This window comes from Hippopotamus amphibius, chromosome 2 (assembly GCF_030028045.1).
Source record: "Hippopotamus amphibius kiboko isolate mHipAmp2 chromosome 2, mHipAmp2.hap2, whole genome shotgun sequence".
Classification (NCBI taxonomy): domain Eukaryota; kingdom Metazoa; phylum Chordata; class Mammalia; order Artiodactyla; family Hippopotamidae; genus Hippopotamus; species Hippopotamus amphibius.
The window spans coordinates 48,386,218-48,666,836 of NC_080187.1; the positions used below are offsets into that span (position 1 = coordinate 48,386,218).

The window sequence follows — 280,619 nt, forward strand, 5'->3', positions numbered from 1 at the left end:
CGAACTGTAAAATAGTCACTCTTTAATCTCTTCTTCTCTGCCCTCTTATGCCTGCATCCACAAATCAGAAAAGTTTATAGGAAGACTGGAAATGTCAAGAATTTAATGAACTTAAAAGGTAGTTTACCAATATATTTTTAAAATACCTAAATCATTAAAGAAGGTATTGGTTCATAAACAGAAGAAATTATAAAGATTAAGTTTAGAGAAGAATAATCAAAAGCATTAACTATAAACAGTCTTGATATTGTCAATACTGTAGAAAATACACAAAAGAACATATTGAATGAACACTAAAAGAAACTTTCAAGTTTAAGTGTGGGATGCCTATGGGAGTTTAAAACTCAGTGTGGAAAGGCATTTTGGTTTTCATTAGACAGTGACAGAGTCTGTGCTGAACTTACATAGGACAACCAGAAGTGCTTTAATATTGCCAGAAGATTGACTTGTTTGACTTACCTATTCTAGACCCTGGAATAACGAGCTATATACTCTATGATGCACATACTTCATTTGATCAATTCATTATTTCCTGGTATGGTGTTGGCTGAACACAGTGTAAAACTTTATTGTGAGAAAATAGTGTCAGTGACTGTAATCTGTTTTGGAGGCTTGCTTTTGCTAACATTACATAGCTGAGCTTATGTGAACCACATCACTCTTAATTGATACAGTTAAGATGAAAATTCTCAGGTGAATCCATATTTGGTAATTTGAAAAGTTCCATCCTTAGGAAAAATTGACCAAATTAGTGTTAGTGGGGCTTTTGTTCTGTTTAATTTGATTTTGTTTTTTAAAATAGAAAATGACACTGACCTTGGAACAGTACTTTTTTGGATTAGATCTGTAGCTATTCTGTGCATTTATTATTTCTTAGTAGGCTTTCTGTAGTTTGCTGCTGTTTTTCCTGCATCATTTTTCTCTTCTTAACTGCACCGCCATGCCCCCTGGTATGTTTTAGGAACCACTGTACAGTTTTCAGATGTGGCCAAGGAAATAAATGGCTGTCACCTCCCCCAAACTATTCCACAGATTGTTCTTTACTGTTATACCATTTTGAAAAATTACAATTAAGCTTGCCATAGTAGGTTATTAGGAATAAGTAGTAGCTAGAATATTACCATTGGTCTAATATTAGACTACTAATCTCACTGGATATATTACTAATGCAAATAAATTATAAATTTGGAGATAATTTTAGAGTAAATCATTATTAAACCAGTCTGTGTGCTCTAGAGTTTGGATTTATGCTGATAGCATTAGTTCTGGCCTATTTGTTTAGGCAGTAATTTTAGAATTGTATACATTAATTTGCTATTCTTGGGGTTTGGATTAACATTAAAACTCAGCTTACAGTGTTTGTGGTGTCACTGAATTTTATAAAAGTGGAATTAAATTTTGTTATTTTGTTTTAAATAACCTGGTGGTAATGTGAACTTTATAACTGTAATCTGCAGTTTTATCTTTATATTGACAAATCCTGTTGATGTCATAATTGAACTTAAAACTTAGATCCCTTTTAGGTGGAGAAACAGGGACTTTTAAAAGGTCACACCTCTCATTGTCTAAATTTCATACCCATTTTAGATAAATATCAAAGTAAATTAAAGCTGTGCTCTAAAAATACTTGTTTTGCCTGTGGAATCCTTAATAGACTAAAATCCAAACTTTACAAGTATTTATATTATCCTAAAGACAATGTTGCTAATCTTTCAAAAGAAAGTTTTTTGTTTGTTTTAATCCTTCAGGTTTTCTACATAAGACAATATAAAGCATTTACTAAAATGGCACAATAATTATTATGAAATTTTGGAATCTGAAGTCAATTGGGGATTAATGATTTGGGTTTTACTTGTCAAAATTTACTGGGTTTATCTACACAGTATAAAATTTTTCTTTTTTCTATTAGTATAAAAGCAAAATTACTTTATAGCTAAGTACCTCAGAAGTTGGCAGCCTTACTTACTGAGTAGTAATGAATTTGAACTGCCCTAATTAAGAAGTTTGCATTTAGACAATTGCAATATGGAAAAACTGAGCGGATGACAACGTCTCCGGTCTTTAAAACTTAGAATTAGGATTTTGTTTCCCAGGACCAGAGCGAGTTTAAAGGAATTTGAGTGGACTGATAATAAAATTTACAAGAGCAGATGGTATTATGTTAATTGGCAAGAAATTCTCAGATTTGAAAGAAGTTTTGATATTAAAGTCGAAGATTGTATTTAAAGTGCATATTTTCAAGAGAGGCTTCTTAAACATTTTCACAAAGAATCTTACTATTTCTCTTGTTTTGTTTTTGACTTAGGTAATTGTCAGCCAAACAATTGACAAACTTCTAATTTTTATCCTTTTTTTTTTTTTTCCTAGTTGTCACTCAGCCCAGTCCATCAGTTTCTCAGCCCAGTACTTCTCAAAGTGAAGAAAAAGCTCCTGAGTTGCCCAAACCAAAGAAGAACAGATGTTTCATGTGCAGAAAGAAAGTTGGCCTTACAGGTATTCAAGGATCTCCTGGTTACTCCCTAAGGAACTGGTCAGTCTTACACATAAACGAAAATGCCTGACTTTTAAGAATAGAAAGAATCCAGAGTAGACTGGCAGCAGACAGGGAGGAGAAGTTGAGTTTGATTTCCATTGGTCTCTAATTATGTGAAATCCTTTCCTAATTTCAGGCCTTCTGAATTACTTTCCTTTATCAGATTGATAAAAATTCATCCCTTTTGATTCTTTTCCTTTGTTCTCCTGGGGGAAAGGTAGCTGAATTAAACAGTAAGCACCTACTTTGAACCAGGCACAAGATGTTGAAGATACTTTTTGTTTGCTTTAAAACTCAGAACTGTATGTGGTTGTCTTCTCCTAGCTTTCACTTGAGGAAATATTACCCAGTTAACATATGGTAGGACTAGAATTTGAATCCAGGTCAGCCTGACTCCTCCAGAGCCTGTGTAATTTCTACCCTGTTTTATATCTGCAGAAGTTTATGGAAGGGTAGTTACTTGAATTTCTCACCAGGTCAGAGGAGGTTAAGAACATTTTTACGATTAAAAGTGACAGATTAAACATGACAGACTCTTTAATGTTGCAAAGTGTCATGAATGTCTGGTTCCTTTTCTATATTGACTAATGCTTTTGTTTCTTAATTGCTGCAAGTTCTCAAATGACTCTTACTTGCTCTTGTATGTACAGGGTTTGACTGCCGATGTGGAAATTTGTTTTGTGGACTTCACCGTTACTCTGACAAGCACAACTGTCCATATGATTACAAAGCAGAAGCTGCAGCAAAAATCAGAAAAGAGAATCCAGTTGTTGTCGCTGAAAAAATCCAGAGAATATAAATTACTACTTGTGAAGAGACTGATACTTTGTTTTTATTTTAATATATCGTAGGAAAACATTAAAGAGCAGATGCATGGCCATTTTCCTTTGATGTTCTCCAGAGTTTTACTTTACACTTGTCTGTCTTATAATTGATATTTTAGGATGTTTGGGTGTTTGTTACAGGCAGAATTGGATAGATACAGCCCTACAAAATGTATATGCCCTCCCCTGAATAAAATTGGATGAAAATCTGCACAGCAAATTGAAATACACAGATAATAGGGACAAAATTTAGTTCCTTCGTGCCAAACAAAGTACGTGAAATATCTGCATGTTTGCAGCATATCTGCCTTTGGGAATGTAATCAAGGTATAATCTTTGGCTAGTGTTATGTGCCTGTATTTTTTTTAAAAAATGGTACACCAGAAAAGGACTGGCAGTCTACTACTACCATAGTTAAACTTCACCCTGTTAATTTCCACAACATGTTCCTTGGAAGCAGGAAGAAAGCTATGAAGAGAATCAGACCTTTCCGTGAAACCAGTGTTTGGTGCCATGTGTAAGCCTGGTTAATTGGTTTTCTAAAAGCTGTCAAATAAGACATTCTGTGAAAGGTACACATCGTTAACTGATTATAAAGAGTAAAACACATCAAGCCAACAGGGTCTTGAGCTATCTTTGAAGCTTATTGTGCTGGCCTGCACCAGAAGATGTCTGCATTACTCTCATTGCTAAAAATGTGTAGCACAGAACTGCACTAGGATTAATTTGTTTACAAGAAGAAATTAAACATTTGGTTTTCACATACAGCAGCTCTGTTGAGTAACATGCATCTGAATTTTAAGTTGCAAAGGTATCTGAATAGTTAATTTTTCGTGTGCATATTTTGTTGAATGTTTTGGTTTAAGAAAGAATGTTTAAAGCTTTTTTAAAGACTTCAGTTCTTAATGTAACTGTACCCTTCTGCATGGAAAATCATAACCAACATGGCTGCGGTAGACTTCTTAGTGGTATCCAGCACCACTTGCAGAGGGCTGCTTTATCATATTAATTGTACTTGGGTGTAGGACTCTAGTGTTCTTGGGTGTATTGCATGGGCTGCATTATCTACAGCATTGTACAATAACAACTAGAAGAGGCAGTATACTTCACTGATGCTTGTCTGGTAATATCACTTCTGTGTTATAATGGAAGGTTTTTTGTGATGTATGAAACTTGTGTTTTTTTATATATAAATGAGTATAGTTAGATTAGTGTCGTGGTAATGCCTGTTTTCATCTGTAAATAGTTAAGTATGTACACGAGGCACTACTTCTGATTTATTGCAGTGTTCAGTCTTAGTTTTTACTTTTATTCTTAAAGCATTCAGTTTTGCTTTCAATTTTATGTACCTTAGTTCTGAGTTAGATCTGCAGATGTGTACAGATAGTTCATATTTATGTATTGCACATAATCATGCTATTCAGCATTGATGCTATATTGTATTATGTAAATAATAAAAGCCATGTACAGAGGGAAACTTCCACTTGTTCATTGGGTTTTTAAGCTATTTAGTTAGAAATCCTAAAGGGGGAGAATTAGAAAATGTTTATATTAAACTTCTTAGTTGGATTTGTAGACTGCATGGCGATATTGTAAATTTTTTTCCATTGCCATCCCCGAACATATGTTCAAGTGAGAACCATGAGATGAGTGTTGTGAGACATCTTAAGTATGGTACATAATAGGCAATTTAATTTTGAAGAAATGAATAGGCACTTTTAGGATCAAAACAGTCTCAGAATTTAGGTCATAATTTTTCAATCCCATCCCCCCCTTTTTTTCCTTTATAAATGACACTTTAGGCATGACAGTTTGTTCACAACAGGCCTAGTTTTGTTTGGGATTTGAAGCTAATGTTGAGATGCGTCCGTGGGCTTGGTCTTTGCAGGCGTCTTATGATGAACGGGATAACAGTGACATGCTGATTTTGTCAAAAAGCAGAACCACGACTTCTCAATGATGGAGTCTGAAATGGAAGTACTTACCCAGATGATTCATTACCACCTGTCATGACTCTGAGTGCTGCTACTTTTGCTTCAGGTGAGGGGAAATGTATACTATATGAATTATGAGTTAAGAACAGTGTCTCCTGAAATACGAAGAATATTGAAGAATCACAAGTTGAAAATTATGGTATTTAGAAGGCAAACTTAATTTTTATTCAGTTTAGATAAGACATTTTCCCTCAGTGCTACGTCTATCAAACATTTGATAAATTTTTTAATCTTACGGTTTTGAAATCCAAGAGTGGTATGTTGGAGATAAAGAAGACTTGGGAAAATGATGGACCCTTGGACATCATTCTGTAATGGTCCTTGAAATAAGTAGCATGAGGCTGTAGTAATGTTTCCATAATCATTTCTTATGAGAAGAAACATTTAGAACATATTTGGATTTATGGATTGGGTTTATCAGGAACATCAGTTGGGGAGAAGAGATCAGAGTGTTTAAGGCAACTAGGAAGATTCAGTTTTACCTAGACCCCTGTATTCAAACCTGAATGTTTCTCAGGCAAGACTATAAACTGCCTTTAACTTTGGAATGTACACTAAGGTATAAAGCATATAAAGAATATATCGCAATTCTTGCACTTTGCATATCCCTACTCCAGAAATGTTTTCAGAGGGCAGACAGTGATGACATGAATTAGCTGTATGGCCTAGGACTAGGCCTCTTATCAAAACTATTCTTCAGTGGGCTTTATCTGCAAAACTAGAGCCTCTGGTTTGAGGGGAAGTGAGTTTCCCACAGCATGAATTTGCAAAGGAAAAAACTTGAGTGGAATGGCATATTGGTTAAGGTGGTAGACCCTAGAACCAGGCTTCTTCATCTATAAATAAGGATGGTAAAAATGGTACATATTAAGTATTCTCTACTAAATTTTTTAAGGACTTAATTTTAGGTTCACAGCAAAATCAAGAGGTAAGTACAGAGATTTTCCATGCACTCACCTCCCCTGCTCACACATAGCTCCTCTGTTACCAACGTTTACCACTAGAGTGGTACATTTGTTAAAACTGGTGAGCCTATATTGACATCATAATCACGCAAAGTCTATAGTTTATAGTTCACCATTGGTGTTTTCTATAGGTTTGGACAAATCTATAGTGACAAAAACATTGTATTATTCAGGGTATTTTCACTGCCCTAAAAATACGCTCTGCCTATTCCTCCACCCCAACCCCTGACAACAACTTATCTTTTTACTACCTCCACAATTTTGCCTTTTCCAAAATGTTATGTATGGAATCATACAGTATGTATGTAACTTTTTCAGATTGGCTTTTTACACTTAGTAATACTTTTCTCCATTAGTTTTCTTGGCTTGACACCTCATTTTAGTGTTGAATAATCCACTTTCTGGATATACCACAGTTGATATCCATACATCTACTGAGGGATATTTTGATTGCTTCCAAGTTTGGGCAGTTATGAATAAAGCCATTACAGACATCGATGAGCAGGATTTGTGTGGAATTGTTTTCAGCTCCTTTGGGTAGATAGTATGGTAAGGATGTATTTGGTTTTGTGAGAAACCACCAAACTGCCTTCCAAAATGGTTGTACCATTTTGCATTCCTACCAGCAATGAATGAATTTGTTCCACATCTTCAATAGTGTTTGGTGTCTGTGTTCTGATTTTGGCTATTCTAGTAGGTGTGCAGTTAAATCTCATCATGGTAACATGATGTGGAATATCTTTAGTACTCTTAATTTGCCATCTATCTGTATATCTTCTTTGGTAAGGTGTCTGGTAAGGTCTTTGGCCCATTTTTAATCAGGTTTGTTTTCTTACTGAGTTTTAAGAGTTCTTTCTAAATTTTGGATGATGGTTCTTTATCAAATGTGTCTTTTGCAAATATCTTCTTGCAGTCTTGTTCTCTTGGGCTATTATTAATTTTAATGTCCTAGAATGATGATTTCTAGAACTTGGAAAGAGAATTTGATAAGATTGGTTATACTAAGTTGTGTAATGAAAAGGTAAAGTTCTGTAACAAAAACTTTGAGTTTAAAGTGATTAGAATCATTCTTTTCAGTTGCGTTAAATGAAGTTCTTTGCAAGTAACTAAAAATGGGCAAATGTCTACTAAGTAATATAATAGCAACATGTTAAGCATACTACTGTTACTGTATTTTTGAGTTGATAATACATTCACAGGGTTCAAAAATGAATTCATTGATACACATTGAGAAGCAAAACTTCTCTCATCTTGTTGCATATGCCCCATTCCAAAGATACATTTTAGGTAACTGTCATAATTTGAAAAGTTTATCTCCTCCACATCATGTAAACGTTTGTGTACAGAGACTTAATTTGACTCATTTGCTTAATTATTTGAATGCAAAGATAATTCTTATAGTGATGTTTGTTCATAAATTTAGCTTATAATTTTGAGAGAATGATGGGTGTGGTTTCTGATTGATTAGCAATAAGATTATATATCCTTAAACTACATAGAAGGGTTTCCATGGGTGAAGCAGCAGGTTGTCAAAGAAAATTAATTTGACATTTGGTAAACCAGTTTCTTATGTTTGTACAGTCTGCTTTAAAGCAAACATACATGTACAACAATACAAAAGTGCAATTTAATACTTATTACTATTTTCACATACTAACTCTGGTTTTTAATTCATATAAAAGCAAAGAGCATTGTTCTGTGTTTTTCCCTAGAGTGCATTTCTGTTCTAGTGCTAGAAGTAACAGTTAAACCATGTTGTGGCATAAATGTAGGCCTCCATTTTGTTTACAACTAAATGCTACTTTCCTTTTTATAGGTACTGACTTGCTATTGTACTTCACCTGTGGTACTTAAGTGAACAACAAGATGATAGAAGTTTTATGTTATTTTCTAGTTGGTTAACAGTGTTTCTAATATATTCTTTCCTGATGGTTTTGACTGAAATGATCACAGAACCTCAGATTATACATATCTGAAATCATCAATAATACACCAAGGTTGTTCAGGAATTAGGGTAATCTATTAGTCGACTCAAAAGAAATCGTTGTAATACATTTCTTAAATTTTAGTTGAATGCAAGAACTGTTTACAAAACAGCAATTACTTAAGCACTTATTCTTTTAGAGTTTAGGAATCAGCCAGAAAAATATAAACAAACTAGCCTAGATGAGTTCAGCTTAAACAGTAGTGTCTGAGTAATTTCTCAGATTGATTTGTGTGTATAATCCATGGCAAACTAAACAATGGTAACTAATTCTTCTTATGTTATATGCTTCTGTTCTTTCTTCCCTCCCCATTACTAAAAATGCATTCAAACATGCAAATTAGAATACCATGCAAATAAATATGGTTTAGATTTTTTTAAAGCATTTCTTTTAAAAAAAACTTTTGCACCCTGCTGTTCTTGTTCCCCATCCACCCCTATGAGAAAAGTACTTCCTTACCAGGGTGATGTTTCTTAAGATACCTCTCCCCTAGACATACCCCATGTGTTTAGAAATATCACCCTACTAAAAATATTTGGCTTCTAATGTTGTCTTGCACTAATTACTACTGTAAAAGTAATTCCATAAAAATTATAATACTTAAATATGAATAATATGCCACCCCTCCCATTAACCTTTGGCATCTGTGTTATATTTAAATGTCTGCTAAAATTATCCATGTTTGAATACTTTTCATTTTTAGCTATTCTGTGGCTTATTTTGTTGACATAAAAATTAGATTGAAAATCTGGGACAGCATAACCTCTCCCACAAAATAGGCCCATACAGTATAAAGAGGGGTGAGCTTGGACAGCTCAGTGTCTCACTCACTTGGACTATTGCAAATGGAGCTTTCTGTTTCTATGCATTATCCTCACTTTAAAGCACTGGTATGTGTTGTCTCTTGTTAGAACTCTTATATTTTCTATCCATGATTTCTAATACCACATTAGAGTATTTTGCAGAACGCTAAGGTAGAAGCAGATCCATTTTGGTAATCCCATGGTTCCTTAACATATAGCTCAGACATTTCACCTGGAAAATCCTTCTCGAAAGTAACCACCTAATCACATTGTTCTTTGGAGTTCAGTGAAACTCAACAATAAAACCCAATAAATGCTGTTGCTTTAAAGGCTTTGGAGCCTACTTACCAATCTCATTTTAAAATTCATTGGTGGCACTTGATCGCTTTTCTACAACTTATCTGCCTGGGTACTCCACCCATTTTATCTACCTGTGCACTGATAACTTTTTATTTACCAACTAGCCTTCAAAGAAGACTATTTAAAGCTGTAGTAGGGGGGAAAAAATGTAGTTGCACTTCCCCAGCTCTGGAGAATAATTAAGGAATGGCATTAGGAATAAAGCTTTCACTAATATCATTTTTCCTCTTCATTGTGTGAATTGTCAAGAAAAAGTTTAGCAAGAATCCATGACAAGGAGATCAGCTCCCAGCATACCTGCTGCCAGTGCTCCCTGGCACAACTTCAAAATCTTGTTCAAAAGCATTTTCAGAACAGTAGGCACCCATTTATGTAAATGTAAGTACATAATCATAAGGTAGATATGACTATGTAGTTATTACCAAGGCCTTGGCTTCATCCCTTTTAATGCAATCCAGGGTCACAGGAGCATATGCTAAGGGAATACAGAAGGATTACTAGAATGACTTTTTGGTCCCAAGAGAGATGGGACAGAGTCATTCAGAGAAGGGTGCCTCGTGATCTTCCCAAGAACAGAGGAAGGGCCCCAGGGCTGGAGTGAAGTAGAGGTGACCTTAACTGAAGAAGCTTGGCATCCTTAAATAATCGTGTCTCAAAAAGAAAGGTAGTAGAAAAAAAAATCAAGGACCCTGAAATGACTGAAGTCTTTGCTTCGGTTCTTAATAGCAATGTGGTTCGGGGCACATTATTTAAACATGTCCTTCTGTTTCTTCAATGGGAAAGTGAGCCTAGCAAGATAACTTTACAGGATTCTTGTCCCAATTAAATGAAATAAAGTCTAAAGAGGTGAGCACAGCATTCAGCATAGAACTGATGCTGATGCTTAAAAATATTTACATACTTTCCTTGTTATCTCACCTTCACTCTGCCCCCCGTTGTCAACCCAAACTATTTCAGCCAAGTTAAGAAAGACGAGCTAGAAAGGAGTGGAGGAGACATCAATGTCAAGCTCTCAATGATTATTATAAAAGTAGAATGGTTTATCTCCCTCCTGTGGAAGAGAAAGAGTTAAACCATTGAGATGAACTCTGACAGTGAAGCCCCTCGGATTAATACTTGTCTAAGCCAGATTACCTATGTTGCAAGAACAGGTCATCAGCTATAGCCCAAGATGGGCAGAGTTATGGGGGTCTAGGGAAGATACAAGCCTCTGCAAGGTATTTAGAAGGATCCATGAGGCCCCTCTTGCAAAGAGCAGCAGACTTCAAGAAATGGTTCACATAGTGGCAAGTGCAGACAGAGTAGGTAGAATGACCATGTAAGAGGCAGTAAAGTTCTCCTTGAGATAAGAAATGTAATGACTTTGGGGACACTCTTGAGAGAAGGTAGGAATGAGCTATTGGGCAGTTTTCTCGGTATCCTTTGATCTGAGTATCTGTTATGTGCTGGGCCATCTTGTAATTTAGGTTTACAGCACCTTCTTGGTGACCTGTGACACATGGACTACAAATAAACTTCAGTGTAACCTGTTTTTGCAAATTATCTGTAGTTGACTCTTCATATTCCCATGAATGAAGTTGAACTAGATTTGACTTTATGTGCCAAACCAGAGCCAGCTTGTTAGAAAATTTCTCTTTATCTTTTCTCGCTTAGGGAACTCTATGACAGTACGTAAATATTTGAACATAAATTTAATGCGGTATTCTACCTATACTACCAAAATTGAGCCAGTGAGATTCATTGGGTTCATTTTATTTAGTCCATTAGAGAATCCTAGGATTTGAACACAGCAGTTAATCATGTCTGTAGCAAAGTTAGGTCAATAATGAAACCTTAAAAAGTCATGAGTTACAAAGTCTTGGAGTCAGGACCCCATTGTAGTATCACAGTGGTTCTTCAGTAATGAACTGACAATGATTTGGTCTCACACTTAGTGGATGTAACACAAAGGATAATTCCAAAAGCAGTCAGACAATTATCAGCACCATTATTTATATGACTGTACTTCCCAACACGTACTCAGGGGTTTGCTGACACTTGCTGTTCCTCATAAAATGGTTTCTAGTTGGTGGTATTCCAAGTTGGACATTTCACGTCAATCACAAAACAACTGTTTTTCTTGGCATCGAAAATCAACCTGCTTCATGAAGAACTGGTTTTCACTTCACCCTTGTTTTTCTGATATGAAATGATTTCCAAGAATTATGGACTGCTGTACACTTTTTAGCTAATAGCAAAATTCTGAAACGTAAGTCTTGACAAATACCAAAACATCAATAATCTTTTCCTTACAACTTCAAGATAAACAAAGGGGATACCATAGCATTGTATAGTATCAGTAATGTACTCGACGTCTTAATAGAGCGCCATCGAGCCCAGACATCTGTTGAAATGAACTGGATGTTTTGACTGTTGGAGGAAGAATAAGAAGTGACAGTGTAAAACATAATTTTTGATATTTTCTTTTTTTTAGTTGAAGATTCTAAAAGACAAATGTTTTCTCACAGTCGAATTCAAATATGTCTATTTACAGGTTTTTCACCTCCACGAATTTGCAAGATCCTTATACCCACCTTTGTATCACCAACATCTAACAGTGCCTTGTACACAGTAGGAGCCTAAAGGTGGTACCTCGCTCCTAAAGACCAGGTTCTTTATAAACCAAGTGTACAAGTTTCCTAGGGCTACCATAACAAATTACCACAAACTTGGTGCCTTCAAACAATAGAAATTTATTCTCTTACAGTTCTTGAGGCTAGAAGTCTGAAATTGAGGTGTCAGCAAGATTGGTTCCTTCTGGAAGCTCTGAGGGAGAATCCATTCCATACTGCTCTCCTGGCTTCTGGTAGTTGTCGGCAACCCATGACACTCCCTGGCTTGTAGCTGCATCACTCCCATCTCTGCCTCTGACTTCACATGGCCTTCTTCCTATGTGTCTGTGTCTCTGTCCAAATTTCTCTTTCCTTTCTCTTATAAAAACAACAGTCATTGGAGGCAGAGCCCATTCTAATCCAGTATGACCTTGCCTTAACTTGATTATATCGCAAAGACCCTATTTCCAAATAAGATCACATTCACAGGTACCAGGGATTAGGACTTAAAAATGTCTTTTTGGGAGACAAAATTCAACCCACTCCATAAAATGTTTAGATTAGAATATGTCTCCAAGGAGTCTTGCTTTAACTATTATAATATGATGCAGAAAAAGCAATTATGTTGACTGTGATCCAGATATGTTTTTCATGAATATTAACTCTTCCCACAGATAAAAATTATATTAATGTATACTATTTCCTTGACATGACAGATTCATAAAGAAACCAATAGCTCTCTTTGAGAAGTATCCTCATGATTCTAAAAATATTCATTTCCTTCTTGTTGTGAGAAATATTGGCATTTATTTTCAATGTTGATACATATTTTGAAGGATTCCAAAGAAAATGATCTCTGGCTACATGGCAGAAACAGTGCTAAGTGCTCACCACCCCAGTTCCTCTTCACCAGCACGTGGGAAGACAGTTATCCCCAAGATTCCTATCAGTTAGCCGTATGTCACAATCTGACCAACAAACTGGGCAGAACCAAAGTAAGCCACTTCTAAATTTAGCCCTTGAAAACATTCTGCTTGTCTCCTTCCTCCCCTTTCCCTTTTAGGGTGACTTTGGGACCACATTTTCCAGTGGCGTCATTACCAGATGCAGGAGGGCTACCTGGACATATCACCGTGGGACAAGAGTAATAAATGAAGTTGTGCTACTGCCTCACAGCCCAGCTCATTAATGCACGCTTTGGCTCATGCAGAGTTTGTTTTGTTTGGTTTGGGGTTTTTTGTTTTGTTTTTGTTTTTTCATGCAATTATATAACATCATCAAACTAAAAGAAAACAGAGTTTGGTGCCTTTAAAGCCCTTTGCCTACAAAGACTGACTGTGATGAATTCATCTTTGTATTTCCAGCATTTTTCACAGTGCCTTGTGATGTTTTTCTTTACATCAGGAATCGATCTCCTTCAAGAGCCAGCATGTATATTTTTTTCGGCCTTCATACTACTTCTAATGAAAACTCATTATTTGGCATCCTATCATTTTTAACTACCTAAAAGGAAGAGAAAAATAAGCAGCAACAACAAATACAAAACAAACCAGTGACTGCTTCCCATGTCACGCTCTCTCATTAAATAGGTAGAACATATTTACTTTAGAGGACAGGATAGTGACAGTGCACTCTAGGTTTTGGAAACCTAGAGTTATTAGTTTTTTTATTAATGAAAAGTTTATCAATATATAGAAAATAAGTTACCTAGAAGACGTCTCACCGATTCATAATATATTCTTAAAAGGATGAAAAATCGCCCCACTCTAGACTGATCCAGTGCAGCAGCCGTTTTGTGACTAACCAGACCCAGAATGAAGTAGGAGTGTTTACAACTGGAAATCTTAGCAAATACCAAATCTGGTTGTGACAATTGAGACAACTGAGGGAGGAGGTTTGGTGGGCTGTGCAGAAGGGAATTTTAACCAAAATGAGGAGGGAAGTAAGAAGGACAGTTATAACTGACAGATCTTGAACAGCCTGCTCAGATAAGCTAAAAATGAGTCAGACCTTCAGTCTGATGACAACTTTGACAAGAATTTTGGAAGCGACAACGAATGGAAAGCTTTATGCATCTACATCAACACGACTGTTAATTAAAGCCCCCAAGGGGTTGATGCATTTAGCAAATGATTGTTTTATGTACATTTTAACTTTCAAATGCTTCAATAAGTTGCTGATAAAAATAAAACCTCATTTTCATATTCTTGAAATGGAAGACACTTCTTTAGAGCTGAGTAAATCATTCCAAGTGTGAGTCCGGAGTTGGTGGAGGTGAGAATGGTTTGTGTCTGCTAAGTGTGACAATAGTGTGGCAAAGGTTTCAAAGACTGTGCTCCATCTGCAAACAAATTTTGCAAATTCCTTTGGAAAAATTAAAAATAACCCCTATGCTGATTACAGCTCATTCTTATCCAGCTCCCCATCCAATTTTTTTAAATTTGTGAACTCATTTGTTGCTACTATGTTAACTTAATTTCTTTCAAAATAATCTGATTCAGTCTTGCTTTTCTTTAAACAGATTGGTGAGGTTTTTAATTATAATTTTAATAATATTTTGCTACTGTATACACGAATTTAAAAAATTAATTTGCATGTCCTTAGCATTCAAAAGTAATATTTCTAAAGAACTGGGAAATTTCAGAGGGTAACTGAGGGTGGGTATAAGAGTAATGTGAATCATTGGGGTAGAATTAAGAGCAGACTCTCTGAAAGTTTATGTGTCATCTAGCCATCTTCTAGAAGTAAGAGAGGAATTTATTAAAAAGAAAGAAACCTTTAGTCAATAATCAAGACATATTTCTGATAGAAATCTCAAATTCTTACTTCATTTTCAGTTAAGGATTTTAGTCCTCCTTCCCCACCTCTTGTAACTGTAAGAACAGAGAATGGAGAATCCCTATCTCCACCCCACCCATGATGATTAGAAAGTAAATGGTTCCCCAGACCAGTGTTAGAGAAGAAACATTTTTATGACACTTGTTAAACAATGGCAAGGCAGACTTTATTCAAGACCATCATGATAGGTGTAGGGACCACTGCAATGGACTCAACTCAAAGTACAGCAAGGAAAAGTGGGAATTTGTAGTCCAGCAACGAAGTGGGGGGAGAGGGGGGCCAGTCAGCAAATAGAAATTACTAAGAGGAAACAGGAGGAAGGGAGGATTCTGGCTAAGCCAGCCTAACAGGATTCTTGCAGAAAGACAGGCCAGGGCGATCACATAGAGGGTGAGGTTACGGTTAAAATGATTTAGGATTTCTTACTGAAATTGGACAATGCAGAGACAATCACGGAAGCCCAAAAGTCAAGGCCTATTTGAGAAGAGAGTTCAGATATGCCTGAATAGAGTTTGGTCAGGGAGCGAATGTTTATCACTGGACGGTAGTGAACTGGGTCTCAGGAAAATCACAGGATGCTTCTGGGTCTGTTGTGAAGCAGCTCTGTGACCACAGACAGGTCATTTTATCTCTGGGCACCTGTAAAATAAAAGGTCTGCTTTAGATGGAATTCACCTTCTTTCCAGCTTTAATATTTCGGGATTCAGGAAGAGGAGGAGGACTCTTATTCAGCGTTAGAACTTGCGGGAAGTTAGAGGTTCAGCCGCTAACTCTCTTCAGTGATGCTCTCCCCACTTCCAACATTTGCTGGTCTTAAGGGTCACCATGAGGCATTCTTCCTGGCCACAGACATCTCTGTTTAGACTTTCCTGCACTATCCACAGCAAAAAGAGTCTTTCATTTCACTTTAAGCTTAACTGCGGGTCAGTTCAAATTCAAGTATACAATGACAATGGCTATACCTTTGTTTCTGGAATGAATCAGTAAACTTCAAGGGGGGAGGGTGAGAAAGCGATTGAGTGGTAAATGCATGTGAGTGGGATCAATAGTTTCATTAACCTCATATGTAGTCTAGGAATTGGAAAGACAAAAATCTCCACAGTCCCATTTCTCAGTTGAAATTCTGTGGAAGGGCCTGGATTCATTGAGGCTAGAAAAATATACCCATGAATGAACTTCTGCTAAATGATTCTGACAGAATCAGAAGAATCATGTTCTGAATGCCCTGTTGCTTCACAAAGGCCATGACTTCCTCACATGGTTTGTCTCACTGACTGACATGCTCTCCGCAGACAGAGCTGAAACCCTCACGTGAGAGAAGCCTCTTGCTATTGACTTTCTCAAGAGCTCCACTTGGCTACTGCACATTTCTCCGAAGGGCAGCCTGCCTTTCCCTGGATGGACACAGGATGCCGCCTCCAAGAGGAGGCGGAATCCATTGTTCTCCTTCCCCCACAGCGGCTTCTTGGGCTTTTAGCTTAATCAGTCTCTCTCCTCCTCATTTTCCCATCAGTCCCCACAGCAGAACACATTCCTTTTCCAAATATCTCCAGCCTTTGATCACTAATCTTCCCATCAGCTGTCAGTAAGAGATCTATTAAATGTTCCAATCTTGAAACACTTCTGATGAAGACAAATGAGAAATAAACTTGTGAAATAGCTCTTAGAGCATTTATGTTTCTCAATTTCTTTTACTTTCTCCCTGCTCTGAGGCTTAGATACAGAATGGAGACTGGGTTTCAGTGACAGATGGCAGAGGATAATCTTTCATTTTGTCATAAAGTTAACCCTGAGAGGGGCTTGACAAAGACCTTTCTCTTGGAAAATCAGTGGCTTCATATTTCCTTGCTTTTAATGGGGTAGAAAAAGCATCTCCTTTCTGATTTTCAAGATAGAGAACATGCCTTTCCTCTTAAGCTAACCCACCACAAAAAATACTAAGTCGAGGTTGCCTTCTCCACCCTGTCTCATTTATGCTTTCTGTGAGTGCCTTGTGCATTTTAATTAATAAGATTGACTGTGCTTGAGCCCTAACAATAAATAAGAAAATGGGGCTATTAAAGATAATCCAATAAACAAACCAAGAAAAGCTGTCCTCCAGTGTTATTTGTTGATATTTTTACAGAGGACAGAAGACTAGATGAAATACAATACTGAAATTAATTTTTAAGGTTGATAAAGATGATACATTAAAAAATGTCTTTTAAATCTTATACTGGCTAAGAAATCACAGGTTTGTATGCAGATGAAGCATTTGTTTTATTCTTTGAACAAATTCAGCCAAATCGGGTTATGATTTAATGAGCAAAGAATACCTGTACTAGGTGTTAGAACAAAGCAGAGAGAATATCACTGAGACTAGTAGCTTCTAACCTTAATCAGTAGAAGACGAAGAAGCCCAACGACAAATTATCAGCTGGGCAAGATCCTGGGTATCGTATGATTACCTAACAAAAATGAGAGTTAAGATGGTTCCAAATATGAAAGAGGCAGATGGTTAGTTCAGATGAAGGGAATGATGAAGGGAATGCTGAAGGAAGAAAATCTTAACCTGGGCTGATGGCTGGACCAAGTCACAACATGCTCAGGTAAAAGCCCTCACATTTGGGCTTTGGGGAAAAGTTATAAAAGGGCACAAGAACACATAAAGGAGAATGGGCCTTTATGTGGCTCTGAATAATAGTGATGCCCGTTCTCCTTCATATGGGTTTGCGTAACGGTAATGATTGGAAAATACATATATGATGTATGTAGGGAAACCTGGATTCCATTAGAATCTGGAACAGGGGCAAACCATTTTTGCATATGTTAATAATCTCTCCCAAACTGCCTTCCTACATTGAAAGAAAGTATGACTCCAGAGATGTTGAAGAGCAAGAATAATCTCTGTCAACTGAAAAAAAAAAAAAAGCATAACCTAAAAGCTGAGAATTATGTTTTATTTGGGAACCTTTCTAAGGACTATAGCCTGGAGAATCTGCCTCTCGGATCTGATGGTCTCTTGCAAAGAGGTAAGGGAGGAGCCAGGATGTATAGGAGTTTTAGCTGGAAAAAAAAATTGTAGTCAAACATCAAAAGATTACTGCTAATCACAAAAAAACAGATATCTCAGTGATTTTAGTACTTTCCTATGTATGGAAAGATGCAAGAGACTGGGCTTATTGAAATCATTCTTTTGATATGCATCTTTACTATCTAGGGCCAGTATCCTGTTTTTCTCCATCCTGAATTCCCCTCAGGGTGCACCGTCAGGCGTGGCTGCAATGGCTGATGGCTTTATGGCGACAACATCCCTTGTTTACTGAAATAGCAGGCAACTTATTTTGTCCACATCCCCTTTGTAAGGAATGAGGGGGTGGAGAAGCTGGAAGAAGAGGAGACCAATGTTAAAACCTGGTTCTCTCACATCCCAAGCAAGTCCTATGACGAAGTAATTGCTTCTCCTGCTCTAAAGGAACAGATCCTTATCCCAGGCCTGGGGAATATTGAATCATTGTTAAAAAGGACAAGCAATAGAGGCAGCAAAAAATAACGACAAAAGAAGAGGGGGAAAGAAAGGGGCTTTAAAACCTGCAGCGTGGGGTTTTCTCTAACAGACTGAGCATCACATCCCTGAAAGTACTGAGGTCACTCTGACTAGTGACCCAAGACTGGGGACACTCAAGCTCCCACCTAAGTTTCATTACATAGTTCCCTGTTGAGAAAGGAGCTTATCCTTGGAACACAAGGACTTTTTTTTTTTCTTCTAGACAGAAGTGCAACGAAGGACAACATCTTAAAAAAATAAACTCCAGGACTTCCTAGGTGGCACAGTGGTTAAGAATATGCCTGCCAATGCAGGGGACATAGGTTCAATCCCTGCTCCAGGAAGATCCCACATGCTGTGGAGCAACTAAGCCTGTGTGCCACAACTACTGAGCCTGTGCTCTAGAGCCTGTAAGCCACAACTACTGAGCCCGTGTGCCACAACTACTGAAGCCCGCACGCCTAGAGCCTGTGCTCTGCAACAAGAGAAGCCACTAAAACGAGGAACCCGCACACCACATTGAAGAGTAGCCCCTGCTCACCACAACTAGAGAAAGCCCATGTGTAGCAACGAAGACCCAACACAGCCAATAAATAAACAAAAACAAAAAAAAAGGAAGTTATCATGTAAAAAAATAAAATAAACTCTACATACTCATCCACACATCCTTCAAATCTTTGTAAATGATGAGTTTTCACAGAGAAACTGTTATAAGCAGTGGTTGAGATCTATAATATCATGGATCAATTCTGCTATGGGTGAAATAATCTTTTGAGTGCTATCATAAGGACCTGGCTACCATTTCCCACATTTCCCCCCACAAAATTTTAAAAAATCTCCACATAACTGGTTTACAAACTTTGGAACCCACTAAAGTGGGAACTCTCTGTACTCACATTAACAACATTTTGGGTGCTGGTGACAAAAGCGAAGCAGTCAGCAGCACGGACGAACTCAGGAACAGAATGTGACACAATCCCATTTCCCCTAAAATAAACTAGAGGAAGATGGTTCTTGAAAGGCAAAAAGGCTGACCCTTGAGTTGCTCGTGTAAAGTGTTTAACATGATGTCTGTACCACAGTAAGTGCTCACGCCATCTTCATTAACAAAAAGGGATCTTAGGACATGCCGTCCCAGGGAGTGTCAGCAGAGTCGAGGATGGCCCCAGAAAAGGAGGAAAGAATTTTGAGGAGGTAACTATGCCAGGTCATCTCAGATGATACAGAATCAATTAAGATGAGGACTGAGAAAGGCCTCCACATCTGGCAAGGAGTTCATTGGTGACCTTGAGGATAACAATGAGTTGTTGAGGTTGGAACCAGATTCCAGTGGGCTGAGAGAAAGAATGAAGGCATGAAGGGGAAATCAGGACAGATCAAGGCAAAGTTTTTTAAGATGGGGCAGGATTAAGCAGAAGAAGGAAATAGAGTTACTATGGTAACTACATAAAGACACAATGGTATTAAATGTTGTTTGGAAGGGCTAACATATATAGTTCTGCCATCATCTCAAGAATACATAAACTTGGGACTTCCAAGGAATCAAAATCTATACTCTGGATTAATGGTTCTGCAATGAATTCACTGTGCCAGTGTAGGCAATAATTCACTTTCCCTGCGTCTCAGTCCATTAACAAATAATGCCAAATATAAAGAGTATACAATACTGAAGTCCATAACCATTACTATAAAAACATGTGTGCAGTAATGCATACATATATAATCTACATCAAGAAGATAGAAAATGCTTTGAAAATAAGAGTAGTAGAAAGTGGTAAGAAGTGTTACGTGTTATTAGCAAAATGAGTGTTGCTACTCTGTGCTACTCTCTACTGTTATTATACATTCTGTTTTTTCACATTTCAAATGTTGGGGCTATGGGACCTGGTTTATAAAGGTCTGGAGAAAAATTGGTATTCTTACTAGAGTGTCATCTTTGAAGCAAAGGAGTGATTTGAGGATTAAAAAATTCACAGTAGAAGCAGCAGAATAATGCCTCAATAATCAGTGAAATTATCTTGAGATAATGAATGCTTCTGGGAGGCAGCAGGAGTAGGGGATGAGAGGAATTAAGTGATGAAAATGGCCCTAACTAGATTTTCCTATAATGGAGTTATGAAATAATCTGTATCAGTTGGGTTAGGATACAGGGTAAAGATTTTAATTGTGGTCATGTAAAAATCTCTCTTCTCTAAAAGCATCTTTTATTTTGTAATTATTTTTTAAAAGATAGTTTGTGTCAGCTCTAGGCATTCTTACTTTTATTCTTTCCAACTTATTTTTAACCTTGAGATAGCTACACAAAAGCTAATGAAGAAGCGGAGTTATACCTAGTAAAAGAGAAATTACTTGAGAACCAGTGACGGGGGATGGTGAAAGGAACGCCAGTGAGTTAAGATATCCTTCACTCCTTCTAAAACTTCAATACAAAGAATTTAATCACCAACACTCTGATAATACTGAGTGCTTTCATGTGCCAACTTTTTACATGACAATTACCTATGAAGTAGGTACTATGATCATCCCCACTTCTCAGATGAAAAAACTAAGACTCGAGATCAGTTGGCCCAGGCCACACAGCTGGGGTGTGTCGATACCAGGATACTCAAATCTAGACTCAGCTGTACTCATGCTTTTAAACATTGTGCTGTCTGGCTTCCCTAGTGGATCCTAACTGTGGGTGACTGTGTATTGCTGGCATTGGTGCACACAGCCTTTTCCTATGGCAGGTCTCAATGGCAGCTGGGCACCACGCTCTCCCTGACTCACCCAAGCAACAGCCTGATGTTTCCATTGTTGGCATCTTCCCAGTGCTGCCTGGAGTTGTATTTCCTCAAATTTATTTTCCTTAATGGAAACTAGACGCTAAGAGTGTTAAATGCATTCAAATAGGGCTGCTAAAGGAAACAGACTCTGTGAAGGCCATACCGTTTAAAAAGCAATCAGAAATCATTTTCCCCCTGAAAATCAGAGAGAGAAGGAGGTAAGGAAGGAAACACACACACACACACACACACACACACACACACAAATTTATTGTCCTTACCTGAGCAGCAAACTATCCTATCTTTTCTTGTCAAGAATGAGCTGCTGGGCTTATTGCAAATTCTACAAATTTTTCTTGAAATTTGGTGGATAAATATACATTTATTTTTGTATAACCTTTAGCAAGAAAAAATTCTATGTAAAAATTAAAATATATATATTTTATGTTATTGGAATTATCTGGTGTTTCTTATCACAGGTGAGACAATAAAAAAGTATTTAATGCAAAAAAAAAAAAAAGAAAAGAAAAGAAAAAAAGGGTGGGTTCCCGGAATAGTAGAAATCAAGTTTGAGGAATTTCATCCCCCAAAGAAGGAAACCATTAACCAACATTTCCCCCATCTTTTTAAGGATATTTGAAGTATCAGAAGAATAATTAGGAACACTCTCACAGATGACAGAATGATTAAGAGGGGGGGAACTCTGAAGTCAGATCAGCTGGGTTCAATTCTGGTACCATCACTTCCTAGCTGAGTGGCTCTTTATATAGGCTACTCGACTTCTCTGAATGTCAGATTCCTCATCTGTACAAGGGGTAAGAATAATGCCAAATTCATAAGATTGCTGTGAAAATTTAATATAATAACCTGTGTAAAGCTACACATAATAAATGCTAAATAAATATTAGCTATTACTATGAGTATATTTACACTAAACTTGGAGAAGGAGGTCGTATTAGCTTCTGAGCTTCGTCATAGCAATTAGAACAAACTGGGTGGCTTAAAACAATAGAATTGTACTTTCTCACAGTTCTGAAGCCAGAGGCCAAAATCGAGGTGTCAGCAGGGCTGTACTCCCTCTGGGGGCTCAAAGGGAGACTTCTTCCTTGCCTCTTCAAGCTTCTGGTGGCAATGGGCAATCTTTGTGTCTACATCATTCCAGTCTCTGCCTCGTCCTCAATGGCCCTCTCTCGTGTGTGTCTTCTTCTGTCTCTTATAAGGACATTTGTCATTGGATTTAAGATCCATGTGGGTAATCCAGGATAATCTCATCTCCAGATCCCTGATGTAATTGCATCTGCAAAGATCCTTTTCCAAATAAGGTCACATTCACAGGATCCAGGTATTAGAAGGTGGACAAATCGTTTTAGGGGCCACCACTCAAACCTCTACAGGTGTTAATTAAGTATGCCATTCACTTCGCTTTCAACTTTATTCTTATTCCACTCTTACATGGTTTCCTCAATGCTAACGGCGCTGCCTTTTTTGGGGGGGGATGGGGGCTGCGCCACGTGTCTTTTGGGATCTTAGTTCCCTGACCAGGGATCGAACCTATGCCCCCTGCAGTGGAAGTGTGGAGTCCTAACAACTGGACCGCCATGGAATTCCTTAATGGTGCTGCCTTGACACAAGAAACATTTAAGACCGTTAACTGTGAGTTAAGTTCAGTGTCATGGAGGATAAGAAAAATAAAGCATCTTGGACCACGAAGTAATGCAAATCAGAAATGATTGAGGCTATCGGAGAGGTACAGATGAAGGCACTCAAGAGTATGCGCAGTTACTTTGGAAGGGAGAGAGTAATTGAACCAGGTTATAAGTCCAATATGGAAGTGTGGGGACAGGAAAATAACATTCTAAGTAGAAGAAACAGCAGGAGCAGTGGAATAGCATAGGATACGTGTTTACAATAGCAAAAGGTTTTTGCTTAGAATAAGAGTCTACAAACTATGACCTGACCATCCTGCCATCTGTTTTTGTATGGCCCCCAATCTAAGGATGGTTTTTATATTTTTAATTGTTGCGGGAAATAAACCCCAAAGATTGAAGGAGAATTTGCAGGATATAAAAATTCTATAAAATTCAAATTTCAGGATCCATAACTAAAGTTTTATTGAAATACAGCTACAGTCATTCATTTACATATTGTCTATGGCTTCTTTCGTACTACAATGGAAGATTTGTACTACATTGTGACAGAGACCATAATGGCTAAAGAGCTTAAATATTTACTATGTGACTCTTTACAGGAAAACCTTGTAGACGCCTGCTTTAACAGAAGCATAAGGGGCCTAAAGGCAAATAGTGGCAGAAGAAGACCAGCTGGTTCGATTATGCCCACTCAGCCCTTTGTAATAACCCATGTTCTTCACTTTGCCTTGTCTTTTTCTACCCATTTAAATATACTGTTCTAAATCTTACTCTGGTTATTTGCAACTTTGCCTGATAGCTAAGTTTGCAATCCTCTTTAAGCTGTCGTTGAAATAAATAACAGTTTAATGTATAACTATTATACCTCGTAGGTAACATATTTGGAATTTAGGAGATCCCAAGACACACAATTGCCCCCCTGGCAGACTGGTGGGACAGAGATACTTGCATAGATGAGCCTTTCTTCAACCTTCATGATGCACCGTATAGGCAGCCAATTCTTTTACCAACCAAAACCAGATTTATTTGGTTGTTAGTTTTATTTTATTTTCGGTTGGTTCATAGTGGGACATTTGCTGCTAAACTGCCCCTTGGGGGAGGGGAAAATGGCAAGAAATACCTTGGAATAATCACCAACCATTGAGTTGAGTCTCTGTGCCCCCTTTAGTTAATAAGGCAGCACTGGGTAGCAATCATTAAGATGGAGATTTTTCCATGAAGTAGAAAACAGCTCCCTGTTGAATTGGAGCTGAGATTAGAAATGCTGGAAGCAGAGTTCTCAAACTTTAGCATAGGGAAGAATTTCCAGGGGAGCCTGTTAAAATGTAGATTCTCTGGTCTCTTGCCCAGAGAAACTGTGGGTCTTCAGTGGGACTCAGGACTCTGTAGTAAAGATATAAAGAGGGGGAAAAATAAAGGATCCAAACTGCCTTCTACAAAGAAATTTTTATATTTTGTTCTTTACTTTCCCCACGATCCCCTAAGTTGTTGTGCCTGCATGTATGCTCTTATGTATAGCAGGAATAAAATAGGAAGGGGCATCACTTTGAAAAATTTTCTTATTCTCTCATTCTGCATAACTAATTATTTATTTTGTTTGTTTTGTTTGTTTGTTTATTTATTTATATAAATATAAATTATAACCAAATATAAATTGGTTCCTAATCTAAGTAAAAACAACTTGACCCAGAGAAAGGCAAGGTCTTTGAAGGCAGTTATACATATAATAGAATATTAGTCAGCCTTAAAAAGGGAAATTCTGCCTCCTTGGCAGCAGAGATGAACCTTAAGAACATTATGCTAAGTAAAATAAGCCTGTCACAGGAGGAGGCAATGAACTCTCTCCTTGGTAAAATAGTTGCATGCTCTCCCAGCTATGGTATTCTACTTTAGATTCAAACTGCACAGGTAGAATCTCTCTATTCTGACTTGGTCACATGCTCTCCCTAGGCTAACCACCCACAACCAGGGGTGTTCTATCCTCACTTTATTAAACAGAGTTTGGAGATAAGAGTTCATGTCTACTTCATCCTGGAATTCTCTGAAGCACTTGCTCTAGTGCCTTGCACATAGTACGTATGCAAATATTGGTTGAATGAATAACAAAATGACACACCAACTCTTCAGGACTTATCTTGACCTCTATCTCTGTCCCTTATTTTGTAATTATAGCATGTGCTTGTGTTGCTTCTCTGGCTGATTTAACCTAAGCATTATGTGGCAACGCCTTTTTTAAAAAAAGTTCAGGTTCAGAAATACACTATTACTAAACTAATTTTCAGAGCTTTCCTCTTTATAATAAAAGATGAACAGAGTGTTCAGAAGGAAACAGACTATGATTTAAATCCAGATGTATTAAATAAATCCATAGTGTATTAAATCAACAAAAGAAATTAATACAATTCATAGTTTATCAGTCTGGGCTCACTACATACTTTCATTCAACCTAGTAAATATTCTCAGTTTTATTGAATTATAGCAAACATATCATAACCCATAGATTAAAGCTGGCCCACTGCTTTCTTCATTGGAACACAATGATGCTCTTTTCCTTTCTGTTCTGTCTGTGGCTGCTTTGGTGCTACAATGGCAGAGTTGAATACTTGCAATAGCTATCCTGCAGCCAGCAACGCTAAAATGTTTACTCTCTGGCTTTTTACAGAAATGTTTGCTGATTCCTGATTTAGACTCTGTGAGTTTCTTTATTAGCAATGAACTCTAATCTTAACAAAAAGCTCAAGATCCTGCCCTCACCCTCTTTTCTCACTCTAATAGGAGAGGATTGTGGTCTAAATCAAAGACAGGTGAAGGGCACACAGAGCTTACAGTGGAGCTTTTGCTGGGACATGAAAGGAGCCTAAAGTGGGACCATGGTGGATACTGGGAAAGAGTCATGCAGTTGTTGAGAGCAGATTTAGGTTTAAGTTTCCAAAGAGAAACGTCAAAGCAGGGTGTATGCAGTTTTCATGTGGCCCAGCCCAGCTGACCCAGACAGGCACTGGGGCAGGGCTGGGAATAAAGAGTGAGCCTAAAATCAGCACAACCATCGTGTCATTCTCTAGCTCTCTTCCACTATGGGAAATGTTAAAATATTACAGAGTTTCCTTCTCACAGTGAACAGAAATTCTCTTCATTGCATTGACTCATTCTTCTAGAGCCTTCTTTGTGTTGTGGGCTGAACTGTTCATATGTTGAAGTCCTAATCTTCAGTACCTCAGAATATGGTATCTTCCTTGAAAAGGGTCTTTAAAGAGGTAATTAAATTAAAATGAGGTTATTAGAGTGGCCCTAATCCAATGTGTCTGATGTCCTTATAAGAAGAGGAAACTAGGACAAAGACACACACACAGGAAAGGCCATGTGAAGATACAAGATGACCATCCATAAGTCAAGGAGAGAGTCCTCTGTGAACCTTGGTAGCTCCTTGATCTTGGACTTCTGGCCTCTAAAATTGTGAGAAAATAAATTTCTAGTGTTTAAGCCACCTAGTCTGTGGTACTAGCAAACTATTGGATACCATGTAACAGCCTTCATATATGAGTAGACAACTATCCTCTCTTCTGCTTCCCAGTTAAATATCTCCTCTCCTTTCACACAGTTTGGTTTACTGACTGGGTACCATCTCTGGTATATTTTATTTTTTAAATATATATGTTTTCCAAATGTTTCTATCCATTGGTTCAGCAATTCTACCCCCAGGAATTTTCAGTATTAAGGAAATCATTCTGCGGAAGCACAACACTATGCACAAAGATTTGCATCTTAGTGATGTGTTTTATTTTCTCCAACTTAGGAAAGTGGTCATATATACTACTTTACTTATTTTCCAAAAAAAAAAAAATTTTAACCCATAGTACATGTCCGGTGAAATTTTCAAAAAATATGGAAATTTGTAAGTAAAAAGTAAAAATCTCCCCTTATGTTTCCCACAAACGCACTCTCCAGAGATAACTATGGGAGTGTATCAAATTCACATATGATTATACACGTACACTCATACATATCTTTAAACAGAAATGGGAAAACTATTGTACATAATGTTAGAATTTTTTCACTTATTATAGCATGGAGAGCTTCCCATGGTAATTCAGTTCCTCACCCTTCCTTCCCTCAATGCCTTCACAACTCCTGCCCCGCTTTAAAGGTTCCGGTTGCTGTCTTCCTCTTCTTCCCGAGCATCTGTTAAGTGTCCTTTCTCTAGACTCTTATAGTGCCCTGAGCATAGTCAATTATCTTGCCCAACATATATCACTGTAGTTAAGAATAACGGCTCTAGAGTCAGACTGCCAAGGTTTGAATCCCAGTGTTTTCATTTCCTATGGCTGCTATAAGAAGTTATCACAAACTTGTTCTGGGGATTAGGAGGTGGACATCTTCAAGGAGCTGTTATTCTACCTAGAAATACCATCTTGTTAGCAAGATGTGCCTCAGTCTTCGACAGCTATTGAAATAGTAGAGAGATTGTCCCTACTCATAAGGTTGCTAAGAGAACTCAGTGAGTTCATTCACATGAGTAGTGCCTGGAACACAGTATATATTCAGTAGTGTTTGCTCTTATAACCATATAGTTATCTATGTGCCTTATTTGCCCTATAGTAGACTGCTAGTTCCTTGAAGAAAAGAACAATATTATATATTATGTGCTCAATAAATGTTTGTTAAACTGAACTGCTCCACCTCAAAGACTATTATTTAGCCAGAAAAAAATGATAGAGAATTTGAAATGTTATGAAAAACATCATCATATTTTGTTGTCATATTAAGCGACAAAAGCAAAATAAAATATGCATAGACAAGCACAGCTGTTTTAAATGTGCAGAACTAAAAATTATGCATAAAAATAGACTGGGAGGAAATACGCCCAAATGTTAACAGTTGGTGGTCTTGGAATGGTGGAATGATGGGTAATTTTTTATTCCTATTTTTACTTTCAGACTTTGTTAAGCAGATTTATTTTTAGGATGTAAAAATAATTTACATCCAATTTACACACACACATGCACACACACACACCTCTTGCTTGTTAAACACTAGAGGTGACATTCCGAAGAGTCAGAACTCAGGTTTTGAGTTACTACCTAGGTTACAGTTTTGGTCCATCATTTAAGAGCCCTCAGTGCATGAAGGCAAGCTGCTCTTGTGAATGCTGTTATTGTTGTAGTTGTGTTTCTGCTTCACGGCCCTCACCTGAGAGCCAAGGAGAGCCATCCTTCACCCACAGCGCTGCAGTGGTTCCGGTGAGATAATGCACATAAACTCCCAACACATCACATGACACACAACAGGCCCTGAATAAATGTTAGCTACTCTTCCCAGGGTTATTATTCCTGAGAGGACGATCCTGATCCAATCACACATTTAAAGAGTAATAAGGAGACATTTGTTCAGAGAGGGGAAGCAGAGAAAATTGAGGATAAAACCAGCTTGCTGGATCTCAGGATCTATAAGACTTATTTCATTTAAACCCCTCTCATGTAAAGATGTGCCAAATCTGATACCACAAGAATGTTTTTCAAACATTCTGTTTTTAGCAACAGAACTCCCCCCACCCCCAAATCTCATGCAGATCCCCCGATTTAAAACAGATCAAAACTGCTGCTCTGGTAAAATGGGAGTCAGGTCATGCGTTCTGAGTTCCACATGGCTCTGTAAGAAGCTTCTCAGAGAATAATGTGGAAAATGCTCTTCCAACATAAACCTAACTGGTTCACAAATTGTAACTTGGCCAGCTTCTTCTGGGAGAGGGGGCACGGTGTCCCTGGCACTCTACTGCGGTTTGAGGGACAGCAGGGGGCACAGGGAGCATTAGGAACAGCTGCACCCAGGCTCCTGAACTACTTGGCACCGCATCTGTGCATGTCTCAAGCCTGTTCCTTAGGAGCTGTGCCCTTATTTGAGCCAGAACTACACAAAGGCATTGTCCTCAAACACTGGGTCTCCTCTTTCTTGACGGGCCCTTGTTTACCCATTCATCAGCAGGTGGCGGCTGGAACATTCCCCTTTGACTTTGTGGCTCAGGAGCAGCGGGCTAAAACCTAAGCTGAATAAACATCATATCATTTGGCACTGGCAGGATTCCTGGTAGCCCGGGTCAGGCGAGGTTTAAGGAGGATTAGGTTTAGATTAGAAAAGGGGTTGAGTTATTTTTTTCCCCTGTGGTCTCTCTTAAGTGCCTTAGGGTTTTGTAAGAGGAAAGTGGGCTGACAGCCTGGGCTCAGTTGCTCCAGAAATAAAAGTGGTGAGTTCGGTGTTCTTTTCTGGAAGATCAGGGTTCGTTCTCCTGAACGCGGTTTCTCCCATGAGGGTCATGAGCTCTCGGGAATCTGCTGAAAGCTCTAGACCTTTTTTCTTGAAAACTGTGGGCACATGTGCGTGCGCGCGCACACACGTGCACACAAAGGTGGGCACGCCCACGCCCACGCTCGCGTGCGCACCCACACACATAATTTGCCTTCTTCTCAGGAGTTCCTGCAACACCCAGCCTAGGGGAATTTTAAGAGCCTGCACAGCTCACTAATGGGGGAGACCTCACTCTTGCCTGGGGGATGCCACGCCTGTGGTCCTCCCCGGAGTGGCTCCTCGGTGACCACTGGCCGTGCTGCATGGCCCTTGCTGTCACAGCGCCAGGTCTCCTTGGCAGTCTGGCCTTGGAGAGGCTGGCGGGGGGCTCTGGCACTTGCTCTTGTTTATGGCACAGAGTCTTGCTCCACTCCCTGGCGACGGCTTGCAAACCAAAACTGTTTCATTTCCCAGCGACAAACAGGTTAGTGGTAGTAGGGGAGGGGAACAGTACCGCGGCAAAACACCTTGTGAAAGCACACCTTCTCCTTAGATTCCCGGGAAGATTGTGCTTTCACCCCAGGGTCTGCCAGCTCTGGCTTTGCTGCTGGGGCAGTTGTGGTTGGTTGGCTCTGCCCTCCAGGGAAAGAAATTGCTGACTGAATTTTTCCTCCTTGTTCTTCTCTTTCTCCTTGGTGTCCTCCCCACCACCATCATTTTTTTTTTTTTGAAGGGTGAAGCTGACATTTTTTTTTCTCAAATAAATGGATGTTTCCACTTACAGTTAAATACCGGCGTGCCTAGGCTGCCGTTTATTTGTGTTAAAGTCAGCAAGCCTCTTAACCTCTCTGAGCCTGTTTTCTCCAGGGGTTAAAACAGTACCTGCTGCACAGGACGGTTATGAAAAATCAACATGGGGCAAGTTATTAGCAATTCTCTCACTCTAAGTGAATATTTGGGAAGAGTTTACAATTAATATTATAAGCAGATTCTTATGCTCTAGTGGAACATGATTTTCTCTCTAGAAACACCTAGAACCTTAAACACAAGCATAGGCTATAGGCTGTCTCCATTTTAACACGGGTGATTTCCATTTGCATCTCTAGGATGAGCAACAACTCAGGTGGCATCATTTTAGGGACTGTTGAAGAGTCTAATCCCAAATAGTACTCTTAGCATGAAGGTAAGGGAACTTGGTGGTCTAACCTAGTCTGCTGTGTAATAAATATATTTTAAAACATTCAAACTCTGCCTTTCACTTTTACACCACTGCCATATAAGTGGAGGAGACCATACTGGTTTCTATAAGAGTTAACATTTATTTGAGCACTTTCCATGTCCTATAGATGTCCTAAGCACTTTACCTAGTTTAATCCTTGCCATAACACTCCAAATAGGTCCTATTATTATCATTTTATAAATGGAAACAGAGGCTCAGAGAGGTTAAGTAAATGGTCCAGGGTCACAGAGCTTGTAAGTATCAGAGCTGGTGGTAAATCTTCAGCCTCCTGCTGCTTTGATCTCTCCAAATTTTTATGAGAATGTGTTGCCTCTCCTTACACTCCCTAAAATAATAATTTTCAGTTGAGAACTTCATCCTTGCTCGCTTAGATAGGCCTGACAGTCTCCCCCTGGCAAAAATCTCAGATGGCTTAACACTATCCAGAGCTTCAGATTTTTTTTAACACAGTCTTCACATTGTTTGTAAAGCTGCTGGATAATTTATTTTTTAACCTCTGTGCTGAAGAAAATTATGTAAGTGCACACACGCTTCAGGACTCATCAGTAAGGGGGGGAAGAAGTAATAGTGTGTTTACATCATCTAGAATGTTTGCTACTAAACATGAGAAATAGTTGTCAAAGCCATACACAGACTCACATGGTGGAGCTTATAGAACTTACACCACTATCTTCAGCTTATCCTGTCATTTCTGTTGACCCCGAGCAAGTTTGGGATATGAACTAAACTTCTTTATGGGACTTTCTGATTGTGAAAGTGATATATGTCCATTGTAGGAAATTCAGAAAGTATGGAAGAGTATAAAGAAGCCAATAAAATAGGGCTAGATTTCTTAGTGTGTGATCTGGGCCCAGAATCAAAGCTCTTTTGGGTTTAGATAATGCCTGTGCAGTTATTTTTGTGAAGAACTACAAAGAAAAGCCCTTTGATTCTAGGGCAATTTTAAGGTATTTTACCATAAGTCATTTTAAAGCAATCAAGTGAGAAAAAAATTTTTTCCCTGCTCCTCATCGTTACAGATGAGTCTCTAGAGAATTGTTGAATCGGGGCGGGGTTGGGGGGGTGGGGAGAGTAAGCTTATCATATCCCCAAATGCTTTGTATTATATGGCAAACTGGATTCTTGCTTTCTTTAAATGTCCAACACGATCTGGAATCTTGAGTTTCCAAAGCTGCGAGTTAAAAAGATGGAACTAGAAATGTGATTCCCTGCTCCCTAGTTCTCCCCATTTTCCTTCCTATTTATAAAAGATTAAAATACTGTATCTTAAAAAAGAAAATTTACAAAAATCAAGTTTTCCGTAATCACATTTGGATATTTGCAGTACTTACATTTACATCTCATCTGAATATGAGTCAAAGAATAAGTTACCCCCACATATTTCTTTCTCACTATAGTGACCATCAAATGTTTTAAAATATTTGAAAGTTGTTTTTATGCACTGACTGCACACGAACACATAATAGAAAAAGGTCAGGCCGTTTACTGATCCGTGTTCTTAAATCAACTACCCTGAACTGATCCTGTGTGTTCAGAATGTCTCAGGGGTATGTAAAAAATTAGATTGGAACCTTATTTTCTTCTTTGGTAAGAGAGGAATTGATCTCATTCTAAACAGCATCACTTCCCATGTTGTCTATGGGCCTGGGTCCTGTAAAGCAATTAGTGTTTTCAAATTTACAGTCCACAATTCAGAGGAAATAATTGCTTGTGTAATTACTTATTTATGTAATATTTATTTATTTGCTTATCACTTACTTCATCTGAGAGCCTCAATGTGATTCATAAATATTAACATATTGTAATTATGTTTCATCACAAGAAAAATATGATGTACAGTCATTAGTAGTTTTGCACTATTATTAGCTTTGTAGTTGACCTAGAAAGCTGACATTTAGATTTGTGGTTGTGGCTTCTCTCTAACTTATAGTAAATCATTCTTCTTTTTGTGTCAGTGATTTGCTACCGTATATTGAAAGAAGTCTGGATGATGCCACATTGCCAAGCGATACCAGAAGAACTCAATGTAAGTTTACTCTTTCTACTTTAAGATTTTCGGTGTTTTGCCTTTAAGATGTTAGGAGCTAAAGGAGTTGCCTTCAAGATGTTAGGAGGTAAACTGAGCACCTGAGATTAAGGGTCCTCTAAGTAACTAATATCACGCTTCCCAGAATGACCTTTGAAAACCAACCAACCAACCAAACAAAAAGTTTAATGTTGTAAGCACTGCATTTTACCAGGATGAAAAACAATAAACGAGCAAAGCAACATTACTATGATAGCTAGTTTGTCTGGGCTCGTGACCTTTCCCCTTTGCCTTTTCCTCTGAACCCTCTTAACCTTTTTCCCTTTTTCTTCCAAGCCTCAGATCCCTGACCTGTGTTATTTGTTGTCATTGCCTTCACTGTTATCGTTGCTTTTTAGTCAATTCTCTTAGAATGGTGGAGCTCCATGCTGTGAATTATGATCTATAATCTCTTGTCTTGTGTTTATGACATTCTGCTTCTTTCTGACGTGATTTATTGCTGACCTTGTTTTTAACATTTGGACGTAATGCTTTTATATTTCAAAGCTGAACTTTGATCTTTGTGTGTTATATTTTGTTAATCTTGAGCAATGGATCTGGGGAACCGCAGATGAGAAGCAGTAAAACAAAAAAAAAAAGAAAAAAAAGGTACCAGAAATACAGTAGTAGCTGCTATGATTCAATAGCAGGGATGTGAAAGCTGCAATGCACATAACCACTCAGACTAGGAACTTGTTTAGACTGTAAAGCTGAGTCACTCCCTGACCCAGTAATACTTTCCGGGGCCTCTGAGTCTAGGAAAAGGATCATCTTTGACTTTATAGTGAATAACAAAAAAAAAGGCTGCTCTTCCAAAAGAATGATGAAGGATGGAAGGGGAAGGCTCTGTTATCTACTTTTAATTATACATTTTTCTAGCAATATGCTAATTTAATCAACAAATATCTGAATATATCTCAACATTGTTAATAATAGTAGTCATGTTCATGTTAGCATGTTTAAATGTTGATAACTGTGTCATTCTAGCCATTTGGGTTTGCAAACTTATAACACACCTGTGCCCCCTTGAGGACATACTGAGATGGTCTTCTCAAATTTTCGATTTTACACTTAAATTAATATTAAAAGAAGTAATTATATTATGAAATTACAGTTTCCCAAAAGGCTTTTGAGTCCAGGTTCTTACTGTCCTAGAAGGTGGCAGTTATTGGTCTTAGATCTTAAACACTGTAATTTTCATTAAGGCTAATTCTGTTAATTGCTTGGTGATCCATCCTTACACTGAATAACCCACTTTCTAGAATACCTACTTTATAAGTAATAAAAGTTCCTATTGAAGCAATCTAAGACTGGCACTTTATAAATTATTTTTATTCTTGAGCAGTCCTCAGTAGAAGCGGAGGAAAGTGACTTTCTCTTCCTTTGTTCCTTCCTTCCTGATTTACACTCTAGTTTAAAGGAAACACGTGACTCCTGTACAGAAGCAATGTGGCTAGGAAGTCAGTATTCTATTACCAAAGTTCATCTCTTATCTTTACCTGGTTGGAGATCCGCCGAACTCTACCAGATAAGGGCCTCTTATTAGATTTAGAAGCATCTCTATCTAAACATGTCTCTTTCATGTAACTTACCATGTGACCTTGAACAAGTTAACCTTAGTTTCAACACTTGTAAAAGGAAGAAAACAATAGCAAACTTGTAGAAGGATTAAATCAGATAAAAATATAAGTTAAGTACATAAAACTATGCTTTCTACTTGCTAGATACTCTGTACATAGACCTAAGGTAGTGAACTAATCTGTAAACTATTTTTATGACTCTCATTAACTCTCCTCTCTCATAATTCTCTCCAGAAGCTTATGAAAAACAGTAAGCTTTTCCTTATGTAAGAATAATCCCACCTTTCAAAAAGAAAATTGCCACTTTCTCTGTATGAACAATTATTCCTTGTTCATCTTACTTGTACAGTCAAATAAGTATACAGTAATTGAAACAGATGAAGAGAAAACAAGAAACTGTGTCCTTACTCAGGTTGGCCACGGTTGATAATGAAATTTCAGACGAATAGTATTGTAAGCAGAATGAATTAGGAGATTGAACTGCAAAAGATCTAGAAAGATAAGAAGAGGCCATATAGATACAGCATCTGAAAAGTGTAAGATGAAATTCAAGCAAGGTGTTCTAATGTATTGGCAAAATGGAAGGGGTTGCTGGACCAACCCCTTGAATCACTTAACTTTAGAAGCAATTATGAAAATCCATTCTAGGAAGATAAGTTCAAAACAGGCACTGAAAAAATGTGATTAATCCTATCAAAAGCAGTTGGCAGGAAGGATCAGAATGAGACCTAACCATTTCACAAAGACCTTTTGTGCATGCCATCTCTGTTTCTCAGAGCAGCCTTGGAAGAGGGCACCCTCACTATTTTGCCCTCACTATTTCACTATTTTACCCTCATTATTTTACAGACGTGGAACTGAAGCTCTGGCACAATCAAGTGACTTGCCCAAAGTCATATAGGTAGTACAGGATTCACAGTCCTGTTATAACCTGCCGTAAGGGAAAATCTGGTGTGGTTGTTTCACTGAGGACTAATGACTTTAACTCTATTCCTGATAGAAGGCAAACTGTTTTTCTGCCTTGAATATGTTCACCTGAATACTTTAGGAAAATATTTAGAAGCCTTAATTATAGACATTATCTTTCAGGTTGTCTTCAGCCTCTAAGTGTTTATGTAAATATACTAAGTTTCTGAGGGATATACATGTCCCAAAAGAGACTTCAGACAAATACAACTGTATTAATACCAACTAAGACTTAAGCCCAAACCCGTATTGGATTTCCTATCCTGGTGACCTCAGCTAAGCTGTGTCTTCACCTCTGGGTGAATAAGGCTTAGTAGAAAGGCAGACCAAAGATAAGAGGCTTGATTATTGTACTCCAAATCAAACTGGACATTTGTTGGTCATCTTGCAGAAAATTAAAACATAAAATTAACTGAAGTACAATAACATGTATATGGTAAAATACACAAACCTTCAGTGTACATCTTGATGAATTTTTACATTTATATACACCCATGTAAATCACTACCATCAAGACATGGAACATTTCTGGCACCTAAAGGCCTCTTTACAGTATCTGTAAAATTGAACTCTCCCACTCTAAACTATCAGTGGGTAGGAAGATGGCCTTTGTCTACAGACTTAATTGGGCAGGCGATTATTTTAAAACTTCCAGGAGTCCTTAGATATTCAAAGAGATGCCCTAAGCTGACTATGGGGGTGGGTCAAGCATTTATTGGACCTTAATGTTTCTGGCTGTTGTTCTGTGATATTTCACCCTTCCGTGGCTTTCATTGCTGGTTTCCTTCTGAGTCACTCCTTCCAGGTGGTTTCTCAGACTAATCCCATCCCCGAAGCTCCTGGGTTGGATAATGGGAACTAGGTGTTTGCCAATGAGTACACTTCATTCCCCTACCTGCAGTGATAGGATTGGCACGTGACTCACACCAATGCAATGCAGTGAAACTGCTGAGACTTATGGGATTGAGGCAGGCTCTCCCTTTCAGTTGGTATTGAATGCTGAAAGATGTGAAAAGTCAGTACAATAATCTTGCAACAGTGAGCAAAAGATATCTGAGAGGGAGTCAGTATCAGGGAAAATGGAGCCAACAGACTGAAAGAAGGAAAGGTGATCTGCAGACAGGGCAAAGCTCCCATATCCAACCATGCCCGAAATAAGATCTAGTCCTGGACTTTTATTAAAAGACTCAGCAGATTCTCTGGCATAAACCAGTTTGAATTGGGTTTTCTGTCACTTGAAGTCGAAATGACCTATTGGGTGTCTGTTAGGGCTAAATTATTCTCTATAAGAGAATGAGAGGATTTTTTTTCTTCTTTTAAAAGAGAGTGGGCACATAGGGAGGGGGGAATGAAGTGAGGGAGGCTGGAGTGCCAGTTGTTGCAGAAAAGGATGAAAGACTTGTTTTTAAAATATAAGGATGACAAATATCACATGCATGTTTTTGCAGTCTTTGTAAAGTAACTTCCATCTTTTCAAAACTCTAGTGAAGTTGGCCACATACAAGAATGCCTTTTGTGGATTGTGGGGGGTTGGGGGAAAGAAGGAAGGAAGAAAGACTTAGTTCTACATTGTACTGACATGGTACAAAATAAGGAAACTAAGAGGTGAAAACATCAATTCCAAACTCAACAAATTTAACAGAATAGGAACTTGGAGTCAGAGCTGACAGTGAGAATATAAGCCCTCCAGAAATTCATAGAATTGTTGAGGAATGCCTTGGCCTTTCCACATGGGGTAGAGGGTTGAGCCTATCTCCCTTAGATCTTAAGGGGTAAGATGACCCCAACTAACTGTGGCTTACATTATTCCTAAATCTATTTGTTTGACAATAACATTACTTGCTAGTAAGAATTTTTTCAGCTAAATTCTAACTTTGGAACCATTAAACAGAAACCTGAAAGGCCAGCATATAAAATTCTGTGTGCAAAGTGAAAAACAGATAATGGGAAGACATTTTCCAAAAATTTCTTGAAATAAGGAACTTTAACACCAACAAACTATTTATGCTTTGCAAAACGTCAGTTTCCCCAACCCCAGATGCACCCAAAGGGAAGCAATATGCAGGCCCTTCCCAGTGTTTACTGTAGCTGCCTGTGCAGGATGCTAGCCCCAAAGGAATTTAACTCACCTGCAGTCCCCTGAAGTTACTACTTAGCCCCAGGTAAGATATTTACCACTTACTGTGAATGATCATACTTACCACCCCACCCTACCTTGGAGCTGCTCCTGTTCAGTTAACATTCATTAAATTGTAACTGTATTTGATTTTCAGTGAGTATAAACTATAAAGTAGGCAGGATCTATACCCTCAGAAATTCCATGTGGAAATAACACATTCTTCTCTCCACTGGCTAATGCCAGTCGCAAGAAAGTGATAGTATGTATAAGGTAAGGGAAAGGGAAGGCCAAATATTGCATGTTGGTTCCCCAGGAAATGGACTCTGAAGTAGAAGTTAGTGTGCAAATTGTTTATTAGGGAGTGCTTTAAGGATCAAAACTTGTGAAAGGAAAGGAACTGGAAGGAAGCGGGATAACGAAGGGAAAGCATGACTGCTGCAGAGCCGTCTAAACCAAGGTCTAGGGGATCACACGGGGAGCACTGAAGTGGGATGGCTTTTCAAGAGTTGTTCTTATTTGGGAGGAGGAAGCATGGACCCATTGTTGGATGCTGGCTCCCCCAAGCAGGGATGTAACGTTGGGTGGAACAGCCCTGAGGACCATCAGTTGACATCCTTCCCAGAAACAGCTAGAGGAATAAACCTCTCAGTCCTAGAAGGGGGGATCTGTGGCATGGCACACAGCATCCACACCACCAGAAATTACTTAAGCTTCTGAAATTCAATTAACCTAGTTAGGCTGTCGACATAGTAGCCACTCCCCAGGTCTTTTGGGGGGTCAGAGTGACCCTTCTGGACAGATTCTCCTTGAGCAGTAAGCTTCTTCATTCTTAGCCACCTTATGAATCCATCTGATAAGAACATTTTCCCAGATTGGGAAACATGTTAGCCACAAGATACCCTTGCTTGGGATAAGGAAGAAATTACTGACATTAGAGCGAAGTGGTTAGGAATTGATTCTGGAGTCAGACAGAATGATAATCCTGTCACTAAAGGCTTTGCATACTGTTAACTCACTTAGGCCTTTGGGTACATGGGGCACCAAATGGTTGTTAATGTCTGTCGTGGGAATTGAGCTGAGATGCTGCTCAGTTCCTACTATTTGCAACTTAAACATGTTCTGTCAATGAAGAGAGCAAGTAACCAAGCTTGTGAAGATGCCCTGAGTTCAGCGCTATTAGCTACCAGCTGCGACTTCATATTTTCAAGCACATTATTAGTGTTTGGTTGACTATCTGCAGACACGCAAGAAACCTGGAAATAACTGCTGCATCTACTGATTTCATGGACATGACTGGAACGTGTCCCATTTCAGGATAATGGGAATGGGCTGTCTGCATTATTGCCCAATTAATTAATTAAGATAAGGGTCCCAACCACATTATAAAGGCCAGCACCTCACAAATGATTGGCTTTGTGCAGCAGAAGCAAGTGAAAATAATACAGAGGAGACAGTGGTGGCTAGGCCTTGTGCTAGTTCAGTTCATAATCACTTAAAAAATGAGAAACATCAGATGCTCTTAATTGGAGATTTTCTCTTCATTAGAGAAATATGCCTTGCCATGTTTTTTGTCTAAGAACCACTATAGAGTTTACAGGGAGTTTAGGGACAGCTCTGAGCAAAGTTAATCATAGCCTGCTCAGTTGATTATAGTATGCTTTCTGTTTGCTTGTCATGTGAGTAGAGAGAGCTTCAACTGCCTGACGTGAAAGAATTGGACGTGCCAGAGAATTATGTATTGTGTTATTTGTTAAACTTTAGAAATGAGACCAATGCTTAATGCTGAAAACCTCTAATCAGTGTTGGATTGTTCAGACTCAAAGCTGTGTTTATAATAATAGCAGATAGTAGGATGGAGGTATCTTCCATTTGCAAGTTAAATAGAAACATTGTAATTGAAAGCTCACTAAAATTTTCCCAGATAGAGTTAAAAATTAATAATAACTTGATGAGTTTACTGAAAAAAAAAAAAAGAGGAAAAACTATTTGTTAAACTTTTTCAGTTGCTAGAAGCATCTTTGTCCCCAGTGAACAGTGAGGGGTAGCAGCACAAAGTAACTCACCCTAATTTATTATATTCTTCATACTAATAAATAACATCTAAGAAAAAAGCAAGATTATTTTAGCTACCACACTAATAATTGTAATATGCTAAGGTAGGGTGAAAAAACACTCCCTTTGTCTTGCAATATGTTGTCAAAATTTGAATAGAGTGCATAGGAATTTTTGCATTTTATTATAGTAAAGGGTACTAAAGTGAACGGTTGGTTTTAAAATAGTACCTAAAAACTTTAAGGACATCTTTGTTTTCCCCTATTTATAACCTTCCTAGCCACATTTTTTGATTAGAGTGGGGAAGAGGGGGGTATTTTTTTTGCATTACTTATTTTTTTAGCAGATAATTTTTTAATAGACTTTTTTTTTTTTTTTAGCAGTTTTAGGATCACAGAAAAACTGAGAGGAAGGTACAGAGATTTTCCATACACCCTCTACCCTACATATGCATAGCCCCCCTCATTATCAACAGAATGATACATTTGTAATCATGGGTGAGTCCACATTGACATGTCGTTATCACCTACAGTTCATAGTTTACATTAGGGTTCACTCTCCGTGGTGTACATTCTATGGGTTTGGACAAATGTATCATTATACATTATATCATTATACATGTACCCACCACTATAATATCATACAGAATAGTTTCACTGCCCTAAAAATCCTCTGTGCTCTGCCTATTAGATAATTATTTTTAATAACATAATTAAAACAACAGACAAGCTCTGAAGGCAGCTCTTTAAAAATCATCAACCTGAAGAAATTCTACCTGGCTCACAAGATTTGGATGACTGTGGCCTATATTTACCGTTGTATTCTGTTTTCTGAGCTGTTGACATCTCTGATTGTAGCTCACAATATACAGGCCAAGAACATCCGCCTGAAACAAATATATCCGAGCTCACCTACTGAGGCAGTGGGGTGAAGATGATTTCTAAGATGACTATAAAGGGTGACAAGGAGACACATTTTTATTTATACTATTCAGATATGCAGGCAGGAACCCCATTTTTGCCCTGCTTTGGTCTGTGGCTTAAATCTTCTGTCTAATCTTTACTTCCCTCTTAAGTTCCATCTCATTTGATTAAGTGAAACAGAAAGTAAATTAGGAAAAGCCCAAAATACTTTGACAAATTTAGGTCATTGAAAAGGCCTAAGGATTTTTTTCTGCTCATTAAAGGGTCGAGTTCATTCATTTGTTCATTTGTTCAGTCGATCAACAAGTATACATTTGAAAGCTGTGTATTCCAAGTCCTGTAAGACCCTAGGGGTACAATGATGAGGACATAGTCTTTGAGAAATGGTGGGGAATCCCTCTCTTCTCTCCTCCCCACCCTATTTCCTTTATTTCCCCTGTTTGCCCAATACACACATACTCGGGAATAGGCCTGTGGATCTAGTTACCTCCTCGGGCTCCATTCTACATCATTTCAGTAGAATCATTTTATAGCAGTGAGCAGCAGTTATTTAGGATTTTTTTTTTTTTTTAGTGTTTTTGAAAAATCAAATATTCCTTTTCTAGCACATCTTTCTGGATTTTATGTTACCACACAGTCAATTGCAGTGAATTCATAAATAAAAAGCAGTTTTCTTTGTATCCTCAGGGCAATAGGAGATGCTCCAGTCCTGTTAATCACTTAGTGATTAGTGTGTGTGTGAAACACATCACAGTTGAGCACATGGGAGAAAATAGGCAATGTCATGTGAAGTATGAATTGGGGAGTCACAGAGACCTGGATTTGAGGCCAGGCTTCATCACTTAGGAACTATATGATCCTGGGCAGGCTATTTACCTTTTCCGAACCTTGGTTTCCTACTTTGTAAAAATGAGTGATACTACTTGCCTCACATCTGGAGAGAGTTAAATGTGGGTCTACTTCAAGTTGCCCCAGGTCTTGCCAACCTGAGGGCATGAAACTGATCTTCTTAGAGATCGTGTATGAGATTTCTAGGGCTGCCGTAACAAAATACCACAGACCGGATAGCTTAAACAATGGAAATTTATTTTCTCACAGTTCTGGAAGCTGGAAGTCCAAGATCGAGGGCTGGCAAGGTTGGTTTCTCAGCGCCTCTCTCTTTGGCTTGTGGATGGCCACAAGCCATCCTCTTGCTGCCTCTTCATATAGTTGCCTCTTTATGTATGTGCACCCCTGGTGTCTCTTCCTCTTCTTCCTCTTCCTCATGACGTCACCAGTCATGTTGGATTAGGTTCCACACTCACAGATTCATTTTAATTTAATCGCCTCTTTTAAAGACCTTATCTCCAAATTTTGAAGTCCTGGGAGTTGGACTTCAGCATATAAATTTACAGGGATACAATTTAGCCCATAAGAGACAGTAACTTATATTTTACTACCTTGCATTCATCCGCACAGTGCTGGAATGTAGCTCAATATAAATCGCAGAAGGTACCTTACACCCAAAAGGTGTTCGTGGCTTTCCAGTTCTTCCATTCTTGCTCTGCCCAGGAAGCCACTTTGGGGAACCTCTCCACCACTGCTCCTGCCTGAGCCCTCAGTGAGGACAAGATGTCTCCCCCCAAGGTGCCCTGCCTGGTGCTGAGGATGTCCGGGCAGCATGGCCCCCTTTGCAGCCTGCACTGCAGCACAGCCAGACCCTAATAGTGGGCAGAACGCTGCTCGCCCTGCTCTGTATCACAGCCTGTCACCAGGCCTGCAGCCAGGCTGCTTATGCGTCTGTGTTTCAGCTTCCCTTGTGAAACAGCTGCTTCAGCATCTGTCTGTAGCCTCTTACCCTAGAGAGTTCAGACAGTGTGGAATCAAATGCCACGCCCTGTTCCCTTCCCTAGTCTCTCAGCATCAGGCACCAAGGCACGACAGCCCTCCCGCTGCAGGTTCAGCCAAAAACCTCATCGACATGGACTGCTGGCAGCCCTCCCTACCAGGCTGTTCACAGGCTCAGACACATCTGGATTCCAATTCCAGTTCAGGGCACAGGACTCCTTTACATGTAAATTCTTACACTTTCCCAACATGTTTCTTCAGTGAGTGGCTTAAAGGGGGCAATGCCATTAGTTTCTGATTCTGCTTTCTTTGCCATTTGGTATCCTGTAGTGATTAAGAAGGTGGGCTCTGCAGGCAGATTGCCTGGACTTCAAATCCTTTTCTGTGACCTTTGGCTGGAAACTTACCTCCCTTAAGCCTTGGTTTTCCTATCCGTAAAGTAGGTATAATAACTGTTCTTACTTCATAGGATTATAATAAGAATTAAATTGGTAAGACACGTAAAGAATGCATCCCCACTCCTCGAACACTGATTCTTATCATTGTCATATAATATTCCCAGAATAGTAACTCTTCTAGATATTTCTTTCAGGTTTTATGTCATTTCATTCTCAAACAATCCCATGAGGGAGGTGCTCTTCTGATCTTACAGACGAGGAAACAGTTGTCAGTAGCCCGAGATGGCACAGTTAATAAGGATTCGATCCAGTTCAGTCTAACTCTGCACAGACTGCTCTAAGCACTGTGCTCAGTAAGTGATATTTATTATTCCTGTAGTCACGATCAGTCAGTCATCAGATTTTATGCAGATGCTAAATGCACTTCAGCAGGTGGAGTGAGAAATACAAAACTTTAGTGTTTTCTTTCGAGGATCTGTAATCTCATTGGGAAGACTGGATCTATGTATGTAAAAGCAGAACTGAAATAACAAGGTGCTGTGTGTAAATAAGTAGTGGGGGTAAAATACATTATGAGTCTGGCTCAGAGGGGGAGAGGGAGAGCCATGGCCAACCAGCGTGGTCAAGGAAGGCTTCACGGTGAAGCTGAAACATATGCTCTTGGTAATAACTGGTGATTGAATAACTGGGAAGACATTGAAGGATACGTGAGATTGGGAGAAATTAATAGAAGGAGAAAGGAAAAGCATTTCAGAAGACTAAGGTGAGTGAGTAAACTGCTAAATTGGAGGAAATACCAATATTGTTTAGATTAGTAACTTAGAGTGACCCTGAATACATGTATCCCCAGATACTTTCAAAGTGAAACTGCTTTTGCAAAGCTACCAAACATCTTTAACTTCAGGGCACGTTTAGAAAATGGTAAGATATTGATGACACATTGGGGTAAATGAATGAGGCTTCTAGAAAATGGCACCAGTAGTCACAGAGCTCTAGCCGCCAGTCCTCGCCAGCTGCCTGAGGCCTGAAGGGAATTAGTATCTTGATTCTGGGGCCCTGTTCTTAAAAAATGATTGGGGAGAATAGAAATGTACCAATATATCTCAGTGTGTTTTTACGTAATTACCACCTGATAGTGTCTAAAACGATAAGCTGCGCATTACCAAAGCAAACAGAGGAAGTGTGCAATTAATTTTACATTAACCCAATGGTGAAGCTTGTTCAAAACTTTCAAAATGAGACAGGAGAACGGAAGCCAGCCATGATGGATGAAAACAAATTAAGACCTAGTGGTTTCTGAGTTTAAACGCTCCACCAGCAAAAGTCAAACAATAAAAATGACAATTAAAAAGCACAGTTTTATTAGGTGATGTCTGACCACACAGAATGCTGGGAACTGGGTTTTATTTATTTAGTTCACCCTAAACAGCAGGATAGCACATGCATGGTTGCACATTTTGGGTGGTAGCACATCAGTTCCTGCCTCCAAGGCTAGTTGAAAGAGAACATTCTGTGCATTTTGCATGGTTAATAAATTGGAGAGGACACCAGGACACAGAAGTATCACTCTTAGACCCGGACAAGAGGGGCCCTGACCTGGGACACATAAATTAGAGGGTTCTGCTCTGGCTTCTTACATGAGACATCCCTGCTTATGGGCAAGGAATCCATGGGGCCAAAAGGCTGTGGCTGTCTGGAATCCGGCAGTCCCCTTCCTACCGTGACCAAATGGCTTCCTGCCATTTTTAAGGGCTTCTGCAGACCTCATCCCCAAGTCTATCCTTGGGGGAGTAGATGACACCACTCGTGGGAAAACCCCTGGCCATCGGGTAACCAGGGACCAGCTGCCTATGTGGGGTGGATGGTCTGGGTTGTCCAAACTGCCAGCATAAATCTCCTCAGAGCTGAGGACAGGGCCAGGGAGGGTGGGAGAGTTGGGCAAGTGTCAGGGCCCAGCTCTCCCTAGGCCTAGTGTTCCAATGAGGAGGTTTGGGGAGTCTGACAGTTCTAAATTCTAGCCTGGCCCTGTAGGTCATTACAAAGGTACGTTTGTCAAGGTATACCATTTATCTGATTGTCCACTTGACTTATAACTTTTAAGTATTTAGACATAAGGTATGTGAATCTCCTTTTACTCTTACTCTTGGCCCACAAATGCTTGTGGTGGACCCAGGACACACGAGAGTCTGATTACAGGACAAGGACATAGATAAGGACATAGAAATTCTGAGTCCCAGGTCCTCTTTTTTTTTTTTTTTTTAATTTTTATTGGAGTATAGTTTCTTTACAATGTTGCATTAGTTTGTAATGAATATCTACATTTTATTTCAGAAAAGTATGTTATAGAAGTTTTACATATGTATTAACCCATTTTAAGTGTGCAATTTACTAAGTTTGGCAATATCTAGGTATATATAACACTAGAATTAAAATAGAAAACATGCCTATCACTTCAAAAAAGTGTATTGTACAACATACTACCTATAGGAAACAATACTTTTAAAATGTGTGCTATTTTAAAAAGTATTGTGCAATGTAAGATATGTTAAGAGGATAGATCTCACGTTGAGTGGTTTTGTTTTTTTGTTTATTTTAATACCCACGTCCTCTTAATCCAGGGCTGGGAAGTCAGTGGCATAAATTTGGCCTGTGAGTGCTGTGCATACCACCAACTCCATGTCTTTCTGTTCACTTTCTATTCTTTTTTTACTTTCTTCCTTATGGTCTGATGTGTCCCTTGCACAGAGTAGAAGACCAGCCAGCGTCGACCTTGGGCTCCGCATGGGTGAGCAGCAAGAGCTACATGAAGATAAAACACAGCCGCTGAGAAATACGATACAGCAATGTATCTCCCCCATGGGCGTAAATGCCTAGCGCTGCCTCACATTTAAAACCAGCCCATGCACTGCTCTAGTTCTTTTTTCCTAAAGCTGGCCATTCCTAGCCTTTTTGGGTAGAGTTTGCTTAATGTTTTTTGTTTTTATAAATTTATTTATTTATTTATGTATTGACTGCATTGGCTCGTCATTGCTGCGCGTGGGCTTTCTCTAGTTGCGGTGAGCAGCGACTACTCTTTGTTGTGGTGCACAGACTTCTCACTGTGGTGACTGCTCTTGTTGCAGAGCGTGGGCTCTAGGCACACGGGCTTCAGTAGTTGTGGCACATGGGCTTCAGTAGTTGTGGCCCGCGGGTGTTTAATGTTTTATTTTAATGGATTACCAATGCTCTTGTTTGCTTTCAGATCATATCTGCTACCTGTCAGTATTAATATCTCCTTTAAATAGAAATGAAGCTAGAATCAGTGTTAAAAGTTCTTCATCTTAACATAACTTTCATTGTAGAGTGTCTGGAAGAAATTCCCATTCCTATCCTTCTTATATTAATGTGTTTTTATAGCTTAAGTTAGAAACGAAGGTAAATCAGGAAGTAGACTTTGAGTGTAGTTCTTACCAGTGGTGTTAATTATTGATTTCATTAACCTTTAGACTCTAGGATTCAGGAATTTACACAAACTTAAGGGAGAAAATATTCTAGTTTGCCTATATCTGCCTAATAACTATAAAAAATTTTCTTGACAGGCTGACTTTGGGCATGCTTAACAAGGAGGTGTTGAACACCAAAGTCAGGTGGTATTGTCATTTTCTAAAGAGAAAGGAAAGAGGTGGCCTTGAGGAAGGGTCTAGAGATCTGAATACAGAAAATGTGAGTTTGAATCCCAGCTGTGCTTCCTATTATCTATGCAACTTTGAGTAGGTTACTTACTGTCTCTGAATCTTAGTTTCCTCAATTGCAAAGTAGAAATAGCATCTGTGGGTGGGATTACTGGTTATCTCAAAAGAGATTATGTATGATAAAATTTTTTGTAAACTAAAAATCACTGTAAATATATTTGTTATTATTAAATACTCATTACAAGGCTGTTTGCTTTCAAACCTGTATAAGAATGGGACAAAGAAGAACTTTCAGGAAAAAAGAGAGAAAAATAAATGGGAAAAATGATGCAGAAACCACTTTAAGTGTTTAATTTCTACCTGTTAGACTCTGTCTGCAGTGGGTGCTGAATAAATTGTATTGACCATGAACAAAACTGAATTTTTTATTTTTTATTTTTTTATTGAAGTGTAGTTAATTTACAATGTGTTAGTTTCTGGTATACAACAAAGTGATTCATATATATATATGTGTGTATTCTTTTTTCACATTCTTTTCCATTATGGTTTGTTACAAATACTGAATAACCTTCCCTGTGCTATGTAGTAGGACCTTGTTGTTTATTTTATGTACAGTAGTTTGTATCTGCTAATCCCAGGTGCCTAATTTATCCCTCCCCACCCCCTTTCCCCTTTGGTAACCATAAATTGGTTTTCTGTCTGTGAGTCTGTTTCTGTTTTGTAAAGAAGTTCATTTGTATCATATTTTAGATTCCACATATAACTGATACCATATAGTTTTTGTCTTTGTCTGACTTACTTCACTTGGTATGATAATCTCTAGGTCCATCCATGTTGCTGCAAATGGCATTATTTCATTCTTTTTTATGACTGAGTAATATTCCATTGTATATATATACCACATCTTCTTTATCCATTTATCTGTCAATGGACATTTAGGTTGCTTCCATGTCTTGGCTATTGGAAATAGTGCTGCAGTGAACATTGGGGTGCCTGTATCTTTTCAAATTATGGTTTTCTCCCAATGTATGCCCAGGAGTGGGGTTGCTGGATAAAACTGAATTCTTAATGCAGTTTCTCTCGAGAGTAAGATGAAATAAAAATAAAGCCAGTGTTTTTATTTAAGGACCCAGAAGTTTGGTCATCATTTCTAGATGAATGAAAATGCCAACTTCTCTCAAAATATTTCTATGTCCTATTAAATGAGCAAACAAAAACCCTAGTAACTATTCCCTCACACAAAAATGAAAGCTCCAACACAACAGAGATTTTTGTCTGTTTCATTCAGTGTTTTATTCACCCCCTGTGTCTAACGCAGTGCCTGGCACAGAGCAAGTGCTCAATATATATTTGTTAAATAAAATGAATTAATATGTATATCTAAATCAGTGCTGCAATGTGGAGGCTAGTTTCCACAGATAATTTAGTTTTAGGACAATCACTAATGAGGCCCATGCTTCCCATTCCAATGAGAAAAATCTTTTGTTAGGTTTTTACATGAAAATTGTGAGTGAAGTTGGCCTCACTCCATAGAAGGTAAGGCTCTGGAACTCACACAGACTTTTTGCCTTTGAAAATATGGTCTTCTACAGGCAGGAGGAGAGTTGTAAGACCAAGGGTTTCTTGTTTTAAAAAATTAACTTGCACGCAGCTTAATTGTTTTAAAAGGCCCTTTTGTATGTGTTATCCTTGATTAACTCAGCAGCACACTGAGGCAGGCAAATGATACAGTCTCCACTGTGTGTAAAATGAGACCTAAAGAAGGGTGGTGATTAGACTAGCAGGATGGGTGTGGGAGATAGAAATAGAAGTTGGGTCCCTTGAGTCCTTGTCTAATCACCTACTTATCCCAGCATGATGTATGCATGTAGTCATAATTAACAGACTGCTCATTTGTTGTTTTTCGATGCAAAGATGTTTAAAGGCAAAAAACAACAACAACAACGGTAAACAATTGTTTGGAGTAAGTTAAAGCACCTTCAGTGGAACATAAATGTTCCCCAAATGTTTTCAGAAGGCATTCGTTTTGTCTCGGCTTTCTGGGGAGCTGACTTGTCTTCATTTGATCCTGCATGCTTGAACAGTCTTTGTTGCTGGTTCCATAAAGCTAAGTGCTCATTACCACCTATTTTCATTCTGTTTTAAAGTGTTCCGTGACTTCTTTTTGTTTTGTGACTTAGGGATTAGTCTTATTTTAAATAATTTCTATTTCCTGTACCCTAAGAAAATTATGGTAGAGATAAATGCATAAAAATTAAAGTACACCAACCAAAAGTAAAAAGGGTGTGGAATCTTATTTGTGAAGGAGCTTAATTTTAAAAGCTTGCCCCCTGCTGGAGTAGTGGTGACATGACCGCTGGAAATAAAATTGGGACGAACTGTGCAGTTATGTTGAAGGCCCAATCTGATACCCATAAAGCTTTATTATCATTTAAAGACCCTTAAAATTACAGGTCTTGCTGCCTGTTCAGATTAACTTCAATCACATTCTCAGTTCAGAAAATTCGGAGTTCAGGAATAAGGTAAGACCACACTGCTGAGTTCTCTCTCTGTATAAAATTCTATCTCAGACCAAGGGATTTTCTTTCATAAATTATTTATGAGAACACTTTAGAAGAAATTTTTTAAAATTACCTCTTGAAAATTTTAAAATAAAAACTCGTAGACAAACGTAGTGCAGAAATAGAGAAAAATATCTCTTCTTTCTGCCTTCTGTAGCTAACAGACTCCTATTCCTCTCCAAGGACCCAGCTCAGATGTCTTCTTTCCTTTAAGCTTAATTATACTCCCTTAAAGAGGATTAGCCATTTTATTTTCTGTGCTACTATAAGTAAATTTTGTGTTTATTATACTATATTGAAATCATTGATATACTTTTCTTCCCCAAAGCTCCAGAGACATCAAATGAGAATTACAGAAACATATAAAATGCTCTCTCTCTCTCTTTTTTTTTTTGCCTGCACAGTGCTGCTTGGGGAATCTTAGTTCCCTGACCAGGGATTAAACCTGGGCCCCAGCAGTGAAAGCGCCAAGTCCTAACCACTGGACTGCCAGGGAATTCCCAAAATGTTCTTAAAAATGGATTTCACGTGGTATTTTAGAGAATCATAGATTATTAGAATTAAAAGGTATCTGAGAGATTACTAGTTCAAATACACCCCTCCCCCGCCAACATCCATTATATAGATGAAGAAACAGAGCCTATCTAAATAAGATAACTATGCAAGTTCTCGCATCTAGGAATTACCAAAGTAAAGCTATCATCCCTGTCTTTTATAAAAAATTTTTTTTATTGAAGTATAGTTGATTTACAGTGTTGTGCTAATTTCTACTATACAGCTAAGTGACTCAGTTATACACATATATATTATACATTCTTTTTTTTTTTGTTTTTTTGTTTTTTTTTAAACAGATTTCTTTTTTTTTTTTTTTGGCACACGGGCTTAGTTGCTCCGCGGCATGTGGGATCTTCCTGGAGCTGGGATCGAACCCGTGACCTCTGCATTGGCAGGCAGATTCTTAACCACTGCGCCACCTAGGAAGCCCTACATTCTTTTTTTATATTCTTTTCCATTATGGTTTATTCCAGGAGATTGAGTATAGCTCCCTGTGCTGTACAGTAGGACCTTGTTATTTATCCATTCTAAATGTAATAGTTTGCATGTACTAACCCCAGACTCCCAGTCCATCCCTCTGCCTTTCCCTTTCCTCCTTGGCAACCACAAGTCTGTTCTCTATGTCTGTGAATCTATTTCTGTTTTGTAGATAGGTTCATTTGTGCCATATTTTAGATTCCACATATAAGTGATATATAGTATTTGTCTTTCACTTTTTGACTTGCTTCACTTAGTATGACAATCTCTAGTTGCATCCTTGTGGCTGCAAATGGCATCCTTCTGTTCTTTTTTTATGGCCAAGTAGTATTTCATTGTTTATATGTACCACATCTTCTTGATGCATCCATCTGTCAGTGAACATTTAGGTTGTTTCCATGTCTTCATTGTTGTGAATAGTGCTGCTATGAACATAGGGGTGCATGTATCTTTTTGAATTATATTTTTGTCTGGGTATATATGCCCAGGCGTTGGATTGCTGGGTAGAGTTGCTAAAAATAGAGTTGCCATACTGTTTTCCATAGTGGGCACCAACTTACATCCTTACCAACAGTGTAGGAGGATTCCCTTTTCTTTATACCCTCTCCAGCATTTGTGTTTTTGTAGATTTTTTAATGATGGCCATTCTGATGACTGGTGTGAGGTGGTACCTCATTGTAGCTTTGACTTGCATTTTTCTGGTAATTAGTGATGTTCACCATCTTTTCATGTGCCTACTGGCCATCTGTATATTGTCTCTGGAGAAATGTCTATTAAGTTCTGCCCATTTTTCGATTGGGTCGTTTGTTTTTTTGTTGTTGAATTGTACGAGCTGTTTATATATTTTGGAGATTAAGCCCTTGTCTGTTGCATGATTTGCAGGTATTTTCTCCCATTCCGTAGGTTGTCTTTTTGTTTTTTAAAATGGTTTCCTTTGCTCTGCAAAAACTTGTACACTGAAAACTATAAAACGTTGAGAGGAATTAAAGTATTAATAGATCCCAATAAATGGAAATAAATGTAAACATATCCCATGTTCTTAGATTGGAAGACAGTGTTAAGATGGCAATGCTTTCCAAATTGATCTACAGATTCAGTGCAATAACCATCACAATCCTAGCTGAACTTTTTGCAGAAATTGATAAACTGATCCTACAATTCATATGGAAATTCAAGGGACCTGGCATAGACAAAACAATATTGCAAAAGGACAATTTATAGTTTTAGCACTTTCATTTCAGTCTAAGATACAATTTGAGTTAATTTTTGTATATGGTGTGAGTTAAGGGGTTCAACTTCATTCTTTTGCATATGGTTTTCAACTTACATGGGCCTGAGAATTCCCTGAGAGTTGACAAAGATTTTATCAACTCAAGTTACATATAATACCTCAAAATTAAATCAAGTTCAATGTTTGAATTTATACTTTGAACTAGATATTCTAATTTCTGAATCAAGAGTAGATTTGGCTTCTGAATGACAGTAGGTCTAAATGCTGCTTAAGGGAAGATCACGCCCATGGAATAATCTCGCCGGAATGAAGGCGAGTTAAATAAAGTTGTGTTTTGATTGTGCTGTGACCCAGGCTTGTTCAGCATACTGTTTACATATATAGACATGTTTGAAAAAGAATTATGTCTTAATGACGAAGGCAAAACATCAGAGTCTAAGGCTATATGGTCACCAGCCCTAAAGATGGCCCTTGGTGGTCCTACCTCTCTATATTCATGCCCTTGTGTAGTCTTCTCACACACTGAATAGGGCTGATTTGTGTAACCAGTAGAATATTGTGGAAATTTGGAGTATGACTTCTGAAACTATGTCATAAAAGACATTGTAGCTTCTGCCTTACTCTCTCTTGGATCCCTGGCTCTGAGGGAAACTTACTGATGTATCATGAAGATACTCAAGCAGCTTACGGAGCTGTCTATGTGGAGAGGAATGAGGCCTCCTCCCAACAACATGTGAGTGAAAATCTTGGAAGCAGATTCTCTAACCAGTCAAGATCGTAAAAGCCCAGGAAGACATTTTGAAGAGACCTGAACCCAAATCGCTCAGCTCAGCTCTCTTGGATTCCTGATCCATAGAAAGTATGTGAGATAATAAATGTTTGTTATTATTTTAGGTCATTAAACTTTTAGCTGATTTGTCACACAGCAGTAGCTAACTAATACAGGATAAGGAAGGGCACCAATTCTGGGTATAGGAAAGATACCTGAGAGCAGAGGGACCAGGCCCTGACCCTGCCACATGGTGGCTATTCATCAGTCCACATCTTGACAAGCTGGTAATTCGACCTTACCTGGGTGGGGCCTGTGGGGCCAGCTGTAAGCAGTAATATTGAGTGGAGACCCTGATGAGCTCAAGACAAAATAAAGAAGTAGATCAATTTTATTTCCAAAACTATTTTTAGAGTCTTCCTACTGCTTTATAACTCCTCCAAGATCCCCATCCTGACATCTCAGCTTACTGTCTCTGCTATATCACTGCTCCTCCTTTCTTTAACTAGTTCTGTAAACTACGTCGTCAACACATATTGAGAGTTTGCTATGTGCAAGGTTCGCAAAGATGAATAAACAAACCACTATCCTTCTCCTAACAGAAACTCCCTTTTATAGACTTCTTTGCGTTGGAAACACATGTATTTGCTTCTAACTTCAAAGGTAGAGGTTAAATTGCAGAGTCTGATCCAGCAAGTTTGGGGTGGAGCCTGAGATTCTGCCTTTTCAGGAAGCTCCCAGGTTGCTGCTGCTGGTCCTGGGACCACACTCTGCGTACAAGGCTCTAAAGACTCTGCAAGCATAGGGATGGAAGATAGCGCAGCATGCCCAGCAAATGCTTGGACCTCACGATGGAGGGACTCACTGCCTGTAAATCAAACCATGTGTACAGCTCTGGCTCAACTTACATCTGAGGTCTCTCACAGTCACCATGAATAAAACATGAGAGAGAGACTGTGATAGAAGTCAAAATTTTAAATCCTTTTTCTTTTAGAGCCCACCAAGATCTTCCTGCCCTAATCTTATAGCTCTTAAACTTGACCCAGCACCAGCACACCTCATGGTGTTGGAGTAAAGGGCTTTGGGCGCCCTCTAGAGGCCAATAGTAATAAGGGCAAAGAGAACAGATTGGTAATTGAAAGTGAAGAGTAAGGAGGGTGAAGTAGTTGAGAGGGCTTATGAACTAACCCACAGCAAGAGGGGGTGGTGTCACATACTCTGTAACCTTCTAGAGTAGCACTTCTCGAAGTGTGGCTTGGTGACCCCACGGGGGTCCACGAAGTCAAAACTATTTTCATAAAAATTTGCCTTTTTTACTCACATTCTTGCATAAGCATAGAGAGAGGAGATTTCCAAGGGCTGCATGACGTATTGAAATCTCAACAGATTGAATACAGAAGCAGATTTGAGACTCTTACTGTCTTCTATTAAGCTGGACATTAGAAAGAACTGTAAACGTGTAAAACAGTGCTACTCTTTTAGTTTTTTTATTTTTGAAAATACAGCTGTTTTTCATAAAAATGTTATTTATGTTAAATAATGGACTTATTACTGCTGTTATTTTTAAGTAAATTAGTACCTAAAAATTTTATATTTTGATTTCTAACACAGCAAATATCCACGTAAACAAGAACACTTTGGGGGTTCCAATAATTTGAAGAATGATAGGGTCCTAAGGTTAAAAAGTTTGAGACTCAATGCTCTCAACGTTGACTGCATATTGGAGTCAAACTAGGAACCTGGGAGAAATACTGATGCTTAGATTCCATGCCCAGAGATCCTTATGTAACTGGTCTGGTGTGCAGCCAAGGTATTGGGCTTTCTAAAAGCCTCAGGCAATTCTAATGAACAGACAAGGCTGAGAACCACTGGTCTAGGCTAAAGGCTTTTACTGGATGTCAAAACAAGCACAGCCATGGCCAAATAACGGGAAAGCAAATACAACTCTTAATAGTGAGTAGGGGGAGAAAAGCAACAAACAGTCACTCTATCACATTATCCCCAAAAGTACAACAGGACAAAGGAGGTATTTTGCACCTCTAGCAAGCAGACAGAAAGCTTTTCCTCTTGCTAAGAATGGGACAAAGGAGAATATCTTAACATGTGACCAGGTGAGGATTTGAGCAGCTTTGGGGTAATAAAGTCCAGCTCCTCTGGCGGGTCCAGGAGTACCCGAGGGGTGAGTGGCGTCGGGTAAGGAAGAGACGGGGAGGCCTGTGTCAGCTATGCAGGATCTCTCCTTATTGTCAGAGCTTTGTGTGTTTATATAGTAAACACATCTCAGAAAAATCTTTTATGACAGAGCATATCTTCCCTCAGCATCTAGCAGTTTCTTTCTTTTGGCTTGCAAACCCTGTGACTCTGAGGTAAACATATGTAAATAACTTCTTAATCTTATATCTAAGCAAATGATAGCCCTTAGCACCCATACCTATGCCTAATGTCTATGTCTATACTTATGCCTGCTGCAATCATAAGCATTACAAAAAGAGCCACCCCTCCCTTTTCTCCAGCATTTAGTAGCCTGAGGTGCCCGCCTTTTCCACCAAGGAGTGGTGGGAGGGGACTTGCTGGGGCAGACATGAGAAAGAATGTGTCAAACCCTGGTTCTTTCCTGGGGACATAGAAACAGGGAGGGGAAGTGGGTGGTAAGCATAGTATTACAAAGAAACAAAGAACAGAATGTAAAATGGGTGGAGATGGTCTGGGGCCCGTCCTTGCGGAGCGGTCGCTTTGTGATCCTCCTGCTCCGAAATGCCCTTCCAAGGAGTTCTTGCCTTGCGGTCCTCCTTGGAGCCTGGTGACCTTGTCACAGCATTGGCTTGTCCAGACGGCTCCGGCTCCCAACAAACATCTATCCACAGCTGTCCCCAAAGAATAGGAATCAAACAAAGAAGTCAGCAGGATGCTATTCTGATTCCAAAGAAGCCAAGTAACAGCCATGGGATAGATTTGTCATAGATTAGGGGGTTGAGAGAGGGATTCAAGCCCACAAGGAAGCACTCTCCTTTGCATTCCCCCCCCCCCCCCCCCCCCCCCCCGGGATGAACACAGGTGAGTTTGTACAAGCTCCAGCAGCTCTCAGGTGATCATTACTTTGCATGACCAGGGTGGTGCCAGAGAGGAGGAAAGTATAGCTAAGCCCTCCAAGCAGGGATGGTTTGAACTGGATGCAGAGCGACAAATGCAGTGATAATCATACCACAGCTCTTGAGCTAAGAGAGATCTCAAGTTTTCAGGTAGTCTGCTGCTCTTCAAAAACTTAAATTTTACATTAGGTTATTTAATTCAGATAGAGAGCAATCTCAAGCTCTTTTGATAATGTGATCGGTAATGATTGTAAATTAGTGTATGGCTTCTGTGAGGATGGTTTGCCACTGAGGAGAAGGCCAGAAGAAGCTCATAAAAATAGTAATAACTGATATTTATTAAGCATTTACCATACCAAGCAATGTTTTAAGAACTTCATGTGCATTGAAGAACATCTCATTTAGTGTTCTCAACAATCCTATGAGATCATCCTATAATTATTCCCAGTGATAAGGAAACTGAGGCTAAGTGGAAGCCAGCCTCCAAGACGACCCCAATAATCCTCTCTTCCTGGAATTCAGGCCCTCATGTCATCTCTTCCATATTGAATCAGAGCTGGTCTGAGTGACCAATAGCATATGGAGGAAGAGACCATGTGTGACTCTCAAGGCTGAATCATGAAACATTCTGCACATTCCATTTTGGTTCCTTGGCTCACTTGCTTTGGGGAGGCCAACCGCCATGCTGTAAGGATGCCCAAGCTGCCCTGTGGAGAGCCTCAACTGACATCTAACGCCAACCATATGAAAGCCCCCAGCCAGAACAGCCCAGTCAAGCTGCTCCCAAATACCCTATCCACAGAAACTGTGTGCTTTTCAGTGTTACCAACAGGACTGAGGCCACACACTCATGATGGTGACCTTGATGATGCACCCTCATATGTGCTTTTCTCCCTTCCCTGTCTCACACGCACACTCCTGGTTCCTTCACTCCTGCGTCCTGGGATCACCTTTCAATAAATTTTTTTATACCCATGTTCTTTTCTCAGGCTCTGTTTTTAGGGAAAACCCAAACTTACACAGACATCATGATGAGCTTGGCTTTTACAGATTTAGATAATGTTCTATTAAAAACATATTAAGCAAGGAGTTTAAATGTAGGAATGTAGGGAAGATGTACTCTTCACCCATAGAGCTGGGATTTTTTGGTTTATGTTTTTCTTTTTTCTGGTCACAAAGAAAATAGATTCGAGAATTCCCCAAAATATGAACCTTCCCCCAAATTGATTTGCATGCCTCAGAAGGCTTTGGGTTTGGTTTCATTGGTGTTAGCCAAAGTTTCCAGCCATGAGTCTTTCCCACTTGCAGAGCTGACCTTGAAATTTTGTTGGTGACAGTTTCCCACAAGATTTTAGGGGCAGCTGCCCTGCCAACTGGGCTCTTGGCCAGCATTGTCTCAGCTTGCAATGAATTTTGACCAGAAACCAGAAATAATCAAACTTATAATGAAAAATTTCTAAAGAAAGACTAACCATTTCTTGTCTCTTTTCTTAAGCCACTATAAAATATTCCTTTGACTCAGCCAAGTCATAGATATTCTCTTGTATCCTTGGTACCTAGGTTTGGCCTCTATAAAATATTCCTGAATATTAAGACTTCCAGTGAAAGCTGTCAGAAATCATATTAAGATATCCATGTCTGCCTTAGGTACAAGCCAGATCACATTGAATACATGAACCAAATAGTTTCCAACAGGCTGGTGCCAAGGATTGTATTCACTAAGTTGACTTGAAATCAGTTGTTTGGAGTACAGAATGTATTTTCCCATAGAAACAGCTATTCCTAAGGTGATCCACTCATCGAGGTTAGCTGGGGGCTCTTCCAGTTTTAGCATTGATAGTTCCATATTCCAGGAACACCCTCAGTCCTGGGAAACCAAGACAACTGGTTACTTATTTCTGACGGTTATGATTCCAGGTTAGTACACAGAAGCCTCTTTAACCCTTGGTAGAGTTGAAATTTAGTCCTGATCTTGGAGGAGTTCTGAATAATAGATAAGGTAAGGTGCTATGGTGTGTCTGAGAATTTCAGGGCTGATCAAGGAAAAGCCAGGACCAAAAGATGGTAATATTGGACAGTGTACTTATTGGGCAGCTCTAGGACAGGGTTACATGAGAGAGGGCGTCCCTCACAGTAGGAGATCTTCCAGAGACACTGGTGCAAGGGCTACCACCCAGAAAGAGAAGAGGACCAGAGAACTCTCAGGAGAGAAGGGAATGGGAGAAGGGGTTATGTGTCTAGGTGTGTCACTCAGCAGCAAGGCAGGGATCTCTGGGTCAGAGAGCTCTGAAGAGCAGCAGAGACCAAGACCATTTGGAATCTTATAGCTGTGGGTTTTATCTTCTATGTGGCTACTGATAAACTTAAGCAGGGAAAAAGACATCAAGTGAGGAAAAATTAATGGGCCCAGCTGTATACATTCCATTGGAATTTATGGCCGCCTGTAGTGGTTAACATATGCAGGGAGGCACTCAGTGAATTGTAAAGTTCTTTGATGATTATCTGAATGTTTGTGCTAATTAACTCCTAGAAAAAGGTATATAATCATGGAACTTATAGCCTGTTTTGGGGTCTTTCTTTACCTACCCCCTTCTGATGTCTGTGCCGGAAGCTGTTGTACTCTCTTCTTAATAAACTGTTACTCTGTTACTTATACCTGAGAGACGGCTTGTTATTGATCCTGAGGAGAAATTTGGAGATCAGGAATCCACTCCCTAGATGATTTTACTGCAACACTACCAGGTTTTTGGTGCAGTTTCATGAGGCATGCAAGCAGGTTGTAGATTGCAAAAATATAAATTAATTGGGCCATATGTGTGTGTGTGTGTATGTATTTATGTTTTCTTAACTATGTGAGTTAAAAATTTTTTTTTAAATTTTATATTGCAGTATAGTTGATTAACAATGTTGTGTTAGTTTCAGGTGTACAGCTAAGTTATTCAGTTATACATATACATGTATCTATTCTTTTTCAGGTTCTTCGCCCATTTAGATTATTACAGAATCTTGAGCAGGGTTCCCTGTGCTATCTAGTAGGTCCTTGTTGGATAGCAGTCTGTATATGTCAATACAGCAGTGTGTATATGTCAATCCCAACCTCCCAATCTATCTCTCCCCCCACCTTTCCCCCCTGGTAACCATAAGTTCATTCTTGAAGTCTGTGAGTCTGTTTCTGTTTTGTAAATAAGTTCATCTGTATTGTTTTTTAAATTCCATGTATAAGTGATATCGTATGATATTTTTCTTTCTCTGACTTACTTCACTTAGTATGATAATCTCCAGGTCCATCCATGTTGCTGCAAATGACATTATTTTATTCCTCTTAATGGCTGAGTAATATTCCACTGTATATATGTATCACATCTTCTTCATCCATTTATCTGTTGATGGACATTTAGGTTGTTTCCATGTCTTGGCTATTGTAAACAGCACTGCAGTGAACATTGGGGTGCATGTATCTTTTGGAACCATGGTTCTCTCCAGATATATGCCAGGAATGGATTGCTGGATCATATGGCAGTTCTGTATTTAGTTTTTTAAGGAATCTCCATACTGTTCTCCATAGTGGCTATACCAGTATACATTTCCACCAACAGTGTAGGAGGGTTCCCTTTACTCCATACCCTCTCCAGCATTTATTGTTTGTAGATTTTTTGATGATGGCCATTCTAACTGGTGCAAGGTGATATCTCATTGTAGTTTTGATTTACATTTCTCTAGTAAGTAATGAGGTTGAGCATCTTTTCATTTGCCTCTTGGCCACCTGTATATCTTCTTTGTGGAAAAGTCTGTTTAGGTTTTCTGCCCATTTTTTTATTGGGCTATTGGTTTATTTATTTATTTATTTATTTATTTATTGACTGTGTTAGGTCTTTGTTGCTGCACACGGGCTTTCTCTAGTTGCTGTGAGTGGGTGCTACTCTTTATTGTGGTGCGTGGGCTCCTCATTGTGGTGGCTTCTCTTATTGCAGAGCATGGGCTATAGGCGCATGGGCTTCAGTAGTTGTGGCACACAGGCTCAATAGTTGTGGCTCATAGGCTCTAGAGCACAGGCTCAATAGTTGTAGCACATGGGCTTAGTTGCTCCACGGCATGTGGGATCTTCCTGGAGCAGGGATTGAACCTGTGTCCCCTGCATTGGCAGGCGGATTCTTAACCACTACTCCACCTAGGAAGTCCTGGTTGTTGGTTTTTTTGATATTGAACTGCATAAGCTGGTTGTAAATTTTGGAGATTAATCCCTTGTCGGTCATTTCATTTCCAAATATATTCCCTCATTCTGTGGGTTGTCTTTTTATTTTGTTTATGGTTTCCTTTGCTGTACAAAAGCTTTTGGTTTTAATTAGGTCCCATTTGTTTATTTTTGTTTTTATTTCCACTGCTCTAGGAGATGGATCAAAAAAGATATTGCTATGATTTATGTCTGCCTATGTTTTCCTCTAAGAGTTTTATAGTATCTGCTCTTACATTTAGGTCTTTAATCCATTTTGAGTTTTTGTGTATGGTATTAAAAAATGTTCTAATTTCATTTTTTTTCACATGTAGCTGTCCAGTTTTACCAGCACCATTTATTGAAGAGACTATCTTTTCTTCATTGTATAGTCTTGCCTGTGTTGTAGAATAATTGACCATAGATACATGGGTTTGTTTCTGGGCTTTATATCCTGTTCCATTGACCTATATGTCTATATTTGTGCCAGTACCATATTGTTTTGATGAGTGTAGTTTTGTAGTATAGTCAGAAGTCAGGGAGCCTGATTCCTCCAGCTCTGTTTTTCTTTTTTTTTGTTCTAGTTCAGTGAAAAATGTCATTGGTAATTTGGTAGAGATTGCATTGAATCTGTGGGTTGCCTTGCCATAGTCATTTAGACACTATTGATGCTTCCAGTCCAAGAACATGGTATATCTTTCCATCTGTTTGTGTCATCTTCATTTTCTATCATCAGCATTGTACAGTTTTCAGAGCACAGGTCTTTTGCCTCCTTAGGGAAGTTTATTCCTAGGTATTTTATTCTTTTTGATGTGATGGTAAATAGGATTGTTTCTTTAATTTTTCCTTCTGATCTTTTGTTGTTAGTATATAGAAATGCAACAGATTTCTGTGTATTAATTTTGTATCCTGGGAACTTCCCTGGTGGTTCAGTGGTTAAGAATCTGCCTTCCAATGCACGGGATGCAGGTTGGATCCCTGGTCAGGGAATAAGATCCCACATGCTGCGGGGCAACTAAGCCACAACTAAGCCCATGTACCTCAACTAGAGAGCCTGCATGCTGCAAACTACAGAGCCCACATGTTCTGGAGCCCATGTACCCCAACTAGAGAGAAGCATGTGCACTGCAACAAAAGATCCCACATGCTGCAACTAAGACCTGATGCAGCCAAAAATAAAATTAAATAAATAAATAAAATTCAATCTTAAAAAAGTTTTTTTGTATCCTGCAACTTTACTGAATTCATTGATGAGCTCTATTAGTTTTCTGGTAGCATCTTCAGGGTTTTCTATGTATAGTATTATGTCATCTGCAAACAGTTTTACTTCCTCTTTTCCAATTTGGATTCCTTTTATTTCTTTTTCTTCTCTGGTTGCCATGGCTAGGAATTCAAAAACTATGTTGAATAAAAGTGGTAAGAGTGGACATCCTTGTCTTGTTCCTGATCTTAGAGGAAATGCTTTCAGCTTTCCCCATTGAGTATGATGCTGTCTGTATATTTGTCATATATGACCTTTATTATATTGAGGTATGTTCCCTCTATGCCCACTTTCTGGAGAGTATCATAAATGGGTGTGGAATTTTACCAATGGCTTTTCAGCATCTATTGAGATGATAATATGGTTTTTATTCTTCAATTTGTTGACGTGGTATATCACACTGATTGATTTGCGAATGTTGAAAAATCCTTTCATCCCTGAGATAAATCCCACTTGATCATGGTGATCATCCTTTTAGTGTATTGTTGGATTCAGTTTCCACATATTTTATTGAGGATTTTTACGTCTATGTTCATCAGTGATATTGGCCTGTAATTTTCTTTCTTTGTGGTTTTGGTATCAAGGTAATGGTGGCCTCATAGAATGAATTGGAAGTGTTCCTTCCTCTGCAATTTTTTGAAATAGTTTCAGAAGGATAGGTGCTAACTCTTCATTAAGTCTTTGGTAGAATTCACCTGTGAAGCCATCTGATCCTGGATTTTTGTTTGTTGGGAATTTTTAAATCACAGATTCAATTTCAGTACTTGTGATTTGTCTGTTCATAGTTTCTGTTTCTTCCTAGTTCAGTCTTTGGAGATTGTATCTTTCTAAGAATTTGTCCATTTCTTCCAGGTTGTCCATTTTATTTGACATATAGTTGCTTCTAGTAGTCTCTCATGATCCTTTGTATTTCTGTGGTGTCCATTGTAACTTCTCCTTTTTCATTTCTAATTATTGATTTGAGCCCTCTCTCTCTTTTACTTGATAAGTCTGGCTAAAGGTTTATCAATTTTGTTTGTCTTTTGAAAGAACCAGCTTTTAGTTTCATTGATCTTTTCTATTGTTTTCTTCATGTCTATTTCATTTATTTCTGCTCTGATCTTTATGATTCTTTCCTTCTACTAAATTTGGGTTTTGTTTGTTCTTCTTTTTCTAGTTGGCTTAGGTGCAAGGTTAGGTTGTTTCTTTGAGATTTTTCTTATTTTCTGAGGTAAGATTTTTTAAATACATTTTTATTGGAGTATAATTGCTTTACAATGTTGTGTTAGTTTCTGCTGTACAAAAGTGAATCAGCTATATGTATACCTGTATCCCCATTTCCCCTCCTTCTTGAGCCTCCCTCCCACCCCTCTAGGTCATCACAAAGCATTGAGCTGATCTCCCTGTGCTATGCAACTGCCCACTAGCCATCCATTTTACATTTGGTAGTATATATATGTCAATGCTACTCTCTCACTATGTCACAGCCTCTCCTCCCTCCCCTCCATGTCCTCAAGTCTGTTCTCTACGTCTGTGTCTTTATTCCTGCCCTGTCACTAGGTTCATCAGTACCTAGATTCCATATATATGTGTTAGCATATGGTATTCATTTTTCTCTTTCTGACTTACTTCACTCTGTATGACAGACTCTAGGTCCATCCACCTCACTACAAATAACTCAATTTCATTCCTTTTTTATGGCTGAATAATATTCCATTGTATAAATGTGCCACATCATCTTTATCTATTCATCTGTCAGTGGACATTTAGGTTGCTTCCATGTTCTGGCTATTGTAAATAGTGCTGCAATGAACATAGGGGTGCATGTATCTTTTTGAGTTATGATTTTCTCAGGGTATATGTCCAGTAGTGGGATTGCTGGGTCATATGGCAGGAATAAAGATGCGGACATAGAGAATGGACTTGAGGGCACAGCAGGGGAAGGTGAGGCTGGGACGTGGTAAGAGAGTAACATTAACATATATTTACTACCAAATGTAAAATGGATAGCTGGTGGGAAGCTCCTGCATAGCACAGGGAGGTCAGCTCAGTGCTTTGTGATGACCTAGAGGGGTGGAATAGGGAGGGTGGGAGGGAGACTCAAGAGGGAGGGGATATGAGGATATATGTATACATATAGCTCATTCACTTTGTTGTACAGCAGAAACTGACACAACATTGTAAAGCAATTATACTCCAATAAAGATGTATTAAAATAAATAAATAAACAGGCAACAGTTGTCCCCAGTGGTGTCGGACCAGTAAGATAAAAAAAAAAAACATACATGTACCACAATGTTCATTGCAGCACTACTTACAATAGCCAGGACATGGAAGCAACCTAAATGTCCACTGACAGATGAATAGATAAAGAAGATGTGGCACATATATAGAATGGAATATTAGCCATAAAAAGGAAAAAAATTGAGTTATTTGTAGTGAGGTGTATGGACCTAGAGTCCATCATACAGAATGAAGTAAGTCAGAAAGAGAAAAACAAATACTGTATGCTAATGCATATATATGGAATCTAGAAAAATGGTACTGATGAACCTAGTGGCAGGGCAAGAATAAAGACATGACATAGAGAACAGACCTGAGGTAAGATTGTATTGCTATAAACTTCCCTCTTAAAACTGCTTTTGCTTCATGCCATAGGTTAAGAATCATTGTGCTTTCATTTTCATTTATCTCTAGGTATTTTTTTATTTTTTCTTTGATTTTTTCAGTGATCCATTGATTGCTTAGTAGCATATTGTTTAGCCTCAAGATGTCTTGTTTTTTACAGTTTTTTTCTTGTAGTTGATTTCTAATCTCATAGCGTTGTGGTCAGAGAAGATGCTTGATATAATTCAGTTTTCTTAAATTTACTGAGTTTTGCTTTGTGGTCCAGGATGTGATCAATCCTGGAGAATGTTCCATATGCACTTGAAAAGAATGTGTTTTCTGCTGCTTTTGGATGGAATACTCTATAAATATCAATTAAGTCCATGTGCACTAATGTGTCATTTAAGGCCTGTGTTTCCTTATTGATTTTCTTTCTGGATGATCTGTCCATTGATGAAAGTGGGGTGTTAAAGCTGCCACTATTATTGTGTTACTGTCAATTTCTCCTTTTATGGCTGTTAGCATTTGCCTTATATATATTGAAGTGCTCCTATATTGGATGTGTGTGTATACACACACACACACACACACACACAATTGTTATATCTTCTTATTGGATTGATCCCTTGATCATTATGTAGTGTCCTTCTTTGTCTCTTGTAACAGTCTGTATTTTAAAGTCTATTTTGTCTGATATGAGTATTGCTACTCAAGCTTTCTTTTGATTTCCATTTGCATGGAATACCTTTTTCCATCCCTTCACTTTCAGTCTGATGTGTCCCTACATCTGACGTGAGTCTCTTATAGACAGCATATATATGGGTCTAGTTCTTTTGTCTGTTCAGCTAGTCTGTCTTCATTGGAGCATTTAATCCATTTATGTTTAAGGTAATCATTAATATGTATGTTCTTATTGCCATTTTGTTAAATGTTTGGAGTTTGTTTTGGTAGGTCTTTTTTCTTTCCCTCCTCTTTTTTTCTTTTCTCTTGTGATTTGATGTCTAACTTTAGCATTATGTTTGGATATGTTTTTCTTTTTTTGTTTGTATATCTATTGCAGATTTTCACTTTGCTGTTACGATGAGGCTTTGATATAGCAGTCTTTATATAAACAAGATTGTTTCAAGTTGCTGGCCTTTTAATTTCAAATGCATTTCCAATATCCTGCATTTGTCCAATATCCTCACGATTGCAAGTTTTGATGTCATATTTGTGTGCAGATGATTTCCTACCTTTACTATATGTTTGCCTTTACCAGTGAGCTTTTCCATTTGTAATTTTCTTACTTCTAGTTGTGGCCTTTTCTTTGCTGCCTAGAGAAGTTCCTTTAGCATTTATTGCAAAGCTGATCTGGTGGTGCTGAATTTTCTTAGCATTTGTTTGTCTGTAAAGCTTTTTTTTTGACTGCGTTGGGTCTTCATTGCTGCTTGCGGGCTTTCTCTCATTGCAGTGAGTTGGGGCTAATCTTTGTTGCAGTGTGCGGGCTTCTCATTGTGGTGGGTTCTCTTGTTGCAGAGCCAGGCTCTAGGTGCACAGGCTTCAGTAGTTGCAGCGTGTGGGCCCTAGAGCACATGGGCTTCAGTAGTTGTGGCATGTGGGCTCAGTAGTTGTGGTGCATGTGCTCAGTAATTGTGACACATGGGCTCTAGGGCAGGCAGGCTTCAGTAGCTGTGGCATGTAGTCTCCAGAGTGCAGGCTCAGTAGTTGTGGTGCATGGGCTTAGCTGCTCCATGGCATGTAGGATCTTCTTGGACCAGGGATCGAACCCATGTCCCCTGCATTGGCAGGTGGATTTTCAACCACTGTGCCACCAGAGAAGTCCCTGTCTGTAAAGCTTTTGATTTCTCTGTCAAATCTGAACAAGAGTCTTGCTGAGTAGAGTTTTCTTGGTTATACATTCTTCCCTTTCATCACTTTAAATATATCACGCTACTCCCTTCTGGCCTGCAGAATTTCTGCTGGGACATCAGCTGAGAGCCTTATGAGAATTCCGTTATATGTTATTTGTTGCTTTTCCCTTGTTACTTTTAGTATTTTCTCTTTGTCTTTAATTTTTATCAATTTTATGACTATGTGTCTCAGCATATTCCTCCTTGTGTTTATCCTGCCTGAGACGCTCTGTGCTTCCTGGACTTGGGTGACTGTTTCCTTTCCCATGTTAGGGAAGTTTTCAGCTATTATCTCTTCAGATATTTTCTCAGGTCCTTTCTCTCTTTCTTCTCCTTCTGGGACCCCTATAATGTAAATGTTGGTGCATTTAATGTTGTCCCAGAGGTCCCTTAGGCCATCCTCATTTCTTTTCATTCTTTTTTCTTTATTCTTTCCATGGGAGTGATTTCCAGCATGCTAGTCTTCCAGCTCTCTTATCCATTCTTCTGCCTCAGTTATTCTGCTATTGATTCTTTCTAGTGTATTTTCCATTTCAGTTTTTGTATTGTTCATCTCTGTTTTTTCTTTAGTTCGTCTAGGTCTTTGTCAAACATTTCTTCTATCGTCTCAATCTGTACCTCCATTCTTTTTCCAAGATCTTAGATCATCTTTACTATCATTACTCTGAATTCTTTTTCAGGTAGATTGCCTGTCTTCACTTCACTTAGTTGTTCTTCTGAGGTTCCAGCTTGTTCCTTCATCTGGGACATATCCTTTGCTGTCTCATTTTGTCTGACTTTCTGTGATTGCAGTTTCTGTTCCACAGGGTGCAGAGTTGTAGTTATTCTTGCTTCTGCTCTCTGCCCCCCGGTAGATGAGGCTAAGAAGCTTGTGCAGGCTTCCTGGTGGGAGGGACTGGTTCCTGCCCACTGGTGGGTGGAGCTGGGCCTCTGGTGGGCCTCTGGTGGGCAGGGCCATGACAAGGGTTGTGTTTATTGGGCAGCTGTGTACTCAGGAAGACTTTAAGCAGCCTGTCTATTGATGGGTGGGATTGTGTTCTTGCTCTGTAGTTGTTTGGCCTGAAGGATCCCAGCACTGAAACCTGTAGACTGTTGAGTGGGGCCATGTCTTGGTGAGAAAATGGTGCCTCATGCCAGTGAATACTCCCCAGAACTACCACCACCAGTGTCTTTGTCCCTACAGTAAGCCACAGCTACCCTCTCCCGCCACAGGAGACCCTCTAATAGTAGCATGTAGGTCTGACCCAGGCTCTTATGAGGTCACTGCTTCTCCCCCTGGGTCCTGGTGCACACGAGACCTTGTGTACACCCTCCAAGAGTGGAGTTTCTGTTTCCCCCAATTCTGTGAAATCCCTATGATCAAACCCTGTTGGCTTTCAAAGCCAGATCCTCTGGGGGATCCTCCTCCTGCTGTCAGACCAAGGCTGGGGAGCCTGACGTGTGGCTCAGAACATTCACTCCTGTGGGAGGACTTCTGTGGTATAATCAGTTTCCAATTTGTGGGTGGCCCACCCGAGGGGTATGATTTTTGATTTTGTCTGGATCGCACCCCTCCTGCCATCTCATTGTGGCTTCTTCTTTGTATCTGGATGTAGTTTATCTTTTTTGGTAGGTTTTAGTGTATTTTTAATCAAGGTTTGTTCAGCACTTAGTTGTGATTTTGGTGTTTTCATAAGAAAAGTTGAGCTCACATCCTTCTACTCTTCCATCTTGTCTCCATCCTTAGTTGGGCTGTATTTGAAACAATTGAATGTGTAAATGTTTGAGTTTGGTGCTGGTGGGCTTTAAGCTAATAGTCCTAACCTGCTGTGAAGAAGTAAACACAAGGCCAGTATGCAGAGCTCACCTTCAGCTCATTTGTATAACACATGCATTCAGATTTCTAACCAGGGGCGTCAGAACACACATCACTGTTGCTGCAGCTCTGATAGTGAGAACAAGGACTGTCCTGGGCAGATGACCTTCTGCCTCTGCCCCCTCCCATTTTTGTTAGTCCTTCTTCAAACACCAGTGAGAAGTGTCTCTCATGACCTGGGAAGAAAGATCTAATATCAAACAGAAGAAAATGGTAGTGATGGGTGGGGGAACAAAAGCAACTAGTGGATCAGGAGTTCTGAGGCTTGGGCAGGAAGCAGGAACTGAGGCAGGGTGTTTCATATGAGAAACAAAAATATTACTCTAGGAGATAAAAAGAACTTTAATGGGACCTGAAGTCAGAACTTGCCTGCACCATAGAGATAAATATTGTGGGCAGTTTTTACTTTATGCAGACTGTCCACACATCTAACTCCCTTTTTTATTTGCAAGAATCCCCCATTCAGTGTGGTGTACCCAAACCTCATTGAGGAAACTCAAGATGAAGTCTGCCTACGTATGCCCCTTAGAGAGGTAGGGGCACATGACCCAAGCTGGCCCATCAAATGCCCAGGAACAAAGTAGAAGGGCAGTTAGAGTCATTCACCTTGTTCAACAATGGCAACACCCGGTGGTGTTCAGCATTGGCAGTGTCCACTGAAAGTGGCATCAGCAGAGCCCTGAACAGACTGCTCCTGTTTGATTGTGATTCCAGCCAGTCAGACTCACATTGGACAGTGCCCAATTTCTAAGCCTGATTCTTCAGCCTCCACAATGAGTTTTTAAACAGCTATTCTTAAGTTAGCCCAGGTCAGTTTCTGTTGCTTATGGCAAAGAATCCTGATCGATACAAATGTCATAGCCTCTTTTTGATCCAGAAGTTATAAATGTCTGCATCTCTAGGCAAACCCACATTTGTCTTCAAAGTCCTAAAACACAGATCAGGTACATTTTCTTTTTTCCCTTAAAGACAAATCCTTTCCAAGATTATCAAGCTTCAAAATGTAATGAGCAATTTCCATTACAGTAAGTAAATAGTATATAGTCATCCCTTGTATCTAAAGGTATTGGTTCCAGGACCCCTGCAGATACCAAAATCTGTGGATGCTCAAGTCCCTTTTATAAGATGGCTAGTACAGATGGTCGCTGTATCCCTGGGGTTCCACATCCTTGGATACAAAGTGCTAACTGTATGTATCAAACTCTTCTCTTCATGGATGGAAAAAAAATATGAATTAGCAAATGTGAAAACATTTTTATTGACCTGAAGATACAGCAATTTTAGGAAAGCAACATAGTTGACATTGTTTTCAATTATTGTCACAGCAAGATGCCTGCAAAATTCTTATAATTAGGCTGTGGCACCGTTAATGACACTTGAGATATGTACAAAGCTAGTCATGTACTTTAAAATTCACAGAGACAAAACAACTTAATATGCTTTACTCACTTTCTGGATTGAGCATTGGGTTATATGCCAATTGAATAAAACATCTGATGTGCTCTGATTTGCATTTTTTTATAATTATTATTTTTTTGGGGGTACACCAAGTTCAATCATCTGTTTTTATACACATATCCCCATATTCCCTCCCTTCCTTGACCCCCCCTCGAGTCCCCCCTCACCCTCCCCGCCCCAGTCCTCTAAGGCATCTTCCATCCTCGAGTTGGACTCCCTTTGTTATACAACAACTTCCCACTGACTATCTATTTTACAGTTGGTAGTATATATATGTATGTGCTACTCTCTCGCTTCGCCTCAGTTTCCCCTTCACCCCCCGCCCCTTCCCATACCTCGAGTTCTCCAGTCCATTCTCTGTATCTGCGTCCTTGTTCTTGTCACTGAGTTCATCAGTACCATTTTTAGATTCCGTATATGTGAGTTAGCATACAATATTTGTCCTTCTCTTTCTGACTTACTTCACTCTGTATGACAGATTGTAGTTCTATCCACCTCATTACATATAGCTCCATCTCATCCCTTTTTATAGCTGAGTAATATTCCATTGTATATATATGCCACATCTTCTGTATCCATTCATTTGTTGATGGGCATTTAGGTTGCTTCCATGTCCTGGCTATTGTAAATAGTGCTGCAATAAACATTATGGTACAAGTTTCTTTTGGGATTATGGTTTTCTTTGGGTATATGCCCAGGAGTGGGATTGCTGGATCATATGGAAGTTCTATTTGTAGTTTTTTAAGGAACCTCCAAATTGTTTTCCATAGTGGCTGTACCAACTTACATTCCCACCAACAGTGCAGGAGACTTCCCTTTTCTCCACACCCTCTCCAACATTTGTTGTTTCCAGATTTTGTGATGATGGCCATTCTGATCGGTGTGAGGTGATACCTCATTGTGGCTTTGACTTGCATTTCTCTGATGATTAGTGATGTTGAGCATCTTTTCATGTGTTTGTTGGCCATCTGTATGTCTTCTTTGGAGAAATGTCTATTTAGGTCTTCTACCCATTTGTGGATTGGGTTATGTGCTTTTTTGGTATTAAGCTGCATGAGCTGCTTGTATATTTTGGAGGTTAATCCTTTGTCCGTTGTTTCATAGGCAATTATTTTTTCCCATTCTGAGGGTTGCCTTTTAGTCTTGTTTATGGTTTCTTTTGCTGTGCAAAAGCTTTGAAGTTTCATGAGGTCCCATTTGTTTATTCTTGATTTTATTTCCATGATTCTAGGAGGTGGGTCAAAAAGGATGTTGCTTTGATGTATGTCCTAGAGTGTTCTGCCTATGTTTTCCTCTAGGAGTTTTATAGTGTCTGGCCTTACATGTAGGTCTTGAATCCATTTGGAGTTTATTTTTGTGTATGGTGTTAGCAAGTGTTCTAATTTCATTCTTTTCCATGTAGCTGTCCAATTTTCCCAGCACCACTTATTGAAGAGGCTGTCTTTTTTTCCATTGTATACTCGTGCCTCCTTTGTCAAAGATAAGGTGCCCATATGTGTTTGGGCTTACTTCTGAGTTCTCTATTCTATTCCATTGATCTTCCTTTCTATTTTTGTGCCAGTACCATACTGTCTTGATCACTATGGCCTTGTAGTATAGTTTGAAGTCAGGAAGCCTGATTCCACCAACTCCATTTTTCCTTCTCAAGATTGCTTTGGCTATTCGGGGTCTTTTGCATTTCCATACAAATCGTAAGATTTCTTGCTCTAGTTCTGTGAAAAATGCCATTGGTAATTTGATCGGGATTGCATTGAATCTGTAAATTGCTTTGGGTAGTACAGTCATTTTCACGATGTTGATTCTTCCAATCCAGGAACATTGTATGTCCCTCCATCTGTTTGTGTCGTCTTTGATTTCTTTCAACAATGTCTTAAAGTTTTCTGCATACATATCTTTTGCCTCCTTAGGCAGGTTTATTCCTAGGTATTTTATTCTTGTTGTTGCAATGGTGAATGGGAGAGTTTCCTTAATTTCTCTTTCTGCTCTTCTGTTGTTCGTGTATAGGAATGCAAGAGATTTCTGTGCATTAATTTTGTATCCTGCTACTTTACTAAACTCATCAATGAGTGCTAGCAGTTTTCTGGTAGAGTCTTTAGGGTTTTCTATATATAATAGCATGTCATCTGCAAAGAGTGACAATTTTACTTCTTCTTTTCCAATTTGGATTCCTTTGATTTCTTTTTCTTCTCTGATTGCTGTGGCTAAAACTTCCAAAACTATGTTGAATAATAGTGGTGAGAGTGGACATCCTTGTCTTGTTCCTGTTCTTAGAGGGAATTCTTCCAGTTTTTCCCCATTGAGAATGATGTTGGCTTTTGGTTTTTCATATATGGCTTTTATTATGTTGAGGTAATTTCCTTCTATGCCCATTTTCTGGAGAGCTTTTATCATAAATGGATGTTGAACTTTGTCAAAAGCTTTTTCTGAATCTATTGAAATGATCATATGGTTTTTATCCTTCAATTTGTTGATATGGTGTATCACGTTGATTGATTTGCATATATTGAAGAATCCTTGCATCCCAGGGATAAACCCCACTTGATCATGGTGTATGATTTTTTTAATGTGCTGTTGGAGTCTGTTAGCTAGTATTTTGTTGAGGATTTTTGCCTCTATATCCATCAGGGATATTGGTCTGTAATTTTCTTTTTTTGTGACATCTTTGCCTGGTTTTGGTATCAGGGTGATAGTAGCCTCGTAGAATGAGTTTGGGAGTGCTCCGCCTTCTGCAATATTTTGGAAGAGTTTGAGAAGGATAGGTGTTAGCTCTTCTCGAAATGTTTGATAGAATTCGCCTGTGAACCCATCTGGTCCTGGGCTTTTCTGAGTTGGGAGATTTTTAATCACAGCCTCAATTTCCGTACTTGTGATTGGTCTGTTCATGGTTTCTATTTCTTCCTGGTTCAGTCTTGGAAGATTGTATTTTTCTAAGAATGTATCCATTTCTTCCAGGTTATCCAATTTATTGGCATATAGTTGCTTGTAGTAGTCTCTCATGATGTTTTGTATTTCTGAGGTGTCCGTTGTTACTTCTCCTTTTTCATTTCTAATTCTGTTGATTTGCATCTTCTCCCTTTTTTTCTTGATGAGTCTGGCTAATGGTTTATCAATTTTGTTAATCTTCTCAAAGAACCAGCTTTCAGTTTTATTTATTTTTGCTATGGTTTCCTTCCTTTCTTTTTCATTTATTTCTGCTCTGATCTTTATGATTTCTTTCCTTCTGCTCACTTTGGGGTTTCTTTGTTCTTCTTTCTCTAGTTGTTTTAGGTGTAAGGTTAGGTTGTTTATTCGATCATTTTCTTGTTTCTTAAGGTAGGACTGTATTGCTATAAACTTCCCTCTTAGAACTGCTTTTGCTGCGTCCCATAGGTTTTGGGTTGTTGTGTTTTCCTTGTCATTTGTTTCTAGATATTTTTTGATTTCCTCTTTGATTTCTTTAGTGATTTCTTGGTTGTTTAAGAGTGAATTGTTTAGCCTCCATGTGTTTGTATTTTTTGCAGTTTTTTTCCTGTAATTGATATCTAGTCTCATGGCGTTGTGGTCTGAGAATATGCTTGATATGATTTCAATTTTCTTGAATTTGCCGAGGTTTGATTTGTGACCCAAGATGTGATCTATCCTGGAAAATGTTCCGTGTGCACTTGAGAAGAAAGTGTAGTCTGTCGTTTTTGGATGGAATGTCCTATAAATATCAATGGAGTCGAGATGGTCTAATGTGTCATTTAAAGCTTGTGTGTCTTTATTTATTTTCTGTTTGGATGATCTGTCCATTGATGTAAGTGGGGTGTTCAAGTCTCCCACTATTACTGTGTTACTGTCGATGTCCCCTTTTATAGCTGTTAGCATTTTCCTTATGTATTGAGGTGCTCCTATATTGGGGGCATAGATATTTACCATTGTGATATGTTCTTCTTGAATGGATCCCTTGATCATTATGTAGTGTCCTTCCTTGTCTCTTGTAATAGTCTTTACTTTCAAGTCTAATTTGTCTGATATGAGTATTGCTACTCCAGCTTTCTTTTGACTTCCACTTGCATGGAATATCTTTTTCCATCCCTTCACTTTCAGTCTATATGTATCCCTTGGTCTGAAGTGGGTTTCTTGTAGGCAGCATATAGAAGGGTCTTGTTTTTGTATCCATTCAGCCCATCTGTGTCTTTTGGTTGGAGCATTTAATCCATTTACATTTAAGGTGATTATTGATATGTGTGTTCCAGTTACCATTTTCTTGATTGTTTTGGGTTTGTATTTGTAGGTGTTTTCCTTTTCTTGTGTTTCCTACTTAGAGAAGTTCCTTTAGCACTTGTTGTAAGGCTGGTTTGGTGGTGCTGAATTCTCTTAACTTTTGCTTGTCTGGAAAGCTTTTGATTTCTCCCTCAAATCTGAGTGAGATTCTTGCTGGGTAGAGTATTCTTGGCTGTAGGTTTCTCTCTTTCAGGACTTTCAGTATATCCTGCCATTCCCTTCTGGCCTGCAGAGTTTCTGTAGAAAGGTCAGCTGTTATCCTGATGGGTTTTCCCTTATATGTTGTTTGTTGCTTTTCTCTTGCTGCTTTTAATATTTTTTCTTTGTGTTTAATTGTCATTAGTTTGATTAATATGTGTCTTGGTGTATTTCTCCTTGAGTTTATTCTGTATGGGACTCTCTGTGCTTCTTGGACTTGGTTAATTATTTCTTTTCCCATGTTGGGGAAGTTTTCCACTATAACCTCTTCAAATATTTTCTCAGACCCTTTCTTGTTTTCTTCTTCTTCTGAGATGCCTATAATTCGAATGTTGGTACGCTTAATGTTATCACTGAGGTCTCTGAGACTGTCTTCTATTCTTTTTATTCTTTTTTCTTTTTCCTGCTTTGTGGCAGTTATTTCCCCCATTCTATCTTCCAACTCACTTATTCGTTCTTCTGCCTCAGTCATTCTGCTGGTTATGGCATCTAGAGTATTTTTAATGTCAGTTATTTTGTTATCCATTGCTGTTTGTTTTTCTGAGTTCTTATGAACTGTTTCTTGTACTTTCTCTATTTTGTTATTGAGATTTTGTATCATTTTTACTATCATTACTCTAAATTTTTTTCAGGCATTTTTCCTATTTCCTCCTCATTTATTTGGTCTTGTGGGTTTTTTTCTTGCTCCTTTGCCTGCATGGTGTTTCTTTGTTTCCTCATGGTTGTCCAGACTTTTGGGGTTGCTTGTCCTGGTGATAGAGGTGTTTATAGAAGACTGTCCAAGCCTCAGACTAATGTCCAAGTATTGGATTAAACAAATATTAAGTCTAGGAAACACATGCATGTATAAGACACACAATTACTGTATCCATTAGGACATAAGGCTCTAGAAAGACCTGACAGAACCCCAGTGTGCTATCAGCTATTCAGAGAGAAACCCAACAGAAATTGAGAACTGAAACAGAACAAATCAGAGACAAAAGCAAAAGCAAACAAACAAACAAATAACAGCTTACACATACAAACATTAATCCAGGGAGATTTTATAAGCTAGGATCAAATATAGAAAAGAGCCAGAGTACCACCAGAGAGAATGGAGATTCTCAGAATGTAATTAGACACCTTACTAAGAACTAAGATGAAGACAAAAGCCTAATATTAAATACCAAGGCAGTGCGTCATCTGGAGAATAGAGCAAGGAGTCTGAGCAGACCAATAGTGTTGTTTATAAGTATGTTAAGATAAAATAAACTTAAAAAGGCTGGAAGAAAGGGGAACAGAAGAGCGTAATGTGGTTGGAAATATGCAAATAAAAAGAAAGGAATAGAAATGTATAAAGATAGGGATGAAAGGAAAGTATGAGAGATATATTGTCCATACTACCAAAAACTTAGCTAGATATAGAAGTATATAAAAAGGCAAAAAAAAAAAAAAAGAATAAAAAATATCCTTAAAAAATTATGTTATAAAACTTGTAGATCCCTTAGGGCTAAGATCGTATTTAATAAAGAAAAAAAAAAAAAAAGAGAGAGAAAAAGAAAAAAGAAAATCCAGAACTGATCCCAGAATGGACCAGTTCAATAGGCATTGATACTACTATTTCTGTTTCCTTAGCGTCTCAGCTGTAAGTGTCCTTCTCCTTGCCTTGGGTTTTTTTGCATTATTCTGTGACCAGCAGAGGTTCCTTTATTGTTCTTCTGTAAGCGTCAGTGTGTGGGGAGGGAGAGGGTACAATAGTGGCTCCTTCTCCTGGGAGTGAGTGAGCAGTGGCGCACTGTTGTTTCAGTCGGGCTTGGAGGTGCCTGTTGCAGAGGGACGCCGGTGGCTCAGGAGTAAACAGAAAGTCTTAGAGTTGGGCCTCTCTCGCGTTTTTTTTTTTTTTTTTTTTTTTCTCTCTCTCGGCAGCCTCCCCACTGCCAGCATTCCAAGGGGTTTTAATCTAGCCCCGCCCGAGTGCCTGATGGTGCTTGTTATCCCTGAGCACCTTAGGTGGCCCATGGGCGTCTCTCTGCTGCCTGTTGCAGAGGCGCTGAAAGAGAGAGAGAGGCTACGCACGCGGCTCCTCCCCCCCGCCCGTGAGCCTGCAGCCTCCAGCCACCATCATGGCCGGGCAGCTCTCAGGGACGGGCACTCCTCTCCGCGGACCTCCTCCCTCCTATCCTCTCGGTCCGTCACCTTACTGGCAACAATGTTTCTCACCCTGAACCAGCTCTCCGGTTCCCACGCTCCCGCTCCCGGACCCTCCGTTCAGCCGTGGATCGATGTCTTGGTCCGGGAACGCTGAGCTGCGCTGCGGACCCTCCTTATGTTTCTCACTCCCTCCCGTCTGCCACAGCTCTGCCGCTTCACCCTCTTTGAGCCTTCGTAGATGCCTCCCTACCGGCTATGTCGGGCTCCCCGCGGTCCTTTCTGGTGTCTGAGGCCGTTTGCTGGTGTTCAGCTGGTTCTCTGTGGGAATTACCGCATCCTTCCATGCATTCCCAATGCATCTGTGGAGACGGATGCACTCCACGTCCCTCTACTTCGCCGCCATCTTTTCTCCCCCTGATTTGCATTTTTGCCCACAACATACTTTCCAATTCTACCTCATTCACAACACTATATAGTATTGTGATTGTGTCAGTTGTTTCTTAGACAGGAGGACATTAGTCACATTCATTATCAGCCGAGTAATTTGACCCAAAGGGCAATAATAAGTCATGGTCAGCTTAGACAATTGAAATATCAGAATTTTTAACTGTGGCCTACTTAGCTTAGGCAAAAGACCCTTGGTCCTAGCTATTCTAACTGTTCCTCCTTTCCAGGGAACACAATATTAGACACATTGGGAAGTGTCGCTCTTCATTCTCTCTGTTAAGTTAGTATGTACGGAGGATTATGTATATCTGATTTAGTAATAGAATATGAATTTGTGTATGATCTCTAATGAACAGCTTATATATGAGCATAAAAACAAAAATCTATGGAAATGTGTGTCAGTGACAAGCCAAAGATAGGCCTTGAAATTTTGAATCAGTGTGAAGCCCAAATCAGGGTGTTCACTGCTGCCTACCAGCAACTCAAACAGTGTAGAAGCATATAAAGTAAAATTCAGTAACCAACCTGTCTGCCCTCCCATCTTTCTTCTTTGAAGTAAGCAAATATTCAGTGTGTGTGTATGTGTGTGTGTGTGTATAGATGCGTATATATGTATATACATAAGCTGTGGGGCTGAGGAAAGTGTATGGGAAGCAGCCCAGCTGGGATGTAGGTCTGCACTGTCTGGGACTCCTAGCCACATCACCACAGCCTGAGTCAAGGGCTGGAGAAAATAATTGGTCCCAACTGTGGGGAGAGTTGTGGCCCATAGGCATCTAGCTCTGGAAAGAAATCCCTCTAGGGAAGAACTGGGGACCCCTTCCTCTTGGAATGTCTCTCCGGTGCCCTCTACCAATGAAGCTTAATATTGTGTCAGCTACCAAAGGAAGAACATTTAAAGGGCCAGTTGCATTCTTACAGATCAGGCAACAAAGGATGAATTTAAGATTGATAGGCAATAAATTGATAACTGCCATAACACTGTACATATTACCCTGTCTATTTGAGTTATCTATTGGACTGTTAAAAAATCCCCAAATAGAATGGCTTAAAACAACCATCATTTTATTTTCTCTCATGATTCTGTGGGTTAATGAGGGGAGTTCTCCGATTCTGTGATGGCATGTGGGCTGTGGTCATCTGGAGACTCAGCTGGGATAGAACAGCCAAGGTGATTTTCTTACATGTATGGCATCTTGCAGAGATGACTGGAAGGCTCAGTTGGGATGCTGGAAAAGCTGAGTCTCTCTCTCTTCCTCTTTCCATGTAATCTTAGGACTTCTTTATCTCCATATGCCCTCTCTGTGGTCATTACAAATGGTCTCTGTAATAGGTTTCTTTAGCCAGACTTCTTAAATTGTGGCTTAGAGCTCCCCAAAAGCACAAAAGCAGAAGTTTCCAGGCTTTCTTAAGGCTTAGGCCCAGAACCAGCACACCATTACTTCTGCTGCATTCTGTTGATCAAAGTGAGTCCAAGTTCTAGCCCAGACTCAGTAGATAAAAATACTATATAAAGGCATGGATACTGGGAGGCATGGTTCATTAAGGTCCACCTCTGGCCTCCTGATTTTTTTCTATAAATGGGATTAATATTGCCTGACTCTCAATTATCATCACTTTCGAGGTATCATCACCTAGTAACAAGGTTGTAAAGGTGAAATAAGTCATGGGAAAATCTCTGGTGACTGCCTGCTCTGGATGAAAGGAAGTAGGCTTATCAATTTGAAGATGGTACAAAACTGGTATGCATAGTAAATTCTGGATCCAAAGACTAAAAGGTTGAAAAGGTGGACTAACTCTAGCACCATGCAATTCAATAGGCGTTGAGGAAAAGTCCAGCAGCTGGATCTAAAACTCCAATGAAAAAAAAAATGATGATGAGAAGACATATGACCTAACAGAGCAGTGTGAAAGAGAATGAAAAGTTTAGGTAGATAATAAAGCTCAATATGCGTCTATAGTGTCATGTGGTCAAATACCAAAAAGTGGTTGTAGCCCCCATGGATTAAAGTCCTGTATCTAAAAAATTTTTTTCAAAAAGTCCCCAACTATTATTGGGATATTAATAGGTACTTTATAGAGAAAAATGACTGGAAGGTGGTCTGTGGCCTAATAATTTTGGAAATAATGTGTAAAACAAAGCTAGACAAAATTATTAGGCCAAAGAATCATCTTCCAACCACGTTGAAAAACTCCTCAAAATCAATAATGTGCTACCATAAATAGTGAATCTTCAGGGGAAGGGGGATATGGTTAAAGATGCAATATTTCCCAAATTTTTTGGCCAGAGAAACTTTTTTTTTTTTTTTTTCATGAGACATCTCCCAGAATCTGTATTCTAGGGGACATACTTTGAAAAGCATGGTCCAGAATTAAGGATTTGTATCTTTCTTTGCTGGCCACCCAAGTTTAAAAACTTACCTTTAATCCATGGCAACATACTTAAAGGGGGTAACGGACTATCTGGGTATTGTTCAGGCAGAGGAGGTCTTAATGATGGAAAGAGGAAGAACAGTAAGATGTAAAGTACTGGGGATGCTTCATCTGGAGAAGAAAGTGCTTCAGTAGGACATAGTAGATATCTTCAAATATGTGAAGATTGTCACATGCAGATGGAGTAGGCTTGTTCTTGTAAGGGTTAACAGTGGGATGGGGTGGGGTAAGAAGTTGTAAGATTTTGTCTGTTCAAGAAAGGATCTTCCAGCTTGGTGGTTCAAGAGTGGAAAGAGCTTTGAGACATAACCTTGAACTCCCCATCACTCTCAGGGCTTAAACAAAGTTGGGTATCATTGTTGGAAATGTTAAAGAAGGGATTCAGACATCAGCCAGCTGGCCAGACAAGATGATCTTTAAAGTTTCCTTCCAAATCTGAGATTCTAAGTTTTTAAGACTTGATTCTTAATATCTTTCTTGGGACCCTTACAGCACCATTTCCCCATTTCCCGGGTGATGATTTCATTTGACTCTCTAATCCTGGCAGAAGGGCTGATGCCTTTAACTGGTAGTTGGTTTGCATAAGCTAGAACAAACTTTATGGTTTGAATCATGTATCTAAAATAATTGACCAAACTCTAGGCAGTGTTGTTGAATTTTATTATGTTGAATGTGTAAAGCAGTTTGTACTATATCCTTACTTCTTAAGCCAACTTTAATATGCCCATGGAAATTCATCATTTTGTGGTATTTCCACAGGGAAGATTCCTTTCTAATGGACAAATCTTTGCCTTTTATCTTTTAAGCTCTAAAGTGATTCAAGCAAGCCATTTGGGATATAACAATTTTGTTTCATTTTTCCCTTGTGAAATTGTCTTCATTAAGGACAGTAAGTAAATGATATTTGTTTGCATCAAGAATATAATTTTCTTTATGTGTAGTCTGTTATAGAATCTGGGTTCAATCTAAGAAATGATTTAATTTCCTTGCACAGGAAGAAAAAGTTCAACTTCCTGCTAGAAAAATAATACTCTAAATTTTCTTGTATTGTTTTGCACCTTTATTAAAATTATGAATTTATATTTTTCTGGGTATCAAGATAAAATTAATTTAGCCTCTTTATTCCTCTGCAACTTGGCCCTTTTAGAGGGAGACCTTGATTGTTTCATAGAGCAGTCTGTTCAAGCTTTGGCCACTAGGTGGTGCACTGGTTAAACATTATCTCCACCTTCCTGGATTGCTTGCAATCTTAACTTGTACTTGAAAAATACCAGTTTATATCTTGTACCAAAAGACCAGTTTCATTCACTTTGAAATAATCTTATTTACTCTTGCATTTTGGCGAGTTAGTTTTTCTTGCTCTCTCCCATGTATACATGTTATTGAACTTTTTGTTTCATTTTCTCATGTTAATGTCTCATGTCAATTTAATTCTTAGACCAGCCAGAAGAAACTAGAAGGGTAGAGGAAAATTTCTTACTTCCCGACAAAGGACACACTGTTTGCTATTGTTATTATCTCAGTCTTAGTTTTACTTTTCACTTTTAAAAGAAAAGTAGGAGAAAAAATTAGAAAAAGTCAGAAAAATGTGTTTCTCCTCAGAGTGGAGAGTACATCTGGTTGGGGTGTCCTACCTCTGGGAACTGGTGCCACCCTATCAAGGACTGCAAAGTCCACTGCATAAGTCACTTGTTCCCTCCCCTTGAAAACTGTTGACATTCAGCTACTATTGGTATGTAACTGAGAAGTAGGCAGGAGGTGGCAGCTATTTAAATGCAGAGGATTATTTCATAGGTATTTGGTGGAAACAAAGAATACCTAATAGGGCAATCAGACCAACTGATTGTGGTAACAGAAGCTTATTTCACCTTACCAGGGAGGACCTTTAACCCTAACTTGTTGTCAAAATGCCAGAAGAAGCCCCCCCCCCCCCCCGCCCCCGCCACCATCATTCAACCCCACACTGGCCTTAAGAAATGTTTGCCAGGATAACAGTTGCCTAAGAAGGAACTTTAAAATTCCATTTTAATGGCAGGCAGGTATTTATTCAAGTGTTGTACGATTACCTCCCCCCCCCCCCCAAATAAAAGCCTAAGAGGATTTAATACAATAAAGCTTATGAATCTTATGGGGCCCATGACAAGGAACTACACATAGGCTTTTTGGAAGCCTTAATTGAGGGTGAAAAAAAGTTATCAAGGGGCCAACACAGCTGCTCTCCTTTGGGGCCACGTGATCTCTTGTCTTCGCTTCTGTGCACAGGTCTGCCCTGCTCTGCTTCTCTCTACAGGCTGAATCTGCTTACTCATCTGGCTCATCGATGGCTTTAAACAGCCATTCCCAAATGGGAAGATATAAGCAGCCTCTGAATATAATGCCGTTATGGATCCAGTGGAAAACCCACTTAGTTTATTTAGGGCTTGAATTCTAATTCTAGGAAGTGATCATTGGATTGGTCTAGCTTGGATCAAATACAAATACTTGGCCAATCATCGTGATGGTGGGGATGGGGTGTCACAGTAGAGCATCCTGTGTAGAGGAAATGACTGCCACCTTTTGTAAGGGACAGTTCAGCAATGGCTGCCTTCTGGCAGGAGAGCACATGCAATTTTTTTTTTCATAAATTAAGACTTTTTGACTGCATAAAATTTAAAAATATTTAAACAGCAAAGAATATCTTAAGCAAAATAAAGGCTAAGAAAAGTTAGAAAAGTTACAAAGGAAACAAATGGTTGCAAAATGTTAACTCCTCTAAAATAACCAGTAAATTTAGTATTAAACAAACAAAAATATTACTAAGTTTAGCTGGGGTGTCATTATTTAGGTCTTTTGTGGGGCTTTTTTGCATTGTTTTTAAAACCAATTAAAACATTGAAATAAATATTAAGTAGCTTTTATAGATGTCTAATAAAAACTCATAGCATATAGAAATGATCTTTATTGTTTCACTTGTCTTCATCCAGTCATGTCAAACATCCCTCAAGTATGGTTTAGTATAGTGGACTTTTTATTTTAAAATAAAATACACCATCTGATTCTAGAGGAAATAAAATTGAAGTGGGAATAAAGTATTCATAAGAATTACATTTAAAAGGTCTATATTTGGAAAACGCTGTTTTAGACAATAAGAACAAATGTAGCATTAATTAAATAACGGCAGTTAAACTAAAAAAGTAAATCAAAATTATTCTTCTCAAAGAGAGAAAACAGTCAGATTGTGGTTGTAGATATTTGGGAGTCACCTGCTGCAAACCTGAATCAAATCTGCAGGTGACCCAGATCCCTGAGTCTTCACAGCTTAACTCTCCTTTTCAGGGATCTAATTTTCCAGAGGATTCTCCAACCTTCTCAGGCCCCTGCCCAGGGCTGCTTGTGGAACAGCAGGGGAGCCATTTGGGAAAAGCTGGCATCTAAACTCAGCATCAGCCAGTTGTTGTTCCTTGTGACCGTATTCTTTGCTTAGCTCATTCAACTTTCTCTCAGGTGACCGAGCTACCAACCAGCCTTCTTGTGCTTTTTTACCTCATGACTAATAATCCATCTTTGATGGAAGGAAGTATTTCTTTCTGATTCGTTCTCCAAGTCTGCTGCCATCTGTCTGTAGGAGGCACACTTCTGATGTAGATAGCTGATGTTTTCATTCATTTGGGGAAGTTTCTTCTCTATTAAGTGTTTAACTCCCTCCTCCGTTGATTTTCTGAGACGTTGTATTACATTCTTGGGGTAGTTCAAGGAGTATTTGCAGTTTCAGCTGAAGCTTTTGGATTTCATTTTGAAGGTGTGAATTTTTAGGCTGTAAACACGCTTCCTCAAGTTGATGACTTTTTATTTGACTGTGTGATCTTTATGCAGTTGATTTTCTTCACATAATTCATAAATGTGTCCTTGACTTTGTCCTTCAAGCCTTATTAAGTAAACAGCATCAATGAGTTTCTTCAAGTCAACTGATTCATAGTCTAGGTGATCTCCACTTTCTGATTTATTCTTTTTGTCTAATTTCAAGTTGCCAACATAAAATGCTTTCTAAGTGCAGTTCTGGATATTTTGACTGGCCCTCCTTATCATTTACAACTTGTTTCATTCATGTATTCGAGTCCTCAAGTATTTTTTTTCCTGTTCCTTCAATTCTTGTACTCTTTCCTTCCACCTGGCAGTTGTTTGGGAAAGCAGTTTCAGGCCTTCCTGATTTATCCAGACCATCCGTGATTTCCCTCTGAAGTTGCTCTGCACTCTTCTGAGATGCTTTTAAGATGTTTTTGGCATCAGTCACCATGGAGCAACAGGATCTTAATGCATCTTTGAGTGGTTTTGTCTGTCCTTGAAGTCCAGCCATCATCACACCATGAAATGAAAGTTTAGGGGGTTTGCTTTTCTGTTCTTTTCGGAGAAGATCTACAATGTCCTCAAATAAAGATGTGAACCTGTTTGTATATTTACTAAGTGCTGCCAGATTCAGTGTGTGTGATTCAAAGGACTGGCCTCCTCGCCAGTGATTTGAGGGCTCTATCGGTTTGTGGAATCAGTCTGACCCTCTCACAGACATTACAACATTCTTCATCCCAAGCAAAAAATCTTTTATTAGCTCTTTTTAGGAGCTCCTTAAAGTATGTTACTCTTTTTTATAACAACAATCAGGATAGCATATACCAGAATCTTCCAGAGACCCACAGAGACCCAAGCCTTGGCTCAAGCATTCGTACACCAGAGCACTGAACAGCCCCTCCAGGACCAGCTGGGAAGACACTTTTGTGGCTGTCATCAGGCCCTCCATGACTCCAAAGGGACCACTGCTCGGTCTCCAGTTGCCAATACCTGCGGGCCACAACTGACCACAAGGAACCCTGTGGAGTTTCCCTCTTCTAACCCAAACGAGTGGTTGGCAAACAGGACAGGCCATCAGTAGGCTGGCGCTCGAGTTCTGTAAAACAGAGTCTCTAACTTGGCTCTGCTCACGATTCTGCACAAATAGAAAGTGCAGTTATACGTCCAGTGCATTGGGCAAGTGGAAACACGGATAGCAGCCAGAGGAAACCAGCCTGAGCTCTGACCACTCTGACCCGGTGCCAGGAAGACTAGAAGACCAAAGCAGTGCCATGCCGTTACCTATTTTCTGCCCATGCGCAGGTCAGGGAGTCATGATGGTGCACGCTGTGGCGGAGGACTGCACTCATCCTCCTAAGTTCAAGTTTCCTTCGGCAGCAGGGAGGCCTAATCCTGCCTGCAAAATCACAGGGCTCTTTCTCGTCTGGAGGCTCCCCTCCCACCACCCCCACTTGGCATTTGGTCTGTCCAGGAGGCAGGTGGGGAGAGCACTTGAAAGGACTCAGCAAAGGTGTAAACTAACAGCACTGGATGTCAGTATCAGAATGGCAGTGTCTTAACAGTTTATGAATTTTTTGTGGGGCCAGTTTGTCCTCTATCAATCCATGTACTCCTGGACTGGGGACACTCTCTTCCACTGGTGACTTGTGACCCAGGCTTCTTCCATCATGTGACTCTGCCATGTTCAGCTCACGGCTCCCAAGGATGTCCTGCAGTTGGTCTCCAGTCCATGGAATCAAAGTGTGGCTGCCTCTGCGGAGGGAGCAGGTCCTTCTTTGGGAGGAATGTGCCACCGTTCACTTTTTTTTCATTTAATTTTTATTTTGTATTGGGATATAGTTGATTTACAATGTTGTGTTAGTTTCAGGAGTACAGCAAAGTGGTTCAGTTATACATATACATATAATGATTCTTTTCCCATATAGGAGTTCCCTGTGCTATACAATAGGTCCTTGTTGATTATCTATTTTGTATATAGGATTGTGTGTCTGTTAATCCCTAATTTATCCCTCCCCCACCATACCTTTCCCCCTCAGTAATAATAAGTTTGTTTTTAAAGTCTGAGAGTCTGTTACTAATAAGTCCATTAGTATCATCTTTTTAGATTCCACATATAAGTGATATATTTGTCTTTCTCTGTCTTACTTCACTTAGTATGATCATCTCTAGGTCTATCCATGTTGCCACAAATGGCATTATTTCATTCTTTTATTTGGCTGAGTAATATTCCATTGTATATATGTACCATATTTTCTTTATCCATTCATCTGTCGATGGACATTTAGGTTACTTCCATGTTCTGGTTATTGCAAATAGTGCTGCAGTGAACATCAGGGTGCATGCATCCTTTCAAATTATGGTTTTCTCTGGATATATGTCTGGCTCTATTTTTAGTTTTTTAAGGAATCTTCATTCTGTTCTCCACAGTGGCTGTACCAATTTACAATCCCACCAACAGTATAGGAGAGTTCCTTTTTCTCCACACCCTCTCCAGCATTTATTGTTTGTAGACTTTTTAATAATGACCATTCTGACCAATGTGAGGTGCTACCTCATTGTAGTTTTATTTACATTTCTTTTTTTTTTTTTCCCAGCTCAGCCTAAAACCTTTTTTTTATTTTTTATTTTTTTGGGAGTACACCAAGTTCAATCATCTGTTTTTATACACATATCCCCATATTCCCTCCCTTCCTTGACTCCCCCCCCCCGAGTCCTCCCCTACATTTCTTTAATAGTTAGTGATGTTGAGTATCTTTTCATTTGCTTTTTGGCAATCTGTAATCTACTTTTGAGAAGTCTATTTAGATCTTCTGCCCACTTTTTGATTGGGTTGTTTGTTTTTTGATATTGAGCTGCATGAGCTGTTTGTATATTTTGGAAATTAACCCCTTGTCCGTCACATCATTTGCAAATATTTTCTTCTATTCTGTGGGTTGTCTTTTTTTTCCTGCACATATCTTTTTTTCTTTAAAAACTTTTATTGAGATACAATTGACATACAATAAACTGCATATATTTAAAGTGTACAATTAGATATTTTTTCTTATTAGTAATGTATATATGGCAATCCCAATCTCCCAATTCATTCCCCCCCAGCACCCCTGCTTTCCGCACTTGGTGTCTATATGCTTGTTCTCTGCATCTGTGTCTCTATTTCTGCCTTGCAAACTGGTTGATTTGTACCATTTTTCTAGATTCTGCATATATGTGTTAATATACGATATTTATTTTTCTCTTTCTGACTCACTTCACTCTGTATGACAGTCTCTAGGTCCATCCATGTCTCTACAAATGTCACAATTTCATTCCTTTTTATAGCTGAGTAATATTCCATTGTATATATGTACCGCCTCCTCTCTATCCATTCATCTGTTGATGGACATTTAGGTTGCTTCCATGTCCTGGCTATTGTAAATAGTGCTGCAATGAATATTGGAGTGCATGTGTCTTTTGTGGCTTGCCTTTACATTTTGTTTATGGTTTCCTTTGCTTTGCAAAAGCTTTTAAGTTTAACTGGGTCCTATTTGTTTATTTTTGTTTTTATTTTCATTACTCTAGGAGGTGGATCCCAAAAGATATTGCTGTGATATATGTCAAAGAGTGTTATGCCTGTGTTTTCCTCTTAGAGTTTTATAGTATCTGGTCTTACATTGAGATTTTAATCCATTTTGACTTTATTTTTGTGTGATGTTAGACAATGTTCTAATTTCATTCTTTTACATGTTGATGACCAGTTTTCCCAGCAACACTTATTGAAAGGACTGTCTTTTCTCCTTTCTGTATTCTTGCCCCCTTTGACCATATGTGCATGGGTTTTTTTTTTTCTGAGTTTTCTATACTGTTCCATTGATCTATATTTCTGTTTTTGTGCAAGTACCATACTGTTTTGATTACTGTAGTTTTGTATTATAGTTTTAAGTCAGGGAGCCTGATTCCTCCAACTCTATTTTTCTTTCTCAGGATTGCTTTGGCTACTTAAGGTCTTTTGTGTCACCACACAAATTTTAAAATTTTTTGTTCTAGTTCTGTGAAAAATGTCTTTGGCAGTTTGATAGGGATTGCATTAAATCTGTAGATTGCTTTGGGTAGTATAGTCATTTTCATAATATTGACTCTTCCAATCCAAGAACACAGTATATCTTTCCAACTGTTTGTGTCATCTTCATTTTCTTTAATCAGTGTCATATAGTTTTCAGGGTACAGGTAGTTTGGCTCCTTAGGGAGATTTATTCATAGGTATTTTATTCTTTTTGATGCAATGGTAAATGGGATTATTTGCTTAATTTCTCTTTCTGATCTTGCATTGTTAGTGTTTAGAAATGCAACAGATTTCTGTATATTTGTTTTGTATTCTGCAACCTTACCAAATTAATTGATGAGCTTTAGTAGTTTTCTGGTAGCAACTTTAGGATTTTCTCTGTATAGTATCATGTCATATGCAAATAGTGACACTTTTACCTCTTCTTCCCCAATTTGGATTCCTTTTATTTCTTTTTCTTTTCTAATTGCCATGGCTAGGACTTCCAAAACTATGTTGAATAAAAGTGGTGCGAGTGGACATCCTTGTCTTATTCCTGATCTTAGAGGAAATGCTTTCAGCTTTTCACCATTGAGTGTGATGTTAGCTGTAGGCTTGTCATATATGGCCTTTATTATGTTGACATATGTTCCCTCTATTCCCACTTTCTGGAGAGTTTTTATCATAAATGGATGTGGAATTTTATCAGTGGCTTTTTCTGCATCTACTGAGATGATCATATGGTTTTTATTCTTCAGTTTGTTAATGTGGTGTATCACACTGATTGATCTGTGGATATTGAAAAATTCTTGCATCCCTGGGGTAAATCTCACCTGATCATGGTGTATGATCCTTTTAATGTATTGTTGGATTTCATTTGTAAGAATTTTGTTGAGGATTTTTGTGTCTATGTTCATCACTGATATTGGCCTGTAATTTTCTTTTCTTTTCTTTTTTTTTTTGGTGGTATCTTTGTTGGGTTTTGGCATCAAAGTGATGGTGACCTCGTAGAATGAGTTTGGAAGTGTTCCTTCCTCTGCAATTTTTTGGAATAGTTTCAGAAGGATAGCTGTTAACTTTTCCTAAATGTTTGGTAGAATTCACCTGCGAAGCCTTCTGGTCCTGGACTTATGTTTGTTGGGAGTTTTTAAGTCACAGATTCAATTTCAGTACTTATGATTGATCTGTTCATAGTTTCTGTTTCTCGCTGCTTCAGTCTTGGGAGATTGTACCTTTCTAAGAATTTGTCCATTTCTTCTAGGTTGTCCATTTTATTGGCATATAGTTACCTGTAGTAGTCTCTTATGGTCCTTTGTATTTCTGTGATGTTGGTTATAACTTCTTTTTCATTTCTAATTTTATTGATTTGGGCCCTCTCCTTTTTTTTTCTCGATGAGTCTGGCTAGAGGTTTATCGATTTTGTTTATCTCTTCAAAGACTCAGATTTTCGTTTCATTGGTCTTTTCTGTTGTTTTCTTCATCTCTATTTCATTTATTTCTGCTCTGATCTTTATGATTTCTTTCCTTCTACTAATTTTGGGGTTCGTTTGTTCTTTAGGTGTAAGGTTAGGTCATTTATTTGAGATTTTTCATGTTTCCTGAGGCAAGCTTGTATTACTATAAACTTTCCTCTTAGAACTGATTTTGCTGCATCCCATAGGTTTTGGATTGTCATGTTTTTATTTTTATTCATCTCTAGGTATTTTTTTTATTTCCTCTTTGATTTCTTCAGTGATTCATTGGTTGTTTAGTAGCATATTTTTTAGCCTCCATGTGTTTATGTGTTTTTAGGTTTTTTTTTTTTTCTTGTAGTTTATTTCTAATCTCATAGTGTTGTATTTGGAAAAGATGCTTGATATGATTTCAGTTTTCTTAAATTACTGAGACTTGCTTTGTGGCCCAGCATGTGATCTTTCCTGGAGAATGTTCCATGTGCACTTGAGAAGAATGTGTATTCAGTTGCTTTTGGATGGAATGCTCTGTAAATATCAGTTAATACCATCTTATCAAATGTGTCACTTAAGGCCTATGTTTCTTTATTGATTTTTCTGTCTGGATGATCTTTCCATTGATGAAAGTGGGATGTTAAAGTCCCCCACTATTATTATGTTACTGTCAGTTTCTCCTTTTATGGCTGTTAGCATTTGCCTTATATATTGAGATGCTTCTATGTTGGGTGCATATATATTTACGATTGTTATATTTTCTTCTTAGATTGATCCCTTGATCATTATGTAGTGTCCTTCCTTGTCTTTTGTAACAGTCTTTATTTCAGTCTATTTTGTCTGATATGAGCATTGCTATTCCAACTTTCTTTTGATTTCCTTTTGCATGGAATACCTTTTCTATCCCCTCACTTTCAGTCTGTATATGTCCCGAGATCCGAAGTGGGTCTCTTGTAGACAGCATGTGTATGCGTCTTGTATCTATTCTACCAGTAGTCTATGTCTTTTCATTGGAACATTTAATCCATTTATATTTAAGATAATTATTGATATGTATGTTCTTATTGCCATTTGTTTTTGTAGGTCATTTTTTCCCATTCCTCTTTTGTTCTATTCTATTGTGATTTGATGACTATCTTTAGTGTTAGGCAGCCTGTCTGCTGATGGGTGGGTCTGTGTTCCTGCCCTGCTTGTTGTTTGGCCTGAGGCATCCCAGCACTGGAGCTTACAGGCCATTGGGTGAGGCCAGGTCTTGGTGCTAATGACCCAAGCAATATATCTGCCTCCAGGAAGAGTTCAGTAGATGTGCACTCCCTGATATTTCCACCACCAGATTTTACGACCCCAGAGAGATCCACATCCACCCCTCCCCCATCTCCCCAAGAGGCCCTCCAAGAACAGCAGATAAGTCTGGCCCAGGCTCCTATGAAATTGCTGCTTTTACTCTGCATCCTGATATGCACGAGATCTTGTGTGCACCCTCCAAGAGTGGAGTCTGTTTCCCCCAGTTCTGTGGAGCTCCTGCAATCAAGCCCCACTGGCCTTCAAAGCCAAATGCTCTGGGGGCTCCTCCTCCTGATGCTGGACCCCTCAGCTGGGGAGCCTGATGTGGGTCTCAGAGCTCTCAGTCCTGTGGGAGAGCTTCTGCAGTATAATTATCCTCGAGTTTGTGGGTCACCCACCTGGGTGGTATGGGATTTCATTATATTACAAGTGCACCCCTCCTCTTGTCTCATATGCTTTCTTCTTTATGTCTTTGGACGCAGAATATCTTTTTTTGATAGGTCCCAGTCTTTTTTTATAGATGGTTGTTTAGCTGTCAGTTTTGATTTTGGTGTGCTCATGAGAGGAGGTGAGCCAATTTTGATTTCCTTTAGAATCAATTATGCCATGTTAAATGGTCTACAGGACCACAAACAACACTAAATGAAGGTTGTATATGCGTTTATGTTGACTTCTTCCTTACTTGGGCATTAATTTTATAGGGAACATAAAGGTTTTGTACAGATTTTCTCATAATGGTGTTTTTCCCCCCTATAAATTACAGTAAATAATCCACTCAAAAGAGATTTTGCAGTTGTCTTGGGCATCAGCAAATCTATCACTGAGCTTAAAACAACAATCACAAACAACCCAAATTCCATAGCTTCTCTTTTACATGCACACTGCCAAAACTTCCATGAGATTTTACCAAATGCACAGTGTGCCATTGTCCCAGGATGGGACATATTTGTGATACTGGAGGATTTGTTTGGTTATATAAATTAACCCAGAATACATAATTTGCAAAGCCTGATTCATCTTTCATAGTTCAGCCAGGAGGAAAGTGTTCATGAATTGAAAGAATTATGTGTGCTGCTTTTTCTGAGCTTCTTAAGTTATCCTTTGAAATAACAAAAGCCTCTCATGTCTTTATCTGTTCATGTGCTTCAGTCAGGTTTTCAAAGTGCTTTCCAAGCACAAAGCCATCTCTGCATTTATTCTCCAGCTCAGGTGTGGATGGAATCAACTCTTGTAGAAAGAGAAAGAAAAAGAAAGCATCAAAGCTCTTTAAGGTCTCTCAAGTGCTCTAGGAAGCAAATTTAGTCATGAAAAAAGAGTAAAATTCTTCCTTGGTTTACTCATTTATGGGTTTTGGCTTTATTTGACAGCAGTAAAACAGAAGTCTGATACAGAGATTGTCCAGGATTAGGAGCACAGAAATTAATTTGACAGTGAAGCTACAAGTTTTGGTTTTTAAGCAAGTTTATGAGAACCTCTTATCATTTGAATAAATGATAATCTTTCTAGGGCCTTTATTTCTCTTATGTTAGATTTTACTGCTATGACTTTGAGCTTTCTTTCTACAAATAGAGAAATAGATGTTTGCTTAATTCTCTATAGGGATGAGCAGAATCTAGGCAACTGAGGAGGGCCCCAGTGACCTGAGAAATTCTATGTTATCTGTTCATATTTTATCACTTTTTACCATGGGGCAGAAATGTTTTATTTTTTCTGAGTTACCGCTGAAAATTTTCTCAACAAAGTTTTTGCCATAGAGAATGCTTTTTTTAGCTACGTCTCTCTCTTTCTTTCCACGCTGAAATATAGACCTTACTAATATAGAAGCATGAAAATTCAAGGAGTATGAGAAATTTCATGTGATTTTACAATGATAGTGTAGGCAGCCTTGATGGTAAAAGAGGATGAGTCTGAATTAGTGAAAAAAAGTTAATTACACTTTAAAATAATCTATCATTTCAAAGAACAGTGAATACTTTGCTTATCCCATTTAAAAATGAGGTTTGAAAAAAACCCTACTCCTGTTAGTGACAACTAACTGCTTGTGGGTCCAGTTCCTTTGAGTGCCTCTTTACCACAGGCCCTTTTTTCTACTGGCAGATATATATTTCATGTCTAAACCTTATTTTATTTAAATCCTGAATTGAGTGCCATGCAGTAATTTGTATTTGTCTATTAACTGCCCATTACAAAACTCTGTGCCTACAATGTGCAAATTAAATTAGGCAGACTTTATTGCTACATAATGCACATGAACATTCTCTTCTGGGTATTTTGACTAAGTTGTTCCTTAGGAGGAAAAAAAAAGATGCTTAGTAAGTTGCTCAGAACATTGAGGGAGAATTTATAGACCAAGTTTACTAGTCTCTTAGGCTTCATGTTATAAATAAAAAATAATGAACATAATAGTGCTGAAGAAAATCAGATTTAATCCTTGCAGAATATTTTTATGTACAGAGGGATCCTTATCACCACTTGATTTCAATTCTAAAAACTAAACTGAGAAAAATACATTTTAAATGATTTTTATTTCTGTTCAGTGTGTATTCATTTAAAAAATAATAATTACCATACAGAGAGCACTCACTTTGTTCCAGATGCTATCTCAAGTGCTGGCTATGTATTATTTTATTTAATCCACATGATTCTAAGGCCGGCCCTCATGTCATGGCCAAATCACAGAATGGAGCCATGGAGACAAAGTATACAAGTCAAATGACAATGGAAACTGCTTCCACACCACAGGTGATAACCCATTAGAAGTTCAAGAAACCAGTTTGGAAACTCACTATCAGCATTTAAAACATTACAGAGAATAGAATAGAATGGGAAATACCCCAGGGTATCACAGGTAGAGAAGGTATCATTTTGTGAAGCTTTTGTTTTAAATACTCATGCACATGTGTATGTGTGAACTAATTCTTGATGTTAAAGTGCATGTCTCACTCTGGGTTGTGGCTTAAAAAATATGAAATATCAACTATGCCTAAATCAAAGGCAATAATAATCTGATTCTAAAGGGCTGAACATTATAGCTATAGCTAAAATTTTAAGTTATGTATAGTGACTATTTATAGGATAGAAGATACATGTTGACTCACAGCTAAATATTCTTTTTTTTTTGCAGTCTTATGATATTCTTTTTTTTCTTATTGAGGTACCATTAGTTTATAACATCATATAAATTTCATGTGTACAACATTATATTTCTACTTCTGTATACACTACAACATGCTTACCACCAAAAATTTAGTTTCCATCCATCACTGTATAGTTGACCCCCTTTAGTCTTTTGAGTTCATGTTAAAAGGAGACAAACATTGTAAATTAATTCCCCTTCTATCAGATTGGTAGAACTCACAACAACAAAAACACGTAAACACAAAATCTCATTTATTATTGTCTGAAGCACAAAGGAGCTCACTCAGCACAAGAACAATAAGCAAATCACACAAATATTGAGAAAAAATGTTCCCATACATACGTATATATATTCTTAAGAGCAATGATCAGAAGTTTAACACAATGTAAGGTGGTTTTCAATAAGAATGCTTTCTGACAGGCTTTTGAGTAGGAAGTGAACAATCAATGCCACATAATAGCTGTTACTCAAGTCATTTGAATTCAGTGGACTGTGGAAACCATCTTGGAATTTATATTTAGTTTCATGATTGGCCTGTTCAACTTTTGCATTTCACTCAATTTGGACCAGATTTACAAATTAACTCCTCACCTCTTGATCTCTCACACACAGGACTGTAGGAGGGGCAGGAAGGAGGGGCTGGGCATGAAAACATGCATGGGACCAATGCCAGGGTTTCTAATACCTGTCTGTTCATTTCTGCACTTCTTTCTATGCTTTAGAGACATGAAAAAAGTGTCAGCATCCAAAGTCATACCTGAACTGGCTAAGTAGATCTGAAATTGCAAAGAAAAAAAAAACACCTTAAAAATTCACAAATATCCACCAGTTTGAAAATTTCTTCAAGACATTGCCCATGACATACTTTGTAGTCTACCTTTTAATAACTCAGAACATGCTTAAAAAAACAAAAAACATATGATTGCTTCCGGCATCATCACCTCTGTCCAGTAGGCTAGAGGAGCATCCAACTCGGGAAATCTTCCGGGTATAGCACAAGGTAGAATTGATACAATGTGCCGTCCAGCTTGTCTTTCAAGCTTTCCATATGTCTGGTTCTGAGGTGAAAAAATTAAAAATAGGAAGAGTCTGGAAGGGAGTGAAGATTCAAAATACATTGCTGGTTCTCACAGCCATTGTTTCCCTTCTGAGATCTCAACTGTAGCTGCCAACAGGGATATTCAAGGGCACACTTCACATCAGCTAAGCATAACAGGGGTGTTTCCCTACTGCCTTCCTTCCTTGACCATGCAGAATTCTCACAGAAATAAAAAGAGACTCAATGGGGTTCAATGTTCATAATATTAATTTAGAAATACCTTCTCCTAGCATGAAGGAAGCTTATCTCAAGATATTCTCTTAGAACCTAAAACCCTTGACAATTAAATCAGAAGGAGCTGGGAGAATAAATAAGGGGACAGAGTTTCCTCGGTTTCAGTTTACAACTACTAGGGCAACCTCTCCTGTTATAATCCTACATTTTACTCTCTTTTGAAAATTAAATTCACATTGGCTGATTAGCCTGCTTTTGTGTTGCAAAAATATTTTCAAACATATGATAGTCACTACTGTTGAGTACGTTTCTACCTGTTAGAGTGTATTGCATTAAAAATCTCATGAAACATGAGGCAAATAGTGCAGAGTAGGGTGAGGGGGCTAAGAAGACGTTTTAATTCTTCCTTTCCTGTCAGAGGGCAAAATATTTAAACATAAAGTGACAAATAGGATCGGCTTGGAATACTGCCTCTCTGCAATTCAGAAAAGTCAACCTGCATTAAGCAAAGGCAACATTTCAAAGTGCAGAACATCTGGGCACGTGTATGGCTAATGCCTGCAGTACTGGGAAAAAGCATTGCAACATTCAGCAATGCTGTACTTGGGGAAATAAAACACATAAGTTATAAGTGATGCAGGGAGATCAAAGTACATGTAAACATTTCAACATATTCATATTTTACTAGAAAAGATATTCAGGTCTTAACATATTATTGGGGCTAAATTTAACATTTGACATATTTGTTGTATATGGCCATTCTTCCTGCTTCTGATGCTACACTTATTTATATTTACTGCATATGAGTCCTAAATCTAAATGAAAACTGATGTTCAACATCAAACTGTACACCCTTAAAGAAGGTAAAAGTGTAGGATCTTGCACTTCATCCAAATTCCTAAGCCCACTCATGTGGGTTAGACACTAGGTAACCAGGTTTCTTTAGCAGGGACTGGGGAGATAGAGCAGAAAACATCTGCCAGCACTATAGAGAAATAGAAAGAAATTTGGTGGGGCATCTTTGACACGGCTCAGGAACTAGCAATTCTGGAAATACAGAGACTGAGACTGGAAACTGGGTTTACCAAATTACTTAATACCTCACAACACAAACTCTGGTGTGTGTGTGTGTGTGTGTGTGTGTGTGTGTGTATTTAAATAAGGCCAAAACTTTGTTCTATCTTTAGGTGTAGTATATATACAAGTCTAGAAGTATTTCCCCAGGGGTGAGAGGCCAGAGACTGAGCAAATTACTGCTGAATTAGCATGACTATATAAAAATAAAATTTATAGTACCAGAGAAGAAACTTTCTTCTTCATTCTGTAGATACGGAGTTAGCTATATTACATAAAGTTCTCTACTATAAGGTGATAATAAGGGGTCATCCCTAAGCCCTAGGTATGAGTGTTATGCTATATTAAGAAAATCTACTCCTTTTTCTTGCTGGTTTATAGGATTTGGAGTCAAATGAGAAAAATATTGTATTTAAATAATATTTGTATCAATATTTCTTAAGGATGTATGAAGTCATAATTTGTTTTTAATTCTAGGTTATGGGAAAGCACACTATATTAGGAAACATAAAAACACTCTTTGTTTAATATTTCTAGGTGTCTAGTACAGATTAAGTCCTATTAATATAAATAGTAGTGGGACATCTAAATATTTTTTCATTATCCTAAAATTCTAATATCCTGAAAATTATTAGGAATTAAAAAACACAAGATAAAATTGAAAACTAGAGTACTTTGAATATGCAAGGTTTAAATATTTTTAATAATACTTATCTAATAGGATTTGTCCTTTATTTTAAAGTCCTAACAGGTTGATATCTGAGTATGAAATTTCCAGCAACTATGGAATAGTCCTTTAGGAGAATGGGTCACTGCAATGAAACCCTTCTGTTTAGCACTGACAGCTCCTGGATGCCCAGTACTTGCCCCAATTTATGAAGACTCCAATCAACAGTGGAGTATGAAATTTGTTTCTTTTCCAATAAAACTGAAGCAATAATAGCATCACACAGTTATACATTAAGGTGATTTTAAAGTACACAAAAGTACAGCTATTTATGCCATGTAGTTATGTGAATAATATTCCTAAGAGACTTTAAATCTTTAATACCCAACTTCTGTCAAACACTTTGAAGCACAGAACTATATTAAGAAAGCATGTGGCATTCAATTTCTGACATTTCATCCCCAAAGAAGGCAAAGCACAACAATAACATCTCTGAAATGCAAATTTCATTAAGTGTAAATTTCCAGAACACGAGGTCAATCTAGAAACATATTTTAAAATTCAGCAAGTTCTCTTTTTAAATTAGTATGCTCAGTATATAATTTTCAGACACAATCTGAAGTGATTTTCCGTCGTTTGTTCATAGTCTAACTTTTTCTCCCTCATAAAAATATACTCACTAGTTCATTTTCTGTTTTCTAATTTTCACATTTACTAGCTCAAAATATCTAACCTTATAGGAATATCTTTTCTTTCCACATTTCCAAATGTGAAATAGATTTCATTTAAATCTCACAATAAGACCACCACCAGTAATAATATTCCCTTATGTTTGAACTTTAAAGTAAATCTAAACAGCTCAAAAAGGAGAAATTTTTAATCCTCCCAACCAAAGAATTGAGAATTAGCACAACTTCCTTCAAACGATTTGTCAAGTGAATACTGTAACTAGATGCAGAAGGAGATAGTCATCCCAAGAACAAGGTACTGTTTTTTGACTTCCTAACTCTGCCCGGGCACAAGAAGATGCAGAACTGTGTTACCCCAGGAGAACTCATAGATGCTGAGGGTCTTACACTGAGCTTGAAAAGGGAACAACCTGCTTTCCGCCCACATACACCTCCTCAATATTTCGGTCATCTCCTGCAAGAAAAATCAAGGAATCGTTTGTAATCTGAACAGGGAGATACGACTGATAGAAGAGGCTGCATCTAATTTGAGGATTAGAGTCTGAAATACACGCCTAAAGGAGAATTCACATGAAGTTGAATCCATCCCCAGTCACTGTCCTTTCAGCTGAAGTGAGTGGTTTCCATTTCCAGCCAAAATTGTAAAAGAAATACTTATCTTTGCACCCCAGAATCATACTCAGGATGGTAAGATGAAGGGCCTGCAAGAATTGAGCTTCGCAAGAAATACCACGTGTCTCTTCCACCCCAAATTCACTCAGAACTCAGAGCTCACTTAACTGAGTGGGAGGAAGAGTAGAATCTTCTGCACCATTTATTTCTCTCTCTCAGTCAATAGAATTGAATGTGAGCATATTAAAAAGCATGTGTGGCAAGGCTTCACCACATACTTATCACAAATACAACGTGGCAGGGCAAACTGGGGGGTACAGAACCAGTGTAGGAGGAAGGTACAGGATGATCTCTTCTCCTTGGCCTGCCATTCCTCAGTTTAGGATTTATGACTATGCTCTAGAGGGGCGTATTCATTTCAAATAGTGCCTTTAATTATTGTGCCATAAATGGGCTCGATGCTGCGGAATGTTAAAAAAATAATCAAAGCAAATGATCACACATAAGGCTTAACATATAGTACAATAAATGCAGAGAACATACTGATGAGACAAAGAAAGATTTTGTTTAACATACAGACATATATACCTACCTAGATAGAGGAACTTCTGGATAACAGCCTAAAATGAAAAATAAAGATAATGATAAGAAAGAATATTTTGCGCATTTAGAAAAGCAGATTCATAGCCAATAGTGGCTGGCAAAACCCAGAAATATAAATTTATTTCTCAATGGCAAAAATCTATTTGTATTTTTTTCTAAACACAGTCTTTTTTTCTTTTGTAAATGAATATATTACTGAAGTTATGGCTAAACCCACAGAGGAGAAGTGTGTTGTACATTTCAGTGCCCAAACTTATTTATATATTTACATGAAAGATGCTATCTTGATTAACCAATGTCTGTTTGCATTTCCACATGTGAATTTCTTTAGTCTTGCATTCCATATCAGTAGTTACAGTGAAAATATTTTGAATTTAAGCCCTAAAAAGGTCTTGAGATCACGTAATCAATACACTTGAAAGGTATTTCTCTCTGTTGTGTACATTAGCCTGGCTGGAACTTGGTCCCAGAAAATGGATACACTGATGGCTATTTCAATAGCAGAGTTAGGCAGGAAGGGTAAAGGGAAGGAAATTATTTGCCACCAACAATCCAGTATCCCAAATCAAAATTCTGAACTATGGCCAAAAGACCTAGCTCTACTCACAAGAGCCGGCTTCTGTGGCTAACAATCACTGTCTCACCTAAGCTGGCATCCACTGAACACCCCAAATCTACTTTTATTAATGAAAAAGAAATGGTCTTTTGCCTAGAAAAAAAAAGTAGTGACTATTAACAAATGTTTTCCATTGCTTGAAAGTTCTTAATATAGAACTTTGAAATCTTCAGAGGAAAAGTGTTAACATTAATTAAAGAATTTAATTTAATAATTTAAATATTTCAAGAGGTGTATAATACAAGAAAAATGACTGGATGAATGGGACTGAGCCCTATTCCCAGAAATTCACTCTAGTGAAAAAGTAAAAGAATAAGTAATGGGAAAATAACTAATGGTATCAACATCAAATAATCCAGCACCTTTCTTTTAAAAACCTCAGTATATTACATTTAGTATCACATTTACTCTCATAAATGGATCAGTTTATAAATGGCAATAGTTAATTTTTTAAGAAAAACTATCTCATAAAGAATTTTTATTAAAGTAAGAAGAAACAGTTTATTTTATACATAGAAAAACATAAGAGGAACAAAGTAATAAAACTCATTTTCTTATAATCAAGAGAATCAATGTAGCATTGTGGTCAAGAGCCCAGACTTCAGAAGTCAGAAAGTCCTGGGATGGAATCCAAGGACTGTCTACTAATTAGTAATCACTACCATGAGTTCTTAGGTAAATCATTTAACCTCCCTTAAGCCTCACTGCCCCAGAAACCACATGGTATATTAATAGCACCTGCCTCTCATAATAGTTCTGATAATTACAAACGATGTAGGAAAGTGTTTAATCCCATGCCATCTAGCACATAGCAAGTGTGTTCAATAAGCGGTAGCTATACGATGGCTTCTTAGAGCCAAATACCTTGAATATACAAATGAATTCAAAATACAAGTTTCTTTAATACCATTATTGTCATAAAATTATAATAACTTAAAAGGATCTAGCGTCCCTTATAAGATTCTCCTGCATTCCATTAAAATGTTTCAGTGTCTGTTTTTTTTCTATAGGGAAGCTATTGTGACTAGTTCATGAAATAAATACTTTTTGGTCAACTTCCTTTTACGTACCTCAGAAATATCACCAACAAAATCCCCATAAAATAGGTCAATGGGAGAGTCAGATGCTTTGGCGTTGATCAGGAGGGCATCAAACTCCTTACCCACTTCAAAGTTTCCAATCTCTCTATCCAGCCCCAGGGCTACAAGATGAAATAAATTAATAAACAGTCAGTATTTTGAGCCATCAGACCATGCACATGTCCCAATTTGCAAGGACAGAATCTGCCAGTGTGTTACTAGAAAAAAATTAGTATCTTAATAGTGAAGCATTGTAATAGGTCGCAAGACTTCAACTTACAGAAAGCAGAGTAAGCACAGAGAAAGCAAAATCTGAGAATAAAAGAGTTCTCGTCAATACCATGATCATAATTCTGATGGTGCCTCTCTGTTTCAGCTCTATCAGTGCCCTTCACAGTACAGCTGGTCTGTGATTTCCTTCTAAGAAAACATGACGATTGACATATCTTTCTTTTTCCCTCTTATGCTCCCTCTAACATTCCAACTCCTTTTCTTGCCCTTTTTGTTCTTTTTGTTCTATGAAATAGCTGACAAGATCTATTTTTGTGGCAGTGAAATGGACTTCAAATAAATAATTATCCTCCGGCATATTTGTTAATGCAGGCATATCCATCCTAAATTCCTTGGTTTAAATCCTTTGAATAGGAAAAATTCACTTCTGAAAGTAAATAGATCTTCATAACTCAAGAGTCCCAATGCTTTTGAAAACACACTAATTTCTCTGTAAGCTTAAAGATTTTCTGGTTGCCGGAGAAGAATGTTTCTCTAAAATAGGGCATAGGTCAATAATGTCTATTGACTTGATCCATCTCACAGCTAGAATTCCTGTTCCATTAACAGTGCATGTTGAGGAGGAACATCTCTCATTTTTATGGTTTAGCTTCAGAAGATGAGGGTAGTTGGTTTTCCTGGTCAATGAAGGTATTGAATTTAAAGTTCTTTAAAGCCAGAAATCTGGATAGAGTGTTCCAAGTGGAAGCATGCATGAAAGAAAGGCCAACTGGACTGCAGCATTACTTATTTGAATTTCTACCTGTATTTGTTGTATTCTGTCATTGTCAGAATACAGTCCTAAGTGAAAATATTAGACACCATATTCCTGTTAGACAATACCTGCTACATTATATTTCTATATATGGATATCCAGAAGTCTTTTGGCAATGCTTTAAGCACAGATTTAGAAATCCTGCTTGTTCTTAAATGGTTATTTAAAGGGCAACTCTTTTATTCTCAGAAAAGAAAAAGATTTCTTAGCTAAAGAATTCTTATAGGAAGACAGGGGTGCAAACTTAATTGGGAATGTTAAAAGCAGTTAGGTGACCTCTACTGATTGTTGGGGGAAGAACTGAATGTAATAGAAAATCCCTGGAAATTTTCTCCTCCTTCAACGATTACACTCTACTTTGTTTTTCCCTTGACAAATAGCTTGACAAACATGAATTTTTGATGACTGTATTCAACATAAAATTGTTGTGTGTTTAATAGGCCAGATATGCAGGTTCATTTGCCAGGATTTGATGATATATTTATACACACACACACACATATATATAAATAAACTAACTGGACTATTTGTTAGAGCTTGGAGAGTTCAGGCATGAACTAACCAGCAAAAGACACAACTACTTTCAGTGGACTGTAAATTGATCTAAATTCATATTATTGCAGAGAGGCCTAGCTGGACTGGTAAGCAACTCAAAAGCATTTTAGGAAATGCAGTTTTACTATCTTTGGAGCACATGTTGAGTCTGTGAAGGTGATTTATGCACATCTTCATCTTAAGAGTGAATGTAAAGCTGGGAAAATGCCAACTTTAAACAGGGATGCATTCATCTCATTCACTCAGACTCTTATAGAGACACACACTAAGGAGAAGAAATTCCGTAACAGTAAACTCCTCAGCCCAGAAAATAGATTTGAAAGCTGGACAGCCAGGTAGAAATGATTTGGTAAGCACCGCATGCCAGCCTGGTCAGATACAGGATCCTGAGGAGACCACTCACAGAGAGCCTAGAATAAAAACAGCACTATTTACATATGTCACTTGCACCATGAAAATTAGATCGTAGGACAACTACTTACTCAGATGTGAAAACGCAGTGGGGGTGGGGAGTGTCATACTTGTTAAAGAGAATAGAACTTTTAAAACTTGGAACTTTAGAAAATGAAATCATAAGACTTGGGGAAATGCGAAGCACATGACCTCTGTTTTCTTTCTTGAAGTGTTCTTTATGGCATTCATCGTAGCCCAGAACATTCAGAGAAGAGCCAGGAAGATTCTCTTCCCCGGATTCCCTGGCCTCCATTAGACTTCATTTCTAAGATCTAGGGTATATATCATAAATATAAAAATATTAAAATATATTAAAAATATACACCTGTCTCAAGATCTGTGTTTTTATGTCTCACTAGCTACCTAAGGTTTCATGCTATGTTCACTAGCATCCATCCGGATTATACTACAATACCACAGTGACTGAAAGCAGCACAGTTACCAATTCTATTTTTTCAGTAAAAATACAGTTTACATGTGAGAACTGGAAAAAGCTGACGAATCAGCTATATTTTTTACATCCTTCTCCTTTGAAAGAAGCTTGGGTGACTAGTGTACTTAAGTATATAAACAAAATACGTAGTCTAAGCTACAGTTTATACAGGAAGATGCTGCAGTGGAGGGCAGTGGGTAACAACCTGCACTGTCGCATCAGCCTTTCTGGATTCAAATCATGGCACGCTGTAGCTTGACAGGTGTGTCAGCTTCATTCAGGCACCTTATTGGTAAAGTGGACTTAATAACAGTGGTTCTGAGGATTAATTAACAGCATCCATAAAGCATGCTGCATAGAGCCTATCCCGTGGTAAGAGCCCAGTAAGTCTTGGCTATTATTATTATCACTACTGAGGCAAACAGAGAGCATGTTACTTGACTCAACAGAAAAAAAACCCAAAATACTTATTATTTTAAAGAACTTGTGTGCATGTGACCAATGCAAGTATCCACTGAAACGATTAATATGATTATTGCATTCTGAACATCTCTTCTGCCAAAAATAGGGAACTTGTTAAAAGAATGATGCCTCCACCACATGTACTTGAACATGTACTTTACTTGCTAAGTTTGGGGTGTATTATGTGAGATGCAGCAGTCGTGAATATGGGGGTGCCTGCCGATGCCTATCACAAGCCTTCATACTGCAGCGAAGGACACAGACTGTCATGGTTGTACATCCTGTGAGAGAGAGAAAATGCTCATTACCTTGGCAGCCTCCAAGAGTAGCTAGTCTGAAGACTTCTTTGAGGGTGAGGCTTTTTGCGTTTATCTTATTAATTGAAAGGATGTTGGAAACCATCACTGCTCTTCTGATTGCATCAAGCATGGAAGATGAATAACCACCAGCCACATCTGTGGTGGATAAGATAAAGCGAAAACAGTAGCCTTATGAGATAAATGGAATATTAAGTATATAGGGGTTTTTTCTGTTTTTAATGACAGATGTTCACTCTTTAATATACTTCAGAGAAAACACAGAAGAGACACAGACTAACATTTAAAGGAATTCAAAACCTGCAATTAGTATCAGATGTGTTAGTTTTCTAGGGCTGCTGCAGCAAATTATCACAGATGTGGTGGTTTAAAACAGAAATTTATTCTCTCACAGTTTTGCAGGGCAGAAGTCTTAAAGTGTTGGCAGGGCCACCATTCCTACAAAAGCTGTAGGGAAGAATCTTTCCTGGTTTCTTCCAGTTTTTAGGGGCTCCTAGAGTTCCTTGGCTTGTGGAAGTATAACTCCAATGTCTGCCTCCATCTCCTTCTTCCCTCTGTGTCTTTATGCTCTTCTCATTGCCTATCACTTATAAGGACATTCATCATTGGATTCACCCTAATTCAGAATGACTTCATCTTGAGATCCTTACCATAATTACATCCGCAAAGACTTTTATTCCAGATAAGGCTACATTTACATGTTCCTGGTAGACATCACTTTTTTGGGGAGGTGGTAAGGGGAGCACAATTCAACCCAATACAATGGCCAGATGTTTAATAAAGTTAGGAGAAGAAACATCTCTGAATATTCCCTAAATTCTCACAGAAATTGCTCAAATATGACCACATTGCTTTAAAGATAATTTAGATAACATGAGATCTAGAATAAGCCCATAGCTCTATTCTCTAAAAACTTGTCCTAACTCTATTTTAATTCCAATGAGAACATTGAGAATTAAAAAGCTACTTCTTTATGATAATTTTTTCAGGAAGAGCTTTTAGAATGAACTTATATATCCTGGAAAGTTGGTATAATAAATGAGCAATGCTGATGTAGACAGCTTTATATTTTTGTCACTGGCATCATTAGATGAGGAATGAGATTTTTATAGTGATTTAAGTGTCCCTAATCATAATTAAATTGAAATACTACCTTTGACAAGAATGAATATAGAAGTTATTAAATGAGTTTGTATAAATAAATGTCAAGAAAGTTAACATGTTTTATTAGAGGAAAAGTACATCTATAGCTAATAAAATATACTTTATGTTTCAAGGGTTCCTTCTGTAATGTCTAGGTAGATACATAAAATTGTTAGTGCCTATATAAATAGCAAAGATCAAAAGTAATAGCCTATGAAGTAATAATCCTAGATTGCAGTTTAATTTTATGTTCAGCTGTCTTACATGTCTTTAAACTTGTATGATTTTTTTTTTTTTAGAAAATACTTTTCTTTAGCCAGAATAGTATTGCCAGAGGGCCATCCAGTTCCTCAACAAGTTTTATTCATCTTCTTAGTTAGTCCACTTTAATACATAGTAACCATCCATGAACCTTTCATTTTATCATAGCAGCAAACTAAGAAGACAAATAACGATTTGGGAATAATGCACATTAAGCTTTGAAATACTCTGTCTACGGGATTCTTTAGTACTAGAACAAAGACAATGTTCAGTCTAAAAGCAGAATAAAATGCTATCACTACGTGGTATGGAAATTTGTAAAGACTGACTGTATTTCAAAATATGTGGGTAAAGACTAGAAGGAAACAGAAAAACAAAAGCAATGCTGTTAGGATGGTGAGAACATGGAAGATTTAAATACTTGCAGTTATAAAAACGGGTTTTATAAAATATGACAGAAAGTAGTCTTTTCCTCAACATCTAATCAAAACTATCCATTTAGAAAGAATAAGGATAGTTTAGGAAACAATGCTATGTAATTTACTGAGAAAATTTTGAGAGCTGCCTTATGTTGCTGACTTATAAGATGACTTAATTATCCTATATTCTTCTGGTTGTTGTTAATGAAGTAGCTTCCAACAAAGGAACAATACTGGGCAAATGAAAGAATGAACCCTGGACCATACAAACAATGGTATTTAGTCAGGACCATATGTGTAAGAGTCAGTTTTTCTTCTAAGAATTTCCATTGTGATGGTAACTTCCTGATTTCTGCCCTGCCCGGTGAGCTATGCCTCGAGGCTTCATCCTCCCTCTACAGCACATGTAATGTAGGTAGAATCCCAACTTTATCATATAACAAGAGGCAGTGTGATGGAGTGGAAAAAGAAACAATGAACTTCCACATTTTACTGACCTGGTTTTAAACTGTGGATTTGGACTGCTTTTTGCTTTGTTGACCTTTGGTTGTTACTCAGTATTTATGATCCTCAGTTTTCACAGAAAATAGAAATAACATTTTAATAGCTGCTGAGAAAATCCAGTTAAATAATATAAGTGCTGGGGAATGAGGACCAAAGAGTGGAAACTGCATGGGAGAATGATGTAGGGAAGAAAATGGGTGCTTTTTCTCAGAAAATCTGTTCCCTAACCCATGCCACCTCTACTAGCATGAAAAAGAGTGGCACTGTTACTTCCTTGCCAGAGTCAATATAAGGACATTATTTTTTTACAAGAAGTAGCTAAGAAAACCATACAAGAGTAAAAACTTGAGCCAGAGGACAATAGAAAAATAAAAGGAAGTAATTTTATATGTGTGTGTTCATCTTATGCATTCATTCATTTACTGACAGATTTACTGAACACCTTCTTTGTGCTTGACTTATTTAAGCATCCATAAATAAAAGTTACAGGTTCCACATGAGCTTAGTGTCTAGTGGAGCAGAAGGAAAAAAGACATATAAACAAACAGATATTAAATGTAAACTGTGTCAGTTTGTGATAAAGAAAATGGGGACAGAAAGCCCATTTAGACAGGATGGTCAGAGAAGACCTCGTTAAGTCAACGAAATTTAAACTTGGACAAAAATGAGAACTCAGCCATATTTAGAGAGGCATAAAGGGTATTCCAGGCAGAGGAACAGAAGGCACAAAGGTCTCTTGGCGGAAAGGAGTGTGATTCATGGAGGGGGTGAAGAGATAGCACTGTAGTGGGGAGGAAGTAGTGCAGGGGAGGCTGGGAGGTGGAGATATGTCACACCATGCAGAATTTTGTGGCCTCGTAAAGAGGTTTGCATATTCAAAATCCTATTGAAGGTGGTAATCAGGAGGGACTGAAATGGTCATACTTGCATTGTGATTCTTTTGAAAAGAGAAGACTGGATTAGAAGGGCTCAGGATGAATATGAGATCGATTAGGAAGCTAATGCATTCAAGAAATAATGGCAGCATGCATCAGGTAGTGGTAGCTGATGTGGGAAAAGAGGATGGATTCAGGAGATATTAAGGAGTCAAGAGGTTTGCTATTGTACGGGCTTAGCATGGGGAAGAGGTGAGGGAGAAGGTCTCCAAAACAATGCCCAAGGTTCTACTTTGAGAAATTGAATTCTCTGAAAAGGAGAGGCATTTAAGAGAACCAGGCTTAAATGTGTTTGAGGCTATAATGAAGTCTGGGGATTCTATGAGGGGGGGATCAAAGAGAAAGGAGAAAGTAAGCAACTGAAAATACAAGTTTGGAATTCAAAGAGGAATGTAGGCTGGATATAAAAAATATGAGTCATCTGCATATATGTAATCACATGAAGCCACAGTTACGGATGACGACTCCTAAGAAGAAAGTAAAAAGTGAAAAGAGGAGAGCGCCTAGGACTGAGCCTTGAGGAAAGCTTTTGAATAGCCAGGAAGAGAAGGGGCCTACAGAGAAGATAAAGAAGGGCAAGTAAGAGAGGAAGAAGGGAAACTAAAACAGTATGGTTTCACTGAATCGAAGGTAAGATTGTTTGGATAAGAAGTCCAGTGTGATAAGGACAGACTGGTGTCCTTTGGAACTGGCAGCAAAAGAGATCACAGTGGTAAGAGCTCAGGGGAGAAAGGACAAAGATTGTTACTGTAGAGGGTGGTAAGAAGCCAGACGGAAGTGGGTGGAGGAATAGAAGGATGCCTAGTAAAGTGGCAGCAGTGTGGGTACCCACTCATTGAAGAGGTTCTGCTGTGAAGGGGAGTGGAGAGGTGGAGCAGGAGCCAGAAGGGGGCGTCTAATTAAGAGAGAGGTTTTCTTCACGTCTTTGCTTAAAAGATCAGGAGATGCTAGAGAATGTTCGTGTCCTGAAGGGATGATCCAGTAGGGAGGAGATGATGATGCAGGAGAGTCAGTGGCCAATGGAATTAATTTACTGAGGAGAGAGTACACAATACACCTCAGGGTATTTTAGTTTTTGCCTTAGATTGGAAGAGAAATTTTTTCAGCTATAGCAAGAAAAAGAAGAGAAAATGCAAGCAAATGGAGGAAGGCATATAAATTTGGTGGTGGGAACATGAAGGAAGGGCTTCTGATTGTTTCTGTTTTCTCAGTGACTTATGAGAGAAGGTCATTAGCTGGAAGTCAGGAGGGTATGATTTGGGATAGAGTTTAGGAAGAAATGAGATAAATCTGTCTTGGAATAAGGAGCCATATTAGAGAAATGTAGTTGTCTATTTGGGTAGTGCTGAGGGCCACTTAGGATTTGAAAGCAACATTTAAAATGAAACCACTAAAAAATGTTTTTTCCAGCAACATCTGGCTGCTTCAGCTGTAAATGTGGAGAAGGGGAACAGCTGAGACAACAAAGGGGGTTGGGCTTTTCTGTCAATGTAGGTTAGCTCTGTTGATTCCTGGATTTCATACATATGAAACGAAACAAACAGTTGTGCTTTTTTGTGCCTGGCTTTTTTCACTTAACAAAGTAGTTTTTAAATTAATTAATTAAAATTTTATTGAAGTATAGTTGATTTACAATGTTGTGTTAATTTCTGCTGTACAGCAAATAACTCATATTATTTCACATTATATATATATACACACACATTCTTTTTCATATTCTTTTCTATTATGGTTTATCACAGGATATTGAATATAGTTCCCTGTGCTATACACTACAACCTTGTTATTTATCCATTCTAAATGTAATAGTTTGCCTCTACTAACCCCAAACTCCCAATCCATCCATCTGTCTCCCACGCTGCCCCTTGGCAACCACAAATCTGTTCTCTATGTCTGTGAGTGTGTTTCCATTTTATTTGTGTCATATTTTAGATTCTACATATAAGTGATATCATATGGCATTTGTCTTTCTGACTTACTTCACTTGGTATGATAATATGCCAATGGTAATGCCAAATGGCATTATTGCAGTCTTTTTTATAGATGAGTAGTATTCCATTGTATATATGTACCACATCTTCTTTGTCCATTCATCTGTCAGTGGACATTTAGGTTGTTTCCATGTCTTGGCTATTATAAATAGTGCTGCTATGAACATAGGGGTGCATGTATCTTTTCGAATTATAGTTTTGTCTGGATATGTGCCCAGGAGTGGGATTACTGGATCATATGGCAGCTCTATTTTCAGTTTTTTGAGAAATCTCCATACTGTTCTCCATAGTGGATGCACCAATTTACATCCCTATCAGCAGTGTAGGAAGGTTCCCTTTTCTTCACATCCTCTCCAGCATTTGTTTTTTGTAGATTTTTTAATGATGGCCATTCTGACTGGTGTGAGGTGGTACCTCATTGTAGTTTTGATTTGCATTTCTCTAATAATTAGTGATGTTGAACATCTTTTTGTGTGCCTGTTGATCATCTGTATGTCCTTTTTGGAGAAATGTCTATTAAGTTCTTCTGTCCATTTTTCAGTTGGGTTGTTTTTGTCGTTGAGTTGTATGAGCTGTTTGTATATTTTGGAAATTAAGCCCTTGTCGGTCACATCATTTGCAAATATTTTCTCCTAGTCCACAGGTTGTCTTTTCATTGTATTGATGGTTTCCATTGTTGTACAAAAGCTTGTAAGTTTGACTAGGTCCCATTTGTTTTATTTTTACTTTTATTTTTATTTTGCTTTCATTTCTATTGCCTTGCTTTTATTTTTATTGGACTTGTTTTTACTTTCATTTGCTTTCTTTTCTAGTGACTGACCTAAGAAAACATTGGTACAATTTATGTCAGAGAATGTTTTGCCTACATTCTCTTCTAGAAGTTTTATGGTGTCATGTCTTATATTTAAGTCTTTAAGCCATTTTGAGTTTTTTTGTGTGTGTGGTGTGAGGGTGTGTTCTAACTTCATTGGGTTACATGTGGCTGTCCAACTTTCCCAGTACCACTTGGTGAAGTGACTGTGTTTTTTTCCATTGTATATTCTTGCCCCTTTTGTCAAAGATTAATTGACTGTAAGTGTGTAGGTTTATTTCTGTGCTCTCTTTTCTGTTCCATTGACACGTCTGTTTTTGTGCCAATACCATGCTGTTTTGATTACTGTAGCTTTGTAGTATTGTCTGAAGTCTGGGCGGGTTATGCCTCCTCCTTTGCTCTTTTTCCTCAGGATTGCTTTGGCAATTCTGGGTCTTTTATGGTTCCATGTAAATTTTAGGATTATTTGTTCTAGTTATGTGAAAAATGTCATGGGTAATTTGATAGGGATTGCATTAAATCTGTAGATTGCTTTGGGTAGTATGGCCATTTTAACAGTATAAATTCTTCCAGTCAAGAGCATAGGATATCTTTCCATTTCTTTGAATCATCTTCAGTTTCCTTTATTAATGTTTTATTATTCTCAGAGTATAAGTCTTTCACCTTCTTGGTCAGGTTTATTCTTAAGTATTTTTTTATTTTTTTGATGGAATTTTAAAAGGGATTTTTTTTTTACATTCCTTTTCTGTTATTTCATTATTAGAATGAAGAAATGCAACTGATTTCTGTAAGTTAATTTTGTGTCCTGCTACCTTGCTGAATTTATCAATTCTAGTAGTTTTTATGTGGTGTTTTTAGGGTTTTTCTATATATAATATCTTGTCATCTGCATATAACGACAATTTTCCCTCTTCCCTTCCAATCTGGATACCTTTGACTTCTTTTTCTTGTCTGATTGCTGTGGCTATGACTTCCAATACTATGTTGAATAGAAGCGGTGAGAGGGCATCCTGTCTTGTTCCAGATTTTAGCAGGAAGGCTTATATTGGCTGTCGGTTTGTCATAACTAGCTTTTATTATATTGAGATATGTTCCCTCTACACCCACTTTGGTAAAACTTTTCATCATGAATGGATGTTGAATTTTATCAAATGCTTTTTCTGCATCTATTGAGATGATCATGTGATTTTTGTCTTTACTTTTGTAAATGTAGTGTATCACATTGATTGATTTGCATATTTTGAACCATCCTTGTGACCCTGAGATGAATTCAACTTGTTTGTGGTGTATGGTCCCTTTTATGTGTTGTTGGATTTGGTTTCCTAATATTTGTTGAGAATTTTTGCATCTATATTCATCAAAGATATTGGCCTGTAATTTTCTTTTGGTGTCTTTGGTTTTGGTATCAACATGATGGTGGCTTCATAGAATGTCTTTGGGAGCATTCCCTTCTCCTCAGTCTTTTGGAAGAGTTTGAGAAGGATTGGTATAAGTTCTTCTTTGTATGTTTGGTAGATTTCACCTGTGAAGCCATCTGGTCCTGGACTTTTGTTTCACAGGGAGTCTTTTTTTAAATTACAGATTCTATTTCTAGTGATTGGTCTAGTGATAGGTCTGTTCAAATTATCTATTTTTTCTTTATTCGGTTTTGGTGTGCTGTATGTTTCCACAAACAAGTCTATTTCTTCTAGGTTGTTGAATTTGTGTCCATGTAATTGTTCATAGTATTCTCTTACGGTTTTTTGTATTTCTGTGGTATCAGATGTTATTTCTCCTTTTTCATTTATTTTTTTATTTTTTTATTTTTTTTTGGGTTCTCTTTTCTTCTTGGTGAGCCTGGCCAGAGGTTTGTCAATTTTATTTACCCTTTCAAAGAACCAGCTCTCGGTTTTATTGATTTTTTTCTAATTTTTAATCTCTTATTTATTTCCTCTCTGATTTTTATTATTTCCTTCCTTCTGCTGACTTTAGCTTTTGTTCTTCTTTTTCTAGTTCTTTTAGGTGGTAGGTTCTTGTTTGAGATTTTTCTTGTTTTCTGAGGAAGGTCTGTATTGCTATGAACTACCCTCTAATAACTGCTTTTGCTACATCCCATAGATTTTATATGGTTGTGTTTTCATTATCCTTTGTCTCAATGACATTTTAATTTCTTCTTCATATTCATCACTGACCCATTGGTTTTTTAGTAGCATGTTGTTTAGTCTCCATGCAATCATTTTATTCTCATTTCTTTTCCTATGGTTGATTTCTAGCTTCATGTCATTGTAGTCAGGAAAGATGCTTGAAATAATTTCTATACTCTTAAATTTATTGAGGCTTGTTTTGTGCCTTAGTATGTGGTAAATCCTAGATAATGTTCCATATGCACTTGAAAGGAATATGTATTGTGGTTTTTTATTTTTTTGGATGTAATGTCCTGAAGATATCAATTAAGTCTAACTGTTCTGTTGTATCATTTAGGATCTCAATAATGCCTTAGTGATTTTCTGTCTAGAAGATCTGTCCATTGATGTGAGTAGGGTATTAAAGTTTCATACTGTTATTATTGTATTCCCATCAGTTTCTCCCTTTATGTCTATTAGTATTCATTTTATATATCTGGGTGCTCCTATGTTGGGTGCGTATGTTGATGAGTGTAGTATCCTCTTCTTGTATTGATCCTTTTATCACTATATAGTGTCATTATATTTCTTTATGGCCTTGTTTTAAAGTCTATTTTGTATGATATGAGTATTGCAACCCCCAATTTCTTGTCATTCCATTTGCATGAAATATGTTTTTCCACCCCATCCCCCCTTTTTTTTCTAAATTTATTTATTTATTTATTTTTGGCTGCATTGGGTCTTTGTTGCTGTGCACAGGCTTTCTCTAGTTGTGGTGAACAGGAAATACTCTTCATTGCAGTGTGTGGGCTTCTCATTGCAGTGGCTTCTCTTGTTGCAGAGCATGGGCTCTAGGCATGCAGGCTTCAGTAGTTGTGGCACATGGGCTCAGTAGTTGTGGCTTGTGGGTGCTAGAGTGCAGACTCAGTAGTTGTGGCACATGGGCTTAGTTGCTCCTCGGCATGTGGGAATCTTCCCAGATCAGGGCTCGAACCCAGGTCCCCTGCATTGGCAGGTTCCTAACCACTGTGCCACCAGGGAAGTCCTTCACCCCTCACTTTCAATCTATGTGTCTTGTTTACCCTAAAGTGAGTCTTTTGTAAGCAGCATATTGTAGGCACCTGTTTTTTTATGCAATCTACCACTCTATGTCTTTTGATTGGAGCACTTAATCCATTGACATTTAATGTAATTATTGATAGATATGTATTTATTGCCATTTTAAACCTTGTTTTCCAGTTGATTTTGTGTTTCTTCTTTGTTCCTTTTTGTTTTTCTTTTTCTGGTTTAATGGTTTCCTTTAGTATTACACTTGTGTTTTTTTTTTTTTTTTTGGTTTTTGCGTATCTGTTGCAAGTTTTCCATTTGTTGCTACCGTGTTTTTAAAATATGTTAACGCCTTCCTATATATACTTGATTTAGACTGATAGTCATATAGGATCAAACACATTCTAAAAAAAAAAAAAGAATCTACAGTTTCTTACTCTTTTCCTCCACATTTTATGATTTTGATTCCTCTTTTACGTCTTCATGTTTAGCATTTTGCTGTTCATTGTGGTTATCTTCACTTTCACAAACATTTTTTGATTTTTTTAAATCTGTATATTGGCTTATTTAAGTGATTTATCTCCAGTTGTGATTTTCTCTCTCCTGTAGATTCTTCTTTTCTATTTAGAGAAGACCTTTCAATATTTCTTTTAGGATAGGTATTGCTGTGTTTTTTTAGCTTTTGCTTATCTGAGAAATTCTTTCTCTCTCCTTCTATTCTAAATGATAATCTTGCTGGGTAGAGTATCCTAGGTTGCAGATTTTTCCCTTTTAGGACTTTGAATATATCTTGCCACTCCCTTCTGGCCTACAACATTTTTGTTGAGAAATTAGCTGATAGCCTTATGGGGGTTTCCTTGTAATTAACTCTTTGTTTTTCTTTCACTGTCTTTAGAATCCCCACTTTAACTTTTGCCATTTTAATTATAATATGTCTTGGTGTAAGTCTGTTTCAGTTTATCTTGTTGGGGACCCCCTGTGCTTCTTGTACCTGGATATCTGTTTCCTTCTTTAGGTTTGGGAAGTTTTCACCCATAATTTCTTCAAATACACTTTCAATCCCTTTTTCTCTCTTCTTCTTTGGAATCCCTATTAAGCGTAGATTGACATGCTTTATATTATCCCATAGGTCTCTTATGTTGCTTTCATTTGTTTTAATTTGGCTTTTTGTCTGCTGTTCTGATTGGGTGATTTCCTTTATTCTATCCTCCAGATCACTTATTCACTCTTCTGCATTATTCATTTTGCTATTAATTGCCTTTGGCTCAGCTATCCTCTCAACAAATGAATTTTCTAATTTTTCTTGGCTCCTCTTGATAGTTTCTAGTTCCCTTTTACAGTAATCTGCATTTCTATTGATAGCCTTTCTTAATTCCCTCGGTATTGTCAATATCCCCTTTTTGAATTTAGTGTCTATTAGGCTAAGGAGGTCTGTTTAATTGCTTATTCTTTCAGGGGAATTCTCTTAATCTTTTAATTGGGACTGGTTCCTCTGCTTCTTAGTTTTCCTTATGCTTATCTTATTCTGTGAGTTTAGGAGAAACAATTATCTACTGTAGTCCTGGAGGGCTATTTTTATGTGAGCATCCCTAACTAGCTTGGGTAGGCTTAATATTTTTGGTGCGAGGGCTGTTTTTAATATGGATGCCTTCTGCCTCTTTCCTCAGTGTGTGCTGGCTATTATCCCCTTGATGAGGGGTATGATTGGTGTTGTAATCAGAGCCTGTACTGGATGTTGAGTGGGGCCTCCTCTTTGCTCTGTGGTTGTCACATCCCTGTTGGGGGCAGGGTCTGCTTCCTAGTTGTTGGAATAAAAGCCCCAGGCCCATTTCTGAGCTGTGGTGTGAGGTAGGCAGGGTTGGAGCACTCCTGCTGGGAGAGTATTCCTCTGCTGAAGCTATCCATCGGGGAGTGCACTTTGGTGTGTCACCTGTCACCCATTGTACAGGCTCACAAAGTACACTGAAGTTAGCACTACCCTCGTCTCTGCCACCACCATGGAAATGCCAGCAATCAGTCCTGGTGTCCCTCAGGCATTGTTTTCACAAAGCCACCAGCACAGATCTGTAGGCACAGATCCACTGAAGTCAGATACCAAGACTGAAGCAGTCTCACACCTGGCCTTACCATGGGAGCTGTGGAGACAGCCCAGACCCGGGGCCCAGCTCAGCCTCCATGTGCATGCACCCACAAAGCCCACAAATGCTAAGGCTGGATCTGTGCCAGCCATGGGAGAACCTGCTGTCCACTCATGACCTGCAGGCACTGAGTTTACAAAGCCAGTGGCAGTGGCATAAATCTGTGGATCATGCAGCCACAGGGAGAGATTTCAGCCCCGCTTGCTAAGTTGTGCGACCCCTGGGGCTCAGCTCTGATTTCAGCCCCACCTCTGTGTGTGGGCAACCCACTGGCTTGCATGCTCCCAGAGCTCACAGAGGCAGCACCGTGCTGCCTGAGAGTGCTCGGAGAAAGGGGCTACCCTGGTGGGCCCTGCCCCTCCCTTCACGTGTCCCTTAACAATGGTGCTTCACTTCTCTGGTGGGCCTGGGCTTCTTCCATGTACACCCCAGGTTGCAGCCGTACCACTCTCCAGCCCCTTCAGGCTATCTTCACACAGCCAACCCCAGGTCTCTTCCCAGCTCTGTCCTCTAAAGTTCGAGTTTCAGCACCCAGCCCCAACCTGCACCAGTGAACACATGTCTCAGGCTGGGGAGCACAGGGCAGTGGCACAGAATGTCTGGGAAGGTCTCTCTCTGTTCTGCCTGCAGCAAACCAATCAGTGCACTCTCCTTCAAGCCTCTTAGGCTCCCTTTCTGTCCTAGCTGATCTCCCACCAAGAAGAGTGCTTCCTAGGGTGCAGGAAACTTTCCCCTTTTCAGCTTCCTCCCAGGGGCACAGATCCCATCCTGCTTTCTTTTTTATCTTCTTCTTTCATCCTACCTGGTTAAGGTGGAGGACTTTCTCAGATAACTTTCTGTTATCTGAGGTCTTCTGCCAGCATTCAGTAGGTATTCTGTGGGAATTCTTTGATGTAGTTGTGGGAGGAGTTGAGCTCCACATCCTTCTACTCCACCATCTTGATTGGAGCCCTTTTTAAAATTTATTCTAGTGAAGTATAGTTGATTTACAGTGTTGTGTTAGTTTCTGCTGTACACCAAAGTAATTTCGTTTATATGTATATTCTTTTTTGTATTCTTTGACATTATGGTTTATCACAGGATATTGAATATAGTCCCCTGTGCTATACAGTAGGATCTTATTTTTTATTCATCCTATTTATAACAGTTTGCATCTGCTAATCCCAAACTCCCAATCCATCCCTCCCCCAAATCTCCTCCCCTTTGGCAACCACAAGTCTGTTCTCTATGTCTGTGAGTCTGTTTCTGTTTCATGGATACAGGATGAGATGAGTGGGAAGGACAGGAGAGGCCAAGTGGTGCTTGATATCTGTACCTCCCTAAGGAATTTGGACTTGACACTGTTGGTAACAGGAGGGAATGCTTAAGGATTTTTTTAATTGGCTTATAGTTGATTTACATGTTTCAGGTATAAAGCAAAGTGATCCAGTTTCATATATATATATATATATATACACACACACACACACACACACATATATATATGAGTTTTTCAAGTTATTTTTCCTTACAGATTATTAAAAGATATTGAATATATTATTACAAGATGTTGAATATAGTTCCCTGTGCTATACAGTAGGTCCTTGTTCACCTATTTTATATATAGTAATTTATATCCGTTAATCCTAAATTCCTATTTTCTTCCTCCTCCTTTCCCCTTTCAGTAACCATAAGTTTGGTTTCTATGTCTGTGGGTATATTTCTGTTTTGTAAATAAGTTCATTTGTGTCATTTTTTATTTTTTTATTTTATTTAATTTTTTTTATCTTTTTTAGGTTCCACATATAAGTGATATCATATGATATTTGTTTTTCTCTTACTTCACTTAGTATGATAATCTCTAGGTCCATCCATGTTGCTGCAAATGGCATTATTTTACACATTATTTTAATGGCTGAATAATATTCCCTTGCATATATCTACCACATCTTCTTTATCCATTCCTCTATCAATGGACATTTAGGTGGTTTCCAAGTCTTTGCTATTGTAAACAGTGCTGCACTGAACATTGGGGTGTAGTATCTTTTCAGTATGCTTTTTTCTGAATATATGCCCAGGAGTAGGATCCCTGGATCATGTGATAGCTCTGTTTTTAGATTTTTAAGGAACCTTCATTCTATTCTCCATAGTGGCTGTACCAATTTACATTCCTACTGAAAGTGTAGGAGGGTTCCCTTTTCTCCATACCCTCTCTAGTATTTATTGTTTGTAGATTTTTTGATAATGGTCATTCTGACTGGTGTAAAGTGATACCTCATTGTAGTTTTGATTTGAATTTCCCTAGTGACTAGTGTTGTAGAGCATCTTCTCATGTGCTTTTTGGTCTTCTGTATGTTGTCGTCTTTTTTTTTTTTTTCAGCTGCACTGTGTGGCTTGTGGGTTCTCTGGCCAGGTATTGAACCCAGGCCACAGCAGTGAAAGCACTGAGTCCTAACCACTGGACCACCAGGGAATTCACTCTGTATGTCTTCTTTGGAGAAATGTCTATGTCGATTTTCTGCCCAGTTTTTGATTGGGTTGTGTATTTTTTTTTCTTATGTTGAGGTGCATGAGCTATTTGTATATTTTGGAGATTAATCCCTTTTTGGTTGCTTTGTTTGCAGATATTTTCTGGTTTTTTTTGTTTTGTTTATGGTTTCTTTGCAGTGCAAAAGCTTTTAAGTTTAATTAGGTCCTATTTGTTTATTTTTGTTTTTATTTCCATTACTCTAGGAGGTGGAGCTGAAAAGATATTGCTGTGATTTATATCAAAGAGTGTTCTGCCTCTGTTTTCCTCTAAGAGTTTTATAGTATCTCATCTTACATTGAGGTCTTTACTCAATTTTAGTTTATATTTGTATATGGTGTTAGAGAGTGTTCTAATTTCATTATTTTACATGTAACTGTCCAGTTTTCCTAGCAACACTTATCAAAGAAACTGTCTTTTCTCCATTCTATAGTCTTGCCTTCTTTGTTGTAGGTTAATTGACCATAGGTGCATGGCTTTATTTCTGGGATTTCTATCCTGTTCCATTGATGTACATTTCTGTTTTTGTGCTAGTACCATACTGTTTTGATTACTGTAGCTTTGTATAGTTTACTACAAAGCTTGATTCCTCCAGCTCCATTTTTCTTTCTCCAGATTGCTTTGGCTATTTGGAGTCTTTTGTGTTTCCATACAAATTAGAATGTTTTTGTTCTAGTTCTGTGAAAAACATCATTGGTAATTTAATATGGATGGCATTGAATCTGTAGATTGCCATGGGTAGTACGGTCATTTTGACAATACTGAGTCTTCCAGTCCAAGAACATGGAATATCTTTCCATCTGTTTGTGTTATCTTTGATTTCTTTCATCAGCGTCTTATAGCTGTCGGAGTTCAGGTCTTTTGTCTCTTTAGGGAGCTTTATTCCTAGGTATTTTATTCTTTTTGATGTGATGCTAAATTGAATTGTTTCCTTACTTTCTATTTCTGATCTTTCATTGTTAGTGTATAGAAATGCAACAGATTTCTGTGTATTAATTTTGCATCCTGAAACCTTACCAAATTCATTGATGAGCTCTAGTAGTTTTCTGGTAACATCTTTAGGAATTTTTTTTATGTATAGTGTCATGTCATATACATCAATGACAGTTTTACCTCTTCTCCAATTTTTTGAGTCCTTTTCTTCTTCTTCTTCTCTGATTGCCATGGCTAGAACTTCTAAAACTATGTTGAATAAAAGTGGTGAGTGTGGACATCCTTGTCTCATTCCTGACCTTAGAGGAAATGCTTTCAGCTTTTCCCCATTCAGTATGATATTAGCTGTGAGTTTGTTATATACTGCCTTCATTATGTTGAGATAGGTTCCCTCTATGCCCACTTTCTAGAGTTTTTATCATAAATGAGTGTTGAATTTTATCAATGGCTTTTTCTGAATCTACTGAGATGATCATATGATTTTTATATTCTTCAATTTGTTACTGTGGTGTATCACACTGATTGATGTGTGGATATTGAAAAATCCTTGCACCCCTGGGATAAATCCCACTTGGTCATGGTGTGTCATCCTTTTAATGTATTGTTGGGGTTTGCTAATATTTTGTTGAGGATTTTTGCATTTATGTTCATCAGTGATATTGGCCTGTAATTTTCTTTTTTTGTGGTATCTTTGGCGGGTTTTGGTATCAGGGTGATGGTGGCCTCCTCGAATGTGTTTGGGAGTGTTCCTTCTTTTGCAATGTATTGGAAGAGTTGCAGAAGGATAGGTGTTAATTCTTCTCTAAATGTTTGATATAATTCACCTGGAAGCCATCTGGTCCTGGACTTTTGTTTGTTGGAAGCTTTTCCATCACACTTTCAATTTCAGTACTTGTGATTGGTCTCTTCATATTTTCTATTTCTTCCTGGTTCAGTCTTGGAAGATTGTACCTTTCTAAGAATTTGTCCATTTCTTCTAGGTTGTCCATTTCATTGCCATATAGTTGCTTGTAGCAGTCTTTTATGATCCTTTGTATTTTTGTGATGTCAGTTGTAACTTCTTTTCCATTTTGAATTTTATAGATTTCAGACCTCTCTTTTTTTTCTTGATGAGTCTAGCTAAAGGTTTATCGATCTGGTTTATTTTCTCAAAGAAACCAGCTTTTAGGTTCATTGAGCTTTTCTATTTTTTTTAAAATTTCTCCATTTATTTCTGCTCTGATCTTTATGATTTCTTTCCTTCTACTAATTGTGGATTTTGTTGGTTCTTCTCTCTCTTGGTGCTTTAGGTATAAGGTTAGATTGTTTATTTGAGATTTTTCCTGTTTCCTAAGATAAGATGGTATTGCTATAAACTTTCCTCTTAGAAATGCTTTTGCTGTGTTCCATAGGTTTTGGATTGTTGTGTTTTCATTTTCATTTGTCTCTAGGTATTTTTGATTTCCTCTTTGATTTCTTCAGTGATCCACTGGTTGTTTAGTAACATATAGTTTAACCTCCATGTGTTTGGTTTTTTTTGCAGCTTTTTTCCTTGCAGTTGATTTCTAGTCTCATAATGTTGTGGATAGAAAAAAAGGCTTGATATGATTTCAGTTTTTTGAAATTTACTGAGGTTTGCATTGTGGCCTAGCATGTGTTCTATCCTGGAGAATGTTGCATGTGCACTTGAGAAGAATGTGTTTTCTTCTGCTTTCAGATGGAATGTTTTATAAATATCAATTAAGTCCATCTGCTCTAATGTGTCATTTAAGGCCTGTATTTCCTTATTGATTTTCTTTCTGGATGATCTGTCCATTGATGAAAGTTGGGTGTTAAGGTCCCCCACTATTATTGTGTTACTGTCAATTTCTTCTTTTATGGCTGTTAGCATTTGCCTTATGTATTGAGATGCTCCTATGTTGGGTGCATATATATTTACAAATTGTTATATCTTCTTCTTGGATTGATTCCTTGATCATTATTTAGTGTCCTTCTTTGTCTCTTGTAACAGTCTTTATTTTAATGTCTATTTGTCTGATATGAATAGTGCTATTCCAGCTTTCTTTTAATTTCCATTTGCATGGAATTCCTTTTCCATCCTCTCACTTTCAGTCCGTATGTGTCCTTAGATCTGAAGTGGGTCTCTTATAGACAGTATTTATATGGGTCTTATTTTTGTATCTATTCTACCAGTCTGTGTCTTTTCACTGGGGCATTTAATCCATTTACATTTAAGGTAATAATCAATATCTATGTTCTTATTGCCATTTTGTTAATTGTCTTGGGTTTTTTTTTCTTCTGTTTCTCTTTTGTGATTTGATGTCTAACTTTAAATTTGTATTTGAATTCTCTTTTCTTTTGTGTGTGTGTATCTATTGTAGATTTTTGGCTTGCAGTTACCGTGAGGTTTTGATAGAGCAGTCTATATATATACAAGTTTGTTTTAAGTTGTTGGTCTCTTAATTTCAAGTGCATTTCCAAAATTCTGCATTTGTACTCTCCTTTTCTCGTGGTTGCTGGTTTTGATATATTTTTGTGTAGATGATTTCCTACCTTTACTGTATGTTTGCCTTTATCAGTGGGCTTTTCTATTTCATAATTTTCTCGTTTCTAGTTGTGACCTCTTCTTTTCTGCCTAGAGAATTTCCTTTATCACTTGCTGTAAAGCTGGTTTTGCGATCCTGAATTCTCTTAGCTTTTGCTTGTCTGTAAAGCTTTTGATTTCTCTGTCGAATCTGAATGAGATCCTTGCGGGGTAGAGTATTCTTGGTAGTACATTCTTCCCTTTCATCAGTTTAAATACATTATCCCACTCCCTTCTGGCCTGCATAGTTTCTGCTGAAAAATCAGCTGATAACCTTATGGGGATTCTCTTGTATGTCATTTACTGCTTTTCGCTTGTTGCTTTTAATGTTTTCTCTTTGTCATTAATTTTTGTCGGTTTGATTAATATGTGTCTTGGTGTGTTCCTCTGTGAGTTTATCCTGTATGGGACTCTCTGTGCTTCCTGTACTTGAGTGAGTATTTCCTTCCCATTTTAGGGACATTTTCGGCTATTATGTCTTCACATATTTTCTCAGGCCCTTTCTCTCTTCTCCTTCTGGGACTACTATAATGTGAATGCATTTAATGTTGTCCCAGAGGTCTCTTAGACTGTCCTCACTTCTTTTCATTCTTCTTTCTTTATTCTGTTCTGCAGCAGTGATTTCCACCAATCTGTCTCCCAGCTCACTTATTTGTTTTTTTGCCTCAGTTATTCTCCTATTGATTCCTTCTAGTATATTTTTCATTTCAATGATTTTATTGTTCATCTCTCTTTGTTCTTTAAAGCTTCTAGCTCTTTATTAGAGGTTAAAAAATTGGACAGATGACCTTAACATACATTTTTCCAAAGAAGATATACAGATGGCTAACAGGCATATGAAAAGATGTTCAACATTGCTACTTATTAGAGAAATGAAAATCAAAATGAGATATCAACTTACACCTGTCAGAATGGCTGTCATCAAAAAGTCTACAAATAACAAATGTCAGAAAGGATGTGGAGAAAAGAGAACCCTTGAACACTATTGGTGGAAATATAAATTGGTATAGCCACTAATGGAAAACAGTATGGAAGTTTCTCAAAAAACTAAAGATATAACTACCATATGATCCAGCAATTCCACTCTTGAGTATATATCCAGAAAAAATGAAAACACTAATTCAAAAAGATACATGTACCCCAATATTGTAGCAGCACTATTTATAATAGCCAAGATATGGAAGCAATTCAAGTGTCCATCAACAAATGAATGGATAAGATGGTGTGGTATGTATGTATGTATGTGTGTGTGTGTGTATATATATATGTACAAAGGAAAATTACTCATTAAAAATAATAAAATTCTGCCATTTGAGGCAATGTAAATGGATCTAGAAAATATGCTCAGTGAAATAAGTCAAAGACAAATACTGTATGATATCACTTCTATGTGGAATCTAAAAAATATATATATATAAAATATATGTAGAAAAACAGAAACAGACTCACGAATATAGAAACAAACTAGTGGTTACCAGTGGGGAGAGGGAAGTGGGGAGGGGCATGATATGGGTATGGGATTAAGAGATATAGACTACTATGTATAATATAGATAAGCAACAAGGATAAAATGTATAGCACAGTGCTGCATCTTCAACATCTAGGACAGTACTAGATGCTTGGATATTTGCTCAACAAATATCTATAATGAATAGCATAAAAAAAAAAGCTTCTAGCTCTTTATTAAATAGTTCTTGTATCCTCTCAGTCCATGCCTCCATTCTTCTTCCAAGATCTTGGATCATATTGACTTTCATAACTCTGAATTCTTTTTCAGGTGGATTGTCTATCTCCACTTCACATAGTTGTTCTTCTAGGGTTTTATCTCATTCCTTCATCTGGAACATATTTCTCTGTTCTCATTTTGTTTAACTTTCTGTGTTTGTAGTCTCCATTCCTCATGCTGCAGGATTGTAATTATTCTTGGTTCTGCTGTGCGCCCCCTGGTGAATGAGACTGGTCCAGGGGCTTGTGCTAGCTTCCTGAGGGGAGGGACTGGTGCCTGCCCACTGATGGGTGGACCTGGGTCATGTTCCTCTGGTGGGCAGGGCCACATTAAGGGGTATGTTTATAGGTGGCTTTTGGCTCAGGACAACTTTAAGAAGCCTGTCTGTTGATGGGTGGGGCTGTGTTTCTGCCCTATTGGTTGTTTGGCCTGAGGCATCCAGCACTGGAGCCTGCAGGCTATTGGGTGAGGCCAGTTCTCAGTGCCAAAATGGTGATCTCCAGAAGAGTTAACACCTCTGAGTATTCCCTAGGGCATCTGCCACCAGTGTCCTTGCCCCCAGAGTAAGCCACCACCAATGCACGCCTTCTCAGGAGACCCTCTAAAACCTGAAGGTAGGTCTGGCCCAGGCTCTTATGGAGTCACTGCTTTGCTCTGGGTTCCAGTGACTGTGAAACCTTGTGTGCGCCCTGCAGGAGTACAGTCTCTGTTTCCCCTAGTCTTGTGGAGTTCCTACACTCAAGCCCCTCTGGCTTTCAAAGCCAAATGCTCTGGGGGCTTCTCCTCCTGGCTGGGGAGCCCAACGTGGGGCTCAGAACTCTCACTCCTGTGGGAGAACCTCTGCAATATAATTATTTTCCAGTTTGTGGAGTGAAACTATATACTAATACACCAGCGAGTATGGGATTTTATTTATTTATTTATTTTTTAAATTTATTTTTTAATTTTAATTTTTTATTTTTTTAATAACTTTTACTGAGATACAGTTAACAGACAATAAACTGCATATATTTAGAGGGTACAATTTGGTATTTTTTTTTCTTATTAGTAATGTACATATGGCAATCCTAATCTCCCAATTCATCCCCCCCCAACCCTCCCCGCTTTCCCCACTTGGTGTCCATATGTTTGTTCTTACATCTGTGTCTCTATTTCTGCCTTGCAAACCGGTCGATTTGTACCATTTTTCTATATTCCACATATATGTGTTAATATGCGATATTTGTTTTTCTCTTTCTGACTCACTTCATTCTGTATGACAGTGTCTAGGTCCATCCATATCTCTACAAATGTCCCAGTTTCATTCCATTGTATATATGTACCACATCTTTTTTATCCATTCATCTGCTGGAGTATGGGATTTTATTATATTGTGAAAGCACCGCTCCTACCATCTCATTGGGGCTTCTTCTTTGTTTTTGGGTGTAGAATATCTTTTTTGGTAGGCTCAAGTCTTTTTTGTTGATGGTTATTCAGCAGTCAGTTGTGATTTTGGTGTTTTTGTGAGAGGAGGTGAGCTCAAGGTTTAGATGCTAAAAGTTCCATCTTGTCTCCTTTAGCATCTAAATCTTCTATACCACATCTTTCTCCATTCCTCTGTCGATGGACATTTAGGTTGCTTCCATGTCTTGGCTATTGCTAATAATGCTGCTGTGAACAAAGGGGTGCATATATCTTTTCAAATTATAGTTTTGTCCAGATATATGCCCAGGAGTAGGATTGCTGGGTTATATGGCAACTCTATTTTCAGTTTTTTGAGGAACCTCCATAACGTTTTCCATAGTGGCTGCACTAATTTATATTTCCACCAACAGTGTAGGAGTGTTCCCTTTCCTTCATACCCACTCCAGCATTTTAAACAAAATATTTGAGATTTATCCATATTTTGCATATATCAATGATTTGCTCTGTTTTTTAAATGCTAAATAGTACTTAATTTTATATAAATATGCCACATTTCCTTATCTGTCCTCCTGTTGGAAGGTGTTTGGACTATTTCCAGTTTGGAGCTATTATGAATAAAGCTGTTATAAATATTCTTGTACAACTATTTTTGCAAATACATGTATTCATTTCTCTAGGGTAAATACCGAAAATGGAATTACTGAGTCATATGTAGATGTATATTTAACTTTATAAGAAACTGCCAAACAGTTCTATACAATGGTTGTACCATTTAATCTCCCTCCAGCAGTATATGAGAGTCTACATGCTTCTTATTTTTTTTCTTTTTCAGTTTTTTTCTTTCATTTTCAAATTTTCCTTTTCCATCAAAACTCAGTCTTTTCATAGTGCCATGTCTTCTTCTTCCTAAGGATGATAGAAATTTCTGAACTCTTATTCTGGATCCTGAAGTAGATACTTTTCAGAGATATGTTCATCCTCTTATTATTTTTTTAAAATTTATTTATTTATTTATTATTGGCTGCATTGGGTCTTTGTTGCTGCATGGGCTTTCTCTAGTTGTGGCAAGCAGGGACTATTCTACATTGTGATGCATGGGCTTCTTGTTGCAGTGGCTTTTCTTGTTGCAGAGCACAGGCTTTAGGTGCACCGGCTTCAGTAGTTGCAGCACTTGGGCTCAGTAGTTGTGGCTCATGGGCTTAATTGCTCTGCAGCAGGTAGGATCTTCCTGGACCAGGGCTTGAATCCGTGTCCACTGCATTGTCAGGCAGATTCTTAACCATTCCAGATCCAAACAGCAACTGAGAATTCCCGAGTGACAGCAATCTGTAGGGTCCTGGGCAGTGTGTCCACTCTACAGGTGGGACTCCAGATTGGAGTTCTGGGGGCCTCTGCTTATAATTCCTGGTGTCTGGACTTACTGAGGCTCAGGTTCTTGATGTCTCTTCACAGAAAGAATTCAGTGAGAGACAAAGTGATAGGTAAGAAGTGGATTTATTTAGAGGGAAATACACTCCACAGACAGAAGGTGAGAAAGGCCCATTCTCTAATTCTTTTTGATACTGCTTTCTCTTGTTTTGCAATATTTTTGTGAAGTCTCATGAGGGTTTCTCCTATTTAATAATTGAGAAAGTCCAGATCTGCTTGGACCTGTTCTCTGTCCACAGTGTGAGTTAAATAATCTTCTAAAGTCCAAAGGAGAAGGACAAGTTTATACATAAAGGTCATGTTTAGGTAATAGTGGTGGTTATTGCAACAGAGACTACGTAAAATGCAACAGCATTCTCCAAGTTAGTATGATAATATATCATATTTAATCAAACCTTTAATCAGGAAACCAATGTTACTTTTCCCCTTTTAAGCCAATCTTTATTGACTAGTGCAATGTGCCAGGTATGTGCTAACCAACTCACATGCATTTTTTTTTCCATTTAAGCCTCAAAACAAGCTTGTAACATAGACATTACAATAATCGTTGTTGTTCTTGTTATAGAAATTAGGAAATGAAGCCTTAGGAAATTAAGGTAATTTGCTCAAGGTCTTACAGTTAATAAGTGACAGAGCTTTACCTAATCATTTTAGACCATCACTATACAACTCCAAATCAACTGGAAATCATGTGATGAATTTAAATCATGGAGACCAAAATCCTAGAAAATTTGAAAGCAATACATCTGATTTTTGCATTTCTACTAAATTTTCCATTAATTGACCAAAACTCTTGGCCATTTTTTTCTTATGCATTAAAGCTTTTCTGTGAAGTTAAAAACAACTGGTTTCCTGCCTTAATACCTTAGACTCTATCTAGGTATTACACAATCTCAGTGATTCAAGGCTTAAACTCAAAATTTAAAAACTCTTAATTGCTTTGATTTATGTAAAATTGGGGAAAATGTCTAATCCAGCACACCTCTTTAAAATTATAAATAATTCATTTTGTATTACTGTATGTCTTACTGATATTGCTTTGTATAAAAATTAGCTGAGACTTGAATTATTGCAGAAAATGATGAAAACCATTATCCTCAGTATGCAAACATCCTGGTACTCTTACATATCAGGAAGACAAATGCATCAAGAATGAAAAACAAGACCTTGTGCCCCACAGCCATTTAAAAAAAATTTTTTTTAGTTCATTCACACAGTGATAAAAGAAGGTTCACAGCAGATACCTAGACATTTGGACCTGACTCACACTTCTAAAGTGAGCAGCACTGCACACACTCAAGAAAAACAATTCAAATGTACTGTGAAAAAAAAGGAGACATCACTAATTCATCAGCCACCTAGATTGTCCTTCAGCCTAGCAAACAATTCCTGGAGGAATTGGAATCTATTTTGTTAAAAACTGCTTAAAAGCAAAGCACGTTTTTTAACATATCTTAGAGTCCTCCATCATGGCATAGGCAGAATTTGTGCTCATGTTGCAAAGTTGAATAATTTTCTTTTGAGACAGTACTTATGATGACACAGTTATTGAAAACTAAAAACATACAAATCCAAACAACTGAAATTTAGCAAGAAGGACAAAGCAAAGACAAAAAAAACCCCCAAAGACTTTTAAAAAAAATCTCTAAAACACTTGAGAAGGACTTATCCTTTATAGCACCATCTGAATAGCAAACATGGATAATGACTTTTAAGAGGTTAACGTCATCAAAACTTTTTCCTTTGCATACATTTTCTTTCTGCTTCCAACCTCACTATTTTATTAGCTCAAGATATGACTACCAGGAAATAAAACTAAGTCTTGTAAAACACAGAACTGTTACTTGAAAATTAGTCACATTAGAAAATTATGCACTTAACCACTTTGCCATGGTTCTTTGTGGGAAACTACTAACCTGTACCCAGCCCTATCTTCACTCCATGTTTCAGGACCTCTGGCACATTGAGAAGGCCACTGCTGAGCCTGCAGAGAGAGGAGAGAGTCAGAACAAGGAGACCCACGTGGGTCCAGCAAGAGAAGGACGCGAACAATAACAATGGTGACATCACTGAAAATTGTGATTCCCATCATCTCAGCTCTAAGGCTGACACAAGCACGTTAGTCAAATCAGACCGAGTCCTAGAGTGAAAAAGGATCATGAAGGAGTTTGATCCCTTGAGCAGAGGTTAATATCAGGAGGGCACAAAGCAGCAAGAATTAGAAAGGAGAGCAGGGGATCATTCGTAAGGAAAAGTAAATGAAGAAATTAAATCTTGCAATTTGTTCAAAATTTTTAGTGATTTTTAATATTTTTTCAGCTTTATTAAGATATAACTGACAAATAAAATTGTAAGATATTTAAAATGTACACCATGATGATTTGATATATGTACACATTGCAAGAGGATTTCCCCCCACTGAGTCAACCGACACATCTATCACCTCACATATTTACCTGTTTCGTTTGTTGAGAATATACAGGTTCTGCTCTCTTAGAAAATTTCAGTTATACAATATGGTGTTATCAACTATACGTCTTTAATATTGTTTTAATCAACCCATCCTTCTATGCTAGGAAGCATTGCCTTTCCTCTCTTCCTGGAATCATTTGTTTCCCTGAATGAGTAGTGACTTGCAAGATCAAAGAAAGAGGGGTACAACTGGAAGGGGTGGGGTGCAGGCTGTAAATCAGGGCCTGATGGTTTAAATGCTGCTTCTGAAGACAGCAGAAGCTAGGAGAGATGGTTCCTGGACTGAATTCCAGAGCTCGTGACCCTGAGCTCAGTAGACGTGCTGCCTTTCTAAAGAGACAAAAACTAAAGCAATCCTTAGAAGTCTGAGAAGATGCAAAGGTCTAAGTAGTCTGCTTGAAAATGCACATAATTATCATCTTCAAAGCCCCAGTGCACATGCAATAAATCTCTCAAAGTTGTTGGAGAAAAATAGCAGTGACCATTCAAACCAAAACATTAGCCATAAAGAAATTTAACTTCAAACCTCAGTTTGCCAAGCTGGGTCATGTTTTAATTTAGATATTGTATAACTAAACCCACAGGATGTTAAATCCTTCCCCTAACTGGTCACTAGACCATAATTATGGTTACTAAGCTGTACATAGGCAATGTTCCCTGTTACATGTGATCACTTTATGTCTGAAAACTAAAACACTCCAGAAATACATTGCCATGGCTCTTGTGCCTTTCCCATACTGCCACTGATGTAGAATTTTTCATTTGCAAAGTCCCTAGACTTCTGACTGCCAGCACCTCCCACTACTTGCCTGGAGGCTCTCCTACTCAGAGCCTGCTCTGCCCTTGTCTGGGGAAGGTCTGGAGTTCCAGGGACTTCATGCCCCTTCGCCCCCACCCAGCAGCCTTCCACCAATAACTAAGTTTGGGTATAACTACTGCAGCTCCCCCACCATTTGGGCAGGTTGTCTTTGAGGTCTGCTTTGTATACTGGCTTCCTGAGTTTTCCAGAAGGATTAAATTCCAGGAGCCCATGGTGGTAACTTGCTTGGTGATGTGCTCTTTACTGACTTCCTTCCCTTCTCTGTCTCACCCCGTTAAAGGTGCTTCCTGAGATCAACTCCCAAATAAATTACTTGTATATAAATCCTCATGTCATGTTCTTCTTCTGCAAGAACTCAAAACAAGTAAGGATATAAAGTAATCCTCAAAAAATGAAAATCTAGCAGAAGCTAATCAGTTTATTGGATGAATATGTGAGTGATCCACTCCAGCGTGTGTCTGGCTCTTTTGGGTCAGCTAAACAGGAAATGGGAGGTCCTTTCTGTATCTAATCCTGGAGCGGGAATTCATAGCTGAGCATCCGTGAATTGGCATTAAGGGGTCTATGAATTCCCTGAAATTAGATGCAGCATTTTTATGGCTATGGGCTTTTTTTTTTTTTTTTCCTGAAGATACAGGCCACAACTTTCACCTGATTCCCTTATGCATCTATAACCTTTCAAAAGGTTAAGAACCAGGTATAAATAAAGCTTTTGCCACTTTGGGGAATTACAACAGGACAAGGTCCCTCCCAAGTGCATCTTGTCAGATACAGCAGCATGACAGTTAACAAAGGGCTGGCTTCTAGAAGCTCTGCAACATTTCTGGTAATGTTCATATTTCTAGCAGTTTGTACAACACAAAGTAATGGGAGGTCAGTACCCTCTCTCTTGAACCGCTGGTTGGCATACCTCCTCTTTGTCTTAGCTCTAAGTTCTCAATGCTGTTGGTTTTGCACTCTAATTCCTATTGTTCTGTTTTGTGCAAACTCAGAAATATTAAGAGATGTGGTGCTCTTCAAATGCATATTCTCCAAAAAGAAATAGCCTCTTTTAAGTGCTGTCTCCCCAGCACAGTACAGGTAGGTAGCCTTATGTCTAATTCATATCCCAATCAAACATAACTACTGAAGAGAGATACTAGAGGAATGACTGAGAAAACAAAGGTATTTGACTGCTACTTTGCAACCCAAATGTTCATAATCTACAAACCAATAATTGCTTACTTACGATAAATTAGAATTGGGACAATGAGAGATGGATGCTCCTCGTTCCCTGAATACATCCAGTTCTTCTTCAGAAAGGTAGCAGCCATGTGCCATTACTGTCTGGAGAGAAGAGCATCCTATTTGGAGTCTACCACTTACAAATGCTTAAGTTAGTCCTCACTCACAACCAGATATTATAGGTGCACATAAAAGGTGTGACTTATCTGTTAACATCTTCACAAGAACATTAATGATTACCTGTATGTATAAAATCACTGTGTACAAGTTACACCTCAAAAAAGGCCTGTAAAAACATTGGATTACATAAGTCCCACACATTTGTGGATCTTACTTTTTCTCTCTTTTTTTAATCTATAAAATAAATGAGGGTTGGTCCAGGTGATCTATAGCATAGGATCTCTGTCCAGTTGGAAGTTATTATGATTTCTTCATCTCCACTTTAGAAGATAACCAAGTTAATTTCTTTTCAAAGTCTACATGGTAAACAACTAGTGGGGCTGTGCTTATTCCTATTCTTATCAGTACTTTCTAAAAGTAACCTTCCTTTTCTCAGGACATGAAAGCTGTGGGAGTGATCCTGGAAACAGTTGTTCTTTATTTTTGCTCCTAGTTAAATATTGGCACCAATGGTCTTGATGCATATAACCAAATAAACTTTATCACCTATATTTATATTTTCATAAAAATTAGAAAATGTAGTATCATGTAAGTATTAATTTAGCTGGTAAAATTGATCCAAGGAAGCAGGCACTGCACACATATGAGACTTCTCTTAATTTTTAATCCTGGCAATATTTGTTTGTTTTCCTGAATAAGACTTTACTCTTGCAAAATTCTTTTTCTGTCAGTATAAAACCTGTATTTAAATAGCTTTCTCCTTTGGGGGGCGTGGCTCAGTGACCACAGAATTATTATTAAAATAAAATTTTCCCAACCTCTGTGCAAAGAAAATTAGCATTCAAATTGAAGGCTAATTTATTAATCATATGGAAATATATGTAGAGGAGGATGAAAATTATGATGTAGCATAAACAAGATCTGTGCAGAGTATTAACCTTTCAAATCAATCATATTCAGATCTCTGTTCGCATAGTCCCTAAGAATTTACTTGCCATCATATTTAAACTCTCTATGCAATGCAGTTCATAACATTTTGTTAAACATCAAGGCCAGGGGGTACATTTTGTAATGAGGTCTCTCCTCACTCATATTAATTTTAATTAACCTAAAATTGTTTAATTATAAATGTAATCCATACTCATTTCTTTAAACAAGCAATCTTAGAGTGTTTAAAAATAAAAAGTCCTCTGCTTTCTCCCTCAGGAAGGATCACTTTTAATATTCAACGTGTGTCTTCCAGACAGTGTTTGTTAAGTCAGCACGCACCCGCAGATATGCACACACATATCAAGCAATATTGTACAAACACTCTTCCTTGTAAGTCTGTGTACCTCATTCTTTGTGAATGTTGGATAAAATTCTAATCATGTATGTTCTATAATCTAAACAATTTCCCATGGATAGCCATTTTTTAACTTTCATATGTAATTAACATCCCTATTCATATTCCTTACAGAATGGATCTTCAGAAATACATCTGCTAGCTCAGAGGAATGCACATTTACATTCTAATGGATACTGACAAAATGTCTTTGGACCAACTGACATTCCCACCCTCAAAGAAGCTTTTAGATTTATGTACCAATAAATTTAATGATTTATTCATTAGGGATGAAACATCAGGCCCACTTTTAATTCTATGCAAACATCCATATGCACACTCTGTACTTTAGTTTGGGAAATGCATGTGTATTATAGCAGTCTGAAGATTACTACTGAGATTTTTAAATTTAGGTAAATATGCCCTACTTCATATAGATTATATCATGATGTGAAATTTACCTTATTTGTCAGAAGATTATTTTTATCATACACATCTGTGTAGTTTTTATAACCAGGGTATAAGTTTTTCACAGCTTTAACTTCATCACGACTTTCACTTATATGGCTCTACAAGAAAAGAAATAATAGTTTCAATTTTTTAATGTTAAATACCATTAAAATCATACTTCCTACCCCAAAATGATATGGATCGTTTCTACTTGCCTATGTAAAGAAATGAAGGTTGTGTATTTTATTTAAAACAATTATTATATATATATATGACAAAGAAACTATGAATACGTAATTATATGAACATGTAATATTCTAACCCTAACCCATGTAATGTTTTTCCAACAAAGTCTTTTCAAATTCTAAACTATAGCAAGAATAAATAAAAATAAAAAGTATTCCTTAAAGAGCGTCAAGAGCCTAACTATTCATGGTCACCTGCCTCTTCTGGTGCTGGCCGTTTAAGAAAAGAGTTCATTGGCCATCAAGAGGACAGAGCATGGTTCACTCATAGAAAGCTGAAATTTGAATTAAAAAACTGAATTTTAGCCTAAGTTCTGACCCTAGGTATGTGTCTTAGGGTGAGTCAGTTGTTTTCTTTGGGCCTCCATTTTCTCATGTCTCAATTAAAGGGTTGGGCTAGATGAGTGATTTTACAAATTCTTTTAGATGTACTATTCTTATAAAAATTCATAGAAATTCAATATGTAAAAGGAATAAACAAGTTGCGGTGCAGGATGAAGCAGGGTTAGGACTCTGGGACCTTGTCCCCATTGTGTCCCCTTTGTCAGCTTCCAGGATGAATTCTTCTGCAGGAAGCAGTTTGAAAATAACAGAGCTAGGCAGTCCTGCAGGCTTCAAGAAGGAGCCCATAAGAATCCACATGCAAGCAAAACAAGTGAGTCCTGGCCCCCACACTGTCCTTTCTCCAGGGCACCACAAAACCTGAGACACGACGTAAGTGTCACCATCCCAACCGCTCACCTGAAACAAAAATCATTTCTGACCAACTGGTAAGGAGCATATATTACGGGAAATAACTCATGAGCAAGTTACCACTTCCAAGAACAGCAATGCCATTTCCCTTTCTCCTTGAAGTAGAGTATGCATAACCAAATAAATAAAGGGAAAAAACCGCAATGGACTAAAAACAGGATGTTCCACCTGGAGGGTGAGTTCTATCCGTGGCCTTGAGGAACTCCAGGCAACTGAAGAAATGGGCATGGGCATCAGAAGAGAAGAAAGGGCAACCTGATGATTTGTGTCATTTTGATAAATTTGAGTAAGTGCACATATACACATATATACACCCCCAGTAAATATATACTTCATTTTGCTGTGTGTGGATGGAATTCAGGACGCACTAACCCAAAATATGGCAGCTTGGAATACTGAATATTTTGAGCTGAAGGAGTTTGAGAAATGGTAGAAACAGGAAGGTCACTCTGATCTTGCCCACACCCTTTTCCCCTGAATCAGGTCATCAAAGTCTTGAACGAGAGGTGCTTGCCCTATACCTAGGGGAAAGGAGCATCCATCTCTCTGAAGACAAAGGGACCAAAAAGAAACAGGCCTTGCTAAGTTTCCCCCAGTTTACTACACTTACCTCGTACTCCTCAACCTATCATGTTCCTCCAGGAGTGTACACTTGTCACCACACCCAACAAAAAATACTCAGGTCTGTGTCTTTGTTTGTTTATGAAGGCTCCTGTGTCATATAAAACTTATATGAAATAAATTTGTATGCTTTTCTCCCGTGTATCTTTGTCAGTTTAGTTTTCAGGCCCGGCCAGGGACCCTAAGTAGGTCAAGGATAACTTTTTCCTCCCCTACAATTATGTAGGATTGAATAAAAAAATTCAAATATCATTGCCCACCAAAAAAAAAAAAAAATTGGGGAAAGATGAAAATAGTTAATGAGCCCTAAGAAGATAAATCTTAAAAAAAAAAAAAAATCCTCCACCTACAAAATGATAAAGGATCAATGTGTTGCCTTTCCCCAACATGCCGTTTGTTTTAAGACAGTGGGAAAATTTTAGTGCAGTATGTAATGAAGCTTGGATGGGGGGCAAGGAGAGCTCCCAACTCCCAATTTTAACCCAGCTGGAAGCTTTAGAAAGTGTTTTATTCCTAAATTGCAACCGTTTAATGACAAAGTTGTTCCTGATTTTAAATTAAGAAACTTGGAACAAAAGGGCTTTTAAAATCCATTTTTGTAAGGTGGAAATTAGGCTCTTTTTGTTTTTCAAATAATAGATGGTCCCTCCAAAAAGGAAGGACTAGAACACAGAGAAGGTATCAAATAAAAGAGAAGCAGGAAAGAAACGCATTAAATGTATCCTACAGAGAACAGGTAACCAGCTGGCCATTGCTCCTGCTTGGCTAACGTAACATATCCTCACCTCTTGCAGCCAGATCAGAGAAGATTGAGGACAAAAGGAACTTCAGGTTTCTTAGCTAAAAAATTAAAGAACTAGATTTAGGAGATGTCTGTAAGGGACCTCATATCCTATGATGCTATATCTTGAGGACATCTATGGGCTAAGGGCAGGCCGCCCCCAAGATGTGCCACTCTGGCATGTAGATTATTTTGAGCTAAAAATCAATCAAGGCCCAAAAGACTCAAGAAGAACCTCTGAACTTCCTCCTTACCATGTAAAGGAATTTAAGAGAGGAGGCCTGTCCCAGGAAGGAGCTACTACCATAGATAACTATAGTAAGGTATTAGGAATGGTAGACAAGAGAAACCTAGCAAAGCCCACTGATCAAACTCCTCTCTGTGTCCTATTGTCTTTGAATGGTTCAGCAAACATTTGTTTACCAAATATTAACTCTTTTTTATCTTCCAGTGAATTACCTTATTTCCCCTTGAAGCCTCAGACCCCTACTTCCTTCTCCTTAGTCCAAAACATATATATACCTCATCTTGCCTTGCTGTCTTTGGAATACTTCATGCTTATGTGGATTTCCTGTGCGCATGTAATAAACTTGATTTTCTCTGGTTAACCTGCCTTACGTCACGTTAATTGCCAGCCAAAAGAACTGAAAGAGAAATGAGAGGAAACCCATCTCCTCCATAATCTCAGTAGAAGAAGTGGAGATTATAAGATTACTGCCAGAATTTAAGGTACAGAGACGTCTTGCAGGTCTAGACAGAGGCACAAACAGGAGAAAAATGCCCACCTGAATGTGCAAATCACGGGTCTTCGCAATGTTTCCAAGTTCACCCAACAAAGTCTCAGAGCAGGAAAGGGCAAAGCGCGGTGTCACTATGGGCTGTGCTCGAGAGTACTGGAAATAATCAGAAACACTTGGTAAGTGACTGCATCTCATACCGCAAAACAACTCTGTGTCTACATCCCTAGGGATAGTCCTTCATTCCAGGAGTGGGTGGAAGTGCCGGGTTTCACGGAAATGGCTCATGGATGAGGACAAGGAAGGGTATATTCTGTAGCACCAAGTTCAGTGGAAGAAGATCCCATCTCACATGCAAGACACATGAAGACTCAGACAGGGCCTAGACTGGGTAGCTTTTATGAAGAGAATTAGGAGGCAGAGGAGACGTTTTAAAAGAGAGTGCTGGGGAGACTAAAAGTGAGATAGTGGCCTATTCGCCTTTCTACATCTTGGGGTGGTGTGCTGGCCAGAGCCTACCTGAGGACTGTTAATTAGTTGCAGGAATGGCTCTGATGTTATCTGAGTGGCTGAGCAGTAGAGAAGAACTCATAGAAGGGTGGTGAGGACAAGTCCACAAAGCTGCACCTAGGTCTCCCAAGATTAGATTGAAAGAAATACTGAGGTTTACTATGGCTTCCAATTGGACCTTAAAAAATGGTGAGGGAAGAGTCCGGTTTGTCTATCTAAGAGACAGCACAGTAGAGCCATAGACCAGCCTGCTGGGGTGGGGCAGAAAACAGCACTGCCTCCACAGGACCACCAACACTGGGGCGCTTGGAAGGGGGTGCCTGGCTGAGTGCCTGCAGGCCACGTGACATGCCACACATCTGTGGACCAGGGCAGTTTGGCTGGGGCATCAGGGCTGGACACCACCTGTGTTTCAGACCAGATCAGGGGGTACAAGAGGCCAGAGCCAGTGGTGATGTAGCCAACAAACCGTGCCACAATGCCCGGTTGCCACCCATCTGTCTACATCCACGAAGCCCTCTCCCACCTCCCCACAATTCCTGTTCTATGAAATTAGAAGGTCCCAGAGGAGAAGGAGGGAAAACCACTGAGAAAGTAAAAAAAAAATGCCTGACCTCCCTAAGTTGATGGGTCCAACATGAAAACAATTTAAGGCCTTAGGAAAATACTTCTGCGTGCATGGAATAAGCCAAACGTGGACAGACTAACCTCTACCAAACAATTTATAACAAATCCTACAACTAACATGAAGGCAATTCAAAAACGATCTGGGAACAAGTTTACTTACATTCCTTTGGAGCATTTCTGACACAAATCTGAAATAAAACAACAAACGGGAAGTTAGAAAATTTAGGCATTTTTCAAATAAATTTTTAAAAGGATGAAAACATCATCCTTACATGTCCTGATTTCCATGTAAACATTTCTAATCCTGCACATGTTTCACCATCACTAATTAAGGATTAACAAGTAGTAATTACTCTGCTTTCTCATTTGCAGCCAGAGCGATGGAGTGCAAAATCACAGGGAAATGCAATTTTATCATCTAACATCAGCCTGGCTGTTCACAAGTATTCTCACAGCATTCAAGCCATTCTGCTAGCTTAAACTCTGTTTGGGGGAATACTGCAGTATGTTACGTTCCGTGGATCTTAGAGCTGTGGAGCCCTATGCACCTGGAGGTGTTTAGAAGCCGTGGGGCTCTCTATTCCCAGTGTCCCTAAGATGGAAGCTGCTTGCTCACACAATCACAATAGCATCATTTATTTTCAAAGGCCGAGTCCGACTGGGCCTAGATGTTGGAGTAAAGCAGAAGGAATCGGCCAGACGTAGTTATGAAATGGGTAGTGACAGGGGTGGTGATCTTACCAATTATATCTGCAGGGATAGTGGTATCTGTAGGGCCTATGAAATGGCTATTTCTGTCCTGGCTGAAAATATTTATGAACTATAGCTTCCTGCTTTCTGGTATTCCTTTGTTTAAGAATAAAATGTGAATCAGCGTTCACTATTCCAACAAACACAGATTCATAGAAAAGTTGAGCATGTGCCCAAATGCTAAAGGGAGAGTGTGTGCTTCCTTCTATGGGCACAGAGCAGCCCCTAAGCCACCCTTTTCAGAGGACACACGTAAGGTGAAGGAGGCCTGGGGAATGGAGAAAAGTTGAACTTAAACTGGCATTAGGATACATTTGGTCTTAGACTGATTTAAACCTAAAGAATTTTCTTTTATATCTCTCGGATGTTGAGTGTCATACAACACAATTCCTTGTCAAATCCTCGAAGCACCATGGAAAAGCCATTAAAGAAATGTAGGAAAAGTACCTATAGTGTCAGTAGCCTATTCCCGTGTAAAAAGAACATAACAAAAGCACATGATCTCAAGCAAAAGGATGGCTCACAACCAAAAGTAATTTAATGACTTGCCACAGACACTTAAGGCAAGTTTAATCTACAGGAGAAGCCCAGATCTATGACGAAGGACAGGTAGTGGGTAAACCCTTTACTTAAAAAAAAAAAATCTTCATTTTATAAAGGGATTTACCCTAGGACTCCTATAACAAGTTCCCAGAGGCTTTAAAATATTATTTGATATACAAAAATAGTATTGACATGTAACATTTTCCTTAGGATCAGATCAATTTCATGAAGTTAGGCAAACCAAGACAGTGATACATGTGCACATTCTGCCTAGGTTGAAGAGGTTTCTTTTTCCCATCTCTACCTCCATCCATAAGACAAATCAAGACAAACTTACCTCTCTGTTTCCTTGATTGATTCCTCCGTGGTTTCCTTGTATTCTGGAACAGTGTCATTCAAATCCATGCAGACTTTACCCACAAATGCCCGCTGCCCGAATTTATCTGAGACACACAAAAAGAATCTAAAGTCATGTTTCTTTCCCGAATTGTACCTTTTCTAAGCCTCTTTAAAACATCTTAAATCAAAATCATCATAAAAATATAAGTGAGAATGTAAAAGACCATCACACCATTTAAGAATAATAACAACAAAACCCCAATCAATTCTGTAAGTAGTAAAGTTTCACCCATTGGCCCCGTACTCCTCTGATTACTCCTAGAATGAAGGATATTATTTGCTTAAGGTCTAAACCCAGACATGCCCAGTGCCCTCTGCTATGTGCAGGATTATGAAGAATATACCCAATAATGTACAAGGGTGGGTCAAAAATTATCCGCACTCTGGCTGTAGCATTTATTTTAATTAATTTTTAGAAAAGACCAATATATCATTTTTTCAACATAATCTCCTTGCTTCTCAATACATTTTGTCCATCTGTCAACAAGCTTTTGTATTCCCTCATTAAAAAATGTTTTAGGCTGATCTGTGAGCCACAAATGCACTTTCATCAGAAGTGAAACTTCGTCCTCCTAGGGCTGCTTTCAGGGGACCAAACAGGTGAAAGTCCCATGGAGCAAGATCAGGACTACAGGGAGGATGCTTTAACACCTCAAAATGAAGTAATCCACAACAGACAGGTTTTGAAAAGTCTGTGCATGATGGGTACCAAAACAACTCATGGAAGAGCATAAACAGAAGCGTTTGGATAACTGCAAACAAAATTTGGACTGATACTCTACGGAAGGCAAAAGTTTCTTAGAGAGAATCATTACTGGTGACGAGACATGGATTCATCACTATGAGCCTGAGAGTAAACAGCAGAGTACGGAATGGAAACTTCCTCAATTGCTGACCAAGAAAAAGTTCAAAAGTAAACCGTCAGCTGGAAAATTGATGCTTACCGTTTTCTGGGATTCTCAAGGGCCAATGTTGGAACATTATCAGGAAAAAGTTTCAACAATCAACAGTGTTCATTACAGTGGGATGCTTATTGAAGAGCTGAAGCCTAAACTTCAGATTAAACACAGAGGACTGCTATTCAAGGGAGTTGTGATCTTGCATGACAATGCCTGTCTGCACACTTCTGCCCACACTGTCGACACTCCACAAAAATTTCATTTCAAGGTGTTAAAGCATCCACCCTATAGTCCTGATCTTGCTCCATCGGACTTTCACCTGTTTGGCCCCCTGAAAGCAGCCCTACAAGGATGAAGTTGCACTTCTGATGAAGAAGTGAAGATAGAGGTGCATTTGTGGCTCGCAGATCAGCCTAAAACATTTTTTAATGAGGAAACATGAAAGCTTGTTGACAGATGGACAAAGTGTATTGAGAAGCAAGGAGATTATGTTGAAAGATGATGTATTGGTCTTTTCTAAAAGTTAATTAAAATAAATCTATGGCCAGAGTGCGGATAATTTTTGACTTGCCCTTGTATGTAAAGTATCTGGCCCATAAGGCTTAGAAAAGACACTGTCACTGTTCTTAACTGTAGCAGTGCCAGTATCATTATCTGTGGTGAATTTTGCTTAGCCCTACTAGTAGTTCTCAGCACTGAAGAACCTAATGCTTATCAGAGGTGCTAGAGGAATTCTATTTCAGCTAGAAAGTTGATGCTACATGAGGCAATGTTAATTTTTTAAACAATGTCTCCACCTCTGTCTCGAGTCTTTCAGAAGTCTTGCTACCTCTCTCCCCTGTAATTCATTGTATTACCCAGTCATTAGATTACTCTTCCTTAAAACACCACCTTCATCACATACCTTATCTGGCTCAAAACATTTTTTTGAGTCTTTGATGCATATTTGAATCTCTCCACAGACTCAACCATCCCTTCTGCCCAACAGCTCCCATCCCACCATGCAATGAATCCTTCCCTTTAGTTCAACTCCTCCATCGCTGGCTTCCTGTATCCACTGTGGATGTTCCTATCCTCATCCGCATCCCCCCATGGCATATCTCCTGTCTGAAAGGCATTTTGCTCTCCCCTCATTTTATCTTCCCTTCACAGCCCAATTTAAAGGTGCCTTGAATGAAATCTTCCTAGGTGATCCTATTCTGGGTTCATTCTGTCTCCTCTAAAACTTGCAATACTTACTTTCACTGCCACCCTTGTGGTCTTTGGCATAAACTACCTTGGCCAGCAAGCAGTAGTGTCAGCATCTCAGTCAGCAGCATTTACTGAGCACCTGCTATGTGCTAGGCACTATACTGGGTGCAAGTTTTGGAATCATCAGTCTAAATCCAGTCTCAGCTCTGCTTACTAGCTGTGTGGCTTGGGCATGTTACATAACCTCTCTGAGCATGAGTTTATCTATCTGTAACACAAGGACCTGAATAACTGCCCCAGAAGGCTGTTTGCAGCTGAGCTGAGCTAATCCATTTAGAGTTCTTTGCACAATACCAGGCGTCTAGTAAGAGTACCACAGCTATTACTAAAGTCATTAATCAGTGTGTGCACGTATTAATCAGTTAACCTTGTCTGATTCCTCAAGGGCAGAGACTATTTTCTGTTTTACTGTGTTCCCAGCATCTAGCACAGTGCCCTGAGTCTAGCCAACAGCTAAGACCTATCTGTTGATTATAATAAACTGTTGCCATTCCTAGAATTAGTAAACCTGCTCCAAAAAGCCCTAAATTAGTACACAAAATTCAGACCCATTCACATCATTCTGCAACCAAAAACTAAAAGTAAATAATCAAATACCTAAAGAACAGAAAAAGTTCAAGGGCCACAGCGATATACAAATACCTAATTACTTGCAAGAAGTTCAGTGCTCAACTTCTAGCAATTAAAAGGCAGGACTGCTCACAAGTAGAAGTCACTGCCGGCATGGTCTGGCTGTCTGCTTCATGTGCCGGTAAATCATCCTTTCATCTTCTCACCTGTAATTTCCGCAAGGAGCAGCGATGAGTCAGTGTGAATTGTTCCAAAGTAACAAGCTGTGGTTGTTCCATTCTTTAGTGTTCTCCTCTAAAAATAAATCACAAAAACCATGAATCGCCTGTGCCCAGAAAAGTCACATGGCATATACAGATGAAAATGGAATTTTAGTTTTCAATTTTAAGATGTTTTTATTTAAAGGCATGCCATCTCAATATGAAATGTAGTTAAGGTAAATAGTGAAAGTATATTTCAAAAGTGTTAGCTAGAGGAGAAGTTCATGCTTTTGATTTCTTAGATTCACAGTTCTGTGTTGCAAAATTTATAAAATGTGATACTAATTAATTATTTTTTTTTAGGATTGTTTAAGGATATGAAAACTTTATTGCATCTGGGAGTGAATAAGTGAGATTTTTCTATCAATTACAGGATAAAATTATTCAGCCAGATTTTTAGTTCACCCTGGCAGATTGATCACATATATCCATCGCTCTTCCTCAGCAAATCTCCACTAAAATAATAGTACAGGAGTATAACATTTATAAAACCATAAGCAGAGAGGAGACATGATCAGAAGAAACATTTCAACATCTTCTTGGAAGAAACAAACATGGATAAGAACGTGGAGGGATCTTGGAAAGAGACGCATGTAGCTGTTAACAGGGAATTGGCTGAAAGTCTGTATACAAATGATAAAACCTTGGCGGGACTCTTTTTCCCTGCTGAAATCAGCCAACCACCCATAACCTGCTCCTCGCAGAAGAGATTTGATTTTTGTAGAAATAGGATAATATTTAGAGAGTACAAGCCCAGAAGGACAAGGTGAGGTTGGAAAGAAGAGGTTTAAGTGGCTGACCTCTGGGACCTTGGTCATCTTCCTCAAATGCCACATGTACTACTTCCACTAGTCCTGGCAGGACTGAAGGACTTCTTCCTAGAGAAAATGAATGGCTCTAGAGGAAACATGTCCTCACAATGACATTTGGGACCCACAAGTGAAAGAGCTGTTTACTACCTTCACTGTTCATCATATAATAAAGTTTATCAGTCAACAAGTGCTACCCCAGCAAAAGAAACCATAAACAAGACAAGAGGACAATCCTCAGAATGGGAGAAAATATTTGCCAATGAAGCAACTGACAAAGGATTAATCTCCAAAATATACAAGCAGCTCATGCAGCTTAATACCAAAAAAGCAAATAACCCAATCCACAAATGGGCAGAAGACCCAAATAGACATTTCTCCAAAGAAGACATACAGATGGCTAACAAACACATGAAAAGACACTCAACATCACTAATCATTAGAGAAATGCAAGTCAAAGCCACAATGAGGTATCACCTCACACTGGTCAGGATGGCCATCATCAAAAAATCTAGAAACAATAAATGCTGAAGAGGATGTGGAGCAAAGAGAACTCTCCTGCACTGCTGGTGGGAATGTAAGTTGGTACAGCCACTATGGAAAACAATTTGGAGGTTCCTTAAAAAAACTAAAAATGGAACTACCATAGGATCCAGCAATCTCACTACTGGGCATATACCCAGAGAAAACCATAATCCAAAAAGAAACATGTACCATAATGTTCATTGCAGCACTATTTACAATAGCCAGGACATGGAAGCAACCTAAATGTCCATTGATGGAGGAATGGATAAAGAAGATGTGGTGCATATATACAATGGAATATTACTCAGCCATAAAAAAGAATGAAATTGAGTTATTCATAATGAGGTGGGTAGACCTAGAGTCTGTTATACAGAGTGAAATAAGCCAGAAAGAGAAAAACAAATACCATATGCTAACTCATATATGTGGAATCTAAAAAACTGATGAACCCAGTGACAGGGGAAGAATAAAGATGCAGATGTAGAGAATGGACTTGAGGATACGGGAGGGAGGGGATATGGTGATGTATGTATAAATATAGCTGATTCACTTTGCTGTACCTCAAAAACTGGCACAATAGTGTAAAGCAATTATATTCCAATAAAGAGCTTTTTTTAAAAAAAAAGAAAGAAAAAAAATATGGAGAACAAAATAAAAAACAAAACAAAACAAAAAAAAAACAAAACAAGTACTACCCAACCTAGATCTTCTAATCAGCATCTTGGAGCATCACACTTAAATATGAATGTACATTTAAGGTTCAATGGACACTGGAGGAAAGCTATTATGAAAAAGGGGAGAGGAAAAGGAAGAAAGAATCTGGAAAAAAATATTGGAGGAAATGCAATCTGTAGGTCAGAAAGAAGCTTGATTTAAAAAAAAAAAACAACCCTCTATGATTAACAATCTCCAAGAAATAAAGGAGATATTGTATCCACAAAAAAAGAACAGAATTCTGTGGCAATCAGAGAACAAGCGCTCTCTAAAGGTAAAAATGCTAAAAATGAAATATGGCTCTGGATGTGGCAGTAGCCAGAGGTGGATTTTTCCATTTGCATCCGCTTTTCATATATTTTCAGAATCTGGAAATGATTAAAGTGGCCCAGTGGGAGCCAATTTTATTAAACAAAAAAAAAAAAGAAATATGGGAGTCAACAGATTAAATTAGAATAGAATTTCTCAGAGAAGAAAGATGTAAGGATGAAAACATAAGAAAATTATGCTCAATCTAGGAGATATAACATTTAGAATAAGAGTTCTGTGGGAAAACATTCAGAAGTCTTTCTGAAACCTTGAAAATGTTACTAAAAGTAATTAAAGTATGTGGGCTGAGCAGCTGGATGCAGGATGTCCTGCTTGAGCAGCAGAGGAACTAAGGGTTCTGGGTGTGGAGACCATGGGGGCATAGGCTACCATGGAAACAGAAAATTGACCCTCTCTGAGGGCGCAGCCCCTTTCTCACACCTCATATTACCCTGTTTGGCCCTGGAGGATGGCTGGTTAGCCAGAGATGGGTAAGATTCCTCAGGGGAGGAACAACCTAAGACAGACACAGTTGCAGAGGGGCCCACAGGGGTGGGGCACAGACCTTTACTCCTTCTGAGAGAGGTCTCCTGCCCCCATGGCTGCTTTGCTTCCCATACCCAGCTCAGATCGGGACCCAGGAGGCAAACAGAGACCTGGCTAATAGCAGCTGCCCCCCTTCTGCTGTTCTTGCAAAACACCACTGCCCCCAATTATATGAGGCCTTTGTTTGGTTATTTCAAAGAAAAACCTTGATTGTGGGAAGAAACTGGGAGTGTGAGAACCTTATGCTATCTTGCTTCTGGAATGCCAGAGCTCAATAAAAACAACGTGGGATGAAGCAGCGGGGCTCTTGATCCTAGAGGTCTTGAGTTCCCTGGCCCCATCTTTCTCTTAAATCTGTGTCTGTGTTTCTTTAAGCTTGCGGCACCCGTCACTCGCCCCGAGTTGCCAAGCAAATTTTTTTGAAAAGGAAATGGGGACTTCCCCAAGGTTAAGCCTCTGCCTTCCAATGCAGGAGGTGCAGGTTCGATCCCTGGTTGGGGAACTAAGATCCCACATGCCATGGTGTGCAGCCAAAAACTTAAAAAAAAAAAAAGAAAGAAAGAAATGGGGGGTGAAATTGTATGAGAAATAATATTCGTTTCCAAACTGAAAATCCTCATAGAATGCTCAGTTCAGTGAATTGAAAACAGAAGCCAAGTAAGGCATATAATTGTGAGATATTAAGTCTACAAATAAAGAGAAGATTCTAAAAGCTTCCAGAGAAAGAAAACCAGTCATAGACAAATGACAGGAATCACAACGGCACTGATATTATCACCAGTGATGCTGAAAGCAGAACAATGCCTTCACAATTCTGGAGGAAAGTTTTTTTTAATTTTTTAAAAATTTATTTTATTGAAGTATAGTTGATTTAAGGAGGGAAGTTATTTTAAAGTAGAATTTTATACCCTAGTAAATTATCAGTGAAGTGTGAAAGTAAAATAGAGATATGATTAGATATACCACGTCTTGAATGTTTTCCTTCTTTAAGAGCTTAGGAAGCTCCAGAAGATGTGTTTTAACAAAACGTGAGAGTGATGCAAAGAAGGATTCTTAGGTCCATAAAATGGGAATTAAACACAGAGGAGAAGCAAAGGGAATGCCCAGATTACAGCAGTACTAGGTACAATCCCAACCAGAGTGAAACCAAGGAATGGAAAGTAGGGGAAGATTTTGAGAAAGAACTAGGAACTGATATTGCCTGCCTTGTCTGAGCACTTGGAAAAGTACTGATTGACCTGAGTGGGGTCTGTCTTAAGCAGAAGGATTTCTTTTTTCCTTCTTTCTTGTTTTAAAATTTTAAGACATTTTTTAGAGCAGTTTGAGGTTCACAGAAAAATTGAGAGGATGGTAACAGAGCTATCCCGTAGCCCCAACACAGAGCAGAAGCTTTTTAAAGTGCAGAGGAAAAACTGCACTGGAGTTTTTGCTTCTTGCATATTATGACCTGTGTGACCTTGAGAAAGTTGCTTTACATTCTCAACATCAATTTTTTCATTTGTAAAATTACGGGACTCTGACTAAAATGGGGTTGGATGAGAAACATAAATGTCTGCAGGAACAAAATAATTTGGACTTAAGATAATAGGGAAGAACATTCCCTATCCTAGCAGCCTCTACTCAGTTTCAGCCAATTGTTAAAAAAAAGGGAGAAAGAAAGAAACCAGTGATGTCAGTTAGCCCTGAAGGGCAAGAGAATTAGGAAAACTGGATTTTTATGTCAATCTTCTCAAATTTTAAGACAGTTTGCACATGAAATATGCCTGGCTGCAAGTAAAGGATGTTTATCGAATCTGTCAGCTATAGAAAAGGATGTACTAGCTTTCTACCAGAATCACACACCCAAGAGAAAAGTTAACACCATGACAGAGGCATCAAATTCAATCTCCAGCAACGAAAAAAAGTGCCTGGATCTTAGTGTGTGCTTAGTAAATATTGTTGAATGAACACATGAGGAAGCAGACCTTCTAAAGCAACAAGAGGCATAAAATGATCTAAAATAAGCATTGTTACCTGTAACATTGTATCCTTGAAAGAGGAACAGGCTACTGTAACAGTGAGAGTGAATTAATGACTTGCAAAGTTGGGCCACTGGCTTTCTCTAAGAATGTAGCACAGAAGTATATACAGAAGATTCACTATTTTTCTAAGAAGAGTTGCCAAAAGAAAGAGCATGTTGGAGGGAAGTCTATAGTAATAGCAAGGGAAATGGCTGTGGTGGTGGTGGGGGGGGGGGGTCACGAGAGAAAATAAATGAGCGTGCGTGCGTGAGAGAGAGGGAGAGGGGGAAATTCATTTCTTAGAACAGAAGAAATATTTTATTAAAGAAATGAACTGGAAAAAATAAAATAAACGCAGATCTGTAAGCGAAATTTCAGAGCATCAAGAATGAAGAAAATCCTGAAGGCCAGCAAATTAGCTAGAAGGGAATGAGAATCAGATTGACATCAGCACATTGGATGCTGGTCGGCAAATCATTTTAAAGATATTTCTCTCTATAGCTAAAGTGCATCATTCAAGCGTCAGAACAAAGTAAAACCATTTTTGGTAATTCAAGGATTTGGATATAAGCAAAACACACAGCTTATTGGAAAAGATTATCATCATCTGTATTCCAAGAAAATGAATCCAAATCAAAGACAGAGGACCCAAATTTAAAACATTTTAGGTTAAATGTAGATGGTGAAAAAAATAAACTGGAACTAAAATCCAATGTGATATAACACAGGATATGGCGAAGCGGAGGGTTATGTATTGAGGAAGGGAAGACTAAGTTTCTTGTCTCACTGTATGGGAGACTATAGAGGAAAATGATAGAAGACTTTAACTCTTTTAACAACCTAATCTAATAGATATAAAAAAGGTCATATTGACAGAGGAAACACAGTATTCTTAAAAATGTGCGGAATAACCATAAAAATTGACCTTTTATTAGGTCATAAAATAACAGGGAACTAATTCCCAAGAAAAACAACCACCCAAGTTACATTTACTTACCAGAATAAAAGGAAACTCAAAATCAAAACAAGTGTAATCTGACATTGTTTTAAATTCTCAACACTTTAAACACCTTTCTAAAACAGGGGCTTGAAGAAGAGATCAAAATGGGAAATTTCAGCTAATTAGCAACAATGACAATGGAAGTACTACCCAGACACCAACAGTAAGTCCTTCCTCTAAGTCAGGGGGATAAAAGCGTCTCGTATTAGAAAAGCTTCTAGATGAGAAACTGCAGTTTCAACTTGGACTGGAATGAACTAGAAAGACTAGAAAGTTCAAGAATTGGCCCAAATTACGTTTACGGGACAGGACAGAGAGAGCCCATAGAGGAGGGAAAAAAGGGGAAGGAAGAGAGGGAAGAGGGAGAGAAGAAAGAACCCTCAAAGCTATTCCTGTTGATTCCCACTGGGTTCAACCACATGAGTGTGACTTACATAGTTAAAAAACTAAGGAAAGAATCTGGCTTAAAAATCTTACTAGATAAGCCATCCAAAATGCAGCTACTTTTCTTTTTCACATGTTCTATGTTTGGGCTTCTCAGGCCCCTGTTCTACCCTAGTTTCTCATAAGCTTTTGAGAGGGCTTTTCCATTAATGATGATTTTCCAACTTATAAGAAAATCTATCAGGAATAACATCAAAATATTGGCTGTGTTTCCCAACCTTTCCCCAGCTTTCAATTCTTGATAAGAATTGTCAATTCTTGAGACCAAGCCTTTTGAACTCAAAATAGACTGCAAACTGAAGATGACCATGAGCTTCAAAGTCAGGATCAACAAGCCCCTTAACAGATTATATAATTTCCATGAGCTAAAATAGGGGGAAAGAGTGGCCTGACTCCTTGTCTTTCCATCTTGTGCTTTAGTGACTTGATACCTCTTTGGAATTAGCTGAATTCAATCTGCTGAATTTTCAACAACCCCATAGAGTAAGCATATTCACTCTACTATCCAGGAGAATATTTGCAACCAGTTTGTCTTGACATATTTACCAAGAATCTCACTCTCCAGTCCCTTGACTATAATCTATATTATATACAGATTCCTGAACCTTCTCGTCTTATTAGTTCATTCCAGTCCAAAGTCCAGTTTGAAACTTCAATCTCTCACCCAGTTTGCGAATGTTTAAAGGGAGATATTCCAGGACTGACTGACTGGGATTTTTTTCTTAACAGTCTTAGGAGATGTTTGCTAATACTTTAAATTATTTTCAGATTAAGTTATCCCTGTCAAAATCTGTGGTGCAAAACTCTGGGGTCTTGATTGCCCATTTGTTGAAGAATAGATCCAGGACTGTTTCGTGAGGGAGAAAATAAAAAACAAAACAAAAAATGTCTTGGTTCATGGGTACTGCCTTAGCATCCCCTTTGCATTGCCACAGGCAGTCTTCAGCCTTAGGGACAGATTCTAGTTAACAAATCTCAACTTTCTTAAACAAATGTCAATTATGCGCTCAGCTCATCCAACTCTTAAAGTGCACAGGCCTGCTCGTAATCAGAAACAGAGGATGTGTACACTGAAAATACTTGTCGAGAATATAACACCTATTTCACCTATTTTATTTTTTATTTTTTTAAGGACTTTTATTGAGATATAATTGACATACAATAAACTGCATATATTTAAACTGTACCATTTGATATTTTTTTTCTTATTAGTAATGTATATATAGCAACATTTCACCTATTTTATACTCACTGACGTCAAATACTTTGATTTTCCTCTCTGGGTCAGTTAAAGCCAAATTTGTGACAAATTCTAACGAGTGCATGGACCCCCATGGTATACATTTACCTCTTGGTTTTATTTTATTTTTCTTTCTCTTTATTTTTTCCTTTGCCATGATTTCATGACTCATTTTCTTCTCTTGTATGCAATTGCAGTTTTAAGATATCGCTAATCCTTTTTAGAACAATGCAAGGTATAAATAAATTTTTGAGAATAAAAAGTTTGGTGTGGTTAACACAATTCATTAACACAATGCACTAGCAACTTCCTACACAGCCTTAGTCCTTCTCAGTTTTCCTGGTGTCATGTGGATCCATGCTAAATATGTAAAATCCACAATTACACTGAATTTATAACTAAGCAAGGCAAGTATATAAACGAAAGCACTTGCTTGTACTCTTCAAGGCTTGGAAGAGGCAAGATCTGGGAAACTGGCAGGCTGGCTAGGTCACTGTATAAGGCTTACAATATTATCCTCCTCACACCATTACTTTAAGAGAAAAGCCATCCATGGGTCCAATAACAATGCATGAATGTTCAGACTAAGTGTCCTAGATGACAAGAGTTAGTGGTCAGATAAGATATTCGCACCTTTAATTCTCAACTGCAGAAGCTATTTCTGGCTGCTGAGTGGACTGGGCGTAGGGTTGGAGTAGAATAAAGGGAACTGATTTTCCTGAGAGAGTGAAAGGAAGGACGTTTCAGGGCCTTTAGCTGACACATACCACAGCCACTGTTCTCTGACGGAACTAGCTCCATAGTTCCCTCTGCAGGGGTAATGTCCATCACATTCCCACACGCCCTGCAGCAGGGGACCCTCCTATTTCCCTTCCTTTTGAAGCTACCAAAATAATGTGATATCCTTCTCACTGTAATTTGAAATTTTAATTTAGATTTCCTTGGGTATTTTGTAAAGCAAATACGTATGCCAGGTACTATTTTAAGACCTTAACAAATACTAACTTGCTTAATTATCATAACAATCCTAAGAAGTAGGTAGTGTCATTATCTCTGTTTTTTTACAGATGGGGAAAATGAGTCACAGAACTTTCCAAAGGTTACACAGCTATTCCATATGGTACCCAGAACAGCACAGTGCAACGCCAGGAGTAAAGGAAAACACGTATGCATCAAACTCAAATTTGGTAAAGTAGAACAAGAAGTAAAAGACAGAGAGTAATGAGAACCCGGGGATCTGAGGAGTTAGATTCAAGTTGTCTCTTTGCTAGTGACTCGCTATGTAGGTGAAGTGGTCACAAACTCACAGAGCTGTGAAAAAACTAAAAAAGTCTCTATAGTCCGTTACAGCCTTAACTGCCTATTTTTAGTAACTTAAATCTGCCCCCAAGAAATGGATGTTTCAGGATACTTACGACAACTCTGGTATACACTTCTTCAGCAAAGTCGAGGCTCTGGAATTTGTGTTCTGTAGGAAATGTGTACTTGGTCAGCCACTCCAAAAGCGGGAGGTCTACATTACTCCCGGCAAAAGAGTACTGAGGGGCGTGGATGTGTGTATCGACCAGCCCAGGCATGAAGAACTCACTGGAAATTAAGATAGGGAGAAAGGAATTTAATAACATCTTTAGTCATTTTCCATATCTTTAAATCACATTTTCTCTAGACAGTGATTTAACTGTTTCCTCCACCCAAGTTTAGAGCGGACGCAATCAGATTGATATAAATTATTCTACTATTTAGAGGTCAGAAAATAAAAATGAAACTCTGCTGGGAGAGATACAGTCCTAAATTGGAATGGCTTGTTGTAGTTAACCAAAGGTGATGAAAGGAGAAAAACGCGTAGCATTGAGCAGAAGCAAAGCACAAGAAATGCGTGACGCTACAATTTACTCATATATATGACTTTGTTCTCACAATTGGGGGTTGCAGGGCAGAGAGCAAAGATGAGAGAGGAGGTCAAGACTTCTAGATCCGTGATGAGGAATTACACACAAGTCACTACGGATGACTGATGATGAGAAACAGAGTGGCCACAATTTTAATCAGTGGCAGTGCTATGCACTCAATACAGTTGCAGTGCTATGGCCGCCATTCTCCAGATGCTTCTGATCACCCTCACTGTTCCACCAATCCATCTTCCTATTTCTGTTAACTCTTAAAACAGAAAGTCCTAGAAAGATGTTTTTAGAGTTTTCGGAGGCAGTACCCACAGAAGGGAGGCAGCCCAGTGCTAACAGATACTTTAAGGTTTTCTAAAGAAATAATCCAGTTCGCCTGCGTCTAATCGCATCCCAGCAGATGTTTGTTAAAGGACAGTAGGCACCACCACCACCATCACCCCAAGTAAATATTAGTCATAGTTGTATGTACATAAGAAACTTGAACTCAAGACTGGACATAACACAGAATCTCCTGTAGTACCATTTGAAATGTATAACACCTAAATGGAAGACAAATAAAGCCACAGGTGTCTATAAACAGTTTATTTTTCAAAAATGAAAGCTAGGAATGGTGGTGGTGGTGATGATCATGGTGACAGCAGGTAATGTTTACTGAGGTCGGACGTGTACAGGGCACTGAGCACAGCATTCTAAGTACATCATCTTTTTTGTGGAAGGCAGTTTATTACAGGGGTTAAGTACATACATTCTTGACTGAGACGGCCAGATTTTGAATTTATGCACCACCATAAACCGGCAGTAGGATATTCAGCATATTATTGAACTGCTCGGTGACTCAGTTTCCCCTTATAAAATGGAGATAGTAGTTTCACCACAGAGCTGTTGTGAGGACTGAGTTAGCATTTTTAAACATAGTGCCTAGATAACAGAAAACACCAAAAAAAATTAGTTGTGATGATGATATAATGCCCACAACAAACTTATGAAGTAGTATTGTAATCCCCTCTACATAAGAGTAAATTGACGCTCAGGAAATTTAAATAGCTTGAATCATTCAACTTCAGCTCTGGAACCTAGCCTCAATACTCTTGGTCACCACCCTCTGAATTTTTCATTCAAAACTCTGGAAATGAAACGCAGTGACAAGCTACAAGTACGTCAAGAAGGCAGCATTAAGTGGGCCTACAATGTGGGGGGATGCAGAGGGTCAGTGTCAGTCACTGACCTCTCCAGGACACTTCAGTCCTTGGGGCTTGTACTGTGCCCACCATCATAAAATGGAAGGGCAGTGTGACTTCTTCAGGTAGTTGAATTGTTCAGTCAAATAATATTTCCCACGTATCTACTGTGTGTAAGAAACTCTGTTGAGCCTTGAGTCCAAAGAAAAATAAGACATCTTCTTGTCCTCAAAGAGATTATAATCTAGTTGAGGAGGTGAGGGGTGAGTGAGGAAACCTCTCTCTCTCTGTCTCTGTGTGTGTGTATGTGTATGTGTGTGTAAAAGAGAGACAAAGACCAAGACAGAACGTAAGAGCAGTTTCACTCCAAGTAATTTACCAAGTGAAATAAGACATATGTTTACAAAAAGGGTTGTATAAGACTGTTTATAGAGGATTTATACATACTAGCCTCAAATTGGGAACAATCCAAATACCACAGGAAAACAGATAAACTATGAAACATTGATACAATGAAATACTCTTTAGCAATGAAAAAGATTGAACTACTAATATACACAACAATGTGGGTGACTCTCAAAAACATTATTTTGACTGGAAGAATCCAGACACAAAAGAGTACATGTTGAGTTATTACATTTATATAATGTTCAAAAACAGGCAGAAGTAATCTGAGGGATAGAAATCAAACAGTAGCTGCGGATAAGGGGCTGGAGAGTGACTAGAAGCAGCACGAAGGAATGTTCTAGGCTGGCAGGAATGTTTTATATCTTGATTGGTGTGATTGGCAAATACATATGTATTTGTTAAAATTTATCAAATTATATGACTAAGATCTATGCACTTTACTACATAAAAATGTTTCCTACAAAACAACTACAAAAAAAAGTTTTTTAAGAAAGGGTCTTGAGAGACTTCCCTGGTGGTGCAGTAGTTAAGAATCCACCTGCCAATTCAGGGGACACGAGTTTGCTCCCTGGTCTGGGAAGATCCCACATGCCATGGAGCAGCTAAGCCTGTGCACCACAACTACTGAGCCTGCACTTTAGAGCCTGCCAACACAACTACTGAAGCCCGTGCACTCTAGGGCCTGCATGTCACAACTACTGAGCCCGTGCACTGTAACAACTGAAGCCTGTACACCTAGAGCCCACGCTCCACAACAAGAATAAGCCACCACAATGAGAAGCCTGCGCGAAGTGGTGAAGAGTAGCCCCGGCTCGCCACAACTAGAGAAAGCCCACACGCAGCAACGAAGACCTGACGCAGCCAAAAAAATAAATTCATTTTTTTAAAAAAGGAAAGGGTCTTGAATACTCAATTTAGTGAATTAACGTATATTTGTTATTCCATAGCCAAGAGGGAGGGGATCAAGAGAATAGTTGATCCTTTGCTTTTTATCTTCTTCTGCAGAACTGTGACATATTGAATCCCAAGTTTAGGAAGATGAATCTGGTGGTGGCAGGCACATGTGGGGACTCTCTTGCAATCTCTCAAGCATGAGATCATTTCTGAATAAAGGAAAAGGATATATAAGAGAAAGAACTTGATCTTTTATTAACTCTAGGTAGAGAGTCAAAGAGAGTAACTTTTTGAGCATGTGAGGCTGAACACATGACATAAAGTACAGAGAATTTAAAAGGAAAGTCCATTTTGAGGGAGGAGCAATGCCATACTAAGCCTACAAAGTATGACCTCCAAGTCTCCAAAAAGCAATTGAATGCATGGGATTAGAAGTCACAGAATTAAAGATGGGATTCAGATCTGAGAGTCTCCCCTGATTGGGTAACCCTGGACATTGGTGGTTCCAGAGATTTCCGCAGAAGAAAGAACAAAACTAAACCTTGAGCAGTATCCTCCACTTATAAAGAGTAAGACTGAAGAAGAGAAGGTTGTGCTCAGTCCAGGCAGAATCACTGGCAGGAAGATAGAGACCTATGATAGAGAGGTGCCGAGGACAGCAGTGAAGGGAAGGAGTACAGGACAGTGACCGGTGTCAAAAACTGCAAGAGTCAAGACGCTGAGAGCTCTCATTCCCATACAGTGATTGGGGAGACACCCGATTTCACATGGGTTCAGTCCTTCGCTATCTAAGTATTTACCCAGTCCTAGTATGTTTTAGTTACTGTCTTAGGTGCTGAGGAGAGAGCCATGAACAAGAATGACAGGTGTGGAGAAAGTACTGGGCAAAAACTATTCAGTAGTGAAAGTTAGAACAGTAATGTAAGGCAAGAGTGAAAGTTACTTTTTGATTTCCATGTAGGAGAAACCTGAGCATGTTCTGAAGGTAGCAGAGATGAAAGAAGTAAAGGAGATAATGCAGGGTACAAAGTCTTCAGGGGCAACAGAGAGCAAGGATTTACTGTATCAGAAGCTTAACTTTCATCCAGAAAACCTAGCAGTCCTTTTTAGGAAGCAGGAAGTATTATGAAATGCTCATTAGTAGAAACATTCTCATAATCAAAGTTATAGTCCAGGATTATTATAGATAGCAGTACATGCAGGAGTGTGAACTGTCAGAGCTGCATGTGAGATTAGAGGTCACTGAGCCTAGTTACTCATTTTACAGAAAACAAAAAGAAGCTTGAGGATGGCAAGCTTTTCAGTGGCCCAGCCAGGCACAGAACTCAGTTCTCCACTCAAGATAGCACTTGCAGCTAAATTGTTGCCATCAAAAGTCAAACTGCAGGCAAAGCAGAGGGGCTTGGAGGCTGAAGCAGGAGAAGGTGAAAAAGCTCTCCTTTCTCCTCCTGCTCTTCCACTTTCCTCTTTTCACTTTCATCATTGTCCTAACTTCCTTAGAAAATCTCAACTTTCCCCAGATAAAAACCATCAACTTCACATTCCAAACCTGCAGTGCTGGCCAGGCTATATCAGAACCTGAGGAAAAAGAACAATATGTGCCTCTGTGTGCTCTTGTCAGAACATCCACCTGTCTTTTAACCATGTGGAAAATGCTAGAAAAAGCCTTACAGTCAAAACACATGACTCTATACATAAAAGCCTGAGTTACCCAGTCTGCTTGCACACTAATGGCAACCCTCATCAACATACCCTGCAGGAGATGCAGTGGTCCCAGGGGCCTGGGAATCCTCAGCTGTTTGAGAACCGCTGTTTCATTGCACAAAAATCCAAGGGTGTGAAACAGACAACAACATCTTGTCCTTATTAAAAATTTTGGTATTGTATTCATTGTGAGTTTTTTGCATTAATTTTGATTTTTAAAAATACTGTATTAAATTATTATTTATCTTGATTACTAAGTTTTTTACATTCCCTACCACCATTAAATTCTGTGCTCAAGGTGAATGCCTCACTTGCCTCACCCTAATCCTGTCTCTGTCAACCTCTCTGTGGTCCATGGTCACAGTCTGATCCACTCCTATCAAAGCACTGCTCAGAGTGCTCCAGTTGTAATTTTCATTAAAAAAAAAAAAATTCCACACCATGCTGAGATAGACCTGTAGATACACTGACTCTATTAAACAGACTGTCAGAGACATCATGTATTTTAATCCTGACTTGAAGAAATTCAACTGTACCTATTTTATATGTTTCATGTAAAAATCACTTTGCATTTTAAAAATAATTTTTCTTCAGAGATTTTAGTCTTCCACCAAAGTTCACATTTTTTCTTACCTTATCATTTTTCTGTGTGTAGTGCTTACAGGTCTCCTGGAATATGCATTTGTTAGATGGATTTTAACTCCAAAAGCAGCCTCATAAAGAGCAACAAAAGGATATGAAGACCCTCAGATGTGTTCACCTTGCTCCCCATCCTCCAGCCACTCTATCCTCACTCTCCCCCAACCTCCACCTCATCTGCTCCCAAGCCGCAATCTAATCCTTCACAACAAAAGCATGCAAGAAGGTGACTTATAAATGTCAGTTGTTCCTCAACATATATTCTCACGAAAATCTAGCAAGAGAAAGCAGATGGTAACAGCAGAGGTGACGGAAATGATCTCCATGCCCATCGGATTCATCTGCATGTCCATTGCCCGCATGCTTCTAAGCCCACAGAGAGGCAGCTGGGAGAGGGAAGCAGGCAGGAGTATAAATGTGAGTGCAGCAAAACTTTAGGGTCAGTCACCCCATCTCCCTGGACTGTGGCCAGCTCCTCTGCCTCAAAGCCTTAGGGGAAGCCCAACGCACAGATCTGCTGCAGTGGACAGGGTGTCTACCACCACCTAGGACAATCCTTTGCTAACAGCCCAGGAGACGAGCTCAAAGAGGGGAAGTGGCTTGCTTTCCATCAAACAGCTGCAAAGCTGTAAGGTGAGGATTCATGCCAGGTGTTCTCATTCCTAATTCAGTGTTCTCACTACATTACTCTGAAGCCGCTTCTCAAGTTATAAAAGTGTTTTTAGAATGAAAATGATTTTGGTTGACTTAGGAACTTTTATTGACTTTGGAAACATACTTGGCCTGAAACCAGAAAAAATCTTTGAGTTTAAAAAAAAGTATTCCCCTTTCTATAAGACATATCACCCAGGCTATGAAGAGAGTGGGCCAATCACAGGAAACACATGTGATACAAATATTAACCACTAAAGTAGTTGGAACATAAAATTGTAGCTCAAATGCGCTTTTGGAGATAGGTCTTCCCTAAGCACACTGTCAGAGTTCGTCCTCTGCACCCCGCCCCCACTAGTTTATCTCTATCATGCCCCCTCGTCACTTCCTTTACAAAAGGCATTGCTGTCATGATATCTGTGCACTTGTTTATGCCCCCTGTTCCCCAGGTGCCATAAACCCAGTGAGGACCAAAACTCTGTAGGTCATTTTCACTTCTAGATCCTATTCTTGTACATAATAAGCTCAACAGATATTTTCTGAAGAAGTAAATGAATGATGGCAGCCTCTAGTTCTCAAAGTTTCTGTCTTTCAGTTCCATGTTCTCTATTTACTCTCTTTCCCACTTCATCCTCAAAAAAAAAAAAGCCCCTGTGTCTCTCAAGACTGGTTCTCTTCACTTGAGACTATTGAGACTACTTAACAACATCAAATAAAAAGGGAAAACCTTGGCTCTGACTTACTGGTGGCTCAGTTCTCTTATTTCACATGGCTTGAAGCACCATTCTTTGGCCAGCTTTTCTTGTTCGGATGCTTCTTCCAGAAACACTATCTTTAAAAAAAAAAAAGAAAGAAAGAAAAGAATCGTGAATTAATGAACCATAGTCATTTGTTGTTATTAAATATCTAAATCTTAAAAGAGACTATACCATATCTGAATTAATTTTAAAAGGTATTTGACAGCAAATGGGATAGAGTTTAGAAGCAAAAAGACTGGGATTTACCTTTGCTTGCCCAAAGAAGTAAACTGCATGAAGTTTCTCCTTTTCTGCCATTCTATAGATATAAGTAAGACTTCAAAAATTCTAATTTGAAGATACAGAGTAGTAAAAATGGCTAATTGGTATCTATTTGTCCCCGTTCCCCAAAATGATGAAAGGAAACAATTGTTTATAGAAAGTATACCTCACTGCAGATGAATGAAAGATTTTTGTTAGGCTGTTATAGGAAACTGAAGTCCAGAACACAGTAGTGGTATATCATGGGACAGTTTATTAACATTGAACATAACTGCATGTAATAATTGCCTGACAATGGAATCTTAATGTGAACCATGTTAATATTCTGATGCTAGACATCCACTATAAAGAGTCTGCTATATTTTTCTAGTATTGTGCATGAGACACTAACAGAATGACCTCTCACATGGGGCGTGTTGAGTCCATGGGCAATTGGTGGGAAACCTTGGATGGTTCCAATCCCTCTTGGTCTGGTTTCCCCATCTGCAAACTGGGCATAACATCTATACATACTTCACAGAGCTACTGTGAAGACGAAATATGGTAATTTCAGTTGAGAAGTTAGCACATCCCTGGAACATTTAAATACTAGATATGTTGTATCTATTGTTGATTCTTTTTAAATACAGTGTGAGTGCTTTCTCTATAAAAGTGGATTGCAAAGCAAGAGAGGACAAGGAGAAATGAAATATATGTGCAGGAAATAACCTGTTTCATTTTTAAATGCAATATTGTAAACATGTTCTATGGAACATGAAATATTGAATAAAACTTATAAAATGTATCTAAACAGAAGCAAGGCAATATACTGCAGGAAAAATAGTTTGTGGAACAGAAAATAAATATTAACTTCTCTGTTCATTGATGGTATCCTTTTTTTAAAAATAGGGATTTTTATCATAAGAGAAAATAAAATTGTAATTCTTACAAATAAGGAAAAGTACTTTGATGATTCTAAAAATATATTTGAATCAATAAATATCAAATCAGATACAAAATTAATTGAAATTCACAAAAACAGAATTTATCAATGTATCTCAAAGCTGATTTACCATTACCAAAGGGAGGGAAGGAACAAATGGAGGGAGGGAGGAAAGGAGGGTAGGAAGGAAATATTTGTAAAGTACTACATTCATACATTTGAAATAAACACGTTTGAGGAAAATCTAAATGATCAAAATTTATTCTGGAGAGATAGGCAAACTGAATGAGCCAGTAACTATAAGAAACTGAGGGGGGAGATAAATTGGGAGATTGGGATTGACATATACACACTACTATATATGAAATAGATAGCTAATAAGGACCTACTCTATATAGCACAGGGAATTCTACTCAGTACTCTGTAATGACCTAAATGGGAAAAGAATCTGAAAAAGAATGGATATATGTATATGTATAACTGATTCACTTTGCTGTACATTAGAAACTAACACAACATTGTAAATCAACTATAGAATAAAAATTAATTTTAAATAATTTTTAATTTTAAATAATTTTAAATAAATAAAAGCAGATATGAAAATTAAAAAAAAAAGAAACTGGGGAAGTTTTACTAACCTTTTAGGAAAGCTCATGTTTCAGAACCATGCTGTATAATAGAAATATAATGCCTGTCATAAATGCAAGCCACATTTATAATTTTAAATTTTCTAATAGCCACACTAAAAGTGTAAAAAGGAACAGGTAAAATTAATTTTAATAACATGTTTTATTTAGCAACATAGGTGACCAAGACAAAAAATTATGTCAACATAAAAGCAATATAAAAGTTATTAACTTTACTTTTTCTTAGTACTTAGTCTTTAAAATCCAGGGTATATTTTGCATTTAAAGTATATTTCAATCTGGTTGATAAGTTTTCATTAGAAATACTTCATCTGCATATTTAGACTTTATATAATCTACAAAAATGTAGACTTGTATAACCAGGTTGTCCCCAAAACACTGAGATGAGTATCCATTTTTAAACGAGAAATTAAATTAAAGATAAAAATAATAAATTTTAAAATTAAGTTCCTCAGTCATATTAGGCACATTTCAGATGTTTATTATACCATAGTAGACAGCACACATTCAGAGAATTTTATAGCAAAGTTCTTTCCAGCTTACAAAGAATAGATAATGTCTGTGCTGAGAGCTCCAGGGCATGGAAAACAATGGACACCTCTCTATTTTACAAAGCTACCATAATCCTCATACCAAAACCTGACAAAACACACACATATACATAAACACAGATACACAGATAATAAAAATTATAAGCCAATGCCTTTTGTAATGTAATTATTAAGTAATTAATAATAAATACAGATGCAAAAATAATCCCAATGATATACTGGCAGTAAAAAGCAAAAATATGTTAAAATAATAATTTAGCATGTCTGCAGCATGTAAGCCTTAATTATTTTAACTAAGCAGGACACCTCTTCAGTGAACTGATAGCTGATATTGAGTAGTTAGGCAAGGGCCCTACTCCTCAGAGACTGCTGGAATAAATCCACCTGCACTCTTTTCTGTTTTCTTAAGTCAACATGAAAACTAGAATTCATGTGCTTCTCAAATACACAACAGGGATCTTGATCTGTACCATTCTCTTCAAAAAGCTCTGTACTACTTCCTTGTTCCCGACCTGCTCCCACCACTCTCCGCTTTGCTTGTGACCACCCACAAAAAGCAAATTCCCCTGTGTCTTCAATATCTATTCCGAGTTTCTCCCTCCTGACAACTGGAGCTCTTCCCTGAGGATATGGCCTCCCCTATGCTTCTCAAATAGCAGGTATTCATACGTCAGGGTCACCCACCATGGCCTTTTCTAAACCATTTTCCTGCAGCTTCTTGTAAACATGCAAAGCTCCCTTAGGACCTGCTCCTTTCAGCTTTCAAGGCATCCTTCCTCTCTCTTTGTTGCTCTGCTTTACCAACCTTTCTCTCATTATGCAAATCTGTTGACACCTGCCTCACGCTCTTTCTCTCCACCGCAAGCCCTGCCTTCACTCCTTATCACATCAACATGGACAACCCTTTGGAGATCATAGACCTATTTTCATGAACTCATCTTCGTGTGATCTGTTTATAAACAGAGAAGTTTATGAACTTTATTTACATCATGGCCATACCTCAGGCACGGCATGTTCATGACCCCTGACTACTCTACCTCCAAAACCACGAAATCACACAACTGACCACCATTTCCTATTTTTCCTGTCACTTCAGCTATTCCAAACAATGATCCACCTTAAAAAGCCCTCCCTTTACCTCCTCCTCTCTACTTTCCCCCAGTCCGTCAAGCATCTTCTTTCACCATTTTCCTTGTCCAGCTGGATTCCACCAGCTACAATTTTCAACCCTGACTGCACCCATCCCGGCTTCTCTGGGCTGCCCCTGAGGAGCCAAGCAGCACTGGAGCAAGCACACCACGCGGCAGACGGAATATCCATGGTTATCAAGCTCTAAGGTGCTCCAACCAATGTCTGTGCCTGGCTCCCTAAGACATTTCCCTAGCCCTGTCCTTACTGTCAATAAAACTGACAGGAGACCTAATTGCTTATCTACTGACATCATTAGAAGTATTTTTCGGTAATAGATTAATACATAATTTTTCAATCAAATAACTCAAAAGAGGTTCAAAGAATTGAGAGAGATTGCTATAACAAAACTCCGCCCATTCCCATCTACCTCCCATTTGATTTGTTTGAAAATGTTTCTCAGCACCTACATCTATAAAAATGAAAAATAAGAGAAAGATTGATCCTGTTCCCATTTAATTCTACAAGTAACAGCCATCCTAGTTGGAAGGAAAAACAGCCCTTTTTTATTTTACATTTAACAAATTACTTTTCAAAATGTGTAATATAAACTTAAAATTTTCCTTATGGTCCCAGGAAATTTTAAATATTTTAATTTATGCCCTTAAATTTTATTTTAATTTATGCCCTCAAGTTTTGTTGATCAATAAAACTTTCAAGTGTAAAACTATATTGTATTAGTACAAACTCTGTTAGGAAAGGAAAATAGAATTAGTAATTCTAGAAGAAAAAGGGACTATATAGTATTCATGATTTTTTGAAAAATAGATTAAGGTAGATACCAAATCAGTATACCTTGATTCCATCAGACATGTTTTAAAAAGCAATACCATAGCTTAAATTTTAACATGTATATATTTACAATTTGCCAGAAATTATAAGATTTATACATTATAAATTTAATAAAAACTATACATATCAACTTTAAAAAATACAAAAGCATATAGAATTTTTCAAAATTCTTTTAGGGGGCACATTAGTAAAAAAAAAAAAAATGTGAAGAGTATTTTTCTAGTCAGCTCATGTTCCAGCCCTCCACCATGATGACTTCAAATCTACCCTCTCTTCAAATCTCTCACCCCATTTACCCCCAAAATATACATCAAACATTTGCAATTGCTAAAAATTGCAAATAATTTCAAAGTCAGTCAAATAAGGAATTGGTTAACTGTGGCTAAACTGCAGTAATTAAAAGTATCAGTGAAGACGTATTTACTGAATTATCCTCGATATAATCATTTGTTTTTTTTTTAATGCAAGTTACTCGATGACATGTATGGCATCGAATTTTTTATAAGAATATGGTGTGTGTGTGTGTGTGTGTGTGTGTGTGTGTTGGGCTGGTGTGTCTAAGTGTTGACAGTGGTTATTTTCTCTTTACAATAGAATTTGGGGGTAATTTTTGCTTTCATCTTTATATCTTTGCAGATTCAAAATTGTTAATAGTAAATTTTTATTCTATATAAAACAATAAAGTCAATTCCATTTAAAATATATATGAAAATGTAAAGTAAAAAAATAGAAATAAAAATAATCTCTACTCATAGAGCCTATGGTTGGGGAATTAAGACACGCAGAGATAGATAATGAATCAGATGGGAGAGGGCATGATGACAGAGTGCCCTTGGCCCCACCAGTTCAGATGGAGAAGTAGTGGGCGTGGTCAGCACAGGTTTCAAAGAAAAGGCAGAACTCAGACAATGATGAGTAGGATCTGGGACTTAAATATCCAGAATTAGAGGGAAAGGGATAGAAGGGGGAAATAATGATAGGAGCAGAGGCATAGAGGCAAAAAAAACACGTCGTGTTATAGACTGGTGTGTACTTTGTAACACTGGAGTTGGAGAGACCCTTGACTCACAAATCAAGTACTTAATATATATTTTTTTCTTGTCTTCATGTATGTATTCGCTCAACAATTACTGCTTGAATCCTGTGTGAGAAGCACTATTCTGGAGGCTAGGGACAATAAATTGATAGATGAATATAAGACAGATTGCGTGTATTAGTGAATGCTATGATGAAAAACAAAGCAAAGTAAATGGATAAAGTAAGATGTGGGATGTGATAGTTTCTCTGAGACATAATGTTTGAGCACAGATTTGCATGAAGGGAGTAAACCACTTGCATATTCTTGGAAGAGCATTCTAGGCAGAGGGAAGAGCCAATACAAGGACCCTGATATGTATATTTAAATTAAAATTAGATGCTTGGCATGTTTTGAAATATCAGGAAGACCAATGAAGATATAGTATAAAGACTAGAAGAAAGAGTAGTTAAAAATCAGATGGAGGAGGTAGTAAGGGGCTTTGTAGGTCATGGCCTTGACATTTATTTTTACAAAACCTCAAAAAATATTTTGGAAAGTGAATGTGGAAAAATTACAAAATATCATTGATATTGCCTTTACGAGGCAATGGCTCTCTCATCCTGATGTTACCTGGGCTTATGTGGCCATTCATTCACTTAATCATTTACCATCAATAGTTCCCATTATGGCCCATGGCCTTTCTCATCACAGACCACAGCCTACGTGGGCTGTCAAGCAGATACATGTCATTAAAACCCGCTTCATAAACTTGTAGATGGTGCCAACTGGCAGGAACTTTCTCATCCGACCCCCTTGTTTTCCAGATGAGGAAATTGAGTCCCTTCTGTTAAGCAAACAACTCCAAGTGCTCTCTTACTTGAAACGGAGACTGTTTTCGATGAGCAATAATGAGAATGTCAGATATACTAAAGCCAAAAGCAGATGAGTAATGACTGTCAGCTAATGAAAAAAATCTCCATAAGATAGAGGCTTCAAACACCAGATGGCAAATGTGGGCAAGAGGCTTGTTGCTATGGAACAGAGTAAACTGCTCTTTGGGCCATTGAAATAGCTTGGCCATCTAACAGAATGAAGTAATATATAATGCAACACAAAATCCATTCTTAGGCATGGTAATGGGAGATAAAATCAGAAAAAAAGGTGAGGTTTCAAAGGTTTCTAAAGCTTTAGGACAGAGATGAAAACTGCCATATTAGCTCAATTCACATCAAACAGATTAATGAAAAAGATGAAGTGAGATTGCCTTTTTAAATAAACTGTCAGCCTATAAAGGTAGAATCAAGTGAATTCATGTTACGAATGCACTAAAGGGTAGCATGAAGGACTTAGATCTTCAGGTCCAGTATTCTCATTTCATAGATGAGGAAACAGACCAGGATATGTGACTTGTCCAGGGTCACCAGGCAAAGCAGGAGTATCTGTTGGACTTGACCCATCTTCTCTGAGATTCTTCCAGACCTCCATGACTGCTTTTCTAACAGTTTAAACCAAGAGTCAGCACATTTTTATAATGGACCATATAGTAAATATTTTAGATTTTTGTGGACCATATTGCCTCTGTTGTAACTACTCAACCCTGTCATTGTAGAGCAAAATCAGCCACACAAATAGGTGTGGCTATGTTCCAATAAAACATTACTTATAGAAAACAAAATTTGCATTTTACATAATTTTCACTTGTAAAATATTCTTACTTTTTAAAACCATTTAAAAGTGTAAAAATGTGCAGAAGACCTAAACAGACATTTCTCCAAAGAAGACACACAGGTGGCCAAGAAGCACACGAAAAGATGCTCAACATTGCTAATTATTGGAGAAATACAAACCGAAACTATGAGGTACCACCTCATACCAGTCAGAATGGCCATCATTAAAATGGTTACAAATAACAAATGCTGGAGAGAGTGTGGAGAAAAGGGAACCCTCCTACACAATTGGTGGGAATGTAAATTGGTGCAGCCATTGTGGAAAACAGTCTGGAGTCTCCTTAAGAAACTAAAAATAGAGTTCCCACATGATATAGCAATTCCACTCCTGGGTGTATATTCAGACAAAACTATAATTTGAAAAGATACATACACCCCTAAGTTCATTGCAGCACTATTTACAATAGCCAAGACATGGAAGCAACCTAAATGTCCATTGACAGATGAATGGATAAAAAAGATGTAATATATACACAATGGAATATTACCCAGCCATAAAAAAACAATGAAAACAAGGCCATTTGCAGCAACATGAATGGACCTAGAGATTCCCGTACTAAGTGAAGTAAGTCAGAAAGAGAAGTACAAATACCATATGATATCACTTACATTTGGATCTAAAATATGACACAAATGAACTTACTTTTGAAACAGAACAGACACACAGACATAGAAAACAAACTTATGGTTACTAAAGGGGAAAGGGGGTGAGGAGGGAAAAATTAGGAGTTTGGGATTAGCAGATACAGACTACTACATATAAAACAGATAAACAACAAGGTCCTACTGTATAGCATAGGAAATATTCAATATCCTGTAATAAGCCATAATGGAAAAGAATATGAAAATATAAACTGAATCACTGTTCCATACATCAGAAACTAACACATTATTGTAAATCAACAATACTTCTATAAAATAAATTTTTAAAAAATGTAAAAACCACACAGCTCACCAGCCATACAAAATCAGACAGAGTGGGCTAGATTTCTTCTGTGGGCAATAGATTGCCAGCTTCTGATGCAGACTCCTAAAAAGATGCATGCAAATTAAAATTGTATAATTTGAAAACTATCCCAGTGGGCTTACACTGGTATTTCTAAGAAGCTTTATCTTCAGTTGACTATAACTTTTAATGATTTTTCCTTTGACTTCAGAGTTTGATTATAAAAAACAAACAAACAAAAATTGAAGCAAAAACTCTTGGAGAAGTACCAATTCTGAATGCCTTACCAGCCCCATTTTGCTGTAGAAAACATACACTATTTGGTAGATGAAAAAATAACTTTATTAATTTTTCTTATCTCTACTGAAGACATCACTGATGATTCACTGGTATTTAGTAATTTTTAATTAAGAAAAAAAGGAACATTTCACAATGATAGGATGTCTGATACTAATAAAAATACTTAAATGTACTTACTGTGTGCAAGACACTGTCCTATACACTTTACACATATTAACTCAAACATCACCAGAACCCTGTGAGGCTGGTACTATTACTAGCCCCATTTTACAGGTGAGAAAACTGAGGCACAGAAATGTTAAGCCAAAGACCAGATACCTGGTAGGTGGTAAATTTAGAATTCGAACCACAGTCAGCCTCGCAGTAAGGGCTATTAAACACTATGCTATATATTTTTGAAACTGTCTTTCACACAGAAATAAATAAAAACAGCTCTCCCCTTTCCTTTTCTTTTCTTTATAAAATATTTCTCAGTGTCTTTTCTCTTCCTTCCCTTCCCTTAATACAGCCCAGGCTGGTGGGTCTGCTAGGGCCAGGAATATGGAGACAGTTGAGGGGAGGGGATGGTCAAGACTGAGAAGGCTAATAGGGCCAAGGGAACTGGGACTGGAGAAGTACAGAGTCAAAGAGGTAGGTTAAAGGAGACAGCCACCATGGGGATCTCACATGAAGGTAATAAGCAAGTATGGAAAAATGTTGTGAATAATGAGAGCCAGGCTTCTCAGAAAGGAGTTTGGAAAATGGAAAGGAGAAAGGCTAAAACAAACTCTGTCATACTGGATTTGAATCGGGGTAGCTGTGTCAACTCATGGTTTTTAATTTAGGTAGATCAATAAATAAGTGCATGTATGCACACACATATGCAGACAGAGCTAAGAAGGATATACACATGCATAATGTGCACAAGGGTATGCACACACACACACACACACACACACACACGGACTGTGCTTACAGTAAATGTTATTGTTTAAAAAATAAAAGTCCACATCATATGAAATGCTCACATTGGTAATGTGTGGAACATCCAAATGACCAAGAAGAAAAATGTGTGTGGAGAAAAAAGATGGCGGCGAAGTAGAGGGACGTGGAATGCATCCCTCTCCACAGATGCACTGGGAATGCACCCAAGGACGCAATAATTCCCACAGAGAACCAGCTGAACACCAGCAGACGACCTCGGACGCCAGAAAGGACTACAAGGAGCCCGACATAACCGGTAGGGAGGCATCTACGACGGCTCAAAGAGGGTGAAGCGGCGGAGCTGTGGCAGACGGGAGGGAGTGAGAAACATACGGAGGGTCCGCAGCGCAGCTCAGCGTTCCCGGACCGAGACGTCGATCCACAGCTGAACGGAGGGTCCGGGAGCGGGAGCGTGGGAACGGAGAGCTGGTTCAGGGTGAGAAACATTGTTGCCAGTAAGGTGAGGAACCAAGAGGACAGGAGGGAAGAGGTCTGTGGCGAGGAGGGCCTGCCCCTGAGAGCTGCTCGGCCGTGATGGCAGCTGGAGGCTGCAGGCTCACCGGCGGGGGGTGGGGAGGAGCCGCGTGCATAGCCTCTCTCTCTCTTTCGGCGCCTCTGCAACAGGCAGTGGAGAGACGCCCTGCGGGCCACCTAAGGCGCTCAGGGATAACAAGCACCCTCAGGCACTCGGGCGGGGCTAGATTAAAACCCCCTGGAATGCTGGCAGCAGGGAGGCTGCCGAGAAAAAAAAACCTGAGAGAGGCCCAACTCTGAGACTTTCTGTTTACACCTGAGCCACCAGCGTCCCTCTGCAACAGGCACCTCCAAGCCCAACTGAAACAACAGTGCGCCACTGCTCACTCACTCCCAGGGAAAGGAGCCACTATTGTACCCTCTCCCTCCCCACACACCGATGCTTACAGACCAACAATAAAGGAAGCTCTGCTGGCCACAGAATAACGCAAAAAAACTCAAGGCGAGTAGAAGGACACTTACAGCTGAGACTCTAAGGAAACAGAAATATTGGTATCAATCCTATTGAACTGGTCCATTCTGGGATCAGTTCTGGATTTTTTTTTTTCCTTTATTAATTACAATCTTAGTCCTAAGGGAGCTACAAGTTTCATAACAATTTTTTTAATGCTATTTTTTATTCTATTTTTATTTTTTTGCCTTTTTATATACTTCTATTTCTAGCTAAGTTTTTGGTAGTACGGACAATATATCTCTCATACTTTCCTTTCATCCCTATCTTTTATACATTTCTATTCCTTTCTTTTTATTTGCATATTTCCAATCACACTACACTCTTCTGTTCCCCTGTCTTCCATCCATTTTTAGTTTATTTTATCTTAACATACTTATAAGCAACACTAACGATCTGCTCAGACTCCTTGCTCTATACTCCAGATGACGCACCGCCTTGGTATTTAATATTAGGTTTTTGTCTTTATCTTAGTTCTTAGTACAGGTGTCTAATTTCATTCTGAGAATCTCCATTCTGTCTGGTGGTACTCTAGCTCTTTTCTATATTTGATTCTAGCTTACAAAATCTCCCTGGATTAGTGTTTGTATGTGTAAGGTGTTATTTGTTTGTTTGTTTGCTTTTGCTTTTGTCTCTGATTTGTTCTGTTTCAGTTCTCAATTTCTGTTGGATTTCTCTCTGAATAGCTGATAGCATACTGGGGTTCTGTCAGGTCTTTCCAGAGCCTTATGTCCTAATGGTTCAGTAATTGTGTGTCTTATACATGTATGTGTTTCCTAGACTTAATATTTGTTTAATCCAATACTTGGACATTAGTCTGAGGCTTGGACAGTCTTCTATAAACACCTCTATCATCAGGACAAGCAACCCCAAAAGTCTGGACAACCATGACGAAACAAAGAAACACCATGCAGGCAAAGGAGCAGGAAAAAAACCCACAAGACCAAATAAATGAGGAGGAAATAGGAAAAATGCCTGAAAAAGAATTCAGAGTAACGATAGTAAAAATGATACAAAATCTTGATAACAAAATAGAGAAAGTACAAGAAACAGTTCATAAGAACTCAGAAAAACAAACAGCAATGGATAACAAAATAACTGAAATTAAAAATACTCTAGATGCTATAACCAGCAGAATGACTGAGGCAGAAGAATGAATAAGTGAGTTGGAAGATAGAATGGGGGAAATAAATGCCACAGAGCAGGAAAAAGAAAAAAGAATAAAAAGATTAGAAGACAGTCTCAGAGACCTCAGTGATAACATTAAACATACCAACATTCGAATTATAGGCATCCCAGAAGAAGAGGAAAAAAAGAAAGGGTCTGAAAATATTTGAAGAGGTTATAGTGGAAAACTTCCCCAAGATGGGAAAGGAAATAATTAACCAAGTCCAAGAAGCAGAGAGTCCCATACACAATAAACCCAAGGAGAAATACACCAAGGCACATATTAATCAAACTAATGACAATTAAACACAAAGAAAAAATATTAAAAGCAGCAAGAGAAAAGCAACAAACAACATATAAGGGAAAACCCATAAGGACAACGGCTGACCTTTCTACAGAAACTCTGCAGGCCAGAAGGGAATGGCAGGATATACTGAAAGTCCTGAAAGAGAGAAACCTACAGCCAAGAATACTCTACCCAGCAAGAATCTCACTCAGATTTGAGGGAGAAATCAAAAGTTTCCAGACAAGCAAAAGTTAAGAGAATTCAGCACCACCAAACCAGCCTTACAACAAGTGCTAAAGGAACTTCTCTAAGTAGGACACACAAGAAAAGGAAAACACCTACAAATACAAACCCAAAACAATCAAGAAAATGGTAACTGGAACACACATGTCAATAATCACCTTAAATGTAAATGGATTAAATGCTCCAACCAAAAGACACAGATTGGCTGAATGGATACAAAAACAAGACCCTTCCATATGCTGCCTACAAGAAACCCACTTCAGACCAAGGGATACACATAGACTGAAAGTCAAGGGATGGAAAAAGATATTCCATGCAAATGGAAGTCAAAAGAAAGCTGGAGTAGCAATACTCATGTCAGACAAATTAGACTTGAAAGTAAAGACTATTACAAGAGACAAGGAAGGACACTACATAATGATCAAAGGATCTATTCAAGAAGAACATATCACAATGGTAAATATCTATGCCCCCAACATAGGAGCACCTCAATACATAAGGAAAAATGTGTGTGTGTGTGTGTCTATGTTTATCCTTCCAAGCTCTGTTTGCTAACATGGCCTAGAAGCAAGGACACCCTGTGTTATTCAGCACCCCTAATGCTCAGATCTTGGTTTCTATACATCATTCTCCACTAGAAGGAACCAGAATGACACTAGAGGTGGAGCAAAGAAAGTACAAGATAAGTCTGGAATAAAACTTTGTGTCAAAAAGTGAGGAAATACTAAAAATACGATTGGAGAGTGGTAAAAAACACACACGAGCCCTCTTGAAGAAGCTCCTGCTAGCCAAATAGAAGCCAATTTGAGCATCAAAATAAATAATAATAATGAATTAAAACCCAATAAATAAAATAGGAATGCGTGAGTCTGAATGAAAGAATAAATGAATAACAGAGTGTTCTTCCCTGCAGTAGAATACCATCTAGTACATGTAGAAGGAAGGATAGGATTAGAAAATGAGCATTTGGCAACTATCATTGTAATAAATGATTCATGCAAAAATCATCAATGGATGTTAAAACTAGTGGGTGAAAATTTGTTGAGGAACAGAATATTTACATATTTTCAAAGTATCTTCCACAAAATTTAGTTTACAGAGAAAAACAGTAACTTTATGTTGGAGAAACCTGATAAATACCACCTTAACCAAGTGAACAAAGTTAACATCAAGAATAATGGGACACAGGGCTTCCTAGGTGGCGCAGTGGTTGAGAATCTGCCTGCCAACACAGGGGACACGGGTGCAATCCCTGCTCCAGGAAGATCCCACATGCTGTGGAGCAACTAAGGCCGTGCACCACAACTATTGAGCCTGTGCTTTGGAGCCTCTGAGCCACAACTGTTGAGCCCATGTGCTACAACTACTGAAGCCCATGCGCCTAGAGCCCATGCTCCGCAACAAGAGAAGCCAGGGCAATGAGGAGCCCGTGCACCACAATGAAGAGTAGCCCCCACTCACCGCAACTAAAAAGAAAGCCCACGCACAGCAAAAGGAGACCCAACACAGCCAATAAAATAAATAAATAAATAAATTTATAAAAAAAAAAGAATAATGGGACAAATCAAAGTCATGTGCCTCTTGATATAATGCACTGAGAAGAACACATTCCTGCCAAAAAATGCATATCGTGAGGAAACATCAGATATCCTAAATTGAGAGAAATTCCTAAAAAAAAACTATTCTGTATTCTTGAAAATTATCTAGCACGTGAAAGACAAAGACTGAAGACCTGTTCCAGATGGAAGGCAATTAAAGAAACATGACAATTAAATCCAATTGTGAGGGGCTTCCCTGGTGGCACAGTGGTTAAGAATCCACCTGCCAATGCAGAGGACACAAGTTTGATCCCTGGTCCAGGAAGATCCCACATGCCTTGGAGCAACTAAGCCCGTGCGCCACAACTACTGAGCCCGTGCTCTGCAACAAGAGGAGCCACCGCAATGAGAAGCTCAAGCACTGCAACGAAGAGTAGCCCCTGCTCACTGCAACTAGAGAAACGCAGCAATGAAGATCCAATGCAGCCAATTAATTAATTAATTAATTTTTAAAAAAAGCAATTGTGATTCTGGAGGGGATCTTGAGCCCGAAGGGGGCAAAGGTACCGAGAATGTTATAGAACCAATTGGCGAGGTTTGAATGGATCTGTGGATTATGTGGTAGAATTATATCTATGTTAATTCTAGATTGCATACATGACCATGACAACTATGACTATGACAGCATCCTTATTTTTTTTAGGAAACACACATTGAAGTATTTAGACTGGAACAGGATATCTGTAACTTACTCAGAAAAAATATATATATGTGCGTGTGTTGGCTTATGTATATCCACATATATCTTGAGAGAGTGGGGGAAGAATTGTGAAGCAAATATGGTAAAGTGTTAGTACTGAGGAACCTGGGTGAAGGCTATATGAGAATTATTTAAATTATTCTTATAACTTTTTAAATATTTCACAATGACTTAAAAAGTGTAAAAATTTTAACTACAAAACAAACAGTATATTTGTTTAGAGACACAAATACTTAAAGTATAAGGAAACGTTAAGGATATGATAAACATAAAATTTAGGATAATGACTTTGGCAGAGTAGAAGGAAAGGAAATGGGATATAGGAGGCTTCAGAGGTAACAAAAGGGTTCACCATGTCTTCATTCATTACATTTTACAGAAACATTATAACTTTTTTTATATGAGCAAATATATGAGCAAAAACAAATTCTCTGCTCACACTAAATGTAATTTTTTTTAACAGCAAAATGTGTATCATCTGAAATGCTCACATTGGTACTCTGTGGAACACCCAAATGACCAAGAAGTAAAACTACAGGAGGGGAGAGGCAATGAGAAAACAGAATGACACAGATGAAACATTTATAGTATTCTGATGCTACTAATCTAAAACGATGTTATATCTGTCCCTTGTTTTTACAAAAGGTCGGTAATGTGCTAAACAATTTTTTTATGCACCTGATACTTTATGAATGTTTTGGGGGTACAGACTGTTACTCCCTAATTTATTTGTCCCCTAAATTAAGAATCCCTTGATGCCTTAACCAGTTTGTGGAATAAAGAATCTGCTTAGCTGGGTGTATAATTATAACTAAGCCCTGAGTCCAATTTGCCACAAATCTCAGAGCCAAGGTTAAATGACACATTTGAATCCTGAAATCATTAAACAAGCTAATAAATTCAGCAGCTGCCTCACAAAAGACATCTTCAGAGACTAAATTCAGCAAGTGGACAACTGAGAATGACTTTAGGGAAAACACCCACTCTGTCTTTTGAAAACTGAAAGGGGATATCAACTGATCATAAAGTTTATCCCATCAGACTGTATAGATATGGATAAGAAAATGAAGGCATGTACTACCTACACTGGCTACACAAGTCTGCTCCTTTGATCATTATTTTAAAATATTGTCTGCCTTAGAGACCTGTTAAAGGTTGAATTGTCTCCCCAAAATTCATGTGTTAAAGTCCTAAATGCTCAGTACCTCAGAATATGACTATATTTAGAGATGAGGTTTTTACAGAAGTAAACAACGTAAAATGAGGTCATTAGGGTGGTCCCTAATTCAGTATGACTGGTGTCCACACAAAGAAGGGAAATGTGGACACAGGGACATGAATAGAGAGAAGATGGTATGAAAGACACTGGGAGAAAATGGCCATCAACAAGCCAAGGAAAGAGACCTGGAAAAGATCCTTCCCGCACAGCTTTCAAAAAGAACCAGCCCTGCCAACACTATAATCTTGGACTTCTAGCCTCCAGAACTAGAAGACAATAACTTTCCATTGTTTAAGCCACCTAGCTTGTAGTGCTTTGTTATGGCAGCCCTAGCAAACTAATACAAGACCCTATGGAAGAGCAAATTATAAGACTGGTCTAATAAATCAACAAAGGAAAAGCATTGCAGAAACTCTCCTTTTGGGACTTCCCTGGTGGCACAATGGTTAAGAGTCTGCCTGCCAATGCAGGGGACACAGGTGCAAGCCCTGGTCCAGGAAGATCCCACATGCCGTGAAGCCACTAAGCCTGTGCACCACAACTGCTGAGCCCACGTGCCATAACTACTGAAGCCCGTGTGCCTAGAGCCCATGCTCTGAAACAAGAGAAGCTACTGCAATGAGAAGCCCGTGCACCGAAACGAAGAGCAGCCCCCACTCGCCACAATTAGAGAAAGCGCACGCTCAGCAACGAAGGCCAAATGCAGCCAAAAATAATTAATTTTTTAAAAAACTCTCCTCTTGTAGGTACTTCACCTGAAAAGTTTAAGGTGGTAAAAAAATACACTAGGCTTAACTAAAGAATCAAGATTCTACCATTTACTAGCTCTGTGTATTACTGTTTATCAGTTCATACACAGACAACAAAGCATGTAGTTGTGTTGCCTCCTTGTCTTCCAGCAATAAGCTCATGTGGCATTTTATAAAATGAATAATTGAAAGTGAATTGCTTAACAAAGATGAAAGGGCAGCAAAGAAATGAAAAGTGATAGCACAAACAGTGAAACTTGAATCTAACATAAATGGAGTTATGGAAGAAACAGCTTGCCATTGGAGTGTTGACACTGCCACCATTCAAGATACTCTAGATCTACAACCCCAAGAACTTAGTGGAGGTGAACTTTTGACACAAATAAGGATAGTGACTGAAGATGTCTCAGAAGAAACAACACCAGCAAAAAGCTTCAGTCATTGAGATGTATCTCAGAGATATTCACGACATTCAGAGCTCAAAAGATAAAATGTTGGAAGCTGATTCAAATTTATAAAGCAGGATGACAGTTTGCCAAGGCAAACAAAAGATGCTCACTCTGTATTAACAGTTTTACGATGAGAAGAAAAAGACAAGCACTGTTCAAACTACTCTTGCTAAGTTTTTTTAAAACAAAGAAAACACTTTAATTACTCTTGTTTCTGTTTTAAATTACAGTATACTAAATGAACAGTTTCACTGTTTCATTTCCGCATACATATGGATCTGAAAGTTTTTAATGTTTTAACAGGATTTTTAAAAGGTCTCAGAATAATCATAATTTTTCACATTGATTCTTAAGATTACTTGCATGATTTCAACTTTCAGGGTCCTTTTTTTCATCCCGCGTTATTGTACAAAGTGAAGACTACCTTGTGGTGTTCTTTTACACTTAGCTTGGGATACAGAACTAGTTGATCTTCAATTGTGGAAGAATGAACTGAATTGAAATGTTTTTACAGGAAAGTGACCAGAATGTGGAGAGACCCTGAAATCAATACATGAGAGTAAATTCTGAATGGAACTGACAGTATTTTGTCTGAAGAAGAGAGAAGTCAAGAAGATTAATTACCATCATTGCAAATAATGGAAAATTCATCACATAAAAGTGCCATTCTAGAGCAGCAGAACTAGTTTCAATAATGAAACAGTCATCACATAAAAGTGCCATTCTAGAGCAGCAGAACTAGTTTCAATAATGAAACAGTCATCACATAAAAGTGCCATTCTAGAGCAGCAGAACTAGTTTCAACAGTGAAACAGTCATCACATAAAAGTGCCATTCTAGAGCAGCAGAACTAGTTTCAATAGTGAAACAGTCATCACATAAAAGTGCCATTCTAGAGCAGCAGAACTAGTTTCAATAGTGAAACAGTCATCACATAAAAGTGCCATTCTAGAGCAGCAGAACTAGTTTCAATAATGAAACAGTCATCACATAAAAGTGCCATTCTAGAGCAGCAGAACTAGTTTCAATAGTGAAACAGTCAGCAAGAGTGACTTTCAACTTTCTGAATAGAAGAAGATTCTAACAATTAAAAACTGGATATAAATGGAACTCACTGACTCACAATGTAGTGAACTCCTCATAGTTGGAAGTGTTAAGCAGAGGCTGAGTGACCATCTGTCAGGGATGTTGTAGCAGAATTTAGTTCCTACACAGGGTTGAGAGAGGAGGTTCCATCCATAGTTCAGATTCTAAACATCCATGTGGTGGCTTTAAAATATGTCCACAAATTCTTCAACATTCCTCTCTTCAAAAGGTGCCTTGAGGTGCACCAAAATTAGTAATGTGCTTGGACTAAAGCACTCATGATTCTATTTGACTTCTCAGGCTAGCTGATAAAAAGGATGGCTTCCACCTGGCTCTTTCACTCTTGGATTATTATTTTGTGGGAAGCCTTCAGTTTTGCCATGAGGATACTTAAGAAGCCCTGGGAGAAGCTCTCATGGGGGGAAAACAAGGATTGCTGTCCACAACTATAAACACCAGCTTACTGTCATGTGAATGAACTTGAACCTTGGAAGTGGATCCCTCAGCCCCAGTCAAGCCTTCAGGTGACTGCAGCTGTGGCCAACATCTAGACTGCATCCTTATGAGAGATCTGAGCTAAACTGCTCCTGAATTTCTGACCCAAAGAAACTGTAAGGATAACAAATTGTTGTTTTAACCCCCTAAGTTTTGGGGTAATTTGTTATGCAGCAATAACTAACAAATAAAATCCATTTTGATCTGAACTCTGAGGGTACATTGTAGTCTTAAGAAGCCTGATCACAGAGCTTTTTTCTTCTTTCGTTTTTCCTGCCAGTCTCCTTTTAATACACTCAAACCACAATTTCTAAAAACTAGTTCCTATCATTGAAGAATAAATGATTACCAATAGTATTCTGTTGTAAAAAGTAGAAAGTAGAGAGGAATCTAAAATTAATTCCTCCCACTCTGGCTGATTATCAACCCACGTTCAAATCTGCTGCAAAAGATTAACACAGACCTCACAAATAGGTCTGAAAGTGCTCTTTAGCAGGAGAGAATTCCTTCAGCAAGTTCATCTCTCTGTCACAAATGGTCAGTGAAACAAGGCTGAGCCCTCCATCCTTTGCATAATGAAAGAACCATTCCCTTCAGTGTGGCACCATCTGCTCATCTAAACGTAAAGGTCCAGCCCAGACTTCTATATGGATTCCAGATTCCTTAATCTAACATTTTCCTGGATATCTCCTTAGTATTTCTCACAAAGCGTTTCAAAGTCAGCATGTCCAAAACAAAGTCCATAATCTTATTGCTGAACCAAGTTCCCTTCCAGAGCTCCTGTTCTAGAGAATGAGACCACATTAGTTGAGGGCACAATCCAGAAAACTTTGTCACATCTCTCTTACCCTCTGCTTAAAACCTCAATGGCTTCCCTCTGCATTTAGGGCCAAGAAAAGCATTCATAACATGGTCTACAGTGTCCTGGGTGGTTTGGCATCTACCTGCCTCCCAGCTTAATCCCACCTCAGCCAAATCCCATGCTTTGTTCCTCCTTCCCCCTCCCCCCGCCCCCTCTGCTCCACCACACTGGACCCATTTCAGACTCTGTAAGTACCCTGCTCTTCCACCATTGGGCCTTTTTCCCCCTCTGTATGGAATTCCTTTCCTTTCCTCTTGCCTAATTAATCCCAACTGATTTTTCCTGTTTCAGTTTAACTGTCCTTCCTGAGGAAGCCTTTCCTGATGAGCTCAAATTCTTCATACCCTCCCCCATTCATATCCCACCCCCAATTAATGATTCTCAAAGCACCAGGCACCTATTCTTTATGAAAATACAACACTGTGGTTATTAAATGCACAAATCTAGAACCAGGCTGCCTGACTTCAGTCCTTTCCGGTTGTGTGAATTTGGGCAAGTTACTTAAACTCTCTGTGCCTGGGCTCTCCTCTGTAATGTGGGGATAATAGTTATGAACATGTTGTGAAGATTCAATGAAACGACACAGGTAAAATGCTTACATTGGTGACAGACACATCACAGACATTACATAAGTCTGAACTATTGTTTTACGACAGTTGCCATTTCATAATTATTATTTTATTCATATGTCTTTACCTTGAGATGACAAGTGCCACAAAGGGGGAGATGTCTATTTTTGTTTATTATCATACCTCCACTTCCTGGCATAGTCTTAGCACATAAGAGATGCCTACTAAACATCTGATGAATGAATAAATAAACGGGATGTAGGGCCTGGACTCTGGAGAACCTTGAAATGTCATGCAAAGGAGTTTAAAATTTTTTCCCTAGAAGTTTTTAAACAAGAGTTGCATGTGAAAATTAATGTAGCAGTGATTGTAAGGTAAGTTAGGAGGAGAATTTAGAGACAGGAAAACCCTTAGCCAACCATTTGAGTGGTTCATCCTGGGGGAGGCAAGGGCCTGTGTAGAGAGGAGCAGAGAGAGAAGGAAAGAAGTATCATGGGAGAAGAATGTTCAGGAAGGACCCGCACAACTTGATAGTGCACTGGATTCAGAGGGAACAGTGAGGAGATATATATATACACACACACATGTAAACACCAAGTCTCTGAATGAGAGAATGAGGATGAAAGGATAGAACTATGAGAGCCAAAGGAGATGTGGGTTTGGAAGTGCAGAGGAGAGATGACGTAGGGGAGCAGGACTCGCAGACAGAGCTATCCAACAGCAGGGGTGGGCGGAGGACTGAACCTCTGGGGGCGGCCAGGCCTGGTGATGGATATTGGAGTCATCTGTGCCGAGGTGAATGTGAACCCCATGCAGGAGGCTGACAGATCTGGGGAAGAGAAGATGGACTGAGAAGGGCTGACAGGGGAAGCCTGGGGTTTTGTGGCTGATTTTAAAAGTCTAGAAGGGGGAGAGGAGCCAGGAAAGGAATTGGAAAAGGTAAAGTCAGGGAGAGAGACCTGGGGAGTAATGAATGGAATGAATGGATGCTCACTCCCATCTACTATTTAAGAATTCAGCTGAAGGGTCAGCCACTTCCTCAGGCAACCTTTTGACCTGACCCTTCAAGCTAAATAAATTGCTCTTTGACACTGTTTGCATGCATTTGCCAACAGCAATTTGGTAGTCTGAATAATGGCCACGAAAGATATCCCTGGGACCTATAAATGTTACCTTACATGGCATTTTGCAGATGTGGCTAAATTAAGGACCTTGATACGGGGAAATTGTTCTGGATTACCAGGGTGGGCCTTAAATGCAATCACAAGTATACTCAGTGGAGAGAGGGAGAGGGCAGTTTGGCACAACAGTGGGCAATGGGACCACTGGAGCAAGCTGCTGGCTTTGAAGATGGAAGGATGGCCCAGGACTCAAGGATGCAAGAAATGTAGCTCTAAAACCTAGAAATGCAAGGAAGCAGATTCTCCCTTAGAACTTCCAGAGGAAGTGGAGCCCTGTTGACACCTTGATTTTGGCCCAGGGGAACTGATTTCAGACTTCTGACCTCCAGAAATGTAAGAGAATCAATGTGTGTCGTTTTAAGCCACCAAGTCTGTGGTAACACCATAGGAAGTTAATATGGATACAAGCACTTAACTCACTGCAATATAATCTAGAGTTCACGTATCTGTCTCCTCACTAAAGTATAACCTCCTCAAAAGACAGTGTTGGGGCTTCCCTGGTGGCACAGTGGTTAAGAATCTGCCTGCCAATGCAGGGGACATGGGTTCGAACCCTGGTCCGGGAAGATCCCACGTGCCGCGTAGCAACTTAGCCCGTGTGCCACAACTACTGAGCCTGCACTCTAGAGCCCGCGAGCCACAACTGTTGAGCCCACATGCCATAGCTACTGAAGCCCATGCGCCTAAAGCCCGTGTTCTGCAACAAGAGAAGCCACCACAATGAGAAGCCTGCACACCGCAATGAAGAGTAGCCCCTGCTCTCTGCAACTAGAGAAAGCCTGTGTGTAGCAACAAAGACCTAACACAGACAACTAATTAATTAATTAATTAAAAAAGATAGTGTTGCTTTTGGTCCTTGGTATTTCTGGCACCAACGTGCTAGACACACAAAGGAACTCAAATAAATGTTTGTAGAAAGGTTGGAAGAAAAGAATCAGAACAAGAAAAAAGAGGGAGGGATTTTCAAAATACAGAGGGTGGCTATAAAGGCCTATCCTTAAACATGAAACTGACAATATGAATGTAGAGAAACTGGGCAGTGCTGAGCTTCGTGCCTGCCCCCATACCCCCCACCCCCCAGAAGCCAGCAATCCCAAAACAGCCTGGGGCAGGCCACATCTAGCCTGGGCATCAGAGACAGAGGAATGACCCTAAGGTGAACCCTAACTCCAGCCTTAACTCTAACCCTCACCCTGACCCATCCCTCTGAAAAAACCACAGGTAGCATCATCTGAGGGCTGAGAGTTCAGGTTCAAGAACCATGAAGACCTGGGTTTGCATCTGAGCTCTGCTTCTTACTCTCTGAAAATCCTTGGACAAGTTATTTAACTTTCCCTAAGGCTCAATTTCTCTTTAAAATAAAACTAATAATTCTGCAGAAGATTAAATGAGGTAATGAATGAGAAGTGCCAGGCATGGAGTAAGAATTCAAGAAATGTTACTTTCTGGTTTTTGTTATTTCTATTGTTCTATCACATCCAGACAGAGGAGAACAGGGTAAGGCCTAGTCCCATGAAAACTGAGGGCTGGAAACGAGGCAAGGGGCAGGTTGTGGTCAGAGCTGTGACGATTCCAGGTGAGGCCGTGCTGATGGCTGGAGTGGAAGGAGGATAGAGTCCCTGGAGACAGAAGAATATGAGATCACATTGTCTACATGGTGAACAGGGAGGGGGAAAGTAGTATTAATTATTGACAAGAGAATCCCCTTGCTTCCAAACTCCTCTCCATCCAGACTCTCCTCCCTGCAGCCACCAGGGTTCTCTTTCAATGACGGAGCACTGGCAACATGTCACTCCCCTACTGTAAAATGTTTCTCATCATCATTTTCAGAATACAGTGGAAACTCCTTAGCAGAAAGCCAATAAGAAGGTTGGCAAAGAAGTAGGGATTAGGAGTCAGATTATCTAAATTCAGATAATCCCAGCACCATGCTGTTTGTAATAGCAAAGCAGATGAAATAATGTACATGCTCACGAATAGGGAATGATTAAATAAATTCTGGTCCATCACTGCAATGGAAAATTGTGGAAAAGTGAGAAAATGAGGCAAATCTTTATGTATTGGTATGGTAGGATGTCTAAGAGTCATCCCTCAATATCCACAGGGTATTGGTTCCAGGACTCGCAAGGGTACCAAACTCCAGGGATGCTCAAGTCCCAGAGCTGACCCTTTGCATCCCCAGATACAGAACCTGAACATATGGAGGACTGACAGTATATAGCAAAGCATTAAACATTTAGTGTACCACCATTTGTGGGAAAAAATGAAGATATAAAAATATATAAGTATTTGAATACATAAAAATATATACTAGCTTCTATATGTTTTACACCGTCTCTAGAAAAATACATAAGAAACTGGTAATAACGGTCATCTTCTGGGAGGGGCACTGTCACGTCCAGGAGCCAGGAACACAAACAGGACCTGCTAGCCACTACATATACCCTATTGTAAACTTGAAATTTCTTATCACATGCATGGATGGTTTTTTGTGTTTTTTTTGGTATATTTTTTTAAATCCCAGTTCCAGCATTTATCAGCTGTGTAACATTGGCAAATCGTTACTTAATCTCACTAGACCTCTGTCTCCTCACTCATAAAATGAGAATAAAAATACTGCCTTCCTCATAAAGTTGTTTTTGGCATTAAATGAGATAACACAAGTAACATGCTCAAAAGACTGCCTGGCATAGAGTAAGCATTCCATAACGCCAGAGGTTTCTGCTTCCATAAATAGGGGGTGAGATACTCTAAAGGTACAAATAACTGTAAGCTGCATAAGACTTTTTGGGTAGCACACTTGCAGGATACAGGGGAAGTATCAAGGTTTTAAGACAGAGAGAGAGAGACTAAAAGTGGCTCTAGGTTGAAAGACGAACAGTGAGCAGAAAGCTCAGACAAAATGCCCCGTGAACCCTATGGTCCCAAGCTCCCAACAGAAGAAAATAAAAATCCTTTCTGGAGGACCATATCCCCAAACTGACTTTACAGATGAGGAAGAAAGACACGCAAGAGATCCTGACTAGCCCATGATCACACAGTCCTATGGGTAGTACAATCCCTCCTCTAATTCAGGTATCCCAACTTCTGGCCTAATACATTTTTTTTTTACAATATTTAATTTATAAAATTTCCTTTAAATACAGCTCCACAAAAATCCAGTGACTAAGTTCTAAGAAATCTGTACTCAATGAAGACAGCGATGAGCTCTATTTTTCTTTTAGTGTTATGTATATTCGTTGCTTCTTGCTGTATCCTTTACATAGTACTAAGGGAGTGATTTTTGCCAACCAGAATTCTATCTTTAGAATTAATATGTGCAAATGCCCCCTCATCCACCCAAGCTACTGCAATTGGTTCATACCAAGAGCTCAGGGATAATTATGTGTTTTCAGGAGCACAGCATTCATTAGTCAAACCTGTGGGTCTAATCCAACTTTCCTGTTGTATTCTTATGGCAAATGGATGTCACATTCCCCAGTTTTGTAGGGGAAAAAAATTTTCATTCTTCATTCTGTTTGTTTAATTTACAATTCATCTCTCTTCATCCCATTTGGTCACGGGGACACAGCTGTATGAAATAATAAGAGCACCTCCTACTAGAGGTTCAGGGCACCTTCAAAGGAGGTAAAAGATAAATTTTTTAAATTACTATTTCATTCATCACATGTGGTGAAATTGAAAACCTCTTTGTTTCAGTTCCTCTTCTATCACAGATTAATTACAAAGACCTTCCCAGTGCCCCTGGAAAACCAGATGTTTCACAGTTTGTAATTCTAGTGTGAGCTCACTAGCCTGGTTTGTTTTGGGGGATTGTTTGTTTGTTTGTTTCTTTTAATCAGAGTGACTACATATAGAGAGGTAGATGAAAACAGAAAAGCAAAATTTTGGTTCTGTTTGTTCCTGCCAAACAGAACTCCCAAGACTTTGTACCTACGACTGGGAGGAGCTCTTTAAATAAGTCACATTGGGACAGATAGTCCAAGGTTTGATTTACAAAGCCTACTTAAAAGTCGATATGAACGTGTAAAGAAGTCATAGTGGCCATCTAAAGAATATGCATTCAGAGCAGCCAACGTAAGTCAAATTGTGGCTCTATGTCCAAAAGAGTAGATTTAAAAAATAAAATCTGAGTCCAATCAGAAATATTCCATGTGACTGACAGTCCCTCTTGTTTGTCTCTGTTCTCTTCATGGTGGCTCTAAACAGACCTGACGTTAGGTTTCACACAGCCAACATATCGTGAGCTTCACCGAACTGCCTGCTTTTTAGCTCAACAAACTCAACTGCTGAAACTAATAAAAGAAATTCAGAACAAGCAGAGCTACTGGCCTTGCCAATCCCTCTCCTGTGTGAGGATGCTAGAGCCAAGCACTGACACTAGTTTACCTTTCCCCACTCCCAAGGCCAATGCCTACTCCCCTGGTTCCAAAGCTCTGACACGGAACAACATAACAGTGTCCTTGAAAACCCAAGTAACAATTAGCAAATGAGTGATCTTGGAAAGGACACATAATTGCTTTAGAAGCTTTACCGACAAATTGCCCAAATGCCTTAGGAGTTTTCTTTGCTAAGACAAAAAGCCAAAAGTAGAGAAAAATTTTGTAACAGAGACTGGTGACTATATCCTAAGGTTTTCATGAACCCCCAAACATTTGATTACTGACTACAGCATTTAATTTCTCCCAAATCAGAGCTGCTGAAAGTACAGATTTCAGAACCAGACCACGTAGATGTAAACCCTAACTCCATCAGTTTCCAGCTATGTGACCTTGAACAAGGCACTCAAATTGTTGGTGACTCAAGTTTCCTCATCTGCAAAATGGAGATATGATAGTACTTAATTCACAGAGTTGTTGTAATGTTTAAGTGAGTTAATATCAGTAAAAGACTCAGACTAGTGCCTGGCACACAATAAATGCTATGCAATCTTTTACCTTTTTTAATCATTACCCTTTTAATCATTTTCTTACTTATCCACTCCTCAGATATTTGCTGAGCATGTTCTGTCTACCAGATGATGTGACCATCCCAGGGAACATGATACGAGCAAGACATGAATCCCTGCCCTCAGGGAATTAGCAGTCTACAGCAGTGGCAATGCTAGTAAAAAGAAACTGCTTTGATAGCAATAGATCTTCACTTGCTCAACATTTTTTTTAATAATTGAAGTATAGATGACTTGTAATATTATATTAGTTTCCAGTGTACAAGTAGTGATTTGATTTTTCTATAGATTTTATACCATACAAGTAACCATAACATATTAACTATATTCCCTGTGCTGTACGTCATATCCCTGTGACTTATTTATGCTATCACTGCTAGTTTATACCTCTGAATCCCCTGCACCTATTTCACCCCTCTCCCCACACCCCTCTTTGTTCTGGCAGCTACTATCTTGTTCTCATATCTGCGAGCCTGTTTCTGTTTGGTTATATTTCTTTGTTTTGCTTTTTTAGATTTCACATATAAATGAAAAAATTCAGTATTTGTTTTTCTCTGTTGGACTTATTTCACTAGGCGTAATACCCTCCAGGCCCACCCACATTGTCTCAAATGGCAAGATTTCACTGCTTTTATGGCTACGTAATATTCCACTGTATATATTTTTACCACATCTTCTTTATCCATTCATCCGTTGGTGGGCACTTAGATTGCTTCCATATCTTGGCTATTATAAATAATATTGCTACGAACAAATTTTCAAGAACATGGTAACATTTTATAAATATGCTAAGTGTGGGTTGTTTTTCAACTTTGTGGGAGTTACTGCATATACAAAAAGGACAAGGAATTGCACTGAGGTGCTAATGCTGAAGGACAAGGTGGGCTCCATGGCTGGTTAAGGAATGCTGACTAGCATATCACCATGTAGCTTTAGGAATTCAGACACACACCTCCACTGAATCACAAATACCTTCCAAGTTCATCTGAGAAAGTCACACCTGAGCTCACCAAGGACCTGTGACAAGGTGCCAGGCAAACAAATCATTAGGTACAGAGGTTAGGATGGAAAATGCCATGATTTGGCAGGAAGTTGTATAAAATATACTTCTTGGCCTACCTTATGTCATGTTCGTCAATGCATTTTACCTGGTAATGATTCAAGGCAACACATATTGTTTAAATGTACATCGTATGCCCATCAAACTGTTCATGATTCAGATAAACGTATAAGAAACAATTTTTGCTTTTCAAGAGTTTATTTTCCACCTGAGGAAATAATGTTTATGTGCAGATAGGAAACTGAGAACAATGCACAGTGGCATGTTTCTAAGAACCAAATTGGCATTATGAACTAAGCTGTGAAAACTCAGAGAAAGGAGAAATCAATGAGGACTAGGAAACTCAGGGTGTTTTTTGGAGGAGGTGATGGATAAATTATACATAGGGGAGAGTGAGGGGTAAGGGCATTCAGGGGCAAGGACAGAAAGATGGGGAAGCCCAAAGACATGAAAAAATATAAACTGATGTGTGTTTATATTGTCATAACTGTCACACCATTCCCTTTCCACATATTTTCCTCTTACTGTCTTCTCACTCCATCTACCCAATGACTTGGCATTTTTGAAGAATCCGATCCTGCGTAGATTACACGGATAATTTTCCTTATTCTAATTTCAGTTGTCATAAACTAGCATAAGTCTTGTTTTTCTCCTTCCTACTTGATTGTCTGGACAGAGAAAGAAAAAAAAGGATGATTGTTCAGGCCTCCATTCATACACAAAAGGGTTGTAGTTTTCCTTTCTAATGTGAGTCAATTATATGTTGTTTTTTTTCAGCTGGATTAAATCTTCCTTGCACAGTTATCTACCCTGGAGAGAGGGAGAGAGGGAGGTTTTCTTAATTCCCTTAGAAAAGGCAGAAGCCCAAAAATGCTTTCCCAGGATCAAAGCGCATTTTAAATACAGGAAATATCTGTTTCTAATGTTCTACCTGCTTTTGCTTGTGTTAATTTCAAAACAATCTTAAATTTGTAGAAAAATTATGCCTTCTCTGTTTGATCTTAATAAAATGAAAATAGGTTCACTAGTGGCATGCCACACTTTAAAACAAAAATACTGACCGAATATCAAGATTTCCAGTGACACTGAGGTGCTAAATTACATTTCTGAGATAAGATAGTAAAATGATTATTAGGAAGGCTGTAACTAATTCTAAACTCTGGCACATATATGTTTGCCAATGCTTTGGCATCTACTCAAATTAAATATTTGTAAATGGGCAATACTAGCATGCTTATGTAACTTTTACAAGCACAAACATTTGTAGAAAAGCCCTCAAATAACTTAAATGGGAGGAATAAAACATACATAACCATTTGTATTTTATTACTATTGGAGACAGTTTATGATGAATAAAAATATTATACACTTATTATCTCAAAAGAGTTGTCTATGATCACTATCTGTATTTCCTTTATCTTTCACCCATTCTGAAACCCAAACCAAGACGATTGCCACCCTCTCTCTCCACCAGAATAAGACTTCCTAAATTCAACAATAATCTCAGGTTGCTAAATCCATCGGATATTTTCCAGCATTATCCCTCTTCTACTTCTCAGTAACATGTATCATTTGCTCCACCCCCTCCATCTTGAAGTATCCCCATCCTTTGCCTTCTATGACATGACCTTCTTCTTGTGGTTTCCTCTGACCTTCGTGTTGCCCTTCTCATCCTACTCATTCTTTTTCACTCCAGCTCAACCACTGGAGTCAATTACTTCCTGTTCTCAATCCTTACCCCACTGTCTCCCATTCAGATATCTCACGGGCACCTCAACTCAGCATGACCAAAACAGACCTCAGGGTCTGACCTCTTTCTCTGTTCCCTAACTCAGTGATGTTTACCACATCCATCCAGTTGTATAAGCCTGATATCTAGGGGAAGCTTGTCCCCCACCCTCCATATCCAACCTGTCACCCAATCCCATTGATTTTTTTGCATCCTTATTGTCTCACAGATGTTCCCACTTCTCTCCAACTCTACTGCTACCTACCTGTCTCTATTGTGATTCACTGCAATTCCTTCCAACTCATCTACGGCAACCACTCTTGCCCTGCTCTAGTCGGTTCTCCACTCTGCAATTCTTACACACACACACACACACACACACAGTTTGTTTCCGTTTATATATATCTTCTTTATCCATTTATCTATTGTTGGACACTTAGGTTGCTTCTATATCTTGGCTATTACAAATAATGCCTTACATGCCTTTTTTCGAATTACTGTTTTTGTTTTCTTCAGATATATACCCAAGGGTGGAGCTGCTATAAGCTATATTTTTTTCTTTTAAGCTCTTTAAAAAATATGGAACGCTTCACAAATTTGCGTGTCATCCTTGCACAGGGGCCATGCTAATCTTCTCTGTATCATTCCAATTTTAGTATATGTGCTGCTGAAGCAAGCACTACTGATATTTTTGAGGAAACTTCTTACTGGTTTCCATAGGGGCTGCATGAATTTACATTTCCACCAACAGTGTACTAGTATTCCCATTTCTCCACATCCTTGCCAGCATTTGTTACTTGTGGGTTGTTTTTTTTTTATGATAGCCATTCTGACAGGTGTGATTGTTAATATATTTTTAAAATGCAAATCTAATCCATCTTCCTCATTCTAACACTCTTCATTGCTTTCCCATTGCCCTTGGGATAAAGGGAAGGGCCTACAAAGACACTGACATGGTTACTGCTTCTCTCTCTGGCTTCATCTTTTTCCACCCCCATCCTCCATCACAGGTTCCAGTTCCTCCACCCCACTGGGCCTTTGCATGGCCTTTCCCCTCCTTTCCTCTGCCTGGTTAACTTCCATTTAGACTTCAGACGCAACCAAATGTCATTTCCTTAGGGATGCGTTTTGAAGCACCTCCTCAAAATAAGCCAGGTCCTCTGGCTTCACACCTCCATAGCACTCTGCATTTGTCCTTTATAGAGATCATATACTTATTAATACTCATTTGATTATTGACTCTGAGTACAAATAAGGCAGTATCTGCAACTCTTTTGCTCACCATTTTATCCTGAACCCCTTTAAGTCTTTGCCCTTCAGCAGACATTATCAGTTGTTATGAGCTCCAAGTGCACTAGCTCCGCTGGACTAGTGAGTCCACATGCTGGAGCTGGAGGTTCATGTCCCAGGGACCTGGAATGGCTTCTCCCTGTGTTTTGCACTTCAAAAAATAGTCAGGGCTTACATATGACCACCCTCCACATGGCAGGAGGGAAACAACTTCCAGGTTAAATAGCACAAAGAAAAAAAATCTGCCCCACTGTGGGAAGGCATTAACAGTGTTACTGGTTCTGTTGCACCTTCACACATATTGGCTACAACCAGCTGAGAATGTTGAGTAACTATTTCCTGTCCATACAGCCAGGACAATCTAAGCATCAAAAGGAATAGTGTACAGACTATAGCAGCCCATTCTATTCATTCTTTCACTCAGAAACATGTATTGAATGCTGGTTTTGTGCTAAACCATCAAGTACCGTGAGGGGCAGGAGATGGCTAGTAAGAGCAATTGTGTATGGAGGGTCTACTGTGTTCCAGGGTTGTGAATTTTAAGTGGCAATTTACAAGCAATGTTTCAAATAAATTACCATTGGATGAAGAAGTAAACACTTAACAAAACATAATATAAAACCAAAGGGGGTAAGCAGGCCTATACAATCTACAGTATTCCAGATCCTTAACACAGTCCAAGTTAAAGGCAGTGGAGAACTTCATGGGGTTTCAGAGTGCCAATCAGAATCTACTCTTCCAGGGTTCTTTTTTTTTTTTTTTTTTTAAGTTTAAGACGATGGTTTGATTTATGTGTATTGTGGCACGATTATGACAAGAGGTTCAGCTAACATTCATCTTCTCCTGTAGGTACAAGAAAAGAAAAGAAAGAAAAAAAATTGTCTTTCATTGTGATGGGAACTCCTAGGATTTGTTCTCTTAACAACTTTCCTTTATATTTCACTCACTGTTAGCTATAGTCGTCACATTGTACATTACATCCCTAGTACTCATTTATTTTAGAACTGGAAGTTTCTACTTTTTGACCATCTTCCTCCAATTCCCTCTCCCCCACACTCCACCTCCAGTATTCATAGGTCTGATCTATTTTTCTATGAGTTTGGTTTTTCTGATTTTTGTTTTTTAGATTAATTACTCACTAGGACATGAAACTAATTATAGTTCACAGTGGCCAAATACCTCACATAGCGCATCCAGATTCGAAAAGCCCAGAGTTCTTATTCAAACAATTATTTGGAAGATATTTTTAGTTGGCTGTACATTTTGGTGATCCTAAAGTGAACTTTCCCAACCTGGCTATCCTGCAGTAAAAAAAAAAAGAAAAAAAAAAAAATCCAAGCACTGTTTATCTAACAAATATTCGTCTGAGTGCCTTCCATGTGCCAGAAGTCATGAATACAAAAGTGACCAAGTCATGGCCCCTGCCTGCAAGGTTGGGTTATAGGAGAGACTCACAAAATAGAGTAAGAGCCACAAAGAGGTGCCAAGCAGAAACTGAGGCACAAAGGAGCCAGGGTTTAGCTCTGCCTGCAAACAGAAGGGTGGGAGCAGTGTCAGCAATGACCTCACTGAGGAAGTAACATTTAAATTAGTTTCTAAGGGTACATCATCCAGCAGAAGGAAGGTGAAGGAGAAGCATAGACAAGGACACAAAGGCATAAACAATATGAAAGGTAAGACAATCAGTTAGCAAGGCTAGGCCTAGATTTATCCCACAGTTAAGCAATGTGGAAGCATAAAACGACTTCAAACCATAAACTGGTTTTAAAAATTTGCACATGAATGTTCATAGTAGCACTGTGGATGCCAAAGAAGGAAAAGCCAAAGAAGAAAACAGACTGTGGTGAACTAAATGGTAATGCTGGAGAAAGAGAAATATCTTTAAAGAACTTGGCTTCTGATGAAGCCACCAACCCTATTTCCAGGGTCCTCAGTGGCAGCCAACAAGTTGTAGACACTAATCTGAAGCAGACTGTAAAGTCCAGCACCTTTGGGAAAGCAGGAATTAAAACCAGGAATTTCATTCAGAAAAACAGTATGGACAAAAGGAATGGGAAGTCTTATGAAAATAAATCTGGAGAGAACCAATCTGTAGACAAGACTGACACCGTAACAATTCCAAATGGTGTTGTAACAAATAATTCTGGCTATATTACCAATGGTTATATGAGCAAAGGAGCAGATAATGATGGTAGTGGATCTTAGAGTGGATATACCACTCCTAAAAAAAGGAAAGCTAGGTGCAATATTGCCAAGGGTTGTGAATACCTTAATTTAGTGCAGGACAAAATAATGCAACAAGAGACCAATGTCCCAACCTTAAAACAGGGACTTGAAACTTTCAAGGCTGACTACAGTGACCAAAAGGGAAATCGAGTAGATGGTTCAAAGCCCATTTGGAAGTATGAAACTGGGCCTGGAGGAACAAGTCGAGGAAAACCTGCTGTGGGTGATATGCTGCGGAAAAGCTCTGATATTAAGCCTGGTGTGAGCAGCAAAAAGTTTGATGATAGGCCCAAAGGAAAGCATACTTCTGCTGTTGCCTCCAAAGAGGACTCGTGGACCCTATTTAAACCACCCCCCGTTTTTCCAGTGGACAATAGCCGTGCTAAAATAGCTCCTAAAATAAGTTATGCAAGCAAAGTGAAGGAAAACCTCAACGAAACTGTACAGACCTCTTCCGTGTCACCATCTTCATCTTCATCCTCTTCGTCATCTACTGGGTAAACTCAGACCCAGTCTTCAAGTTGATTATCCCAGGTCCCTATGTCAGTGCCGAAATCTGTTACTTCGGCCAACTTTTCTAATGGGCCAGTTTTAGCAGGGACTGATGCAAGTGTATTCTCCTGGAGGTCAGCCACTGCTAACTACTGCTGCTAATACTCTGACACCCATCTCTTCTGGGACGGATTCCGTTCTCCAAGACACGAGTCTGACTCCAGCAGCTGTTGAACCAATTAAGTCCCGCCTTTTAACCTACCCTTCAAATATGCCAACTGTGCTGTTGAGCACAGCACAAGTGGATCTACCCTCTCAGACAGATCAGCAAAACCTGGGGGATATCTTCCAGAATCAGTGGGGTTTATCATTTATCAATGAGCCCAGTGCTGACCCTGAGACTGTTATTGGGAAATCATCAGATCATAAAGTGATGGAGGTGACATTTGAAGGGGAATATCCTGCCACTCTGGTTTCACAGGGTGCTGAAATATTCCCCTCAGGAACGGAGCATCCTGTGTTTCCCAAGGCTTAGAGCTGGGAAAACGGACTAGTCCTCAAGTTCTGGGTAGCATTCTAAAATCTGGGACTACTAGTGAGAGTGGAGCCTTATCCTTGGAACCCAGTCAAATAGGTGACCTGCAAAAAGCAGACACCAGTAGTCAAGGTGCTTCAGTGTTTCTCTCAAAGGACTATGAGATAGAAAATCAAAATCCTCTGGCGTCACCTACGAACACTTTGTTAGGCTCCACCAAAGAACAGAGATACCAGAGAGGCCTAGAAAGGAATGATAGCTGGGGTTCTTTTGACCTGAGGGCTGCTATTGTATATCACACTAAAGAAATGGAATCTGTTTGGAATTTGCAGAAGCAAGATCCCAAAAGGATAATCACTTACAATGAAGCCATGGATAGTCCAGATCAATGAAGGACCAGACTGCCTATTTGTAATCTTTCTGCAGCATTAGAGTCACCATTCATGGGGGACACAAAGCTTTTATGCTCCTAGATCTTCAACGCAGCAGAGGAACCATAAGTAGAATCACAGCATAATATATACAAATATATATATATACACACACACACATATATATAGTTATTTTTTAAAAAGGCAACTGAAAGTAATTAGACTTCTTAAGGAATCAAATTTATTTCAAGAGACTATACATGGTTATTTAATCTCCAGTACTGAATAGATTTTTTCTTTTTTCTTTTGTCAGCTTTTGTTTTTAAGTATGAATGCAAGTGATTAATGAATATGGACTTATTAACAAGCGTGGTTTCTAAAGTTCCTGCTGTCATCAACTTGGGCAACAAATGACCTGCTGGAAAGGCAAATCCACTTAAAAGATCTCTGTACCTTGTTCTATGACTAAAGTGATACACTAATCACAGGGAACCCAGAATGATTCATCATTTTCCCCCACTCCTCCTTTGATCTTTTGGTTATACTTTGAGACCTGCGAGAATGCTGGATAAAATGCCTTGAAGTTTGCAGGGGTGTATTTTTTTAGCAAATATGATTTGCATGTCTTGCCAGGAATTAAGCAGCCTCTGTGGGGTGTTGGAGAAATATTTTCTTTTTTTCCTTTTATTTTTTTGTGGGGTGGGGGTAGGGGAGAGCATTGAAGTTCTACAATTCTGGAATAGTTGGTGGTATATAGTTCACTTGGCTTTAGTTACATATTGGACTTAAACAAGTAAAGAATCCATGAGTGTCATTTAAAGAAAAGTTACAGAACAAACAATTGGCTTTAGATACTTAATCCAGAAAAATACTCCTGTGCCGATATTTAATGTAATTGTGTAAGTGGAGGAAAAATATATTCTGCTTTTTAACTGTAGGTACTCCAGACTTGCTCTCTGTCACTAACACTAAATGTTCTGTTTTTCTTGTTTTTCATCAAATATCTGAAGAGAAACTTCTGTACCTTTCTGTAAATTCTCTTTTAATTTCTCAGAAATAATCTAAAAGAAGAAGAAAAAAGTCCATGAAAACTATAAAACTTCATGTTTTTAGCCAGTGAGGAGGTAATAAACCCTGTCTATAGAAGGTGTGTTTTCATGCAATCTATACTTCTGAGCTTATTAGCTTCTAATTATATCTTAATAAATATATTTTAATACTAGAGCAAATGGGTTTTTTAAAGAAAATAATGTGAAATTCTGGAAATTTTCTTTTGGGCAAGGAGAGCATTAGCCCTGTCTTATCATCACATTACCATCCTGTTGCACTGCAGCTTGTATATAGCATGCTAAAATAAATTTGTGCATATGTGCAGGAAAAAAAAAAGAAAAAAGTTAAATTTAAAGTTAATGTTGGAGAGGATCAAGATATCGGAGTAGGAGGATGTGTGCTCACTCCCTTTTGCAAGAGCACCAGAATTACAACTAACTGCTGAACAACCATCAACAGAAAGACACTGGAACTCACCAAAAAAAAACACTCCACATCCGGAGACAAAGGAGAAGCCGCAATGAGACGGTAGGAGGGGCACAATCGCGATAAAATCAAATCCCATAAATCCTGGGTGGGTGACTCACAAGCTGGAGAACAGTTATACTGCAGAAGTCCACCCAATAAAGTGAGGGTTCTGAGCCCCACGTCAGGCTTCCCAACCTGGGAGTCCAGCACGGGAGGAGGAATCAGACTTTGAAAGCCAGTGGGATTTGATTGCAGGACCTCCACAGGACTGGGGGAAACAGAGACTCCACTCTTGGAGGGCACACAAGACAGTGTGCTCACCAGGACCCAGGGGGAAGGAGCAGTGACCCCATAGGAGACTGAACCAGACCTACCTGCTGGTGTTGGAGGGTTGCCTGCAGAGGTGCGGGATAGCGGCAGCTCACTGAGGAGACAGGGGCACAGCTGGCAGGGGTTCTGAGAAGTGCTCATTGGTGTGAGCTCTCCCAGAGTCCGCCATTAACCCCACCAAAGAGCCTGTAAGCTCCAATGCTAGGTAGCCTCAGGCCAAACAACCAACAAGGTGGGAACACAGCCCCACCCATCGGCAGACAAGCAGATTAAAATCTTACTGAGCTCCACCCACACAGCCCTACCTACCATCAGTCCCTCCCATCAGGAAGCATGCATGAGCCTCTTAGATAGCTTCCTCCACAAGAGGGCAGACAGCAGAATCAAGCAGTATCAGCAGTATTTCGTCTTGTGGAACTGAAAACCACAGCCACAAAAAGACAGAGAAAATGAAAAGGCAAAAGACTTTGTACCAGATGAAGGGACAAGATAAAACACCAGAAAAACAACTAAATGAAGAGGAGATAGGCACCCTTCCAGAAAAAGAATTTAGAATAATGATGGTGAAGATGATCCAGGACTTTGAAAAAAGACTGGGTGCAAAGATCAAAAAGTTGCAAGAAAAGTTTACCAAAGACCTAGAAGAATTAAAGAACAAACAAACAGAGATATGCAACACAATAACTGAAATGAAAACTACACTAGAAGAAACCAAGAGCAGATTAACTGAGGCAGAAGGGCAAAAATGTGAGCTGGAAGACAGAACGGTAATAATCACTGATGTGGAAAAGAATAAAGAAAAAAAGAATGAAAAGAACTGAAGACAGACTAAGAGACCTCTGGGACGATGTTAAACGCACCAACATTCACATTGTAGGGGTCCCAGAAGTATAAGAGAGAGAGAAAGAACCTGAGAAAATATTGGAAGAGATTATAATTGAAAACTTCCCTAACAAGGGAAAGGAAATAGCTACCCAAGTCCAGGAAGTGCAGAGAGTCCCAGGCAGGAAAAATCCAAGAAGAAACACGCCAAGACATATAGTAGTCAAGCTGACAAAAATTAAAGACAGAGAAATGTTATTAAAAGCAACAAGGGAAAAACGACAAATAACATGCAAGGGAACTCCCATAAGGTTAACAGCTGATTTCTCAGCAGAAACTCTGCAAGCCAGAAAGGAGTGGCATGATTTATTTAAAGTGATGAAAGGGAAGAACCTACAACAAAGCATACTCTACCCAGCAAGGATCTCATTCAGATTCGATGGAGAAATCAAAAGCTTTACACACAAGCAACAGCTAAGAGAGTTCAGCACCACCAAACCAGCCCTACAACAAATGCTAAAGGAACTTCTCTAAGTGGGAAACATAAGAGAAGAAAAGGACCTACAAAAACAGAAACAAAACAATTAAGAACATGGTAATAGGAACATACATATCAATCATTACCTTGAATGTAAATGGACTAAATGCACCAACCAAAAGACACAGAGTGGCTGAATGGATAGAAAAACAAGACCCATATATATGCTGTCTCCAAGAGACCCACTTCAGACCTAGGGACACATACAGACTGAAAATGAGGGGATGGAAAAAGATATTCCATGCAAACGGAAATCAAAAGAAAGCTGAAAAAAAAAAAAAAAGAAAGAAAGCTGGAGTAGTGATACTCATATCAGATAAAATAGACTTTAAAATAAAAAATGTTACAAGAGATAAGAAAGGACACTACATAAGGATCAAGGAATCAATCCAAGAAGAAGAGATACCAATTATAAATATATATGTACCCAGACTTCCCAGGTGGCACAGTGGTAAAGAATCTGCCTGCCAATGCAGGGGACAGGGGTTCGAGCCCTGCCCTGGGAGGATCCCACATGCCATGGAGCAACTAAGCCCGTGCACCACAACTATTGAGCCTGTGCTCTAGAGCCCATGAGCCACAACTACTGAGCCCATGTGCTGCAACTATTGAAGCCCACGCACCTAGGGCCTGTGCTTCACAACAGGAGAAGCCACTACAGTGAGGAGCCTGTGCACCACAACGAAGAGTAGCCCCCACTCACAACAACTAGAGAAAGCCTGTGTACAGCAACGAACACCCAACACAGCCAATAAATAAATTAAATAAGTAAATAAAAATAATAAAAATAAATAAATATATATATATATATATATATATATATATATATATGTACCCAATATAGGAGCAGCTCAATACATAAGGCAAATGCTAACAACTATGAAGAGGAAATTGACAGTAATACAATCATAGTGGGGGACTTTAACACCCCACTTACACCAATGGACAGATCATCCACACAGAAAATTAATAAGGAAACACAAGCTTTAAATGACACAATAAATCAGCTTGATTTAACAGATATCTATAGGACGTTACATCCCAAAACAGCAGATTACACATTCTTCTCAAGTGTACATGGAACATTCTCCAGGATAGACCACATGTTGGTCATAAATCAAGCCTTGGTAAGTTCAAGAAAATTGAAATCGTATCAAGCATCTTTTCCGACCACAACACTATGAGATTAGAAATCAATTACAGGAAAAAAACTGTAAAAAACACAAACACATGGAGGCTAAACAATATGCTACTAAATAACCAAGAGTTCACTGAAGAAATCAAAGAGGAAATCAAAAAATACCTAGAGACAAATGACAATGAAAACACAATGATCCAAAACCTATGGGAAGCAGCAAAGGCAGTTCTAAGAGGGAAGTTTATAGCAATACAATCCTACCTCAAGAAATAAGAAAAATCCCAAATAAACAATCTAACCTTACACCTAAAGAAACTAGAGAAATAAGAGCAAACAAAACCCAAAGTTAGTGGACAGAGAGAAATAAATGAAATAGAAACAAAGAAAACAATAGCAAAAATCAATAAAACTAAAAGCTGGTTCTTTGAGAAGATAAATAAAATTGATAAAGCTCTAGAAAGACTCATCAAGAAAAAGAGGGAGAGGACTCAAATCAATAAAATTAGAAATGAAACAGGAGAAGTTACAATGGACACCGCAGAAATAAAAAGCACCATAAGAGATTACTATAAGCAACTATATGCCAATAAAATGGACAACCTGGAGGAAATGGACAGATTCTTAGAAAGATATAACCTTCCAAGACTGAATCAGGAAGAAATAGAAAATATGTACAGACCAATCACAAGTAATGAAATTGAAAATGTGATTAAAAATCTCCCAACAAACAAAAGTCCAGGACCAGATGGATTCACAGGTGAATTTTATCAAACATTTAGAGAAGAGCTAACACTGATCCTTCTCAAACTCTTCCAAAACATTGCAGAGGAAGGAACACTCCCAAACTCATTTTATGAAGCCACCATCATCCTGATACCAAAACCAGACAAAGATACTACAAAAAAAAGAAAATTACAGACCAATATCACTGATGAATTTAGATGCAAAAATCCTCAACAAAATACTAGAAAACAGAATCCAACAACACATTAAAAGGATCATCCACCATGATCAAGTGGGGTTTATCCCTGGAAGGCAAGGATTCTTCAATATATGTAAATCAATCAATGTGATTCACCATATTAATAAATTGAAGGATAAAAACCACATGTTCATCTCAATAGATGCAGAAAAAGCTTTTGACAAAATTCAACACCCATTTCTGATAAAAACTCTCCAGAAGGTGGGCATAGAGGGAACCTACCTCAACATAATAAAGGCCATATATGACAAACCCACAGCAAACATCATTCTCAATGGGGAAAAACTGAAAGCATTTCCTCTAAGATCAGGAACAAGACAAGGATTCCCACTCTCCCCACTACTATTCAACATAGTTTTGGAAGTCCTTGCCACAGCAATCAGAGAAGAAAAAGAAATAAAAGGAATCCAAATTGGAAAAGAAGTAAAACTGTCACTGTTCACAGATGACATGATACTATATATAGAAAATTCTAAAGATGCCACCAGAAAACTACTTGAGCTAATCAATGAATTTGGTAAAGTTGCAGGATACAAAATTAACACACAGAAATCTCCTGCATTTCTATACAGTAACAATGAAAGATCAGAAAGAGAAAGTAAGGAAACAATCCCATTCACCATTGCAACAAAAAGAATAAAATACCTAGGAATAAACCTAACTAAAGAGGTAAAAGGCCTGTACTCAGAAAACTATAAGACGCTAATGAAAGAAATCAAAGATGACACAAACAGATGGAGGGACATACCATGTTCTTGGATTGGAAGAATCAACATTGTGAATATGACTATGCTACCCAAAGCAATTTACAGATTCAATGCAATCCCGATCAAATTACCGATGGCATTTTTCACAGAACTAGAACAAGAAATTTTACGATTTGTATGGACATGCAACAGACCCCGAATAGCCAAAGCAATCTTGAGAAGGAAAAATGGAGTTGGTGGAATCAGGCTTCCTGACTTCAGGTTATACTATAAGGCTACAGTGATCAAGACAGTATGGTACTGGCACAAACACAGAAATATAGATCAATGGAACAGGACAGAAATCCCAGAGATAAACTATAGTCAACTAATCTATGACAAAGGAGGCAACGATATACAATGGAGAAAAGGCAGCCTCTTCAAAAAGTGGTGCTGGGAAAACTGGACAGCTGCATGTAAAAGAATGAAATTAGAACACTCTTTAACACCATACACAAAAATAAACTCCAAATAGATTAAAGACCTACATGTAAGGCCAGACACTATAAAACTCCTAGAGGAAAACATAGGAAGAACACTCTTCGACATAAATCACAGCAAGATCTTTTTTGATCCACCCCCTAGAGGAATGGAAATAAAAACAAAAATAAATAAGTGGGACCTAATGAAACTTCAAAGCTTCTGCACAGCAAAGGAAACTATAAGCAAGACGAAAAGACAGCCCTCAGAATGGGAGAAAATATTTGCAAACGAATCAACAGACAAAGGATTAATCTCTGAAATATATAAACAGTTCATGCAGCTGAATATCAAAAAACAAGTAACCCAATCAAAAAATGGGCAGAAGACCTAAATGGGCATTTCTCCAAAGAAGACATACGGATGGCCAAGAGGCACATGAGAAGCTGCTCAACATCACTAATTGTAAGAGAAATGCAAATCAAAACTTCAGTGAGGTATCACCTCACACCGGTTAGAATGGGCATCATCAGAAAATCTACAAAGAGTAAATGCTGGAGAGGGTGTGGAGAAAAGGGAACGCTCTTACACTGTTGGTGGGAATGTAAATTGATACAGCCACTATGGAGAACTGTATGGAGGGTCCTTGAAAAACTAAAAATAGAACTACCATATGACCCAGCAATCCCACTGCTGGGCATATACCCAGAGAACACCATAATTCAAAAAGACACATGCACTCCAATGTTCATTGCAGCACTATTTGCAATAGCCAGGACATGGAAGCAACCTAAATATCCATCAACAGATGAATGGATAAAAAAGATGTGGTACATATATACAATGGAATATTACTCAGCTGTAAAAAAGCAATGAAACTGGGACATTTGTAGAGACATGGATGGACCTAGAGACTGTCATACAGAGTGAAGTGAGTCAGAAAGAGAAAAACAAGTATCGTATATTAACACATATATGGACTATAGAAAAATGGTACAAATAAACGCTGATGCCGTGTATAAACAGGCAAAGCAGGTAATTAAACACAGTTAATTCATGCTGCATTCATTGGAACTTCTAATATTTTGGAAATGTGCTATTGTTTTTGAAAAGGAAATTGAGCTTAAAAATAACATTATAAAATACTTAACCATACTTAGTAATTAAATAGATTTTCTAGCAAAAAAAATAATAATAAAGTTAATGTTAACCAACTATACACCAACATAAGATTAAAAAAATCTACCTCATATGATTATAGAGTGTTAATGTGATAATAGCTAAAATATCTAACAGAGCATGCAGTCACGTAGTACATTGTTTGATGCTTAAAATATATGAAATACTTTAAAAAAGAAAAAAATAAAGTTAATATAATTTATCCTTTAGAAGCAATGAGTTAGTGTAATAAAGTCAATGAAACAGGGACTTCCCTGGTGGTACAGTGGTTAAGAATCTGCCTGCCAGTGCAGGAGAAATGGGTTCAATACCTGGTCTGGGAAGATCCCACATGCCATACAGCAACTAAGCCTGTGTGCCACAACTACTGAGCCTGAGCTCTAGAGCCCATGAGCCACAACTATTGTGCCTGTGCACCTAGAGCCCATGCTCTGCAACAAGAGAAGCCACCGCCATGAGAAGCCCTCACACTGCAACTAAGAGTAGCTCCCACTCACCGCAACTAGAGAAAGCCCACACACAGCAATGAAGACCCAATGCAGCCAAAGTAATAATAATAATAATAAAATAAGAAATAAAGTAAATGCAACAATGTTTTCATAAAGGAAAAGGATGAGTCTTTTTAGAACGTAGGAAATAATGTCAAAGTAAGATTTTGCGGGAGATGATAAATATTTATTGCTCAATCTTTTTTTTTTTTGGCTGCACTTTGAAGCTTGTGGGATCCTAGTTCACCAGGGATTGAAACCAGGCCCTTGGCAGTGAAAGTACAGAGTCCTCACCACTGCACCACTAGACTGCCAGGAAATTCCCTATTGCTCAATCCTAAAAAAATGTATCAGAAGAGATTAATCTATTTTCACCTTTAATCTTAGGGATTAAATTGATATTAACAATTTAAGAACAGGAAGCTATCATAACTTTGCCATTTGACTATCTGAAAACAAAGAGCTACACAATGGCTTTAGGAGAGAGAAGTCGTCCAATGGATAGTAATCATGTTTATTTCAGAACTAGGATTAACACTGAGTCTCAGTTTCCTTGTCAATAAAATAAGGAAAAATTTTGTCACCCAGGGGAGCAAGTCAAGGATCCTAAACTAAAGAATAAGTGCACCTGTCTTAGGCAAGGAGGTAAAGAAGTCCCCCACTTCTGGTAAACCCCCTACTCTGGGCAAATTTGCAGAAAACCCAAAACTGACTGTATCTTCTAGCTGTTTCTACATAATTAGAAGAAGAAGGCTTAACCACAAGAAACCGGCATAAGCTAGCGAAACCTAAAAATTGGGACAAAGGTCTCTCTACAGCTCATTACCATCTCATTGCAATAAGATCTCTGCCCCACTGTGCCATGTTGGTTAGACCTGCTTCTGACCCAGACACTGAAGGACCATATGAGGGCTGAAAAGAAGCGTGAGCTGCATTCTGGAAAATCGCCACCTGTTTCCACAAGTCAGGATGATAAAAGATCCCCGTACCCCATAACGTCCTTCATCTTTTTCTACAGGAATTTCGCCTTGCCTGTAATGGGGAGAAAGTATTTTTAGAGCATGAGCTCCTCCTTCTCCATCCTTTGGCCAATGAATAAAGTTTCTGTTTGCTGCTAAAAAAGTAATTTCACCTTATTGATGTGAACAATGGAAAGACCATAACCAGGAATCGGTAACAGTTTCACCTCATAAAGTAGTCAGGAGAATTATGCTTTGCAAAGCATTCAGCACAGAATCCACTACACAAGTGTCTAATAAATGTTCACTATTATTATAGTTGTTAATACGAGCAATAACACCATCAGTGTACCTCCTGTCTACGAGTTTATAACCCAGTGTCATGGGCTAGAAATTCAATGCAATGTAAGGAGATGACTTACACACAAAATTTATTTCCTTTTTATTTATGTTATAGTATTTTGATGCACAACTGCTTAATATAACAAGCATGCTACTTATATTTTTAGTGATCAAACTTTTAAAATCATAACTTAAATATACCATGGAACTCATTTTTAAAATTTACTGTTGTAGTTGAGTGACCAATTGAGAATTTATCTTGTGTTTTGTTTTCTTAGTGCCTGGGATGCACCAGGAAAGAATGATACGTTGTTCTCCTCCTTAGAGGGGAAGCTAAATATTAAGACCAGTGTGACCACAGCAGTCTGTATGAGTTGTTCTAGAACAAACAGAACACAGGGGTGTGGAGTTGCCACTGAGCTGACCTTGGGGAAAGCCCTTTCCAGCCTGGACAGAACAGCATAGTAATGGCAGACAGATGACTGGGATTAGCACCCAAGTGTAGCATCATGTGGTCACAAAGGGCAGCCATGGCCACCATGGACATGAAGATAAGGAGTTGTCCTCATTTAAAAACTAGATGTCTGGAAGATCCCTTTTCAAAACTTTAGTGAAGTCCCATGAGTGCAACAGCTTTGTCTTATTCACAGCTGTAGCCCCAGAACACGAACAGCACCTGGGACATAATAAACACTCAATCTATATCTAGGATAAATGAATGCTTGGATCATAAAAGTCTCCAAGAATCCTTGCACAGTGGAAGGAAAGGAAAAGGAAGGCTCCAAATGACTGATATTGGACTTTCCAATAATTGTGTGGGTAGGGCTCAAACTGGTTCCCTTAAAATTTGAGAAATGGGGGAAAAAGTGACATTATTTGCACCCAAATGGGTAGATCAATACATTTCTGATATATTAATTGCTGAAAGCATTTAAATAAAGCCTGGGCAGAGATACAGAACAGGTGAAATGGTCCTCTCTGAGATACAAGATTAGAGAATTTAGAGGTTTTTTGACATTTTGAAGTCACTTACTCTTTTTTTTTTTTTTATTATTTTATTTTATTTTTTTGGGGGGTACACCAGGTTCAATCAACTGTTTTTATACACATATCCCCATATTCCCTCCCTTCCTTGATGCCCCCTCCTCGATTCCCCCCCACCCTCCCTGCCCCAGTCCATCACTTACTCTTGATATCTGATTAAAGCTATGAACCCCCTCAAAAGAAAATTCCATATGTGGGCATTGCAACAATCTCAGGAGGAAGGGGAAAAATTAATGGATGACTAGTTAAGGAAAATCAGTACAAGAAGAATTCATTTTGAATCTATCTCTGTTGGCCTATAAAAAAATCTCATCAGCTCTTTTTGTAAAGCTCAGGTATATCCTCCCTTAATCAGTTTTGTGAATTCAGATTTATGCATATTGATTAGATTAGCTTAAGACGCACCATTTTTGGATTGTTTGGAGAAGTCTGGGGTTGTGGAAAGGCTGTGGGTTGGGAGTACGTCCAGATTTTGAGTTTTGTGGGTGCTGAGAATTGAAGCATAGTTTTATTGATAAGAGCAGAGCAAACAGGGTTAAAGGAAAAGACCGAGAAAGAGGTGGCACAGTTTCGATGGGGAAGGAACCAGGAGGTGAATAACAGGACACAGCAGGAGATCTTGGACTTGGCTGCTGAATGATGGTTTTGCTCTCTAGAATTCAAAGGCACAGAAACTAAGGAGACAGAATTGAGAAAGTTAAGTGCTCAGGTGGCTGAAATGGTAACCAGGGTCTTTAAATCAAATCCAGAGAAATAATAAATGCTAGAGAGGAAACAGACCTAGATTCAAATCCCCACTCCATTCCTTCCTAGCTGTATCCCACTCAGCAAGCCACTAACAGTTTCTCTGTTGTATCCACTGATGGAGTACAACCCTTTACCCTCCCCCCCAGCATTGAGCATTTGACCTTAAGTGGTAAATCCTGAAATTAAATGTGAACTGTGGTTGGAATGTGTTGTTTATGACTTCATCACTGGCCACAGAATCCAGTTCTTTAGTATATTAAACACATAGCATAGAGTAGGTATTCAATATTGTAGAATGAATGATTAAAGGAATAAAATATTTGTAACTAATAGAGTGCAAAAAAAAGTAATTTCCAGAGGAGAAAAAAGATGGTGGCGAAGTAGAGAGACGTGGAGTGCATCCCTCTCCACAGATGCATTGGGAATGCACGGAAGGACACAGTCATTCCCACAGAGAACCAGCTGAACACCAGCAGACGGCCTCGGACACCGGAAAGGGCTGTGGAGAACCTGACATAGCCGACTGAATATTCGTCTAATCCAATACTTGGACATTAGTCTGAGGCTTGGACAGTCTTCTATAAACACCTCTATCACCAGGACAAGCAACCCCAAAAGCTTGGACAACCATGAGGAAACAAAGAAACACCATGCAGGCAAAGGAGCAGGAAAAAAACCCACAAGACCAAATAAATGAGGAGGAAATAGGAAAAATGCCTGAAAAAGAATTTAGAGTAATGATAGTAAAAATGATACAAAATCTCGATAACAAATTAGAGAAAGTACAAGAAACAGTTCATAAGAACTCAGAAAAACAAACAGCAATGGATAACAAAATAACTGAAATTAAAAATACTCTAGATGCTCTAACCAGCAGAATGACTGAGGCAGAAGAACGAATAAGTGAGTTGGAAGATAGAATGGAAGAAATAAACGCCACAGAGCAGGAAAAAGATAAAAAAATAAAAAGACTAGAAGACAGCCTCAGAGACCTCAGTGATAACCTTAAACGTACCAACATTCGAATTATAGGCATCCCAGAAGAAGAAGAAAACAAGAAAGGGTCTGTGAAAATATTTGAAGAGGTTCTAGTGGAAAACTTCCCCAACATGGGAAAGGAAATAATGAACCAAGTCCAAGAAGCACAGAGAGTCCCATACAGAATAAACCCAAGGAGAAATACACCAAGACACATATTAATCAAACTAACGACAATTCAACACAAAGAAAAAATATTAAAAGCAGCAAGAGAAAAGCAACAAACAACATATAAGGGAAAACCCATCAGGATAACAGCTGACCTTTCTACAGAAACTCTGCAGGCCAGAAGGGAATGGCAGGATATACTGAAAGTCCTGAAAGAGAGAAACCTACAGCCAAGAATACTTTACCCAGCAAGAATCTCATTCAGATTTGAGGGAGAAATCAAAAGCTTTCCAGACAAGCAAAAGTTAAGAGAATTCAGCACCACCAAACCAGCCTTACAACAAGTGCTAAAGGAACTTCTCTAAGTAGGAAACACAAGAAAAGGAAAACACCTACAAATACAAACCCAAAACCATTAAGAAAATGGTAATTGGAACACACATGTCAATAATCACTTTAAATGTAAATGGATTAAATGCTCCAACCAAAAGACACAGACTGGCTGAATGGATACAAAAACAAGACCCTTCTATATGATGCCTCCAAGAAACCCACTTCAGACCAAGGGATACATATAGACTGAAAGTGAAGGGATGGAAAAAGATATTCCATGCAAATGGAAGTCAAAAGAAAGCTGGAGTAGCAATACTCATATCAGACAAATTAGACTTGAAAGTAAAGACTATTAAAAGAGACAAGGAAGGGCACTACATAATGATCAAGGGATCCATCCAAGAAGAACATATCACAATGGTAAATATCTATGCCCCCAATATAGGAGCACCTCAATACATAAGGCAAATGCTAACAGCTATAAAAGGGGACATCGACAGTAACACTATTATAGTGGGAGACTTGAACACCCCACTTACATCAATGGACAGATCATCCAAACAGAAAATAAATAAAGACACACAAGCTTTAAATGACACATTAGACCATCTCGACTTAATTGATATTTATAGGACATTCCATCCAAAAACGACAGACTACACTTTCTTCTCAAGTGCACACGGAACATTTTCCAGGATAGATCACATCTTGGGTCACAAATCAAACCTCAGCAAATTCAAGAAAATTGAAATCATATCAAGCATCTTCTCAGACCACAACGCCATGAGACTAGATATCAATTACAGGAAAAAAACTGCAAAAAATACAAACACATGGAGGCTAAACAATTCACTCTTAAACAACCAAGGAATCACTACAGAAATCAAAGAGGAAATCAAAAAGTATCTAGAAACAAATGACAACGAAAACACAACAACCCAAAACCTATGGGACGCAGCAAAAGCAGTTCTAAGAGGGAAGTTTATAGCAATACAGTCCTACCTTAAGAAACAAGAAAATGATCGAATAAACAACCTAACCTTACACCTCAAACAACTAGAGAAAGAAGAACAAAGAAACCCCAAAGTGAGCAGAAGGAAAGAAATCGTAAAGATCAGAGCAGAAATAAATGAAAAAGAAAGGAAAGAAACCATAAGAAAAATAAATAAAACTAAAAGCTGGTTCTTTGAGAAGATTAACAAAATTGATAAACCATTAGCCAGACTCATCAAGAAAAAAAGGGAGAAGATGCAAATCAACAGAATTAGAAATGAAAAAGGAGAAATCACAACGGACACCTCAGAAATACAAAACATCATGAGAGACTACTACAAGCAACTATATGCCAATCAATTGCATAACCTGGAAGAAATGGATACATTCTTAGAAAAATACAATCTTCCAAGACTGAACCAGGAAGAAATAGAAACCATGAACAGACCAATCACAAGTACAGAAATTGAGGCAGTGATTAAAAATCTCCCAACACACAAAAGCCCAGGACCAGATGGATTCACAGGCGAATTCTATCAAACATTTCGAGAAGAGTTAACACCTATCCTTCTCAAACTCTTCCAAAATATTGCAGAAGGCGGAGCACTCCCAAACTCATTCTATGAGGCTACCATCACCCTGATACCAAAACCAGGCAAAGATGTCACAAAAAAAGAAAACTACAGACCAATATCACTGATGAATATAGATGCAAAAATCCTCAACAAAATACTAGCTAACAGACTGCAACAGCACATTAAAAAAATCATACACCACGATCAAGTGGGGTTTATCCCTGGGATGCAAGGATTCTTCAATATACGCAAATCAATCAACGTGATACATCATATCAACAAATTGAAGGATAAAAACCATATGATCATCTCAATAGATGCAGAAAAAGCTTTTGACAAAGTTCAACATCCATTTATGATAAAAGCTCTCCAGAAAATGGGCATAGAAGGAAATTACCTCAACATCATAAAAGCCATATATGACAAACCAAAAGCCAACATTGTTCTCAATGGAGAAAAACTGGAAGAATTCCCTCTAAGAACAGGAACAAGACAAGGGTGTCCACTCTCACCACTGTTATTCAACATAGTTTTGGAAGTGTTAGCCACAGCAATCAGAGAAGAAAAAGAAATTAAAGGAATCCAAATTGGAAAAGAAGAAGTAAAATTATCACTCTTTGCAGATGACATGATACTATATATAGAAAACCCTAAAGACTCTACCAGAAAACTGCTAGCACTCATTGATGAGTTTAGTAAAGTAGCAGGATACAAAATTAATGCACAGAAATCTCTTGCATTCCTATACACTAACAACGGAAGAGCAGAAAGAGAAATTAAGGAAACTCTCCCATTCACCATTGCAACCAAAAGAATAAAATACCTAGGAATAAACCTGCCTAAGGAGGCAAAAGATCTGTATGCAGAAAACTTTAAGACATTGATGAAAGAAATCAAAGACGACACAAACAGATGGAGGGATATACCATGTTCCTGGATTGGAAGAATCAACATCGTGAAAATGACTGTACTACCCAAAGCAATTTACAGATTTAATGCAATCCCGATCAGATTACCAATGGCATTTTTCACAGAACTAGAGCAAGAAATCTTACGATTTGTATGGAATCGCAAAAGACCCCGAATAGCCAAAGCAATCTTGAGAAGGAAAAATGGAGTTGGTGGAATCAGGCTTCCTGACTTCAAACTATACTACAAGGCCATAGTGATCAAGACAGTATGGTACTGGCACAAAAATAGAAAGGAAGATCAATGGAACAGAATAGAGAACTCAGAAGTAAGCCCAAACACATATGGGCACCTTATCTTTGACAAAGGAGGCACGAGTATACAATGGAAAAAAGACAGCCTCTTCAATAAGTGGTGCTGGGAAAATTGGACAGCAACATGTAAAAGAATGAAATTAGAACACTTCCTAACACCATACACAAAAATAAACTCCAAATGGATTAAAGACCTACATATAAGGCCAGACACTATCAAACTCCTAGAGGAAAACATAGGCAGAACACTCTTTGACATCCATCAAAGCAACATCCTTTTTGACCCACCTCCTAGAATCATGGAAATAAAATCAAGAATAAACGAATGGGACCTCATGAAACTTAAAAGCTTTTGCACAGCAAAAGAAACCATAAACAAGACTAAAAGGCAACCCTCAGAATGGGAAAAAATAATTGCCTATGAAACAATGGACAAAGGATTAACCTCCAAAATATACAAGCAGCTCATGAAGCTTCATACCAAAAAAGCAAATAACCCAATCCACAAATGGGCAGAAGACCTAAATAGACATTTCTCCAAAGAAGACATACAGATGGCCAACAAACACATGAAAAGATGCTCAACATCACTCATCATCAGAGAAATGCAAGTCAAAGCCACAATGAGGTATCACCTCACACCAATCAGAATGGCCATCATCACAAAGTCTGGAAACAACAAATGTTGGAGAGGGTGTGGAGAAAAGGGAACTCACCTGCACTGTTGGTGGGACTGTAAGTTGGTACAGCCACTATGGAAAACAATTTGGAGGTTCCTTAAAAAACTACAAATAGAACTACCATATGATCCAGTAATCCCACTCCTGGGCATATACCCAAAGAAAACCATAATCCCAAAAGAAACTTGTACCATCATGTTTATTGCAGCACTGTTTACAATAGCCAGGACATGGAAGCAACCTAAATGCCCATCAACAAATGAATGGATACAGAAGATGTGGCATATATATACAATGGAATATTACTCAGCTATAAAAAGGGATGAGATGGAGCTATATGTAATGAGGTGGATAGAACTACAATCTGTCATACAGAGTGAAGTAACTCAGAAAGAGAAAGACAAATATTGTATGCTAACTCACATATACGGAATCTAAAAATGGTACTGATGAACTCAGTGACAAGAACAGGGAAGCAGATACAGGGAATGGACTGGAGAACTCGAGGTATGGGAGGGGGCGGGGGGTGAAGGGGAAACTGAGAAGAAGCGGGAGAGTAGTACAGACATATATATACTACCAACTGTAAAATACTCAGTGGGAAGTTGTTGTATAACAAAGGGAGTCCAACTCGAGGATGGAAGATGCCTTAGAGGACTGGGGCAGGGAGGGTGGGGGGGAATCGAGGGGGGGGCGTCAAGAAAGGGAGGGAATATGGGGATATGTGTATAAAAACAGTTGATTGAACCTGGTGTACCCCCCAAAAAAAATAAAATAAAATAATAATAAAAAAAAAAAAAAAAGTAATTTCCAATTCCTGTGTTTTGACATGAAACAAAAACCTCTTAAAAGTAATATCATTCTCAAACCAGAATAAATTTAATCAACAGAATTAATAACTTCTCAACATTTATGTTTTGTGTAAAAAAAATGACTCAAGACAATTAAATTACATGCAATATTGTACCAAGGTACACACGAATACAGTTTAGAAATATTCTCAACAAAGATTGAAACAATTTGTACACCAGTTTTTATAATGTTTCAGAGCACCATTCGTTTCTTTAATAAGTATATATTGAGCACCTAAACTATTTGCAAGATCCTGTGCTTAATAAGTAGTAGTAGGTATTTTCTACTTTTTTCTTATGTCATGTGACTAGGAACTTATAATCAATTTGAATGAAAATATATACAAATAAGGTACACGGTCAGCAACTATATCTACCTACTCTGTAAGAAGAAAAGACAATAAAAGAGACAGTTATAGGAGAGAGAGATCACTTTGGGCTGGGAAGTAGTAAAAATATTTTGGAGATGGTACTTGATGTGAGCCTTAAAGAATGAGCTTGAGCACAAGTGAAATGAAAGATGAGAAGCAGGCTCAAAGCTGGCATATCTTCTAAGAAGAGTATTTCTCACCAATGTAAATGGATTTGAAATTATTGCATAGTCTCTTGTTAGGCTCCTCAACATCCACAAAGCTGGATTATCAGTAAAGGTAGGTGGTTCTGCATTTTACTGGCAACATGCAACCAGTTGCACTCCACGCTTATGCCAATAACTACTAGGCTCCTCCCTCTTGGTGTGCATCGAAAGGACCACTCTTAGGAGTACCTGGAAGACGTGGGGTCCTGCCACCCCTCTGACATCCTGAAGTCTATCTCTAGGACATTTCAGATCAGCCAAGACCTGAGTACCTGGACCACTTCCCACTGCCCCCTCCCCACAGCTTCAGCTCTACAGAACAGTTTTATGGACCCCTTTCTTCCTGTCACATCTTTAACTCAAGAAAGGCAAGCCTATGAAATGATACCTTGCACAGGAAAGTTGTTAAGCATAATTATAAGAGACAGTGTCCATCTAGGAGAAATTCCCATCCGAACTCAGCATCAAGAACAGGCGTGTTCAAATACCTTTGCTATTTTAGAAGCAGGCTGTAAGTCATCCACAAGGAATCCAGTACAAGGAAAAACTGTCTAAAAGCAAAGTTATCTAAAAGACAATGAGGTGCTTTGAGAGATAGTGAGCTGCCCATCACAGACAGTATTCAAACATACGATAAATAAACTCCTGATGGGACTATAGGAATCAGACTTTGGATAAGAAATTGCATTCACTCTTCTGAGATGTCATTTGCACTGAAATGACTTGGGGACTTGTTCTGAGCCTGTCTGGAGATTTTTTTCTGATAAAAATAAATAAATCTATACACCAGCAAAAAAAAAAAAAAACACAAATCCCCCCCCCCCCCCCCCCGAAAACAAACAGGTGTGTTCTCTTGAGCAACTGCTTTTAGTACAGGTATTGCCAACTAGGTAACATGTCCTTTTAACAGCTAGCACGTAAGAAAGAGGCCAGTAAGAGTGTAGGTCATTTCACAATGTATTTTAAATCTAATTCCTAGCTTTGTTTTATGTCAACAATGACTCTTCTCCCTTAAATGTATAAAAGCATCACCACTTGCCTGTGCCCTCTGGAGCTGCCTTAAATCCTTTCTACAGAAATGGGGGTTGTAAACACATGACCAATTGGATTTTTCTTGCAGGTAAGGGAAGCCCACCTAGCCTTTATCCCTAAATAGTCAGATCAATGCCCATTAAGTGAATGGGCATGCCATAGACCTGCAGGAGATCCTGCCCACCACCTCCGCACCTGTCAGAACCTCCCAGGCAGCCGTGTGTCAGATACACCAACACCCATGCTGCCTCACAGCCACAGAACTGAATCAACCAGACTCTCAGGAAACTCAGGTAATTAATAGACAATTTTATACAACCAGAAGGGAGGCAACTCCCGTCACACCCAGCAGTATTTCTTCAAGGCCTCGAAAAACAAGTCAAGCAGTGCTTTAAAACAAAAAAACAAACAAAACAACTCTCCGGAATTAGAAATATCCTTTTTTTAATCATCACACACGAATGTCTTTGTACTACACATCACTTTCAAAACACTTTTTTGACCACCTACTTTGTATTAAAACAATAAGACAATGTTGAGGCGCCTTAAAGACAATAGTGTCAGCCCTCCTCGTGAGAGGAGGCAGCCGGAACTCCTAGAAAGAGAACAGACCTTGGGAATTAGACAAGCGTGGGTGTGAATCCTGGCTTTGCCACTTCCTCACCAGGACTGCAGTCCTAGTCAGCTGTCTGAGCCTCCATTTCCTCATCTGTAGAGTAGGGATGATGAAGAAGAGGATGATGGTGATGTTGGCTCATCTCAGAACGGTTGAGGTATAAAGAATCTGGCAGAGTGCCTGACACAAATTATGACTTAATAAATGTTACCTTCTCTCCAGTTCACCACCCATTTGTCAAAGAACTTTAAATCAATTCAGTGAGTGAGAACATTTTATAAAGCTAAGTATAATCAAAGACAAAAGTGAAATCACTTTAGCGAGTGAAAAATAACAATGGCCAATATTTATTGAGCAATTACTGTGCCAAGTGCTTTACACATACTATCTCACACTATCTCATCTGCCTCACCTCTCCTTCAGAGTACTATCACTGTCCACATTTTATAAGCGAGGGTACCAAGGCTCAAATATGTTAAGAAATGTTTCCAAGTAAGTGGCAAAGCTGGGATTTGAATCCACATAATCTGACTGCAGACGCCATGCTCTTAACCACCAGAAAAACACTGGTTTGAATACATATGCAAACTTTCATGGGAAAACAAAAGGTAATTTATTTCAACTGGGGGATGGTGGCCAGAGAAGCCTTTGGGAAGAAGGGGACGTCAGAACTGGGCCTTGAAGGAAGAGCAAGATTTCTTTTTGTCAGAGGTGGAGTGGAAAACGTATTATATAAAGGACCATTCCAGGCTGAGGGATTGGCACCAACACAGTGGAGGCATAAAAAGATATGATGTGCTGGGAAACAGTGAGAAATTGCCATGGATAGATATCCCTCACCTCATGGGTACCTCATGGTAATCCTATTCTTATTTGCAAGAGAGAAGGATAGAGCAGGAGGAAGTATTAGGAAAGCAGGTTAGGGCCAGATGTCATGTCTAACATATCTCCCAGGGGCATTTGGATCTTAGGGGCAATAGAGAGCCATAGGTAGTTGCAAAAGAGAAGATACATGACACTACCCCTGCTCCAAGAAAGTAGCTGTCAGTAACGTGGAGGAGATATTAGAATAGGGAGAGAGAATGGTTGGGAGGTTCCTGTAACACTTCAGGCAGGAGACAATGGAAGGCTGGACAGGGCCAATAAGAAGGGAAAGGGGTGTGCACAAAGATATCCCAGGGGACAACTGGGGGGCCTGACTATGGACACGGGTGCCTGGAAAGACACTGACACTTTTGGCCAATAAGGAGAAGATAGAAATGGAAAAAGGAGAAGGCAGCTAGCAGTCCTTTGAAAAATAATGTGATTCTTTGAAAAAGTGGTGTAATTGTTAGAGGTGCTTTGAGCTGCAATTGACAGAGGGGGAGACAATGAAGACCTGTTATCTCGCAAAAGAAGTCAACAGAGTAGGCATCTCCGGGGACAGTTAACTACTCAATGATGTTGTGCATATTTGTATTCAATGATGTTCAAAGAGGGACTAGGTTGGTGCCTCTGAAAACCTCTTAATTCTTTCCTCATGGTCTCAAACAGTGGCGGCAGCAGCTCCACTCCTCATATGAAAGTATCCAAAAAAGGAAGGTCTTCCTCTTTCCTCATCTGTGTCTATTTATTAGGGAGAAAAATATTTCCCAGAAGCCTCTGAGATGACTTCCTGCATGCTGGAACGGCAGCACTGGCCACCCTTAGCCACCAGGAAGCTGGAAAAATAAGTCTCCAGGAAATGGGATTATGATTACTACTATGACTGGCTTACAATATGATGTATCCACCAGCCAAGTATATTACAGGCTATCAAATTCAGAAAGTGTTAATAAGAAAGAAGGGGTTACGGCTATTGAGTGGGTAACCAACAGTGTCTGCCATGAGCATTCTGAATAAGACAATCTGCCTTCCAGAAAATGGGAATTCACAAGGTGATAATGTGATCCTTGGGCGTGAACACATTTCTGATGAAAGTGAAGCTCTGTTTCAGCAGCCTCAGAAGGGATAGCTTATCCCAAATTCCCTCTTCAAGATCATAAGATATTCTGAGGTCTTGAACTTATAGGAAGATGGGTCCTCACCTGCCCAAGCAGAGGGAAAAGATAACCCAGAGAAGATCTGTGATTCGGACTATGAGAACTCCTGCAAAGCAAGACGATGATGCAGCCTCAGGTGAAACACAACTCTTGCTCCTCCTAGCAGTTTTAGAAATTATAGAACACTGACTCATTCCCTTAATCAGAGCTATTTAACCCTTTCCTGCATCCTCAAGTCCTATGTGTTCTTTAATGTCCAGTTCAATTTTGGCTTCATCAAGTTTTTCCTATCACTAACCAATGTGTATCCCACCTTACTATGTAATACATTCACAAACATCTTTCTAATCCTATCATCAAATCCAGTTGATTTGATCTAAATAGTTACCAATTCTGTCCACCTCTTTTCATCTCCATTGCTGATAATAACTGCTGATGTTTACTGGGCATGTGCTACATTGCAAGGCTTATTCCATGCACTTTACAATTATTAATTCATTTAATCTTTTCAACAACCATATGAGGTAGATTATAGTAATCATTTTATACATGAGGAAACAGAATTGTTAAGTAACTTGTTCAAATTCACATGGGTAATAAGTGATAGACGTACACTTGAGAGTTCATTTCTTATTTATTTATTTATTTATATTTATTTTTATTGGCTGCATTGGGTCTTCGTTGCTGTGTGTGGGCTTTCTGCAGTTCTGGAGATCGGGGGCTACTCTTCATTGCAGTGAGGAGGCTTCTTATTGCAGTGGCTTCTCTTTTTGTGGAGCACGAGCTCTAGGCTTCAGTAGTTGTGGCGTGGCTCAGTAGCTGTGGCACACGGTTATAGTTGCTCCTCCGCATGTGGGATCTTCCTGGACCAGGGATCGAACCCGTGTCCCCTACATTGGCAGGCGGATTCCTAACCACTGCACCACCAGGGAAGCTGGAGAGCTCTTTTCTTAATTGATATATTACACTGCCTCTTTCTTCTGAACCATATCTCATTTCAACTAAACTACTGCAACAGGATCCTATCTGATCTCTTTGCCTGCACTTAACTCCTCTCCAGTGCATTCTTTATCCCGAAGCTAGAATGATCTTTTTAAAAAATGCAAAATTTGGTCATGGCATAGTCCCTCCCCCTAGTCCCTATGCCTTGCCTACCCCTCCAGCCTTATGTTGTGCTATCCTTCTAAAACTTTGGATTCTAACCACCTTGATGCTTTCATTCCTTCCTATCCCAGGGCCTTTGCACAGGCTTTCCCTCCACCTAGAAGGCTCTTACCTACCTCCAATTTTGCCTTCCCTACCTATTCAACTCTACCCATCCCTCAGATCACAATTTAAATGACACTCCACATTCAGAAAAGCCTTCTCTCCATCCCCAGATTACTTCAAGTTCTGGCAGGTCATGGCAGATTCTGTTAATCACTAGATGATCAACAGCACAAGGGCAGGGCAGAATTTGTATATTTCATTCATCAGTGTACCTCCAGCAATGAGCCCAGTCTTTGGTTCAGGAATCAATCCACTTTTATTACAGGTACGAGTCTAAGCTCCCTGGCTAAAAGTGCAAATTCATTGAAGTCAGGGACTGTGCCTCAGGGAGGCTACTCTAGTAAAGAGAATACGGGCTTCCATGTCCTGGCTATTGTAAATAGTGCTGCAATGAACATTGGGGTGCATGTGTCTTTTTGAATTATGGTTTTCTCAGGGTGTATGCTTGGTAGTGGGATTGCTGGGTCATATGGTAGTTCTATTTTTGGTTTTTTAAGAAACCTCCATACTGTTCTCCATAGTGGCTGTATCAATCTACATTCCCACCAAGAGTGCAAGAGGGTTCCCTTTTCTCCACACCCTCTCCAGCATTTATTTTTTGTAGATTTTTTGATGATGGCCATTCTGAAAAAGGAATGAAACTGGGTCATATGTAGAGATGTGGATGGACCTAGAGTCTGTCGTACAGAGTGAAGTAAGTCAGAAAGAGTAAAACAAATATCGTATATTAATGCATACACATGGAATCTAGAAAAATGGTAAAGATGAACCAATTTTCAGGGCAGGAATAGAGATGCAGATGTAGAGAATGGACATGTGGACACAGAGGGGTAAGAGGATGGGATGAATTGGGAGACTGGGATTGACATATATACACTACCATGTGTTAAGCAGATAGCTAGTGGGAACCTGCTGTATAGCACAGGGAGCTCAGCTCCATTCTCTGTGGTGACCACAGCAGAATCTGACACAGCATTGTAAAGCAACTATACCCCAATGAAAAAAAAGAGAGAGAGAGAATATGGGCTTTGGCCATATTAATTCAAAATCCATCTCTGAATGCATGATTTCTCAAGTTTCAACTTCCCCAACTTTAAGAGAAAATAATCACACTGAAGACTAAAAGAGACACTGAAAATAATGTGCTAGTGAACCTGGCACCAAATGCTCTTTAGATCTTTCTTCCCAGATGCATCTTTGTGTCCTAGTGGGTCAATGGCATGAGCAGTGAGGCTGCGCACTAGAGGTCCAGTGACCTCCCCCACCTCCCATATATTTCATCCCAGGCAAGGCTTCCTTTTCCACCTGTTGGCCTGCATGGGTGCCACCATGTGGAAATACACAAAAGTGCTACAGTGAGCAAGAGGTTAAGGATTTGCTAGGCGCAGAGGGAAGGAAGGGGACAAAATGAACATGGTATGTGTTGCATATCCACCAAGTAGCAGGCATTTTCATACATTACCTCATTTAATACTTAGCAAAAGTAAATGCGATTCTACAAATGAGGAAACTGAGGCTCAGGGCGGTTAAATGTCTCACCCATGGACTTTGAACATGTAGGTGGTGGAGACTTCAGGTCTCCATAGGAATTGCTCCTGCTCCCCCAGGGCACTATCTTCAAAACGATTCTCTTCCTTACTCTTGCTTTCAGCTAGGTGTGCTTAAAAGACCCAAGACATCTTTACCTATCTTTAAAGTCAACCTGACCCTGTAGGAAGAATCAGATAATTTAGTAATATTTGAGCAGTGTCTCGCGATTAATTACCTAACTACAAATGAATTTTACACATGCTGGAGTTTTTCTTTCAAAAAGCTACATGCCACTTGAGTAGAAAAACTAACTCTGAATTCAAAATGCCCAATACTAAAATATTGACTAGAGAATTTTTTTAAAAATTAATGTAATTGTGAATGAATTTTAATTAATGAATTAAAAAGCAGTTAGTCATTACCATTCTCTGGGCCTAAATGAAATGAAAGATTAGTTGTAGAAGGGAGAGGGAGGACAGAGGAATCATGTCCCCTTGTGTCTGAGATGCTACCTCAGCCCAGGGCTTGAAATGGAGAACTGAGCACCCAGGACTCCACACAACGGGCTGCATCACACAACCTATGTACTGAGGTTACCCCCAATGTAATCCACCCACTACCTGAACCCGAACCTCCTGGGACCTTTGTTGGAATGCCACTTCCTAGGACTTACTCCAGGCCTACAGATTCAGATTCTCTGAAGATGCCACCCAGGAACCGGCATTTTAACAAACACCCCAGATGTTTCTGATTCATCCCAAGGTTTGAGAACAGCTTTGGGAGCTCAGTAAAAATGTAAAGATCAAGATGATTCTGCATATTTTTTCACTTCATGTGAATAAAATTTTCTGTAAGAACCTTGAAATTTTTAAAATGAGTAATATATTTATCTCAGCAACTGTAAAGGTGAGGCAGTCCCATTTTCAAAATGAAGGAAATCAACTCTTAAAATGTATGTGACATGTCCACCCTTTACACACAATCAAGAATCAACTGCCTGGCACCTAGGAGGAGAGCCGCAAACAGCTACTAATTCACTGATTAGGACATTTTATACTGTAAATCGAATCCAGTTGCTTAACTCACCTTTGTATCCAATTCCTAGTTAATTCTATCTTCTAGGGGAATGGCATTTTTCTAAATTTGTAACTTCAGTATGCTTCTTAGTTACAAATAGCCTCCCTGACTCAACTACTAATTGCATGTTTAGGACACTCTTTTATTCTGTACAAACCCCAGAAAAGGTAAATTTTTAGATGAATTATTTCCTTTTCTTCCTCCTCTCCACTGGTTAAAGCCAGTCCCCTAGCCAATTCTCTCACCTGTTATCCTACCAATTCAAATTTTGGAAAAGGAAATTTAAATTGTAAAAAGAAACCTAATTGTTGAACAGCTCCTTGTGATTAAGCAAATACCTCTAATCTTTCCCTAGTTTAGCAGTCTCTCTTCCTTTACTTCTTGAGACTTGCCCCAGGCCTAAGGAGTCCTTGAAACTTGAGGGTCAAGAACCCAGGGCAACAATTCATCAGTCTCAGAGTTTACTGGAGTCTCCCCATGTGGGGGAGCTCTGAGAGTTTCATCACCTTGGAAACACAGCAGCAGGCTCCCTGAATATACACAGAGTATAGATTTTTAAAGCACCATAAGAAAACAGAGTTTAGTTATCCCTAAATGTAAGAGTCACGATTCAAAACTGTCACTGACTCGGAAGCATCTTTAGTCAGGAATAGTATCTTCAAGCTGACAAGTCACAAATGTGTGCACTTATGCTAACCAAACCGGTAGTTGGGGAAAAGCTCAAAAATACCCCATCTCTATCTTTAATTTTTCTCCTAAAAATGGAATAGTTTTCACTGAAACTGGCCAGGCCACTGCCCATACAGTTACCACTAGTGTCAAGTTACCTATGTCGTTTGTAGAAATCCTGATTTTGGAAACGTAAGTGTGAAATATACTCTCATAGAAGACATTTTGAACCTTAAAAATGGAACTGCTTGCTTTCATGCAAATGGCTGGGGGGTGGGGGTGGGGGGCGGTTGGGTGGGTAATTTCTTTCAGACTATCCTTTCTAGTATTCCAAGTCGTCTGGTCTGAATCACTCGTATATTGCTTGCTGAACGATCCGGTGAGTGAAATCACTTCTTGCTTATTCTAATACACTGCAAGGGCTAAACAACACCGATCAATAAGTGACCCTTCTATTATTTCTTTCACAATAAATTCAATCAAATTTATGGAGCGCCTAGGCGGTGCTAGGCACTGTGTCAGGCGCCTGAGATACAAAAATGAATGAAGCGAGGTGCTAGTTTATTAATGATCTTAAGATTTGCGAAGGCACAGCCTCGCTCCCCCTTCCACCACAAGCTGCACGGCTGTCAACCCAATCGTGGGTGTGAGTATTCCACGGCTCCCAGCATCTGGGAACACTTTACTCCCAATCTAGCCCACGAACCCGGCTCCCGGTGTCCCCCAAAGAGCCAAACACAAGTTCAACTCCGGAGCCGCGGCGCCCGCTCCGCACGGAGCTAACTCCGGGCGCCGCGGCTCGCGGGGCGGGATTCCCTACACCTGTCCGTCCGCCCGCCCGTCTGGGTGCCCCGGACCCCGCGCCCGCTTACTTTGCCGCCGTCGCTCACACCAAGGAGGTGATCCCGCAGCACCTCCATGGGGCAGGTCCATGTGGAGTGGACGAATGTCCCTCGGAAGATGTGCGCCAGGGGCGGCATCCGGGTGGCACACATGTCAGCGGTGGCGCGCCGCGCGGAGTCCGCGGGCTGAGAAGGGCGCACCGGGCGAAGGCGCGGCGGGGACTCCCTGCGGCTGCGGGCAGCTGCCGAGCCCGCACCGGCTCCGGCCTCGGCCTCGTTCTGCCCCCGCTTCCCCGCGCGATCGCCTGCCCCCTGCAGGCCGCGCCCAGGGGCTGGCTCCCTGCCTCCTCGATGCCAATAGGATTTTTCTCCCGTGAGTTGGCTCCAGTCTCTCTCCTCCCCCTGCTTTAGTTGTTGATACGTTAACTCTTTGAGTTTCCAAAATCACCGCTCACGTTGCAGTTCTTTTAACCCTTGGTGGCTGTCACCCACCCAGGGGGCGGGAGATGAAGGAAGGAGCTGGAGGATTCAGGATTCCAGCCTTGTACCTTTAAATGGTCACTAAATTTGCTTTTGCCCCAGGCCTCAACCTGTTCCACCTTTCTTTAGTTGACACACCCACAGCTGCATCTGCCTGCTTTCTCTGCCCTTACGGCTATTTGTGGACCCTGGACCTTTTTAACCTATAGTACCACAAGGTCTGAACTGGCACAAGTTCAGTGACAGGTGACAGGTCTGTTAGAGGGCTGCCTATCTTACCAACCAGTTTCATTTTCAATTTCTGTGGGCTGCAGAATTTGTCCTAACATTATGTTCTGGAAGCACCTCTTACAGAATTATGAGGGCCCTACCACTGGAGGTTAATCTTGACCCCAAAGTTCCTCTCTTCACCTGAGGCCAATGTTTTGGCCCTCGTGTCCACCCACAGACACCTCCAATTCCAATTTTTCTCATACCTAAAATAAATGAATCTCTTTGATTTACTTCTAGTTGTACAGGGGGAGAAAATTAAGTACTCAAGCCAAGTAGCTAGAAATGGCAGTGTGGCAAGGTCTGGCAGAACAAGTCCAGGATCAGGAACCAAGAGACTATGGTCGATGCAGGTGGGCCTCAGCATCCTTATCATCCTTGTTTGTGAAAATGGAACTTGGACTGGGATTTGGATTGACTCTAGGTCAGCATTTCTTCCCTACAGTATTACATGCACAAAGTCCTTTACTAAGTTCTTTCAGGAAGAACAACTGGTTTCCACTCAGGGCCTTTACACTTGCTGCTCCTTCTGCCCCTGGTGCTGCCTGTGGATACTCACATGACTGGCTCTTCTCATCACTGGTTTGCCTCAAATGTCAGCTCTTTGAAATACCCTCCCTCCAACAGTAAGCTAATAGCACATCCCCATCCCTGGCAGTTTCTACTGCATTAAATTGTCTTGTTTCTGCTATTGCATTTATCATATCCATTCTCATTTATTTTATACTTTTTCATTTATTTCTACTTCCCTTCCCCCAATACACAAACACACACACACACACACATACGGTAATAGAAGCACCACAAGAACAGGAGTCTTATGTCTAAAACAGTGCCTGGCATTTCATAAATATTGAATGACTGACTGACTGAATGAATGAATGAATGAATGGTTTTTCTGGGAGCAGAGCAGTAACTTGAGATAAATATCTATCTTGGCTCCTACATAAAGGATAAGGGTTTCACATTGCCATACATGAGCAGGCTTTCTCTGAATTGCTGCTTTTACGGCACGGGGGTAGCTTATATAAATGATTCACTCCCTTCTCAGTTCCTTCACCTCCCCCTTACCAAGGTGTAGGGTGACTATTTCATGGGGACTTTCCTTGCTTTAACACTGAAAGTCTCACAATGCAGGAAACTCCTCAGTCCCAGGCAAGCCAAGCTGGTTGATCACCCTGCCAAGAACTCAGATTAGGAAGCCCTGAGATTAGAAAGCTGAGAGATTTGCATTTGCCTCTGGAAGACATCAGCCCTTTCTTCCTGTCACTTTCTTCTGATTATGCAGACCACACTCCTTGCTTGCAGTCCCAACAGACAGAACACTGAAAACGTCCTCTTGATCTAGGCTCATATACACAAAAACCTCAGAAAGAACAGTGGCTATTATTGTAAAAGAGGGATCAATTAAATATTTCTAAAAGATATATTGGTTTCCCAAAATAATTCAGCTAGTATATATTTTTTCCCCCCCACCCTCCCTGCCCCAGTCCTCCAAGGCATCTTCCATCCTCGAGCTGGACTCCCTTTGTTATATAACAACTTCCCACTGACTATTTTACAGTTGGTAGTATATATATGTCTATGCTACTCTCTCGCTTCGTCTCAGTTTCCCCTTCACCCCCCGCCCCCTCCCATACCTCGAGTTCTCCAGTCCATTCTCTGTATCTGCATCCTTATTCTTGTCACTGAGTTCACCAGTACCATTTTCAGATTCCGTATATGTGAGTTAGCATACAATATTTGTCTTTCTCTTTCTGACTTACTTCACTCTGTATGACAGATTGTAGTTCTATCCACCTCATGACATATAGCTCCATCTCATCCCTTTTTATAGCTGAGTAATATTCCATTGTATATATATGCCACATCTTCTGTATCCATTCATTTGTTGATGGGCATTTAGGTTGCTTCCATGTCCTGGCTATTGTAAATAGTGCTGCAATAAACATTATGGTACAAGTTTCTTTTGGGATTATGGTTTTCTTTGGGTATATGCCCAGGAGTGGGATTACTGGATCATATGGTAGTTCTATTTGTAGTTTTTTAAGGAACCTCCAAATTGTTTTCCATAGTGGCTGTACCAACTTACAGTCCCACCAACAGTGCAGGAGAGTTCCCTTTTCTCCACACTCTCTCCAACATTTGTGGTTTCCAGACTTTGTGATGATGGCCATTCTGATCTGTGTGAGGTGATACCTCATTGTGGCTTTGACTTGCATTTCTCTGATGATGAGTGATGTTGAGCATCTTTTCATGTGTGTGTTGGCCATCTGTATGTCTTCTTTGGAGAAATGTCTATTTAGGTCTTCTGCCCATTTGTGGATTGGGTTATTTGCTTTTTTGGTATTAAGCTTCATGAGCTGCTTGTATATTTTGGAGATTAATTCTTTGTCCGTTGTTTCATAGGCAATTATTTTTTCCCATTCTGAGGGTTGCCTTTTAGTCTTGTTTATGGTTTCTTTCACTGTGCAAAAGCTTTTAAGTTTCATGAGGTCCCATTCATTTATTCTTGATTTTATTTCCCTGATTCTAGGAGGTGGGTCAAAAAGGATGTTGCTTTGATGGATGTCATAGAGTGTTCTGCCTATGTTTTCCTCTAGGAGTTTTATAGTGTCTGGCCTTACATGTAGGTCTTTAATCCATTTGGAGTTTATTTTTGTGTATGGTGTTAGGAAGTGTTCTAATTTCATTCTTTTCCATGTTGCTGTCCAATTTTCCCAGCACCACTTATTGAAGAGGCTGTCTTTTTTCCATTGTATACTCGTGCCTCCTTTGTCAAAGATAAGGTGCCCATATGTGTTTGGGCTTACTTCTGAGTTCTCTATTCTATTCCATTGATGTTCCTTTCTATTTTTGTGCCAGTACCATACTGTCTTGATCACTATGGCCTTGTAGTATAGTTTGAAGTCAGGAAGCCTGATACCACCAATTCCATTTTTCCTTCTCAAGATTGCTTTGGCTATTCTGGGTCTTTTGCGTTTCCATACAAATCGTAAGATTTCTTGCTCTAGTTCTGTGAAAAATGCCATTGGTAATTTGATCGGGATTGCATTGAATCTGTAAATTGCTTTGGGTAGTACAGACATTTTCACGATGTTGATTCTTCCAATCCAGGAACATGGTATGTCCCTCCATCTGTTTGTGTCGTCTTTGATTTCTTTCATCAATGTCTTAAAGTTTTCTGCATACAGATCTTTTGTCTCCTTAGGCAGGTTTATTCCTAGGTATTTTATTCTTTTGGTTGCAATGGTAGCTAGTATATTTTTAATGAAAGCCACCTAAATGTCCAACAATTGGGTCTAGTTTAGTGAATTAGAGTCTGTTTACTTAGCAGAATATTATGCAGTTATTAAAAATAGGGGATATATGTAACCCTGTGGGAATTACATGTAATAAAATGTCAAGTTTTTTGATTTTTTTTTTAAATGGCATTTATGCTATGGTTAAAAGCAGGAAACGCCTAGGCCATAGTGGCTAGAAATAAAAAGATGTGCCAAACAATGGCAGTCATTCTGTTGAGGTAATTGAATTGCTGGCGAGTTGTGTTTTGATGCTTATTAATGTTTATTGTTACATGCGGCTAATGGAATCACTAATCATTGTGTGGCTTTGAATAAAGTTAATCTTAAACAGAAGATATGGCCATGGGCCTCCAGGTGACATGGCTTTAGTGCTTCTCAGGTAAGTGTTAGCTCTTCCAAGCGGGGCACAATTTCACTTCCATTCCCAGCCAAGGTGTAGGCACCTCACTCAGGATCCAGTACCCTCAGCTCAGCTACACATCAGGAGATCTTGGTTTCCTAACTATTCTCACCTGTTCTCCACCCTCAGGTGTGGAGACTCCTTTAAATTGCTGGTCCTCCTGCAATTTTGACTACCAGCCTGTTATCTCTTAGGGAAACGTTCTCGAGACTACTGAGGTTTGGAGGAAGAAAGGAGTGCAGAGATTTTATATTCACCTTTGAAACACAGCCCAAGCACACCGCAAGCCAGCTTCTGCTTTAATATAATTATTCTGACCAGGGAAAAGTATGCGACAAGTGGTGCTTATTGTGCCTCCAAAGTCTCAAGGAAATAGCTGTTCCTATTCTTCAGTTCTTTCTGTAGCCCATGTTTAAATGCATGCACTATTAGAACTGAAAGAGCCTTAGAGAGCATTATTCAATGTGCATTTCACCGTTATTTTCTAGGATCACTATTTCCCACCAGTAATGGCTCCTTTCAACCCTTACCAACTCAGTTTCTCAAAAAGAAATCCAACAGTGGTATACACTTTCAGCGCCCTACCCCCACACATCACTTCCTACCGAAGAAAAGAGATTCTCCCTGTCATGGAAGCTTCCTATAGCCCTGGCTGCTTCTTCAGGCTCTTCTTCCAGTATCCCACATGATATGCATCTGCTCTGCTCACGATCTCTCTGCCTGCAGTGCCCTTATACCACTTTCCACTGCGCCTGCCTCATTTTACTGCCCACTCTCCCCTGGCTAAATCCTTCATCTTAACTGTGCGCTCCCACCTACCTCCAGGAAATCTTTACACCTCCTCTCTCTCTCAGGTGTTAAGTGCTCCTCCTCTGAGTTTGTGGGGTGCTATAAGTATTCCTTTATCAGTCTATCTCCCTGAGAAGACTGCTGTTTCCTTAAGGACCATGTTTTCTTCCTTCCCTTCTTTCTCTGTACCCTCTTGACACGTGTCTGACCAATAGGAGCTGCTCAATAAACATAAAAATGTTAGATTTCAAAAGATGACTCTATTGTCTATATTTTAGTGATAAAAAATAAGAGAATAGTGGGTCTGTGCTAATGGTGAGCAAGTCACTGGGTCTAGAACTTAAAGAGTCTTATTTCATTTATTTAGTTTTCTAACATTTTATTACGAAAATTTTCAAACAGACAGAAAAGTTGAAAAGCTTCATTTCTTAAGATCACAATCCTCCCCTCTTCAGATGGAGCCAAGTGATCTCAAACTCACCAACAACTGGATGGGACCAGTAAAAACTAAACCTCTAATTTCATGAAGCAAAGATAGGACCATAGCATGACCAGTTTTGACATTTTGATCAAGGTGTAACTAGACCTGCAGCTAGTCAATCTCTCCTGCTAGAGAGAACCTGACTGTTTAAAAAAGCTTTCTCTTTTAACTTTCTCATTTTGAACCTCACAACAACCCTATAAAGTAGGAAGAGGATATATTTTAACCATTTCAGAGGTGGGGAAACTGAGGTCAGGGCAGTTGGCTTGCCTATCTGGTTAGTATAGGATAAACCTGGGTTTTAACTCGTTATTCTCACTCATTGTCTCATCACAGTAGACTGTGATGAATTTCCATTCAATTTTGCCATAACTCATTTGGTCACTGCATTGTGCGTTGTCATCTACAACTTTCACATTGTACGTGGTTTTTCAACAGTTGCTGGTGACATACAGATCTACCCTGAAGAAAAACTAAAGTAAGAATAATGGGCCTCGAGGAGAAGAACAATCCAAGCAACATAAATCAGTAAAAGGATCCAGTAAGAGTAACTCACACTTTCAAGAGGCACAGAGAGTAAAGGGCAGGCGGGTTAAATGAGAAGCCACATTGCTATCCTATCTGGGAGAGAAGTTGTCATTGCATAGTGAAATAAATGCCTGCCTATTTTATTTATTCTTTTCATGTAGCTAAATCTATCAGTTTCCATGGCGCCCCATGTTCACCATGGAAACTCTGACAAGCTCGTTATGCTTTAGGAAAAAAACACACACACACCAAAAATCTGAGATGGGATAAATGCATTTCTTTTAAAACTGTGTTCTTCTAAGTAGGAAGCCTTGATAGATAGCAAATCATAAAGATCTCAATTTTTCCACTTCTTAAGTGGGAACACAGGTTTGCATACCCATCAAAGGAGCACCCTTGCTTCCCCCTCCCCCAAAATTACTTTATCTGTGTAGCAGTTGTTATGTCTGTGAATATCTCACTTCTGCATTTACTGGCAACAGAGAGAGAACTCAATCCTCATTTAGCCGATTTTTATGAGAGTATGGTACTAGTCCCTATATGTTTTCTTCTGTTTGTTCATTCAACAGATATTTATTGGAAATTTATACTGTTATAGACAATCTGCTAGGCTCTGTGGATGTAACAATGTATGAAACAGATATTGTCTTGCCCATATGCAATTTATGCTAATCTTCTTTCTCTCCATCACCTCTAGGAATAAGAATAGTTTACATAGTGTTATTATAACATTTCCCTAACATGATTGGAAAATAGCATATTATCATATACACTACATAATAAATTGTAAATTATATGAAGATAATAAACACTTAAGACTAAAGCTGATGTGACACATATTGATAACAATGCAGAAATGTGCTTTCTTTAACATTATTTGTTTTAAAGAAGTCTGTATTTTTTGGTAGCTACTTTATTACTTTTGTAAAACTGATATGTGTTCATTTCTCAAGATTTGAATATTTTAAAAAATATTCATATCTCACTATCCAAATATATCATCGCCATTAGCACCCTTGAGGTTTTCTTAGAAAAGTTAAAGTATAGAAAAGACAAAAGATGATAGACAGCCTAGAAGTTTGTAGAAGGGAAAACTAAGCTAGAGAAAAACTACCTTTACTTTGTAGAACAGCAATTAAATTTGGAGAAATTTGCGAAAAGTCATATGTTTCACCTGAATTTTAATGACGAAAGGAAAACTTCAAAACGAGAGGATTATGTTTCAACTTGAATGAGGTTTTATGTCAGGCTGGTGCAGGAAGATATTTTTCCTGGCTGGAAAGCTTTCAGTACCATGTAAGTAGCTGTCTCCACCTGCTCATACTACTGATCCTCAGAATCACACAGCACCTTAGCAGGGATTACCTTGTGGCACTTTCCCACCAAGACAGCAAGCTCAAAGCAAATACTATTGACCGGATGTTACTTTGTCTACATTTCTGCCCTAACATAGATTATATTATCCTATGTTTAATATCAAAGGATAAGCACCAGATAGAATCAATATCTATAGATTCCTGTCCGAGCTTAGCCACTAGCCAGGGATGCCTTGGAAAAGTCATTCCACCTCGTTGGCTTAGTTTCTCCATCTGTAAGACAGAAGGTCATGTACTATCACTGGCTACTCAGATATTAAGTTTTAAAACATTTTATTCATCAAAAAGACAAGATAGATGTTTGATATAAATTTTTGTTGAATACATTATTTCCCTCTTTTCATTAAAGATCAAATTAGCTACCAATCAAAGTTTCTGATCAACAAGAACTGTCTAGTATCAGTATGTTGAGTTAACATAATTCAAAATGAAAGCAGATCTAACATTTCATTTAGCCCATGCAATCTATCTCAAGTTGCACAAATTCTATTAGGCTTTGCAAAATATTAGAAATAGCTTAAGGAACATGCTTTTTAATTTGTTGAATGATTCTCCATAGTATCCTGGGACTCTAGGATACTCTTTGATAAAAACCAAACTAGGGGGACTTCCTAGGTGGTGCAGTGGGTAAGAATCCGCCTGCCAATGCAGGGAACAGAGGTTTGATCCCTGCCCCAGGAAGATACCACATGCCGCAGAGCAACTAAGCCTGTGTGCCACAACAATTGAGCCTGTGTGCCACAACTACTGAAGCCCACGTGCCTAGAGCCTGTGCCCTGCAACAAGAGAGTCCACCGCAATGAGAAGCCTGTGCACCACAACAAAGAGTAGCCCCCACTTGCCACAACTAGAGAAAGCCCGTGTGCAGCAACGAAGACCCAACACAGCCAATAAAATAAATAAATGAATAAATTTATTAAAACAAACAAACAAACTAGGGTAGGGAATCATTGACATGATTGCTCACATTTTGGGGAATTAGTTGTTAATTTTCTGCCTTGAACTAAAAGAGTTTATTTTACACATATCTACCATGCCATCAATGACAGAGACCTAGAGGATTAGGTGAATACTATTTAGGGGTTAATTCTTGAGACCACAGAGAAAGGCTGGTTTTCCTCAAGGATATCAATCTGCAGCTCAAGTGGCTTGAGCAATCATGGTGCCAAAGTTGGGAAAATGCTGGCCCCAGCTAACGACATGATAGTCAATCTACTATAATAGCTATTGCATGCCTATAGAGTCCATGCTTCTAGAAGCCATGTCAAGTTTGGTCTCTACCCTAGCAGAAAGGCAAATATTACCATCCTTAGAGAAACTACACAATTGGAGCCCTTTTGGATATGGAAATTAAAGGCTATCTGAAACTCAAGTTAAATGATAAAAAGATGATTTTTTAAAGAAAAAAAAAGAGTTCTGAGGAATTCTTATAGTATTATTTGAATGTATAAAATTAAACTTATTTTAGGAAACTATAAATGTCAAAAATTCCTCTGCATATTTCTAAAGGGATGATTTTTAATATTATATATAAATGAAGGAACCTACCATTTATGGAAGACTCTTCCATATAAAATGCAAAACCATTGATTATATTTGTAAAAAAATCTAGCCCTAGTGGGAGAAAAAAAAACATCTAAAAGAAGCAGTTTTTCTAATTGCTTTTGTAAGTTTGGTCTGTGTTTTCAGAATTCTTAGTGCAATGGAATATATTAGGGACTCCGTAAATATTACACGAATTAATGTTATATTATATACCCTAAAACCTCAATTCAGACTCCCTCATCTCCCCCACCCGCAAGCATTAAAATTACCATAGTGTATATAATACTATAATATGCTGTGAAATGAAGAAAATGTAATCTGAGTTTAGGGTAGGTGTAAATAAAAATTATGAGTTGAAAGTGACAGAAAATCACTTCAAACTTTTTAAGCCAAAGGAGAGTATACTGTCTCACAAAACCTAAAACATAATCTCACTGGCTTCTGGCACAGCTTGGTTGCAGGTTCAGTCAGTGTCTACAGCACCCAGTTGTTTCTCTCCTCTCTCCCCCCTCCCCTCTCTTCTCTCTCCCCCACTCCCCCCAACCCCTCCTTCACACAGACTCAGTTCTCTGGCGTCTCTCTCCTTATGGCTACAAGATGGCAGCGACAGCTCTAGACTTCACACTCTCTCAAATTCCACTGAGGGAAGAACCAAACAACCTTCCCCCACATTTCCAGGAAAACAACAACAGACAGCTCTTTCCCTTATTTGCCCCAACTGGACCAATGTCCAGTCCCACAACAATCACTGTAGAGAGCAACGCGAGATGTGATGCCTTGAACAACTTGGGGGTTAGGGATGCAGACCCCAAAGCAGTTAAAAATCTGTTTGACTTTTGACTCCCCCCCAAAGTTAACTCTTAATAGCCTACTGTTGACTGGAAGATTTACTGATAATATAAACACTCAGTTAACACATATTTGGTATGCTCTACGTATTATATATGCTGTATTCTTACAATAAAGTAAGCTAAAGAAAATAAAATGTTATTAAGAAAATCATAAGGAAGCAAAACTACGTTTACAGGATGATACTGTATTTATCGATACCATAAGTTTGAATTGTCTGTTTACAAGATGAATCATCTGTCAGTACCTATATCAAAATTGTCTTATATGATATAAAATACTGTAGGTGTTATTATTAACACTAGACATCAAAAATGAAAGGAAAACATGAAAAAGAAATTCATATTTATTTATCAATGATTCATGAATTGATAATAAAGAAGCAGCAATATGATTGCTTTATGGCAACCTAGTGTAATCAATACAATTGCTTCACATATCGATTGCATAGCCTAGCTTATACACTAATGAATAAGTCATAATAAAATTTTTGTGGCATACAGTATCACAGTCCTATTCATAATACAATATTGGAAATTTACATTTTTTAAAAAAATCACTTACCTGTGATGATAGATTGATGCACAGTTTCACTAATTATGAGGGAGGCATAATGTAATTCTCTGAAAGCAGAGTTATGAAACAGTAAGAAAACTAACACATTATTTGTTTTATATTAACTATCACTCACCTTATGCCTATGTAAGGATCAACTAATATCTACATATATTTTATGCATTCTTTACATACTTAACATTTTCCTAATTTCTTTGATAATTCTAGGCCCCGTGGTTCATCTGACAGTTTTTCAAGTTGTCACAAATCTCCATTAAAATTTTCCAATATATTTATTGGAAAAAATACATATATTGTAAGTGGACCTGAGCAGTTCAAACCCATAGTGTTCAAGGGTTAGCTGTGTAACAGGTATAAATGTTAGTAAAGTATGATAGAGTACATGATGTAGCTGGAAAAATTAAATTGCAACATGCTTTCGGTTCTCCTTCAATAAACTTTGTTTTGTGCCTACTATGAGTAAGACAAATGTGCTGTGTGTTATGTGGGATATAAAAATAAATACGAAATAGTTCCTGTCCTCACACTAAAAATCACAAGTGGAAGGGACCTTTTAAAAAATAAAGTGCATAGTGAACTACTCTTTTAATTTTTATTTACAGACTTCTCTTCCCTTAGAAGGACATTAAATACATACATCTGGGTCAGATATTCAGCCATTATGACTTAAAAGAAAGATATTTAACATTTTTTTGTGCCATAAGGAATTTTTCTATTTTCCATGTACTTACTTTATGTAAATTATGTCATTTCTGATATGGGACATATTGATGTGGTTATTTCAATTGAGAGCTATTTTAATGACTTAAAACATATAGCATTGCAATGTCAATTTGATCATTAATCTTCTCAATCTTTACTTATCCTTCATGCCATCTTGAAATTGATAATGAAATTCAGTAAATTTGCACTTAGACCAAATACACCAAAATGGCTAATTCAAATGAGCCACAACAAAAAGCACTGCTTTTTTTTTCCCGTAAAACATTACATAATTTTATTCAACTAAGTAGGTATTATATAAGTGAGGTTCATTAGGTTTAAACAGAATGAACAGCAGTTTAGCAAACAGCAAGGAAGACACTACTTTTATACTAATGTTATTAGTATTAGTATAACATTAGTATACTTAGAAGGCTGAGAAGTTATTTCTAACTCTGACACTTCATGATGGCTGGCTTGATCACCATTACTACTGATGTCATTTTTTAAACTTTTTGTTGGAGTATAATTGCTTTACACTGTTTGATCATTTCTCTGAGTCAGATTTCTACTTGACAACCTTAAGGTAAAGTGCTAGAAAGATGGGTGGCAGGTCATGCCTGGTTCACCTTTTTTTATATTCCTAGATGTGTTAGAATAAGGGATGATGCTCATAAAAACAGCATACAATGAAACTATGGAAAGATGCAATGATATTAATGTTCCACAAGACCTAACAAAAAGTATATAAATTTCCCTCCTTCCCAATCAACTAAACATGGTTGATTTTGTTGTGGTGGTGGTTTAAGGTGCTGGTGTGGTGGTTTAAGGTGCCACTTCCTGCCCTTACCCAATCTTCTACCCTCATATTCATTTAGCAAACATTTGTTGAGCATCTACTATATTCCAGGTATTCACATAGGCCCTGGGAACCCAAAGATTTAAAAGACATGGCTCTCAGCAAAGGAAATGATAACCAAGAAGGAAAGACAACCCTCAGAATGGAAGAAAATATTTTCAAATGTAGCAACTGACAAAGGATTAATCTCCAAAATATATAAGCAGCTCGTGCAGCTCAATACCAAAAAAACAACCCAATCCAATAATGGACAGAAGACCTAAATAGACATTTCTCCAAAGAAGATATACAGATTACCAACAAACACATGAAAAGATGCTCAACATCACTAATTATTAGAGAAATGCGAATCAAAACTACAATGAGGTATCACCTCATACTAGTTAAGAATGTCCATCATCAAAAAATCTACAAACAATAAATGCTGGAGAGGGTGTGGAGAAAAGGGAACCCTCCTGCACTGTTGGTGGGAATGTAAATTGATACATATCACTATGGAAAACAGTATGGAGGTTCTTTAAAATACTAAAAATAGAATTACCATATGACCCAGCAATCTCACTACTGGGCATATACCCTGAGAAAACCATAATTCAAAAAGGTACATGTACCACAATGTTCACTGCAGCACTATTTACAATAGCAAGGACATGGAAGCAACCTAAATGTCCATTGAAAGATGAATGGATAAAGAAGATGTGGCACATATCTACGATGGAACATTACTCAGCCATAAAAAGGAATGAAATTGAGTTATTTGTAGTGAGGTAGATGGACTTAGAGCTGGTCATACAGAGTGAAGTCAGAAAGAGAAAGACAAATACCATATGCTAATATATGGAATCTAAAAAATGGTACTGATAAACCTAGTAGCAGGGCAAGAATAAAGACACAGACATAGAGAACAGACTTGAGGATGGGGGTGGTGGGGAGGAGAGCAGCACTGACATAGACACACGACCAAATGTAAAATAGATGGCTCGTGGGAAGCTGCTGCATAGCACAGGGAGAGCAACTCGATGCTGGGTGAAGACCTAGAAAGGTGGGATAGGGAGGGTGGGAGGGAGGCTCAAGATGGAGGGCATATGGGGATACATATATAAATATAGCTGATTCACTTTGTTTTACAGCAGAAACTACCATAATACTGTAAAGCAATTATACTCCAATAAAGATGTGAAAAAAATAATAAAATAAAAAATTAAAGACGTGGCTCTCACCCTTAGGAAGCTCACAAGATAATGATGGAAACAGACAGGAACACAGGTTAACTAAGGTAAACCATAGACAGGTCTGTCTCTTCTCCCCTCAGCCCCTGCAATCCCACCCACCCACCACAGAGCTCTGGGTCAACTGGCTCTGCCCCCTTTACCACTGTAGCCACAGTATTTAACACAGCATCTGGCATGTTGTAGATGTTTGTTAAATGCATTAAGAGCAACGGCAAAGGTATGCATAAGATATAAATATTTAAGAAACTTCTTATTGATTACTATCTCAGAAGAACAAATGTGAACAGAGAGAAGTGGGTCTGGAACAGTGATTCTCAGCCAAGAGTGCTCTGCTCCCTAGGGGACATTTGGTAATGCCTGGAGGCATTTTTGGTTGTCACAACCGGGGGATGTCACTACTTTCTAATGGGTAGAGGCCAGAAATGCCGATTAAACATCCTACAATACACAGGACAAAGAATTTTCTAGTCAAAAAATGTCAGTAGTGCTGATGTCAAAAAATCTGTCTGGGTAAGATCATCAGATATACGATCTTAAATGTGCAGTGATCTCTGAGCTACTAGCAGCATCATGGAGTCGTCCAGAATGATGGAGTTGAAAATGACAAAGTTCTAAAGGATCTTATATTTGACTCCAATCCTCCAAAAAACAGAATCATTTCTTTTATATCAATCTAGAAAGATGGTCCACTATCAATTTTCATGAGCAAAGAACTCAGTTCTTTGAGCAATAACCATTTAATTTGTTAGTTTTATTGTTTGTGTTGTATATTACATTGAACCGAAAGTTGTATTTCGGAGTGTCACACAATTTGTCCTGGTTCAACTTTCTTGAGGATAAAATAGGAAATAAGTACTACCTGCCACATGTTAGCCCTCCAGATTTGAAATGGTGGTGATTGTTCTAAGCCTTTTGCCCCCATCAGATACATCATCCCACTATTCTTCAAGGCAATTAAGAAGAATGGTAAAGATTATATTCAAAAATATTGGATGTGAGCAACTGGTGGAAGCTGAGATGTCTTTAAATGGTTCAGGAGATGATTTTAGCTATCTCACAGACACTGCATTAAACAGCATTGAATTACATATAATTATTGTGAGAAAATTACTTCTATTTGAATTCTTCAATTCTTTTCAAGTCAAGGAGACCTTCTCAGTTTGGTTCTAAAAGGTTTAGTAACCTTGCTAATTTTGCTTTTTAACAAAGAGAAAGGAGACCTCAGAGTTAGAACCTTCTGCAGGCAACAATATCTAGCTAGTATCCAACATCCTTTTGTTTGTAATGTACTTTTGTTTATGGTCTCTTCTTGTTTATGGCAAAGGGGTGTTAGTTTCTCTTTTATAGATTTGGCATAATTGGTTTCTCATCTATGGTTCTGTATACAGTTTTCCAGTTAAATAATTGCATTTAAGTTTTAGAAAGTGAAATTTTTTTTGAAAAAATTAAGTTAATTACAATACAGATTTACAGACTGGGCAGAATCAACATGGGTGCTATGTGTGATTTCTGAAAGTCGGGAAATAATGGCAAACCATGGTCATAGAATCGAACAGATAAGCAGCCTGATCTTGACTCTACCACTTATTTATTAGGTGACCTTAGGTAAGTTTTTTTTTTCTTGCAGTTTTATTTTTATATAACTGGCATGCAGCACTGTATAAATTTAGGGTGTACAACATAACAATTTGACTTATACCATGAAATGATTACCACAGTAAGTTTAGTGAACATCCATTATTTCATACAGATACAAAACTAAAGAAATAGAAAAAACATTTTTCCTTGCAAAGAGAATTCTTAGGATTTACTCTTTTAACAATTTTCGTAGATAACATTCAGCAGTGTTAATCATATTTATCATGCTGTACATTATATCCCTAGTACTTACTATTTTATAGCAGGAAATTTGTACCTTTTGACTGCCTTCATCCAATTCCCACCCTTACCCCCCGCCTCCACAAATCACAAATTGACCTCTTTTTCTATGAGTTTACTTGTTTGTTTGTTTTTGAAGTATTGATATAACTGACCTACAACACTATGTTGGGCCTGTTATACAACATAGTGATTCAGTATCTCTATACATTCAAAATGCCTAGGTTGTATTTAGCCGTTTGAACCTCAGTTTTCTCATATTAAAATGGATATGATAATACCTATTTTGTTGAGTTATTGTATTAATTGAGACTATGCATGCAAAACGTCTAGCAAATAGTAGACACCTAATAAGTGCTAATTCATTTCTCCTCTACTCTTACCTACCTCCGTTCATTCCCACCCCCAGGTTGTTCCCTTCAGAGGGTGGAGCCCTCTGGGAGCCTGATGTGGTGGTGTGGCTGTGAGCTTTGGAGTTACATCAATCTGAGCTCAAATCTCAGCTTTACTGCAAACAACTTATTAAACTCTTTGAGGTTCAGTTGCTACAGTCTTCTTTAAAAGTGTTTCACAGAGATGTTGTGAGATTTGGATGACACCTAGCACATAATCTGGTACATAGTAGGTCCTCAATAAATGTCTCTGTTGCCTCTGTCTGGTCAATATCTCATTTCAAGGAAGATGCCTGGAACTGTCAGAATATTTTTTAAAAGTACCACAATAAATACATTGTAACTTACCTTCCTTTATCTGAACAGAACATCTCTATTATTGCAGTCTAAGATTACACCTGCTCCATTAGTATATACATCTTGTTATTTAGACATACTATACGTTTAAATCCCTCTAGTCAGTTATTAGTATTTCTATACAAATGTAATTGACTTCCTGAACCTAAATCAAAGGCCATACATTATCCTTAATGATAACAACCTTGTTAGTTTTTAATTCAATGTATCAGTTATTTCTCAAAGTCTTCATGCCATCCAGATTTGTTATGTGCTAAACAAATCAATGACCTAAGGCACTGTTAAAAGAGATGAACAGGTCATGAGTAAAGACAGAGCCCAATGGCTCACCTCTAGAACCTCACTCCTTGAATTTATTAGTCAATACATTTTGATGTATGAGTTCAATCAGCTCTGAGTTCTCCATAACATACTGTCATTTACATGATAGTGCTACAATTCTCTCTCAAAAATGTTATGAAATACTGTCTGGCACCTCGCTGAAGTCAAGATATATTACACATTCTGTTATCATTTTTATTGCTTAAAAATGGAATATTTTCCCCTCAAATTGTAAAATTTATTATTTCTACGAAAAGCTATTACGGTAATTATTTCAGTCTGTGGGCCTCTCAATAATAGCTTTCATAATGCTCATTCAAACTTTAAATGGGACTTGATGAGGACAGAAATACTACTTTATTCATCCTTCCATCCCCAGTAACAGCACACCTTCCTTGGAGTAGATCCCCTTAGGTGACGATAGGAGAACAAAGTGATTAAGGATCTGGGATTCAAAATAAGATAAAGCTGGATCTGAATCCTGAATCTACCACTTATGACTATGCAATCTTGTGCATGTAGCTTCATCTTTTTTCTCCAGACAGAAACACAAGTACCTCCTCTTAGTTTCACTATTAGAATTAGGTGAAATAATATAATTTTTAGCACAGCAGTTAGAATATAGGAGGTGCTCAAAGATTACTGCTATTTTTATTATTTGATCATGTGATTATTTTTGTTGATTGAAATTTGAAAAATCAAAGGAAAAAAAGGCCATGATGTCAAGGACCATACCTTAATTCTTTCTTGGGTAAAAATTTATTTATTCAAAAGTGGATGTAAAAATGGGTCAGTCTTGGACTTCCTTGGTGGTACAGTGGTTAAGAATCCGCCTGCCAATGCAGGGGACACAGGTTCGATCCCTGGACTGGGAAGATCCCACATGCCTTGGAGCAACTAAGCCCGTGTGCCACAACTACCGAGCCTGTGCTCTAGAGCCTGTAAGCCACAACTACTGAGCCTGCATGCTGCAACTACTGAAGCCCACATGCACCTAGAGCCCCTGCTCCGCAACAAGAGAAGCCACCACACTGATAAGCCCACGCACCACAACAAAGAGTAGCCTCCATTCTCCACAACTAGAGAAAGCCGGCATACAGCAATGAAGACCCAAGACAGCCAATAAAAATTAATTAACTAATTAATTAATTAAAAATACTGCTCACCTTTAAAAAAATGGGTCAGTCTTGCCAATGAATAGCTAATTGTGAATACTGACATAGAAAACAAAACGAAACAAATGGAGCAGCAATTCTTTTTTAGCTGACATTGTCTTTCCTGAAGTGTAGAATCTTGTGATTCCAGAGAAATATCACTCAGCTGAGAGGTAACCAACAATAAACCCAAGTTATTGGATATCATAGGCGGATGTGATCCAGACCAACCACCTTCTTCACCAAAACCACAGTTCGCCCAATGGAGTCTGATCAATGGGGACGTCCTCAGCTCTATAATAGCAGCACCAGTATGGCAACCAGGCAAAATTGTCAAGTGCAAGTTCCTCTATTCTTGACATGTCTCGTAAATAGTAATTCAGTTCCATGTACTCTTTTATACCCAACTTCTTTCCCAATATTTTGAGGCAGGATTTATACATGCTCAGAAATCCATAACAAAAACCAAGCGCCTTCCCAGAGCACAGTATGTTTTATGGAGAGACATCCGAAATATAAACTTGGGCTTCACAATCAGCGAGGGAGATGGGCGAAGCCAGCACAGTACTTTGCATTTTACAGATGAAGGAAGTGAGATAAACAAACATTAACTGCTCTGTCCAAGATCACAGCACTGGTTCTCTAAGATCCTCAGACCTTTGGCAATTAATGCAAAATTCTTTCTATCACCCTATTTGGTCTTTTATTTGAGCAAACTGTTTCAGCCCCAAACTGGTGTTTATACTTATTTGCTGAACCCCTTCCTTTTGCTCTATTATTCTCTTTTTCATGATCTTCCTGCTCCCCATTATACCAATGATTTCCACGCTTTAGACAAGGAGTAAAGAGAGAATCTGTTTGGTTCTTCTGCAGTAAATGAGAAATACAGGGAGAGTGCAACATGTAACCAAAGACCAGTTTGCTAAACATGGAATGAAATGATAACAGTCCTGTGATAGCTCAGATTACAGTGTAATGGGATGCAGGATTGGCTTCAGTCCTCAGAGCCGTCTCCCCAGGCTTATGCCTTGAACCTTGCATTAAAGCAGCACTGAATTATACAGAGTGACTATTTTGGACTCATTCATAGAGTTATTGTACAACAGTGTTGATTACAGCGGAATTTTAAACACTTTTGGGGAGAATATTTCTAGGAAGTCAGTTAGTATAAGAAAGAATAAGGGAGCTTTCTTAACTCTCCTTATATTGTAACCAGTGTGAACATGTATTATGCCCGTGGAAAATCAGGATGATGTAAAGCCATGGAGTTTAAAAACAAATGGGGAATAATTTCTTTGTGTGCTAAGGTCACTTGGCTAATCTAAAAGCAAGCATTCTCAGCTCAACATTCCCAAAGCACAATACACAAGGGATGTCCAAGTAGTATCTAAACTACAAACATTGCTGATTTTTAAAATAGAAAAGAATTTGTGTAAAATAGCTGACATGCTGGAACCTGCAAATCAATAGGTAATATAGATGGAGGCCAGAAAAGAGAAAGCTCAGAGATTGCTTCCTAAGCAAAAACTACTTCTTGTTATTAGAGAAGAATTGTTCTCCTGAAATTGATAATCACACAAGGGGCACCCAGCTGCCTCCTTTCTTCCTCTGTTTCACTTTGTCCTTGGAAATGATGGGCCCTATCTCACAGCCAGGCACAACTATACAGGGCTGCCCTGCTTAATGGGGTCTCATAAGCCAGAGCCACAAATCTGCACACCTAGGACAGTTACATATCTTGTTGGAATGTGGTGCTGCGAGGTAAGAGGATTCCAGGAACTATAACTATTTGGATCTGACAAAACACTTAATGGTTTGGGAGTCTCTCAGTGTGTTTGAACTACTGTGTCCCTATGGGACATTCTTGGAGTGTTCTTCATTTATTTATTTATTTATTTATTTATTTATTTATTTATTTATTTGCTGCATTGGATCTTCGTTGCTGCACACGGGCTTTCTCTAGTTGCGGCAAGCGTGGGCTATTCTTCATTTTGGTGCACGGGCTCCTCATTGTGGTGACTTCTTTTGGTGTAGAGCACGGGCTCTAGGTGCGTGGACTTCAGTAGTTGTGGCACACGGGCTCTAGAGCACAGGCTCAACAGTTGTGGTGCATGGGCTTAGTTGCTCTGCGGCATGTGGGATCTTCTGGGAGCAGGGATCGATCCTGAGTCCCCTGCATTGGCAGGCGGATTCTTAACCACTGCGCCACCTAGGAAGTCCCTGGGGTACTCTTCTTGACACAACTCTTCATCCTCTTGACTGATTTGGACATCTTCAGAATGATATAGCAATAATAAAACTAGGCTGAGATTGCTGCACATGTCATTTACTGTCAAACTGGGCAAAGGAGAAGAGCTGTTGACCACGTCCTTTCTCCATTGTGTAAAGCTGTCTGGCACATCAATTCTGTCATTTATATCTCACTGAGCATGTGGCATTGCTTTTTCCATGCTTCTGAGAGCCAGTCTCACATCCTTTCTCTTGGGTCCTTGCCAGGATATTATTCCATCCTGTATTGTGAGCAAATGCTCTCATATTGATAAACTCTCAGATCCAAATTTTTCTTCCACCCACCTTGGTCGGGCACCCTCAGAATCCAGCCTGATGCATATTTCCCCAGTTGGCTACTCTTGAAGTTAGACTATAGGGGGTATAGTTCTTTTCCTGCCTTGGCAGTTCCAGTAGGTCCTTGGCAGAGGTATTTTGTGATTTAATCCTAGTTACTGACCTGGTGATTGGGAGGGGAGATGGAGGAGATCCTGAATGAGTACAGAGGATTAAATTCAAGCATGGGATTTGTGTGTGTGTGTGTGTGTGTGTGTGTATCTAGCCCTTAACAGAGAGGAAGAGTGGGCCATTTGTGCAGGCTCAGAGGGTTCAGGATAATTTGGAGATTAAAGATTCTTGGGGGGGATGGAGGGAGGACGTCAACAAAGATACACCCATGTTTTTTGTCAGGGGCCCACTTTTCCCAGCCTCAGCATAACAAATCTGCCTCAGCTACTCTTACTACCATTTAAATCCTGGCCTTGGTCCTTGTATTAGAACCCCTTACCCTCAATTTATAAGAGCCCTTTCTTATGTTTCCAGGGAGGCCCTCTGGTCTTCACACTTGGCATTTAATTGCTGATTAATCCATTTCAGCTTTTTTTGCTACCCTTTTCCAGGGCATCAGTGGAACCTGACAACAGCCAGCCAATTCACTGTTAAGATTATTATTGCTCTCTCATTTCTCAAATGCCTGACGCATAGCATCAGCCAGCACATCCCCTTTCACTAGTAGGTCATGACTGGTGAAACAACTGCACAGCTGCCTGGGCTATGCATGTTTTACCTACTAGTGACAGCACCTGCATTGGCAGCCAGGAGATGGTGATCATCTCCAAAATGCCGTCTTAGTGTCTATGCTTGGGGACCAATCCTGGTACCTACTGTCACGCGTGGGGATCATTGGGTGTAGACCCTGAGAAGGAGTTTAGGGAGTGCTCTTGAGATCAACACCTATAGAAGAGTAGGGAAGGAAGCAGGATTGGGCACAGGAAAAGGCTGAATTTCCATGATCCATGGGGACCTCTGGTGCTGGTATAGATCTGAGTAGGGGAGTAGGGGGGTAAGTCTATAATTCCCAAGGTAGTTAGTCATTAGATGGGGGCTGCCCCAGAAAAGAGTCATGACCTGAGGTGAAGTTTTCTTCCAACACAGCGGAAGGTTGATAGCTAAGTGCTATCTTTTTAACAACTGAGGAAATAGATCCTCATTCAGAAGAGGGATCAGTGTGCCACATCACAGCATCCATCAAATACACAATAGCTCATTTAATCATTATAAAAAAAATGCTGCAGCTTTTATAATTACTGCCATGTGACTCGTAAGGAAATTGAAACATGAAAGTTAAATAACAATTATCTCAAGGATATACAGTTTTGGAGGCCATGCCACCTCTGAAATGACTGCGTAATTCTGCTATTTTAACCCTAAAGTAGCTGTAAGGTGATTCTTGAATGAATATGGCTGTGTTCTAATAAAACTTTATTTACGAAAACTGATAGAGGGCTGAATTTGATTCACAAGCCATAGTTTTCTGACCTCTGGTTTAGAGGGTGCTAGAGATAGGCCTTGAAAGATAAGCTTTTTTTTTTTTTTTAACTAATAGAGGAAGGGCATTGCAATTAAGAAAAAAATTCATGCTGTGGTTAAAAGTGGCGAAGTAGGTAGCACAGGGTTCATGAAGCAGGGGTGTGGTGGAATGAAGTAACAGGTTAAGGGTGTGCTTGAGGCTGTTCATTACTTAAAACCCAGTTCATAGTTCACCTTTTCTGGAAAGCCTTCTTTGACCACTCCCAATAGAATTATGGTCTCTTATCTCTGTATTATCACCATGCCTTATATAGCTTTGGGTCATCAGGTATATTATGCCGTACTGTAATGGATTAGGTGAAAGTCTCACTGGACTGTGGCTTCTTGAGGGCAGAGACCATGTGCTATTCATCTCTGTGTCCTCTGGGTTGGGCCCAGTACATATCTGGGCACAGGTACTCAATAAAAATAGAATGAAACAAAATGAGTTTGCTACATTCTCATAAGTTATCCATTAACCAGGATCCCTGGGTCTCAGTGTCATCATCTTCCCGTGGCTCTGTTTTCCCCTCAGGTACTTGATGATGAGTGATTTGTGTATTACAAAACTAATGTAGTTGAAGTAATAGAATAAAAACCTACCCAAAATCTGGCATGAGAGCTGCTGACTAGTTCTTAAAAAATTGCAGAAATAAAGATGTCTGCTATGGTCCTCTCTGCACCCCATGACCTTCCACTGGGGCTCCACTTAGGTCCCCTGGCCCCTAACAGTGCCTCATTCTCCAAAAAATTACCCCTTAGCCCTCTCCCTCTCTCTCAAACCCAAATTCCATTTCTTTATTTGGTGCATATCAACTGGGTGATAGAAGAAAAATAAGCTGTACTTAATCATGCAAACAGCTTTGGACTGAAAGTTAAGAAAAGCAAGTGTATATTTTGCTTCCACCTCTAATCAGTTGTGTGTCTTCAGCTCTGCAGGTCTCAGGTTCTTCTTATGTAAATTTATTAATTGTCATTTTTTAAAATTGAAGCATAGTTGATTTATAATATTATATTCATTTCAGATGTACAATATAGTGATTCAATATTTTTGTAGATTATAATCCATTTATAAAATATCAGCTATATTCCCTGTGCTATACAATGCATTCTTGTAGCTTATGTATTTCATACATAGTAGTTTGTACCTCTTAACCCCCTATCCTATCTTGCCCCTCCTAACTTCCCTTTCCCCACTGGTAACCACTAGTTTATTCTCTATATCTTGTTACTTTCTGTTAATCAAGCATTATACGTCACCAAAAATTATTCATTTAAGTGTACTAAGTTATGAATATTATGTAGATTTAAAGCTCCTGAAAGTATCTGGTTTTTAAAACAGCTCATATCTACATAAGTAAGCCATTAAATGAAACTGAAAGATCTATATGAGATCTGCACTCCATCACACCCACCTACTCCTTTTTTTTTTTTTTTTTTGGCCTATTTTAATCTAGCACCTTTATTCTCTAACTATATGTGTAGAAAAAAAAACTATTTGGCATCTGATTTCAGAAATATGATCATTTCCCAATGTGAATCTAGGTTTAGAATAAAGGCACTTACGTCTGTGCTATAGGCGCTTGTTGTCTAACTATCTTTCTCTTAGTGCCTGAACATTGCAATGCACTGGGGAGGTGCCAGAGGCCAAGGGAAATATTTCCAGCATCATCCAACAATCTCCAGCAGTCATCTCCAGGGCAGGAAACTTACAGGGGCAGAAATGCTCTGGCTTACAAGTTTACCCTTTCCCATCTTGGTGGCCACAATATTCCTGGTCCCCAGACTAACATGACCTAGAGTCTTTAAATATTCAACTCATTATGCTAACTCCCCTGCCCTGCTTTAATGCTAACCAAGCAACCCTCTGATTAAGATTTAGCTTCTCATATAGATTTCACTAACAGAAATTCTTTTTGGCAGTTACATTTCTCATTGACAGTTAAATACCTTAACATTGTGGCTTCTATGTGGAGTCTGTTGTGAGCTAGGTAAAGCATTAATATGTCTCCCTATATCTGGGAGGGAGATTTCCAGGCCCCTAGCAATATCATATCTGTGGAGCTGTAAGACTGAAGGCAGAATATGGGAATGTGAAGAATATACTTCAGCAGGTGCCATGAGCCCTGTGTGGGTCACAGCACGTAATTTTTCTCCAGTGACACTCTGATTCATCCCATGTGCCAAGAAGTCCTAACTTGGTGTGGAAGCAGAGGAGTGGTGATTAATGCTACCTGAGGATTGCAGACACATCTGGAGGATGCCCAGGGGTATGGAGATAGAGTGTAGAGAACAAGCTCACTGTGCCCAGGTCAATGTGCCTGGAGTAGTGAAGCAGTCAGTGGAGACTCCAGCCCTGCCTGGCTTATTCGCTGGCTCACTCATAGGGAGGGGATGCTGGCCTATTCTGTTGATATCGTGAATAATTTTTAATCAAAAGAAAGCTAAAATTGGTGTAATTTTGTTCCATCTCTAATTGCCAGACAAGGACATACTTTGGACACCCTAAAAGAAATTCCAGTGAGAACCCACCTAATCTGAGAAGTGAATTTGTATTACTTTGATTGTATTACTGTTCACTATTTTATTTTTATTATCATGTATTGCCTTCTAAAAATAAGTCAGGTGCTAGGCAAAAAACTGAGTCAGGCTCAAGCCCTGCCTATATAAAGATGCTGGCTGCCAGCCTGTCTCACAGGACTTTTATGAGGGTTTAGAGCTGGCTTGAAAACTGGTAAAGAACTCCTACAAGGAGTTGTCAAAATCCTAACACAAATAACTAATCCACTCTACTTATATAAACATTATATGCTTACTATTTGATACACACACACCCCCCCTACATGCGCACGCAGGCACTGGAAAGCAAAAGATAACATCTATTTTCCGTTGTTGTTGTGCAGATAATGTACATAAAATGCCTAGCACATAGTAAGTGCTCCAAAATGATAGTTTGTTTGTTTGTTTGTTTGTCTTTTATTGGCTGTGTTGGGTCTTTTTTTGCTGTGTGCGGGGTTTCTTTAGTTGCGGTGAGTGGGGGCTACTCTTTGTTGTGGTGTGCGGGCTCCTCATTGCCGTGGCTTCTCTTATTGCAGAGCATGGGCTCTAGGAGCATGGGCTTCAGTAGTTGTAGCACATGGGCTCAACAGTTGTGGCTCACGGGCTCTAAAGCTCAAGCTCAATAGTTGTGGCACACAGGCTTAGTTGCTCTTCAGCATGTGGGATCTTCCTGGAGCAGGGCTCGAACCCGTGTCCCCTGCATTGGCAGGCAGATTCTCAACCACTGTGCCACCTAGGAAGCCCCAAAATAATAATTTTTAAATTGTTATTACTCTTACAATTAACAAAGAGATTGCCAACATAAAGCAAATTTTTCAGAAGACTATCAAGAAAGCCATCCAACACACTCCCACCCTACCACATTTTACCGCTCCAATATTTGAACACTTTATTTAAGAGAACATAGAATGGTAAATAAACACATTTGCCATTTTCCATTCAGTTATAGAGATAGCTTTGTAAATACATCAAGGATAATATGGTGGTAATAGGCAGGTCGAGAAGCAGCCATTCAAATCTCTTTTATGTTACCTATTCATTTCTATGCCAGTTATATTTATCTCTTTCTGATATGAAATTATTTTCAATTTATCAGAAGTCCCTTCTCTGTGGGAATGTGGGTAACTAGTAACAAAAATCCAGTAAACCACTGAAGAGGAAAATCTAGAAGTCTTTGGCTCAAGTAAATTCACCAAGAAAAATGGCTGATAGAATTGAGAGACACGATTCAAAATCCTCCCTAGTAAATGGTTTATACATAGATACGAAGAAGAACAAACAAGCCAAAAGTAAAAGATAAACAGATACGTAATGGGGAAAACCATCTAACCTCTTTCAGAGGAGATAACTTCTCAGGCCAATAGTTAACAGTGCAATGCCATCTTTTTGCATAGAACAGGGGTGCTTACAAGGCCAGTCTCATACATCATTTCATTTGATCTGGTGTAGGCAGATAACCTGAGAGAATGTCCAAGGATGAGCCTCAAAGGAAAGAACTAAATCTACAGACATATTGTAGATTCTCCCAGGAAAGATTTACTTTCATATTTTTTTGTGTGTTCATTTCAGGAAGATTTATTTTCCCATCAACCAATTTAAATTTAAAAAAAAAACTGATTTTGATTCAACCTGGTTTAAATTTTTTTTTTTAAAAAAGGACATAATTTCTACTCTACTCCAAGATGAGCATTAAATATAGCAATGCTCCATATAGCAAGTGCCATGCAGTTTTTAAAAGATCAGGCTAAGTCAGACATAAATAAGTGGAAATTTAGGATGCAACATATTCCCAGTGATTTTGAGCAAGGAGATGGCCAGTTTGAATCATTAGAGTCACAGAGAATTTTTTATTCTGGAAATTTCCTAGGAATGACTTCGTATGCTCTTCTTGAGCTGACCTGACTATTGCAGGCCAGCAGTTTGCTCAAAGAGAGACCCAAATACTCTCAGAAAAGATCAGGCAATTATATGACAAACTTAAAACAGGGAGCAAAAAACTTACTAGTTCCTCACTATCCCTTTAGAGTGCTTAGTAAATCTAAGTCCTATCTTGTTCTAACTGGACAAGGAGATGTGGTCACACTTAAGACTGAGATGCCATTGGTCTGTCACTGCAGGTCCTAACCACTACACAACATCTGGCAAGTTTATGAGTCTCCGACATTGATTAGATAGCCCAGTATAGGGTCTGGACTATAGCAGATCCATTTTTCTCAAAAAATGTTTGTTGGATGAATGGACGGACACATGGATGGATGGATGGATGGCTACATGGATAGATAAATAAGTTAGGTACTGAGGAGCCCAATAAAGGAAATACCACTTCTTTCAGCTGGGTTTACAAAATCAAGTAAACCAGAGTCAGGATACTTTAAAAAGTCCTTGTCTTATTTAAAAACATTCCTGAACCTGCTCTTTACCTTCCTAATTCACAGAAAAGCCATGTCCATATGTATCTATAATTTTCATTTAAGTAATGCATGAGAATTAGGAATTTGGGTAGGATTGGGACAAAATTAGAAGTTTCTAGAATGTAGAAAACATGAGAATAGAGTCCATTTACTCTTAAAACCCAGAGAAACCTAAGTGCTTTGAATCCAAGACATTACCCTACCCTGAAATATCTCTCCAACCTTCACCCCAAGTAACCCTAATGTTCTTAATTCTGCCATGAACATGCTGCTAAATCTTGTTGTTGAATGTGTTGATAAACATCTATATCACTGTATCGCAAATTTATTCTTTTAATATTTTGATAACAGTATGTCATATAATTGGTCTCCTTTGTAATTCTAAGTATTTACTTTATGCATATAAAAACATTATTTTAAAAAGGAGTCTTTAGGCTTCTCCAGGCTGTCAAAAGGGCCCATGGAAAAAAACCATTAAAATCCACTATTTGAAAGGCCAGACCCTAATTTGCATGCATTTCCACTCTCATGCAACTGGAAGAACTTAGTCACATGGTCACCCCTTGCTTCAATGGAGACTGATAAATGTAGTTTTTATTTAGATCAATGCCATTAATGATGAGTCCTTGGAGTCCTCTCTCAAATTATCCAGGATTCAAACAAAATATCAGATAGTACTAAAAATAGTTTTCATTTGTTCTAAAGGAGGTATGACTCTTTTATTATATTGGAGGTTAAAACTCTGCTCAAGAGTGATTTCCAAATAAGATTGATCATCAGAATCTGCTGAGAACTTTAATATATACATATTCCTGGCTCCCATCCCCAGAGATTCTGACTCAGTAAATCTGGGGAGGAATTCACATAGATATATTTATAGATATATTTTCTGCAGTGATTCTGATGATCACCAGATCTGAGAAACACTACTCCTGATTATTGTTTACTGAGTATCAATCTGCTTGAATGCCACGAGTCCCTCTTAGTGAATAACTGACACTAATTACCTTGAATGATACCATTAATTAATAGTAATTTGTGTAATTTTTATGAAAATTCAGATTTTCATTTTTTCATTTTTAAAAAATTTCAATCATTCTTCCTCCCTCTCCTCTTCTCTCCTTTATCTCTCTCTTTTCTTTGTAGTTTCTGATCCATAAAAAATAGGCTACTGGAATATTAAAATAATGTACCACTATTTTCTCACTTGATGGAGCTGCAGGTGTCCTGCACAATAATTATGAAACATAACCTTCAGTGGTATAATAGTGTCTTTATTTGCATAAGATATGTTTTTCTTCAAAAAGAGAAAAATTATATGTGTGTGTTTATGTGTGTGTACTCAGTAAGTGCAGAGGAGGTGAGGAAATGGAGGCCCAGAGAGACGAATGCCCAGGAGCACACGGTTCCATGTGGTGGTGCCAGGATTCAAGCCCCAGGGTCTGCATCTAGGTAGGATGCCCTCAGTACTTCACTACTGCACTCATGTGCCTGTGAGACAGGTAAAGTCAGGTGTGAAATAGGCAGCAGATATTCAGGTCTGAAGTCAGAACAGAGACCTGGGCTCCAGATAGAAATGAGGGATTGATCAGCAAATAGACATAAAGCCATGGAAGTGGACACGATCCCTAGGACAGTATTTGTAATGAAAGCATTTGTATTTGTAATAAACAAAAGACAGATCTGAGGAATTTTAACACAAAGCCTAGAGGAAAAATCAAGAAGTAATTCGCAACCCGAAAGATTAACGAGGGAAAAAACTAGCAAAGTGGGTATTTTACGAAAGAAGAAAAGAAACATGCAAGAAAATGTTTCAAGGAGAGAGCTGTCAACAGAGTCAAAGGCTATTACAAGTCAAGTTGTGAAGAGGACTCAGAAGACCTTCTGACTTTAGAAATAGAAGGTAATTGATAATGTTGCACAGGCCAAGCTGCAGTGGGTTGAGCTGTGAGGAGTAAAGTGGAGACAGCAGGTGAATACAAGTCTTCATCTGTCTATGATGAGATAGAGATTGGGTCCAAGAGAGGGCTTAAATAAGCACAGAATAACAAAACAGTTAAGATATAACCTTGTAATCAGACAGAGTTTGGTTTGAATTCCAACTTTGCGACATGTGTGTTGCATATTCTTAGCTGGTGCTCAACCTTTCTGAGCTTCAGTTCCCTCATCTGCATAATATGGAAAACAACATCAACCATACAAAGAGGCTGAAAGAAATAAGCTAATAGATTCAAAGCTCTGTGCCCAATACAGACTAAATGCTTAGTAAATGGGGAATTGCCGTTTTATTAATGCCATCCATGTGCTACTCATGAGGATGCTGAAATGCCTATGGTTGAAGTCAGAGTTGAAGATGAGGAAAGGGGGCTAATTTGCAGAGTATAGTCCTGAGGAGGCAGGAGAAGATGAGATCCAAAGCACACGTAGAGGTATTCACTGTAGGAAGGAGAGTGGATTGGTGAGTGCTAACGTAGGTAAGTTTGTAGTTTCAGTGGAGCAAAGTACAGTCATTTTCCTTTTGGTGACTTCTATTTTCTGAATGATGCAAGTGTTGAAGTCATGTATTAAGGGGCAGGTTGGTGAAGGCATAGGCTTAATAAGAGCAGAAAAAAATTTAAATATCTACCATGGAGAAACCAGGGAGCTACCTGGAGGCTGCTGATAAACAAAGACCATATAAAACATGTTAGGGAATGTGAATCATGTCTTGGGGACAATGAGTTCATTTATGCCCAATAATATGTGCATCAACCGGGTCATGTTAAAGATGTCATGTTTTATGTTAATAGATGACTTGATTTGTTTCTCATCTACAATAATACAGATTGATTGAAAACAACAGAAGACTCCATTACTTCTAAACAGCCTCTAATATCATTCAGTTGCATAAAGATGTCATGTTGCTTAAAGTTAAAAAAAAAAAGCTGCACATCTTTGAGAAAAGTATTGCTGTTGCTCATAATTATTGATATGACTCATACATCCTATTGATAAGTGTGCTTAACTGCTCTTTAAATAGCACTGGCAAAGAGAGGAGCAGGCAAGCAGCTTTTTAAAACAGTAAGTTGCTGTTCTTGAATATGAGATATACAAGTTTGAAGCACTGCAAATACAATGGATGAAATTTTGAGGGTCATAACTAAAGGATGTGATTCCACAGTTTACACAGAAATTTGTGACTCCTTTTGATAATCCTTAAAACATCATTTAAAAACCTGCTGCAGGTGTCACAGTGGGAAAACATCCCACAAAAGTACCACTGATGGATTATTTATGCTTAGTTTGGGTTGATAAAGTATATATCTTTATCAAGCCATTATTACCAAAATAAAATGACATTTGATTAGGAGTAATCAAATAGAGAGAGGTTTTTTCCCCCAAATCACTCACTTGAACAAAAGAACATTTATTCTTCTCTTCCTTATTACAAAACAATAATGTTAAGTATTAAAAAAATGAAAAAGAATCAACTACATTTCCATATCATAGTTAAATAATCACTATTCACATTTTATTGTATATACTTCCAGCATTTTCTCTAAGCATTTTCACATATCTATGTATTTAACAAAAGAGATCATGTTTTTAAACCTTTCTTGATTTGATAATACACACTTATGAACATCTTCAATTTTATTAAATAACTTTCCACAATGTTTTTTTATTAACTGTTATCATCTGGATGTGCTAGCATTTAGAATACTAACCCCTTATGCTAAACATTATTCCTCCACTGACATTTTTATCTTGTTGAAGCTGTAAATTATAATGGGATAAATTTTATAGATGATTCTTGGTTTATTATTATTTCTTTCATATATATTCCTAGAAAGGAATTAATTAAGCTAAATATTATTTATTAATAATATCTGTTTCTTAATTCACTAAATATTATTATATATTTAGTGACTAGTCAATAACTATTAGATACATATTTATTGAATTATTAGGCAGCGGTCTAGACACCAGGAACAAATACAGTCCGCTCACTCAATGATCCAAAGGTCTAGTGAAGACAGAAAATAAACAATCCTTTGTCACATATTGTTAAAATGACAACCAAAAAGGATGCAGCAAGTTACAATCTCACCATCAGTACATAAGAATGCCTCTTTTCTTACACTCACCAACCTTTAACACCAAGCTTAGGAAAAAATTGCCAATTTGATGAGTGAAAATTTCTCATGCTAATTTGCATTCCTTTGATTACTAGTGGAGCTGAACTTTTTTCATACATTTATATTGCGCTGACATATTTTTGGGAAAACGCTGCTTTAAAAATCTGTGCAATTGTTTGGCTTTTCTATGCATCTCCTAGAGTTTCATTTTTCTTTTCATGAAATTTCTGCAGCTCTTTAGAAATAGACTTGTAATAATCAATATTGAGATGAAAACTTACATTTATGGTGTATGACTTCATAGAGCTCATTTATCTTTATAGCACCATAAGATAGGCTGAGGGAGAATTTCTATATGGTTCATACAAATGTGCATTATCATAAATTATAAAAGTATTTAAGGGTTCTAAAGAAAGGAATGAGAATTCAGTTTTCCTTCTCTCAATGCCTTAATTTACATTCTAAATATCTTTCTCCCACATACGTATTTTCACTTCTCTCTATTCATTCAACCAGTATTTTGTGCAGTAGGAAGACCCCTAGAATCAGTCTATCAGTCTGGCATAGTGAGTCTTAATGATTGTTTGTTGACAGCCATTTCTCCCCCTTCTTTTGTGTTCACAGAAGCCAGTTTGGTTTTGTTTTCTACTCTTCAGGGAAAGTGACCCTAAACCAATTCAGTGGTACATCCTAACTGATCAAGTTTATCCCATTCCTTTTCCACAGTCATTGGTTTGGGTCTCAGCACGTGACACATTTTAACCAGTGAGTTGAGGGAGAAGTCTGCTGGTAACCCCTGTGAAAGGTTTCCTCACTTGTACGGAAGAAAAACACAGAAAGAGACCATCTCTTCTCACACTGCCAAACACTGGCATGTCTGCTTATGTCATCTAGAACTGCGAGTGCCACCTTGAAACCAAAACCACCCAGTTACAGATGGCTGAGCAGGAAATACAGAAAGAATCAGGACCCTTGATGATATCATCGAGCCACTGAATAAATCAACCCTGCATAGAAGCCTTTCCTTAGGACTTCTTCATATGTTTCTTTATTGCTTAAGACACTTGGGTTTGGTTTGAGTTTCCTGTTATTCGTTGTCCGCAATATCCTGAGTGAAACACTTCAGTTGGACCTTGCAATGTAACCTTAGGAATGTTACTTCACCTCTCTGAGTTCAATCTCTTCATTGGGAGAGAGAGACAGAGAAACAGAGAAAGACAGATTGTTCTCTATATTTCAAATCATCATTTTATAAAAGCAAAGTCATTTTAACTTTAAAAAGATAGAAAAGATGTACTCTTAGGAAATAAAATTTGGAGGTTGAATTAAACCTTTTAAAAAACCCAGCATTCTATCCTTATTTTCTTCATTTCTTTGTGGAGTGAAAAACTCCTCCGGGCTCTGGCTGGGAAATCACTTGATGAGACAAGTCATATATCCATAGGCTAAATAATGAATAAAATAAAGTAGCTGTAAGGTGATTCTTGAATGAATATGGCTGTGTTCTAATAAAACTTTATTTACGAAAACTGATAGAGGGCTGAATTTGATTCACAAGCCATAGTTTTCTGAACTCTGGTTTAGAGGGTGCTAGAGATAGGCCTTGAAAGATAAGCTTTTTTTTTTTTTTTAACTAATAGAGGAAGGGCATTGCAATTAAGAAAAAAATTCATGCTGTGGTTAAAAGTGGCGAAGTAGGTAGCACAGGGTTCATGAAGCAGGGGTGTGGTGGAATGAAGTAACAGGTTAAGGGTGTGCTTGAGGCTGTTCATTACTTAAAACCCAGTTCATAGTTCACCTTTTCTGGAAAGCCTTCTTTGACCACTCCCAATAGAATTATGGTCTCTTATCTCTGTATTATCACCATGCCTTATATAGCTTTGGGTCATCAGGTATATTATGCCGTACTGTAATGGATTAGGTGAAAGTCTCACTGGACTGTGGCTTCTTGAGGGCAGAGACCATGTGCTATTCATCTCTGTGTCCTCTGGGTTGGGCTCAGTACATATCTGGGCACAGGTACTCAATAAAAATAGAATGAAACAAAATGAGTTTGCTACATTCTCATAAGTTATCCATTAACCAGGATCCCTGGGTCTCAGTGTCATCATCTTCCCGTGGCTCTGTTTTCCCCTCAGGTACTTGATGATGAGTGATTTGTGTATTACAAAACTAATGTAGTTGAAGTAATAGAATAAAAACCTACCCAAAATCTGGCATGAGAGCTGCTGACTAGTTCTTAAAAAATTGCAGAAATAAAGATGTCTGCTATGGTCCTCTCTGCACCCCATGACCTTCCACTGGGGCTCCACTTAGGTCCCCTGGCCCCTAACAGTGCCTCATTCTCCAAAAAATTACCCCTTAGCCCTCTCCCTCTCTCTCAAACCCAAATTCCATTTCTTTATTTGGTGCATATCAACTGGGTGATAGAAGAAAAATAAGCTGTACTTAATCATGCAAACAGCTTTGGACTGAAAGTTAAGAAAAGCAAGTGTATATTTTGCTTCCACCTCTAATCAGTTGTGTGTCTTCAGCTCTGCAGGTCTCAGGTTCTTCTTATGTAAATTTATTAATTGTCATTTTTTAAAATTGAAGCATAGTTGATTTATAATATTATATTCATTTCAGATGTACAATATAGTGATTCAATATTTTTGTAGATTATAATCCATTTATAAAATATCAGCTATATTCCCTGTGCTATACAATGCATTCTTGTAGCTTATGTATTTCATACATAGTAGTTTGTACCTCTTAACCCCCTATCCTATCTTGCCCCTCCTAACTTCCCTTTCCCCACTGGTAACCACTAGTTTATTCTCTATATCTTGTTACTTTCTGTTAATCAAGCATTATACGTCACCAAAAATTATTCATTTAAGTGTACTAAGTTATGAATATTATGTAGATTTAAAGCTCCTGAAAGTATCTGGTTTTTAAAACAGCTCATATCTACATAAGTAAGCCATTAAATGAAACTGAAAGATCTATATGAGATCTGCACTCCATCACACCCACCTACTCCTTTTTTTTTTTTTTTTTTGGCCTATTTTAATCTAGCACCTTTATTCTCTAACTATATGTGTAGAAAAAAAAACTATTTGGCATCTGATTTCAGAAATATGATCATTTCCCAATGTGAATCTAGGTTTAGAATAAAGGCACTTACGTCTGTGCTATAGGCGCTTGTTGTCTAACTATCTTTCTCTTAGTGCCTGAACATTGCAATGCACTGGGGAGGTGCCAGAGGCCAAGGGAAATATTTCCAGCATCATCCAACAATCTCCAGCAGTCATCTCCAGGGCAGGAAACTTACAGGGGCAGAAATGCTCTGGCTTACAAGTTTACCCTTTCCCATCTTGGTGGCCACAATATTCCTGGTCCCCAGACTAACATGACCTAGAGTCTTTAAATATTCAACTCATTATGCTAACTCCCCTGCCCTGCTTTAATGCTAACCAAGCAACCCTCTGATTAAGATTTAGCTTCTCATATAGATTTCACTAACAGAAATTCTTTTTGGCAGTTACATTTCTCATTGACAGTTAAATACCTTAACATTGTGGCTTCTATGTGGAGTCTGTTGTGAGCTAGGTAAAGCATTAATATGTCTCCCTATATCTGGGAGGGAGATTTCCAGGCCCCTAGCAATATCATATCTGTGGAGCTGTAAGACTGAAGGCAGAATATGGGAATGTGAAGAATATACTTCAGCAGGTGCCATGAGCCCTGTGTGGGTCACAGCACGTAATTTTTCTCCAGTGACACTCTGATTCATCCCATGTGCCAAGAAGTCCTAACTTGGTGTGGAAGCAGAGGAGTGGTGATTAATGCTACCTGAGGATTGCAGACACATCTGGAGGATGCCCAGGGGTATGGAGATAGAGTGTAGAGAACAAGCTCACTGTGCCCAGGTCAATGTGCCTGGAGTAGTGAAGCAGTCAGTGGAGACTCCAGCCCTGCCTGGCTTATTCGCTGGCTCACTCATAGGGAGGGGATGCTGGCCTATTCTGTTGATATCGTGAATAATTTTTAATCAAAAGAAAGCTAAAATTGGTGTAATTTTGTTCCATCTCTAATTGCCAGACAAGGACATACTTTGGACACCCTAAAAGAAATTCCAGTGAGAACCCACCTAATCTGAGAAGTGAATTTGTATTACTTTGATTGTATTACTGTTCACTATTTTATTTTTATTATCATGTATTGCCTTCTAAAAATAAGTCAGGTGCTAGGCAAAAAACTGAGTCAGGCTCAAGCCCTGCCTATATAAAGATGCTGGCTGCCAGCCTGTCTCACAGGACTTTTATGAGGGTTTAGAGCTGGCTTGAAAACTGGTAAAGAACTCCTACAAGGAGTTGTCAAAATCCTAACACAAATAACTAATCCACTCTACTTATATAAACATTATATGCTTACTATTTGATACACACACACCCCCCCTACATGCGCACGCAGGCACTGGAAAGCAAAAGATAACATCTATTTTCCGTTGTTGTTGTGCAGATAATGTACATAAAATGCCTAGCACATAGTAAGTGCTCCAAAATGATAGTTTGTTTGTTTGTTTGTTTGTCTTTTATTGGCTGTGTTGGGTCTTTTTTTGCTGTGTGCGGGGTTTCTTTAGTTGCGGTGAGTGGGGGCTACTCTTTGTTGTGGTGTGCGGGCTCCTCATTGCCGTGGCTTCTCTTATTGCAGAGCATGGGCTCTAGGAGCATGGGCTTCAGTAGTTGTAGCACATGGGCTCAACAGTTGTGGCTCACGGGCTTAGTTGCTCTTCAGCATGTGGGATCTTCCTGGAGCAGGGCTCGAACCCGTGTCCCCTGCATTGGCAGGCAGATTCTCAACCACTGTGCCACCTAGGAAGCCCCAAAATAATAATTTTTAAATTGTTATTACTCTTACAATTAACAAAGAGATTGCCAACATAAAGCAAATTTTTCAGAAGACTATCAAGAAAGCCATCCAACACACTCCCACCCTACCACATTTTACCGCTCCAATATTTGAACACTTTATTTAAGAGAACATAGAATGGTAAATAAACACATTTGCCATTTTCCATTCAGTTATAGAGATAGCTTTGTAAATACATCAAGGATAATATGGTGGTAATAGGCAGGTCGAGAAGCAGCCATTCAAATCTCTTTTATGTTACCTATTCATTTCTATGCCAGTTATATTTATCTCTTTCTGATATGAAATTATTTTCAATTTATCAGAAGTCCCTTCTCTGTGGGAATGTGGGTAACTAGTAACAAAAATCCAGTAAACCACTGAAGAGGAAAATCTAGAAGTCTTTGGCTCAAGTAAATTCACCAAGAAAAATGGCTGATAGAATTGAGAGACACGATTCAAAATCCTCCCTAGTAAATGGTTTATACATAGATACGAAGAAGAACAAACAAGCCAAAAGTAAAAGATAAACAGATACGTAATGGGGAAAACCATCTAACCTCTTTCAGAGGAGATAACTTCTCAGGCCAATAGTTAACAGTGCAATGCCATCTTTTTGCATAGAACAGGGGTGCTTACAAGGCCAGTCTCATACATCATTTCATTTGATCTGGTGTAGGCAGATAACCTGAGAGAATGTCCAAGGATGAGCCTCAAAGGAAAGAACTAAATCTACAGACATATTGTAGATTCTCCCAGGAAAGATTTACTTTCATATTTTTTTGTGTGTTCATTTCAGGAAGATTTATTTTCCCATCAACCAATTTAAATTTAAAAAAAAAACTGATTTTGATTCAACCTGGTTTAAATTTTTTTTTTTAAAAAAGGACATAATTTCTACTCTACTCCAAGATGAGCATTAAATATAGCAATGCTCCATATAGCAAGTGCCATGCAGTTTTTAAAAGATCAGGCTAAGTCAGACATAAATAAGTGGAAATTTAGGATGCAACATATTCCCAGTGATTTTGAGCAAGGAGATGGCCAGTTTGAATCATTAGAGTCACAGAGAATTTTTTATTCTGGAAATTTCCTAGGAATGACTTCGTATGCTCTTCTTGAGCTGACCTGACTATTGCAGGCCAGCAGTTTGCTCAAAGAGAGACCCAAATACTCTCAGAAAAGATCAGGCAATTATATGACAAACTTAAAACAGGGAGCAAAAAACTTACTAGTTCCTCACTATCCCTTTAGAGTGCTTAGTAAATCTAAGTCCTATCTTGTTCTAACTGGACAAGGAGATGTGGTCACACTTAAGACTGAGATGCCATTGGTCTGTCACTGCAGGTCCTAACCACTACACAACATCTGGCAAGTTTATGAGTCTCCGACATTGATTAGATAGCCCAGTATAGGGTCTGGACTATAGCAGATCCATTTTTCTCAAAAAATGTTTGTTGGATGAATGGACGGACACATGGATGGATGGATGGATGGCTACATGGATAGATAAATAAGTTAGGTACTGAGGAGCCCAATAAAGGAAATACCACTTCTTTCAGCTGGGTTTACAAAATCAAGTAAACCAGAGTCAGGATACTTTAAAAAGTCCTTGTCTTATTTAAAAACATTCCTGAACCTGCTCTTTACCTTCCTAATTCACAGAAAAGCCATGTCCATATGTATCTATAATTTTCATTTAAGTAATGCATGAGAATTAGGAATTTGGGTAGGATTGGGACAAAATTAGAAGTTTCTAGAATGTAGAAAACATGAGAATAGAGTCCATTTACTCTTAAAACCCAGAGAAACCTAAGTGCTTTGAATCCAAGACATTACCCTACCCTGAAATATCTCTCCAACCTTCACCCCAAGTAACCCTAATGTTCTTAATTCTGCCATGAACATGCTGCTAAATCTTGTTGTTGAATGTGTTGATAAACATCTATATCACTGTATCGCAAATTTATTCTTTTAATATTTTGATAACAGTATGTCATATAATTGGTCTCCTTTGTAATTCTAAGTATTTACTTTATGCATATAAAAACATTATTTTAAAAAGGAGTCTTTAGGCTTCTCCAGGCTGTCAAAAGGGCCCATGGAAAAAAACCATTAAAATCCACTATTTGAAAGGCCAGACCCTAATTTGCATGCATTTCCACTCTCATGCAACTGGAAGAACTTAGTCACATGGTCACCCCTTGCTTCAATGGAGACTGATAAATGTAGTTTTTATTTAGATCAATGCCATTAATGATGAGTCCTTGGAGTCCTCTCTCAAATTATCCAGGATTCAAACAAAATATCAGATAGTACTAAAAATAGTTTTCATTTGTTCTAAAGGAGGTATGACTCTTTTATTATATTGGAGGTTAAAACTCTGCTCAAGAGTGATTTCCAAATAAGATTGATCATCAGAATCTGCTGAGAACTTTAATATATACATATTCCTGGCTCCCATCCAGAGATTCTGACTCAGTAAATCTGGGGAGGAATTCACATAGATATATTTATAGATATATTTTCTGCAGTGATTCTGATGATCACCAGATCTGAGAAACACTACTCCTGATTATTGTTTACTGAGTATCAATCTGCTTGAATGCCACGAGTCCCTCTTAGTGAATAACTGACACTAATTACCTTGAATGATACCATTAATTAATAGTAATTTGTGTAATTTTTATGAAAATTCAGATTTTCATTTTTTCATTTTTAAAAAATTTCAATCATTCTTCCTCCCTCTCCTCTTCTCTCCTTTATCTCTCTCTTTTCTTTGTAGTTTCTGATCCATAAAAAATAGGCTACTGGAATATTAAAATAATGTACCACTATTTTCTCACTTGATGGAGCTGCAGGTGTCCTGCACAATAATTATGAAACATAACCTTCAGTGGTATAATAGTGTCTTTATTTGCATAAGATATGTTTTTCTTCAAAAAGAGAAAAATTATATGTGTGTGTTTATGTGTGTGTACTCAGTAAGTGCAGAGGAGGTGAGGAAATGGAGGCCCAGAGAGACGAATGCCCAGGAGCACACGGTTCCATGTGGTGGTGCCAGGATTCAAGCCCCAGGGTCTGCATCTAGGTAGGATGCCCTCAGTACTTCACTACTGCACTCATGTGCCTGTGAGACAGGTAAAGTCAGGTGTGAAATAGGCAGCAGATATTCAGGTCTGAAGTCAGAACAGAGACCTGGGCTCCAGATAGAAATGAGGGATTGATCAGCAAATAGACATAAAGCCATGGAAGTGGACACGATCCCTAGGACAGTATTTGTAATGAAAGCATTTGTATTTGTAATAAACAAAAGACAGATCTGAGGAATTTTAACACAAAGCCTAGAGGAAAAATCAAGAAGTAATTCGCAACCCGAAAGATTAACGAGGGAAAAAACTAGCAAAGTGGGTATTTTACGAAAGAAGAAAAGAAACATGCAAGAAAATGTTTCAAGGAGAGAGCTGTCAACAGAGTCAAAGGCTATTACAAGTCAAGTTGTGAAGAGGACTCAGAAGACCTTCTGACTTTAGAAATAGAAGGTAATTGATAATGTTGCACAGGCCAAGCTGCAGTGGGTTGAGCTGTGAGGAGTAAAGTGGAGACAGCAGGTGAATACAAGTCTTCATCTGTCTATGATGAGATAGAGATTGGGTCCAAGAGAGGGCTTAAATAAGCACAGAATAACAAAACAGTTAAGATATAACCTTGTAATCAGACAGAGTTTGGTTTGAATTCCAACTTTGCGACATGTGTGTTGCATATTCTTAGCTGGTGCTCAACCTTTCTGAGCTTCAGTTCCCTCATCTGCATAATATGGAAAACAACATCAACCATACAAAGAGGCTGAAAGAAATAAGCTAATAGATTCAAAGCTCTGTGCCCAATACAGACTAAATGCTTAGTAAATGGGGAATTGCCGTTTTATTAATGCCATCCATGTGCTACTCATGAGGATGCTGAAATGCCTATGGTTGAAGTCAGAGTTGAAGATGAGGAAAGGGGGCTAATTTGCAGAGTATAGTCCTGAGGAGGCAGGAGAAGATGAGATCCAAAGCACACGTAGAGGTATTCACTGTAGGAAGGAGAGTGGATTGGTGAGTGCTAACGTAGGTAAGTTTGTAGTTTCAGTGGAGCAAAGTACAGTCATTTTCCTTTTGGTGACTTCTATTTTCTGAATGATGCAAGTGTTGAAGTCATGTATTAAGGGGCAGGTTGGTGAAGGCATAGGCTTAATAAGAGCAGAAAAAAATTTAAATATCTACCATGGAGAAACCAGGGAGCTACCTGGAGGCTGCTGATAAACAAAGACCATATAAAACATGTTAGGGAATGTGAATCATGTCTTGGGGACAATGAGTTCATTTATGCCCAATAATATGTGCATCAACCGGGTCATGTTAAAGATGTCATGTTTTATGTTAATAGATGACTTGATTTGTTTCTCATCTACAATAATACAGATTGATTGAAAACAACAGAAGACTCCATTACTTCTAAACAGCCTCTAATATCATTCAGTTGCATAAAGATGTCATATTGCTTAAAGTTAAAAAAAAAAAAGCTGCACATCTTTGAGAAAAGTATTGCTGTTGCTCATAATTATTGATATGACTCATACATCCTATTGATAAGTGTGCTTAACTGCTCTTTAAATAGCACTGGCAAAGAGAGGAGCAGGCAAGCAGCTTTTTAAAACAGTAAGTTGCTGTTCTTGAATATGAGATATACAAGTTTGAAGCACTGCAAATACAATGGATGAAATTTTGAGGGTCATAGCTAAAGGATGTGATTCCACAGTTTACACAGAAATTTGTGACTCCTTTTGATAATCCTTAAAACATCATTTAAAAACCTGCTGCAGGTGTCACAGTGGGAAAACATCCCACAAAAGTACCACTGATGGATTATTTATGCTTAGTTTGGGTTGATAAAGTATATATCTTTATCAAGCCATTATTACCAAAATAAAATGACATTTGATTAGGAGTAATCAAATAGAGAGAGGTTTTTTTCCCCCAAATCACTCACTTGAACAAAAGAACATTTATTCTTCTCTTCCTTATTACAAAACAATAATGTTAAGTATTAAAAAAATGAAAAAGAATCAACTACATTTCCATATCATAGTTAAATAATCACTATTCACATTTTATTGTATATACTTCCAGCATTTTCTCTAAGCATTTTCACATATCTATGTATTTAACAAAAGAGATCATGTTTTTAAACCTTTCTTGATTTGATAATACACACTTATGAACATCTTCAATTTTATTAAATAACTTTCCACAATGTTTTTTTATTAACTGTTATCATCTGGATGTGCTAGCATTTAGAATACTAACCCCTTATGCTAAACATTATTCCTCCACTGACATTTTTATCTTGTTGAAGCTGTAAATTATAATGGGATAAATTTTATAGATGATTCTTGGTTTATTATTATTTCTTTCATATATATTCCTAGAAAGGAATTAATTAAGCTAAATATTATTTATTAATAATATCTGTTTCTTAATTCACTAAATATTATTATATATTTAGTGACTAGTCAATAACTATTAGATACATATTTATTGAATTATTAGGCAGCGGTCTAGACACCAGGAACAAATATAGTCCGCTCACTCAATGATCCAAAGGTCTAGTGAAGACAGAAAATAAACAATCCTTTGTCACATATTGTTAAAATGACAACCAAAAAGGATGCAGCAAGTTACAATCTCACCATCAGTACATAAGAATGCCTCTTTTCTTACACTCACCAACCTTTAACACCAAGCTTAGGAAAAAATTGCCAATTTGATGAGTGAAAATTTCTCATGCTAATTTGCATTCCTTTGATTACTAGTGGAGCTGAACTTTTTTCATACATTTATATTGCGCTGACATATTTTTGGGAAAACGCTGCTTTAAAAATCTGTGCAATTGTTTGGCTTTTCTATGCATCTCCTAGAGTTTCATTTTTCTTTTCATGAAATTTCTGTAGCTCTTTAGAAATAGACTTGTAATAATCAATATTGAGATGAAAACATATTTATGGTGTATGACTTCATAGAGCTCATTTGTCTTTATAGCACCATAAGATAGGCTGAGGGAGAATTTCTGTATGGTTCATACAAATGTGCATTATCATAAATTATAAAAGTATTTAAGGGTTCTAAAGAAAGGAATGAGAATTCAGTTTTCCTTCTCTCAATGCCTTAATTTACATTCTAAATATCTTTCTCCCACATACGTATTTTCACTTCTCTCTATTCATTCAACCAGTATTTTGTGCAGTAGGAAGACCCCTAGAATCAGTCTATCAGTCTGGCATAGTGAGTCTTAATGATTGTTTGTTGACAGCCATTTCTCCCCCTTCTTTTGTGTTCACAAAAGCCAGTTTGGTTTTGTTTTCTACTCTTCAGGGAAAATGACCCTAAACCAATTCAGTGGTACATCCTAACTGATCAAGTTTATCCCATTCCTTTTCCACAGTCATTGGTTTGGGTCTCAGCACGTGACACATTTTAACCAGTGAGTTGAGGGAGAAGTCTGCTGGTAACCCCTGTGAAAGGTTTCCTCACTTGTACGGAAGAAAAACACAGAAAGAGACCATCTCTTCTCACACTGCCAAACACTGGCATGTCTGCTTATGTCATCTAGAACTGCGAGTGCCACCTTGAAACCAAAACCACCCAGTTACAGATGGCTGAGCAGGAAATACAGAAAGAATCAGGACCCTTGATGATATCATCGAGCCACTGAATAAATCAACCCTGCATAGAAGCCTTTCCTTAGGACTTCTTCATATGTTTCTTTATTGCTTAAGACACTTGGGTTTGGTTTGAGTTTCCTGTTATTCGTTGTCCGCAATATCCTGAGTGAAACACTTCAGTTGGACCTTGCAATGTAACCTTAGGAATGTTACTTCACCTCTCTGAGTTCAATCTCTTCATTGGGAGAGAGAGACAGAGAAACAGAGAGAAAGACAGATTGTTCTCTATATTTCAAATCATCATTTTATAAAAGCAAAGTCATTTTAACTTTAAAAAGATAGAAAAGATGTACTCTTAGGAAATAAAATTTGGAGGTTGAATTAAACCTTTTAAAAAACCCAGCATTCTATCCTTATTTTCTTCATTTCTTTGTGGAGTGAAAAACTCCTCCGGGCTCTGGCTGGGAAATCACTTGATGAGACAAGTCATATATCCATAGGCTAAATAATGATATGAATACATTTTTGGTTCTGTAAAGAATAAGAATTCTGCCAAATCAGAGACCTTGGATAACAGGAGGGCTGGGGAACCTTCCTAGAGGTGTGGGGCCGTTAGCCAAGTGCTCAGTAGGAGTTTGATACACTTCTAAAAAGAATCGGGTAAAGCATTCTAGGCAGGTAAATTGCATAAACAAAAGCCCAAGGCCAGGAATAATTACGGTGAATGAACAGGCACCAGGAAGCACTCTAGCCAGACTAGAATGGAGATTTCATTTCGGGTGACGGTCCTTAAAATTAGGATGTATGGACCTTGAGGATCCTATATATCTTCTTAGAGGCCTTTGAGTTTTCAAAGACAATTTTTACACTTACTGTTTTCATTTCAGGGATCATCTAAAATATTAGTGTAAGCATATGTAGATCAGGATAGCCACTTAAATCTAGTCACTGCTCCATAGTTAAGGGACACCTTTTCATATTTGTGTTTATAACCTGGTTCATCTAAGAATTTCTGTTTCACTAAAAAAAAATAATGGTTTTTTTTTCTAATGAGGAAATATTCTGCAACATATTTATTGTTTCCTTTTACTTTTCAGCACACAGCTGGACCACATTTACTAGCCTCTCTGGCATTTGGGGTGTGGCCGGGTGGCTGGCAGAAGTTATGTGTGCCGTGTCCACGTTGGGCCCACGTAAACACCCGCTTTGCTCCCCGCAGCACAGAGAGCCTTTGCTCTCTTTCCCCATCTGCCAGCTGAACAGCAAGGCCACTGAGGACTAAAGGCAGGTGGAACCACAAAATAGAACTAGACCTGTCCCTGAAAGGCTAACATGGAAGGCTGCCTGACCAGACTGTGGAGTGAGAAGCGAACTTTTATTGGGTTCAGTTATTGAAAATTCAGTTACCTGTTGTAACTGCTAACACTATCCTTAATTAGTACACAAAACTTTGAAAAGAGAAAAGTAGACAGAGCATTGAAACATCATGTAGCATAGAAGTAGCTTAGATTTGCTGAACCCAAGAGAATATGCTTTCTGGTACCCTCTGTACCAGTTTGCAATAATTTAAGAATAGTTTTGTAAGGCAGTTAACACATAATGACAATATGTTAGTTTCACATTCCAGTGATAATTCAGTCATATATTCTTTAATGTAGATTTCCCAAAAGCATTCCCAGAATGCTAACCTTACCTTTGAGTAAATATTCAATAAGATAATTTACAGTTATAAATGACTCCATTAAAATTGGCACCTGAGGCTCTCTCGTTGCCTTGAAATTATTAATAACATTCTGAACATTACATTTATATGAACACCCCATTGCTACAGACTCCGATTATCTACCATAGGGATTAGTAGATACCTTTTGATATTTTTAAAGCTAATCTGGGCAGTTTAGTTTCAGCAGGAAAGCATTTTCCATCATGTTACTGCTATTAATTTAAATTTTATTGGTTTTGTAATTTTCTTGATATTTAATTTGTAATGTGGTTTGACTTTAGGCTTATATAAGAAAAATGGACATAAAAGGAACATCGTTTATACATATTTAAGCCTCTTATAATAAAAATAACTTATGTCAACACTGAATCCACATGAGTTTTTTTTTTTTTTTTTTTTTAAGGGATATGTTCATCCCTCAGTTTGAGAAACACTGGACTAGATGAACTCTAAAATCTCCATTAGCACTAAAATGAAAACAGTATAAACCAGGCATCAGCAACAAAGGTCTGCTACAAGCCCACTCAGCTTGAGCTGGGGTTCTGTTATTTACTAGCTGTATGGCTTTGGGCCAGTTGTTTAGCCTCCTCAAACGCTGTTACAACTGAAAAGTTAGGATACTAATTATCGCCTCTTAGGATTATCCTGTTGGTACAGCACTGGCACACATTAAATAGTAACTATTACTGTCATCTGAAGATCTGCTCAAGTGCATTCTCCCTCATTTTCAAGCAGTTCAGCCAGGTTAAGCTGTGATTTACATTTGTAGAAGTTTCTAATTTTTTAAAAATTCATATTATATTGAAGGTCAATGACTTAAGAGAATTGTCTATATTTTACAATTTTGTAGTATTAATTTAAGTATAAATTAGTGATCCTAACAACCAAAAATGCAAAGCTTCTATATATAAAAGCAGACTTAAGTAACATTGATTTGGAAATATTTTAGACTGAGTTAATTCTATTTCTTAGAGGAAAAATGATAAAAATAAATCTTCTTTCTAGTATATTAAAACTACAATTCAGAATGTTCCTTAATTCTGGCTGACCTCCCTCATAACTAGCCCAAGTTTATAAATCATGCAAATTCAGACGCCCGCGTTCAAAAAATCCTTTGTTTTGTGGGATGCTTGAGTTTGTTCTGTTGAATTGACATTCTACTAATATACTAGTAATGGATCAACTCATTCCCTCTTAATCTGGGTTCACATTGTAAGCTGTGCACCACAGAAAAGAAATCCAAGCAGCATTGGAGTGAAACTGATTAGACTTTTATACACACATCTGTCTTGGCTGGAACAGACAATAATTTAAAGGAGTTTCTGTAGACACAGAGACATCAAGAAAAAGAAAGAAGGTGCAAAAGAAAGGAATAAGCTGTCCCATACAGTGGTGAGGACCCCAGAAGCTCTTGTCTGTCTGGAACATTCTGGGGACACAAGGCACTCTGTCTCAACTAGGGGAATAATCCTGCATAATTTCTCATGGAGAGTGTGAGAGCCCCAATGCTTAGTCCTCTTAAGAGCGCATAGTGAAAAACCACTAGCATTAGTAAAAGGCCTCCTGTCAGAAAAAGTTTCTTAGAGTGTAGCATGGGAGCACTTTCCTTCAGAAAACTGAGTTCGGAGCCATTAGAATTCACAGAACTGGTTAGCCGAGGGCATTTGGACTTCCCCTTGCAGAGACACAGTGTAAGCCATGCTGTGCTACAATCACATTTGGCCTCTGTGGAAACCATCACTCAGGGCTGGCTTCCAGCCTCTTGCATTTCATTCCATGGTGACCCCAGGCCAAATAAGAGTCTAGTTTTCCATTAAATTCATCAAATGCAGGCCGTTTCCACCAAAGTCTCAAGTATCTCCAGATTAGTTGGGACTATTTGGACAGACAAGTGTAATAATTAGCAGGACTTTGGAGTGAGAGGCATATCAGTCTACATCCCAGCTCAGCTGCTATGAAGCTCAGTGATCTTGCTACATTACTTAACCTTTCACTCAGCCTTCGTATCCTCTCCAGTAAAATAGGGATGAAAATGACTATATGATTATTTTTTCTCGGGATTAAACACAATAACTACAAAGAACTAAACTATGATCAGTACTCAATAATGTTCGTCCCTCTCCCTCCTGCCTATCCTCTTCCTCCAGCCAGCTCTCCACTCTCTTTCCCTTTCCCTCCCATTCTCCAACCCTTTCTTTCTCAGTATAAACCTGGTATACTTCGGTCAATTCATTGATCAATTGTTGGGAACCTATTAAGTGGCAGGCGCCTTGCTAAGTGTGTGAGCTACACAATATAAGGGAGGTTTTTGTGTAAACAAATGTATCATCATGATTTATTGATATTCTAATGTTATAAGTTAATAAGCACATTTAAACTGTGCAGTGTTTTATTTAAAGGCTCAAAAGTTGGACCTGAGTTTCTACTCTTAAGGGCTAAGCTTTCTCTTCCTTCTTAAGAGATCTTTTCTTTTCAAAATGCAGGCCCAGGGATGCAAAAATCTAGATTGTCTGAAAAGGAAAATGCTCCAAAGTTTGAAAGAGAGGAGCAGCCCAACTCTGGGATGAACTGGATTCCCCCAGACTATAAGGAGAGAGGTGTGGTCCCACCAGGGGTGAGGACCTGCTTTCTGCTCTCACACAGCACCCCAAAGATGGATGCCTCCTTACTTGGCATCCATGTCCTTGGAAGCCACAGCCAAGTCCCAAGGGCTGAGTGGGACAGAGAGAGTATGTGGCTAGAGCAAAGGAACTGCCTGCCTCTGAATGGAACTGGGAGCATCACAGGAACCCCCACCATGGCCTTGTCCATTGTAGGTTGTGCAAGTTACAGGTGTCCTCCACAGGGAAGAGACAGGGATGAAGGCCCTAAAAAATAAATAATTGTATGTCATACCAATGCCAGTTGGGACAGATTCTGGGAAGGAATTAAGAAGTCATTAGTTCTTAAGCCATTCTCAAATAACCATTCTCCACTGTATTATAGGCTATACTGACAGCAGGATCAAGGTACCAAATTGAAACTTATGTAATTGCCACTCAGCAATTTCCTATACTGTGGATGCTCAGAGGAGGGTGCAACCAAGGCTGAGATGAAAAACCGATGGCCCACTGCATCTGGCTCAGTTTTGGTTTTGGTCTACAATATTTTGAAAAATTAAAATTCTAAGTATATAAAATTGGGAGATTTCATATAAAATACTCATTTATGGCTTCTCTGGAGTAGTCAGAATATTTGGAAATGAAGGCCCATGTTCTATCATGGCAACAATTTGCTGAAGCTAAGAAATGACCACCCCCTTTAACACATGTTCTCCAGTTTGCCACAGTCTCCACAACTCCCTATTGCTCTAAGACACTAAGTTCAATGATCCGAAGCACATTTTTTCCTTATACCTACCTCACCTCACTCATCTACCTGACAACTACAGATATTTGCATCTGTGACTCCCAGAGCTATCAAGGAAAGCTCATAAAATGGAGATGACCAGGCAGACAAGATGAGAAAGATGTCCCAGAAAGAGGGAATACCATTCTATTAGGTACAGATATGTGAGAATGCCTTTCATGGCAAAATGAAGCTGAAGAGGGTAAGAAAAGGGAGCTGAAGATGACACCAGAGAGAGAATGAGTCACGACTGTGAAGGGAATTGTTTGTGATACTAATGAGTTGAGAGGTGATGAGAGCTATCAGAAATTTTTTTTCTTTTTTAAAGATTTATTTATTTATTTTTTACTTGCATTGGGTCTTTGTTGCTGCACACAGGCTTCTTATAGTTCCAGTGAGCAGGGGCTACTTTTCATTGCAGTGCACGGATTTCTCATTGTGATGGCTTCTCTTGTTGCAGAACACAGGCTCTAGGTGCTCGGATTCAGTAGTTGCGGCATGCAGGCTCAGTAGTTGTGGCTCATGGGCTCTAGAGCACAGGCTCAATAGCTGTGGTGCACAGGCTTAGTTGCTCCACGGCATGTGGGATCTTCCCAGACCAGGGATCGAACCCAGGTCCCCTGCATTGGCACTCAGATTCTTAACCACTGTGCCACCAGGGAAGTCCCTATCAGAAATTTTTAAGCAGAAAAATTAAACAATCATGTCTGGAATTTGAAAAATCACTCTGTTGGCTGTGAGGCAGATGGATTAGAGCAGAAAGAGGCTGGAAGCAGGGAGGCCAACTTGGAGGCCCTTGCTATACTCTAGTTTCCAAGGATAATGAAGCTCTAGACTGCTGGGCTTTTTCCCCTCATTTAGAAAATACACAGACCAGATATGCTGCCCACTTCTACCCAATGGAAGACTCTTAGAAATGAGGACAGAGGGAGGAAAGATGGTGGCGAAGTAGAGGGATGTGGAATGCATCCCTCTCCACAGATGCATTGGGAATGCACCGAAGGACGCAATAATTCCCACAGAGAACCAGCTGAACACCAGCAGATGACCTCGGACGCCAGAAAGGACCACAAGGAGCCCGACATAACCGGTAGGGAGGCATCTACGACGGCTCAAAGAGGGTGAAGCGGCAGAGCTGTGGCAGATGGGAGGGAGTGAGAAACATACAGAGGGTCCGCACTGCAGCTCAGCGTTCCCGGACCGAGACGTTGATCCACAGCTGAATGGAGGGTCCAGGAGCAGGAGCGTGGGAACGGAGAGCTGGTTCAGGGTGAGAAACATTGTTGCCAGTAAGGTGATGGACCAAGAGGACAGGAGGGAAGAGGTGTGTGGCGAGGAGGGCCTGCCCCTGAGAGCTGCTTGGCTGTGATGGCGGCTGGAGGCTGCAGGCTCACCGGCGGGGGGTGGGGAGGAGCCGCGTGCATAGCCTCTCCCTCTCTTTCCGCGCCTCTGCAACAGGCAGTGGAGAGACGCCCTGCGGGCCACCTAAGGCGCTCAGGGATAACAAGCACCATCAGGCACTCGGGCGGGGCTAGATTAAAACCCCTTGGAATGCTGGCAGTGGGGAGGCTGCCGAGAGAGGAAAAAAAAAAAAAAAAAAACCCCGAGAGAGGCCCAACTCTAAGACTTTCTGTTTACGCCTGAGGCACCGGTGTCCCGCTGCAACAGGCACCTCCAAGCCTGACTGAAACAACAGTGCGCCACTGCTCACTCACTCCGAGGGGAAGGAGCCACTATTGTACCCTCTCCCTCCCCACACACTGACGCTTACAGACGAACAATAAAGGAACCTCTGCTGGTCACAGAATAACGCAAAAAAACCCAAGGCGAGGAGGACACTTACAGCTGAGACTCTAAGGAAACAGAAATATTCGTATCAATTCCTGTTGAACTGGTCCGTTCTGGGATCAGTTCTGGATTTATTTATTTATTTATTATTTTCTTTTCTCTCTCTTTTTTTTTCTTTATTAAATACGATCTTAGCCCTAAGGGATCTACAAGTTTTATAACATAATTTTTTAAGGATATTTTTTATTCTTTTTTTTTTTTGCCTTTTTATATACTTCTATATCTAGCTAAGTTTTTGGTAGTACGGACAATATATCTCTCATACTTTCCTTTCATCCCTATCTTTCATACATCTCTGTTCCTTTCTTTTTATTTGCATATTTCCAACCACATTATGCTCTTCTGTTCCCCTTTCTTCCAGCCATTTTAAGTTTATTTTATCTGAACATACTTATAAGCAACACTATCAATCTGCTCACACTCCTTGTTCTATTCTCCAGATGACGCACTGCCTTGGTATTTAATATTAGGTTTTTGTCTTTATCTTAGTTCTTAGCACAGGTGTCTAATTTCATTCTGAGAATCTCCATTCTCTCTGGTGGTACTCTGGCTCTTTTCTATATTTGATTCTGGCTTACAAAATCTCCCTGGATTAATGTTTGTATGTGTAAGGTGTTATTTGTTTGTTTGTTTGCTTTTGCTTTTGTCTCTGATTTGTTCTGTTTCAGTTCTCAATTTTTGTTGGGTTTCTCTTTGAATACCTGATAGCACACTGGGGTTCTGTCAGGTCTTTCTAGAGCCTTATGTCCTAACGGATTCAGTAATTGTGTGTCTTATATATGTATGTGTTTCCTAGACTTAATATTTGTTTAATCCAATACTTGGACATTAGTCTGAGGCTTGGACAGTCTTCTATAAACACCTCTATCGCCAGGACAAGCAACCCCAAAAGTCTGGACAACCATGAGGAAACAAAGAAACACCATGCAGGCAAAGGAGCAGGAAAAAAACCCACAAGACCAAATAAATGAGGAGGAAATAGGAAAAATGCCTGAAAAAGAATTCAGAGTAATGATAGTAAAAATGATACAAAATCTCAATAACAAAATAGAGACAGTACAAGAAACAGTTCATAAGAACTCAGAAAAACAAACAGCAATGGATAACAAAATAACTGAAATTAAAAATACTCTAGATGCTATAACCAGCAGAATGACTGAGGCAGAAGAATGAATAAGTGAGTTGGAAGATAGAATGGGGGAAATAAATGCCACAGAGCAGGAAAAAGAAAAAAGAATAAAAAGAATAGAAGACAGTCTCAGAGACCTCAGTGATAACATTAAGCGTACCAACATTTGAATTATAGGCATCCCAGAAGAAGAGGAAAAAAAAGAAAGGGTCTGAAAATATTTGAAGAGGTTATAGTGGAAAACTTCCCCAACATGGGAAAGGAAATAATTCACCAAGTCCAAGAAGCACAGAGAGTCCCATACAGAATAAACTCAAGGATAAATACACCAAGACACATATTAATCAAACTAACAACAGTTAAACACAAAGAAAAAATATTAAAAGCAGCAAGAGAAAAGCAACAAACAACATATAAGGGAAAACCCATCAGGATAACAGCTGACCTTTCTCCAGAAACTCTGCAGGCCAGAAGGGAATGGCAGGATATACTGAAAGTCCTGAAAGAGAGAAACCTACAGCCAAGAATACTCTACCCAGCAAGAATCTCATTCAGATTTGAGGGAGAAATCAAAAGCTTTCCAGACAAGCAAAAGTTAAGAGAATTCAGCACCACCAAACCAGCCTTACAACAAGTGCTAAAGGAACTTCTCTAAGTAGGAAACACAAGAAAAGGAAAACACCTACAAATACAAACCCAAAACAATCAAGAAAATGGTAATTGGAACACACATGTCAATAATCACCTTAAATGTAAATGGATTAAATGCTCCAACCAAAAGACACAGATGGGCTGAATGGATACAAAAACAAGACCCTTCCATATGCTGCCTACAAGAAACCCACTTCAGACCAAGGGATACACATAGACTGAAAGTAAAGGGATGGAAAAAGATATTCCATGCAAATGGAAGTCAAAAGAAAGCTGGAGTAGCAATACTCATATCAGACAAATTAGACTTGAAAGTAAAGACTATTACAAGAGACAAGGAAGGACACTACATAATGATCAAGGGATCCATTCAAGAAGAACATATCACAATGGTAAATATCTATGCCCCCAATATAGGAGCACCTCAATACATAAGGAAAATGCTAACAGCTATAAAAGGGGACATCGACAGTAACACAGTAATAGTGGGAGACTTGAACACCCCACTTACATCAATGAACAGATCATCCAAACAGAAAATAAATAAAGACACACAAGCTTAAAATGACACATTAGAGCATCTTGACTTAATTGATATTTATAGGACATTCCATCCAAAAACGACAGACTACACTCTCTTCTCAAGTGCACACGGAACATTTTCCAGGATAGATCACATCTTGGGTCACAAATCAAACCTCAGCAAATTCAAGAAAATTGAAATCATATCAAGCATCTTCTCAGACCACAACGCCATGAGACTAGATATCAATTACAGGAAAAAAACTGCAAAAAATACAAACACATGGAGGCTAAACAATTCACTCTTAAACAACCAAGAAATCACTACAGAAATCAAAGAGGAAATCAAAAAATATGTAGAAACAAATGACAACGAAAACACAACAACCCAAAACCTATGGGATGCAGCAAAAGCAGTTCTAAGAGGGAAGTTTATAGCAATACAGTCCTACCTTAAGAAACAAGAAAATGATCGAATAAACAACCTAACCTTACACCTCAAACAACTAGAGAAAGAAGAACAAAGAAACCCCAAAGTGAGCAGAAGGAAAGAAATCGTAAAGATCAGAGCAGAAATAAATGAAAAAGAAAGGAAAGAAACCATAAGAAAAATAAATAAAACTAAAAGCTGGTTCTTTGAGAAGATTAACAAAATTGATAAACCATTAGCCAGACTCATCAAGAAAAAAAGGGAGAAGATGCAAATCAACAGAATTAGAAATGAAAAAGGAGAAGTCACAACGGACACCTCAGAAATACAAAACATCATGAGAGACTACTACAAGCAACTATATGCCAATCAATTGGATAACCTGGAAGAAATGGATACATTCTTAGAAAAATACAATCTTCCAAGACTGAACCAGGAAGAAATAGAAACCATGAACAGACCAATCACAAGTACAGAAATTGAGGCAGTGATTAAAAATCTCCCAACACACAAAAGCCCAGGACCAGATGGATTCACAGGCGAATTCTATCAAACATTTCGAGAAGAGTTAACACCTATCCTTCTCAAACTCTTCCAAAATATTGCAGAAGGCGGAGCACTCCCAAACTCATTCTATGAGGCTACTATCACCCTGATACCAAAACCAGGCAAAGATGTCACAAAAAAAGAAAACTACAGACCAATATCACTGATGAATATAGATGCAAAAATCCTCAACAAAATACTAGCTAACAGACTGCAACAGCACATTAAAAAAATCATACACCACGATCAAGTGGGGTTTATCCCTGGGATGCAAGGATTCTTCAATATACGCAAATCAATCAACGTGATACATCATATCAACAACTTGAAGGATAAAAACCATATGATCATTTCAATAGATGCAGAAAAAGCTTTTGACAAAGTTCAACATCCATTTATGATAAAAGCTCTCCAGAAAATGGGCATAGAAGGAAATTACCTCAACATCATAAAAGCCATATATGACAAACCAAAAGCCAACATTGTTCTCAATGGAGAAAAACTGGAAGAATTCCCTCTAAGAACAGGAACAAGACAAGGGTGTCCACTCTCACCACTGTTATTCAACATAGTTTTGGAAGTGTTAGCCACAGCAATCAGAGAAGAAAAAGAAATTAAAGGAATCCAAATTGGAAAAGAAGAAGTAAAATTATCACTCTTTGCAGATGACATGATACTATATATAGAAAACCCTAAAGACTCTACCAGAAAACTGCTAGCACTCATTGATGAGTTTAGTAAAGTAGCAGGATACAAAATTAATGCACAGAAATCTCTTGCATTCCTATACACTAACAACGGAAGAGCAGAAAGAGAAATTAAGGAAACTCTCCCATTCACCATTGCAACCAAAAGAATAAAATACCTAGGAATAAACCTGCCTAAGGAGGCAAAAGATCTGTATGCAGAAAACTTTAAGACATTGATGAAAGAAATCAAAGATGACATAAACAGATGGAGGGATATACCATGTTCCTGGATTGGAAGAATCAACATCGTGAAAATGACTGTACTACCCAAAGCAATTTACAGATTTAATGCAATCCCGATCAGATTACCAATGGCATTTTTCACAGAACTAGAGCAAGAAATCTTACGATTTGTATGGAAACGCAAAAGACCCCGAATAGCCAAAGCAATCTTGAGAAGGAAAAATGGAGTTGGTGGAATCAGGCTTCCTGACTTCAAACTATACTACAAGGCCATAGTGATCAAGACAGTATGGTACTGGCACAAAAATAGAAAGGAAGATCAATGGAACAGAATAGAGAACTCAGAAGTAAGCCCAAACACATATGGGCACCTTATCTTTGACAAAGGAGGCACGAGTATACAATGGAAAAAAGACAGCCTCTTCAATAAGTGGTGCTGGGAAAATTGGACAGCAACATGTAAAAGAATGAAATTAGAACACTTCCTAACACCATACACAAAAATAAACTCCAAATGGATTAAAGACCTACATATAAGGCCAGACACTATCAAACTCCTAGAGGAAAACATAGGCAGAACACTCTTTGACATCCATCAAAGCAACATCCTTTTTGACCCACCTCCTAGAATCATGGAAATAAAATCAAGAATAAACGAATGGGACCTCATGAAACTTAAAAGCTTTTGCACAGCAAAAGAAACCATAAACAAGACTAAAAGGCAACCCTCAGAATGGGAAAAAATAATTGCCTATGAAACAATGGACAAAGGATTAACCTCCAAAATATACAAGCAGCTCAGGAAGCTTCATACCAAAAAAGCAAATAACCCAATCCACAAATGGGCAGAAGACCTAAATAGACATTTCTCCAAAGAAGACATACAGATGGCCAACACACACATGAAAAGATGCTCAACATCACTAATCATCAGAGAAATGCAAGTCAAAGCCACAATGAGGTATCACCTCACACCAGTCAGAATGGCCATCATCACAAAATCTGGAAACAACAAATGTTGGAGAGGGTGTGGAGAAAAGGGAAGTCTCCTGCACTGTTGGTGGGAATGTAAGTTGATAAAGCCACTATGGAAAACAATTTGGAGGTTCCTTAAAAAACTACAAATAGAACTACCATATGATCCAGTCATCCCACTACTGGGCATATACCCAAAGAAAACCATAATCCCAAAAGAAATTTGTACCATAATGTTTATTGCAGCACTATTTACAATAGCCAGATCATGGAAGCAACCTAAATGCCCATCAACAAATGAATGGATAAAGAAGATGTGGCATATATATACAATGGAATATTACTCAGCTATAAAAAGGGATGAGATGGAGCTATATGTAATGAGGTGGATAGACCAACAATCTGTCATACAGAGTGAAGTAAGTCAGAAAGAGAAAGGCAAATATTGTATGCTAACTCACATATACGGAATCTAAAAATGGTACTGATGAACTCAGTGACAAGAACAAGGACGCAGATACAGAGAATGGACTGGGGAACTCGAGGTTTGGGAGGGGGCGGGGGGTGAAGGAGAAGCTGAGAGGAAGCGAGAGAGTAGCACAGACATATATATACTACCAACTGTAAAATAGCCAGTGGGAAGTTATTGTATAACAAAGGGAGTCCAACTCAAGGATGGAAGATGCCTTAGAGGACTGGGGCAGGGAGGGTGGGGGGAATTGAGGCAGCGGGGTGTCAAGGAAGGGAGGGAATACGGGGATATGTATATAAAAACAGATGATTGAACTTGGTGTACCCCCCAAAAAATAATAAATAAATAAATTAAATTTAAAAAAAAATGAGGACATGCTCGATAATTTTATTGCAATCACCAACATATACTTGCAAGTGAGGAAATGGAACAAATACAAACACTGAGTTTAGAAACACTGGAAAGTGTACAGCAGACACTGTTGGTTAGCAACCCTATAGACATTCTCTCTCTGCTAGCTACCAATTTTGTTTAGGTTGCAAAGTGCTCAGCCTCATCAGATGAATCAAGACTGACTTAAGTCAGTTATGACAATCCCATATTGCTCTTACAGTGATTGGTCTGGGGTGGCTTGTGATCTATTTCTAGGCTTTGAAAAATAGTAAGTCAGCTGAGGCCTTCTTGGAAAGACCTGCTAGAAAAGGTACACATGGATAGAGTCTTTTATCCTCCAGCACTTTTTATTCTTGTTTTGGTTATAACATGATGCTTAGAGCAGCTGCTGCTATCTTGTGCTTGTGAAAGAAAGCCAGAAGAACTGCATGGACATTCATTTGTTCATTCAAAAAATATTTATTGGGCACGTACTCTTGCCATGTGTCCTAGGCTTTAGGGATACATTGGTAAATAAAAAAGACAATCTCACATTAGACATTCATCCAGAGCACATTGTAGAACAGAAGATATTAGTGTCATTATTGTTTAAGACATTGTAAATTTAATATTTTGTTCCTTGCAGCCCAAAGCATTCTAATTGATATAAAAGGTTTGTTATTACTAATATTAAAAAGTTGATGAAGTATCTAAGCTGAGCATAAGCAGATGTTGGTAATGTCCTCAAATCCTTAACTCCAGAGATTTACTTGCTTGTGTCACTCAGTATATAAGACTTATCCCCTCCCCCCACCCCCAAACACACACATACACAAAAAGGCAGGGAACTTTTTCATGCTCTTCTGGGACAGAGAGAAGAGTAATGTGGAAAAGAAGGAATAAAAAGTGTCTGCTGGGACTTCTCTGGTGGTGCAGTGGTTAAGAATCTGCCTATCAGTTCAGGGGACACAGGTTTGAGCCTTAGTCCAGGAAGATCCCACATGCCACGGAACAACTAAGCCCGTGCGCCACAACTACTGAGCCTGTGCTCCAGAGCCCACGAGCCACAACTACTGAAGCCCCTGTGCCTACAGCCCATGTTTCACAGCAAGAGAATCCATTGCAATGAGAAGTCCACGCACTGCAATGAAGAGTAGCCCCTGCTCTCCGCAACTAGAGAAAGGCCATACACAGCAACGAAGACCCAACACAGCCAAAAATAAACAAACAAACAAATAAATAAATAAAATTTAAAAAGTGTCTGCTATCCACCTACCTGTCAGCAACTCCCTGTAGAGAAGCAGGGGTTATAAGTGAAAGCTAAAGCATTATGATGAGAAACCTATAAGACACACTGCATACACAATAGCACTAGGTGCCAAATTGCTACTTAGAGAGAAGAGCATGTCTGCAATCTCTGCACAGCACAGGGTGACATTTGGCAAGAATCTCAAGGCAGCTTTGGAGCAGGAATGCCAGGAAGCAGCATTCCCACTGAGGATCCTGGCCACAGTGGCTGTGCTGAAGAACTACAGTACAATGGCTTATAGCCATGGACCTCAGTAGTGACGCAAAATTAGAACGTGTGCAGATTTATTCCTAAGCTCAAGTGAGATACCCATGAAATTGCCAAAAAATTGGAGATGAGCAGAGGTCCTGACATATGGTCTACGAGGAAGCTAAATGTAGGCCTTATAAATGTTCCAGTGATCTCATTTATATTTATACCCACTGGTTGGTGAGCTGGGGACATTCAGTTTACATAGCAATATTAAAATTAGGGAAAATGACTGCAGCTTCTCTTTCATTATTTTCTCATTTACAGATAGCTCTTTTCTGTTCCTTAATTAAAAACTCCCTCCAAAAAGTGAATTAATTTATCAAATTTTAGATCTTAAGAATCGTAATAGCATTTAATCTTTTCCTAGGGAAGAAAAACATAAGTTTTTCATTCAAAAGTAAGTATGGGGTGTAGAAAATTTAAAGGAGATGCTCTGGAAAACACTAGAAGTTTCTTTGTGGTCAGAGACTCTTAAAGTTTGTTGAACTGGAGACCCCTTTGAGAATCTGAGGACCCTCTGGGCTTCTCTGCAGATAAAACCCATCTGCATGAGTATATCTGAAGCTTGTCCGTTCCCTCCCATCTTGGTGGGATCCTAAAGTTAAAAGCGTTTGCATCAGGTCTCTGGCTCCTCGCACTTCTGTCGTTCCCTGTGGGGGTTAGGATGTAATGAATTTGGCCTATGTGCCTGTCAGCATTCTGTGAATTCTCAGTGCATCCTAAAACCTTGTCAGAATCCAGCAAGTATAGATGTTCACCTCTCCAAGTAGGTGTTCTTGTTGGCACCGTTAATAGTTTCAGGTTCCATTGTGTCTGAGAGCCTCCTCTTTCAAACACAGCTGATCACCATCATGCTGAAGGGTTGTACTGACACTCTGTAGTCATAGAAGGGTCCTAATAATAGCTATATAAACAAAAGGCAATTCATCAAGAATTTCAAACACATCATCCTGTTTCATCCTCACAGGAGCTGTATGAGATTATGAAATGTGACTTTCACTTTATAGATGAGAAAACTAAGGTTAGGTGACATGACCAAGGTCACACAGGTAATGGGTGCCAAAACACACATCCTGGTATTACGGACTGAATGTTTGTATTCCCCCATCCCCAAATTCATATACTGAAGTCCTAACTCCCAGTGTGATGGTATTAGGAGGTAGGACCTGTGAAAGGTGATTAAGCTTAGATAAAGTCATGAAGGTGGAGCCCCCATGATGGGATTAGTGCCCTTATAAGAAGAGGAATAGATACCAGAGCTTCCTCTCTCTGTTGTGTGAGAATACCATAAGAAGGTCGATGACTGCAAGCCAGAATGATGGCCTTTACCAAAACCAGACCATGAGGATCTCAGGCTTTCCAGCCTCCAGAACTGTGAGAAATAAATGTCTGTTGTTTAAGCCACACAGTCTATGGTATTTTGTTATAGCAGCCCAAGCTGGTTAAAACACCCAGGACAGCTGAGCCTGTGCTTTTCATCCCTATGCTCTTAGCATTCCAACTAATATAGATGTTATACTTTGTACTCTTAGTCCCAATCACCAAACCCAAATTTTAAAAGTTAATGGAAGCTCAAAATTAATACTCCTAAGTCTCCTGAAATGATTTCAATTAAATAAGACTGGCTCTTGAAATACAATAAAATGTACTGACATTGAAAGGAGAAAAAGATGTCTTTTCACTTAATTGTTAAAATCCCCCCATCTATATCCTGCCCACATAATTCTCAACTAATAATAGCCTATTTCACTCAGTGTCAGCAAAGAATACGGAATGCTGTAATCCACATGTGTGTTATGTTGTTGCACATGCTGGCAAACTATAATTAGTAGATATCTTCTTCAAACATCAAGTCAAACATTTTTGAGAATTTCTTCTTGCTTACAGAAAATTCAGGAACAAACAGCTTGGAAAAACATACTTTCTTTAAGAAAAGGGCAGAAAAACAAACCCTGTTCTATCTTATATCACGATTTGACTTTGAATCTATCATCACATTTGCTAATTCTTTTTAAATCATGCCTGAAATAGGTGTGACTTGAAGCAAAGAATATACCCATCATGATACAAACATCAAAGAAAAACACATCAAAGATGATGACAGCAAGGGAGAGCCACATAAGCAAACGACTAAAAATGGACTCAATTGGGTTTAAAGATATGAAGGTGACTGGTGTCATTTTGTTATTGATGAATGTAGGAGCACAACTGCAGTGGGTTAAAAAATTATAGCACCTCTGTACAATGGACTGCTCTGCAGTGGTTTAAAAGACTGAGGTGCATATAGAAGTTCTAAGTGAGAAATATGTCTATGAGAAGAGAAAGTCACCAAATAGCACAAATAGCATGATTTCATATTTGCAATGGAAAAAATATCAGTGTATAGAAATGTGTGTAGGTATAGACCGATAGCCTTATTTATATATTTTTGAATGTGTGAGAAAATTGTCTGAAAGACCACATACTTATGCCAGAGACTTTTTGAGGCCCCGTGTCACATTTTCTTTGTCCATCTCTGATATCAGCCACCGTTGTGTTAGGCGATTACACACAAGATCAGACTCAAGCTGATGATGTCCCACCAAAAGAGTATGCCTGTGGTCTTCCCAAACTCTGCCTTGGGGATTCTCAAGGGAGTCTGCTGAGGCTTGCAAAAAGAGCCACCCAGAAAGACCAGTGAGTGAACACCTCCATGAGAAACACTCAGCCAACAGGGAATAAAAGCTAATGGATAAATGCTCTAGCCCATCAACTGCAATCTTTGGATGGACAGATCTGGGAGTCATTCTGCATACTTTTTTTTTTCATTGTGGTAAAATATACATAACATAAATTGACCGTTTTCACAATTTTTAAGTACACAACTCAGTGGCATGAAGTACATTCAAATTGTTGTGCAATCATCACCACTATTCATTTCCATTTCATCATCCCCAACATAAACTCTGTACTCCAAATCCAATAACTCCCCATTCTCCCCTCCCCACAGTCCGTGGGAACCTTTCTGTGTCTATGAATTGGCCTATTCTAGGTACCTTGTATCAGTAGAATCGTCTAATATTTATCCTTTTGTGTCTGGCTTATTTCACTTAGCATAATGTTTTCAAGGTTCAGCCATACTGTAGCATATACCAGAATTTCATTTTTTAAAATTTAAATTTGAATAATTTTTGCTTTTTTAAAAAATTGAGATAAAATTGACATACAACATTGCGTAAGTTTAAGGCATAGTGTGTTGACTTCATACATTTTATACGTTGCAATATGATTACCACCAAAGTGTTAGCTAACATCTCTATCACTTCACATAATAGTCATTTTTTTTTGTAGTGAGAACATTTAAGATTTTGTCTCTCACCAACTTTGAAGTATAATATTCTATTGTGTATATAAACTGCATTTCATTTATCCATTCATCTGCTGATAGACATCTGCGCTGTTTCCACATTTTGGCTATTGTGAATAATGCTGCTGTGAACATGGGTATACAAGTATCTGAGTTCTTGTTTCAAATCTTTTGGACATATATACCCATGAGTGAAAATGCTAATTGTAAGATAATTACAAGCTGAACTGTTTGAGGTCCTGTCAAACTGGATATATCTAGATTCTGGTGGAATTGATAGTCAGAATCTTGATAATGTGCCATATATTGGCTGGCCCTTCTTGCCTCTTTCTTTCTCCTGCTCCCTGTGACCTTCCACATGGAGTACCTGCACCAAAGTCCTGCAAGCCCTTGTCTCAGGCTCTATTTCTCGGGGATCCCAAACTAAGACAACACTCATCTCTAAGGGTGATTACCTCTGGGAATTGGATTGGAGAAGGGGAGACGTTTACCTTTTAAACTTTTGTCTTTTTGAGCGTTTAAGGTTATAAATAAGAGGTCACAGAATCACTCTAATTCTTATGGAACATATATAAATGACTCCTGCAAAACTGTATAAACCACAGATTGATCATTGTTACACCTTTGTGCCTCTAGAGCAAGTAGTAGAGTTTTAAAGATTAATTTCTTAAAAGACTCTTAAATCTTTATCTGAGATATTGATCTGAGATGACTTTGTCCTCAAGACTGGATCCCTGAGGACTCTACCCAAACTCATGTTAAGATCTGGGGTATCAGTGTTCTCACCTCCACCAAGTCTACACTCTTTCCTCTTGTCCATCTTGACCCCACTTTTCCTCCAAATATATGATACCCACCCTGGCTTCACTTCTTTCCCCATTTAGTCTAGATACCCTGGCACTTTGCTGCAATTATTAACGTGGCATCATTTTTAATTCCCATATCTCAATATGGCAGTCATCCCCTAATTTCTAACCTGGATTAGTCAAAATATTTGCCTCCATGGTGATGAGACTGTTGGAGAAAGTGACTAAGTTTTCTTAATGGTATGGCAATGGAACTGGTAATCTGAGTAGCTAACTGTGGTGTCTAATATCAACAGACCGTCACCACTATTTAACAATGCTATAGTGCATTTATCTAAGCTTATTTCTCATTCCCAATCACTCTCCCAAACACTCACTCCCACACTTTTATCAAATTTCTTTGATTTATGTTTCACAAAGAAGGTAGACATTATTAGGTGTTAAATCATTTTCTTTTTTCTTATTTAAAATAATCTATATCTGAATGTATCTTTGAAAAGCTAAAATTTACAACATGCTTACTAGATGCCAGGTACCATGCTAAATAATATGATACCTAACATTTATTATCATAGTAACTCACATCTACTAAGCACTCAATAAATGTTGGCTACAGAATGATGAACCCAAATACAGATGTTTGTAGATATGGTGTCAGAAAGTAAAGGGATTAGTCCAAGTATAAGAGTCCATATACTTAATCTCTATTTCCTCCCTTAAATCCTTTCTATATACATTTTGGCCCATAATCCTTAAAATATTAACAACCCTATGAACTGGTATTGTATTATTATTGCTTTCTCCTTATGGATACACACACACACACACACACATTATTGCTTTCTCCTTACGGATATATCTATGTATATACATATACATACACATCTATATCTATATCTATCTATATCTATATCTATCTATATCTATATCTATATATCTGTATCTGTATCTATACATACATACCTTAGAGAGGTCCACCATCAAGGACATGGTTACTGAGTTAGTAACTAGGAGAGTCAGAACTTAAACACAGATCTCTGACTCTGAGTCCACATTTAGAACACTACACAATGCTACCTTTAGTGCTTATGCATAGTTTTGCTTACTGCATCCAGGATATTGGGATTTATAATAAGAAATATATATTTGGTCTTCCTCCATTGTTCCTGGCATAGGGATCCTGAAACTCTTGGAATTCCCTAAGTGATGAGAGCAATAAAGATGCCTTTTGTTATGTTAGTGGGTGACTTTTGGATTCAACTAAGGATGATACCTGGTTGCTAGGAGAACCAACCATGTGATTACAGGGTTGGAATTTTTAGTCCTACCCCCTGACCTCTGGGGAGGAAAGAGGGACTGGAGGTTGAAACAAACAGCAATGGCCAATAATTTAATCATGCCTGTGTGATGAATCATTCATGCCTCTGTAAAAAATTAATAAACAGAAACCTCAATTAAATAGAATCAGGAGACCAGAAAGGGGAGCTCTCACATCCTGTGACAATAGCAGATCCAAACAGGAAGAAGAAAGTCTTCTCTTCTTTCCTGGCAAGGACTCAACCAATAAATAAACATGGACTCTGTTTACTAAGGCCCTCCAAACTTCCTTTTCTCCTCTATAAAAGAGTTCTCCTTCCCTTGTTGTGGGGGACTAGCATGTGGCTCACCATGGTTGCAGACCCCAAATTGCAATTCTCTGCTGATCCTGAATAAACCCATCTTTGCTATCTTTGCTGGAGAAATATCTGTCAGTCTATTTGGTTTTGGTCAACACATCCATACAAACCCAAAAGGACAGGGACCTTCTGGGTTTGTGAACATGGGGATTTGGGGAGAGTAATGTTCTCAGGGACAGCATGGAACCTCCTCATCCTTCCCCCATACTTTGCCCTATATATCTCTTCCATCTGGCTGTCTCTGAGTTATATTCTTTTATTTTATTTTATTTTTCTTAATTATTTTTTTGGGGTACACCAGGTTCAATCATCTGTTTTTATACACATATCCCCGTATTCCCTCCCTTCCTTGACTCCCCCCCCTTGAGTCCCCCCCACCCTCCCCGCCCTAGTCCTCTAAGGCATCTTCCATCTTCGAGTTGGACTCCCTTTATTATACAACAACTTCCCACTGACTATTTTACAGTTGGTAGTATATATATGTCTGTGCTACTCTCTCGCTTCCTCTCAGTTTCCCCTTCACCCCCCGCCCCCTCCCATACCTCGAGTTCTCCAGTCCATTCTCTGTATCTGCATCCTTGTTCTTGTCACTGAGTTCATCAGTACCATTTTGAGATTCCGTATATGTGAGTTAGCATACAATATTTGTCCTTCTCTTTCTGACTTACTTTACTCTGTATGACAGATTGTTGGTCTCATTACATATAGCTCCATCTCATCCCTTTTTATAGCTGACTAATATTCCATTGTATATATATGCCACATCTTCTTTATCCATTCATTTGTTGATGGGCATTTAGGTTGCTTCCATGATCTGGCTATTGTAAATAGTGCTGCAATAAACATTATGGTACAAGTTTCTTTTGGGATTATGGTTTTCTTTGGGTATATGCCCAGTAGTGGGATGACTGGATCATATGGTAGTTCTATTTGTAGTTTTTTAAGGAACCTCCAAATTGTTTTCCATAGTGGCTGTACCAACTTACATTCCCACCAACAGTGCAGGAGACTTCCCTTTTCTCCACACCCTCTCCAACATTTGTGGTTTCCAGACTTTGTGATGATGGCCATTCTGATTGGTGTGAGGTGATACCTCATTGTGGCTTTGACTTGCATTTCTCTGATGATTAGTGATGTTGAGCATCTTTTCATGTGTGTGTTGGCCATCTGTATGTCTTCTTTGGAGAAATGTCTATTTAGGTCTTCTGCCCATTTGTGGATTGGGTTATTTGCTTTTTTGGTATTAAGCTTCGTGAGCTGCTTGTATATTTTGGAGGTTAATCCTTTGTCCATTGTTTCATAGGCAATTATTTTTTCCCATTCTGAGGGTTGCCTTTTAGTCTTGTTTATGGTTTCTTTTGCTGTGCAAAAGCTTTGAAGTTTCATGAGGTCCCATTTGTTTATTCTTGATTTTATTTCCATGATTCTAGGAGGTGGGTCAAAAAGGATCTTGCTTTAATGTATGTCATAGAGTGTTCTGCCAATGTTTTCCTCTAGGAGTTTTATAGTGTCTGGCCTTACATGTAGGTCTTTAATCCATCTGGAGTTTATTTTTGTGTATGGTGTTAGGAAGTGTTCTAATTTCATTCTTTTACATGTTGCTGTCCAATTTTCCCAGCACCACTTACTGAAGAGGCTGTCTTTTTTCCATTGTATACTCGTGCCTCCTTTGTCAAAGATAAGGTGCCCATATGTGTTTGGGCTTACTTCTGAGTTCTCTATTTATATTCTTTTATAATAAACCAGTAATCTAGTAAGTAAAATGTTTCTCTGAGTTCTGTGAGACTCTAAAAGTCAACTGAACCCAGGGAGAGAATCTTTAGAACCTCTCATCTATAGTCCCTTGGTCAGAGGCACAGGTGATAACCTGGACTTACAACTGGCATTTGAAGTGGGGTTGGAAATGGGCAGTCTTGTAAGGCTGAGCCCTTAATCTGTGGGATCTGACATTATCTCTTGGATATAGTGTCAGAATTGAATTGAATGTAAGACACCCAGCTCGTGTCTAAGAATTGCTTGGTGTTGTAGGGGGGAGAAAAAAACACATATTGGAATTTGAGTGCAGAATCTTAGCATATCTGAGAATGAGGTTTTTTGCCTCATCTTAAGCAAAACTAGTGAACCCATTTGAGGATCCCATTCCTTCTTAACTCCTTCAGGAAACTATTCTATCAGTTTCCTTCTCTCTTTTCCATATCTTCTATGTATCCTCTTTTGTTGACTTATTTCCTGCATGTACTCAAGTCTTTCAGACTTCGATGTCTCCCTTTGGAATACAGAGTTAATGAGTCACATCAAAAAATAGAATTTAAAGTTAGAGAAGTGACAATAGGATATAAAGTATATGAAAATTAGATGATCATTATAGGAGCCTCCACATCTGATTAATAGGAGCTCCACACAGAGAGAACAGAGAAAATAGAGCAAAGAATCAAAGAAAGAGTACTAGAACATTTCCTGCAACTGAAGGTCTTACATATCCAGGTTGGAAGACCCAAAAAGTGAGTGGTCCAACAAGTAAAAATGAGAACTAAGTGAAAATGAGCACATCATTGGGAAATTTCAAAATGCCAGGAATAAATATGTCTTCGACACTTTCAGAAAGAAACAAATTGTGTATTTGTGGGAAGACATTCTGGAACCTTTTTGAAACATTGAAAATGTTGAAGTATGTGGGCCGAGCGATGGGATTCAGAATGTCCTGCTTGAGCAGTGGAGGAGCTGAGGGTGCGGGGCATGGAGACTAATATCACCCTGTTTGGTCCTGAGGGATGGCTGGTTAGCCAAAGACGGGTAAGATTCCTCAGAGGAGGAACAACCTAAGACAGGCACAGCCGCAGAGGGGCCAACAGGGGTGATGCATAGAGCCTTCCTAATATCACCGTGTTTGGCCCTGGAGGATGACTGGTTAGCCAAAGACGGGTAAGATTCCTCAGAGGAGGAACAACCTAAGACAGGCACAGTCACAGAGGGGCCAACACGGGTGGGGCACAGACCCTTAATCCTTCTGAGAGAGGTCTCCTTCCCCCAGGGCTGCTTTGCTCTCCACACCCAGCTCAAATCAGGACCCAGGAGGCAAACAAAGATCATTGCCCCCAGTCATGTGAGGCCTTTGATTGTTTATGGGATTAACCTGGGAGTGTCAGACCCTTAGACTATGCCGAAAACTCAATAAAAGCAACGTGGGATTAATCAGCAGGGCTCTTGATCCGAGAGGTCTTGAGCCCCCCGGTCCCACTTTTCTCTTCAGTCTGTGTCTGTGTCTTCTTCAAGCTTGCGGCACCCGTCACTCACCTCGAGTCGCCGAGCTGGTCTCGGCATGTATTAAATAAAACAGACTAGGAATCAGAATGACATTGAACTAGGACAATAGAACAAAGCCTTCAAAACTCTGAAAGAAAACTATTTTCCACCTAGAAATCCATATCCAGGCAAACTATAAATGTACATCAAGTGTAAGGGTAGAATATTTAAAATTTCAGATCTGTGAGATCTCAAAATATTTTCTCTCTTAGGAACACTTTCTCAAAAAACTACTGGACCATGTGCTTCTCCAAATCAAGGGACTAAAGTAAGAGAGAGGGAGGCACAGGACATGAGGACACAGGATGTCACAGGCACTCAGCAGAAGGAAGACCTCAGAAGGCAGCAAAGTCCCAGAAATACAGCTGTGCTTTAGGCCTAGAAAGCAGCAAGAGCCAATAGGAGCAAGGGCCCAAGCAAGGAAGAAATGGAACTTACAGGTAGTATGAAGCATTGACTCTAGGGAAAATAGTGTTGA

The 280,619-nt window shown here is 38.7% G+C and overlaps 2 protein-coding genes, 1 non-coding gene and 1 pseudogene across 13 annotated transcripts in view; 2 read left to right on the forward strand and 2 right to left on the reverse strand.

Moving 5' to 3' along the window:
• The window catches only part of ZFAND5 (zinc finger AN1-type containing 5), a 9,378-nt gene extending 5,960 nt beyond the window's left edge, over positions 1–3,418 (forward strand). Inside the window, exons 5-6 of the mRNA XM_057722147.1 lie at positions 2,368–2,493; positions 3,184–3,418. Coding sequence (XP_057578130.1) covers positions 2,368–2,493; positions 3,184–3,332 — 275 coding nt within the window. The 3' untranslated portion in view covers positions 3,333–3,418. The remainder of the gene's footprint in view (positions 1–2,367; positions 2,494–3,183) is intronic.
• An 85,030-nt stretch (positions 3,419–88,448) lies between these two features.
• On the reverse strand, positions 88,449–214,535 carry GDA (guanine deaminase). Of its 11 annotated transcripts, none has more exons than XM_057720109.1 (17): positions 214,196–214,326; positions 155,745–155,775; positions 154,170–154,221; positions 153,909–153,997; positions 147,203–147,374; positions 138,147–138,234; positions 135,159–135,264; positions 133,689–133,716; positions 132,440–132,547; positions 129,266–129,373; positions 127,365–127,462; positions 124,761–124,828; positions 100,925–101,104; positions 97,660–97,790; positions 95,963–95,990; positions 95,146–95,212; positions 91,290–92,113 (listed from the first exon to the last, which is right to left on the reverse strand). In XM_057720109.1, the coding sequence occupies exons 2-17, from the start codon at positions 155,759–155,761 to the stop codon at positions 92,011–92,013; spliced, it is 1,443 nt and encodes a 480-aa protein (XP_057576092.1). In that variant the 5' UTR covers positions 155,762–155,775; positions 214,196–214,326; the 3' UTR covers positions 91,290–92,010. The 11 variants fall into 11 exon arrangements, with proteins under 11 accessions (XP_057576095.1, XP_057576092.1, XP_057576094.1 ...); XM_057720111.1 differs by lacking the exon at positions 214,196–214,326 and adding an exon at positions 211,587–211,676; XM_057720110.1 differs by lacking the exon at positions 214,196–214,326 and adding an exon at positions 183,847–183,942.
• On the reverse strand, positions 183,138–183,244 carry LOC130846901 (U6 spliceosomal RNA). Its single transcript, XR_009051696.1, has one exon. It is a non-coding gene; the product is annotated as a U6 spliceosomal RNA (small nuclear RNA).
• LOC130846609 (FMR1-interacting protein NUFIP2-like) lies at positions 185,658–187,613 on the forward strand (annotated as a pseudogene).
• Positions 214,536–280,619: the final 66,084 nt, after the last annotated feature.

Excerpts from the sequence above, each read along its gene's own strand:
- GDA (XM_057720118.1), bottom strand. The coding sequence starts at position 214,318 with ATGTGTGCCACCCGGATGCCGCCCCTGGCGCACATCTTCCGAGGGACA. Across the intron at positions 127,463-129,265 it reads ATAATCTTCTGACAAATAAG|ACAGTAATGGCACATGGCTG; the intron begins GTAAATTTCACA and ends TCTTCTCTCCAG. Across the intron at positions 97,791-100,924 it reads TACTCTTGGAGGCTGCCAAG|CCCTGGGGCTGGATAGAGAG; the intron begins GTAATGAGCATT and ends TTCATCTTGTAG.